Raw genomic sequence first — 288358 nt, 5'->3', positions numbered from 1 at the left:
TCTCTCACTGAGCTCTGTTACCTCATGATTCTGAAGGAGACGTGGAGAAAGCAGTCCCCCTCATCTCTCACTGAGCTCTGTTACCTCATGATTCTGAAGGAGACGTGGAGAAAGCAGTCCCCCTCATCTCTCACTGAGCTCTGTTACCTCATGATTCTGAAGGAGACGTGGAGAAAGCAGTCCCCCTCATCTCTCACTGAGCTCTGTTACCTCATGATTCTGAAGGAGACGTGGAGAAAGCAGTCCCCCTCATCTCTCACTGAGCTCTGTTACCTCATGATTCTGAAGGAGACGTGGAGAAAGCAGTCCCCCTCATCTCTCACTGAGCTCTGTTACGTCATGATTCTGAAGGAGACGTGGAGAAAGCAGTCCCCCTCATCTCTCACTGAGCTCTGTTACGTCATGATTCTGAAGGAGACGTGGAGAAAGCAGTCCCCCTCATCTCTCACTGAGCTCTGTTACCTCATGATTCTGAAGGAGACGTGGAGAAAGCAGTCCCCCTCATCTCTCACTGAGCTCTGTTACCTCATGATTCTGAAGGAGACGTGGAGAAAGCAGTCCCCCTCATCTCTCACTGAGCTCTGTTACCTCATGATTCTGAAGGAGACGTGGAGAAAGCAGTCCCCCTCATCTCTCACTGAGCTCTGTTACCTCATGATTCTGAAGGAGACGTGGAGAAAGCAGTCCCCCTCATCTCTCACTGAGCTCTGTTACCTCATGATTCTGAAGGAGACGTGGAGAAAGCAGTCCCCCTCATCTCTCACTGAGCTCTGTTACCTCATGATTCTGAAGGAGACGTGGAGAAAGCAGTCCCCCTCATCTCTCACTGAGCTCTGTTACCTCATGATTCTGAAGGAGACGTGGAGAAAGCAGTCCCCCTCATCTCTCACTGAGCTCTGTTACGTCATGATTCTGAAGGAGACGTGGAGAAAGCAGTCCCCCTCATCTCTCACTGAGCTCTGTTACCTCATTATTCTGAAGGAGACGTGGAGAAAGCAGTCCCCCTCATCTCTCACTGAGCTCTGTTACCTCATGATTCTGAAGGAGACGTGGAGAAAGCAGTCCCCCTCATCTCTCACTGAGCTCTGTTACGTCATGATTCTGAAGGAGACGTGGAGAAAGCAGTCCCCCTCATCTCTCACTGAGCTCTGTTACGTCATGATTCTGAAGGAGACGTGGAGAAAGCAGTCCCCCTCATCTCTCACTGAGCTCTGTTACCTCATGATTCTGAAGGAGACGTGGAGAAAGCAGTCCCCCTCATCTCTCACTGAGCTCTGTTACCTCATGATTCTGAAGGAGACGTGGAGAAAGCAGTCCCCCTCATCTCTCACTGAGCTCTGTTACCTCATGATTCTGAAGGAGACGTGGAGAAAGCAGTCCCCCTCATCTCTCACTGAGCTCTGTTACGTCATGATTCTGAAGGAGACGTGGAGAAAGCAGTCCCCCTCATCTCTCACTGAGCTCTGTTACCTCATGATTCTGAAGGAGACGTGGAGAAAGCAGTCCCCCTCATCTCTCACTGAGCTCTGTTACCTCATGATTCTGAAGGAGACGTGGAGAAAGCAGTCCCCCTCATCTCTCACTGAGCTCTGTTACGTCATGATTCTGAAGGAGACGTGGAGAAAGCAGTCCCCCTCATCTCTCACTGAGCTCTGTTACCTCATGATTCTGAAGGAGACGTGGAGAAAGCAGTCCCCCTCATCTCTCACTGAGCTCTGTTACGTCATGATTCTGAAGGAGACGTGGAGAAAGCAGTCCCCCTCATCTCTCACTGAGCTCTGTTACGTCATGATTCTGAAGGAGACGTGGAGAAAGCAGTCCCCCTCATCTCTCACTGAGCTCTGTTACGTCATGATTCTGAAGGAGACGTGGAGAAAGCAGTCCCCCTCATCTCTCACTGAGCTCTGTTACCTCATGATTCTGAAGGAGACGTGGAGAAAGCAGTCCCCCTCATCTCTCACTGAGCTCTGTTACCTCATGATTCTGAAGGAGACGTGGAGAAAGCAGTCCCCCTCATCTCTCACTGAGCTCTGTTACCTCATGATTCTGAAGGAGACGTGGAGAAAGCAGTCCTCATCTCTCACTGAGCTCTGTTACCTCATGATTCTGAAGGAGACGTGGAGAAAGCAGTCCCCCTCATCTCTCACTGAGCTCTGTTACGTCATGAGGATGTGGATGTTTTACAGCGTAGAAGCGAGGCTTACTCCCTGTGACTGCAGGTCAAAGTCTGCTGCAGTCGAGGCTTTTACTACAGGTGAGGTATTAGTACCACATTACAGGTGTGGCTCTCTGGCAGGCAGCGGGACCTGCAACCTGTCTGTCCACCTGCCGTCTCTATGTATCTACCTATAGTATTGGCTCACTACTAGGGTTACACCGTGCTTGGTCTCTGTGTACCCATCTACCTGTACTATTGGCTAGGGTTAGGCTGTGGTTTGTGTGTGCCTGGGCGATTATGGCCTAAAGAATCATATCTACATTTTCTTTCAAACTTTTATGGGTGATTTCATGATATCAAATTTATAAAAATCTAAATAAGCTTTGTTGTACATTTTTAAATGTTAAATACAAACAGTCAGCTATAGTCTAATGCATTCAGGGCCTGGGAAGTTATAACTAGGCTAAATATAAACATTCCACAACCATAAGACCCACTAATAATTACATTATTTTATCAAAAAATAATTTAAACCTGCTTTTGTGCAATAATCACTGATCTGGCTATCAAATCTGTTAAAATGCCTTTTTTTTGGTTACAAATTTAACCATAATTTGACCATAATGCACATTCACTAATAATGACTGACTTATATTCAGCGGGCATGATAGAAAATATTAACACAAACAATTTCTCGAACACAAGCCCACGTGCTAACGATCTTAATATTTCAAGTTTAGCCAACTTGTTAGCAAATATATCCAAGGCAAAACATTTGAATAGTTATGAACACACCCTTCTGTCTGTCTCCAGCTGTTTTAAACGGCACGTTAGACTGTCCACTTTGTTCACATGTTGAAATCAAGTGGCCTACCTTATTTACTCAGAGTGAGAACAAGTCTTTATGTAATTGTGTTTTATGCTTATTGCACTTTTTTTTTAATAAAACACAGTCGCTAGTAGCATGTTCAATTATATTCCTGTTTTTAGTAGTGTACTGCTGTTTGGCTTGGGCGGTATTTCATATATATCGTATACTAAGGTATTTTGGAAAAATACACAGGATGGTTTTTCCAATACCGGTGAAACTATTTAACGTTTTATATATATATATATATATATATATATATATATATATATATATATATATATATATATATATGTATATATATATATATATACATACATACATACATACATACATACACAGTGGGGAGAATAGGTATTTGAAACACTGCCGATTTTGCAGGTTTTCCTACTTACAAAGCATGTAGAGGTCTGTAATTTTTATCATAGGTACACTTCAACTGTGAGAGACGGAATCTAAAACAAAAATCCAGAAAATCACATCGTATGATTTTTAAGTAATTAATTTGCATTTTATTGCATGAGGATACTGTCGTGCAGCACGCGCCAGCTGATCTAAGTACAGTATGGAATTGCCAGCTAGATATCTTAACTATTATTACGTTATTAACTGTCTAAAATCTGTTAAATGCTCTGCAGTTGTGGATTTGGCTTGCTAATTTAGTAGCTAGTTCGCTATGTCGCTAAGTGGTTAGTTTCTTTCAAAATCAAGCATTCGCTTGGTACCAGCTGAGAATCTCTTCCTGGATCAAGAGCCTTGCTGTCTAATATACATTTTGTGCAGCAAACTGTATGTAGTATTTGTGAGTTTTATACTTGTTTAGGTCAGAAACTTGTAAAAAACAAAATCTTCATAATGCGCTCGTTAGCACTTGGTTAGCATTCTCTATGAGGATTCCTTAGTACTTGGTTAGCATTCTCTATGAGGATTCCTTAGTACTTGTTTAGCATTCTCTATGAGGATTCCTTAGCACTTGGTTAGCATTCTCTATGAGGATCCCTTAGTACTTGTTAGCATTTTGTTAACTTGTTCACCAGGTAATAGATACAGCAGATCACATTCATAATTTCGCCCGTTAGATAATTTTTCATTATGAAGCTTACGATTTGGGGAAGGGTACCAGAAAATGTCTGCAACTGTAACAGTATATCTTTAGTCCGTCCCCTCGCCCCGGGCGCGAACCAGGGACCCTCTGCACACATCAACAACAGTCACCCACGAAGCATCGTTACCCATCGCTCCACAAAAGCCGCGGCCTTTGCAGAGCAAGGGGAACCACTACTTCAAGGTCTCAGAGAAAGTGACGTCACCGATTGAAACGCTATTAGCGCGCACCACCGCTAACTAGCTAGCCATTTCACATCGGTTACACAACATTGAAGGTCCCCAAGTACACAGTGGCCTCAATCATTCTTAAATGGAAGAATTTTGGAACCACCAAGACTCTTCCAAGAACTGGTCGCCCGGCCAAACTAAGCAATCGAGGGAGAAGGGCCTTGGTCATACCAAGAACCCTATGGTAACTCTGATAGTGCACCAGAGTTCCTCTGTGGAGATGGGAGAATATTCCAGAAGGACAACAATCTCTGCAGCACTCCAATCAGGCCTTTATGGTAGAGTGGCCAGACAGAAGCCAATCTTCAGTAAAAGGCACGACAGCCCGTTTGGAGTTCGCCAAAAGTCACCTAAAAAGACTCGCAGACCATGAGAAACAAGGTTCTCTGGTCTGATGAAACCAAGATTTAACTCTTTGGCCTGAATGCCAAGCGTCACGTCTGGAAGAAACCTGGCACCATCCCTAAGGTGAAGGATGGTGGTGGCAGAATCATGCTGTGGGGATATTTTTCAGCGGCAGGGACTGGGAGACTAATCAGGATGGAGGGAAAGATCCTTGATGAAAACCTGCTCCAGAGCGCTCAGGACCTCAGACTGGGCCGAAGGTTCACCTTCCAACAGGACAATGACCATAAGCACACAGCCAAGACAACGTAGGAGTGGCTTCGGGACAAGTCTCTGAATGTTCTAGAGTGGCCCAGCCAGAACCCGGACTTGAACCCGATATAACATCTCTGGAGAGACCTGAAAATAGCTGTGCAACGATGCTCCCCATCCAACCTGACAGAGCTTGAGAGGATCTGCAGAGAAGAATGGGAGAAACTCCCCAAATACAGGTGTGCCAAGTTAGTAGCGTCATACCCAAGAAGACTCAAGGCTGTAATCGCTGCCAAAGGTGCTTCAACAAAGTACTGAGTAAAGGGTCTGAATACTTATGTAAATATGATATTTCAGTTTTGTATATTTTAATACATTTGGAAAAATGTCAAACTTTTTTTTTGCTTTGTCATTTTATGGTGTGTTTTGTGTAGACTAAGGGAAAATGTTATATAAAAAAAATCAGTTTATAATGAGGCTGTAACGTAACAAAGTGGAAAGTCAAAGGGGTCTGAATACTTTCCCAATGCAGTGTATCTATCGGTACTATTAGCCAGGGTATAGTGTATCTATTGGTACTATTAGCCAGGGTATAGTGTATCTATTGGTACTATTAGCTAGGGTATAGTGTATCTATCGGTACTATTAGCCAGGGTATAGTGTATCTATCGGTACTATTAGCTAGGGTATAGTGTATCTATCGGTACTATTAGCTAGGGTATAGTGTATCTATCGGTACTATTAGCTAGGGTATAGTGTATCTATGGGTACTATTAGCCAGGGTAGGGCTGTGCTCTCTGTGTACCCATCTGCTGGGCTCACCACGTCATTTTCATTCATTTGGTTACAGTTTGAATAATTCAGCTTCCTTCGACCAGGTGTCACTTGCTGTCTCGTACTTTATTGGTACTAACTACAGTGTGTTCTCTGCTGCTGAGCGAGTGCAGATCTACTCTATGCTAGTCCATGTAAACAAGGTCTGAGTAGTGCAGATCTACTCTATGCTAGTCCCTGTAAACAAGGTCTGAGTAGTGCAGATCTACTCTATGCTAGTCCATGTAAACAAGGTCTGAGTAGTGCAGATCTACTCTATGCTAGTCCCTGTAAACAAGGTCCGAGTAGTGCAGATCTACTCTATGCTAGTCCATGTAAACAAGGTCTGAGTAGTGCAGATCTACTCTATGCTAGTCCATGTAAACAAGGTCCGAGTAGTGCAGATCTACTCTATGCTAGTCCATGTAAACAAGGTCTGAGTAGTGCAGATCTACTCTATGCTAGTCCCTGTAAACAAGGTCTGAGTAGTGCAGATCTACTCTATGCTAGTCCATGTAAACAAGGTCCGAGTAGTGCAGATCTACTCTATGCTAGTCCCTGTAAACAAGGTCCGAGTAGTGCAGATCTACTCTATGCTAGTCCATGTAAACAAGGTCCGAGTAGTGCAGATCTACTCTATGCTAGTCCCTGTAAACAAGGTCCGAGTAGTGCAGATCTACTCTATGCTAGTCCATGTAAACAAGGTCTGAGTAGTGCAGATCTACTCTATGCTAGTCCATGTAAACAAGGTCTGAGAAGTGCAGATCTACTCTATGCTAGTCCATGTAAACAAGGTCTGACTAGTGCAGATCTACTCTATGCTAGTCCATGTAAACAAGGTCTGAGTAGTGCAGATCTACTCTGTGCTAGTCCATGTAAACAAGGTCAGAGTAGTGCAGATCTACTCTATGCTAGTCCCTGTAAACAAGGTCAGAGTAGTGCTGATCTACTCTATGCTAGTCCATGTAAACAAGGTCAGAGTAGTGCAGATCTACTCTATGCTAGTCCATGTAAACAAGGTCTGAGTAGTGCAGATCTACTCTATGCTAGTCCATGTAAACAAGGTCTGAGTAGTGCAGATCTACTCTATGCTAGTCCATGTAAACAAGGTCTGAGTGAGTGCAGATCTACTCTAGTCCCTGTAAACAAGGTCTGAGTAGTGCAGATCTACTCTATGCTAGTCCATGTAAACAAGGTCTGAGTAGTGCAGATCTACTCTATGCTAGTCCATGTAAACAAGGTCTGAGTAGTGCAGATCTACTCTATGCTAGTCCATGTAAACAAGGTCAGAGTAGTGCAGATCTACTCTATGCTAGTCCATGTAAACAAGGTCTGAGTAGTGCAGATCTACTCTATGCTAGTCCATGTAAACAAGGTCAGAGTAGTGCAGATCTACTCTATGCTAGTCCATGTAAACAAGGTCTGAGTAGTGCAGATCTACTCTATGCTAGTCCATGTAAACAAGGTCTGAGTAGTGCAGATCTACTCTATGCTAGTCCATGTAAACAAGGTCTGAGTAGTGCAGATCTACTCTATGCTAGTCCATGTAAACAAGGTCTGAGTAGTGCTGAGCGAGTGCAGATCTACTCTATGCTAGTCCATGTAAACAAGGTCTGAGTAGTCTTTTTTTCTTTGGCTAATTTCAAGCTTTGCTGTCTGAATACTATAAAGAGACTGCGCTAGAGTAGACCAATGGTAGTCTCGTGTTATTTTAAGTTTACAGCAAGCCTGACATTTCCTAATTGCTCAAAAGGGATTAAAATGTTACAAACAATCCCATCTGATGGAAGCAGAGCTGTGTGTGTGTGTGTGTGTGTCTGTGTGTGGCTTTCTTGACATGGAGACATCTCAAGATAACTGGTCTAATCCAAGGCTTACTCCACTGGGAGTAATGTATTAATAACTAATTCATACATGCTCACGTCATCACCAGACAATAACACTGGGTTTGGAGTCACATTTTTTGTGATTTTATTTGGGGGGGGGGGCGGGGGGGACTACATTGATTTCTTCTGGCTTATTTGTTCTGCTAGTGTTCGTTTACAATGGATTTTCTTTACCTGAAAACACTTCCGTTCCAAGTCAGGGATTACTGGAGCTTACTGTAATAATGTTGCTGTTTTTAAAGGGGTCAGAGCATTGTTGTTATTGAGAAGCAGAGCTCATTGGATTTTCTTTGTGCCCTCAATCCTATATTTTACTGACCAGCAGAATTTATTAATGGGATACTATCGTGTTATCTAGTTGATTTCAACTTAACATTTCAAATTGATTAAGAATATAAAGGCATTCTCTGTTGATTTAAATTATTTAAAAAAATGTCGTTACTTCCCTTCTCTGGGTAAATGTGTCATTTTAGTAAAAAAAAACAGAGACCTAGTAACCTTTTCCCAGATGTGTCCTGTATAATACAATACACATTAAACACTATATATATACAGTACCAGTCAAACGTTTGGACACACAGACTCCTTCCAGGGGTTTTATTTATTTAGACTATTTTCTACATTGTAGAATAATAGTGAAGACCTCAAAACTATGAAATAACACATATGGAATCATGTAGTAACCAAAAAAATGTTTGCTGAATCTAAAATATTAATGTCGCCACCCTTTACCTTGACAGCTTTGCACTCTTGGCATTCTCTCAACCAGATTCACGAGGAATGCTTTTCCAACAGTCTTGAAGGAGTTCCCACATATGCTGAGCACTTGTTGGCTGCTTTTCCTTCACTCTGCGGTCCAACTCATTCCAAACCATCTCAACTGGGTTGAGGTCAGGTGATTGTGGAGGCCAGGTCATCTGATGCAGCACTCCATCACTCTCCTTCTTGGTCAAATAGCCCTTACACAGCCTGGAGGTGTGTTGGGTCATTGTCCTGTTGAAAAACAAATGATAGTCCCACTAAGGCCAAACCAGATGGGATGGCGTATCGCTGCAGAATGCTGTGGTAGCCATGCTGGTTAAGTGTGCCTTGAATTCTAAATAAATCACTGACAGTGTCACCAGCAAAGCACCATTACACCTCCTCCTCCATGCTTGACAGTGCGAAGATCTGTTCACCTACTCATTTATTTATTTCTTTATTTTAACCCCTTTTTTCTCCCCAATTTTGTGGTAACCAATTGGTAGTTACAGTCTTGTCTCATCGCTGCAACTCCCGTACGGACTCAGGAAAGGTGAAGGGTCGAGAGCCGTGTGTCCTCTGAAACACAACCCAACCAAGGCGCACTGCTTCTTGACACAACGTCCACTTAACCCAGAAGCCAGCCGCACCAATGTGTAGGAGGAAACACCGTACACCTGGCGACCGTGTCAGCGTGCACTGCGCCCGGCCCGCCACAGGAGTCGCTAGTGCGCAATGGGACAAGGACATCCCTGACGGCCAAACCCTCCCCTAACCCGGACGATGCTGGGCCAATTGTGCGCCGCCCCACGAGTCTCCCGGCCGCGGCCGGCTGCGACAGAGCCTGGACTCAAACGCAGAATCTCTAGTGGCATAGCTAGCACTGCGATGCAGTTCCTTACACCACTGCGCCGCTCGGGAGGCCTCGCCTTGAATTCTAAATAAATCAGTGTCACCAGCAAAGCACCATCACACCTCCTCCTCCATGCTTCACGGTGGGAACCACACATGCGGAGATCATCCATTCACCTACTCTGCGTCTCACAAAGACACGGTGGTTGGAACCAAAAATCTCAAATTTGGACTCATCAGACCAAAGGACAGATTCCCAGCGGTCTAATGTCCAACGCTTGTGTTTCTTGGGCCAAGCAAGTCTCTTCTTACTGGTGTCCTTTAGTATTCGTTTCTTTGTAGCAATTTGACCATGAAGGCCTGATTTACAGTCTCCTCTGAACAGTTGATGTTGAGATGTGTCTGTTACTTGAACTCTGTGAAGCATTTATTTGGGCTGCAATTTGAGGCTGGTAACTCTAATGAACTTATCCTCTGCAGCAGAAGTAACGCTGGGTCTTCCTTTCCTGTGGCGGTCCTTATGAGATCCAGTTTCATCCTCGCGCTTGATGGTTTTTGCGACTGCAAAGTTCCTGAAATTTTCCTCATTGACTGACCTTCATGTCTTAAAGCAATGATGGACTATTGTTTCTCTTTGCTTATTTGAGCTGTTCTTGCCATAATATGGACTTAGCCCTATTTGGTAAGAAACCATCTATATACCCCCCTAATTTGTCACAACACAACTGATTGGTTCAAACTAATTAAGAAGGAAAGATATTCCACAAATTAACTTTTAACAAGGGACACCTGTTAATTGAAATGCATTCCAGGTGACTACCTCATGAAGGTGGTTGAGAGAATGCCAAGAGTGTGCAACGCTGTCAAGGCAAAGGGTGGCTACTTTGAAGAATCTCAAATACAAAATATATTTTGATTTGTTTTAATACTTTTTGGTTACTACATGATTCCTTCGTTTTGATCAGCACACAAATTAAACATCACCCTGAAAAACAGTTTGGCAACTCAGATGTCTATAGTTCAACAGCAAAGTTAGATAATATGGAAGTTTATGAAGTAGGGGGTAATGTAGATATCTACAGGCCTATAGCAAAGTCCAGCCAACCTTTGGCTCAGATATGCAAACTTCAACAGTGGTGTCTACAATATGCAACGTGTTTGAACAGCAACATGGAATGTGTTCAGTTTGGATCAGACCGAGACAGACAGTCCATAACCTGTTTCCCCTGGGCAGACCGAGACAGACGGACAGACATGGGCTCCATAACCTGTTTCCCCTGGACAGACCGAGACAGAGCTCAGCTGAGACAGACATGGGCTCCATAACCTGTTTCCCCTGGACAGACCGAGAGACAGACGGACAGACATGGGCTCCATAACCTGTTTCCCCTGGACAGACGGACAGACATGGGCTCCATAACCTGTTTCCCCTGGACAGACCGAGACAGACGGACAGACATGGGCTCCATAACCTGTTTCCCCTGGACAGACCGAGACAGAGCTCAGCTGAGACAGACATGGGCTCCATAACCTGTTTCCCCTGGACAGACAGAGACAGACTGACAGTCATGGGCTCCATAACCTGTTTCCCCTGGACAGACATGGGCTCCATAACCTGTTTCCCCTGGACAGACATGGGCTCCATAACCTGTTTCCCCTGGACAGACATGGGCTCCATAACCTGTTTCCCCTGGACAGACAGAGACATGGGCTCCATAACCTGTTTCCCCTGGACAGACGGACGGGCTCCATAACCTGTTTCCCCTGGACAGATGGACGGGCTCCATAACCTGTTTCCCCTGGACAGACAGACGGGCTCCATAACCTGTTTCCCCTGGACAGACAGAGACAGACACTCCATAACCTGTTTCCCCTGGACAGACAGAGACATGGGCTCCATAACCTGTTTCCCCTGGACAGACATGGGCTCCATAACCTGTTTCCCCTGGACAGACATGGGCTCCATAACCTGTTTCCCCTGGACAGACATGGGCTCCATAACCTGTTTCCCCTGGACAGACATGGGCTCCATAACCTGTTTCCCCTGGACAGACATGGGCTCCATAACCTGTTTCCCCTGGACAGACAGACGGGCTCCATAACCTGTTTCCCCTGGGCAGACAGACGGGCTCCATAACCTGTTTCCCCTGGACAGACGGACGGGCTCCATAACCTGTTTCCCCTGGGCAGACAGAGCTCAGCTGTGAACTGAGACGTGATTACAGTGAAAGCGCTTCTGATTAAGTGGCTGTTTACCCGCCAAAGGGGATAGGAGGGTTGCCACGGTCACGGCATTGTTGAGAGGGTAAGACGTAAACAAGGTTGAGAGTTTTCATTGGCTGCTGAGAGGTGTGTGTGTGTGTGAGAGCAGGTGGTGACCAAGTCAGTTTTCATTGGCTGCTGAGAGGAGTGTTCTAGAGTGGCCCACTCTAGTGGTGTGTGTGTGTGTGTGTGTGTGTGTGTGTGTGTGTGTGTGTGTGTGTGTGTGTGTGTGTGTGTGTGTGAGAGCAGGTGGTGACCAAGTCATTGCTCAACCATTTACAATTACGATGTGATTGAATGATACTTTTGAAAAACACATTGTGTTGTGACACCCGATTTTATTTTTACTTTAGGATCACAATCTCTTTGACACACCTGACAGTGGAGAAAGTCTGGACGCTTGTAGTCAGAAGGGAAAAACTCATGTCCCCTTTAGAGATGTTTTTTCTATTTGGGCTGTCCCTGACAAAAATAAAAGAAAATTGGTAGACCGAAATGTGTGTAACAGACACACCATGTGTTTTAATAAAATCAACTAAATGCATTGAGATTGTCTGGTGGTGCTTTAAGCTCACAGTTTGGTGCCTGAGCGATGATCTGATCTGGGCGACAGATCTAGATAACCAGAAGAAATTGACCTGACCCAACGTCTCCTCCCGCAGATTCTGCCATCACTCTCCTGAAGTTGCCGTTATGATTTTCATATGCTCTTTTTACATCTTCATATCTCAATCATTGTCGTGTGGATAATCAAAATTCTATCCAAATAAATGCAACGGACTTCAAACATTGTATTAACTATGGTCCGGCCAGAAGCTTGAGCTAGCAACATTGTTTAAAATATTCTGGGCCCTCAATTTCCCACCACAGTGAGCTCAGGACAGACACGGCTGTAGGCTATTTGATCAAGGGGTAAGAAGCAGTGGTTGACTTGGACAGGAGCTCACCTGAGTACCGGAACCTCACATGTTCTACTGCTTGAGCTCCTCTTCCTCTTATAGAATATTATCTCCGCCGTATTGTGGAGCTCCTCTTATAGAATATTATCTCCGCCGTATTGTGGAGCTCCTCTTATAGAATATTATCTCCGCCGTATTGTGGAGCTCCTCTTCCTCTTATAGAATATTATCTCCGCCGTATTGTGGAGCTCCTCTTATAGAATATTATCTCCGCCGTATTGTGGAGCTCCTCTTATAGAATATTATCTCTGCCGTATTGTGGAGCTCCTCTTCCTCTTATAGAATATTATCTCCACCGTATTGTGGAGCTCCTCTTCCTCTTATAGAATATTATCTCCACCGTATTGTGGAGCTCCTCTTCCTCTTATAGAATATTATCTCCGCCGTATTGTGGAGCTCCTCTTCCTCTTATAGAATATTATCTCCGCCGTATTGTGGCGCTCCTCTTCCTCTTATAGAATATTATCTCCGCCGTATTGTGGAGCTCCTCTTCCTCTTATAGAATATTATCTCCGCCGTATTGTGGAGCTCCTCTTCCTCTTATAGAATATTATCTCCGCCGTATTGTGGAGCTCCTCTTCCTCTTATAGAATATTATCTCCGCCGTATTGTGGCGCTCCTCTTCCTCTTATAGAATATTATCTCCGCCGTATTGTGGAGCTCCTCTTCCTCTTATAGAATATTATCTCCGCCGTATTGTGGAGCTCCTCCTCCTCTTATAGAATATTATCTCCGCCGTATTGTGGAGCTCCTCTTCCTCTTATAGAATATTCTCTCCACAGTATAGTGGAGCTCCTCTTCCTCTTATAGAATATTCTCTCCACAGTATTGTGGAGCTCCTGCTCCTCTTATAGAATATTCTCTCCACAGTATAGTGGAGCTCCTCTTCCTCTTATAGAATATTCTCTCCACAGTATAGTGGAGCTCCTCTTCCTCTTATAGAATATTCTCTCCACAGTATAGTGGAGCTCCTGCTCCTCTTATAGAATATTCTCTCCACAGTATAGTGGAGCTCCTCTTCCTCTTATAGAATATTCTCTCCACAGTATAGTGGAGCTCCTGCACCAAAATATAAACAGTACCAGCACCCAAAATTAGTACCGGAACTTATTTCAGTCCAGGTCAAGAACTAAGGATGACAGAGGCAGAGAATTTTACCATTAACAGGGAATTTATTTTCTTCACGCGGTAATTTGGGGAAAAGGGTCTGGACGGAACCAAAGCAAGTAAAAGTTACAGAGCCCCCTCGCCTACCTACTACTTACCTAACCAGCACCACCTGGCGCACTTACCAAAATACAGGGGATGGTCCGCCCAGGTCTTACCTAGTGTGCAGACAGAGTACATACTACGGGTATATGTATGCCCGCAGGCCTCTTGCCTGAACACTCCCAAGGTGCCTTCCCCTTCCCACCTGGGAACTTAAACAGAATAATACAAACTTAAAGTCAACGATTTCACTAAGCAAAAACACAGTCCTATGGCATACACAAACATCATCAGGACCAGCTACAAAATACTTCCCACAAAACTATTACAGACCAACAGCAAACCACAAGACAGACCAACAAGCTCTCGCTTTCCTAACAAAGGAACACTGGCTTTTATCCAGCTGCAGAAGGAGTCTGTAATTGAAGACAGCTGTATCCCCTAACGAGAGGGCAGGGTCAGAGCTCCAATTAGCAATGGGGCCGACCAATCAGCTGCTTTGGACTTCAGGAAGCCATTTCCTGAAATACACACATAAACACATACAAACCCACAACAACACAGAAACTGGGGAACGTAACATAAACCTATTTCATGTTTCCACTGGATCAGAGCATGACGTTGTTCCCTTTCACTCTGACTGGTCATCAAAAGGGAGAGAGCTGGAAAGATCTTTCAAATACACTGAGGAACTATTGTCCTTCTCAGCTGATGTAAAAACCGACTTCGTTCGCTTTCTGTTTGAGGTGAAGAAAACATGGCTTTGAGAAGCTTCACAGCTCATTAGTGGTGGTGCGATTTAAGCCAATCAGAAACACTATCAGATCCCCAAATGGGAACATTTATATGCCTAGGTTTGCACGCAGGCCAGGTAGCCTATAGGTCTACTTCTATATGTAATCAGGGCCAGGTAGTCTATAGACCTACTTCTATGTGTAATCAGGTAGTCTATAGGTCTACTTCTATGTGTAATCAGGGCCAGGTAGTCTATAGACCTACTTCTATGTGTAATCAGGTAGTCTATAGGTCTACTTCTATGTGTAATCAGGTAGTCTATAGGTCTACTTGTATGTGTAATCAGGTAGTCTATAGGTCTACTTCTATGTGTAATCAGGCCAGGTAGTCTATAGGTCTACTTCTATGTGTATTCAGGTAGTCTATAGGTCTACTTCTATGTGTAATCAGGCCAGGTAGCCTATAGGTCTACTTCTATGTGTAATCAGGTAGTCTATAGGTCTACTTCTATGTGTAATCAGGCCAGATAGTCTATAGGTCTACTTCTATGTGTAATTAGGCCAGGTAGCCTATAGGCCTACTTCTATGTGTAATCAGGTAGCCTATAGGCCTACTTCTATGCGTAATCAGGTAGCCTATAGGCCTACTTCTATGTGTAATCAGGTAGCCTATAGGCCTACTTCTATGTGTAATCAGGTAGTCTATAGGTCTACTTCTATGTGTAATCAGGCCAGATAGTCTATAGGTCTACTTCTATGTGTAATTAGGCCAGGTAGCCTATAGGCCTACTTCTATGTGTAATCAGGTAGCCTATAGGCCTACTTCTATGCGTAATCAGGTAGCCTATAGGCCTACTTCTATGCGTAATCAGGTAGCCTATAGGCCTACTTCTATGTGTAATCAGGTAGCCTATAGGCCTACTTCTATGCGTGCTCGTCCTGACTCAACATTCACCGGAGCGCTCCAAACAAAAGACAAATAAATTTACAGAATTCGTAAATGGAATGAAATAAAACAGAACGTGTTTTTCTTGCAGAGCACAATGTGTCCACTCCGAGAACAGGAAGACTCGAACAATAATATCGTAAGACCGTAACCAAAGTAACAAACATTGTAGATGAGAAATTCTATGAATGAATGGTAGATGTAGTACTAGTGACACATGTAATGGGGAATTGATAGACACTAACAATCAAACACAAACAATGAAGTTATGAAACAATGAATGTGCACAAGTTGGCGGGAGAGACGTGCATTGCGGAGAGAGACGTGCATTGTGGAGAGAGACGTGCATTGTGGAGAGAGACGTGCATTGTGGAGAGACGTGCATTGTGGGGAGAGACGTGCATTGTGGAGCGAGACGTGCATTGTGGAGAGAGACGTGCATTGTGGAGCGAGACGTGCATTGTGGGGAGAGACGTGCATTGTGGGGAGAGACGTGCATTGTGGAGCGAGACGTGCATTGTGGGGAGAGACGTGCATTGTGGAGAGAGACGTACATTGCGGAGAGAGACGTGCATTGTGGAGAGAGACGTGCATTGTGGAGCGAGACGTGCATTGTGGAGAGAGACGTGCATTGTGGAGAGAGACGTGCATTGTGGGGAGAGACGTGCATTGTGGAGAGAGACGTGCATTGTGGAGCGAGACGTGCATTGTGGAGAGAGACGTGCATTGTGGAGAGAGACGTGCATTGTGGGGAGAGACGTGCATTGTGGAGAGAGACGTGCATTGTGGAGCGAGACGTGCATTGTGGAGAGAGACGTGCATTGTGGAGAGGGACTTGCATTGTGGAGAGGGACTTGCATTGTGGAGAGAGACGTGCATTGTGGAGAGAGACGTGCATTGTGGGGAGAGACGTGCATTGTGGAGAGAGACGTACATTGTGGAGAGAGACGTGCATTGTGGAGAGGGACTTGCATTGTGGAGAGAGACGTGCATTGTGGAGAGAGACGTGCATTGTGGAGAGGGACTTGCATTGTGGAGAGAGACTTGCATTGTGGAGAGGGACTTGCATTGTGGAGAGAGACGTGCATTGTGGAGAGAGACGTGCATTGTGGAGAGACGTGCATTGTGGAGAGAGACGTGCATTGCGGAGAGGGACGTGCATTGTGGAGAGAGACGTGCATTGCGGAGAGAGACGTGCATTGTGGAGAGACGTGCATTGTGGAGAGAGACGTGCATTGTGGAGAGACGTGCATTGTGGAGAGAGACGTACATTGTGGAGAGAGACGTGCATTGTGGAGAGACGTGCATTGTGGAGAGAGACGTACATTGTGGAGAGAGACGTGCATTGTGGAGAGAGACGTGCATTGTGGAGAGAGACGTGCATTGTGGAGAGAGACGTGCATTGCGGAGAGGGATTTCTTTAGTCCAAAGGAAACACTCCTGTCCCCTCCATAAAGGTGTTTATCCATCCAGTGATGTTATTTCTTTAGTCCAATGGGAACACTCCTGTCCCCTCCATAAAGGTGTTTATCCATCCAGTGATTTTATTTCTTTAGTCCAATGGAAACACTCCTGTCCCCTCCATAAAGGTGTTTATCCATCCAGTGATGTTATTTCTTTAGTCTGATGGAAACACTCCTGTCCCCTTTCCATAAAGGTGTTTATCCATCCAGTGATGTTATTTCTTTAGTCCAATGGAAACACTCCTGTCCCTTCCATAAAGGTGTTTATCCATCCGGTGATGTTATTTCTTTAGTCTGATGGAAACACTCCTGTCCCCTCCATAAAGGTGTTTATCCATCCAGTGATGTTATTTCTTTAGTCCAGTGGAAACACTCCTGTCCCCTCCATAAAGGTGTTTATCCATCCAGTGATGTTATTTCTTTAGTCTGATGGAAACACTCCTGTCCCCTTTCCATAAAGGTGTTTATCCATCCAGTGATGTTATTTCTTTAGTCTGATGGGAACACTCCTGTCCCTTCATAAAGGTGTTTATCCATCCAATGATGTTATTTCTTTGGTCCAATGGAAACACTCCTGTCCCCTTTCCATAAAGGTGTTTATCCATCCAGTGATGTTATTTCTTTAGTCCAATGGAAACACTCCTGTCCCCTCCATAAAGGTGTTTATCCATCCAGTGATGTTATTTCTTTAGTCCAATGGAAACACTCCTGTCCCCTCCATAAAGGTGTTTATCCATCCAGTGATGTTATTTCTTTAGTCCAATGGGAACACTCCTGTCCCCTTTCCATAAAGGTGTTTATCCATCCAGTGATGTTATTTCTTTAGTCCAGTGGAAACACTCCTGTACCCTCCATAAAGGTGTTTATCCATCCAGTGATGTTATTTCTTTAGTCCAATGGGAACACTCCTGTCCCCTTTCCATAAAGGTGTTTATCCATCCAGTGATGTTATTTCTTTAGTCCAATGGGAACACTCCTGTCCCCTTTCCATACCATATATATGCTGCCCGGCTGCATCCTCTGCCACTCCACCCAGGTCAATGATCCTCAAGACATTATGCTGACCGGCTGTAATTCCCTGTCAACACACAGACCTACATGCCCCCTGGTCATTTCGGCAGTCAGTCAGTCAATGAATGATCAGATTGTCCTGAACTTCCTCTCATCGAATACGAGGTAGGCTGGGACAATTTAACACTGCATATTGTGAGGTCAGCATTTCATTGGACGTCTCTAGGTTAGCCATTATTACATTTCCATGGTTATCTCATTGTAAGAAACAACACAGCTTCCTAAAACTTATTCGGTATATTCAGTTAGTTAAACAGGTATATGGCAGATGGCAGACAGCAGCGTGTGTGGCGTTGTGTGGGTGTGAGTTTTGCAGGTGTCAATGTTGTGAACAGTGGCCCATGGTGGCAAACACAATTGCTTTTTATCGAAGGCCATTTGAATGCACAGAGATACCGTGACGAGATCCTGAGGCCCGTTGTCGTGCCGTTTATCCACCGCCATCACTCACCAGACACCCATTGAGCATGTTTGGGATGCTCTGGATTGACGTGTACGACAGCGTGTTCCAGTTCACACCAATATCCAGTAACTTCACACAGACATTGAAGAGGAGTGGGACAACATTCCACAGGCCTCAATTAACAGCCTGATCAACTCTATGGGAACAAGATGTCACACTGCGTGAGGCAAATGACTGGATTTCTGATCCACACCCCTACCTTTTTTTAAGGTATCTGTCGCAGCCGGGAGGCCCATTGGCCTTAGACCACTGTGCCACCCGGGAGGCCTTAGACCACTGCCTTAGACCACTGTGCCAACCGGGAGGCCTTAGACCACTGTGCCAACCGGGAGGCCTTAGACCACTGTGCCACCTGGGAGGCCTTAGACCACTGTGCCACCCGGGAGGCCTTAGACCACTGCCTTAGACCACTGTGCCACCTGGGAGGCCTTAGACCACTGCCTTAGACCACTGTGCCAACCGGGAGGCCTTAGACCACTGCCTTAGACCACTGTGCCAACCGGGAGGCCTTAGACCACTGTGCCACCTGGGAGGCCTTAGACCACTGCCTTAGACCACTGTGCCACCCGGGAGGCCTTAGACCACTGCCTTAGACCACTGTGCCACCCGGGAGGCCTTAGACCACTGCCTTAGACCACTGCCTTAGACCACTGCCTTAGACCACTGCCTTAGACCACTGCCTTAGACCACTGCCTTAGACCACTGCCTTAGACCACTGCCTTAGACCACTGTGCCACCCGGGAGGCCTTAGACCACTGTGCCACCCGGGAGGCCTTAGACCACTGCCTTAGACCACTGTGCCACCCGGGAGGCCTTAGACCACTGTGCCACCCGGGAGGCCTTAGACCACTGTGCCACCTGGGAGGCCTTAGACCACTGCCTTAGACCACTGCCTTAGACCACTGCCTTAGACCACTGCCTTAGACCACTGCCTTAGACCACTGTGCCACCCGGGAGGCCTTAGACCACTGCCTTAGACCACTGCCTTAGACCACTGCCTTAGACCACTGCCTTAGACCACTGTGCCACCTGGGAGGCCTTAGACCACTGTGCCACCCGGGAGGCCTTAGACCACTGCCTTAGACCACTGCCTTAGACCACTGCCTTAGACCACTGCCTTAGACCACTGTGCCACCTGGGAGGCCTTAGACCACTGTGCCACCCGGGAGGCCTTAGACCACTGCCTTAGACCACTGTGCCACCTGGGAGGCCTTAGACCACTGTGCCACCCGGGAGGCCTTAGACCACTGCCTTAGACCACTGCCTTAGACCACTGCCTTAGACCACTGCCTTAGACCACTGTGCCACCCGGGAGGCCTTAGACCACTGTGCCACCCGGGAGGCCTTAGACCACTGCCTTAGACCACTGTGCCACCCGGGAGGCCTTAGACCACTGTGCCACCCGGGAGGCCTTAGACCACTGTGCCACCCGGGAGGCCTTAGACCACTGCCTTAGACCACTGTGCCACCCGGGAGGCCTTAGACCACTGTGCCACCCGGGAGGCCTTAGACCACTGTGCCACCCGGGAGGCCTTAGACCACTGCCTTAGACCACTGTGCCACCCGGGAGGCCTTAGACCACTGTGCCACCTGGGAGGCCTTAGACCACTGCCTTAGACCACTGTGCCACCCGGGAGGCCTTAGACCACTGTGCCACCCGGGAGGCCTTAGACCACTGTGCCACCCGGGAGGCCTTAGACCACTGCCTTAGACCACTGCCTTAGACCACTGTGCCACCCGGGAGGCCTTAGACCACTGTGCCACCCGGGAGGCCTTAGACCACTGCCTTAGACCACTGTGCCACCCGGGAGGCCTTAGACCACTGTGCCACCCGGGAGGCCTTAGACCACTGTGCCACCTGGGAGGCCTTAGACCACTGCCTTAGACCACTGTGCCACCCGGGAGGCCTTAGACCACTGCCTTAGACCACTGTGCCACCTGGGAGGCCTTAGACCACTGCCTTAGACCACTGCCTTAGACCACTGTGCCACCTGGGAGGCCTTAGACCACTGTGCCACCCGGGAGGCCTTAGACCACTGCCTTAGACCACTGTGCCACCTGGGAGGCCTTAGACCACTGCCTTAGACCACTGCCTTAGACCACTGCCTTAGACCACTGCCTTAGACCACTGCCTTAGACCACTGCCTTAGACCACTGCCTTAGACCACTGCCTTAGACCACTGCCTTAGACCACTGTGCCACCCGGGAGGCCTTAGACCACTGCCTTAGACCACTGCCTTAGACCACTGCCTTAGACCACTGCCTTAGACCACTGTGCCACCCGGGAGGCCTTAGACCACTGCCTTAGACCACTGCCTTAGACCACTGCCTTAGACCACTGTGCCACCCGGGAGGCCTTAGACCACTGCCTTAGACCACTGCCTTAGACCACTGTGCCTTAGACCACTGCCTTAGACCACTGTGCCACCCGGGAGGCCTTAGACCACTGTGCCACCTGGGAGGCCTTAGACCACTGTGCCACCTGGGAGGCCTTAGACCACTGTGCCACCCGGGAGGCCTTAGACCACTGTGCCACCCGGGAGGCCTTAGACCACTGTGCCACCCGGGAGGCCTTAGACCACTGCCTTAGACCACTGTGCCACCCGGGAGGCCTTAGACCACTGTGCCACCCGGGAGGCCTTAGACCACTGTGCCACCCGGGAGGCTTGAAGTATCCATTCTAACCAGAGAGAGAGAGACTCGGATGAACCCGTGACTGATTTTCTTATATGAACTTTAAATCAGTAAAATCTTTCGTTGATGAAGTTTATATTTTTGTTCAGTCGTTCGATCTGATTTCAATTACTTTTTGACCGCACCCCCTTTTTGATTTGAAATAAATGTTTTATTGGGTGCTGATGTTGTGCGATTTAGGCCTGGCTCGCAGGGTTGAGGTCCGGGCTCTCTGCAGGCCAGTCAAGTTCTTCCATAACCGATCTCGACAAACCATTTCTGTATGGACCTTGCTTTGTGCATTGCGTTGTCATGCTGAAACAGGAAAGGGTCATTGTATGCTGTAGCGTTAAGATTTCCCTTCACCGTAACTAAGAGGCCCAAACCATGAAAAACAGCCCCAGACCATTATTCTTCCTCCACCAAACTTTACAGTTGGCACTATGCATTCGGGCAGGTAGCGTTCTCCTGGCATCCGCCAAATCCAGATTTGTCCGTTGGACTGCCAAATGCATTTCCACTGCTCCAAAATCCAATGGCAGTAAGCGTTACACCACTCCAGCCGACGCCTGGCATTGTGCATGGTGATCCTAGGCCTGTGTGTGTGTGTGTGTGTGTGTGTGTGTGTGTGTGTGTGTGTGTGTGTGTGTGTGTGTGTGTGTGTGTGTGTGTGTGTGTGTGTGTGTGTGTGTGTGTGTGTGTGTGTGTGTGTGTGTGTGTGTGTGTGTGTGTGTGTGTGTGTGTGTGTGTGTGTGTGTGTGTGTGTGTGTGTGTGTCTGCTCAGCCATGGAAACCCATTTTATGAAGTTTCCAACGAACAGTTCCTGTGTTGACGTTGCTTCCAGAGGCAGTTTGGAACTCGGTAGTGAGTGTTGCAACCGAGGACAGACCATTCTTACTTCAGCAGTTGGCGGCCCCGTTCTGTGAGCTTTTGTAGCCTACCACTTTACGGCTGAGCCGTTGTTGTTCCTAGAGGTTCCTTATTGTACGATATCAGCACTTACAGTTGCCCGGGGCAGCTCTGGCAGTTGACCGGGGCAGCTCTGGCAGTTGACCGGGGCAGCTCTGGCAGTTGACCGGGGCAGCTCTGGCAGTTGACCGGGGCAGCTCTGGCAGTTGACCGGGGCAGCACTTACAGTTGACCGGGGCAGCACTTACAGTTGACAGGGGCAGCACTTACAGTTGACCGGGGCAGCTCTGGCAGGGCTGGAATTTGATGAACTGACTTGTTGGACAGGTGTCAGCCTATGACGGTGCCACGTTGAAAGTCACTGAGCTCTTCAGTCAGGGCCATAGTCAAATCCACTAATTTGAAGGGGTGTCTACCTTTTGTAGTACATGTATCAGCCAAAACATGACACCGGTGGTGTCTACATTCTGTGTCTGTCTGTAGTACTGTCTCTCTAGCAGTAGGTCTACATTCTGTGTCTGTCTGTAGTACTGTCTCTCTAGCAGTAGGTCTACATTCTGTGTCTGTCTGGAGTACTGTCTCTCTAGCAGTAGGTCTACATTCTGTGTCTGTCTGTCTGTAGTACTGTCTCTCTAGCAGTAGGTCTACATTCTGTGTCTGTCTGTAGTACTGTCTCTCCAGCAGTAGGTCTACATTCTGTGTCTGTCTGTAGTACTGTCTCTCTAGCAGTAGGTCTACATTCTGTGTCTGTCTGTAGTACTGTCTCTCCAGCAGTAGGTCTACATTCTGTGTCTGTCTGTAGTACTGTCTCTCTAGCAGTAGGTCTACATTCTGTGTCTGTCTGTCTGGAGTACTGTCTCTCTAGCAGTAGGTCTACATTCTGTGTCTGTCTGTAGTACTGTCTCTCCAGCAGTAGGTCTACATTCTGTGTCTGTCTGTCTGTAGTACTGTCTCTCTAGCATTAGGTCTACATTCTGTGTCTGTCTGTAGTACTGTCTCTCTAGCAGTAGGTCTACATTCTGTGTCTGTATAGAGTACTGTCTCTCTAGCAGTAGGTCTACATTCTGTGTCTGTATAGAGTACTGTCTCTCTAGCAGTAGGTCTACATTCTGTGTCTGTATAGAGTACTGTCTCTCCAGCAGTAGGTCTACATTCTGTGTCTGTCTGTAGTACTGTCTCTCCAGCAGTAGGTCTACATTCTGTGTCTGTCTGTAGTACTGTCTCTCTAGCAGTAGGTCTACATTCTGTGTCTGTCTGTAGTATTGTCTCTCCAGCAGTAGGTCTACATTCTGTGTCTGTCTGTAGTACTGTCTCCCCAGCAGTAGGTCTACATTCTGTGTCTGTCTGTAGTACTGTCTCTCCAGCAGTAGGTCTACATTCTGTGTCTGTCTGGAGTACTGTCTCTCCAGCAGTAGGTCTACATTCTGTGTCTGTCTGTAGTACTGTCTCCCCAGCAGTAGGTCTACATTCTGTGTCTGTCTGTAGTACTGTCTCTCTAGCAGTAGGTCTACATTCTGTGTCTGTCTGTAGTACTGTCTCTCCAGCAGTAGGTCTACATTCTGTGTCTGTCTGTAGTACTGTCTCTCTAGCAGTAGGTCTACATTCTGTGTCTGTCTGTAGTACTGTCTCTCTAGCAGTAGGTCTACATTCTGTGTCTGTATAGAGTACTGTCTCTCCAGCAGTAGGTCTACATTCTGTGTCTGTCTGTAGTACTGTCTCTCTAGCAGTAGGTCTATATTCTGTGTCTGTCTGGAGTACTGTCTCTCTAGCAGTAGGTCTACATTCTGTGTCTGTCTGTAGTACTGTCTCTCCAGCAGTAGGTCTACATTCTGTGTCTGTCTGTAGTACTGTCTCTCTAGCAGTAGGTCTATATTCTGTGTCTGTCTGGAGTACTGTCTCTCTAGCAGTAGGTCTACATTCTGTGTCTGTCTGTAGTACTGTCTCTCCAGCAGTAGGTCTACATTCTGTGTCTGTCTGTCTGTAGTACTGTCTCTCTAGCAGTAGGTCTACATTCTGTGTCTGTCTGTCTGTAGTACTGTCTCTCTAGCAGTAGGTCTACATTCTGTGTCTGTCTGTAGTACTGTCTCCCCAGCAGTAGGTCTACATTCTGTGTCTGTCTGTAGTACTGTCTCTCTAGCAGTAGGTCTACATTCTGTGTCTGTCTGTAGTACTGTCTCCCCAGCAGTAGGTCTATATTCTGTGTCTGTCTGGAGTACTGTCTCTCTAGCAGTAGGTCTACATTCTGTGTCTGTCTGTCTGTAGTACTGTCTCCCCAGCAGTAGGTCTACATTCTGTGTCTGTCTGGAGTACTGTCTCTCCAGCAGTAGGTCTACATTCTGTGTCTGTCTGTAGTACTGTCTCTCCAGCAGTAGGTCTACATTCTGTGTCTGTCTGGAGTACTGTCTCTCTAGCAGTAGGTCTACATTCTGTGTCTGTATAGAGTACTGTCTCTCCAGCAGTAGGTCTACATTCTGTGTCTGTCTGTAGTACTGTCTCTCCAGCAGTAGGTCTACATTCTGTGTCTGTCTGGAGTACTGTCTCTCTAGCAGTAGGTCTACATTCTGTGTCTGTCTGGAGTACTGTCTCTCTAGCAGTAGGTCTACATTCTGTGTCTGTCTGGAGTACTGTCTCTCTAGCAGTAGGTCTACATTCTGTGTCTGTCTGTAGTACTGTCTCTCTAGCAGTAGGTCTACATTCTGTGTCTGTCTGTAGTACTGTCTCTCCAGCAGTAGGTCTACATTCTGTGTCTGTCTGTCTGGAGTACTGTCTCTCCAGCAGTAGGTCTATATTCTGTGTCTGTCTGGAGTACTGTCTCTCTAGCAGTAGGTCTACATTCTGTGTCTCTCTGGAGTACTGTCTCTCCAGCAGTAGGTCTACATTCTGTGTCTGTCTGTAGTACTGTCTTTCCAGCAGTAGGTCTACATTCTGTGTCTGTCTGTAGTACTGTCTCTCTAGCAGTAGGTCTATATTCTGTGTCTGTCTGGAGTACTGTCTCTCCAGCAGTAGGTCTACATTCTGTGTCTGTCTGTCTGGAGTACTGTCTCTCTAGCAGTAGGTCTACATTCTGTGTCTGTCTGGAGTACTGTCTCTCCAGCAGTAGGTCTACATTCTGTGTCTGTCTGTAGTACTGTCTCTCTAGCAGTAGGTCTACATTCTGTGTCTGTCTGTAGTACTGTCTCTCCAGCAGTAGGTCTATATTCTGTGTCTGTCTGTCTGGAGTACTGTCTCTCCAGCAGTAGGTCTACATTCTGTGTCTGTCTGTAGTACTGTCTCTCCAGCAGTAGGTCTACATTCTGTGTCTGTCTGTCTGGAGTACTGTCTCTCCAGCAGTAGGTCTACATTCTGTGTCTGTATAGAGTACTGTCTCTCTAGCAGTAGGTCTACATTCTGTGTCTGTCTGGAGTACTGTCTCTCCAGCAGTAGGTCTACATTCTGTGTCTGTCTGTCTGGAGTACTGTCTCTCCAGCAGTAGGTCTACATTCTGTGTCTGTCTGTCTGGAGTACTGTCTCTCCAGCAGTAGGTCTACATTCTGTGTCTGTCTGTAGTACTGTCTCTCTAGCAGTAGGTCTACATTCTGTGTCTGTCTGTAGTACTGTCTCTCTAGCAGTAGGTCTACATTCTGTGTCTGTCTGTAGTACTGTCTCTCTAGCAGTAGGTCTACATTCTGTGTCTGTCTGTAGTACTGTCTCTCTAGCAGTAGGTCTACATTCTGTGTCTGTCTGTAGTACTGTCTCTCTAGCAGTAGGTCTACATTCTGTGTCTGTATAGAGTACTGTCTCTCCAGCAGTAGGTCTACATTCTGTGTCTGTCTGTAGTACTGTCTCTCCAGCAGTAGGTCTACATTCTGTGTCTGTCTGGAGTACTGTCTCTCCAGCAGTAGGTCTACATTCTGTGTCTGTCTGTAGTACTGTCTCTCCAGCAGTAGGTCTACATTCTGTGTCTGTCTGTAGTACTGTCTCTCCAGCAGTAGGTCTACATTCTGTGTCTGTCTGTCTGGAGTACTGTCTCTCCAGCAGTAGGTCTACATTCTGTGTCTGTCTGGAGTACTGTCTCTCTAGCAGTAGGTCTACATTCTGTGTCTGTCTGTCTGGAGTACTGTCTCTCTAGCAGTAGGTCTACATTCTGTGTCTGTCTGTCTGGAGTACTGTCTCTCTAGCAGTAGGTCTACATTCTGTGTCTGTCTGTCTGGAGTACTGTCTCTCCAGCAGTAGGTCTACATTCTGTGTCTGTCTGGAGTACTGTCTCTCTAGCAGTAGGTCTACATTCTGTGTCTGTCTGGAGTACTGTCTCTCTAGCAGTAGGTCTACATTCTGTGTCTGTCTGTAGTACTGTCTCTCTAGCAGTAGGTCTACATTCTGTGTCTGTCTGTAGTACTGTCTCTCTAGCAGTAGGTCTACATTCTGTGTCTGTCTGGAGTACTGTCTCTCTAGCAGTAGGTCTACATTCTGTGTCTGTCTGTAGTACTGTCTCCCCAGCAGTAGGTCTACATTCTGTGTCTGTCTGTCTGGAGTACTGTCTCTCCAGCAGTAGGTCTACATTCTGTGTCTGTCTGTAGTACTGTCTCTCCAGCAGTAGGTCTACATTCTGTGTCTGTCTGTAGTACTGTCTCCCCAGCAGTAGGTCTACATTCTGTGTCTGTCTGTCTGTAGTACTGTCTCTCTAGCAGTAGGTCTACATTCTGTGTCTGTCTGTCTGGAGTACTGTCTCTCTAGCAGTAGGTCTACATTCTGTGTCTGTATAGAGTACTGTCTCTCCAGCAGTAGGTCTACATTCTGTGTCTGTCTGTCTGGAGTACTGTCTCCCCAGCAGTAGGTCTACATTCTGTGTCTGTCTGGAGTACTGTCTCTCCAGCAGTAGGTCTACATTCTGTGTCTGTCTGTAGTACAGTCTCTCCAGCAGTAGGTCTACATTCTGTGTCTGTATAGAGTACTGTCTCTCCAGCAGTAGGTCTACATTCTGTGTCTGTATAGAGTACTGTCTCTCTAGCAGTAGGTCTACATTCTGTGTCTGTCTGGAGTACTGGTTCCTGCAGTATGTCTGTCTGTTTTGGAGTCTGCAACTGAGAGGAGAGAAGGCAAGGAAATCAAGATAGTTGTGGCATCTTTCCAAATAACTGACTCAAAGGTCTTTGACTTCTCAAATACGTCAGAAAGCTAACATGATGCTCCGTCACCTTATTAATTAATCCACTTAGATAACACGACCCCTCGTTTAGTATTAGGAAATGTAGCTGTCTTCATTCGTTCTGTGACGGGCCTAAACCATTAGAAATATGATGGCCATGCATCGTTTTAGCTTTTTCATTGTAGCTCATTTAGTTGTGTTGCTGCCAGCCAAATAGTGTCGCACTTCTGTTGTCATGTGATGAAAATGAAACTATTTTCTGACAAATGTATTTTCTGTGAAGGAAAACTATAGTTGTACGTCCCTGATCACTCTGTTGAAGAAAAAATCCACTGACATTCAATATAAAACACGACCGCTGTCAACACACAGCTGGATTCCCCTGTTCCTCCCGTTGTGCTATTTACAAACAAACACGTGACTGGGGAACCACTGTCCTGGGGAACTAGGTAAGCTTTATAATGTAAAATAACGTGAGCTGTGAAATAACAACGGAATCTGCTTCATCGCTTAACACAAGTTGACTGCAGGAATTTACTTTAAAAAATGTCTACAAATATTAGTGTGTGTAAAAATAAATAGTTTCAAAGGTATTGATGGTATTGAAAAGCCATCCCTTGGCTATTTCTAAATACCAAGGTATACTACCCCGGTATACCTCCCCATCCTGCAAAGTGCCGTTCAAATCAAAAGGGGTGTGGTGAAAAAGTGATTGAAATTAAATGGAACGACCCTTCAGTTCTAATTGGTTGTCATGTACATGATCCTGTCTTCACCTGTAAAAGACCCATTGTAAAGACTGAGAATGTACAGTGGTGTCCGAAGACATGATATCCTCTCTCAATGAACAATAACACAGGAGGGTAGAATGTCTTGTGGGTGTGATCTTTGACCCTGTAACTTGTGGGTGTGATCTTTGACCCTCTGTAACTTGTGGGTGTGATCTTTGACCCTGTAACTTGTGGGTGTGATCTTTGACCCTGTAACTTGTGGGTGTGATCTTTGACCCTCTGTAACTTGTGGGTGTGATCTTTGACCCTGTAACTTGTGGGTATGATCTTTGACCCTGTAACTTGTGGGTATGATCTTTGACCCTCTGTAACTTGTGGGTTTGATCTTTGACCCTGTAACTTGTGGGTGTGATCTTTGACCCTGTAACTTGTGGGTATGATCTTTGACCCTCTGTAACTTGTGGGTGTGATCTTTGACCCTGTAACTTGTGGGTATGATCTTTGACCCTGTAACTTGTGGGTATGATCTTTGACCTTGTAACTTGTGGGTATGATCTTTGGCCCTCTGTAACTTGTGGGTGTGATTTTTGACCCTGTAACTTGTGGGTATGATCTTTGACCCTCTGTGACTTGTGGGTGTGATCTTTGACCCTCTGTGACTTGTGGGTGTGATCTTTGACCCTCTGTGACTTTCTCACTCTTCATTATTCAGGATTCATTCAGTGCCCTGGCTTCTCCTCTTCCCACTGCCCTGGCCTCTCCTCTTCCCACTGCCCTGGCTGTGTTCCCAGAGGCCTTCTGTTCCGTCCTGTCCTGTGACTGTTCTGCTCTGTTCTACTCTGCCCTCCTCTGTCCTGTTCTTCTTTGTCCTGCTCTGCTCCGTTCTGTTTTGGCTGTGTGGTGTTGGTGAAAGCTGGGAGTTTAGCCAAGTAGAGCGTCCACTTCACCTCCCACCCAGCCCCCCTTGCCTACGCCTCCTCCTCCTCCTCCTCCTCCTCCACCCCCTCGCCTCAATTCAAAGGGGCTTTATTGCCAAAGCAAGTGAAAAAACAAACAAAAGCAAAGAAGGCAAAACAACAAACCTAAAACTATTACAATTGAACAATAAACATTGCACTCAAAAGGGTTTTAAAAAATAGACATTTCAAGTCTTATATTATCTACTGTGTAAAGTGTTTTAGCAATTCTCATGGCAATTCTCATGGCCTTTTCTCATGGCAACGGGTCACAAATCTTGCTAATGTGGTCAGGAAGTGCAGCTCGGTTTCAGACCTGGCCCTCTAGAGAAGACAGGCTATGGCGGAATCTCTCAATAGTAAGGCTATTCTCTCTGAGTCTGTACACATTTTTTTTTAATTTAACTTTTATTTAACTTGGCAATCTGTTATGAACAAATGATTATTTACAATGACGGCCGACGCCGGCCAAACCCGGACGAGGCTGGGCCAATTGTGCGCCTCCCCTATGGGACTCCCAATCACGGCCGGTTGTGATAGAGCCTGGAATCGAACCAGGGTCTGTAGTGACGCCTGTAGCACTGAGATGTAGTGCTTTAGACTGCTGCGCCACTCGGGAGCCCTAAATCCTTGACATTCCTTAATTTTCCACCTGATAGGTGTGGCATATCAAGAAGCTGATTAAACAGAATGATCATTACACAGGTGCACCTTGTGCAGGGGACAATAAAAGGCAACACAATGCCGCAGTCTCAAGTTGAGGGAGCGTGCAATTGGCATGTTGACTGCAGGAATGTCCACCAGAGCTTTTGCCAGAAAATGTAATGTTAATTTCTCTACCAAAAGCCGCCTCCAACATAGTTTTTTACAAATTTGGCAGTACGTCCAACCGGCCTTACAACCACAGACCATGTGTAACCACAACACCCCAGGACCTCCACATTCGGCTTCTTCACCTGTGGGATCGTCTGAGACCAGCCTCCCAGACAGCTGATGAAACTGTGGGTTTGCACAACCAAATACATTTCTTCACAAACTGTTTGAAACCGTCTCAGGGAATCTCATCTGCGTGCTCGTGGTCCTCACCAGGTTCTTGACCTGACTGCAGTTCGGCTTCGTCACCAACAGCAGTGGGCAAATGTTCACCTTCGATGGGCACTGGCACGCTGGAGAAGTGTGCTCTTCACGGATTAATCCCGGTTTCAACTGTACCGGGCAGCTGGCAGACCGCGCGCGTCTGGCGTCGTGTTGGCGAGCGGTTTGCAGATGTCAACGTTGTGAACAGAGTGCCTCATGGTGGCGGTGGGGTTATGGGGGTATGGTATGGGCAGGCATAAGCTATCGACAATGAACACAATAGCTTTTTATTGATGGCAATTTGAATGCACAGAAATACCTTGATAAGATCCTGAGGCCCATTGTCGTGCCATTAATCCGCCGCCATCACCTCATGTTTCAGCATGATAATGCACAGCCTCGTGTCATAAAGATCTGTACACAATTCCTGGAAACTGAAAATGTCCCAGTTCTTCCATGGCCTGCATACTCACCAGACATGTCACCTATTGAGCATGTTTGGGATGCTCTGGATCGACGTGTACGACAGCATGTTCCAGTTCCCGCCAATATCCAGAAACTTCACACAGCCATTGAAGAGGAGTGGGACAACATTCCACAGGCCACAATCAACAGCCTGATCAACTCTATGTGAAGGAGATGTGTCGAGCTGCGTGAGACAAATGGTGGTCACACCAGATACTGACTGGTTTTCTGATCCACACACCTACCTTTATAAAAAGGTATCTGTGACCAACAGATGCATATCTGCATTCCCAGTCATGTGAAATCCATAGATTAGGGCCTAATGAATTTATTTCATTTGACTGATTTCCTTATTTGAACTGTAAGACAGTAAATTATTTAAATTGTTGCGTGCTGTTTGTCCCGTTTTATGAATTCTTGGTTGGTGAGTGAACCCCAGACCTCAGAACCATGGAGGGTAATGGGTTCTATAACTGGTTTAAAGTATTTTTTGCCAGATCTTAATTGGTATGTTGAATTTTATGTTCCCTTTGATGGCGTAGAAGGCCCTTCTTGCCTTGTCTCTTAGATCGTTCATAGCTTTGTGGAAGTTACCTGTGGAGCTGATGTTTAGGCCGAGGTGGGTATAGTTTTTTGTGTGCTCTAGGGCAACGGTGTCTAGATGGAATTTGTATTTATGGTCCTGACAACTGGACCTTTTTTGTAACAACATTATGTTTGTCTTACTGAGATTGTGTCAGGGCATAAGTCTGGCAGAATCTGTGCAGAAGATCTACATGCTGCTGTAGGCCCTCCTTGGTTGGTGACAGAAGCACTAGATCATCAGCAAACAGTTGACATTTGACTTCAGATTCTTGTAGGCTGAGGCCAGGTGCTGCAGACTGTGTTCTAGTGCCCTCGCCAATTTATTGATATAAATGTTGAAGAGGGGCTCACGCTGCATCCCTGTCTCACCCCACGGCCCTGAGGAAAGAAATCTGTCTGTTTGTTGCCAATTGTTACCGCACACATTTTTGTGTACATTGATTTTATAATGTCATATGTTTTTCCCCCAACACCACTTTCCATCAGTTTGTATAGCAGACCCTCGTGCCAAATTGAGTCAAAAGCTTTTTTGAAATCAACAAAGCATGAGAAGACTTTGCCTTTGTTTTGTTTGTTTGTCAATAAGGGTTGTGCAGGGTGAACACGTGGTCTGTCGTATGGTAATTTGGTAAAAAGCCAATTTGACATATGCTCAGTACACTGTTTTCACTGAGGAAATGTACGAGTCTGCTGTTAATGATAATGCAGAGGATTTCCCCAAGGTTGCTGTTGGTGCATATCCCACGGTAGTTATTGGGGTCAAATTTGTCTAAAGCTTTGTGGATTGGGGTGATCAGTCCTTGGTTCCAAATATTGGGGAAGATGCCAGAGCTAAGGATGATGTTAAAGAGTTTTAGTATAGCCATTTGGAATTTGTGATCTTTATATTTTATCATTTAATTTAGGATACTGTCAACACCACAGGCATTTTTGGGTTGGAGGGTTTGTATTTTGTCCTGTAGTTTATTCAATGTAATTGGAGAATCCAGTGGATTCTGGTAATCATTAATAGCTGATTCTAAGATTTGTAGTTTATCATGTTTTTGCTGTTTGTTCTTTGTTATAAAGCCAAAAATATTGGAGAAGTGGCTTATCCACACATCTCCGTTTTGGATAGATAACTCTTCGTGTTGTTGTTTGTTTAGAGTTTTCCCAGAATTGGTTAGATTCTATGGATTCTTCAATTACATTGAGCTGATTTCTGACATGCTGTTCCTTCTTTTTCCGTAGTGTATTTCTGTATTGTTTTAGTGATTCACCATAGTGAAGGCGTAGGCTGAGGTTTTCTGGGTTTCTGTTATTGGTTGGAAAATATTCTCAATTTCTTGGGTAGCAACCCTAGATTTGTGTCGGTGTTTAGACGATATATTGGTAGGGTTTGCCGGCCCTCGACCTTCATCTCAGGCCTAACAAACACCCGTGCCAATATATTCTCCAAACACCGGCTTCGAGGGCGTTATCACTTAAATGCGTCGGTGCTTCGTGGTGTTTGTGGACTGACTGTGAACGCTCTGAGAGACTCTGGGTTGAGGTCCGTGATAAAGTAGTCTACAGTACTACTGCCAAGAGATGAGCTATAGGTGTACCTACCATAGGGGTCCCCTCGAAGCCTACCGTTGACTATGTATAGACCCAGCGTGTGACAGAGCTGGAAGGAGTTGTGACCTGTTTTTTGTTGGTTGTTTTGTCATAGTTGTGTCTAGGGGGGGAATATGGGGGAGGGAATGCTGTCACCTCCAGGTAGGTGTTTGTCCCCCTGTGTGCTGAGAATGTCAGGTTCTTGTCCAGTTCTGGCATTTAGGTCGCCACAGACTAGTTCATGTCCCTGGGTCTGGAAATGGTTGATTTCCCCCTCCAGGTTGGAGAAGCTGTCTTCATTAAAGGGGATCCTATAGGGGGATTTAGGTAGCATCCAGGAGGACATTTTTCTCTGTTGAGATTATTTCCTTCTTTATTTCTAACCAAATGTAAAATGTTCCTGTTTTGATGAATTGAATAGTGGATTAGGTCTGCTCTATATGAAATTAGCATAACTCCTGAATCTCTTCCCTGGGTAACACCTGGTAGTGTGGTGGATGGGACTACCAGCTCTCTGTAACCTAGAGGGCAACCAGTGGGTACGTCTCCTCTATACCACCCACCTGGTAGTGTGGTGGATGGGACTACCAGCTCTCTGTAACCTAGAGGGCAACCAGTGGGTACGTCTCCTCTATACCACCCACCTGGTAGTGTGGTGGATGGGACTACTAGCTCCCTGTAACCTAGAGGGCAACCAGTGGGTCCATCTCCTCTATACCACCCACCTGGTAGTGTGGTGGATGGGACTACTAGCTCCCTGTAACCTAGAGGGCAACCAGTGGGTACGTCTCCTCTCTCTCTGAACCTCACTCGCTCTCTCTCTTGGTCTCTCTCTCACACTCTCGCTATCGCTCTCTTCCTGACCCTCTCTTTCTCTCTTGGGCTCTCTCTGTCTTGGTCTCCCTCATTCTCTCTCCTCGATCGCCCCCCCCCCCCCCTCTTCCTAATCTAATCCAATTACTTATACTCTAGTAACCAGGGGCAACCCTTGCTTGTGTCAGTGATTTGTCAGCTGGTGCGCATGCAGTGCAAAGTGGAGCAGTGCTCTGTGTCTGTTAGGCCTCTTTGCTTGTATTGTGTACTAACAAGGAACATCTTTTCTCTGCCACTCACGCTACTGTGTATCCCAAATGGCACCCTATTCCATATATAGTGCACTACTTTTGACCAGAGTCCAATGGGCCCTAGTGCACTATAAAGGGAATTGGGTACCTTTTTGGTACGCACCCTAGATAAGAGCCCTGTAACACTCAGAGGTCATTCTGATGACCCCGTACTAATACAGCATTTTATACAGAAGTAAGGCGGGTCAGGAAACTAGTGCCATCAGACTGCCTCAACACTTTGTCATTTCATAACCTCAGGTTTAGAAATTGTTTTAGACTCACTCAAGTACAAATGTCTACTGTACCATTATTCTCTATTGGTGTCGATACGATAGCATTGAAATAAATTGTCTAATGTCTGTCTGCTTGAAAGAAGCTTTGAATTAAAATAATATCTACGGGTTTCTGACATGATGCCATTTATCTATGGGTTTCTGACATGATACTATTTATCTATGGGTTTCTGACATGATACTATTTATCTATGGGTTTCTGACATGATACTATTTATCTATGGGTTTCTGACATGATACTATTTATCTATGGGTTTCTGACATGATACTATTTATCTATGGGTTTCTGACATGATACTATTTATCTATGGGTTTCTGACATGATACTATTTATCTATGGGTTTCTGACATGATACTATTTATCTATGGGTTTCTGACATGATACTATTTATCTATGGGTTTCTGACATGATACCATTTATCCTGGGTCCTCTTCCAGTACTATCACTGCACCGTCAAGAAATGTATTTTAAAAATGAATGAAAAATAAAACACTAATATACACTGTGTATAGAAAACATTAAGAACACATTCCTAATATTGAATTGGAACCTCAGAACAGCCTCAATTCGTCAGGACATGGACTCTACAAGGTGTTGAAAGTGTTCCACAGGGATCCTGGCCCATGTTATCTCCAATTCTTCCCACAGTTGTGTCAAGATGGCTGGATTTCTTTTGAGTGGTGGACCATTACTGATACAGACGGGAAACTGTTGAGTGTGAAAGAACTAGCAGCATTGCAGTTGTTGACACAAAACGGTGCGCCTGGCACCTACTACCTTACCCCATTCATGGTCTTGCCCATTCACCCTCTGAATGGCACACATACTGTACACAATCCGTGTCTCAATTGTCTCAACACTTAAAAATCCTTCTTTAACCTGTCTCCTTCCGTTCATCTACACTGATTTTGAAGTGGATTTAACAGGTGACATCCAATAAGGAATCATAGTTTCACCTGGTCAGTCTATGTCATGGAAAGAGCAGGTGTTCCTAATGTTTTGTCCACTCCGTGTGTCTTGACCAGAAAGTATTCACCCCCCTGAGACAATACATGTTAGAATCTCCTTTGGCAGTGATTACAGCTGTGAGTCTTTTTGGCTAAGTCTCTGAGAGCTTTGCACATAAAATGTTTAAGGAAGCAATTATCTTAGTTAAGGATATTATGAATAGGAAAGGCTGAGTTATTATTTTATTTAACCAGGCAAATCAGTTAAGAACAAATTCTTATTTTCAATGACAGCCTAGGAACAGTGAGTTAACTGCCTTGTTCAGGGGCAGAACGACAGATTTGTACCTTGTCAGCTCAGAGATTCGAACTTGCAACCTTTCGGTTACGAGTCCAACGCTCTAACCACTAGGCTACGCTGCCGCCCTAGTTATGTGACATGTGCAGTTAACAATCGTATATGGGAATATCTGCTCAATCCAAATTTACAACCAACTGATTGCAGCGTTACTGCAAAAATGGAGGAGGAAGGTGGAAGGGGAGAAGGTAGGGAACTTGTCTGTCCTCCCTGAATTAAAGACCAAATGTCAGAAATAAATAAACCAGTTTTCAACTTGAGGACCAAAATGTTGGCCGCGGCGCCATACAAGTTGCAAAAATAGTTGAAGAGATTTTTTGATGTTCTGATTCCGTGGCACATGGTTCATTAATCTGTCTCTCTCTACCCAGATCCTGCTCATTAATCTGTCTCTCTCTCCCCAGATCCTGCTCATTAATCTGTCTCTCTCTCCCCAGATCCTGCTCATTAATCTGTCTCTCTCTCCCCAGATCCTGCTCATTAATCTGTCTGTCTCTCCCCAGATCCTGCTCATTAATCTGTCTCTCTCTCCCCAGATCCTGTTCATTAATCTGTCTCTCTCTCCCCAGATCCTGCTCATTAATCTGTCTCTCTCTCCCCAGATCCTGCTCATTAATCTGTCTCTCTCTCCCCAGATCCTGTTCATTAATCTGTCTCTCTCTCCCCAGATCCTGTTCATTAATCTGTCTCTCTCTCCCCAGATCCTGTTCATTAATCTGTCTCTCTCTCCCCAGATCCTGCTCATTAATCTGTCTCTCTCTCCCCAGATCCTGCTCATTAATCTGTCTCTCTCTCCCCAGATCCTGCTCATTAATCTGTCTCTCTCTCCCCAGATCCTGTTCATTAATCTGTCTCTCTCTCCCCAGATCCTGCTCATTAATCTGTCTCTCTCTCCCCAGATCCTGCTCATTAATCTGTCTCTCTCTCCCCAGATCCTGCTCATTAATCTGTCTCTCTCTCCCCAGATCCTGCTCATTAATCTGTCTCTCTCTCCCCAGATCCTGCTCATTAATCTGTCTCTCTCTCCCCAGATCCTGTTCATTAATCTGTCTCTCTCTCCCCAGATCCTGCTCATTAATCTGTCTGTCTCTCCCCAGATCCTGTTCATTAATCTGTCTGTCTCTCCCCAGATCCTGCTCATTAATCTGTCTGTCTCTCCCCAGATCCTGTTCATTAATCTGTCTGTCTCTCCCCAGACCCTGTTCATTAATCTGTCTCTCTCTCCCCAGATCCTGCTCATTAATCTGTCTGTCTCTCCCCAGACCCTGTTCATTAATCTGTCTGTCTCTCCCCAGATCCTGCTCATTAATCTGTCTCTCTCTACCCAGATCCTGCTCATTAATCTGTCTGTCTCTCCCCAGATAATATAATAGATAATAAGATAATCCCCAGTTTACAATTGGCTCATTCATCCCCCTCCTCTCCCCTGTAACTATTCCCCAGGTCGTTGCTGCAAATGAGAACGTGTTCTCAGTCAATTTACCTGGTAAAATAATGATAAAATAAAATAAATAAAGATCCTGTTCATTAATCTGTATGTCTCTCCCCAGATCCTGCTCATTAATCTGTCTGTCTCTCCCCAGATCCTGCTCATTAATCTGTCTGTCTCTCCCCAGATCCTGCTCATTAATCTGTCTGTCTCTCCCCAGATCCTGCTCATTAATCTGTCTCTCTCTCCCCAGACCCTGTTCATTAATCTGTCTCTCTCTCCCCAGATCCTGCTCATTAATCTGTCTCTCTCTACCCAGATCCTGCTCATTAATCTGTCTCTCTCTACCCAGATCCTGCTCATTAATCTGTCTGTCTCTCCCCAGATAATATAATAGATAATAAGATAATCCCCAGTTTACAATTGGCTCATTCATCCCCCTCCTCTCCCCTGTAACTATTCCCCAGGTCGTTGCTGCAAATGAGAACGTGTTCTCAGTCAACTTACCTGGTAAAATAATGGTAAAATAAAATAAAATAAATAAAGATCCTGTTCATTAATCTGTATGTCTCTCCCCAGATCCTGCTCATTAATCTGTCTGTCTCTCCCCAGATCCTGCTCATTAATCTGTCTGTCTCTCCCCAGATCCTGCTCATTAATCTGTCTGTCTCTCCCCAGATCCTGCTCATTAATCTGTCTCTCTCTCCCCAGACCCTGTTCATTAATCTGTCTCTCTCTCCCCAGATCCTGCTCATTAATCTGTCTCTCTCTCCCCAGATCCTGCTCATTAATCTGTCTGTCTCTCCCCAGATCCTGTTCATTAATCTGTCTGTCTCTCCCCAGATCCTGCTCATTAATCTGTCTGTCTCTCCCCAGATCCTGTTCATTAATCTGTCTCTCTCCCCAGATCCTGCTCATTAATCTGTCTGTCTCTCCCCAGATCCTGCTGATTAATCTGTCTGTCTCTCCCCAGATCCTGCTCATTAATCTGTCTCTCTCTCCCCAGATCCTGTTTTGTACTCTGAACACCCATAAGATCGACATGGAGAAGCTGCTTGGTGGTCAGATCGGCCTGGAGGACTTTATATTCGCCCACATTAAAGGGATTAAGAAGGAAGTGGAGGTGTTTAAATCAGAGGAGGCCCTGGGACTCACCATCACAGACAACGGGGCGGGATACGCCTTCATCAAGGTAGGATTTTGTTTACATTTTTTTTTTTTTAAATATATAGATTTGATTGAGATATGAAAGGTAGGAGAGTTTGCGAGTCAGAATGGCAGTGGGTCGAATCATAACCCATCCTGACTCTGGTAGCCTTTACATGTGTCAGGGTCCCGAGTACTAACTGCTCGACTACACAGGCCACATCAAGGTAGGATCCAATCAATCAATCAATCAATAAAATCTAGTTTACTTAGAGAGGCTAGTTTAGTAATACCTGGTCTTAGAGAGGCTAGTTTAGTACTACCTGGTCTTAGAGAGGCTAGTTTAGTACTACCTGGTCTTAGAGAGGCTAGTTTAGTACTACCTGGTCTTAGAGAGGCTAGTTTAGTACTACCTGGTCTTAGAGAGGCTAGTTTATTACTACCTGGTCTTAGAGAGGCTAGTTTAGTACTACCTGGTCTTAGAGAGGCTAGTTTAGTATTACCTGGTCTTAGAGAGGCTAGTTTAGTACCACCTGGTCTTAGAGAGGCTAGTTTAGTATTACCTGGTCTTAGAGAGGCTAGTTTAGTACTACCTGGTCTTAGAGAGGCTAGTTTATTACTACCTGGTCTTAGAGAGGCTAGTTTAGTATTACCTGGTCTTAGAGAGGCTAGTTTAGTACTACCTGGTCATAGAGAGGCTAGTTTAGTACTACCTGGTCTTAGAGAGGCTAGTTTAGTACTACCTGGTCTTAGAGAGGCTAGTTTAGTACTACCTGGTCTTAGAGAGGCTAGTTTAGTACTACCTGGTCTTAGAGAGGCTAGTTTAGTATTACCTGGTCTTAGAGAGGCTAGTTTAGTACTACCTGGTCTTAGAGAGGCTAGTTTAGTACTACCTGGTCTTAGAGAGGCTAGTTTATTACTACCTGGTCTTAGAGAGGCTAGTTTATTACTACCTGGTCTTAGAGAGGCTAGTTTAGTATTACCTGGTCTTAGAGAGGCTAGTTTAGTACTACCTGGTCATAGAGAGGCTAGTTTAGTACTACCTGGTCTTAGAGAGGCTAGTTTAGTACTACCTGGTCTTAGAGAGGCTAGTTTAGTATTACCTGGTCTTAGAGAGGCTAGTTTATTACTACCTGGTCATAGAGAGGCTAGTTTAGTATTACCTGGTCTTAGAGAGGCTAGTTTAGTATTACCTGGTCTTAGAGAGGCTAGTTTAGTACTACCTGGTCTTAGAGAGGCTAGGTTAGTACTACCTGGTCTTAGAGAGGCTAGTTTAGTACTACCTGGTCTTAGAGAGGCTAGTTTAGTACTACCTGGTCTTAGAGAGGCTAGGTTAGTACTACCTGGTCTTAGAGAGGCTAGGTTAGTACTACCTGGTCTTAGAGAGGCTAGTTTAGTACTACCTGGTCTTAGAGAGGCTAGTTTAGTATTACCTGGTCTTAGAGAGGCTAGTTTAGTACTACCTGGTCTTAGAGAGGCTAGTTTAGTACTACCTGGTCTTAGAGAGGCTAGTTTAGTACTACCTGGTCTTAGAGAGGCTAGTTTAGTACTACCTGGTCTTAGAGAGGCTAGTTTTGGATAAACACCGAAAATAAGTTCTGTGGTAAACACAGGCGTAGGGGATCATATACATTTTGTTCTATAAGATAATATTCATTAGCTAACGTCACTTTTTTGTGAATTTCTAAGCATTTATGTCATCATAACGAGCACATTCATAAAGGTCACGTTAACTGACTGGTATTATCTCATACAACACAACGTATCAGATCTACAAAACTTGTGTTAACCTCTGTCCTTTATTTTCGCTATTTATCCCCCCCCCCCCATATGAATGTCTGAAGGAAACAGCGGATATTCATGTCAGGTTTTTAGGACTACAAGCTGGTGGGCTCTATAGCCCAGTGTGTAAAACATTGCTCCAAGACACCCCCTTGTGTTGGTGAAGCATCATGGTATCTTCAGAGCATTTACACCAGAGATTTTCTTACCGTTTTAATTAGTCAGCGTTTACAGACGACAGAACCAGAACCCTGGGTACACGAACCAGCTTAAAAGGAAAGACGGAGTGTAGTATCTTTGTACATACTGTATGCAGTGTGGGTCAATTATTGTGCCTATATAATCTGTTTATTGTTGTCAGCACTAGTTCACCAGGGCCCAGGTTTCCCGACAGCGATGGAAACTTAGACTTCTGACTGTTTTTTAATTTTTTAAGAGATGCCTCTTTCCTACAACGGTCGAAGATGTATCCTGTTTTTTTCCCAGAACACCCCACTGAGAGAAGGTTCACTAAGTGTGTCGTTGAGGCGTACTGTTGATACTGACCGGATGGAAAGGGAGCGCTGCTCTCAGATCAGTTTTCTACATTCAAATCTGACCTTTAACCTGAGAATTATTTCACACAACTGACTATGGATCAGTTTTCTACATTCAAATCTGACCTTTAACCTGAGAATTATTTCACATCAACTGACTATGGATCAGTTTTCTACATTCATATCTGACCTTTAACCTGAGAATTATTTCACACAACTGATAATGGATCAGTTTTCTACATTCATATCTGACCTTTAACCTGAGAATTATTTCACATCAACTGACTATGGATCAGTTTTCTACATTCAAATCTTACTTTAATGGTCAAATCCACTCAAACTATCTCTAGCGCATCATTTCACGGTTGATTCAGTCCCAACATGTTTTATCATCAGTTCACGGTTGATTCAGTCCCAATATGTTTTGCATCAGTTCACGGTTGATTCAGTCCCAACATGTTTTATCATCAGTTCACGGTTGATTCAGTCCCAACATGTTTTATCATCAGTTCACGGTTGATTCAGTCCCAACATGTTTTATCATCAGTTCACGGTTGATTCAGTCCCAACATGTTTTATCATCAGTTCACGGTTGATTCAGTCCCAACATGTTTTATCATCAGTTCACGGTTGATTCAGTCCCAACATGTTTTATCATCAGTTCACGGTTGATTCAGTCCCAACATGTCTTATCATCAGTTCACGGTTGATTCAGTCCCAACATGTTTTATCATCAGTTCACGGTTGATTCAGTCCCAACATGTTTTATCATCAGTTCACGGTTGATTCAGTCCCAACATGTTTTATCATCAGTTCACGGTTGATTCAGTCCCAACATGTTTTATCATCAGTTCACGGTTGATTCAGTCCCAACATGTTTTATCATCAGTTCACGGTTGATTCAGTCCCAACATGTTTTATCATCAGTTCACGGTTGATTCAGTCCCAACATGTTTTGCATGTCACTTATCAAGATATTGAACTTTCAAGAAGCAAAGTGTCACAGGCCACGTCATCATGATGATGACGCAACATTAGAATTAATTGACAATACTGACGACCAATCCGCTCCTAAGAGAGATATTATTGAGGCGGCTTATTCTAATGCGTATCCAATTAAAATGCTCTAAATCCCAGATTTGGCACATCATTGTGTTCATGTTAGGATACACATCACATGAGAGATATACTGAGACTAATTACAGACGGTAGCCTACAAGTAACAAAGTAGAACTCAATTGAATGAACATGAAATGTATTTCGATATGATTGAATTATACACTGTAGGCTATTCGTTTTTTTTTACGCAGTCATCTCGGTTTCCATTTGAAACGTTGTTTTATCCTTCGATTTGTTTGTAACATTTGTAACTTTATATTTGTAGTCCACTTTGTTCTGATGTTATCAGAGGTCACAGAGAGACAGATACACATCTTGATTCTATGTTTAGCGGTAGATCTTGTGTGTATAAAGTGACGCGGGAGGGCAAAAAAGCATCTACCGACGCACTCCTCTGTTCTGAGGAAGAGGTTCGATTACGAGCGTTTTAAAGAGCAACTTTAGTAACGATGGTTTTGGGGAAACAGCTCGTAGACTTAACGATGTTCTAACAATGAACTTAGCCTTATAAGATGGTTTTGGGGAAACAGCTCGTAGACTTAGAAATGCTCTAACAATGAACTTAGCCTTATAAGATGGTTTTGGGAAACAGCCCGTAGACTTAGAAATGCTCCTACGAAGGTTCTAACGATGAACTTAAGATGCTTTTTGGGAAACCGGGCCCTGGTCAAACTCCTTGGCGAATAAAAGTGCCTCTGATTGTGGTTCTGAAGGGACCTGGTCGGTCATAAAGCTGATTGTGGTTCTGAAGGGACCTGGTTGGTCATAAAGCTGATTCTGGTTCTGAAGGGACCTGGTTGGTCATAAAGCTGATTCTGGTTCTGAAGGGACCTGGTTGGTCATAAAGCTGATTCTGGTTCTGGTTCTGAAGGGACCTGGTTGGTCATAAAGCTGATTGTGGTTCTGAAGGGACCTGGTCGGTCATAAAGCTGATTCTGATTCTGGTTCTGAAGGGACCTGGTTGGTCATAAAGCTGATTCTGATTGTGGTTCTGAAGGGACCTGTTCGGTCATAAAGCTGATTGTGGTTCTGAAGGGACCTGGTCGGTCATACAGCTGATTCTGATTGTGGTTCTGAAGGGACCTGGTCGGTCATAAAGCTGATTGTGGTTCTGAAGGGCCCTGGTTGGTCATAAAGCTGATTGTGGTTCTGAAGGGCCCTGGTTGGTCATAAAGCTGGTTGTGGTTCTGAAGGGACCTGGTTGGTCATAAAGCTGATTCTGATTGTGGTTCTGAAGGGACCTGGTTGGTCATAAAGCTGATTCTGATTGTGGTTCTGTAGGGACCTGGTCGGTCATAAAGCTGATTCTGGTTCTGGTTCTGAAGGGACCTGGTCGGTCATAAAGCTGATTCTGATTGTGGTTCTGTAGGGACCTGGTCGGTCATAAAGCTGATTCTGATTGTGGTTCTGAAGGGACCTGGTCGGTCATAAAGCTGATTGTGGTTCTGAAGGGACCTGGTCGGTCATAAAGCTGATTCTGATTGTGGTTCTGTAGGGACCTGGTTGGTCATAAAGCTGATTGTGGTTCTGAAGGGACCTGGTCGGTCATAAAGCTGATTGTGGTTCTGAAGGGACCTGGTCGGTCATAAAGCTGATTCTGATTGTGGTTCTGAAGGGACCTGGTCGGTCATAAAGCTGATTCTGATTGTGGTTCTGTAGGGACCTGGTTGGTCATAAAGCTGATTGTGGTTCTGTAGGGACCTGGTTGGTCATAAAGCTGATTGTGGTTCTGAAGGGACCTGGTTGGTCATAAAGCTGATTCTGATTCTGAAGGGACCTGGTTGGTCATAAAGCTGATTGTGGTTCTGAAGGGACCTAGTTGGTCATAAAGCTGATTCTGGTTCTGAAGGGACCTGGTCGGTCATAAAGCTGATTCTGGTTCTGAAGGGACCTGGTTGGTCATAAAGCTGATTCTGATTGTGGTTCTGTAGGGACCTGGTCGGTCATAAAGATGATTCTGATTGTGGTTCTGAAGGGACCTGGTTGGTCATAAAGCTGATTGTGGTTCTGAAGGGACCTGGTCGGTCATAAAGCTGATTCTGGTTCTGAAGGGACCTGGTTGGTCATAAAGCTGATTCTGGTTCTGAAGGGACCTGGTCGGTCATAAAGCTGATTCTGATTGTGGTTCTGTAGGGACCTGGTCGGTCATAAAGCTGATTCTGATTGTGGTTCTGAAGGGACCTGGTTGGTCATAAAGCTGATTCTGATTCTGGTTCTGAAGGGACCTGGTCGGTCATAAAGCTGATTCTGATTCTGGTTCTGAAGGGACCTGGTTGGTCATAAAGCTGATTGTGGTTCTGAAGGGACCTGGTCGGTCATAAAGCTGATTCTGATTGTGGTTCTGAAGGGACCTGGTCGGTCATAAAGCTGATTCTGATTCTGGTTCTGAAGGGACCTGGTTGGTCATAAAGCTGATTGTGGTTCTGTAGGGACCTGGTCGGTCATAAAGCTGATTGTGGTTCTGTAGGGACCTGGTCGGTCATAAAGCTGATTGTGGTTCTGTAGGGACCTGGTCGGTCATAAAGCTGATTGTGGTTCTGTAGGGACCTGGTCGGTCATAAAGCTGATTGTGGTTCTGTAGGGACCTGGTCGGTCATAAAGCTGATTCTGATTCTGGTTCTGAAGGGACCTGGTTGGTCATAAAGCTGATTGTGGTTCTGTAGGGACCTGGTTGGTCATAAAGCTGATTCTGATTCTGGTTCTGAAGGGACCTGGTTGGTCATAAAGCTGATTGTGGTTCTGTAGGGACCTGGTTGGTCATAAAGCTGATTCTGATTGTGGTTCTGTAGGGACCTGGTCGGTCATAAAGCTGATTGTGGTTCTGTAGGGACCTGGTCGGTCATAAAGCTGATTATGGTTCTGTAGGGACCTGGTTGGTCATAAAGCTGATTCTGATTGTGGTTCTGAAGGGACCTGGTTGGTCATAAAGCTGATTCTGATTGTGGTTCTGAAGGGACCTGGTTGGTCATAAAGCTGATTCTGATTGTGGTTCTGAAGGGACCTGGTCGGTCATAAAGCTGATTCTGATTGTGGTTCTGTAGGGACCTGGTCGGTCATAAAGCTGATTCTGGTTCTGAAGGGACCTGGTCGGTCATAAAGCTGATTCTGATTGTGGTTCTGAAGGGACCTGGTTGGTCATAAAGCTGATTCTGATTGTGGTTCTGAAGGGACCGTGTCGGTCATAAAGCTGATTCTGATTGTGGTTCTGAAGGGACCGTGTCGGTCATAAAGCTGATTCTGGTTCTGAAGGGACCGTGTCGGTCATAAAGCTGATTCTGGTTCTGAAGGGACCGTGTCGGTCATAAAGCTGATTCTGATTGTGGTTCTGAAGGGACCGTGTCGGTCATAAAGCTGATTCTGATTCTGAAGGGACCTGGTTGGTCATAAAGCTGATTCTGGTTCTGAAGGGACCTGGTCGTTCATAAACACTTGGGAGGGACCGTACTAGTTCAGTGAACCTCCTCCCTCTCATTCCTTAACAGAGTCAGCCTGTAATAAGTGGATCATATTCACACAGAACCAAAACCCATCCAGGACAGTGCAGATTATCCTAAATTAGGAGGTAAATCTGCACATATATTTTCTTTATTTCATCTCTTTGAAGCCTTTCAGCTTGTCCTCTTTAGAAACTTGTTGCCTGCTATTTCTTGATGTTTTTAGAGACCTGTCCTATAGATCTTTAATCACCTGTAGGAATAAAAGATCAATTATACCAAGTTCTTAAAACAATTCATTTGTTGGAACTGATTATGGTTAGACAATTGATTCACTGTTTATGGTTCACTGATTATGGTTAGATAATTGATTCACTGATTATGGTTCACAGATCATGGTTCACAGATTATGGTTAGACAATTGATTCACTGATCATGGTTCACAGATCATGGTTCACAGATTATGGTTAGACAATTGATTCACCGATTATGGTTAGACAATTGATTCACTGTTTATGGTTCACTGATTATGGTTAGACAATTGATTCACTGATCATGGTTCACAGATTATGGTTAGACAATTGATTCACCGATTATGGTTAGACAATTTGATTCACTGTTTATGGTTCACTGATTATGGTTAGACAATTGATTCACTGTTTATGGTTCACTGATTATGGTTAGACAATTGATTCACTGTTTATGGTTCACTGATTTATGGTTAGACAATTGATTCACTGATTATGGTTAGACAATTGATTCACTGATTATGGTTAGACAATTGATTCAACGATTATGATTCACTGATTATGGTTAGACAATTGATTCACAGTTTATGATTCACTGATTATGGTTCGGACAATTGATTCACTGATTATGTTTCGGACAATTGATTCACTGATTATGGTAACGCCATTTTTTTGTCCGAAATCAAAGACTTGTGATAATGTCAACATACGTTCTATTTAATTGGGCTTTATTAGCATGGGAAACATACTGTATGTTTTATGTTGCCGAAGCAACTGAAAATAAACAAAACAAAAGTGGGAAGAAACAACTAAACATGAACACATTAACAGTGATAATAACACTCACAAAGGATAAAGGTGTTTCACATGTCATGTTATCTACTGTGTTTTGGTAATATGGAAATAGTTGTAGTAGGAATAGTGGGGGAAATATAAATAAACAGATAAATATTGGTGGTATTTACAATGCTTGTGCTCCACTGGTTGCCCAGTTTTCAAATCTTGTTGCTGTGATGCACATTGCGGTATTTCACCTCACAGATATTGGAGTTTATCAATGTTAGACTTTAAAAAAAATGTTTTTAAGATCTGTGGGAAATACGTGTCTCTAATATGGTCATACCTTTGGCAGGAGGTTAGGAAGTGCAGCTCAGTTTCCAGCTCATTTCTGTGGGCAGCCTTTCTCTTCTCAAGAGCCAGGTCTGCCGATGTTGGCCTCTCTCAATAGCAAGGCTATGCTCATTTAATCTGTACGGGTTCATCTCTCTGTAGGTGAGGGCTTTGTGGTGGAATGCGTGGACATCGCTTTCCTTTTTAGGTGGTTATAGAATTTAACAGCTCTTTTCTGGCATTTTGATAATTAGAGGGTATAGTCCTAATTCTTCTCCGCATGCGAAGGATATTTTGGCAGAATTCTGCATGCAGTCCAAATTGGGTGTTTGTCCCATTTGAGTGAATAATTGGTTGGCGAGTGGACTCCAGACCTCACAACCATGAAGGGGAATGGATTCTAGAACTGATTTAAAATAGAAAGCCCTCATTACATTGTGTCTCAGATCAGCCTTGTGGAAGTTACCTGTGGCATTGATGCCGAGGTAGGTATAATTATTAGGGTCCTCTAGGGAAACTGTATCTAGATAGAATTTTTTATTTGTTGTCCTGGCAACTGGACCTTTTTTGGAACACCATTATTTTTGGTCTTACTGAGATTTACTGTCAGGGCCCGAGGTCTGTCAGGGCCCAGGTCTGTCAGGGCCCAGGTCTGTCAGGACCCCAGGTCTGTCAGGACCCAGGTCTGTCAGGGCCCCAGGTCTGGCAGGACCCAGGTCTGGCAGGGCCCAGGTCTGTCAGGGTCCCAGGTCTGTCAGGACCCCAGGTCTGTCAGGACCCCGGTCTGTCAGGGCCCAGGTCTGTCAGGGCCCCAGGTCTGTCAGGGCCCCAGGTCTGTCAGGGCCCCAGGTCTGTCAGGGACCCAGGTCTGTCAGGCCCCAGGTCTGTCAGGACCCCAGGTCTGTCAGGACCCCGGTCTGTCAGGGCCCAGGTCTGTCAGGGCCCCAGGTCTGTCAGGGCCCCAGGTCTGTCAGGGCCCCAGGTCTGTCAGGGACCCAGGTCTGTCAGGCCCCAGGTCTGTCAGGCCCCAGGTCTGTCAGGGCCCCAGGTCTGGCAGGGACCCAGGTCTGGCAGGGACCCAGGTCTGGCAGGGACCCAGGTCTGGCAGGGACCCAGGTCTGGCAGGACCCAGGTCTGGCAGGGCCCAGGTCTGGCAGGGACCCAGGTCTGGCAGGGACCCAGGTCTGGCAGGGACCCAGGTCTGTCAGGGCCCCAGGTCTGGCAGGGCCCCAGGTCTGTCAGGGCCCCAGGTCTGGCAGGGACCCAGGTCTGTCAGGGCCCCAGGTCTGGCAGGGCCCCAGGTCTGTCAGGGCCCAGGTCTGTCAGGGCCCAGGTCTGTCAGGACCCAGTCTGGCAGGGCCCAGGTCTGGCAGGACCCAGGTCTGGCAGGGCCCAGGTCTGTCAGGGCCCAGGTCTGTCAGGACCCAGGTCTGGCAGAATCTGTGCAGAAGATCTAGGGGCTGCTGTAGGCCCTCCTTAGTTGGGGACAGAAGCACCAGATCATCAGCAAACAGTTAATTTCAGGGTGAGGCAGACTGTTGTAGTGCCTTTGCCAATTAATTTGTGTGTGTGTGTGTGTGTGTGTGTGTGTGTGTGTGTGTGTGTGTGTGTGTGTGTGCACAAACATACACACACAAACACACAGTGCATTCGGAAAGTATTCAGACCCCTTGACTTTTCCCACATTTTGTTACATTACACCCTGGTTTAGGATACTATCAGGACCACAGGCCTTTTTGGGTTGGAGGCTTTGTATTTTGTCCTGTAGTTCATTGAAGGTAATTGAAGGTAATTCTTTTTCCGTAGTGTATTTCTGTATTGTTTTAGTGATTCACCATAGTGAAGGAGTAGACTCAGGTTTTCTGGGTCTCTATGTTTTTGGTTGGACAGGTTTCTCAATTTATTTCTTTAGTTTTTACATTCTTCATCAAAACATTTGTCATTGTTGTTCATTTTCTTAAGTTTTCTGCTATAATATGTTAGCAATGTTAGGTCAAATATAGTGTTCAGGCTTCCTTCTGCTAAGTTTACACCTTCACTATTGCAGGGAAACATTTTGTCCAGGAAGTTCTCTAGGAGGGATTGGATGTTGTTTTTTAATAGCGTGTCGTTTTTTTCAGGCTTTGATAACTCATGGTTGAGTATTGCTCTGTTCCATGTAGACTGTGATTTTGCTGTGGTCTGATAGGGGTGTCAGTGGGCTGACTGTGAGCGCTCTGAGAGACTCTGGGTTGAGGTCAGTGATAAAGTAGTCTACAGTACTACTGCCAAGAGATGAGCTATAGGTGTACCTACCGTAGGAGTTACCTCGAAGCCCACCGTTGACTATGTACATACCCAGTGTCCGACAGAGCTGGCGCAGCGGTCTAAGGCACTGCATCTCAGTGCAAGTGATGTCACTACAGTCCCTGGTTTGAATCCAGGCTGTGTCCCATAGGGCGGTGCACAATTGGCCCAGCGTCATCCGGGTTTGGCCGGGGTAGGCCGTCATTGTGAATAATAATTTGTTCTTAACTGACTTGCCTAGTTAAATAAAGGTTATATATATAAGAAGGAATTGTGACCTGTTTTTGTTGGTTGTTTTGTCATAGTTGTGTCTAGGGGGGGCATATGGGGGAGGGAATGCTGTCACCTCCAGGTAGGTGTTTGTCCCCTTGTGTGCTGTGGGTGTCAGGTTCTTGTCCAGTTCTGGCATTTAGGTCGCCACAGACTAGTTCATGTCCCTGGGTCAGGAAATAGTTGATCTCCCTTCTAGGATGGAGAAGCTGTCTTCATTAAAGGGGATCCTATAGGGGGATTTAGGTAGCATCCAGGAGGACATTTTTCTCTGTTGAGATTATTTCCTTCTTTATTTCTAACCAAATGTAAAATGTTCCTGTTTTGATGAATTGAATAGTGGCTTATGTCTGCTTTATACAAAATTAGCATAACTCTCTCTGCTGTATAGTCTATTCCCTGTTTCACACTTGGTAGTGTGGTGGATGGGACTACCAGCTCTCTGTAACCTAGAGGGAAACCAGTGGGTCCGTCTCCTCTATACCACCCACCTGGTAGTGTGGTGGATGGGACTACCAGCTCTCTGTAACCTAGAGGGAAACCAGTGGGTCCATCTCCTCTATACCACCCACCTGGTAGTGTGGTGGATGGGACTACCAGCTCTCTGTAACCTAGAGGACAACCAGTGGGTCCATCTCCTCTATACCACCCACCTGGTAGTGTGGTGGATGGGACTACCAGCTCCCTGTAACCTAGAGGGCAACCAGTGGGTCCATCTCCTCTATACCACCCACCTGGTAGTGTGGTGGATGGGACTACCAGCTCTCTGTAACCTAGAGGACAACCAGTGGGTCCGTCTCCTCTATACCACCCACCTGGTAGTGTGGTGGATGGGACTACCAGCTCTCTGTAACCTAGAGGGCAACCAGTGGGTCCATCTCCTCTATACCACCCACCTGGTAGTGTGGTGGATGGGACTACCAGCTCTCTGTAACCTAGAGGGCAACCAGTGGGTCCATCTCCTCTATACCACCCACCTGGTAGTGTGGTGGATGGGACTACCAGCTCCCTGTAACCTAGAGGGCAACCAGTGGGTCCATCTCCTCTATACCATGTTTCTTGTAGAATAGCAATGACTGTATTTCTGATTTCTTTGGTGAAGTCCAGGTTCCTGCTCTTAAGGCCAAAGGCAGATGCCCTCTCTCTCTCTCTCTCTCTCCCCCCCCCCCCCCCCCCCCCCCCCCAACAGCGTATCAAGGAGGGCAGTGTGGTGGACAATGTGAAGGTGATCTCTGTCGGAGACCACATAGAGTGCATCAACGGGAAGAACATAGTGGGAACACGTCACTACGAGGTGGCTCGCATGCTGAAGGAGCTGCCGAAGGAGCAGAAGTTCACCCTCAAACTGGTGGAGCCCATGAAGGCCTTCGGTGAGTGACAGGGGATGTTCAGTAACTTTTCTAGAGATTTAAGCTACATTGGCGGCAGGTAACCTAGTGGTTAGAGTGTAGGGGCGGTAGGTAGCCTAGTGGTTAGAGTGTAGAGGTGGCAGGTAACCTAGTGGTTAGAGTGTAGAGGTGGCAGGTAACCTAGTGGTTAGAGTGTAGGGGGAGGCAGGTAGCCTAGTGGTTAGAGTGTAGGGGAGGCAGGTAGCCTAGTGGTTAGAGTGTAGGGAGGCAGGTAGTCTAGTGGTTAGAGTGTAGAGGCGGCAGGTAGCCTGGTGGTTAGAGTGTAGAGGCGGCAGGTAGCCTAGTGGTTAAGAGTGTAGGGGCGGCAGGTAGCCTAGTGGTTAGAGTGTAGAGGCGGCAGGTAGCCTAGTGGTTAGAGTGTAGAGGCGGCAGGTAGCCTAGTGGTTAGAGTGTAGAGGTGGCAGGTAGTCTAGTGGTTAGAGGCAGGTAACCTAGTGGTTAGAGTGTAGAGGCGGCAGGTAACCTAGTGGTTAGAGGCAGGTAACCTAGTGGTTAGAGTGTAGAGGCGGCAGGTAACTTAGTGGTTAGAGTGTAGAGGCGGCAGGTAACCTAGTGGTTAGAGTGTAGAGGCGGCAGGTAACCTAGTGGTTAGAGTGTAGAGGCGGCAGGTAACCTAGTGGTTAGAGTGTAGGGGCGGCAGGTAGCCTAGTGGTTAGAGTGTAGAGGTGGCAGGTAGCCTAGTGGTTAGAGTGTAGGGAGGCAGGTAGTCTAGTGGTTAGAGTGTAGAGGCGGCAGGTAGCCTGGTGGTTAGAGTGTAGAGGCGGCAGGTAGCCTAGTGGTTAGAGTGTAGGGGCGGCAGGTAGCCTAGTGGTTAGAGTGTAGAGGCGGCAGGTAGCCTAGTGGTTAGAGTGTAGAGGCGGCAGGTAGCCTAGTGGTTAGAGTGTAGAGGTGGCAGGTAGTCTAGTGGTTAGAGGCAGGTAACCTAGTGGTTAGAGTGTAGAGGCGGCAGGTAACCTAGTGGTTAGAGGCAGGTAACCTAGTGGTTAGAGTGTAGAGGCGGCAGGTAACTTAGTGGTTAGAGGCAGGTAACTTAGTGGTTAGAGTGTAGAGGCGGCAGGTAACCTAGTGGTTAGAGTGTAGAGGCGGCAGGTAACCTAGTGGTTAGAGTGTAGAGGCGGCAGGTAACCTAGTGGTTAGAGGCAGGTAACCTAGTGGTTAGAGTGTAGAGGTGGCAGGTAACTTAGTGGTTAGAGGCAGGTAACTTAGTGGTTAGAGTGTAGAGGCGGCAGGTAGCCTAATGGTTAGAGTGTAGAGGCGGCAGGTAACCTAGTGGTTAGAGTGTAGAGGCGGCAGGTAACCTAATGGTTAGAGTGTAGAGGCGGCAGGTAACCTAGTGGTTAGAGGCAGGTAACCTAGTGGTTAGAGTGTAGAGGTGGCAGGTAACTTAGTGGTTAGAGGCAGGTAACTTAGTGGTTAGAGTGTAGGGGCGGTAGGTAGTCTAGTGGTTAGAGTGGAGGGGTGGCAGGTAGCCTAGTGGTTAGAGTGTAGAGGCGGCAGGTAGCCTAGTGGTTAGAGTGTAGGGGCGGCAGGTAGAGCCTAGTGGTTAGAGTGTAGAAGCGGCAGGTAGCCTAGTGGTTAGAGGCAGGGTGGCCTAGCGGTTAGAGGCAGGTAACCTAGCGGTTCGAGTGTAGAGGTGGCAGGTAGCCTAGTGGTTAGAGGCAGGTAGCCTAGTGGTTAGAGGCAGGTAGCCTAGTGGTTAGAGGCAGGTGGCCTAGTGGTTAGAGGCAGGTGGCCTAGTGGTTAGAGGCAGGTGGCCTAGTGGTTAGAGGCAGGTGGCCTAGTGGTTAGAGGCAGGTAGCCTAGTGGTTAGAGCGTTGGTCCAGTAACCGAAAGGTTGCTTGATCGAATCCCCAAGCTGTCAAGGTACAAATCTGTCGTTCTACCCCTGAACAAGGCAGTTTAACCCACCGTTCCCTGGTAGGACGTCATTGTAAAATAAGTATTTGTTCTTAACTGACTTGCCTAGTTAAATAAAGATTAAATAACAAATAAAATACAAATGATGAACTGTAGTAGTTGGCCGTTGGTGAGGGCATGGACCTCGGGTAGAGGGGTCTTCAACTGTGTAGGGTGTGCAGGCTTTTATTCTAGCCCAACAAGCGTTTTATTCTGAACAGAGATGCTGGAGCCGAGGTCGAAGGGAGTCAAGCCGGACAGTGACAATAAGTTGGGGACAGGGAGAGGGACTCTGAGACTGCGCGCCAAAGGACCTGCTACCGTCGAGGAAATGGTGAGTGGCTACTTCTGGATCCCGCTGTCGCTAAGACAAGGTCAGTGGGGGGGCGTCCTCTCTCTGGTACTGTCGCTAAGAGAAGGTCAGTGGGGGGGGGGGGGAGTCCTCTCTCTGGTACTGTCGCTAAGAGAAGGTCAGTGGGGGGGGGGGGGGGGGGCGTCCTCTCTCTGGTACTAACACTGTTTCTCCTTTCCAGCCGACAGAGTTTGAGGAGAAAGCGGTGAAGAAGGTGGATGACTTGCTGGAGAGTTACATGGGTATCAGAGATACAGAACTGGGTGAGTAGACAACCCTTTTTAAAATCCAGTTGGATTGGATTTCAGAAGCAGCGTAGGCATATCTCAACTTACGTTAATGTCTAGAAAACCGGGAAAACGATCACAATACACATTTGTTTACTCTAAACAGAAACGTGTCGGTGTAACCGGTGTGAAATGGCTAGCTACTTAGCGATGGTGTGCGCTAATAGCGTTTCAATCGGTGACGTCACTCGCTCTGAGACCTTGAAGTAGTGGTTCCCCTTTGCTCTGCAAGGTTCCGCGGCTTTTGTGGCGCGATGGGTAATGATGCTTCGAGGGTGTCAGTTGTTGATGTGTGCGGAGGGTCCCTGGTTCGAGCCCAGGTTGGGGCGGAAGCTACACTGTTACATTGGTCATGAAGGCAGTTGTTCTAATCTGTGACAACTCCTCTCTCCGTTCCCCCCCCCCCCCCTCCTCTCCTCTCTCCGTTCCCCCCCCCTCTCTAGCGGCGACCATGGTAGAGGTGGGTCGGGACAAGAAGAACCCTGATGAGTTTGCCATGGCTCTGGACGAGGCTCTCGGAGACTTCGCCTTCCCTGACGAGTTTGTGTTCGACGTCTGGGGCGCCATTGGAGATGCCAAACAGGGACGTCTTTAATGTTTTTAACTGATTACCCAGATCACCTAGCCTGGTCCAAGACAGCACAAACACATCTGGGACCAGGCTACCAACCCCTGCTCCAGTGGACAAATATCAGCCAGTAGAGAAAGAGGGGTGGGTTTTGTAAGGGGTGGGAATCACCAGGGACATCACGCGACGACACAACATTATGTATTGCGATTCTGTGATTTTATTCTCAATTTGATGTTTCCGAACATATTGCTCACTAAATGTCTGCTGCAGAAGGACAAGCTAGAGAATGAGGAAATTAGTTTTAAAATAAGTCACTATGTAAAAAAGATAAACACACAAGACAAACTATAGGATGGAAAATACCAGAATTTTTTTTGCGCAGGTACATCCGACTAACGCTAGCTAACACTACCTTTGAAAATGAAAAAAATCGATACTTAAAGGAGTCAAAGCATCTACATAATATTATAATTTTATTCCTCTATTGTTGTTGTTATTGTTATTATTATATACACCCTCGAAGACAGAATCACTTATTGATCAGTCATGTCCCACTCAACCTATTTCTCTGGAATACATCCCAAATGTAAACACTATTCCCTGTATAGTGCACTACATGGAACCCTATTCCCTTTATAGTGCACTACATGGAACCCTATTCCCTTTATAGTGCACTACATGGAACCCAATCCCTTTATAGTGCACTACATGGAACCCTATTCCCTTTATAGTGCACTACATTGAACCCTATTCCCTTTATAGTGCACTATTTGGCACCCTATTCCCTTTATAGTGCACTACATGGAACCCTATTCCCTTTATAGTGCACTACATTGAACCCTATTCCCTTTATAGTGCACTATTTGGCACCCTATTCCCTTTATAGTGCACTACTTGGCACCCTATTCCCTTTATAGTGCACTACTTGTCCTTTTCCACGGGTTACAAACACTACTTCTAATAACTGGTGTGAATTGTAATGTACTAATGATCACATACTACTGTTAATCGTGGCTTTTTTATATTGTGTTTTCAAATGTCGCTGTGGAGTTTTAAACCCCATCAGATCCCCCATCAGAAACAGATGCTGTGCGGTCTTCATATGTCCCAACGCCTCACAGACGACTGTTTTATTTAGACACGACAGAGAAGTCAAACCAATAGTTTGGTTTTTAATCTAGCTATGGAGGGTCCACTTTCCAGCTAACATTCCTTCACTCTTTGTGGCATTTTTTGTTGTTGTACAGGCTGCTTAGTATATAATTATCTTATAATAGATAAATACTTATTTTTGTTTATTTATTTGTTCAAATAAACTTTCATTTATTTTTAAGCTGGAAAATGTTTTATAAAATCTCAAGACAGACGATTGGAATTCGACAGAAATCTTGAAAAGGGTTTTGACTTGTGGCCAATTGCAATTCATAATGTCCGACACTGTCGAAAGAAACTAGTAGATTGAATTGACACAGTAATTAATTCTTACTGTAGTATGTGTATCGAGTTGTTTTTAGAGAGGTTTACTACTGAACACAACTTCAGTGTTTTATGGAAATACTTTAAGGGATCACTGTTAGACAAAAAAAATAAATGTACTATTCTCTAGCTGAGTGTTTGTATTATTCATTAACTACTGAGAAGTCAGATACATATTATTTTCTGTACGTGGCCGAATACCCAGTCAGAGCATGACTAAGGCCGTATCAAATCAAATGTTTTATTTGTCACATGGTTAGCAGATGTTAATGCGAGTGTAGCGAAATGCTTGTTAAGCGTTACGGCGAGATAGAAATGTAAAGGCGACGTCGGAAACCACCTTTTGTTTCTAGGTCACGATTCAGATTGAATATCGACCAAAGTCGCGTTGGATGGATAAAAGCATTTTGCTAAATTTAGTCATTTCCCCACTTGTCCTTATCCAGAGCGACTTGGACGAGCATTGAAGTCGTCATATTGGCGAAGACAAATACTACATTAGCTTCCACCAGGTCATTCCACACAACAAACTTTATTAACACTTGGCTGTGTACATACATGTAAAAAAGAAAATACAGCATGAGAAGACTTATCTCGTGTCCCTTCTATTCTTCACAGAAAGCAGTTTGGTCTCGTCAGAATTATGAGCCGCTTGGGGGTGGTCCACACGAAACCAAATCATTTTTTAGCAATTGAACATTTTGCCCCAGATAAAAATGACTGGATTCAACATTTTATTGATATACTGATTTTAAAAGAAATCCCCCCCCCCCACGGAAAAAAAAGGAGATGGAAATCAAGACCCCTTTGTATACATTGACGGAGCGTTTCAAAAATGAAACGTTGGAAACACGTTAACGTTGAAAAGAGAACTCTTACCGTCTGAAGTCTTGTGTGTAAAAGTGTGTGTGTTTTTTAAATACAGGACGGTTTATGGATACAGGCTGTTCTGTTGATCAACTTCTACAGAGTTGTTATTACGGCCTGTAATTCAACCTCGAATTACACGTCGATACGTGGATCGATTACATCAGAAGTTTACGATTTAAAAAAAAACAAGGTACATGGAGAAGAAACTAAAAACTTCAGCACCTGTGTGTGTCAGATAGACGGTTTGCTTCTGGTTGACCAAGATGGGACTCCCATTCATTCACACTCTCTAGAGGACTATACAGTTGAAACAACTAGAGGATTGTGGAGGTACTGGAACAAATGTAAAACAAACAACAACAAAAAAAGTTGGTTTCTAGACAGTAGGTCAACAGGTTATGGGGTGAGGAAAGAAAGTGGACACGGTTGGAAAGAGAGCCCTGAAATGTGCCTCTACTAGCCTTCAGAGTTCACTAAGCATGTGATAGTGAAGGGACCGAGTGGACACTTCAGGATCGAAGGGTAGTGGAGAAGAAACCCTGCAGCCTTCTCTCTCTCTCCCCCCACCGATCCTACCACCTTTACAGCTCGTCTTCAATGTGGGTCCTGAAGGCATCACCTGTCAACTTCTCCTGAGCTTGTTTCATAGCAGACACAACTATAGACAGACAGACAGACACACACACAGGGGGGAAAAGGAGCAGTCAGAAGATTGACCTAAGCAAGGAACTGCAATGATTCAACCATCATCATCATCATCATCTGAACCTACAATATGGGATTCTCACCTTGGTCTGCGTTGCTGTAAAAAAACTTGTAGTTGGGGTTTCCGTTTTTGTTGGTGATCTCAGGGTGGACTTTACCACTGGGGTCTATGGGGTAGAAAGGAACGTAGAGACAGCGGTTGGGAGCACAGAAAATTAAGAATAAAAACTACCGTTTTAGTAAGCTCTCACAGAATAATATATGTAGAGACCTAGCAACAGTCTCCTGGGGATGTATCCACTACCAGGACTGTAGGGGTTCTTACCTAGCAACAGTATCCTGGGGATGTCTCCACTACCAGGACTGTAGGGGTTCCTACCTAGCAACAGTATCCTGGGGATGTCTCCACTACCAGGACTGTAGGGGTTCCTACCTAGCAACAGTATCCTGGGGATGTCTCCACTACCAGGACTGTAGAGGGGTTAGGGTTCTTACCTAGCAACAGTATCCTGGGGATGTCTCCACCACCAGGACTGTAGATGGGTTAGGGTTCTTACATAGCAACAGTATCCTGGGGATGTCTCCACCACCAGGACTGTAGGGGTTCTTACCTAGCAACAGTCTCCTGGGGATGTCTCCACTACCAGGACTGTAGGGGTTCTTACCTAGCAACAGTATCCTGGGAATGTCTCCACTACCAGGACTGTAGGGGTTCTTACCTAGCAACAGTATCCTGGAGGTGTCTCCAACACCAGGACTGTAGGGGTTCTTACCTAGCAACAGTATCCTGGGGATGTCTCCACCATCAGGACTGTAGGGGTTCTTACCTAGCAACAGTATCCTGGGGATGTATCCACCACCAGGACTGTAGGGGTTCTTACCTAGCAACAGTATCCTGGGAATGTCTCCACCACCAGGACTGTAGGGGTTCTTACCTAGCAACAGTATCCTGGGGATGTCTCCACCACCAGGACTGTAGAGGGGTTAGGGTTCTTACCTAGCAACAGTATCCTGGGGATGTCTCCACCACCATAGGGGTTCTTACCTAGCAACAGTATCCTGGGGATGTCTCCACCACCATAGGGGTTCTTACCTAGCAACAGTATCCTGGGGATGTATCCACCATCAGGACTGTAGGGGTTAGGGTTCTTACCTAGCAACAGTATCCTGGGGATGTATCCACCATCAGGACTGTAGGGGTTCTTACCTAGCAACAGTATCCTGGGGATGTCTCCACTACCAGGACTGTAGGGGTTCTTACCTAGCAACAGTATCCTGGAGATGTCTCCACCACCAGGACTGTAGGGGTTCTTACCTAGCAACAGTCTCCTGGGGATGTCTCCACTACCAGGACTGTAGGGGTTCTTACCTAGCAACAGTATCCTGGGGATGTCTCCACCATCAGGACTGTAGGGGTTCTTACCTAGCAACAGTATCCTGGGAATGTCTCCACCACCAGGACTGTAGGGGTTCTTACCTAGCAACAGTATCCTGGGGATGTCTCCACCACCAGGACTGTAGGGGTTCTTACCTAGCAACAGTATCCTGGGGATGTCTCCACCACCAGGACTGTAGGGGTTCTTACCTAGCAACAGTATCCTGGGGATGTCTCCACCACCAGGACTGTAGGGGTTCTTACCTAGCAACAGTATCCTGGGGATGTCTCCACCATCAGGACTGTAGGGGTTCTTACCTAGCAACAGTATCCTGGGGATGTCTCCACCACCAGGACTGTAGGGGTTCTTACCTAGCAACAGTATCCTGGAGATGTCTCCACCACCAGGACTGTAGGGGTTAGGGTTCTTACCTAGCAACAGTATCCTGGAGATGTCTCCACCACCAGGACTGTAGGGGTTCTTACCTAGCAACAGTATCCTGGGGATGTCTCCACCATCAGGACTGTAGGGGTTCTTACCTAGCAACAGTATCCTGGGGATGTCTCCACCACCAGGACTGTAGGGGTTCTTACCTAGCAACAGTATCCTGGGGATGTCTCCATTACCAGGACTGTAGGGGTTCTTACCTAGCAACAGTCTCCTGGAGATGTCTCCACCACCAGGACTGTAGGGGTTCTTACCTAGCAACAGTATCCTGGGAATGTCTCCACCACCAGGACTGTAGGGGTTCTTACCTAGCAACAGTCTCCTGGGGATGTCTCCACCACCAGGACTGTAGGGGTCCTTACCTAGCAACAGTATCCTGGGAATGTCTCCACCATCAGGACTGTAGGGGTTAGGGTTCTTACCTAGCAACAGTATCCTGGGGATGTCACCACCACCAGGACTGTAGGGGTTCTTACCTAGCAACAGTATCCTGGGAATGTCTCCACCATCAGGACTGTAGGGGTTCTTACCTAGCAACAGTATCCTGGGAATGTCTCCACCATCAGGACTATAGGGGTTCTTACCTAGCAACAGTATCCTGGGAATGTCTCCACTACCAGGACTGTAGGGGTTCTTACCTAGCAACAGTATCCTGGGAATGTCTCCACTACCAGGACTGTAGAGGGGTTAGGGTTCTTACCTAGCAACAGTATCCTGGGGATGTCTCCACCACCAGGACTGTAGAGGGGTTAGGGTTCTTACATAGCAACAGTATCCTGGGGATGTCTCCACCACCAGGACTGTAGGGGTTCTTACCTAGCAACAGTCTCCTGGGGATGTCTCCACTACCAGGACTGTAGGGGTTCTTACCTAGCAACAGTATCCTGGGAATGTCTCCACTACCAGGACTGTAGGGGTTCTTACCTAGCAACAGTATCCTGGAGGTGTCTCCACCACCAGGACTGTAGGGGTTCTTACCTAGCAACAGTATCCTGGGGATGTCTCCACCATCAGGACTGTAGGGGTTCTTACCTAGCAACAGTATCCTGGGGATGTATCCACCACCAGGACTGTAGGGGTTCTTACCTAGCAACAGTATCCTGGGAATGTCTCCACCACCAGGACTGTAGGGGTTCTTACCTAGCAACAGTATCCTGGGGATGTCTCCACCACCAGGACTGTAGAGGGGTTAGGGTTCTTACCTAGCAACAGTATCCTGGGGATGTCTCCACCACCATAGGGGTTCTTACCTAGCAACAGTATCCTGGGGATGTCTCCACCACCATAGGGGTTCTTACCTAGCAACAGTATCCTGGGGATGTATCCACCATCAGGACTGTAGGGGTTAGGGTTCTTACCTAGCAACAGTATCCTGGGGATGTATCCACCATCAGGACTGTAGGGGTTCTTACCTAGCAACAGTATCCTGGGGATGTCTCCACTACCAGGACTGTAGGGGTTCTTACCTAGCAACAGTATCCTGGAGATGTCTCCACCACCAGGACTGTAGGGGTTCTTACCTAGCAACAGTATCCTGGGGATGTCTCCACCACCAGGACTGTAGGGGTTCTTACCTAGCAACAGTATCCTGGAGATGTCTCCACCACCAGGACTGTAGGGGTTAGGGTTCTTACCTAGCAACAGTATCCTGGAGATGTCTCCACCACCAGGACTGTAGGGGTTCTTACCTAGCAACAGTATCCTGGGGATGTCTCCACCATCAGGACTGTAGGGGTTCTTACCTAGCAACAGTATCCTGGGGATGTCTCCACCACCAGGACTGTAGGGGTTCTTACCTAGCAACAGTATCCTGGGGATGTCTCCATTACCAGGACTGTAGGGGTTCTTACCTAGCAACAGTCTCCTGGAGATGTCTCCACCACCAGGACTGTAGGGGTTCTTACCTAGCAACAGTATCCTGGGAATGTCTCCACCACCAGGACTGTAGGGGTTCTTACCTAGCAACAGTCTCCTGGGGATGTCTCCACCACCAGGACTGTAGGGGTCCTTACCTAGCAACAGTATCCTGGGAATGTCTCCACCATCAGGACTGTAGGGGTTAGGGTTCTTACCTAGCAACAGTATCCTGGGGATGTCTCCACCACCAGGACTGTAGGGGTTCTTACCTAGCAACAGTATCCTGGGAATGTCTCCACTACCAGGACTGTAGGGGTTCCTACCTAGCAACAGTATCCTGGGGATGTCTCCACTACCAGGACTGTAGGGGTTCCTACCTAGCAACAGTATCCTGGGGATGTCTCCACTACCAGGACTGTAGAGGGGTTAGGGTTCTTACCTAGCAACAGTATCCTGGGGATGTCTCCACCACCAGGACTGTAGAGGGGTTAGGGTTCTTACATAGCAACAGTATCCTGGGGATGTCTCCACCACCAGGACTGTAGGGGTTCTTACCTAGCAACAGTCTCCTGGGGATGTCTCCACTACCAGGACTGTAGGGGTTCTTACCTAGCAACAGTATCCTGGGAATGTCTCCACTACCAGGACTGTAGGGGTTCTTACCTAGCAACAGTATCCTGGAGGTGTCTCCAACACCAGGACTGTAGGGGTTCTTACCTAGCAACAGTATCCTGGGGATGTCTCCACCATCAGGACTGTAGGGGTTCTTACCTAGCAACAGTATCCTGGGGATGTATCCACCACCAGGACTGTAGGGGTTCTTACCTAGCAACAGTATCCTGGGAATGTCTCCACCACCAGGACTGTAGGGGTTCTTACCTAGCAACAGTATCCTGGGGATGTCTCCACCACCAGGACTGTAGAGGGGTTAGGGTTCTTACCTAGCAACAGTATCCTGGGGATGTCTCCACCACCATAGGGGTTCTTACCTAGCAACAGTATCCTGGGGATGTCTCCACCACCATAGGGGTTCTTACCTAGCAACAGTATCCTGGGGATGTATCCACCATCAGGACTGTAGGGGTTAGGGTTCTTACCTAGCAACAGTATCCTGGGGATGTATCCACCATCAGGACTGTAGGGGTTCTTACCTAGCAACAGTATCCTGGGGATGTCTCCACTACCAGGACTGTAGGGGTTCTTACCTAGCAACAGTATCCTGGAGATGTCTCCACCACCAGGACTGTAGGGGTTCTTACCTAGCAACAGTCTCCTGGGGATGTCTCCACTACCAGGACTGTAGGGGTTCTTACCTAGCAACAGTATCCTGGGGATGTCTCCACCATCAGGACTGTAGGGGTTCTTACCTAGCAACAGTATCCTGGGAATGTCTCCACCACCAGGACTGTAGGGGTTCTTACCTAGCAACAGTATCCTGGGGATGTCTCCACCACCAGGACTGTAGGGGTTCTTACCTAGCAACAGTATCCTGGGGATGTCTCCACCACCAGGACTGTAGGGGTTCTTACCTAGCAACAGTATCCTGGGGATGTCTCCACCACCAGGACTGTAGGGGTTCTTACCTAGCAACAGTATCCTGGGGATGTCTCCACCATCAGGACTGTAGGGGTTCTTACCTAGCAACAGTATCCTGGGGATGTCTCCACCACCAGGACTGTAGGGGTTCTTACCTAGCAACAGTATCCTGGAGATGTCTCCACCACCAGGACTGTAGGGGTTAGGGTTCTTACCTAGCAACAGTATCCTGGAGATGTCTCCACCACCAGGACTGTAGGGGTTCTTACCTAGCAACAGTATCCTGGGGATGTCTCCACCATCAGGACTGTAGGGGTTCTTACCTAGCAACAGTATCCTGGGGATGTCTCCACCACCAGGACTGTAGGGGTTCTTACCTAGCAACAGTATCCTGGGGATGTCTCCATTACCAGGACTGTAGGGGTTCTTACCTAGCAACAGTCTCCTGGAGATGTCTCCACCACCAGGACTGTAGGGGTTCTTACCTAGCAACAGTATCCTGGGAATGTCTCCACCACCAGGACTGTAGGGGTTCTTACCTAGCAACAGTCTCCTGGGGATGTCTCCACCACCAGGACTGTAGGGGTCCTTACCTAGCAACAGTATCCTGGGAATGTCTCCACCATCAGGACTGTAGGGGTTAGGGTTCTTACCTAGCAACAGTATCCTGGGGATGTCTCCACCACCAGGACTGTAGGGGTTCTTACCTAGCAACAGTATCCTGGGAATGTCTCCACCATCAGGACTGTAGGGGTTCTTACCTAGCAACAGTATCCTGGGAATGTCTCCACCATCAGGACTATAGGGGTTCTTACCTAGCAACAGTATCCTGGGGATGTATCCACCACCAGGACTGTAGGGGTTCTTACCTAGCAACAGTATCCTGGGAATGTCTCCACCATCAGGACTGTAGGGGTTAGGGTTCTTACCTAGCAACAGTATCCTGAGGATGTCTCCACCACCAGGACTGTAGGGGTTCTTACCTAGCAACAGTATCCTGGGGATGTCTCCACCATCAGTACTGTAGGGGTTCTTACCTAGCAACAGTCTCCTGGGAATGTCTCCACTACCAGGACTGTAGGGGTTCTTACCTAGCAACAGTATCCTGGGGATGTCTCCACTACCAGGACTGTAGAGGGGTTAGGGTTCTTACCTAGCAACAGTATCCTGGGGATGTCTCCACCACCAGGACTGTAGAGGGGTTAGGGTTCTTACATAGCAACAGTATCCTGGGGATGTCTCCACCACCAGGACTGTAGGGGTTCTTACCTAGCAACAGTCTCCTGGGGATGTCTCCACTACCAGGACTGTAGGGGTTCTTACCTAGCAACAGTATCCTGGGAATGTCTCCACTACCAGGACTGTAGGGGTTCTTACCTAGCAACAGTATCCTGGAGGTGTCTCCACCACCAGGACTGTAGGGGTTCTTACCTAGCAACAGTATCCTGGGGATGTCTCCACCATCAGGACTGTAGGGGTTCTTACCTAGCAACAGTATCCTGGGGATGTATCCACCACCAGGACTGTAGGGGTTCTTACCTAGCAACAGTATCCTGGGAATGTCTCCACCACCAGGACTGTAGGGGTTCTTACCTAGCAACAGTATCCTGGGGATGTCTCCACCACCAGGACTGTAGAGGGGTTAGGGTTCTTACCTAGCAACAGTATCCTGGGGATGTCTCCACCACCATAGGGGTTCTTACCTAGCAACAGTATCCTGGGGATGTCTCCACCACCATAGGGGTTCTTACCTAGCAACAGTATCCTGGGGATGTATCCACCATCAGGACTGTAGGGGTTAGGGTTCTTACCTAGCAACAGTATCCTGGGGATGTATCCACCATCAGGACTGTAGGGGTTCTTACCTAGCAACAGTATCCTGGGGATGTCTCCACTACCAGGACTGTAGGGGTTCTTACCTAGCAACAGTATCCTGGAGATGTCTCCACCACCAGGACTGTAGGGGTTCTTACCTAGCAACAGTATCCTGGGGATGTCTCCACCACCAGGACTGTAGGGGTTCTTACCTAGCAACAGTATCCTGGAGATGTCTCCACCACCAGGACTGTAGGGGTTAGGGTTCTTACCTAGCAACAGTATCCTGGAGATGTCTCCACCACCAGGACTGTAGGGGTTCTTACCTAGCAACAGTATCCTGGGGATGTCTCCACCATCAGGACTGTAGGGGTTCTTACCTAGCAACAGTATCCTGGGGATGTCTCCACCACCAGGACTGTAGGGGTTCTTACCTAGCAACAGTATCCTGGGGATGTCTCCATTACCAGGACTGTAGGGGTTCTTACCTAGCAACAGTCTCCTGGAGATGTCTCCACCACCAGGACTGTAGGGGTTCTTACCTAGCAACAGTATCCTGGGAATGTCTCCACCACCAGGACTGTAGGGGTTCTTACCTAGCAACAGTCTCCTGGGGATGTCTCCACCACCAGGACTGTAGGGGTCCTTACCTAGCAACAGTATCCTGGGAATGTCTCCACCATCAGGACTGTAGGGGTTAGGGTTCTTACCTAGCAACAGTATCCTGGGGATGTCTCCACCACCAGGACTGTAGGGGTTCTTACCTAGCAACAGTATCCTGGGAATGTCTCCACCATCAGGACTGTAGGGGTTCTTACCTAGCAACAGTATCCTGGGAATGTCTCCACCATCAGGACTATAGGGGTTCTTACCTAGCAACAGTATCCTGGGGATGTATCCACCACCAGGACTGTAGGGGTTCTTACCTAGCAACAGTATCCTGGGAATGTCTCCACCATCAGGACTGTAGGGGTTAGGGTTCTTACCTAGCAACAGTATCCTGAGGATGTCTCCACCACCAGGACTGTAGGGGTTCTTACCTAGCAACAGTATCCTGGGGATGTCTCCACCATCAGTACTGTAGGGGTTCTTACCTAGCAACAGTCTCCTGGGAATGTCTCCACTACCAGGACTGTAGGGGTTCTTACCTAGCAACAGTATCCTGGGGATGTCTCCACTACCAGGACTGTAGAGGGGTTAGGGTTCTTACCTAGCAACAGTATCCTGGGGATGTCTCCACCACCAGGACTGTAGAGGGGTTAGGGTTCTTACATAGCAACAGTATCCTGGGGATGTCTCCACCACCAGGACTGTAGGGGTTCTTACCTAGCAACAGTCTCCTGGGGATGTCTCCACTACCAGGACTGTAGGGGTTCTTACCTAGCAACAGTATCCTGGGAATGTCTCCACTACCAGGACTGTAGGGGTTCTTACCTAGCAACAGTATCCTGGAGGTGTCTCCACCACCAGGACTGTAGGGGTTCTTACCTAGCAACAGTATCCTGGGGATGTCTCCACCATCAGGACTGTAGGGGTTCTTACCTAGCAACAGTATCCTGGGGATGTATCCACCACCAGGACTGTAGGGGTTCTTACCTAGCAACAGTATCCTGGGAATGTCTCCACCACCAGGACTGTAGGGGTTCTTACCTAGCAACAGTATCCTGGGGATGTCTCCACCACCAGGACTGTAGAGGGGTTAGGGTTCTTACCTAGCAACAGTATCCTGGGGATGTCTCCACCACCATAGGGGTTCTTACCTAGCAACAGTATCCTGGGGATGTCTCCACCACCATAGGGGTTCTTACCTAGCAACAGTATCCTGGGGATGTATCCACCATCAGGACTGTAGGGGTTAGGGTTCTTACCTAGCAACAGTATCCTGGGGATGTATCCACCATCAGGACTGTAGGGGTTCTTACCTAGCAACAGTATCCTGGGGATGTCTCCACTACCAGGACTGTAGGGGTTCTTACCTAGCAACAGTATCCTGGAGATGTCTCCACCACCAGGACTGTAGGGGTTCTTACCTAGCAACAGTCTCCTGGGGATGTCTCCACTACCAGGACTGTAGGGGTTCTTACCTAGCAACAGTATCCTGGGGATGTCTCCACCATCAGGACTGTAGGGGTTCTTACCTAGCAACAGTATCCTGGGAATGTCTCCACCACCAGGACTGTAGGGGTTCTTACCTAGCAACAGTATCCTGGGGATGTCTCCACCATCAGGACTGTAGGGGTTCTTACCTAGCAACAGTATCCTGGGGATGTCTCCACCACCAGGACTGTAGGGGTTCTTACCTAGCAACAGTATCCTGGGGATGTCTCCATTACCAGGACTGTAGGGGTTCTTACCTAGCAACAGTCTCCTGGAGATGTCTCCACCACCAGGACTGTAGGGGTTCTTACCTAGCAACAGTATCCTGGGAATGTCTCCACCACCAGGACTGTAGGGGTTCTTACCTAGCAACAGTCTCCTGGGGATGTCTCCACCACCAGGACTGTAGGGGTCCTTACCTAGCAACAGTATCCTGGGAATGTCTCCACCATCAGGACTGTAGGGGTTAGGGTTCTTACCTAGCAACAGTATCCTGGGGATGTCTCCACCACCAGGACTGTAGGGGTTCTTACCTAGCAACAGTATCCTGGGAATGTCTCCACCATCAGGACTGTAGGGGTTCTTACCTAGCAACAGTATCCTGGGAATGTCTCCACCATCAGGACTATAGGGGTTCTTACCTAGCAACAGTATCCTGGGGATGTATCCACCACCAGGACTGTAGGGGTTCTTACCTAGCAACAGTATCCTGGGAATGTCTCCACCATCAGGACTGTAGGGGTTAGGGTTCTTACCTAGCAACAGTATCCTGAGGATGTCTCCACCACCAGGACTGTAGGGGTTCTTACCTAGCAACAGTATCCTGGGGATGTCTCCACCATCAGTACTGTAGGGGTTCTTACCTAGCAACAGTCTCCTGGGAATGTCTCCACTACCAGGACTGTAGGGGTTCTTACCTAGCAACAGTATCCTGGGGATGTCTCCACTACCAGGACTGTAGAGGGGTTAGGGTTCTTACCTAGCAACAGTATCCTGGGGATGTCTCCACCACCAGGACTGTAGAGGGGTTAGGGTTCTTACATAGCAACAGTCTCCTGGGGATGTCTCCACTACCAGGACTGTAGGGGTTCTTACCTAGCAACAGTATCCTGGGAATGTCTCCACTACCAGGACTGTAGGGGTTCTTACCTAGCAACAGTATCCTGGAGGTGTCTCCACCACCAGGACTGTAGGGGTTCTTACCTAGCAACAGTATCCTGGGGATGTCTCCACCATCAGGACTGTAGGGGTTCTTACCTAGCAACAGTATCCTGGGGATGTATCCACCACCAGGACTGTAGGGGTTCTTACCTAGCAACAGTATCCTGGGAATGTCTCCACCACCAGGACTGTAGGGGTTCTTACCTAGCAACAGTATCCTGGGGATGTCTCCACCACCAGGACTGTAGAGGGGTTAGGGTTCTTACCTAGCAACAGTATCCTGGGGATGTCTCCACCACCATAGGGGTTCTTACCTAGCAACAGTATCCTGGGGATGTCTCCACCACCATAGGGGTTCTTACCTAGCAACAGTATCCTGGGGATGTATCCACCATCAGGACTGTAGGGGTTAGGGTTCTTACCTAGCAACAGTATCCTGGGGATGTATCCACCATCAGGACTGTAGGGGTTCTTACCTAGCAACAGTATCCTGGGGATGTCTCCACTACCAGGACTGTAGGGGTTCTTACCTAGCAACAGTATCCTGGAGATGTCTCCACCACCAGGACTGTAGGGGTTCTTACCTAGCAACAGTATCCTGGGGATGTCTCCACCACCAGGACTGTAGGGGTTCTTACCTAGCAACAGTATCCTGGAGATGTCTCCACCACCAGGACTGTAGGGGTTAGGGTTCTTACCTAGCAACAGTATCCTGGAGATGTCTCCACCACCAGGACTGTAGGGGTTCTTACCTAGCAACAGTATCCTGGGGATGTCTCCACCATCAGGACTGTAGGGGTTCTTACCTAGCAACAGTATCCTGGGGATGTCTCCACCACCAGGACTGTAGGGGTTCTTACCTAGCAACAGTATCCTGGGGATGTCTCCATTACCAGGACTGTAGGGGTTCTTACCTAGCAACAGTCTCCTGGAGATGTCTCCACCACCAGGACTGTAGGGGTTCTTACCTAGCAACAGTATCCTGGGAATGTCTCCACCACCAGGACTGTAGGGGTTCTTACCTAGCAACAGTCTCCTGGGGATGTCTCCACCACCAGGACTGTAGGGGTCCTTACCTAGCAACAGTATCCTGGGAATGTCTCCACCATCAGGACTGTAGGGGTTAGGGTTCTTACCTAGCAACAGTATCCTGGGGATGTCTCCACCACCAGGACTGTAGGGGTTCTTACCTAGCAACAGTATCCTGGGAATGTCTCCACCATCAGGACTGTAGGGGTTCTTACCTAGCAACAGTATCCTGGGAATGTCTCCACCATCAGGACTATAGGGGTTCTTACCTAGCAACAGTATCCTGGGGATGTATCCACCACCAGGACTGTAGGGGTTCTTACCTAGCAACAGTATCCTGGGAATGTCTCCACCATCAGGACTGTAGGGGTTAGGGTTCTTACCTAGCAACAGTATCCTGAGGATGTCTCCACCACCAGGACTGTAGGGGTTCTTACCTAGCAACAGTATCCTGGGGATGTCTCCACCATCAGTACTGTAGGGGTTCTTACCTAGCAACAGTCTCCTGGGAATGTCTCCACTACCAGGACTGTAGGGGTTCTTACCTAGCAACAGTATCCTGGGGATGTCTCCACTACCAGGACTGTAGAGGGGTTAGGGTTCTTACCTAGCAACAGTATCCTGGGGATGTCTCCACCACCAGGACTGTAGAGGGGTTAGGGTTCTTACATAGCAACAGTATCCTGGGGATGTCTCCACCACCAGGACTGTAGGGGTTCTTACCTAGCAACAGTCTCCTGGGGATGTCTCCACTACCAGGACTGTAGGGGTTCTTACCTAGCAACAGTATCCTGGGAATGTCTCCACTACCAGGACTGTAGGGGTTCTTACCTAGCAACAGTATCCTGGAGGTGTCTCCACCACCAGGACTGTAGGGGTTCTTACCTAGCAACAGTATCCTGGGGATGTCTCCACCATCAGGACTGTAGGGGTTCTTACCTAGCAACAGTATCCTGGGGATGTATCCACCACCAGGACTGTAGGGGTTCTTACCTAGCAACAGTATCCTGGGAATGTCTCCACCACCAGGACTGTAGGGGTTCTTACCTAGCAACAGTATCCTGGGGATGTCTCCACCACCAGGACTGTAGAGGGGTTAGGGTTCTTACCTAGCAACAGTATCCTGGGGATGTCTCCACCACCATAGGGGTTCTTACCTAGCAACAGTATCCTGGGGATGTCTCCACCACCATAGGGGTTCTTACCTAGCAACAGTATCCTGGGGATGTATCCACCATCAGGACTGTAGGGGTTAGGGTTCTTACCTAGCAACAGTATCCTGGGGATGTATCCACCATCAGGACTGTAGGGGTTCTTACCTAGCAACAGTATCCTGGGGATGTCTCCACTACCAGGACTGTAGGGGTTCTTACCTAGCAACAGTATCCTGGAGATGTCTCCACCACCAGGACTGTAGGGGTTCTTACCTAGCAACAGTCTCCTGGGGATGTCTCCACTACCAGGACTGTAGGGGTTCTTACCTAGCAACAGTATCCTGGGGATGTCTCCACCATCAGGACTGTAGGGGTTCTTACCTAGCAACAGTATCCTGGGAATGTCTCCACCACCAGGACTGTAGGGGTTCTTACCTAGCAACAGTATCCTGGGGATGTCTCCACCATCAGGACTGTAGGGGTTCTTACCTAGCAACAGTATCCTGGGGATGTCTCCACCACCAGGACTGTAGGGGTTCTTACCTAGCAACAGTATCCTGGGGATGTCTCCATTACCAGGACTGTAGGGGTTCTTACCTAGCAACAGTCTCCTGGAGATGTCTCCACCACCAGGACTGTAGGGGTTCTTACCTAGCAACAGTATCCTGGGAATGTCTCCACCACCAGGACTGTAGGGGTTCTTACCTAGCAACAGTCTCCTGGGGATGTCTCCACCACCAGGACTGTAGGGGTCCTTACCTAGCAACAGTATCCTGGGAATGTCTCCACCATCAGGACTGTAGGGGTTAGGGTTCTTACCTAGCAACAGTATCCTGGGGATGTATCCACCACCAGGACTGTAGGGGTTCTTACCTAGCAACAGTATCCTGGGAATGTCTCCACCATCAGGACTGTAGGGGTTCTTACCTAGCAACAGTATCCTGGGAATGTCTCCACCATCAGGACTATAGGGGTTCTTACCTAGCAACAGTATCCTGGGGATGTATCCACCACCAGGACTGTAGGGGTTCTTACCTAGCAACAGTATCCTGGGAATGTCTCCACCATCAGGACTGTAGGGGTTAGGGTTCTTACCTAGCAACAGTATCCTGAGGATGTCTCCACCACCAGGACTGTAGGGGTTCTTACCTAGCAACAGTATCCTGGGGATGTCTCCACCATCAGTACTGTAGGGGTTCTTACCTAGCAACAGTCTCCTGGGAATGTCTCCACTACCAGGACTGTAGGGGTTCTTACCTAGCAACAGTATCCTGGGGATGTCTCCACTACCAGGACTGTAGAGGGGTTAGGGTTCTTACCTAGCAACAGTATCCTGGGGATGTCTCCACCACCAGGACTGTAGAGGGGTTAGGGTTCTTACATAGCAACAGTATCCTGGGGATGTCTCCACCACCAGGACTGTAGGGGTTCTTACCTAGCAACAGTCTCCTGGGGATGTCTCCACTACCAGGACTGTAGGGGTTCTTACCTAGCAACAGTATCCTGGGAATGTCTCCACTACCAGGACTGTAGGGGTTCTTACCTAGCAACAGTATCCTGGAGGTGTCTCCACCACCAGGACTGTAGGGGTTCTTACCTAGCAACAGTATCCTGGGGATGTCTCCACCATCAGGACTGTAGGGGTTCTTACCTAGCAACAGTATCCTGGGGATGTATCCACCACCAGGACTGTAGGGGTTCTTACCTAGCAACAGTATCCTGGGAATGTCTCCACCACCAGGACTGTAGGGGTTCTTACCTAGCAACAGTATCCTGGGGATGTCTCCACCACCAGGACTGTAGAGGGGTTAGGGTTCTTACCTAGCAACAGTATCCTGGGGATGTCTCCACCACCATAGGGGTTCTTACCTAGCAACAGTATCCTGGGGATGTCTCCACCACCATAGGGGTTCTTACCTAGCAACAGTATCCTGGGGATGTATCCACCATCAGGACTGTAGGGGTTAGGGTTCTTACCTAGCAACAGTATCCTGGGGATGTATCCACCATCAGGACTGTAGGGGTTCTTACCTAGCAACAGTATCCTGGGGATGTCTCCACTACCAGGACTGTAGGGGTTCTTACCTAGCAACAGTATCCTGGAGATGTCTCCACCACCAGGACTGTAGGGGTTCTTACCTAGCAACAGTCTCCTGGGGATGTCTCCACTACCAGGACTGTAGGGGTTCTTACCTAGCAACAGTATCCTGGGGATGTCTCCACCATCAGGACTGTAGGGGTTCTTACCTAGCAACAGTATCCTGGGAATGTCTCCACCACCAGGACTGTAGGGGTTCTTACCTAGCAACAGTATCCTGGGGATGTCTCCACCACCAGGACTGTAGGGGTTCTTACCTAGCAACAGTATCCTGGGGATGTCTCCACCACCAGGACTGTAGGGGTTCTTACCTAGCAACAGTATCCTGGGGATGTCTCCACCACCAGGACTGTAGGGGTTCTTACCTAGCAACAGTATCCTGGGGATGTCTCCACCATCAGGACTGTAGGGGTTCTTACCTAGCAACAGTATCCTGGGGATGTCTCCACCACCAGGACTGTAGGGGTTCTTACCTAGCAACAGTATCCTGGAGATGTCTCCACCACCAGGACTGTAGGGGTTAGGGTTCTTACCTAGCAACAGTATCCTGGAGATGTCTCCACCACCAGGACTGTAGGGGTTCTTACCTATTAACAGTATCCTGGGGATGTCTCCACCATCAGGACTGTAGGGGTTCTTACCTAGCAACAGTATCCTGGGGATGTCTCCACCACCAGGACTGTAGGGGTTCTTACCTAGCAACAGTATCCTGGGGATGTCTCCATTACCAGGACTGTAGGGGTTCTTACCTAGCAACAGTCTCCTGGAGATGTCTCCACCACCAGGACTGTAGGGGTTCTTACCTAGCAACAGTATCCTGGGAATGTCTCCACCACCAGGACTGTAGGGGTTCTTACCTAGCAACAGTCTCCTGGGGATGTCTCCACCACCAGGACTGTAGGGGTCCTTACCTAGCAACAGTATCCTGGGAATGTCTCCACCATCAGGACTGTAGGGGTTAGGGTTCTTACCTAGCAACAGTATCCTGGGGATGTCTCCACCACCAGGACTGTAGGGGTTCTTACCTAGCAACAGTATCCTGGGAATGTCTCCACCATCAGGACTGTAGGGGTTCTTACCTAGCAACAGTATCCTGGGAATGTCTCCACCATCAGGACTATAGGGGTTCTTACCTAGCAACAGTATCCTGGGGATGTATCCACCACCAGGACTGTAGGGGTTCTTACCTAGCAACAGTATCCTGGGAATGTCTCCACCATCAGGACTGTAGGGGTTAGGGTTCTTACCTAGCAACAGTATCCTGAGGATGTCTCCACCACCAGGACTGTAGGGGTTCTTACCTAGCAACAGTATCCTGGGGATGTCTCCACCATCAGTACTGTAGGGGTTCTTACCTAGCAACAGTCTCCTGGGGATGTCTCCACCATCAGGACTGTAGGGGTTCTTACCTAGCAACAGTATCCTGGGGATGTCTCCACCACCATAGGGGTTCTTACCTAGCAACAGTATCCTGGGGATGTCTCCACCACCAGGACTGTAGGGGTTCTTACCTAGCAACAGTATCCTGGGAATGTATCCACCATCAGGACTGTAGGGGTTAGGGTTCTTACCTAGCAACAGTATCCTGGGGATGTCTCCACCACCAGGACTGTAGGGGTTCTTACCTAGCAACAGTATCCTGGGAATGTCTCCACCATCAGGACTGTAGGGGTTCTTACCTAGCAACAGTATCCTGGGGATGTCTCCACCACCAGGACTGTAGGGGTTCTTACCTAGCAACAGTATCCTGGGGATGTCTCCACCATCAGGACTGTAGGGGTTAGGGTTCTTACCTAGGAACAGTATCCTGGGGATGTATCCACCATCAGGACTGTAGGGGTTCTTACCTAGCAACAGTATCCTGGGAATGTATCCACCATCAGGACTGTAGGGGTTCTTACCTAGCAACAGTATCCTGGGAATGTATCCACCATCAGGACTGTAGGGGTTCTTACCTAGCAACAGTATCCTGGGGATGTCTCCACCACCAGGACTGTAGGGGTTCTTACCTAGCAACAGTATCCTGGGGATGTCTCCACCACCAGGACTGTAGGGGTTCTTACCTAGCAACAGTATCCTGGGAATGTATCCACCATCAGGACTGTAGGGGTTCTTACCTAGCAACAGTATCCTGGGGATGTCTCCACTACCAGGACTGTAGGGGTTCTTACCTAAGAACAGAATCCTGGGAATGTATCCACCATCAGGACTGTATGCCTCATCTTTAGGCTCCTCCTCATCCTGAGAACATAACATTTAGTATTAATTCATATAAGTAGTGACATAGGGACCTGTACTTCAGTGTATTCAGACTATACCCACATTTTGTTACGTTACAGCCTTATTCTAAAATGGAGTTTTTTCCCCCTCTCAATCTACACACAATACCCCATGAAAATATATTTTTTCCACTTTTTCGTGACTACCAAATTGGTAGTTACAGTCTTGTCCCTTCGCTGCAACTCGCGTACGGACTCGGGAGAGGCGAAGGTCGACAGCCATGCGTCCTCCGAAACACGACCCTGCCAAGCCGCACTGCTTCTCGACACGCTGCTCTCTTAACCCCGGAAGCCAGCCGCACCAATGTGTCGGAGGAAACACTGTACAACTGGCCACCGTGTCAGCGTGCATTGCGCCCGGCCCGCCACAGGACATTCAGGCTGGCCAAACCGGACGATGCTGGGCCAATGATGTGCCTCATGGGTCTCCCGGTCACGGCCGGCTGCGACACAGTCCGGGATCGAACCCGGACCTGTAGTGATGCCTCAAGCACTGCCTTAGACCGCTGCGACAATCGGGAGGCCTGAAATATCACATTTACATAAGTATTCAGACCCTTTTACTCAGCACTTTGTTGAAGCACCTTTGGCAGCGATTACAGCCTCAAGTCTTCTTGGGTATGATGCTACAAGCTTGGCACACCTGTATTTGGGGAGTTTCTCCGATTCTTCTCTGCAGATCCTCTTAAGCTCTGAGGTTGGATGGGGAGCGTCTCTGCACAGCTATTTTCAGGTCTCTCCAGAGATGTTAGATGGAGTTCAAGTCCGAGCTCTGGCTGGGCCACTCTAGAACATTCAGAGACTTGTCCCGAAGCCACTCATGTGTTGTCTTGGCTGTGTGCTTAGGGTCGTTGTCCTGTTGGGCGAAGGTTCACCTTCCCAGTCTGATGTCCTGAGCGCTCTGGAGCAGGTTTTCATCAAGAATCTCTGTACTTTGCTCCGTTCATCTTTCCCTCGATCCTGACTAGTCTCTCAGTCCCTGCCACTGAAAAACATCCTCACAGCATGATGCTGCCACCACTGAGCTTCACCGTAGGGATGGTGCCAGGTTTCCTCTAGACGTGAAGCTTGGCATTCAGGCAAAAGAGTTGAATCTTGGTTTCTTCAGAGCAGAGAATCTTGTTTCTCATGGTCAGAGTCCTTTAGGTGCCTTTTGGCAAACTCCAAGCGGGCTGTCATGTGCCTTTTACAGAGGAGTGGCTTCCATCTGGCCGTTACCATAAAGGCCTGATTGGTGGAGTGCTGCAGAGATGGTTGTCCTTCTGGAAAGTTCTCCTATCTCCACAGAGGAACTCTGGAGCTCTGTCACAGTGACCATCGGGTTCTTAGTCACCTCCCTGACCAAGGCCCTTCTCCCCTGATTGCTCAGTTTGGCCGGGCGGCCAGCTCTAGGAAGAGTCTTAGTGGTTCCACACTTCTTCCATTTAAGAATGGTGGAGGCCACTGTGTTCTTGGACCTTCAATGCTGCAGAAATGTTTTGGTACCCTTCCCCAGATCTGTGCCTTGACACAATCCTGCCTGAGCTCTACGGACAATTCCTTCAACCTTATGGCTTGGTTTTTGCTCTGACATGCACTGTCACCTGTGGGACCTTATATAGACAGGTGTGTGCCTTTCCAAATCATGTCCAATCAATTGAATTTACCACTGGTGGACTCCAATCAAGTTGTAGAAACATCTCAATGATGATCAATGGAAACAGGATGCACATTTAAGATGACATCCGGTTTGGAGCGAGAGGTCGCATTTGCATTCGCTCTGCAGGTAGTATAACTTTTCATTACATTTCATTATAGTACAACGGTTTAATTTGTCCAACCTTAGCAATTTCTTCTTAGCTAGCTACATAGCCGTCTGTGTATCAAAGATAATTGCGTAATTATCGTATTTCGTCGTCTATCGTAGTCCACACTGCTATCTGCCCAGCAGCTAGCCAGCTAGCAAACGTCCACCGTCTACCCAATAGTAGTATAACTTTTCATTACATTTCATTACAGTACAACGGTTTGATCTGTTTGATCTTAGCTAGCTACATAGCCGTCTTTGTATCAAACATAATTGTGTAGTTATTGAGGTTCGCTAGCCAGCTATTTTCGTCCTAACGTAACGCAACGTTACCAACACTGCTAGCTAGCCAGCTTGCCACCGAATAGCAGCATTGTAGAAACGAGTGCATTACAACGGAACGACTTGATTAGTGTAGTGTTGGCTGGCTACACAGTTGTCTTTGCTATCTTTGATTTGTTTGATCTTAGCTAGCTACTTAGCTGGCTACATAGCCGTCTTTGTATCAAAGATAATTGTGTAGTTATCGAGGTTCGCTGAGGTTCGCTAGCCAGGTATTCTCGTCCTAACGTAACGTAACGTAGTCAACCCTGCTAGCTAGCCAGCTAGCCACCGATTAGCAGCACTGTAGAAACGATTACATTACAACGGAACGACTTGATTTGTGTAGTGTTAGCTAGCTACATAGTTTTCTTTGCTATCTTTGTATCTAAGATAATTGTGTAGCTTTGAGTAATTATCGGTTAGCTAGCCAGCTATTTTCGCCTGCCGCGCTGCCGTCCTCCTACCTAGCCAACACTGCTAGCTAACACTGCTAGCTAGCCAACTTCTACCAAATAGCAGCACTGTAGAAACTTACATTACAACGGAACGACTTGATTAGCGTAGTGTTAGCTAGTTGTTTTTGCTGTCCTTGTATCCATGATAATTGTGTAGTTTAGAGAAATTTAGAGAAATTGTCGAGGTCACCTAGCCAGCTTCACTTTCAACAACGCAGCCACTGCTAGCCAGGCTACTTCACCAGCCAGCAGTACTATATCATTTTAGTCAATCAGATCTTTTATTTTACTTTTATTTTTGCAACGTAAGCTTAACTTTCTGAACATTCGAGACGTGTAGCCCACTTGTCATTCTAATCTCCTTTGCTTTAGCATAGCCTCTTCTGTAGCCTGTCAACTATGTGTCTGTCTATCCCTGTTCTCTCCTCTCTGCACAGACCATACAAACGCTTCACACCGCGTGGCCGCGCCCACCCTAACCTGGTGGTCCCAGCCCGCACGACCCACGTGGAGTTCCAGGTCTCCGGTAGCCTCTGGAACTGCCGATCCGCAGCCAACAAGGCAGAGCTCATCTTAGCCTATGCGTCCCTCCAGTCCCTCGACTTCTTGGCACTGACGGAAACATGGCTCACCACAGATAACACTGCTACTCCTACTGCTCTCTCTTCGTCTGCCCACGTGTTCTCGCACACCCCGAGAGCTTCTGGTCAGCGGGGTGGTGGCACCGGGATCCTCATCTCTCCCAAGTGGTCATTCTCTCTTTCTCCCCTTACCCATCTGTCTATCGCCTCCTTTGAATTCCATGCTGTCACAGTTACCAGCCCTTTCAAGCTTAACATCCTTATCATTTATCGCCCTCCAGGTTCCCTTGGAGAGTTCATCAATGAGCTTGATGCCTTGATAAGCTCCTTTCCTGAGGACGGCTCACCTCTCACAGTTCTGGGTGACTTTAACCTCCCCACGTCTACCTTTGACTCATTCCTCTCTGCCTCCTTTCCACTCCTCTCCTCTTTTGACCTCACCCTCTCACCTTCCCCCCCTACTCACAAGGCAGGCAATACGCTTGACCTCATCTTTACTAGATGCTGTTCTTCCACTAACCTCATTGCAACTCCCCTCCAAGTCTCCGACCACTACCTTGTATCCTTTTCCCTCTCGCTCTCATCCAACACTTCCCACACTGCCCCTACTCGGATGGTATCGCGCCGTCCCAACCTTCGCTCTCTCTCCCCCGCTACTCTCTCCTCTTCCATCCTATCATCTCTTCCCTCTGCCCAAACCTTCTCCAACCTATCTCCTGATTCTGCCTCCTCAACCCTCCTCTCCTCCCTTTCTGCATCCTTTGACTCTCTATGTCCCCTATCCTCCAGGCCGGCTCGGTCCTCCCCTCCCGCTCCGTGGCTCGACGACTCATTGCGAGCTCACAGAACAGGGCTCCGGGCAGCCGAGCGGAAATGGAGGAAAACTCGCCTCCCTGCGGACCTGGCATCCTTTCACTCCCTCCTCTCTACATTTTCCTCTTCTGTCTCTGCTGCTAAAGCCACTTTCTACCACTCTAAATTCCAAGCATCTGCCTCTAACCCTAGGAAGCTCTTTGCCACCTTCTCCTCCCTCCTGAATCCTCCTCCCCCTCCCCCCCCCCTCCTCCCTCTCTGCAGACGACTTCGTCAACCATTTTGAAAAGAAGGTCGACGACATCCGATCCTCGTTTGCTAAGTCAAACGACACCGCTGGTTCTGCTTACACTGCCCTACCCTGTGCTTTGACCTCTTTCTCCCCTCTCTCTCCAGATGAAATCTCGCGTCTTGTGACGGCCGGCCGCCCAACAACCTGCCCGCTTGACCCTATCCCCTCCTCTCTTCTCCAGACCATTTCCGGAGACCTTCTCCCTTACCTCACCTCGCTCATCAACTCATCCTTGACCGCTGGCTACGTCCCTTCCGTCTTCAAGAGAGCGAGAGTTGCACCCCTTCTGAAAAAACCTACACTCGATCCCTCCGATGTCAACAACTACAGACCAGTATCCCTTCTTTCTTTTCTCTCCAAAACTCTTGAACGTGCCGTCCTTGGCCAGCTCTCCTGCTATCTCTCTCAGAATGACCTTCTTGATCCAAATCAGTCAGGTTTCAAGACTAGTCACTCAACTGAGACTGCTCTTCTCTGTATCACGGAGGCGCTCCGCACTGCTAAAGCTAACTCTCTCTCCTCTGCTCTCATCCTTCTAGACCTATCGGCTGCCTTCGATACTGTGAACCATCAGATCCTCCTCTCCACCCTCTCCGAGTTGGGCATCTCCGGCGCGGCCCACGCTTGGATTGCGTCCTACCTGACAGGTCGCTCCTACCAGGTGGCGTGGCGAGAATCTGTCTCCTCACCACGCGCTCTCACCACTGGTGTCCCCCAGGGCTCTGTTCTAGGCCCTCTCCTATTCTCGCTATACACCAAGTCACTTGGCTCTGTCATAACCTCACATGGTCTCTCCTATCACTGCTATGCAGATGACACACAATTAATCTTCTCCTTTCCCCCTTCTGATGACCAGGTGGCGAATCGCATCTCTGCATGTCTGGCAGACATATCAGTGTGGATGACGGATCACCACCTCAAGCTGAACCTCGGCAAGACGGAGCTGCTCTTCCTCCCGGGGAAGGACTGCCCGTTCCATGATCTCGCCATCACGGTTGACAACTCCATTGTGTCCTCCTCCCAGAGCGCTAAGAACCTTGGCGTGATCCTGGACAACACCCTGTCGTTCTCAACTAACATCAAGGCGGTGGCCCGTTCCTGTAGGTTCATGCTCTACAACATCCGCAGAGTACGACCCTGCCTCACACAGGAAGCGGCGCAGGTCCTAATCCAGGCACTTGTCATCTCCCGTCTGGATTACTGCAACTCGCTGTTGGCTGGGCTCCCTGCCTGTGCCATCAAACCCCTACAACTCATCCAGAACGCCGCAGCCCGTCTGGTGTTCAACCTTCCCAAGTTCTCTCACGTCACCCCGCTCCTCCGCTCTCTCCACTGGCTTCCAGTTGAAGCTCGCATCCGCTACAAGACCATGGTGCTTGCCTACGGAGCTGTGAGGGGAACGGCACCTCAGTACCTTCAGGCTCTGATCAGGCCCTACACCCAAACAAGGGCACTGCGTTCATCCACCTCTGGCCTGCTCGCTTCCCTACCACTGAGGAAGTACAGTTCCCGCTCAGCCCAGTCAAAACTGTTCGCTGCTCTGGCACCCCAATGGTGGAACAAACTCCCTCACGACGCCAGGACAGCGGAGTCAATCACCACCTTCCGGAGACACCTGAAACCCCACCTCTTCAAGGAATACCTAGGATAGGATAAAGCAATCCTTCTGCCCCCCCCCCCCCCCTAAAAGATTTAGATGCACTATTGTAAAGTGGCTGTTCCACTGGATGTCATTAGGTGAATGCACCAATTTGTAAGTCGCTCTGGATAAGAGCGTCTGCTAAATGACTTAAATGTAAATGTAAATGTAATAATAATTTAATACATTTTAGATTAAGGCTTTAACGTAACAAAAATTTGAAAAAAGTCAAGGGGTCTAAATACTTTCCGAATACACTGTATTATATTTGGCTACTTTATAACAGAATGTAATTTTAGGACCCCTTCAGGTAGAAAATATTTTATTTGGCCTTTAGCCCATAGAAACACACTGAATAACATTAATAAATGGGGGGAAAAAAGACAGTCACAAAAATGTATCGTAAGGAATAAGGTTTTGAAGTGTCTGTCCTGTATATCTAGGAGATACACGAAAGCTCAGGAAATACATATATTTTTTTGGGGGGGGGGGGGGACATATTTAACCCCTCATTTTTGTTGGCACAATACTACCTCCATACTTCCATTTGTTTATATGGGTTACCGTGGGGATCGTAGAGCAAAACAGAGCACAACATGGTGTTCGCGAGAGTCTACCCTTTCCATAGAGTGGTCATACCGTTCAGATGCTACATACTTTGGTGAGAAGACAGATTTTTTTTGCGGGGGGGGGGGGGGGGGGGGCGGCTCGTGATCTGACAAACAGGGCTCTTAACTCTGCCACCTTTCAACGCAGGAAGGCGTTAGGCGGATTGAGACGCAGCCCATGCAACAACAAAAAAAACCTCTCTCTAGCTTAAACTGACAGATTTCAATGGGTATTTTGTATTATGTTACACAGTCCATTATCCTCACCTCCAGGTTGACCATGACAAAGTTGTGCGCCAGCTCAGAGATCTCCTTAGACTCGGCGAACTTGGGCTTCAGAGCTGGAGGCAGAAAACTGAACGTGATGATGGCTTCATTGTGCAAGGTAAATGTAAAATCGGGTTATTATAAAAAAAGAGGAAGGTCTTTACCTTTGCAGGCCCCACACCATGTCTTGTGGATGATAACCATCAGTGGTAGTCCACTGTGAAGAGGAGGATAAAGTCATCGTGTTTAAAAAAGGGACACAAACTTCCACCAACGGTTCCGTACAATTGACGTCCATCTTGCAAGATATATGCATTAAATCTGGGCAAAACATTTTACCCGCACTGTAAACTTTATACTCAAAACGAGTTTGCTTCCATTCAGTTGCAAGTGAATACAACCTCATGAACTCTTCCAGAGAAGTGTTCATATCAGGTGTTGCATATCCTTACCTGGCCTCTGCCTCCTTCTTCCCATCGTCCAGACTCCTCCAATGGATGCCGTCTCCGAACCCTGGGAGGAGAATCACAGTCAATAGTGTCAAGTTATTGCGTCGGGGCTGTTTACGTAACTGGTTAACGAGGACACCGGGTGGGTCTATTGTCTTCGCTGAAAGAGATGAGAGGATCATTGCTGGGAACTGAACACAGTGAATCTTACACGCTTTGTTCCCCAGTAACTTGATTTTACTATGTTGATAATATGACTGCAGGGTAGCTTGTGTACTATGAATATTGTTGACAAACTAACTAGGTCTCAGATAAAGTTTCCATTTAAAATTCTACTTTGTCTATATAGCTGCATGGTGAAATTAGAGAGTGCCTGACCACACTAATGCTCTTGTGGCTGAATGGAAGCAAGTCCCCACAGCAATGTTCCAACATCTAGTGGAAAGCCTTCCCAGAAGAGTGGAGGCTGTTATAGCAGCAATGTTCCAACATCTAGTGGAAAGCCTTCCCAGAAGAGTGGAGGCTGTTATAGCAGCAATGTTCCCACATCTAGTGGAAAGCATCCCAGAAGAGTGGAGGCTGTTATAGCAGCAATGTTCCAACATCTAGTGGAAAGCCTTCCCAGAAGAGTGGAGGCTGTTATAGCAGCAATGTTCCCACATCTAGTGGAAAGCCTTCCCAGAAGAGTGGAGGCTGTTATAGCAGCAATGTTCCCACATCTAGTGGAAAGCCTTCCCAGAAGAGTGGAGGCTGTTATAGCAGCAATGTTCCAACATCTAGTGGAAAGCCTTCCCAGAAGAGTGGAGGCTGTTACAGCAGCAATGTTCCAACATCTAGTGGAAAGCCTTCCCAGAAGAGTGGAGGCTGTTATAGCAGCAATGTTCCAACATCTAGTGTAAAGCCTTCCCAGAAGAGTGGAGGCTGTTACAGCAGCAATGTTCCAACATCTAGTGGAAAGCCTTCCCAGAAGAGTGGAGGCTGTTACAGCAGCAATGTTCCAACATCTAGTGGAAAGCCTTCCCAGAAGAGTGGAGGCTGTTATAGCAGCAATGTTCCAACATCTAGTGGAAAGCCTTCCCAGAAGAGTGGAGGCTGTTATAGCAGCAATGTTCCAACATCTAGTGTAAAGCCTTCCCAGAAGAGTGGAGGCTGTTACAGCAGCAATGTTCCAACATCTAGTGGAAAGCCTTCCCAGAAGAGTGGAGGCTGTTACAGCAGCAATGTTCCAACATCTAGTGGAAAGCCTTCCCAGAAGAGAGGAGGCTGTTATAGCAGCAATGTTCCAACATCTAGTGGAAAGCCTTCCCAGAAGAGTGGAGGCTGTTATAGCAGCAATGTTCCAACATCTAGTGGAAAGCCTTCCCAGAAGAGTGGAGGCTGTTATAGCAGCAATGTTCCAACATCTAGTGGAAAGCCTTCCCAGAAGAGTGGAGGCTGTTACAGCAGCAATGTTCCAACATCTAGTGGAAAGCCTTCCCAGAAGAGTGGAGGCTGTTATAGCAGCAATGTTCCAACATCTAGTGTAAAGCCTTCCCAGAAGAGTGGAGGCTGTTACAGCAGCAATGTTCCAACATCTAGTGGAAAGCCTTCCCAGAAGAGTGGAGGCTGTTACAGCAGCAATGTTCCAACATCTAGTGGAAAGCCTTCCCAGAAGAGTGGAGGCTGTTACAGCAGCAATGTTCCTACATCTAGTGGAAAGCCTTCCCAGAAGAGTGGAGGCTGTTATAGCAGCAATGTTCCAACATCTAGTGGAAAGCCTTCCCAGAAGAGTGGAGGCTGTTATAGCAGCACTGTTCCAACATCTAGTGGAAAGCCTTCCCAGAAGAGTGGAGGCTGTTATAGCAGCAATGTTCCAACATCTAGTGGAAAGCCTTCCCAGAAGAGTGGAGGCTGTTATAGCAGCACTGTTCCAACATCTAGTGGAAAGCCTTCCCAGAAGAGTGGAGGCTGTTATAGCAGCAATGTTCCAACATCTAGTGGAAAGCCTTCCCAGAAGAGTGGAGGCTGTTATTACAGCAATGTTCCAACATCTAGTGGAAAGCCTTCCCAGAAGAGTGGAGGCTGTTATAGCAGCAATGTTCCAACATCTAGTGGAAAGCCTTCCCAGAAGAGTGGAGGCTGTTATAGCAGCAATGTTCCAACATCTAGTGGAAAGCCTTCCCAGAAGAGTGGAGGCTGTTATAGCAGCAATGTTCCGACATCTAGTGGAAAGCCTTCCCAGAAGAGTGGAGAATGTTATAGCAGCAATGTTCCGACATCTAGTGGAAAGCCTTCCCAGAAGAGTGGAGGCTGTTATAGCAGCAAAGGGGGGACCAACTCCATATCAATGCCTTCCCAGAAGAGTAGAGGCTGTTATAGCAGCAAAGGGGGGACCAACTCCATATTAACACCCATGATTTTGGAATGAGATGTTTGCCGAACAAAGTGTCCACATACTTTTGGTCATGTAGTGAGAATATTTTCCATGCCAAAAAAATAAAAACACGAAGCAGACAGGTCTTTAGTCCTTTAAAAAGCTGCATATATTTGTCAAATATTAGGTGCTATAGCTTGGAAAATAAATACATGTGACAACATGGATGTTTTGTTTCCAACATCAGGGCTGTTTTCTTAGAGAAGTCAACTCCTCTCGGTGTTGTGTCTTCCTTGCCACGATACTGGTATCGTCCCGGCCCTAATCAGTAACACACTGTGAAATAACATAGCACACCATTGCTTTCTTATAATCTTGAGGGGGTAGAAGTTGAAGACAACTAGAGAAGAGAAGGATGTAGACCATTTGAGGCCGACGAAGAGAAGACGAACAGAAGAGACTCCAACCTGACTTGCTGGAAACACGAGAAACCACTTGGTGAGTAGAGGACACACACACCAATCCTCTGTAGCCTCTTCAAATGGTGTTCATTTCAATACTTGGAACTGTCGCAAACATGAATCTCCTGTCTTCCTCACAGGTTTCACAGGGGAACTATGAGGCAGATGGCGGGAGAGAGGCATGAGGCAGATGGCTGGAGAGAGGTATGAGGCAGATGACAGGAGAGAGGCATGAGGCAGATGACAGGAGAGAGGCATGAGGCAGATGACAGGAGAGAGGCATGAGGCAGATGACAGGAGAGAGGCATGAGGCAGATGACAGGAGAGAGGCATGAGGCAGATGACAGGAGAGAGGCATGAGAGAGGCATGAGGCAGATGGCAGGAGAGAGGCATGAGGCAGATGACAGGAGGCATGAGAGAGGCATGAGGAAGATGACAGGAAAGAGGCAGATGACAGGAGAGAGGCAGATGACAGGAGAGAGGCATGAGGCAGATGACAGCAGAGAGGCATGAGGCAGATGACAGCAGAGAGGCATGAGGCAGATGACAGCAGAGAGGCAGATGACAGGAGAGAGGCATGAGGCAGATGACAGGAGAGAGGCATGAGGCAGATGACAGCAGAGAGGCATGAGGCAGATGACAGCAGAGAGGCATGAGGCAGATGACAGCAGAGAGGCATGAGGCAGATGACAGCAGAGAGGCATGAGGCAGATGACAGCAGAGAGGCATGAGGCAGATGACAGCAGAGAGGCATGAGGCAGATGACAGCAGAGAGGCATGAGGCAGATGACAGCAGAGAGGCATGAGGCAGATGACAGCAGAGAGGCATGAGGCAGATGACAGCAGAGAGGCATGAGGCAGATGACAGCAGAGAGGCATGAGGCAGATGACAGCAGAGAGGCATGAGGCAGATGACAGCAGAGAGGCATGAGGCAGATGACAGCAGAGAGGCATGAGGCAGATGACAGCAGAGAGGCATGAGGCAGATGACAGCAGAGAGGCATGAGGCAGATGGCAGGAGAGAAAGAGAAGAGGTGGTGTATGCCAGGAGATGAAGACCCTGATCCAAATCAGATTTATTTATATAGCCCTTCGTACATCAGCTGATATCTCAAAGTGCTGTACAGAAACCCAGCCTAAAACCCCAAACAGCAAGCAATGCAGGTGTAGAAGCACGGTGGCTAGGAAAAACTCCCTAGAAAGGCCAGAACCTAGGAAGAAACCTAGAGAGGAACCAGGCTATGAGGGGTGGCCAGTAATCTTATGGCTGTGCCGGGTGGAGATTATAACAGAACATGGCCAAGATGTTCAAATGTTCATAGATGACCAGCGGGGTCAAATAATAATAATCAAGGACACACACGTTAGAGCCAGCTCCCACTCCTGATCCGAGGACACACACACACGTTAGAGCCAGCCCCCACTCCTGATCCGAGGACAGACACACACGTTAGAGCCAGCTCCCACTCCTGATCCGAGGACAGACACACACGTTAGAGCCAGCTCCCACTCCTGATCCGAGGACACACACACACATTAGAGATTACAATGCATGTTAGTAGCCTCGTTGAGAAGGTTTTCATTTTGACAACACAATTAAAAGTGCCTTTTTTAGAAGGCTATCCTGTTAAGAGACTAGCCAGGTAACATGGCATGAATGATAAATTAAAATATGTACCGTGAGAGCCTCCCGGATGGAGCAGTGGTCTAGGGCACTGCATCGCAGTGCTAGCTGCGCCACCAGAGTCTCTGGGTTCACGCCCAGGCTCCCGGCCGCAACCGGGAGGTCCGTGGGGCGACGCACAATTGGCCTAGCGTCGTCCGGGTTAGGGAGGGTTTGGCCGGCAGGGATGTCCTTGTCTCAGTATGTAAAATGTAATAAAATGTATGTAATAAAATGTATGCACTCTACTGTAAGTCGCTCTGGATAAGAGCGTCTGCTAAATGACAAAAAATGTAAATGTAAATTGTTGCATTTATATTTTTGGTTCAGTGTTAAAATGTGAGTCACACTGCCAAGTCAAACCGGGGGGGGGGGGGCTCCCTAGTGGCACAGCGGTCTAAGGCACTGCAGCGTAGCCTAGTGGTTAGAGCGTTGGACTAGTAACCGAAAGGTTGCAAGATCGAATCCCCGAGCTGACAAGGTACAAATCTGTCGTTCTGCCCCTGAACAAGGCAGTTAACCCACTGTTCCTAGGCTGTCATTGAAAATAAGAATTTGTTCTTAACTGACTTGCCTAGTTAAATAAAGATAAAAAATAAATCTCAGTGCTAGCGGTGTCACTACAGACCCTGGTTTGATTCCAAGCTGTATCCCAATCATGGGTGGTTGTGAGTCCCATACATAGGGCATCGCACAATTGGCCCAGCGTCGTCTGGGTTTGGCCGGGGTAGGCTGTCATTGTAAATAAGAATTTGTTCTTAACTGACTTGCCAAGTCAAATAGGGTTAAGGTTCCCACACACTGCCATATCAACAGATGGAAGAGAGTGGACTACTTATGTTAATAAGCCATGTTCGTCTCCTAACACCTGTGTGTAAACGGAAGACTGACACCACAAACGTGTTGTCACTGAAAAATACTGTACTAAAAAAACGAATTAAAAACAGTGTATATTTAGCATTTGTGAAATGATTTTGATGTGATAATGAAAAAGTAGAGGGCTTTATGTTTTTAGAGCCGTACCATAATTAAGAATCTATTCATGTTTAAAAATGAACTGTTTTGGCTTCCAAAGCAAATTTGCCTCGAAACGCAACAGGTAAGGTCCTTGGACTATAAGGAGTAACGTTAGCCTCCTTTAGTACATTGGGCTAGCCACATACAGTCTGATTAACCAGGCTGTAATAACCAATGAATTGATGTATACAGCATGAAAGTAAAAGTGTATATGTTCATTACAAGCCATTCTGTTTAATAAAATTACATTTAAAAACGTACTCTACTGGTTGTCTTTGCGGTGTGTCCAACTGCTCAAAACTTATTTTTTAATATCCTCCCCTGATTCCAAATATAACATTTTCATTGTCATGCTTGGTTCAATTGCTATTGATGAGAGAATATTCTATATAAAAACGAACTTCACCGAGATGACTAACCGAACCATATACAGTACCTCCCTACCAGCTCTCTAAAAGGTAAACAATACAGTCCTGGGGATATTTTGTGTAACATTTCGAGCAACTGAAGGACAAACAGTACAGATGTAACGGATGTGAAATGGCTAGCTAGTTAGCGGGTACGCGCTACTAGAGACAACTGGTAGAGTAAATTTGTATGTCATTTTATTCAACATTCTGGCTAGTAATAAACTTTTCATTTAAGATTTTGCAGGCATTAGGCTGTATACCAATTAAGGATGTATACCAATTAATTGTTTCAATTTTCAAAGTCACGTGTACAAGTACAGTGAAATGCCGTTCTTGGAGCTTTAAACCCAATAACAATGTAATCCAAAATAAAATGTGTATTACTACAGCATGATTAATCAGATTACCACACCCAATGAGACATGGGTGAGGTTTGTTTGCAATATACAGGTAGCCTACGGGACAGAAATTGTGTCGTCGTCAACACAAAGCTGATAAAGCTTTAAAAGTTAGATAACTCAAACTGGGTTGTTACTATTTACCACAGCCACAAAGTCAGTGGCTATATCGTCAAAATTCCTGAAAACAAAATGTCGCTTTTTGGTCTTAATTTAAGATAGAATTTGGCATACGGTTAGCAGTGTGGTTAAGGTTAGGTTCAACATTAGATTTTAGTAAGATACATGTTCAAAATAAGCGGAGTTTAGACATAAGTATGACTTTGTGGATGTGGTAACTAGTGACGACCCTCAAACAGCTAGCAAGCAAGAATCTTGTTAGCATGACCTGATGATTGCTAAAATAACGTTAGCTAGCTAGTTTTCAAAGCTCCCACCGAAGCTACATTTGACTCTTACCTCTCGCATTCGCCTCAGCTGCAACCTTCTGAATATGAGTCAGAGAAAATAAAACATAAGACGACAACAAAGCGATATTCACAAGAGGGGACTGCATATTTGTAGCTGTGTCGGCCTTTCTTCCAACAAACTAAAGCACACGGTGAAATACACCGGAAGTGATCTTCGTTTGGATAGGAAAAGGGTTTCCACCAGTTACCATAGCCACAAAGTCTAAATTAGCTTCTTTTTTTGTTGTTGCATTTTTGCATTTAAGGTTAGGGTTGGATATAAAGTCAACCGTTTGGTTGTTAGGGTTAGGTTTAAAATGTCATTTTAATTGTAAAACTGTGTAAAAAACATACAAAATAGGCGGGTTTATTACTTTGTGGCTGTGTTAACTAGTGACGAACAGGAAAAAGTGAGTTGAAGGGGGGCGGTTCGAACTTCAAAATACAAGTCCTCGTTTCTTCTTTGCACAGTCTACAGTGCCTTCGGAAAGTATTCATACCCCTTGTCTTAGTCCAAAAATGTTTGTGTTATAGTCTAAATTCAAAACGGATTCAATAGATTTTTTTTCTCACCCATCTACACACAATAACCGACAATGTTCAGGCCCAAAAAATTGTCAAAGACTCCAGTCACCCAAGTCATAAACTGTTCTCTCTGCTACCTCACGGCAAGCGGTACCGGAGCGAGTGCCAAGTCTAGGTCCAAAAGGCTCCTTAACAGCTTCTACCCCCAAGCCATAAAACTGCTGAACAATTAATAAAATGGCCACCCGGGCAATTTACATTGATCCCCCCCTTGTTTTTACACTGCTGATTCTCGCTGTTACCTATCTATGCATAGTCACTTTACCCCTACCTACATGTACAAATTACCTCGACTAACCTGTACATAGCCTCATTATTGTTATTTTATTGTGTTACTTTTTCTTCTTCTTCTTTAGTTTATTTAGTAAATATTTTCTTAAAACTGCATTGTTGGTTAAGGGCTTGTAAGTAAGCATTTCACTGTGAGGTCTACTACACTTGTTGTATTCAGCGCATGTGACAAATAACATTTGATTTGATTTAAATGGCCAAGTGAAAACATGTTTTTAGAAATTTTAGCTAATTTATTGGAAATAAAATACAGAAACATCTAATGTAAAATACCTATTAATGTTTACATTTTTACATTTTAGTCACTTAGCAGACACTCTAATCCAGAGCGATTTACAGTTGAAGTCGGACGTTTACATACACTTAGGTTGGAGTCATTAAAACTCTAAGATTCTATTTGAAGAAGTAGGGTTTAAAGATGTTTTCAGAAGATGGGCAGGGACTCTGCTGTCCTAGCTTCAGGGGGAAGCTAGTTCCGCCATTGGAATGCTAGAACAGAGAACAGTTTGGACTGGGGCTGAGCTGGAGCTGCCTTCCTGTTCGGGGTGGGAGGACCAAGAAACCTGAGGTGGCAGAACGGAGTGCTCGGGTTGGGGTGTAGGGTTTGAACATTGCCCGAAAGCTAGGGAGGGGCATTCACAGCTCTGAGTCAATACTTTGTTGAAGCACCTTTGTCTTTCTGAGTCTCTAAGAGCTTTCCACACCTGGATTGTGCAACATTTGCCCATAATTATTATTTTTTAATCCTTCAAGCTCTATCAAATTGGTTGTTGATCATTACTAGATAACCATTTTCAAGTCTTGCCATAGATTTTCAAGTAGGTTTAAGTCAAAACTGTAACTAGGCAACTCAGGAACATTCACTGTCTTCTTGGGAAGCAACTACAGTGTAGATTTGGCCTTGTGTTTTAGGTTATTGTCCTGCTGAAAGGTGAATTCATCTCCCAGTGTCAGGTGGAAGGCAGACTGAGGCAGGTCTTTCGATAGGATTTTGCCTGTGCTTAGCTCCATTCCTTTTCTTTTTATCCTGAAAAACTCCCCAGTCCTTAACGATTACAAGCATACCCATAACATTACACAGCCATCCCTATCCTTGAAAATATGGAGAGTTGTACTCAGGACAAAAAGGTGAATTGCTTTGCCACATTATTTGCAGTATTACTTTAGTGCCTTGTTGCAAAAAGGATGCATGTTTTGGACTGTACAGGCTTCCTTCTTTTCACTCTATCATTTAGGTTTGTATTGTGGAGTAACTACAATGTTGTTGATCCATCCTCAGTTTTCTCCCGTCACAGCCATTAAACTCTGTAGCTGTTTTAAAGTCACCCTTGGCCTCATGGTGAAATCCTTGAGCGGTTTCCGTCATTGTAAATAAGAACATGTTCTTAACTGACTTGCCTAGTTAAAAAAAAAAAAGATCTACCTGTCACGTTCCTGACCTATTTATGTTAGTTTTTGTGTGTTAGTTGGTCAGGACGTGAGGTTGGGTGGGCATTCTATGTTATCTGTTTCTATGTTGGTTTTGGTTTGCCTGGTATGGCTCTTGATTAGAGGCAGGTGGTTTGCGTTTGCCTCTAATTAAGAGTCATATTTAGGTAGGGCATTCTCACTGTTTGTGTGTGGGTGATTGTCTCCTGTGTCTGTATGTATGTTCGTACCACATAGGACTGTAGCGTTTGTTTGTTTCGTTTCGTTTCGATGTCGTCTGTTTCCTGTACGTAAGTTTATGTTTAGTTATGTAAGTTTATGTTCAGGTTGCGTCAACGTCGTTTTGTTATTTTGTAAGCTTGTTAAAGTGTTTTGTTTCGTTTCGTGTTTTGCCATCATCGTTATTAAATAAAAGATGGCTTATTTCCCAAAGCCTGCGTTTTGGTCTGAGGATCCTTCTCTCCTCACCTCTTCCGAGGATGAGGAGAGCAACACCCGTTACAGAATCACCCACCACGCTAAGACCAAGCGGCAAAGGGAAACTAAACGGAGTAAGGGACAGGAGAGAAAGGAGCAATGGACATGGGACGATGTTTTGGATGGAAAGGGTGTCTACACATGGGAGGAGATCCTAGCTGGTAGAGATCGCCTCCCATGGGAACAGCTGGAGGCACTAAGGAGAGCGGAGGCTACCGGAGAGAGGAACCGGAGCTATGAGGGAACGCGTCTGGCACGGAAGCCAAAAAAGCCCGTAAGTAATTCCCAAAAATTTCTTGGGGGGGGGCTAGGAGGTAGTGGGCCAAGGGCAGGTAGGAGACCTGCGCCCACTTCCCAGGCTTACCGTGGAGAGCGGGAGTACGGGCAGGCGCCGTGTTACGCAGTAGAGCGCACGGTGTCTCCTGTACGAGTGCATAGCCCAGTGCGGGTTATTCCACCTCCCCGCACTGGTAGGGCTAGATTGGGTATTGAGCCAGGTGTCATGAGGCCGGCTCAACGCGTCTGGTCTCCAGTGCGTCTCCTCGGGCCGGCATACATGGCACCTGCCTTACGCATGGTTTCCCCGGTTCGCCTACATAGCCCGGTACGGGTTATTCCACCTCCCCGCACTGGTCGGGCAACCGGGAGTATTCAACCAGGTAAGGTTGGGCAAGCTCAATGCTCAAGAGAGCCAGTACGCCTCCACGGTCCGGTATTTCCGGCACCACCTCCCCGCCCCAGCCTAGTACCTACAGTGTATACACTACGCACTAGGCTACCAGTGCGTATCCTGAGCCCTGTTCCTCCTCCACGCACTCTCCCTGTAGTGCGTGTATCTAGCCCGGTGCCTCCAGTTCCGGCACCACGCACTAAGCTACCAGTGCGTCTCCAGAGCCCTAAACACACTGTATCTACTCCCCCTACTAATCCTGATGTGCTTGTCCTCAGCCCGGTGTCACCAGTGTCGGTACCACGCATCAGGGATAGAGTAGGCTTTGAGAATACAGTGTGCCCTGTTCCTGCTCCCCGCACTAGTAGGAAGGTGCTTATCCTTAGCCCGGTGCCTCCAGTTCCGGCACCACGCACCAGGTCTACAGTGCGCCGTATCCGGCCAGAGCCATCCGTCTCACCAGCGCCATCTGAGCCATCCGTCTCCCCAGCGCCATCTGAGCCATCCGTCTCCCCAGCGCCATCTGAGCCATCCGTCTCCTCAGCGCCATCTGAGCCATCCGTCTCCCCAGCGCCATCTGAGTCATCCGTCTGCCAGGAGCCTGCAAAGCCGCCCGTCTGCCATGAGCCTGCAAAGCCGCCCGTCTGCCATGAGCCTACAGAGCCATCCGCCAGACAGGAGCCGCTAGAGCCGTCAGCCAGACAGGAGCCGCTAGAGCCGCCCGCCAGACAGGATCTGCCAGAGCCGCCAACCAGACAGGATCTGCCAGAGCCGCCAACCAGACAGGATCTGCCAGAGCCGCCAACCAGACAGGATCTGCCAGAGCCGCAAACCAGACAGGATCTGCCAGAGCCGTCAGAGCGCCATGAGCAGCCAGAGCCGTCAGAGCGCCATGAGCAGCCAGAGCCGTCAGAGCGCCATGAGCAGCCAGAGCCGTCAGAGCGCCATGAGCAGCCAGAGCCGTCAGAGCGCCATGAGCGTCGAGAGCCGTCAGAGCGCCATGAGCGTCGAGAGCCGTCAGCCTGCCATGAGCGTCGAGAGCCGTCAGCCTGCCATGAGCGTCGAGAGCCGTCAGCCTGCCATGAGCGTCGAGAGCCGTCAGCCTGCCATGAGCGTCGAGAGCCGTCAGCCTGCCATGAGCGTCGAGAGCCGTCAGCCTGCCATGAGCGTCGAGAGCCGTCAGCCTGCCATGAGCGTCGAGAGCCGTCAGCCTGCCATGAGCGTCGAGAGTCGTCAGTCAGCCATGAGCTGCCCTTCAGCCTGAAAAGGCTAGATACCCAGAACTGCCCATCAGTCCAGAGCTGTCTCTCTGTCCGGAGCTGCCTTTCAGTCCGGAGTTGCCCCTCTATCCTGATCTCCCTCTCTATCTTTTTCTACCTCTATATTCTTATCTATCCCTCTGTCTTGGTTTATCTCTCTGTCCCGGTGTTGTCATTCTTAGATATGTTATTAAGAGGATTTTGTGGGAGAAGAAAGAGGGTGGACATTCTTGGAGGGAGGAGGCTAGGATGGATTATGGTGGGGTGGGAACCGCGCCCGGAGCCTGAGCCACCACCGTGGTTAGATGCCCACCCAGACCCTCCCCTAGACTTTGTGCTGGTGCGTCCGGAGTTCGCACCTTGTGGGGGGGGTACTGTCACGTTCCTGACCTATTTATGTTAGTTTTTGTGTGTTAGTTGGTCAGGACGTGAGGTTGGGTGGGCATTCTATGTTATCTGTTTCTATGTTGGTTTTGGTTTGCCTGGTATGGCTCTTGATTAGAGGCAGGTGGTTTGCGTTTGCCTCTAATTAAGAGTCATATTTAGGTAGGGCATTCTCACTGTTTGTGTGTGGGTGATTGTCTCCTGTGTCTGTATGTATGTTCGTACCACATAGGACTGTAGCGTTTGTTTGTTTCGTTTCGTTTCGATGTCGTCTGTTTCCTGTACGTAAGTTTATGTTTAGTTATGTAAGTTTATGTTCAGGTTGCGTCAACGTCGTTTTGTTATTTTGTAAGCTTGTTAAAGTGTTTTGTTTCGTTTCGTGTTTTGCCATCATCGTTATTAAATAAAAGATGGCTTATTTCCCAAAGCCTGCGTTTTGGTCTGAGGATCCTTCTCTCCTCACCTCATCTGAGGATGAGGAGAGCACAAGCCGTTACACTACCAATATAGGTGCCCTTTTTCTGCGAGGCATTGGAAAACATTGGTCTTTGTGGTTGAATAAGCAAAAAAAAAAAATTTGTGTTTTTTAAGCACATTTTTACTCATGAACATATTTAAGCTGGCAATAAAAACGGGTTGAATACTTATTGACTCAAGACATTTCGGCTTTTCATTTTTTATCATTTTTAAACGTAAAAAAAAAAATGATTTCACTTTTGACATTAAGTGGTCTTGTGTGTAGAGGCCAGTGACAAAACAATCGCAATTTAATCCATTTTAAATTCAGGCTGTGACACAACTAAATGTGGAAAAAGCCAAGGAGTGTGAATAATTTCTAAAGGCACTGTATCTTACTGAAGAGCTCAGTGACTTTCAACGTGGCACCGTCATAGAATGCCACCTTTCCAACAAGTCAGTTCATCAAATTTCTGCCCTGCTCGAGCTGCACCGGTCAACTGCATTATTATTATTGTTGTTATTGTGAAGTGGAAATGTCTAGGAGCAACAACGGCTCAGCCACGAAGTGGTAAGCCACACAAGTTCACAGAACGGGTGACCGAGTGCTGAAGTTCGTAGCACGTAAAAATTGTCTGTCCTCGGTTTCCACACTCACTACAGAGTTCCAAAGTGCCCCTGGAAGCAACGTCAGCACAATAACTGTTCGTCAGGAGCTTCATGAAATGGGTTTCCATTGCCGAGCAGCCACACACAAGCCTAAGATCACCATGCGCAATGCCAAATGTCTGCTGGAGTGGTGTAAACCTCTGATTCACGCTTCAACTTCTGTCAGGCAAATGGACAAATCTGGGTTTGGAAGATGACAGGAGAACGCTACCTGTCCCAATGCATAGTGCCAACTGTAAAGTTTGGTGGAGGAGGAATAATGGGGTGTTTTTTGTGTGTTTCTTAAAAACCTTTATTTAACTAGGCAAAACAAACCCGGACGACGCTGGGCCAATTGTGCGCCGCCCTATGGGACTCCCAATCACGGCCGGTTATGATACAGCCTGTGTATCATGGTTCGGGCTAGTCCTCTTAGTTCCAGTGAAGGGAAATCTTAACGCTACAGCATACAATGACATTGTAGATGATTCTGTGCTTCCAACTTTGTGGCAACAGTTTGGGGAATGCCCTTTCCTGTTTTAGCATGACACTGCCCCCATGCACAAAGCGAGGTCCATACAGAAATGGTTTGTCGAGATCGGCGTGGAAGAACTTGACTGGCCTGCACAAAGCCCTGGCCTCAACCCTATTGAACACCTTTGGGATGAATTGGGACGCTGACTGCGAGCCAGGCCTAATCACCCAACATCAGTGCCCGACCTCACTAATGCTCTTGTGGCTGAATGGAAGCAAGTTCCCAGCAACAATATTCCAACATCTAGTGGAAAGCCTTCCCAGAAGAGTGGAGGCTGTTACAGCAGCAATGTTCCAACATCTAGTGGAAAGCCTTCCCAGAAGAGTGGAAGCTGTTATAGCAGCAAAGGGGAGGGGGACCAACTCCATATTAATGCCCATGATTTTAGAATGAGATGTTCGACGAGTAGGTGTCCACATACTTTTGGTCATGTAGTCAATGGTTCCCAACCAGGGGTACAAGGCCTATCAGGGCGTACTTGAGAAGACTCGTGAGACCATAGACCTTCTATTAAAATGCACAAGATGAGGTACTTCAGAGGTACTCCAGGCAGAGCAGAATTCAGTTGCTGGCACAGTAACCGGAAAACGTTGGGAACCACTGAGTGTATCTTAATAGCATGTTTCCATCCAACATTTTTATGCCAGTAAAGTTCATGTCGGATAAAAAAAAATGTCATGACATGCTTAATGGAAGCAGAAAATTTTGTCCGTAAACTTAACAAATATTACCAAATGTCGACAAAACAAAATACTAGGTGGGATTGAATTGAATTAATAGGTGGGATAATAATACGACAAATGGCGGTGGAAACGCTTTATGCGCAAATATTGATATAATAGCCATCATATCAAAGTAAACGTGGAATCATCCGATGACATGTGGTCATCGCACTATAACTCCGGAAATCATGCAGTTTATTAGGTGAAATAAATTGTAAAATAACTTTACAGGATGGTGAAAGTGAAAGGTGATGAGTGAGATGCTGCTTTCCAATAAATATCGAGGGTATTATTCTGGTGACATGATCGTGGGCACACTCGCCATTTAAAGCAATTGTATTTTGTGAGAAAACCATCAGTAGAGTTAAATGCGGTTGAAAACCCATTTAACTTGTATTTTTTTTATTCGGTACATGGTTATTTAACCGCCAAAGGTATTTATATGTGCAGTATGTCATCACACGCATACGATAATCTGGAGCAACAAGTCAATTTGATCACCAATGGAAACAAATCTCTGGTGGGAAAATGCACAATTTTATGCGGATTTTAGAATGTCGCCAATTGGGTGGAAAACTTGCTTTTCGTGCAAAAAAAAATACAAATGTGATATGGACCACAACAAGACGAAAGCACTAATTTCTCCATATACAACATTGGCACAAACGGTTGATTTCTCTTCAGATACACATTGCAGGCAACTGTAGTACAAATGGCGTTCATGTTGTGGCTATAAGTCTGTATGTGTTTAAAGTGATTAAAGCTAATACAAGCTAATACATTAAATCAATCAATCAAATGCCATCTGCTGAAAATTACACACGCACCAAAATTCACCCACCCAGAGAAAAGACACGTGTTGAGATTCGCCATCAGCATCAACCGCGTGTTCTCTCTTGCTGCGTGCTAGTTCCTGTTCTGCTGTGAACCTGTGTGGATGAAGGTGCTGTGCCTTAGGACTGATCGATCAAATTACTGACGCTGTCTTTACACAGGTAAATACTTATTCTTTTTTTTAACAACTAGAGCTATGGACTACGGGCATGTACGACAAAAAGACAACAGCCCTAATACAGTATCCGTTGTTTTCGGTTTGCTTTGAGCACCTAGCCTACTGTGTTTACAATGCTAGCTAGGTAACAGTATCTACGTTGTTACTTAGCTATGGCTTATGCATTAACATTTAGAAAGCTAGTTAGCTAGCTACCTCGTCAGGAATATGAAATGGTTAACTGGCTAAATGACAGCTAGATAGTTAAGCTACATTTTTATGGCTAGCTGATCCTCAATGTTGACACTACGGGCGTAGCGAACATTACTAACGTTAAATAGGTAACGTTAGCTTGCTAATTTCGTCTCGTTAACTAGCTTTGTTAATGACATGGTCTAACGTTAACTAACTAGGTAACTAGCTATTCATCTGTGTGTGTTTTGGCTGACAGTCATTTTTTGAAGAGTCAGTCCTTAGGAACGGAACGCCTGATTTTAAAGTGTTTTCAGACTAAAATGGTTGGCTAGTAAACTAGATGGGTAGCTCAACTGTCAGCTAATACTCAATTGGTGCCTAGTTTGTAGCTAGGTCCACTAACAGCTTCCGCACTGGTTCAGGATAAACTTGAAGCTGATTGCATCCATCCAGTAGGCTTGTGTTTTGATTGTCATTTGTTAATAAATGAGAATATTGTCTGACAACTCATCCACGTTCCTCTTTTCCAGATAAAGCCATGAACCAAGAGAAACTAGCCAAACTTCAGGCCCAGGTCCGGATAGGTGGAAAGGTAACTACTATAGTCTCGACTGTTACAATCAAAATTTTGCTATGACACAGGCATGACCAAATTGTAGTCCCTTCCATATGTGGTAATGTGCAGGGTTGACGCAGCAGTTTGGTAGCTTAACTGCCTGTCTGTTTGGTTGAAGGGCATTGGACTTATCAAAGCAAATGGCAGTCGTGTTTCCCCTGAGCATATTACTCCTATTATGAGCAGATGCTTTGGCCCATCCGGCCTCGCTGTGGGGCCCAGGGCTTTGTCTCTTACTGTTTTGGTAAGGGCCTTGCTGTGTCTCCTCTCCGCAGCTACATGGCGCTGTTGGTGTGGCTCATATTTAACACCTGCCGACTGTGTCGATTTTTGTCATTGGCGGCTAACATGCTGACTAGACCGGGCACGTATGTGCGCAATCGTGCACGTGTTGGTTTTTGTCCACCCACGCCAGACGTAATCAGGTCACACATGTTGAAATATCAAAACAAACTCTTAACCAACAATATTCATTTGGGGACAGGTAGAAAAGCATTAAACATTTATGGAAATTTAGCTAGCTAGCTTGCTGTTGCTAGCTCATTTGTCCTGGGATATAAACATTGGGTTGTTATTTTACCTGAAATGCACAAGATCCTCTACTCTGACAATTCTTCCATAAATAAAAGGGTCAACCAAATATTTTTCTAGTCATCTCTCCTCCTTCCGGGCTTCTTCTTCTTTGGACTTTATATGGTGGTTGACAACAAACTTTTAAGGTGCATCACCACCAACTGGACTGGCGTGTGAACCTTAGTGCGTCTTTCAATCACCCACGTGGGTATTTGCTCCTAAAAACCAATGAGGAGATGGGAGAGGCGGGACTTGCAGCGCGTGAAGCGTGACAAATAGAACCAAGTTCTGTTTTAGTGCCAGTGCCTGGCTACGCAGACGCTCGTGAGCAGTGTGGATGCAATGATTGAATAATGTATTTTGCCACACTTGCGAATGTTGCCACGTTAGCAGTGTGATCAGCATGTTAGGTGTATTTCACCAGCCACGTTAGCGGTGTGGTCAGCATGTTGGGTGTATTTCACCAGCCACGTTAGCTGGGTGGTCAGCATGTTAGGTGTATTTCACCAGCCACGTTAGCTGGGTGGTCAGCATGTTGGGTGTATTTCACCAGCCACGTTAGCGGTGTGGTCAGCATGTTGGGTGTATTTCACCAGCCACGTTAGCTGGGTGGTCAGCATGTTAGGTGTATTTCACCAGCCACGTTAGCAGTGTGGTCAGCATGTTGGGTGTATTTCACCAGCCACGTTAGCGGTGTGGTCAGCATGTTGGGTGTATTTCACCAGCCACGTTAGCGGTGTGGTCAGCATGTTGGGGGTATTTCACCAGCCACGTTAGCGGTGTGGTCAGGGCGTCAGTGTGAGTATTTCACTCGTATTTGTGAATACAAATAGTGAAGAATGATCACATTTATAGTAACATAAATGCTGCAGTAGCTGTTTTCAATTTTTTTTTTGCCATTTAAAAATATATATATTCTATAGCTGGTAAATTAATCGCACAAAGTCAAAGAACTACAAATCCATTTTTAACCTTTTATTTAACAAGGCAAGTCAGTTAAGAACAAATTCTTATTTACAATGACGGCCTACGATGTAACCTATTCCACTTCGCGCTGAAACACTGCCTGGCTGTGAGCACCTGAAGAGCTGAGTGAAAGATTTGTTTTTAGAAGCACACATGCAAAACGTTGGTCTAATTTACTTGAAACAAAAGTCTACTGAAGTGAGACATTGTCCTTGTGTTTCTTGGATGTTTACGTTTGTTTTGTTCACAAGCTTGTTTGTTTTAGTCAATGTTTTGAGTTTCAACTGCTAAAGAAGAGAAGACGATGCAGCTATTAGTCGGCGTTGTGTTACCATGGTAACCTCCCACCCCTTAAAGGGGCAGGTGAAAATTTGTCATCTGGGATATTTTGGTACAAAAGCCTCAGGTCACAAAATTCTATGAAACTATACAATAGACCACATTACTACTTAATAGTAATACGTTAATTGTTTTCTGAACACTACAGAGCATGCTTATCGTTTAATTTTTTTATTTAGCCGGGGAAAATGTTGTAATCTGCCTGACACAGTGGCTGGTAGGGCCTAAAATGTACTTTTTTGTTCCGACTGTTGGCACTCAGCATATCACTAACATGTTGATTACTTTAAGTTAGACTAGTACATCCATTGTACTGGCTTGAGGTAGAAAATAAATATTTGGGTGAAGACCAAATAATTGATACGTTTCCCCTGGGTGCTGAGTCCAAACCAATGTGCAGGAGATTCGATCTGTTTGTTGCATTCAATCATGTAGTTCTGTGGTTTCATCGGTCACCTCCATTCCTATTCATGGTCCGCACTACAATGCACAAGCATGTCTCTTCTTCTTATTGGTGTTCTTTAGTAGTGGTTTCTTTGCAGCAATTTGACCATGAAGGCCTGATTTCACACAGTCTCCTCTGAACAGTTGATGTTGAGATGTCTGTCTGTCTTTATTTAATTTTTTTTATTTAACCAGGTAGGGCCAGCTGAGAAGTTCTCATTTACAACTATGACCTGGGCCAAGATAAAGCAGAGCAGTGTGACACAAACAACAACACAGAGTTACTCCTGGAATAAACAAGAGTACAGTCAATAACACAATAGAGACATCTGTATACAGTGTGTGCAAATGGTGTGAGGAGGTAAGGCAATAAATAGGCCATAGTACCAAAGTAATTACAGTTTAGCAGATTAACACTGGAGTGATAGATGAGCAGATGATGATGTGCAAGTAGAGATGATGTGCAAAAGAGCAGAAAAGTAAATTTAAAACAATATGGGGATGAGGTAGGTAGATTGGGTGGGCTATTTACAGATGGGCTATGTACAGCTGCAGCGATCGGTTAGTCTGTTACTTGAACTCTGTGAAGCATTTATTTGGGCTACAATTTCTGAGGCTGGTAACTCTAATGAACTTATCCTCTGCAGCAGAGGTAACTCTGGGTCTTCCTTTCCTGTGGCGGTCCTCATGAGAGCCAGTTTCATCATAGCGCTTGATGGTTTTTGCGACTGCACTTAAAGAAACGTTCAAAGTTCTTGCCATTTTACTCATTGACTGACCTTCATGTCTTAAAGAAATGATGGACTCATTTCTCTTTGCTTATTTGAACTGTTCTTGCCATAATATGGACTTGGTCTTTTACCAAATAGGGCTATCTTCTGTATACCCCTCCTACCTTGTCACAACACAACTGATTGGCTCAAAAGCATTTAGAAGCAAAGAAATTACACAAATTAACTTTAAACAAGGCACACCTGTCAATTGAAATGCATTCCAGGTGACTACCTCATGAAGCTAGTTGAGAGAATGCCAAGAGTGTGCAAAGCTGTCATCAAGGCAAAGGGTGGCTATTTGCAGAATCTCAAATAAATAAAATATATTTTGATTTTACACTTCGTTTAACACTATTTAATAGTTGTGACGTCGTCACTATTATTCTACAATGTAGAAAATAGTGAAAGTGAAGAAAAAACCCTTGAATAAGTAGGTGTTCAAACCTTTTGACTGGTCCTGTATACATATTTTATTATTTTCCACCGACCCTACCACCCTTCCCCCTAATGGGAGTAAACTAATGAACAATAACACTTAGGCTTCTACCTTCCAGCTTATAGATACTATATATATTTTACGAACATATTTAGCTATTTTTAGTTCTGTCCTTCCTCAACCTCTGATCACTTTCTGATGTCCATCCATTTTGGATTTCTATTTGCCATATATTTTTTTTAACTGTGCTGTTTCACATTTTTACGGTTACAGTCTATTTTACATGAGTTCTTGTTATTAGTCCCACCCTTCAGCTCCATTCAACCCCTCCCATCGATCTCTTAACACCATCCATTTTGGATTTCTATTTGCTATATTTTTAACGGTGTCGTGACGTTTTCTAAAGTTCTGAACTGTTTCTATTCGTATAGTTACTACAGATTGTAAAAAAAAAAAAATTTTTTTTTGTTTAAAAGTATTATATGATTGACTTTTCAAATCACCCAGTAGTGCTATCTGCAGTTAGGTCCAGGTAAATGTTTGTACTCTGTCCCACTGGAATAAAACAAGCACATGTTGACCTTTACCTGTTTGTTGTTCCTCAGGGAACCGCTCGTAGGAAGAAGAAGGTGGTTCACAGAACGGCAACAGCCGACGACAAGAAACTCCAGAGTTCCTTGAAGAAACTGGCAGTGAACAACATCGCCGGTATTGAGGAGGCAAGTCATTCCAATCAACATTATTTTTTTTAAAGGAGAAACTGAGTTGACCATCTTCACCCTGAACATGTCAACTAAATAAACACTTGGCTTCTCCCCTGCCTTGGCACCAAATGTATATCTGAAAGTCTCGGGATAGGGTTCAACAACCGCTTGTTCTCTGAAATGATTAGATAGGTAGACAGCTTGTCCTGTGAAAATTGACGGTAAAAATAGTAGTCATATTGCTGATGTAACGGATGTGAAATGGCTAGCTAGTTAGCGGTGGTGTGCGCTAATAGCCTTTCAGTCGGTGACGTCACTCGCTCTGAGACCTTGAAGTAGTGGTTCCCCCCTTGCTCTGCAAAGGCCAGCGGCTTTTGTGGAGTGATGGGTAACGATGCTTCGTGGGTGACTGTTGTTGATGTGTGCAGAGGGTCCCTGGTTCGAGGGGACGGACGAAAGTTAAACTGTTACTGACACCTTTTTCAATCCAATCTGGGCCCTGTTCAGTTGCCATAGAAATTCCTCTAATAGAGCTGACGTGGATGTTCTACATGTCAGAAAGGCATGATTTGTTCTTCTTAGCATATTTCTATCTGAACGTTCCCGAAACATTGTCGTGCTGAATATTATACAGGACAGAATGCTTTGCTAAACCCCTGTCTTTATCCCCCCCTCCCAGGTGAACATGATAAAGGACGATGGCACAGTGATCCACTTCAATAACCCCAAGGTGCAGGCCTCTCTGTCTGCCAACACGTTTGCCATCACAGGCCACGCAGAGAACAAACAGCTGACAGAGATGCTGCCGGGCATCCTCAGCCAGCTGGGGGCAGACAGCTTCACCAGCCTTCGCAAACTGGCAGAGCAGTTCCCACGCCAAGGTGGGTGTAGTGTGTACACGGCATTAGGAATGTATTCAGACCCCTTGATTTCTCTCTGTATTTTGTTAAGTTACAGCCTGTTTTTTCCCCCTCATTAATTTACACAGAACATCCCATAATGACAAAGCAAAATCAGATTTTTATGATTTTTGCAAATGTGTTAAAAAAAAAAATGGAAATATCCTATTTACATAAGTATTCAGACCCTTTTACTCAGTACTTTGTTGAAGCACCTTTGGCAGTGATTACAGCCTTGAGTCTTCTTGGGTATGACACTACAAGCTTGGCACACCTGTATTTGGGGAGTTTCTCCCATTCTTCTCTGCAGATCCTCTCGAGCTCTGTCAGGTTGGATGGGGAGCGTCTCTGCACAGCTATTTTCAGGTCTCTCCAGAGATGTTAGATGGAGTTCAAGTCCGGGCTCTGGTTGGGACATTCTAGGACATTCAGAGACTTGTCCCGAAGCCACTCCTGCGTTGTCTTGGCTGTGTGCTTAGGGTCGTTGTCCTGTTGGAAGGTGAACCTTCGCCCCAGTCTGAGGTCCTGAGCGCTCTGGAGCAGGTTTTCATCAAGGACCTCTGTACTTTGCTCCGTTCATCTTTCCCTCCATCCTGACTAGTCTCCCAGTCCCTGCAGCTGAAAAACGTCCCCACAGCATGATGCTGCCACCACCATGTTTCACCGTAGGGATGGTGACAGGTTTCCTCCAGACGTGACGCTTGGCATTCAGGCCAAAGAATTCAATCTTGGTTTCATCAGACCAGAGTATCTTGTTTCTCATGTTCTGAGAGTCCTTTAGGTGCCTTTTGGCAAACTCCAAGTGGGCTGTCATGTGCCTTTTACTGAGGAGTGGCTTCCGTCTGGCCACTCTATAAAGGCCTGATTGGTGGACTGCTGCAGAGATGGGTCATTCTCATAGGAAAGGGGCTGATATTTCAGTTTTATTTTTGATACATTTGTAAACCTGTTTTCGCTTTGTTATTATGGGATATTGTGTGTAGCTTAAGGAGTAAAAATAATGATTTCATCCATTTTAGAATTGGGCTGTAACGAAACAAAAAGTGGGAAAAGTCTAGGGCTCTGAATTCTTTCAGAATGCACTTAAGTCACAGCCTCACACCGTCCCCCGGGCAGTCACACAGCCTCACGCCGTCCCCCGGGCAGTCACACAGCCTCACGCCGTCCCCCGGGCAGTCACACAGCCTCACGCCGTCCCCCGGGCAGTCACACAGCCTCACACCGTGTTCAAGAATAAAATGTCTAATTTCCCCCCTTTTTTTTCTCCCCCGATTGCAGTACTTGACAACAAAGCGATGTCAATCAGCAAACCAGAAGATATTGAAGAAGAGGATGAAGTTCCAGGTATTGTTTCACGGCTTTGTTGTTAAAACGACAGCATCAGGCCTCCCGGGTGGCGCAGTGGTCTAAGGCACCGCATGGCAGTGCCAGCTGTGCCGCCAGAGATTCTGGGTTCGAGTCCAGGCTCTGTCGCAGACCGGGAGGACCATGGGGCGGCGCACAATTGGCCCCGCGTCGTCCGGGTTAGGGGAGGGTTTGGCCGGTAGGGTTATCCTTGTCTCATCGCGCACTAGCGACTCTTGTGGCGGGCCGGGCGCATTGCCCGCTAACCAAGGGGGCCAGGTGCACGGTGTTTCCTCCGACACATTGGTGCGGCTGGCTTCCGGGTTGGATGGGCATTGTGTCAAAAAGCAGTGCGGCTAGGTTGGGTCGACTTTCGCCGCTCCCGAGTACGTACGGGAGTTGCAGCGATGAGACAAGACTGTAACTACCAATTGGATACCACGAAATTGGGGAGACAAAAGGGGCATCGTTCTCTCTCTCTCTGGGGTGATATGACACTGGTAGAGGTGCAGTATGTTGGTCTCCCTACTGTAAGTAGCGTTGGATTAGAGCCTCTGCTAAATGACTTGATGGTACTTTCCTGAAGATTTACATGTAACTCTCTCTCTCCACAGATCTCGTAGAAAACTTTGATGAAGCGTCAAAGAATGAAGCCAACTAATGAATCCAACTCCAGGCCCCTAGTACCCTCTACCCTTCCTCAGTACCATCTATTCAGAACCCACTGGGTACCCCCAATAACCTATCTACTACCCAGTACACACCTCTCTATCATGTGGACTCAAAGTGGGATCTGTTCAGAAAGATGTAGCATGACTTCTATAGAATCTATCATGTAGAACAGATGAGTGTCAGAGCAGTCACCATTCCTATTCTCCCTCTCTCTCTCTCTCTCACATGGCCTCAATACACCCCCAGACCTCCCCTCTCTCTCTCTCTCTCTCTCTCTCTCACATGGCCTCAATACACCCCCAGACCTCCCCCCTCTCTCTCACATGGCCTCAATACACCCCAGACCTCCCCTCTCTCTCTCTCACATGGCCTCAATACACCCCAGACCTCCCCTCTCTCACATGGCCTCAATACACCCCAGACCTCCCCTCTCTCTCTCTCACATGGCCTCAATACACCCCCAGACCTCCCCTCTCTCTCTCTCACACATGGCCTCAATACACCCCCAGACCTCCCCCCTCTCTCTCACATGGCCTCAATACACCCCCAGACCTCCCCCCTCTCTCTCACATGGCCTCAATACACCCCCAGACCTCCCCTCTCTCTCTCACATGGCCTCAATACACCCCCAGACCTCCCCTCTCTCTCTCACATGGCCTCAATACACCCCAGACCTCCCCTCTCTCTCTCTCACATGGCCTCAATACACCCCAGATCTCCCCTCTCTCTCACATGGCCTCAATACACCCCCAGACCTCCCCCCTCTCTCTCTCTCACATGGCCTCAATACACCCCCAGACCTCCCCTCTCTCTCACATGGCCTCAATACACCCCAGACCTCCTCTCTCTCTCTCTCACATGGCCTCAATACACCCCAGACCTCCCCTCTCTCTCTCTCTCTCACATGGCCTCAATACACCCCAGACCTCCCCTCTCTCTCTCTCTCTCACATGGCCTCAATACACCCCAGACCTCCCCTCTCTCTCTCTCTCTCACATGGCCTCAATACACCCCCAGACCTCCCCTCTCTCTCTCTCTCTCACATGGCCTCAATACACCCCCAGACCTCCCCTCTCTCTCTCTCACATGGCCTCAATACACCCCCAGACCTCCCCTCTCTCTCTCTCACACATGGCCTCAATACACCCCCAGACCTCCCCTCTCTCTCTCTCACACATGGCCTCAATACACCCCCAGACCTCCCCTCTCTCTCACATGGCCTCAATACACCCCCAGACCTCCCCTCTCTCTCTCACATGGCCTCAATACACCCCAGACCTCCCCTCTCTCTCTCTCACATGGCCTCAATACACCCCAGACCTCCCCTCTCTCTCTCTCACATGGCCTCAATACACCCCAGACCTCCCCTCTCTCTCTCTCACATGGCCTCAATACACCCCCAGACCTCCCCTCTCTCTCTCACATGGCCTCAATACACCCCAGACCTCCCCTCTCTCTCACATGGCCTCAATACACCCCAGACCTCCCCTCTCTCTCTCTCACATGGCCTCAATACACCCCAGACCTCCCCTCTCTCTCTCTCACATGGCCTCAATACACCCCAGACCTCCCCTCTCTCTCTCTCACATGGCCTCAATACACCCCCAGACCTCCCCTCTCTCTCTCACATGGCCTCAATACACCCCAGACCTCCCCTCTCTCTCACATGGCCTCAATACACCCCAGACCTCCTCTCTCTCACATGGCCTCAATACACCCCAGATCTCCCCTCTCTCTCACATGGCCTCAATACACCCCCAGACCTCCCCCCTCTCTCTCTCTCACATGGCCTCAATACACCCCCAGACCTCCCCTCTCTCTCTCACACACATGGCCTCAATACACCCCCAGACCTCCCCCCTCTCTCTCACATGGCCTCAATACACCCCCAGACCTCCCCCCTCTCTCTCACATGGCCTCAATACACCCCCAGACCTCCCCTCTCTCTCTCACATGGCCTCAATACACCCCAGACCTCCCCTCTCTCTCTCTCACATGGCCTCAATACACCCCAGACCTCCCCTCTCTCTCTCTCACATGGCCTCAATACACCCCAGATCTCCCCTCTCTCTCACATGGCCTCAATACACCCCCAGACCTCCCCCCTCTCTCTCTCTCACATGGCCTCAATACACCCCCAGACCTCCCCTCTCTCTCACATGGTCTCAATACACCCCAGACCTCCCCTCTCTCTCTCTCTCTCACATGGCCTCAATACACCCCAGACCTCCCCTCTCTCTCTCTCACATGGCCTCAATACACCCCCAGACCTCCCCTCTCTCTCTCTCACATGGCCTCAATACACCCCAGACCTCCCCTCTCTCTCTCTCACATGGCCTCAATACACCCCCAGACCTCCCCTCTCTCTCTCTCACATGGCCTCAATACACCCCAGACCTCCCCTCTCTCTCTCTCACATGGCCTCAATACACCCCCAGACCTCCCCTCTCTCTCTCTCACATGGCCTCAATACACCCCCAGACCTCCCCCCTCTCTCTCACATGGCCTCAATACACCCCAGACCTCCCCTCTCTCTCACATGGCCTCAATACACCCCAGACCTCCCCTCTCTCTCACATGGCCTCAATACACCCCCAGACCTCTCTCTCTCATGGCCTCAATACACCCCCAGACCGCCCCTCTCTCTCTCTCACATGGCCTCAATACACCCCAGACCTCCCCCCTCTCTCTCACATGGCCTCAATACACCCCCAGACCTCCCCCCTCTCTCTCACATGGCCTCAATACACCCCCAGACCTCCCCCCTCTCTCTCACATGGCCTCAATACACCCCAGACCTCCCCCCTCTCTCTCACATGGCCTCAATACACCCCAGACCTCCCCCTCTCTCTCTCACATGGCCTCAATACACCCCAGACCTCCCCCCTCTCTCTTACATGGCCTCAATACACCCCAGACCTCCCCCTCTCTCTCTCACATGGCCTCAATACACCCCAGACCTCCCCCCTCTCTCTTACATGGCCTCAATACACCCCCAGACCTCCCCTCTCTCTCTCTCTCTCACATGGCCTCAATACACCCCCAGACCTCCCCTCTCTCTCTCTCTCTCACATGGCCTCAATACACCCCCAGACCTCCCCTCTCTCTCACACATGGCCTCAATACACCCCCAGACCGCCTCTCTCTCTCTCTCACATGGCCTCAATACACCCCCAGACCTCCCCTCTCTCTCTCTCTCACATGGCCTCAATACACCCCCAGACCTCCCCTCTCTCTCACACATGGCCTCAATACACCCCCAGACCTCCCCCCTCTCTCTCACATGGCCTCAATACACCCCAGACCTCCCCTCTCTCTCACATGGCCTCAATACACCCCAGACCTCCCCTCTCTCTCACATGGCCTCAATACACCCCCAGACCTCTCTCTCTCATGGCCTCAATACACCCCCAGACCGCCCCTCTCTCTCTCTCACATGGCCTCAATACACCCCAGACCTCCCCCCTCTCTCTCACATGGCCTCAATACACCCCCAGACCTCCCCCCTCTCTCTCACATGGCCTCAATACACCCCCAGACCTCCCCCCTCTCTCTCACATGGCCTCAATACACCCCAGACCTCCCCCCTCTCTCTCACATGGCCTCAATACACCCCAGACCTCCCCCTCTCTCTCTCACATGGCCTCAATACACCCCAGACCTCCCCCCTCTCTCTTACATGGCCTCAATACACCCCAGACCTCCCCCTCTCTCTCTCACATGGCCTCAATACACCCCAGACCTCCCCCCTCTCTCTTACATGGCCTCAATACACCCCCAGACCTCCCCTCTCTCTCTCTCTCTCACATGGCCTCAATACACCCCCAGACCTCCCCTCTCTCTCTCTCTCTCACATGGCCTCAATACACCCCCAGACCTCCCCTCTCTCTCACACATGGCCTCAATACACCCCCAGACCGCCTCTCTCTCTCTCTCACATGGCCTCAATACACCCCCAGACCTCCCCTCTCTCTCTCTCTCACATGGCCTCAATACACCCCCAGACCTCCCCTCTCTCTCTCTCTGACACGGCACAACTGTTGTTGAAGGAACAACATCGTCCAGTGTTCTATCCTCAAGACAAATCAACCTGGTGTTGTCCCAGATGGCTTCCTCATCACTGCTTTTGACCCCGAAGGGATTTGAGGCAAACGTAGTGTACACTGCTTTTGACCAGGCCCCGAAGGGATTTGAGGCAAACGTAGTGTACACTGCTTTTGGGAATAGTTGACCATTTTGGTACGGAGACAGTATACCAACTACCACCAACTGTTTTGGTACGGAGACAGTATACCAACTACCACCAACTGTAACACAGCAATCCATGTTTTCGTATTTTAACAGGGCGGTCCTATTCATGTCTACTACATCCCCTGTCTAGGGCACTACGTTTTTGATAAGAGCAATGGGGGCCCATTTACGATCAATACATCTATCAGATATGTCTAGGTGGGCCTTTACTGTAGGATGTCAACAGGTCCCGGCCCTGCCAGACATAACTAGTCTTATACAATTTTTTTCCTTTTTCTCCTGTTTATTAAAAACCCAATAAATCTGTGATCATGAATAGTTTGTTTGCTGTTTTTTTAAAATTGGGTGTGGGATCTGCTTGTTTAAGATAACGTTGAATGGTACAGCTACTGTGTGTTTGTCTGAAATGGAACCCTATTCCCTATATAGTGACCTGTAGGGCCCTGGTCCACCGTAGGGTGGGAATAGGGTGCCATTTGATCTGCATGTTTCTGTGGTTTTGCTTAGAGGTAATATGTCCATTTTTGGGTGACCCTGACCAAATTCACATAGAAATGTGTGTTTATAGATCTGTCATTCTCATAGTAAGCCAGTCTGAGAAGCAGTAGATCTGTTCTGAACTTGGCAGCAAAAGAAATGTCCCTTTTTTCCAGGACCCTGTCTTTCAAAGATAATTTGTAAAAATCCAAATATGTTCATTGTAAAGGGTTTAAACACTGTTTCCCATGCTTGTTCAATGAATCATAAACAATTAATGAACATGCACCTGTGGAACGGTCGTTAAGACACTAACAGCTTACAGACGGTAGGCAATTAAGGTCACAGTTATGAAAACTTAGGACACTAAAGAGGCCTTTCTACTGACTGAAAAACACCAAAAGAAAGATGCCCAGTGTCCCTGCTCATCTGCGTGAATGTGCCTTAGGCATGCTGCAAGGAGGCATGAGGACTGCAGATGTGGCCAGGGAAATAAATTGTGAGACGCCTAAGACAGCGCTACAGGGAGACAGGATGGACAGCTGATCATCCTCGCAGTGGCAGACCACGTGTAACAACACCTGCACAGGTACAGGGACAGGTACAGGATGGCAACAACTCCCCGAGTTACACCAGGAACGCACAATCCCTCCATCAGTGCTCAGACTGTCCGCAATAGGCTGAGAGAGGCTGGACTGAGGGCTTGTAGGCCTGTTGTAAGGCAGGTCCTCACCAGACATCACCGGCAACAACATCACCTATGGGCACAAACCCACCGTCGCTGGACCAGACAGGACTGTCAAAAAGTGTTCTTCACTGACGAGTCGCGGTTTTGTCTCACCAGGGGTGATGGTCGGATTCGCTTTTATCGTCGAAGGAATGAGTGTTACACCGAGGCCTGTACTCTGGAGCGGGATCGATTTGGAGGTGGAGGGTCCGTCATGGTCTGGAGCAGTGTGGCACAGCGTCATCGGACTGAGCTTGTTGTCATTGCAGGCAATCTCAACGCTGTGCGCTACAGGGAAGACATCTTCCTCCCTCATGTGGTACCCTTCCTGCAGGCTCATCCTGACATGACCCTCCAGCATGACAATGCCACCAGCCATACTGCTCGTTCTGTGCGTGATTTCCCGTAAGACAGGAATGTCAGTGTTCTGCCATGGCCAGCGAAGAGCCCGGATCTCAATTCCATTGAGCACATCTGGGACCCGTTGGATCAGAGGGTGAGGGCTAGGGCCATTCCCCCCAGAAATGTCCAGGAACTTGAACTTGCAGGTGCCTTGGTGGAAGAGTGGAGTAACATCTCACAGCAAGAACTGGCAAATCTGGTGCAGTCCATGAGGAGGAGATGCACTGCAGTACTTAATGCAGCTGGTGGCCACACCAGAAACTGACTGTTACTTTTGATTTTGACCCCCCCCCCCTTTATTCAGGGACACATTATTCCATTTCTGTTAGTCACATGTCTGTGGAACTTGTTCAGTTTACGTCTCAGTTGTTGAATCTTATGTTCATACAAATATTTACACATGTTAAGTTTTCTGAAAATAAACGCAGTTGACAGTGAGAGGCAGCTTATTTATTTGCTGAGTTTGTGCGATATTTCTATGCTCTTCGTTAAGTTTAGTTTTTGCGTCTTTTACTTTGGGTTTTGTACAGCAGCTTCAAACAGCTGAAAATATTTTATTTATAATATATTTTGGTTATTGAAAAAAAGAGATGGTACAATGATTCTCTACACTACAGATTTATTGTTTTTGTCACAAACTGAAAATAAGGGAACTATTAGAATTTAAGCAACCGGGAAATGGCGGAGTGATTCCTTTTTTTAAATTTTATTACAAATATCATTTAAAGTTAAAAGTCCAGACTAGAGCCTCAATGTGGGGCTTGTACTACATTGGGAATAGGGGTCTGTTTTCAGTCACAGACCATGTATAAATATATAGGATATTTTTCCCCAAGGTCCCACAGGATTGATCATATCACTGCATGGTTACATAGCAATATATTTTAAAAGGACTTTAACATTGGCTATTGGTGACGTTTCATTGTCATGACGATGGTGAAGTCCCAATAGGCACCATAGTCCCTATATAGTACACTACTTTAGACCAGCGGTATACAGTGCACTACTTTTGACCAGCGGTATATAGGGCACTATATAGGGACTATGGTGTGATTTCTGACTCGGACAAGTCAGAAATTATTTTTTTATTTAACCAGGTAGGGCCAGTTGAGAACAAGTTCTCATTTACAACTGTGACCTGGACAAGATAAAGCAGAGCAGTGTGACAGAAACAACAAACAGAGTTACACATAAACAAACATACAGTCAATAACACAAAAGAAAAGTAAAATAGAAAAATCTATGTACAGTGTGTGCAAATGTAGAAGAGTAGGGAGGTAGGCAATAAATAGGCCATAGAGGCGAAAATAATTACAATTTAGCATTAATACTGGAGTGATAGATGTGCAGATGATGATATGCAAGTAGAGATACTGGGGTGCAAAAGAGCAAGAGGGTAAATAATAAGGGGATGAGGTAGTTGGGTGAGCTATTTACAGATTGGCTGTGTACCGGTACAGTGATCGGTAAACTGCTCTGACAGCTGATGCTTAAAGTTAGTGAGGGCGATATAAGACTCCAGCTTCAGAGATTTTTGCAATTCGTTCCAGTCATTGGCAGCAGAGAACTGGAAGGAAAGGCGGCCGAAGTAAGTGTTGGCTTTGGGAATGACCAGTGAGATATACCTGCTGGAGCGTGTGCTACGGGTGGGTGTTGCTATGGTGACCAGTGAGCTAAGGCGGGGCTTTACCTAACAAAGACTTATAGATGACCTGGAGCCAGTGGGTTTGGCGACGGATATGTAGTGAGGGCCAGCCAACGAGAGCGTACAGGTTGCAGTGGTGGGTAGTATATAGGGCTTTGGTGACAAAACGGATGGCACTGTGATAGACTGCATTCAGTTTGCTGAGTAGAGTGTTGGAGGCTATTTTGTAAATGACATCGCCAAAGTCAAGGATCGGTAGGATAGTCAGTTTTACGAGGGTATGTTTGTCAGCATGAGTGAAGGAGGCTTTGTTGTGAAATAGGAAGCCGATTCTAGATTTAATTTCGGATTGGAGATGTTTAATATGAGTCTGGAAGGAGAGTTTACGGTCTAACCAGACACCTAGGTATTTGTAGTTGTCCACATATTCTAGTTCAGAACCGTCCAGAGTTGTGATGCTAGTCGAGCGGGAGGGTGGGGGCAGCAATCGGTTGAAGACAAAGCACTTAGTTTTACTATATGATATAGGGGTGATGTGTATCCCGACTCTGCTTGTGCCTGGAAAAGGCATCTTACAAGGTTATTAAATTAATGCTATTTTTCGCTGAACGGTGGAGCTAATTGTAAAGGTGTCCGCATCACAGGAGGCTGGTAAGGGGAGGATGGCTGGAAGGGAGTGAATGGAACGGTATCAAACACATTTGAACCATGCGTATGATGTGCTTGATACCATTCCAGACATTACTAGACGCACATCCTCCCCACTTTAGGTGCCACCAGCCGCCTGTGGTCTGCACACAGTTTTTTATTTTTATGAGAAAAAAAGCAGCAATATCCATCATGAGACACCGTAGCAATAAGTACACAATGGTTTGAATTAAACAAAAATAAACAATTGGCCAATGTTCCTCTCTAGAGGCACTGTTTCGACTGCTCCTATAATTTTGCTGACACCCAACCCAGAGAGACAATTTCCATACACGGCCACATTGAAAATCAGATAAGAAAATTCCTAGTAAAACGCTTTAGTCGTCACCTTTGTGCACAAAACATCCATTGAATTATTCAAATAATTGTCGTTTAGGCCATTTTGTTATCACTCACAGGCAAAGATATTGGCTGCGTTCTCGTACATGAAAACTGTGAGGTACCATGGGTAAATTGTGTTCGGCTGACTGATCTACAAATAATATTGAGTAGTTATTAACGATGCAAGATGACTTGTAGATTAGTTAGTCTCGCCTTTAAAATCGGCCATTAAAATATTAGTGCTAGTGCGCATGTGATGTTGGTGTATACGTGTTTTTTTTAACAGTCTACGGTATAAAGAAATATATAACTAATCCAAGATAGTTCATCTGTGTCGTTTATTTGGGAGCAAATGAAGCATAGTGGGCTGAAAAAGCAAGGAAGTAGGCAAAGCCAATCACGATCTAGCGTGATCCTATTGGTGCGTTGTTGCATGTATTTGCATATTTCCTTTAGGGAACGCTTCCTATTTGAGGTGCGCGTGTGCACAAATCAATTCGACTTTGCACTCCTAAACAACGCATTTTTTTTTTAAAGTCTATAAAACTTAGTGCACTGTTTTCGTAACAGTTTCTAGTTTGGGGATTTTTTTCTTTTTATTGATATCAGATGTTTCATCGATGAGAAAATTTGCAGAACGTCTGCCCGGTTTCACCTAGTTCCATCCTCGCCCACTATCAGCGAATTGACTTCCTCTCACTACCATATTTGGTGGTGAGAAAACGTTCTGAACGGAGGGCAGCACGATCGCTTCTATTTTATCTTTTAAATAAGAGTCCCCCTAGAAAGATGATAATTGTACGTACTTTTTATTTTAATATTGTAATTACTCAATAGTCTACAGAACTTAAATTGGTCTATTGTGCAGGGAAACGGGTTTAATTAAGTGACAGCCCCTCCATTCACTTCAATGCAATACACTGCATATTAATTACATATTGACTTGTTGAGAAAAAAACTGTTGTTGAGAGTACTCAGTAAGGTCTGTTGAGTCTATGTAGTGTCATTTAATGGGGGATTGAGGTCTAAATACCCAGCAACACTATCCACACTCAACTCTCAAAAAACCTACGAATAATCGCTACTTGGCCCCTCCATTAGGGCAAGGCAAGAGTACATGGAAGTCTAGTATGGAATTGTATTTTATTACACACTGGAAATAAACAGGGAAAGCAACAAAAAAAAGTAAGTCTCACCCCCAGTCTCCTTTTCACCTCAGTTTTACAAACTGATTTTCAACACAAACAGCAGTCAATTAATTTATCCTATTGGAATGAATATAACATGCAGGATTCCATTCATATGTCTTAGAAATGCTGAGTAATAACCAGCCATTCAGAACATCATTTGGTTAGTAGAGATGCTACACTCTTTGGGGAAAAAAGGGTTTTATGGCTGTCCCCATAGAAGAACCCTTTTTGGTTCCAGGCAATGTTCCCTCTAAACTGTGCTCATGCTGCGCAGTAGCCCCGGGACTGCCAAGCAGCTGCTTTAGCCCCGGGACTGCCAAGCAGCTGCTTTAGCCCCGGGACTGCCAGCATCTTCACAGGGTCCTTTGTTGTTTTTCTGGGATTGATTTGCACTTTGACACCAAAGTACGTTAATCTCTAGGAGACAGAACGCGTCTCCTTCCTGAGCGATATGACGGCTGCATGGTCCCATGGTGTTTATACTTGCGTACTATTGTTTGTACAGATGAACGTGGTACCTTCAGGTGTTTGGAAATTGCCCCCAAGGATGAACCAGACTTGTGGAGGTCTACAATTTTTTTCTGAGGTCTAGGCTTATTTCTTTTGATTTTCCCATGATGTCAAGCAAAGGGGCATTGAGTTTGAAGTTAGGCCTTGAAATACATCCACAGGTACACCTCCAATTGACTCAAATTATGTCAATTAGCCTATCAGAAGCTTCTAAAGCCATGATATAATTTTCTGGAATTTTCCAAGCTGTTTAAAGGCACAGTCAACTTAGTGTATGTAAACTTCTGACTCACTGGAATTGTGAGACAGTGAATTATAAGTGAAATAATCTGTCTGTCAACAATTGTTGGAAAAATGACTTGTGTCATGCACAAAGTAGATGTCCTAACCGACTTGCCAAAACTATAGTTTGTTAACAAGAAATGTGTGGAGTGGTCGAAAAACGAGTTTTAATGCCTCCGACCTAAGTGTATGTAAACTTCCCGACTTCAACTGTTTGAGATTGTGTTGTAGGCAGAACACATTGGAGTAGAATTCTATTGCATTGACACACAACTAGCCCTTACTAGGCATAACCAATCAGAGCTTCAGTAGGGCCTATATGCAAATAGACCATTGCCATATATGGATCTGTGCCATTTACTTTGAACTGGACTGTGTTTACGTGGTCGTGAGTAATTGAGCTTGTTTTGAGACAGCTGCGTGTAGCCACGGGTGAATATTTTGTTCATATCCTTTGCTAGTTAGCAAGTTATTAGCCCAATTATATATATATATATAATTTGTAGTCAGCAACGAGGGAGTGATTGCTTCCTACAAGAGCACAAAACGTACATTTCTTAACATCTTCGAAAGACCAGTCAGGTAAATATCTTTTTTTTCTGTCTTAAAGGGGCAGTGTTGTATTTTGAGACCGGATTGAATCAACTAAATAGCCAATAGGCGGAGGGTAGCGTAATTTGTATTTTTCTCCGTAATAATGGTATGGGAATAATAATGCATTTTTATTTTGTAAAGTGTTTTCTTGCATCAAACAACACCATTTTCATCCACCTCCTTGTCTGATGGACAAGTGGATAAACAGGTTAATGTCAAGTCCTGCGTGTTTTTTCCCCCATAAGTCTTATGGAATGTATGCGTACATTGAAAACCACACATTGGCTGCTACTGTATGCTGTGGTTCCAGGTCAAACTTTTTGGGGGTTCCAGGTAGAACCCTTTTGGGATCCATGTAAGGAAAAGGGTTCTACCTGGAAGAACAAACGGTTCTCTTATAGGGACAGCCAAAGAACCCCAAATTCCTTCTTACATTTGCTTATAAACACAATAAAAATCGACACTGATATAAAATGGTATATTTTTTATTTAGTTCCTCACCTTGCAACGTGTTGAAATGTGGGCTTTTATTTTTTTACGGTTCCTTCATTGTCATTGGAAAGCGACGTCATTGTAAGTGCTGCTAGCGGAATAGTAGTGAGGCGACAGAGTGATTCCTGTCGTACAACTATTACTTTCCGACTTCAGCTGTTCCAAGTCTGGCGACAACTGAACTATATGTGGTGTGTTTACCTACCCGGGGAGACTTGTAAAATAGAACTGAAAGGTGATTTGTTATTGGACCTGTGTGTATGTGTGAGAGAGTGAGAATGACCGGTACAAACGGAAGGATTTCATGGCACTACGCGTGAAGATGGGAATTCCACCGGTGAGTATAATAGTATAAGTAGCTAATGCGGTCAATTTGTTTTCCATGTCATCTTAGCTCTGATGGTAGACACTCCGGTCATTGCGTTGGGTTCTACTGGGTTCAGTGATGTAGAATATTCACGGAGTTCTGCAACTCATCTTGATTATAAGACGGACCACTATAATGATCGTCTACTTTAATTACGTTCCGCTCATTGGTTGGCTAAGACATACAAACAACATTAGCAAGCAAGCTAACTGACGGGAAATAGCGGTAACTCATTTGTCTGGTGTCTGGCTGGTGGTGGACATTTAGTTTCGGGTGTCAGCTAACATATATCTTTTTTTTTTTTTTAACAATCGTTACCCCTGGCTTTTAGCCGTCGTAAACGCAACGGGTCTATGACGATATGATTGCAACAACACGCTGTGTAGAAGTAGCTGCTCCCCTCGGCGCGACCACCCCCAACACTCTGCTGCTACGTAAACCTACTATCCTTTGTCCAAAACCGCTACTTGTAAACATTAGCACGCACGGTTGCCACTATTTCACAATATTGTAGCCTACACATGATTGACTGTAACTTCTGTGCAGTCTGCCAAAGTGTATTTTGAATTGCATTTAGTCTTAAGCTACTGGCACCGCAGAAGCGAGTGCTGATAGTACAGTAACCCATTCATAGATGCTAACTGCTTTATCGCCTATTGACTAACTAGTTAGTGTCTTCTGGTCAAGGGGGATTTTTCTTTTAAGATCCCCGAAGCTCGTTTTGAACATTTAAAACACATTCTTGTTGTACATTTTGGTAAACATAAGGAAGAGTATCTTTCATATAATCAAAAAGGTAAAATTACTACACACTAGGATTTAGTGTTTGTTCATGGCTTTACCTCCATGTTACGGCGTGTGTTTGACAGAAGACCTAGCTAACAGCCGATCCATCTCGCGGTGTTCCTCCGGTGGAAGAACTTACACTTCCTCCCCAGTCCAGCGTTCTCCAAACACCTGTGTGTAAGCTACCTGGGGAGAAAGTGTAGTTCAACTGGAGGCACACGTCATATGGATCTGTGTAAAACTCCTACAGTAAGTTAAAAAAATATATATTTGAAAGATTCTTTTTTTTTTTTTTGCTGATAGGTTGATTATGCCCCTTATTTTTTCATATGTTTCGAAAACCGGTTTGAAAGCAATGATTATGGATTTTTCTAAACGTTAAAACAAAGGGTTGGAATTGTAGTTGCACATGGAGCCAACCATGTGCCAATGTAGCTGCTGAAAATACTTACAGAGATGAAGGGTTTTCGAGAGCTAAGCAACCTATACTTCTTGGCCACAAGTTAACCATAAACAACCAACAATGTCACTTCTTTATTTAACCAGGCAAGTCAGTTAAGAACAAGTTCTTATTTACAATGACGGGCCTACCGGGGAACAGTGCCTTGTTCAGGGGCAGAATGACAGATTGCTACGTTGTCAGCTCGGGGATTCGATCCAGCAACCTTTCGGTTACTGGCCCAACACACTGGGCTACCTACCGCCCCACTTTAATGATAGCTATGTTATTACGTATTATAAACTGGGTGGTTCGAGCCCTGAATGGTGATTGGCTGACTGACGTTGTATATCAGACCGTATACTATGGGTATGACAAACCATTTATTTTTACTCCTCTACTTACGTTGGTAACCAGTTTATAATAGCAATAAGGCACCTCTGGGGTTTGTTAGCCATGGTATATTGGTCATATACCACACCCCCTCGTGTGTTATTGCTTAATTATCTAATGTAAAGACTTAGGGTGCCTTTATTGTTTAAAGGTACTGCATGTAAATTAGCAGATACTATTATTTCATGTGCCTACTAAAACACAGCTGTTAACAGGTTGATGTGTAGCTACTGAAACACAGCTGTTGACGTGTAGCTACTGAAACACAGCTGTTGACGTGTGGCTACTGAAACACAGCTGTTGACGTGTGGCTACTGAAACACAGCTGTTGACAGGATGATGTGTAGCTACTGAAACACAGCTGTTGACAGGTTGATGTGTAGCTACTGAAACACAGCTGTTGACAGGTTGATGTGTAGCTACTGAAACACAGCTGTTGACGTGTAGCTACTGAGACACAGCTGTTGACGTGTAGCTACTGAGACACAGCTGTTGACGTGTAGCTACTGAGACACAGCTGTTGACGTGTGGCTACTGAAACACAGCTGTTGAAGTGTGGCTACTGAAACACAGCTGTTGACGTGTTGCTACTGAAAAACAGCTGTTGTTGACAGGTTGATGTGTAGCTTCTAAAATAATGGGCAAATGTTGCACAATTTATGTGTGGAAAGCTCTTAGAGAATTACCCAGAAAGACTCAGCTGTAATCGCTGGCAAAGGTGCTTCTTAAGTAGGTGTGAATGGTTATGTAAATGAGATTTCTGTATATAATTTCCTAACACATTTGCTAAAATTACTGCAAACATGTTTTCACTTTGTCATTATGGGGTATTGTGTGTAGATTTGGTGAGATAAAAAAAAAAATATTTAATCCTTTTTTGAAATCTGTCTGTAACACAACAAAATGTGGAATAAGTCAAGGGGTATGAATACTTTCTGAAAGAACTATGCATCTACCCAGAGATTCTAGACCCTTCAGATATACAAACATCAAATGATTAGGACCAAGGGGTAGAGAGTTTGGTACACAGATACTGATGTCATTTTAATTCTCGACCAAGCCAGGGCCAGCATGCCCCAGCATGCCAGTGCGTGCTAGCTATCTTGCTTTGGTCTTTAAGGAGACCCCACAGTACTCTTTTAAATGGAAGAATGATGACATTTAACTGACTCATATCGATGCCAAAGGCTGTTTTCAAACGATAAGAGGTTAGATAATGTGTTGGGTAAGGTATTGGCTAATGTATTGGTTAGGGTAAGGTATTGGCTTAGGGTAAGGTATTGGCTTAGGGTAAGGTATTGGCTTAGGGTAAGGTATTGGCTTAGGGTAAGGTATTGTAAGAGGAGAGTAGCATAAAGCGGTGTGGTTTAGGTTAAATGGGTCATGCTACATACTCACCAAGGTTACGGTTAGGTTAGGTGGATTGGAGTGTCATACTACATACTCACCAAGGTTACGGTTAGGTTACGGCTAGGTTAGATGGGTTGGAGTGTCATGCTACATACTCACCAAGGTTAGGGTTAGGTTACGGCTAGGTTAGATGGGTTGGAGTGTCATACTACATACTCACCAAGGTTACGGTTAGGTTACGGCTAGGTTAGATGGGTTGGAGTGTCATACTACATACTCACCAAGGTTACGGTTAGGTTACGGCTAGGTTAGATGGGTTGGAGTGTCATACTACATACTCACCAAGGTTACGGTTAGGTTAGATGGGTTGGAGTGTCATGCTACATACTCACCAAGGTTACGGTTAGGTTACGGCTAGGTTAGATGGGTTGGAGTGTCATACTACATACTCACCAAGGTTAGGGTTAGGTTACGGCTAGGTTAGATGGGTTGGAGTGTCATGCTACATACTCACCAAGGTTACGGTTAGGTTACGGCTAGGTTAGATGGGTTGGAGTGTCATACTACATACTCACCAAGGTTACGGTTAGGTTACGGGTAGGGTTAGATGGTTTGTAGTGTCAGATGGGCTATGTGCAGTGATCTGTGAGCTGCTCTGACAGCTGGTGCCTTAAGTTAGTGAGGGAGATATGAGTCTCCAGCTTCAGGGATTTTTGCAATTCGTTCCAGTCATTGGCAGCAGAGAACTGTAAGGAAAGGCGGCCAAAGGAAGAATTGGCTTTAAGGGTGACCAGTGAAATATACCTGCTGGAGCGCGTGCTACGGGTGGGTGCTGCTATGGTGAACAGTGAGCTGAGATAAGGATGGGCTTTACCTAGCAAAGACTTATAGATGACCTGGAGCCAGTGGGTTTGGCGACAAATATGAAGCGAATGGCCAGCCAACGAGAGTGTACAGGTCACAGTGGTGGGTAGTATACGGGGCTTTGGTGACAAAATGGATGGCACTGTGATAGACTGCATATAAACACACCCTGCTGTGTGAGGACAGGAGCCTGACTCAGATTTAATTACCCAGAGTCTCAATTATACACAATGCAGCTGTTGTCCACCTGTAAACTCGCATTCAAGGACAACGCCGCCACTTAACACTTGGATTGTGTTAAGGTTAGTGGCGTAACTACATAGTTTTGGTGTGTAATTTCATGATTTCATGTCTATATGACTGTTTTTTTTTGTGATGAGCGAAATTGCTTTTCTGTAACGTTTTTTAGTAGGATCCCTGCGATGACTAATGCAATAAATGATGGGCAGTGATTTTTTTTTTCAGAGAACTACAGACGGGTTATATAGATTTCTGATCATGTTGGAACTTCCTGCCGTATGTTGCTCTGTATTGATATGCCATTGCATATCTTTTAAATGGGATACGGTAGTAGGTGCCAGGTTTTTTTTTTCATCATCAACAGTTTCCCGTGTGTATCAAGAATGGCCCACCACTCAAAGGACATCCAGACTAACTTGACACAACCGTGGGCCAGTACCCCTGGTGGAATGCTTTCGATACCTTGTAGAGTCCATGATGAATTATGGCTCAATATCAGGAAGGTGTTCCTAATGTCTGGTCGACTCTGTGTATATGCAGTAGCAATTGAGCCCGGGGACGGGGAGTAGGATGAGGGTCAGTCGACTGTTTACACTTGGCCCCAAATGGAACCCTATTCACTATATATAGTGCACTACTTTAGGGTTCCATTTGGGACGAAGCCTTGATCTGGTCTAGGATTCCTGTTCATCTAAAAAGAAGCATGTTGCCTCTTAATCAGATTTAGTGCCAGTGCTTCTACACCTGCATTGCTTGCTGTTGGGGGGTTTTAGGCTGGGTTTCTGTACAGCACTTTGAGATATCAACTGATGTAAGAAGGGCTTTATAAATACATTTGATTTGATTTAGTCAGGTGGAAGAGGTTACTTTACATTATCACACTAGGCTGAAAAATGGCGCCGACAGAAACATCTAAAAAAACAAACAAGTATTTTGCCTCTTAATCTTAAATATTAAACGGTGCCGGAGGAGATAGGAGCCCGTAAAAACGGCAGCTAACTACAATTTTCTTACAATTTTTAACTAGGCTATTGAGCACGTCAATAACCCAAGCCTGTCCCATAGTTAACAGTAGTTGGCTAACTGGCCAGCTAGCTAGCTAAATGACCACTACCGACTGTAGCGTGACCGTTACAAAGTCCATTTGTAGCTAGTTTTGTTTGGACATTTGTTTGTTGTGGATGCCTCGCTATTTTATGTAGCCAGCATACATCATTCTAACAACAATGGACACACTGGCTATGTCTATTTGGTTTCTTTGTTTGTTTGCTAGTTAACTAACAATGAAGAGAGATGGATGCTAACCAGATAACAAACTGACTCATCAAAAGTGTTGCTTGTTTGGGTACCGAACAGCGTCCTGGGTACCATTTTATTTTTTTTAGCAAACATTCCACTCCATGTTCTCCTGTCATTTTGGCAATTTCTTTGATAAAGCAGATCCCATCCTGGTGTTTTGATATGAGGTGATTATGCTAGCCTAGCTACATTCAATATGAGGTGATTATGCTAGCCTAGCTACATTCAATATGAGGTGATATGCTAGCCTAGCTACATTCAATATGAGGTGATATGCTAGCCTAGCTACATTCAATATGAGGTGATATGCTAGCCTAGCTACATTCAATATGAGGTGATATGCTAGCCTAGCTACATTCAATATGAGGTGATATGCTAGCCTAGCTACATTCAATATGAGGTGATATGCTAGCCTAGCTACATTCAATATGAGGTGATATGCTAGCCTAGCTACATTCAATATGAGGTGATATGCTAGCCTAGCTACATTCAATATGAGGTGATATGCTAGCCTAGCTACATTCAATATGAGGTGATATGCTAGCCTAGCTACATTCAATATGAGGTGATATGCTAGCCTAGCTACATTCAATATGAGGTGATATGCTAGCCTAGCTACATTCAATATGAGGTGATATGCTAGCCTAGCTACATTCAATATGAGGTGATATGCTAGCCTAGCTACATTCAATATGAGGTGATATGCTAGCCTAGCTACATTCAATATGAGGTGATATGCTAGCCTAGCTACATTCAATATGAGGTGATATGCTAGCCTAGCTACATTCAATATGAGGTGATATGCTAGCCTAGCTACATTCAATATGAGGTGATATGCTAGCCTAGCTACATTCAATATGAGGTGATATGCTAGCCTAGCTACATTCAATATGAGGTGATATGCTAGCCTAGCTACATTCAATATGAGGTGATATGCTAGCCTAGCTACATTCAATATGAGGTGATATGCTAGCCTAGCTACATTCAATATGAGGTGATATGCTAGCCTAGCTACATTCAATATGAGGTGATATGCTAGCCTAGCTACATTCAATATGAGGTGATATGCTAGCCTAGCTACATTCAATGCTGTTTTTTCTGTTATTTAGGATTAGTATTTGTACTTGTTAAGGATCCCCATTAGTTCCTGCCAAGGCAGTAGCTACTCTTCCTGGGGTTTATTATGGATCCCCATTAGTTCCTGCCAAGTCAGCAGCTACTCTTCCTGGGGTTTATTATGGATCCCCATTAGTTCCTGCCAGTGGGACTATCATTTGTTTTTCAACAGGACAATGACCCAACACACCTCCAGGCTGTGTAAGGGCTATTTGACCAAGAAGGAGAGTGATGGAGTGCTGCATCAGATGGCCTGGCCTCCACAATCACCTGACCTCAACCCAGTTGAGATGGTTTGGGATGAGTTGGACAGCAGAGTGAAGGAAAAGTGGGCAACAAGTGCTCAGCATACAGTACCAGTGAAAGTTTGGACACACTTACTCATTCAAGGGTTTTTCTTTATTTTTACTATTTTCTACATTGTAGAATAATAGTGAAGACATCAACTATGAAATAACACCTATGGAATCATATAGAAGCCAGAAAAGTGTTAAACAAATCTAAATATATTTGTAAAACTGTCACTCTTCAAAATCTCTGGTCCCTGGTAAAAAAAATGTTTTATTTAACCTTTAACTAGGCAAGTCAGGTAAGAACAAATTCTTATTTACAGTGACGACCTACCCCGGCCAAACCCTGACCAGGACGACGCTGTGGCAATTTTGCGCCACCCTATGGGACTCCCAATAACGGCCGGTTGTGATACAGCCCGGAATCGAACCATGGTCTGTAGTGACGCCTGCGCCACTCTGAAGTTCAGACAGTACAGTTTTTACCCCTGAGGTCCTGGTCAGCAAGAAGACTGGCCAGGTGTGTGTGTGTACTGTTCTTCTCCGATTGGCCATTGATCTTTATCCTCTATCAGACCAAGACTGCAGTCAATTCCTTTCTCTCTCTCTCTCGTCTTTTCCCTGAAGTGTGCATTCATTCAGTAATAGGTGATCAGAATGCACTCAACAGGTGTGGGATTGAAACGTTAAAACCATGTTATAGGCCTATATTTGATGAGCTTGAGTGTGACAGTTATTTTTGTCGTCGCAGGTATGGGCGCTTGGCGCTGGCCAGACTGGATGAGGAAGTGAGGCTGAGTGAGAAGGAGATCACAGCTACCCAGGACTGCTGTTGGAGAGGACCTCTGGACAGGTGAGGGAGTGAGGGAGATGATTGCCTGATGAGCGAGACATGGGGAGGGAGAAGAAGAGATCGAGAAGGTGTTAACCCATTGGCACTAACCCAGAGAACCACTTCCAGTGCCGGTACTAACCCGGCGTTAACCATATTTTAACAGGTTCCTGCGGCGTGTGTCAGGGTGGAGGTACCTGACTCATGGAGAACTACTTCCAGGCAGAGGCCTTCAACCTGGATAAAGTGTTGGATGACTTTGAACAGAAGCAAGGTGAGTCAATTAACAAATTTAACCAATCGATCCATCAACCCACCAATCAGATTTGCACTTACTGTGCTGTGGTCCGATTCTCTACCCTTCTCTCTAAAGTATGTATGTTTAAGCAAAGCAGAGGAAATTTGTTTTAGTACGCCAAGGCTGTGTTTACACAGGCAGCCCAATTCTGATCTAGGGAGGTGTTTACACAGGCAGCCCAATTCTGATCTTTTTCCACCAATTAGTCTTTTGACCCAGCACTTTTGCCAATAATTGGGGAAAAAGAACAGAATTGGGCTGCCTGTGTAAACACCGCCCTAGATCAGAATTGGGCTGCCTGTGTAAACACAGCTGTGGTGTGTTAAGGCAGAGTATAAGTGTGTTTTGTAAGACACACACACACACACCAAGAGGGTAACGGGCAGATAGGGGACACAGCTTATAGAATGGATAAATAGTGCCTCATGTATTTGGTTGTGTGTGTGTGTGTGACATTCACTTGTACGTTTTGAAAATGTGGAGACGGACAGGACCTCCATAGTCATCGTTATACAGTGTCTATTGGACGGTTCAGTGTGTGTTTGGCTGTGTCTATTGGACGGTTCAGTGTGTGTTTGGCTGTGTCCATTGGACGGTTCAGTGTGTGTGTTATCCATTAACTGTGTCTATTGGACGGTTCAGTGTGTGTTTGGCTGTGTCTATTGGACGGTTCAGTGTGTGTTTTATCCATTAACTGTGTCTATTGGACAGTTCAGTGTGTGTTTTATCCATTAACTGTGTCTATTGGACGGTTCAGTGTGTGTGTTATCCATTAACTGTGTCTATTTAAAGGCTAGTGCAGAGATCAGCAGTGTAAGATTGGAGTCATGCTGTGTTGAGGCTGGGTCTGTGATAATGAGAAATGGGGTGTCTTCCCCATTTTGTTCCTTCAAGGTGACACCATGAATTATCACACACACATGCAGGCGCTCGGTTGGGTGGTTGTGTGTGCCTGCCATGTCACGGTACAGAGAGCTCAGTGTGTGTTCAGGCTGTGAGTGATTATCTGGGAGTCCTCTGCCAGATCCAGCTTGGCAGATTAACTGGGTGTGTGTCGGGTGGGTGGGTGTGTAGTGTGTGTGTGTTATGGAATTAAGTGTTCAGGAATGTGGACTCCTCCCAACATTCCAGACAGTATTCAAGTGTCAGGGAGGAAAGAGGGGAGGAGGAGGGAAATTAGTCAATTTTCAAGCCACCTCCCTCCCAATACATCCCACCACCCATTCCAGCCTCGTTACTTCATTTCTCCACACCTTTCAGTAACACAGTTTGTATTTGGTGGTTTAGTATTACATTCCAGTTCTCCTGTTGTCTCTGGTAATATCCTTCCCTCTCTCCTGTTGTCTCTGGTAATATCCTTCCCTCTCTCTCCTGTTGTCTCTGGTAATATCCTTCCAGTTCTCCTGTTGTCTCTGGTAATATCCTTCCCTCTTTCCTGTTGTCTCTGGTAATATCCTTCCCTCTTTCCTGTTGTCTCTGGTAATATCCTTCCCTCTCTCCTGTTGTCTCTGGTAATATCCTTCCCTCTCTCTCCTGTTGTCTCTGGTAATATCCTTCCCTCTTTCCTGTTGTCTCTGGTAATATCCTTCCCTCTTTCCTGTTGTCTCTGGTAATATCCTTCCCTCTCTCTCCTGTTGTCTCTGGTAATATCCTTCCCTCTCTCTCCTGTTGTCTCTGGTAATATCCTTCCCTCTTTCCTGTTGTCTCTGGTAATATCCTTCCCTCTCTCTCTCCTGTTGTCTCTGGTAATATCCTTCCCTCTCTCTCTCCTGTTGTCTCTGGTAATATCCTTCCCTCTTTCCTGTTGTCTCTGGTAATATCCTTCCCTCTCTCTCCTGTTGTCTCTGGTAATATCCTTCCCTCTCTCCTGTTGTCTCTGGTAATATCCTGCCCTCTCTCTCTCTCTCTCTCTCCTGTTGTCTCTGGTAATATCCTTCCCTCTTTCCTGTTGTCTCTGGTAATATCCTTCCCTCTCTCTCCTGTTGTCTCTGGTAATATCCTTCCCTCTCTCTCTCCTGTTGTCTCTGGTAATATCCTTCCCTCTCTCTCTCCTGTTGTCTCTGGTAATATCCTTCCCTCTCTCTCCTGTTGTCTCTGGTAATATCCTTCCCTCTTTCCTGTTGTCTCTGGTAATATCTTTCCCTCTCTCTCTCTCTCCTGTTGTCTCTGGTAATATCCTTCCCTCTCTCCTGTTGTCTCTGGTAATATCCTTCCCTCTCTCCTGTTGTCTCTGGTAATATCCTTCCCTCTCTCCTGTTGTCTCTGGTAATATCCTTCCCTCTTTCCTGTTGTCTCTGGTAATATCCTTCCCTCTTTCCTGTTGTCTCTGGTAATATCCTTCCCTCTTTCCTGTTGTCTCTGGTAATATCCTTCCCTCTTTCCTGTTGTCTCTGGTAATATCTTTCCCTCTCTCTCTCTTTCCTGTTGTCTCTGGTAATATCTTTCCCTCTCTCTCTCTTTCCTGTTGTCTCTGGTAATGTCTTTCCCTCTCTCTCTCTTTCCTGTTGTCTCTGGTAATATCTTTCCCTCTCTCTCTCTTTCCTGTTGTCTCTGGTAATATCCTTCCCTCTCTCTCTCTCTCCTGTTGTCTCTGGTAATATCCTTCCCTCTCTCTCTCTCTCCTGTTGTCTCTGGTAATATCCTTCCCTCTTTCTCTCTCTCCGGTTGTTTGATATCTCATGGACTCTTCTATTTCCTGTCCAGTGTTTCATTCTCCTCTCTCCCTTCCCAGATGAGACTGACAGTCCGAGTCTGTCTGATAAGTGGATTCAGATCCTGGCCCCTCCTGCCCACCTACTATCTCCGAACCGTGCCCTGGCTTTGACCCCTGACCTCGGCCCCCTCACCTTAAAGACACCCCCGCCCCCCGACCCGTCATCCAGCGACCCCCAGGGGCCCGACGCCAAACGCCACCCCGCCGCCGAGCTCCCACTCTGGGGAGAAGAACTCCCAGACTGCCGTGCAGACGTGCAGAGCCCTCCGCTCCCCCAGCCCAACATCGGCAAGCTGGTTGGGGGTGAGGAGGGCTCGTCTCCCCCTGTGTCGGCCTCCTCCAGCCCCCCTCCGTACCAACACCACTCCTCTATCAGCCCCTCTAGTCCAGCCAGCCCTGCCCTCAACGGGCTCAGTGAAGATCCCTGCAAGGGGAACCAGACATGGGTGACCCCTTTACCCCCCACACCCTCGGACCCACGTACTGATGCCTCTGTGGGGGAGAGGGGTGATGGAAGCTCCCACGTTAGTCACACACACTTGACCATTGAGGAGAGGCTGGGACGGGTTGAGGCGATGGCAGAGAAGGTTAACTCCAAGCCAGAGACTGAGAGAGCTGGTGCCTGGTCACCTATTCAGGACAGTGGTGGGGAGGAGGCTGGAATGGCTGGGGTACAGTCACATGAGGAAGGAATCCCTTACAGGGAAAGTCATGGAAATACTGTTAAGAATGGATTGATGGAGGGACCGACAGAGCGGAAGGAGTGTAGGAATTCCTCTCAGAAGCAGAAGAGGTTGATGGGAGAAATGGAGAAGGAGAGTAGAGGCAGTCAGGATGGAGAGAGAGTTCTTACCAGCGCCATGGCTACTGAAGAGGAGGAGGACCGAGGGAGCAGAGAGGAGAAAGAGGAGGACCGAGGGAGCAGGGAGGAGGAAGACCGAGGGAGCAGGGAGGAAGAGGAGGAGGACCGAGGGAGCAGGGAGGAGAAAGAGGAGGACCGAGGGAGCAGGGAGGAGAAAGAGGAGGACCGAGGGAGCAGAGAGGAGAAAGAGGAGGACCGAGGGAGCAGGGAGGAGAAAGAGGAGGACCGAGGGAGCAGAGAGGAGAAAGAGGAGGACCGAGGGAGCAGGGAGGAGGAAGAGGAGGACCGAGGGAGCAGAGAGGAAGAGGAGGAGGACCGAGGGAGCAGGGAGGAAGAGGAGGAGAAAGGGAGCAGAGGGGAGGAGGACAAAGGGAGCAGAGAGGAGGAGGGCCAGTCTCTCCCCCCTCCTCCCTCCAAGGAGGACTCCGTAACCGAGGAGAAGGAGATGGAGGAGAGCAACCTAGAGAGCGGAGGAGGAGATAGCAGTGTTCCCTCCAAACTCAACAACACTCGTCTGGAGCTGGTAAGCGTGCCGTTCGGCGGAGCGCGTCCCAAACAAGCGGTCACTCTAAAACTCCAGATCCCCTGGTCGCTATCCGGACAGGTCCAGAACCAACTGTCACCTACCGTTAACACCACCACCACCACCGCCGTCTGCAAGAACCATGATAACCGTGCCGGTGACATAACCATGGATACAGGAACCGTCGTTGCCAGGGGTGACCCTGGTGGTTGTGTCGAGGTTGTTAACGGGGAGTTGCTAAACGGGTCTCCGTCGTCATCGTCGGGCCTGGTGCTGGGGTCAGAGAGCAGCCCGGACAATGACCTCCAGGCAGGGTATCACCACCAGGGGGCTCTGCCCAGGAAACAGCTCTCCTCCCTGGGGGAGGTAGCCCCCGTGTGGGTCCCTGACTCCCAGGCTCCAGTCTGTATGAAGTGTGAGGTCCGCTTTACCTTCACCAAGAGGAGGCATCACTGCAGGGCCTGTGGAAAGGTGGGTGCAGAGTCTATTATTTATGGATCCTTTATTTTGACAGGAAGTCGATGCTGAGACCAAGGTCTGTTTTCCAGGTCAGCCCTGTTTAACACAACAATACACATCAATAAACACATTCATATACATGTTATACAGAACAAGATGGGAAAAGTAGACCCCAATGATAAACATTGTTCAGTAACAAGGTCTCCTAACATTTGTCTGAAATGCATCCTATTTTGGAGTGCTTGGGAGATCATTCCACAAGTAAGGTGCAGAAACACTCACAGCAAATGTACCTAACTCAGTGGAGATTAAAGAGACCTCCAGAATTAGTCATCCCTGTGGGTCTGGTGACTCGTATGTCTGTAATTTAACAATGAAGTGAAGTATGGCGGAAGTTTGCACAAGAGGGCTTTATAAACAGAGAGCAGTGCATTGATCTATGAGACTTGAGGGCCAGCCTCCCTTCTGATACAGAATGCAGTGATGTGTAATGAACACATGATCCCGTAATAAAGCGTAAGGCACTATGGTACACAACACAGGAGCAGCTCTATTCTCGTAGACTACGCCGTCCTTTCTCGTAGACTACGCCGTCCGTTCTCGTAGACTACGCCGTCCTTTCTCGTAGACTACGCCGTCCTTTCTCGTAGACTACGCCGTCCGTTCTCGTAGACTACGCCGTCCTTTCTCGTAGACTACGCCGTCCTTTCTCGTAGACTACGCCGTCCTGTTCTCGTAGACTACGCCTTTCCGTTCTCGTAGACTACGCCGTCCTTTCTCGTAGACTACGCCGTCCTTTCTCGTAGACTACGCCGTCCTTTCTCGTGGACTACGCCGTCCTTTCTCGTAGACTACGCCGTCCTTTCTCGTAGACTACGCCGTCCTTTCTCGTAGACTACGCCGTCCTTTCTCGTAGACTACGCCGTCCTTTCTCGTAGACTACGCCGTCCTTTCTCGTAGACTACGCCTTCCGTTCTCGTAGACTACGCCTTCCGTTCTCGTAGACTACGCCTTCCGTTCTCGTAGACTACGCCACCGTTCTCGTAGACTACGCCACCGTTCTCGTAGACTACGCCACCGTTCTCGTAGACTACGCCTCCGTTCTCGTGGACGCTGCCACCGTTCTCGTGGACGCTGCCACCGTTCTCGTAGACTACGCCACCGTTCTCGTAGACTACGCCACCGTTCTCGTAGACTACGCCACCGTTCTCGTAGACTACGCCACCGTTCTCGTAGACTACGCCACCGTTCTCGTGGACGCTGCCACCGTTCTCGTAGACTACGCCACCGTTCTCGTGGACGCTGCCACCGTTCTCGTAGACTACGCCACCGTTCTCGTGGACGCTGCCACCGTTCTCGTGGACGCTGCCACCGTTCTCGTGGACGCTGCCACCGTTCTCGTGGACGCTGCCACCGTTCTCGTGGACGCTGCCACCGTTCTCGTGGAGGCTACGCCACCGTTCTCGTGGAGGCTGCCCCCGCGTTCTCGTGGACGCTGCCCCCGCGTTCTCGTGGACGCTGCCCCCGCGTTCTCGTGGACGCTGCCCCCGCGTTCTCGTGGACGCTGCCCCCGCGTTCTCGTGGACGCTGCCACTAAAGCCAGAATGAATGATTTGTTTTCTGATATTTAACTAAATTACCTATTCCTATAAAATAAACCCATTTGAATTGTTGAAGCTGAGCTGGGTTGTTCTAGGATGTTCTAGGATAGCTGAATCTTGCACTGGGACAGGTATGGACTTGTGGATAAACACGGTCTCAGTTTCCCAAGGTCACACACACGCTCCCTCCCCCCTCCCCAGCGGGAAGGGGAAGCTGTGAGATTTCATTACAAATGTGTGCCTGAACGGTGTGTGTGGATGAATTCAGTGTATAAGCTGAATTGGGGTAGAAGCTGAATTGGGGTAGAAGCTGAATTGGGGTAGAAGCCAGGCTGGAGAGGAGGATGCTTAGCATTAAGGTACAGCGGAGGTCGTGACCTTATCTCTCACACAGAGACACGACATGCTGGCACTCCAGAGCAGGGTTAGGGGGTCAATTACAGTCCATTCAGGAAGTACACTGAAATTCCATTTCCAATTCTCTTCAATGTGTCTCCAGGTGTTCTGTGCTGCCTGCTGCAGCCGGAGTGTGTGTGTGTGTGTCTCTCTCTCTCCAGGTGTTCTGTGCAGCCGGAGGAGCAGACTGATCTACATGGACAGGAAAGAGGCCAGAGAGGTGTAATATAATTGAGTGTGTCTCTCTCTCCAGGTGTTCTGTGCTGCCTGCTGCAGCCTGAGGAGCAGACTGATCTACATGGACAGGAAGGAGGCCAGAGTCTGTATCACCTGTCACTCTGCCCTACTGAGTGGTGAGTCACTATTACTACAGATCTAGGATCAGCTTACTCCATCACATTCCTAACCTGGACCATGAGATACTGATTTAACAACAGGTCTAGGATCAGCTTACTCCATCCCATTCCTGACCTTAACCATGAGATACTGACAACAGGTCTAGGATCAGCTTACTCCATCCCATTCCTGACCTTAACCATTAGGATGTTAACACAATACTGATCCTAGATCAGCGTCTAGAATCAACTTCATCTCTACGTCCTACTTCAATATCTTTGCAGTCACTTTGGTTTGGTTGGGGTTTGGTCTTCTTACATTTTTAGGTAAAACTCTTGGCCCTAGTTGTAAGGTGTGGAAAAACTCCTGGCCCTAGTTATATGGCAGAGCGTTAGTCTACTGCTTAACTTCCTGTCAGTTAAATTCCTATACATATCCTCGTGCTAATCATCAATATCTCAAATCAAATTGGGGTTTAATTGAATCCTATATTTATCCTATATCTCACTATATCAATATAGATCCTATATCACCCTGTATAGATCCTATACTGATCCTACATCTCCCTGTATTGATTCTGTCTCCGTATATTGATCCTATATCTATATTGCCCTATATTGATCCTATATTGATCCTATGTCGGCCTATATTGATCATGTATATCTCCCTATATCAATCTTGATCCTATATTGATCACATATCGCCCTATATTGATCCTATATTAGCCCTATATTTCCCTATATTGATCCTATATCACCCTATATTGATCCTATATCACCCTATATTGATCCTATATTACCCTATAGTGATCCTATATTGATCCTATATTGATCCTATATTGCTCCTATAGTGATCCTATATCATCCTATATCACCCTATATTGATTATATACACTGCTCAAAAAAATAAAGGGAACACTTAAACAACACAATGTAACTCCAAGTCAATCACACTTCTGTGAAATCAAACTGTCCACTTAGGAAGCAACACTGATTGACAATACATTTCACATGCTGTTGTGCAAATGGAATAGACAAAAGGTGGAAATTATAGGCAATTAGCAAGACACCCCCAATAAAGGAGTGATTCTGCAGGTGGTGACCACAGACCACTTCTCAGTTCCTATGCTTCCTGGCTGATGTTTTGGTCACTTTTTTGAATGTTGGCGGTGCTTTCACTCTAGTGGTAGCATGAGACGGAGTCTACAACCCACACAAGTGGCTCAGGTAGTGCAGCTCATCCAGGATGGCACATCAATGCGAGCTGTGGCAAGAAGGTTTGCTGTGTCTGTCAGCGTAGTGTCCAGAGCATGGAGGCGCTACCAGGAGACAGGCCAGTACATCAGGAGACGTGGAGGAGGCCGTAGGAGGGCAACAACCCAGCAGCAGGACCGCTACCTCCGCCTTTGTGCCAGGAGGTGCACTGCCAGAGCCCTGCAAAATGACCTCCAGCAGGCCACAAATGTGCATGTGTCTGCTCAAACGGTCAGAAACAGACTCCATGAGGGTGGTATGAGGGCCCGACGTCCACAGGTGGGGGTTGTGCTTACAGCCCAACACCGTGCAGGACGTTTGGCATTTGCCAGAGAACACCAAGATTGGCAAATTCGCCACTGGCGCCCTGTGCTCTTCACAGATGAAAGCAGGTTCACACTGAGCACATGAGCACATGTGACAGACGTGACAGAGTCTGGAGACGCCGTGGAGAACGTTCTGCTGCCTGCAACATCCTCCAGCATGACCGGTTTGGCGGTGGGTCAGTCATGGTGTGGGTTGGCATTTCTTTGGGGGGCCGCACAGCCCTCCATGTGCTCGCCAGAGGTAGCCTGACTGCCCTTAGGTACCGAGATGAGATCCTCAGACCCCTTGTGAGACCATATGCCGACACCTGCACATTTGTGGCTTGCTGGAGGTCATTTTGCAGGGCTCTGGCAGTGCACCTCCTTGCACAAAGGCGGAAGTAGCGGTCCTGCTGCTGGGTTGTTGCCCTCCTACGGCCTCCTCCACGTCTCCTGATGTACTGGCCTGTCTCCTGGTAGCGCCTCCATGCTCTGGACACTACGCTGACAGACACAGCAAACCTTCTTGCCACAGCTCGCATTGATGTGCCATCCTGGATGAGCTGCACTACCTGAGCCACTTGTGTGGGTTGTAGACTCCGTCTCATGCTACCACTAGAGTGAAAGCACCGCCAGCATTCAAAAGTGACCAAAACATCAGCCAGGAAGCATAGGAACTGAGAAGTGGTCTGTGGTCACCACCTGCAGAATCACTCCTTTTTTGGGGGTGTCTTACTAATTGCCTATAATTTCCACATTTTGTCTATTCCATTTGCACAACAGCATGTGAAATTTATTGTCAATCAGTGTTGCTTCCTAAGTGGACAGTTTGATTTCACAGAAGTGTGATTGACTTGGAGTTACATTGTGTTGTTTAAGTGTTCCCTTTATTTTTTTGAGCAGTGTATATATCCCTATATTGATATTGATCCTATATCGCTCTATATTGATCCTATATAGATTCTATATCGCCCTATATTGATCACATATCACCCTATATTGATCCTATATTAATCCTATATCGCCCTATAGTGATCCTATATCGCTCTATAGTGATCCTATATCGCCGTCTCCATTTTCCCTCAGCTCATTCGTGGGGGGGTATGTGTGGTGGGTCTAACCAGAGTCCTAACCCCAACAACCCAGCACAGTACTGCAGCACCATCCCACCTCTGCAGCAGATCCAAACCTCAGGGGCACTGGACTCCCTTCCTCACACTGTACCTGTGGGTGTTCTCAAAACACCCGGCTCGGAGGGTAATAACCTCTCCATTACACACCTCAACACCAGGGACCTGTTCATTAGGTACCAAACGGAATCAAACTGACTGGAACAGGGAGTACCTGACCTTACCCAATAAGACATTTCCGTTGCAAAACGTTTTGCTATGTTGTGCACTAATGAATACGACCCTGTACAACCTCTCCCATAGACATCGGACACATCTTTGTTTCACTTCCTCTTAATGACCTCTTCTCCTTTCTCACATATAGGACTAGTTTTCATTCTAGTTGCATTTCGTTTGATAATAGTTTTCTGTAAACATTTGATTTTATGTAACCTGTGTTTGTGTGTGTCACAGGGTCCAAAGTTTTCCACCCGCGGGAGCGGAGGAGGGTGTGGTTTGCAGATGGAATCCTGCCCAATGGGGAAGCGGCAGAATCCCCCAAGCTTCCTGCTACCAGCCCCGCCCCCTCGCAAACATTGGCTGTCTCACAGTGTTCCAACAAATCCTTGGCTTCTGATTTGCGAGAGGTACAGTTTGGTACCGAAGGTCAAAAGATCACATCTTACAGTTTGTTAAAGAGGGATGTTTAGTAAAAGTCCATTTACCATTTTTATAATTGATATTCTGAGGTTAGTTTTATAGTCCTGATTCGTCAGGAGGTTTAGCAACGACTAACTGACTAGGAGGAAACACGCCTGGACTAGTTGAGCCTGGATTGACCTTAGCATTTCTAGAATAAAAAGCCTTTTTCATTCAGACGGTTTTCCCATCAGCAGCAGCGACGTGTAGTTTAGTTGTTGACGTTTGTCAGGACTCTGCATGCCTGGTAGAGTAGCAGCAGGTTAGGAGGTGACTCACCACTCAGCTTGTCTGTAGACTAGCAGCTTTTAATGCCTTTCTGTCTGTACTGATCTGACTCATCCAATGACTGGAACTCATAACACACACCTCTCTGAATTCCTCAATGTGAATATGAAGGGTTGTCTGCCAATTACAATTTTAATCAGCCTTCTACAATTCTCCACACCGGTTTTTCTCGACTTAAACCCTCTCCTCCTCCCTCCAGGCATCATCCCCTGCCCCTGCGGCCACCGTGGGAAGCCCTGTAGGCAGCTCCATCAGTCTAATTCCGGAGGACGGACTTCCTCCCATCCTCATCTCCACCGGAGTTAAAGGAGGTATGAGAGGACACAGCACAGGTGCTTAACCCCCCCCTCCCCCATCCTCGCCTCACTGTCGATCGCGCCTTAACCCCCCCTCCCCCATCTTCGCCTCACTGTCGATCGCGCCTTAACCCCCCCTCCCCCATCCTCGCCTCACTGTCGATCGCGCCTTAACCCCCCCTCCCCCATCCTCGCCTCACTGTCGATCGCGCCTTAACCCCCCCTCCCCCATCTTCGCCTCACTGTCGATCGCGCCTTAACCCCCCCTCCCCCATCTTCGCCTCACTGTCGATCGCGCCTTAACCCCCCCTCCCCCATCTTCGCCTCACTGTCGATCGCGCCTTAACCCCCCCTCCCCCATCTTCGCCTCACTGTCGATCGCGCCTTAACCCCCCCTCCCCCATCCTCGCCTCACTGTCGATCGCGCCTTAACCCCCCCTCCCCCATCCTCGCCTCACTGTCGATCGCGCCTTAACCCCCCCTCCCCCATCTTCGCCTCACTGTCGATCGCGCCTTAACCCCCCCTCCCCCATCTTCGCCTCACTGTCGATCGCGCCTTAACCCCCCCTCCCCCATCCTCGCCTCACTGTCGATCGCGCCTTAACCCCCCCTCCCCCATCTTCGCCTCACTGTCGATCGCGCCTTAACCCCCCCTCCCCCATCTTCGCCTCACTGTCGATCGCGCCTTAACCCCCCCTCCCCCATCCTCGCCTCACTGTCGATCGCGCCTTAAACCCCCCCTCCCCCATCCTCGCCTCACTGTCGATCGCGCCTTAACCCCCCTCCCCCATCCTCGCCTCACTGTCGATCGCGCCTTAACCCCCCTCCCCCATCCTCGCCTCACTGTCGATCGCGCCTTAACCCCCCCATCCTCGCCTCACTGTCGATCGCGCCTTAACCCCCCCTCCCATCCTCGCCTCACTGTTGATCGCGCCTTAACCCCCCCCCCATCCTCGCCTCACTGTCGATCGCGCCTTAACCCCCCCTCCCCCATCCTCGCCTCACTGTCGATCGCGCCTTAACCCCCCCCTCCCCCATCTTCGCCTCACTGTCGATCGCGCCTTAACCCCCCCTCCCCCATCCTCGCCTCACTGTCGATCGCGCCTTAACCCCCCCTCCCCCATCTTCGCCTCACTGTCGATCGCGCCTTAACCCCCCCTCCCCCATCCTCGCCTCACTGTCGATCGCGCCTTAACCCCCCCTCCCCCATCTTCGCCTCACTGTCGATCGCGCCTTAACCCCCCCCCCCCCATCCTCGCCTCACTGTCGATCGCGCCTTAACCCCCCCTCCCCCATCCTCGCCTCACTGTCGATCGCGCCTTAACCCCCCCTCCCCCATCCTCGCCTCACTGTCGATCGCGCCTTAACCCCCCCTCCCCCATCCTCGCCTCACTGTCGATCGCGCCTTAAACCCCCTCCCCCATCCTCGCCTCACTGTCGATCGGGCCTTAACCCCCCCTCCCCCATCCTCGCCTCACTGTCGATCGCGCCTTAACCCCCCTCCCCCATCCTCGCCTCACTGTCGATCGCGCCTTAAACCCCCCCTCCCCCATCCTCGCCTCACTGTCGATCGCGCCTTAACCCCCCTCCCCCATCCTCGCCTCACTGTCGATCGCGCCTTAACCCCCCTCCCCCATCCTCGCCTCACTGTCGATCGCGCCTTAAACCCCCCCTCCCCCATCCTCGCCTCACTGTCGATCGCGCCTTAACCCCCCTCCCCCATCCTCGCCTCACTGTCGATCGCGCCTTAAACCCCCCCTCCCCCGTCCTCGCCTCACTGTCGATCGCACCTTAACCCCCCTCCCCCATCCTCGCCTCACTGTCGATCGCGCCTTAACCCCCCCGTCCTCGCCCCACTGTCGATCGCGCCTTAACCCCCCCTCCCCCGTCCTCGCCTCACTGTCGATGGCGCCTTAATCCCCCCCATCCTCGCTTCACTGTCGATCGCGCCTTAACCCCCCCCCCCCGTCCTCGCCTCACTGTCGATCGCGCCTTAACCCCCCCTCCCCCGTCCTCGCCTCACTGTCGATCGCACCTTAAACCCCCCATCCTCGCCTCACTGTCGATCGCGCCTTAACCCCCCCCACCCGATCCCCCCTCACTGTCGATCGCACCTTAACCCCCCCTCCCCCATCCTCGCCTCACTGTCGATCGCGCCTTAAACCCCCCCCCTCCCCCATCCTCGCCTCACTGTCGATCGGGCCTTAACCCCCCCCTCCCCCATCCTCGCCTCACTGTCGATCGGGCCTTAACCCCCCCTCCCCCGTCCTCGCCTCACTGTCGATCGCGCCTTAATCCCCCCCCATCCTCGTTTCACTGTCGATCGCGCCTTAACCCCCCCCCCCCCCCCATCCTCGCCTCACTGTCGATCGGGCCTTAACCCCCCGTCCCCCATCCTCGCTTCACTGTCGATCGCGCCTTAACCCCCCCTCCCCCATCCTCGCCTCACTGTCGATCGCGCCTTAACCCCCCCTCCCCCATCCTCGCCTCACGGTCGATCGCGCCTTAACCCCCCCTCCCCCATCCTCGCCTCACTGTCGATCGCGCCTTAACCCCCCCTCCCCCATCCTCGCTTCACTGTCGATCGCGCCTTAACCCCCCCCCCCCGATCCCCCCTCACTGTCGATCGCGCCTTAACCCCCCCTCCCCCATCCTCGCCTCACTGTCGATCGCGCCTTAACCCCCCCTCCCCCATCCTCGCCTCACTGTCGATCGCGCCTTAACCCCCCCTCCCCCATCCTCGCTTCACTGTCGATCGCGCCTTAACCCCCCCCCCCCGATCCCCCCTCACTGTCGATCGCGCCTTAACCCCCCCTCCCCCATCCTCGCCTCACTGTCGATCGCGCCTTAACCCCCCCTCCCCCATCCTCGCCTCACTATCGATCGCGCCTTAACCCCCCCTCCCCCATCCTCGCCTCACTGTCGATCGCGCCTTAACCCCCCCCCATCCTCACTGAATGGGGAAAGGAACTCAGTGGTGTTTCTCCACCCGCAGCACCACCCTCAGACTATAAGGTGGAGGAGCGTCCCTCTGAGACCCTTCTGATGCAGCAGCTGGAGGAGGGAGGTCCTGACCCGTTGGTGTTTGTGCTCAACGCTAACCTGCTGGCCATGGTCAAACTGGTCAACTGTGAGTGTCTCCATAGGTCCTTCCAGCTCCAACTAGCTACACATGTATCGTTTCATATACTGTAGATGTCAGGATAAACTGGCACTATGACATCACTCTGAGGATCTTGTCTGGTTGTTTTTCCACTAGTAGAGAATTAAATATATAGTTGAGAGAATATATTTAACCCCCCCCCCCCCCCCCCATGATGCCACAGTATTGTCACTCATTACTAGAATCCCATTCTGCATTCTATTGCATTACTAGAATCACATTCTGCATTCTATTGTAGAATCATCTTGTTTTCTAACCTTCTCTCGGCTCTCCCTTCCTGTAGACGTAAACAGGAAGTGTTGGTATGTGACCACTAAGGGGATGCATGCAGTGGGCCAGGCTGAGGTGGTGGTGCTGCTGCAGTGTCTACCTGACGAGAAGAGCATCCCCAAAGACCTCTTCAGCCACTTCGTACAGCTCTACCAGGAGGCCCTCACAGGTTAGTTTAATATACCTCCACCAGGAGGCCCTCACAGGTTAGTTTAATATACCTCCACCAGGAGGCCCTCACAGGTTAGTTTAATATACCTCCACCAGGAGGCCCTCACAGGTTAGTTTAATATACCTCTACCAGGAGGCCCTCACATGTTAGGTTAATATACCTCTACCAGGAGGCCCTCACATGTTAGGTTAATATACCTCTACCAGGAGGCCCTCACATGTTAGGTTAATATACCTCTACCAGGAGGCCCTCACATGTTAGGTTAATATACCTCCACCAGGAGGCCCTCACAGGTTAGTTTAATATACCTCCACCAGGAAGCCCTCACAGGTTAATTTAATATACACTACCGGTCAAAAGTTTTAGAAGACCTACTCATTCAAGGGTTTTTCTTTATTTTTACTATTTTCTACATTGTAGAATAATAGTGAAGACATTAAAACTATGACATAACACATTAAATAATCTAGTAACCAAAATGGTGTTAAACAAATCAAAATATATTTGAGATTCTTCAAAGTAGCCACCATTTGCCTTGATGACAGCTTTGCACACTCTTGGCATTCTCTCAACCAGCTTCACCTGGAATGCTTTTCCAACTGTCTTGAAGGAGTTCCCACATATGCTGAGTACTTGTTGGCTGCTTTTCCTTCACTCTGCAGTCCAACTCATCCCAAACCAACTCAATTGGGTTGAGGTCAGGTGATTGTGGAGGCCAGGCCATCTGATGCAGCGCTCCATCACTCTCCGTCTTGGTCAAATAGCCCTTACACAGCCTGGAGGTGTGTTGGGTCATTGTCCTGTTGAAAAACAAATGATAGTCCCACTAAGAGCCAGATTGGATGGCGTATTGCTGCAGAATTCTGTGGTAGTCATGCTGGTTAAGTGTGCCTTGAATTCTAAATAAATCACTGACAGTGTCACCAGCACAGCACCATCACACCTCCTCCTCCATGCTTCACGGTGGGAACCACACATGCTGAGATCATCCGTTCACCCACACCTCGTCTCACAAAGACACGACGGTTGGAACCAAAGATCTCAAATTTGGACTCCAGACCAAAGGACAAATTTCCAGCGGTCTAATGTCCATTGCTCGTGTTTCTTGGCCCAAGCAAGTCTCTTCTTCTTATTGGTGTTCTTTAGTAGTGGTTTCTTTGCAGCAATTCGACCATGAAGGCCTGATTCACTCAGTCTCCTCTGAACAATTGATGTTGAGATGTGTCTGTTACTTGAACTGTGTGAAGCATTTATTTGGGCTGCAATTTCTGAGGTGGTAACTCTAATGAACTTATCCTCTGCAGCAGAGGTAACTCTGGGTCTTCTTTTCCTGTGGCGACTGAAACGTTCAAAGTTCTTGAAATGTTCCGTATTGACTGACCTTCATGTCTTAAAGTAATGATGGACTGTCGTTTCTCTTTTGTTTATTTGAGCTGTTCTTGCTATAATATGGACTTGGTCTTTTACCAAATAGGGCTAACTTCTGTATACCACCCCTACCCTGTCACAACACAACTGATTGGCTCAAACACATTAAGAAGGAAAGAAATTCCACAAATTAACGTAACAAGTGTGGTGGTTAATTTCTTTACTATCAAATGAGGAGAGAAACTTATCACAGAAGTCAGTTTCAACTAAACTACATCTTTAATCACGTATTAATAAGGGAGCAGGTCAATACAACACACACATATATATATATATATATATATATTATATATATATAATATATATACATACAGTGAATCGATTGAGTGCTCTATGAAAATGATGGCTTGTCGACGAATCACCCTTAGATGATTCGTTGAGAGCCCTGAGACAAAAGTACAAGTCTTTTTATAGCTAAGATACACCCCCTTCAGTCTACATGACAAACAACAGATGTATGGAATGGGTCACAAGGTTAAGATTTGTATGAAAGATACTTATAACGCTCAGCAGACAGTATCTGCTGTAAAAACAGTACTCTTTGTGTAGAGACCAGGGTCTGGCCCTGGGGTCATCTCTCCCTGGTACCATATAGAACAGAAACATTAACTCATGCTCTGGAATGCGGTTTCCTTAGGTTTTATCACCCAAAATAAATTGTAAATGTCCTGTCAGTGTTATTTCCCAGAGGCCCATCCTGAGTAGAACACACAGAGATGAGCGTTCTAACAACCCCTTAATCTCCTCTGTCAGTGTTATCTCCCAGAGTACTCTATTCTGTTGCATAACACAACCATTTGATGCAATAAAAGCATAACATAATCTTGTTATTTCCACCATACAAGGCACACCTATTAATTGAAATGCATTCCAGGAGACTACCTCATGAAGCTGGTTGAGAGAATGCCAACAGTGTGCAAAGCTGTCATCAAGGCAAAGGGTGTCTTTTTGAAAAATCTCAAATATAAAATATATTTTGATTTGTTAAACACTTTTTCGTTTACTACATGATTCCATAGGTGTTATTTCATAGTTTTGATGTCCTCACTATTATTTTACAATATAGTAAAAATAAAGAAAAACCCTTGAATGAGTAGGTGTTCTAAAACTTTTGACTGGTACAGTATGTACAGCTCTACTGGAGTGTTTGAGGAGGATTTGTACATAAAGTGACTAGTGGTCGGAGATTATTTAAAAAAAAAACGTATTTAGCTAGAAAAGTCAGTTAAGAACAAATTCTTATTTATGACTGCCTACCCCGGTCAAACCCTTCCCTAACCCGGACGACGCTGGGCCAATTGTGCACTGCCCTATGGGACTCCCAATTTACGGCCGGTTGTGATACAGCCCGTGATCGAACCCGGGTCTGTAGTGACGCCGTTAGCAGTGCCTTAGACCCCTGCGCCAGTCATATAAACAGGGCTGAAAAGTGACTGGTAGTAGGACATGTAAAATGTCCTCTTTACTGCCTGCTGCTGTTAGTGATGGTGAGGCTGGACCTCGTCACTAAATATAGTTCAAACATTTAGTGTCCTGTTTTCAGGCTCGCTGAGGCGATCTCCCTCCAGGCCAGATGGGTCAGGTGTCCTGTTTTCAGGCTCGCTGAGGCGATCTCCCTCCAGGCCAGATGGGTCAGGTGTCCTGTTTTCAGGCTCACTGAGGTGATCTCCCTCCAGGCCAGATGGGTCAGGTGTCCTGTAGTGTCATACCAAGGTTACCTGACTGTGTCCATGTTGGCACCCTATTCCCCATGTTGGCACCCTATTCCCCATGTTCTATTGACCAGGCCTACTTTTGATCAGTCCAACCGTCTTTTCTTTGTAATGAATTTAACATCAGAAATAAATAAGAAACAGAACAAATCGTGCCCTAGTGCCCCCTATGGGCATGATGCCTCTGGGAGTCTCTAGTGCCCCCTATGGGCATGATGCCTCTGGGAGTCTCTAGTGCCCCCCCCCCCCCTATGGGCATGACGCCTCTGGGAGTCTCTAGTGCCCCCTATGGGCATGATGCCTCTGGGAGTCTCTAGTGCCCCCACCCCTATGGGCATGATGCCTCTGGGAGTCTCTAGTGCCCCCCTGTGGGCATGACGCCTCTGGGAGTCTCTAGTGCCCCCCCCCCCCCCCCCCCCCCCCTATGGGCATGATGCCTCTGGGAGTCTCTAGTGCCCCCCCCCCCCCTATGGGCATGATGCCTCTGGGAGTCTCTAGTGCCCCCCCCCCCCTATGGGCATGATGCCTCTGGGAGTCTCTAGTGCCCCCCCCCTATGGGCATGATGCCTCTGGGAGTCTCTAGTGCCCCCTATGGGCATGATGCCTCTGGGAGTCTCTAGTGCCCCCCCCCCCTATGGTGCTTGATGCCTCTGGGAGTCTCTAGTGCCCCCCCTCCCCTATGGGCATGATGCCTCTGGGAGTCTCTAGTGCCCCCCCCCCCCCCCTATGGGCATGATGCCTCTGGGAGTCTCTAGTGCCCCCTATGGGCATGATGCCTCTGGGAGTCTCTAGTGCCCCCCCCCCTATGGTGCTTGATGCCTCTGGGAGTCTCTAGTGCCCCCCCTCCCCTATGGGCATGATGCCTCTGGGAGTCTCTAGTGCCCCCCCCCCCCCCCCCTATGGGCATGATGCCTCTGGGAGTCTCTAGTGCCCCCCTATGGGCATGATGCCTCTGGGAGTCTCTAGTGCCCCCCCCCCCCCCCCCCCCCCCCCCTATGGGCATGATGCCTCTGGGAGTCTCCAGTGCCCCCCTATGGGCATGATGCCTCTGGGAGTCTCTAGTGCCCCCCCCCCCCCCCCCCCCCCTATGGGCATGATGCCTCTGGGAGTCTCTAGTGCCCCCCCCCCCCCCCCCTATGGGCATGATGCCTCTGGGAGTCTCTAGTGCCCCCCCCCCCCCCCCCCCTATGGGCATGATGCCTCTGGGAGTCTCTAGTGCCCCCCCCCCCCCCCCCCCTATGGGCATGATGCCTCTGGGAGTCTCTAGTGCCCCCCCCCCCCCCCTATGGGCATGATGCCTCTGGGAGTCTCTAGTGCCCCCCTATGGGCATGATGCCTCTGGGAGTCTCTAGTGCCCCCCCCCCCCCCTATGGGCATGATGCCTCTGGGAGTCTCTAGTGCCCCCCCCCCCCCCCCCCTATGGGCATGATGCCTCTGGGAGTCTCTAGTGCCCCCCTATGGGCATGATGCCTCTGGGAGTCTCTAGTGCCCCCCTATGGGCATGATGCCTCTGGGAGTCTCTAATGCCCCCTATGGGCATGATGCCTCTGGGAGTCTCTAGTGCCCCCCCCCCCCCCCCCTATGGGCATGATGCCTCTGGGAGTCTCTAGTGCCCCCCCCCCCCCCCCCTATGGGCATGATGCCTCTGGGAATCTCTAGTGCCCCCCCCCCCCCCTATGGGCATGACGCCTCTGGGAGTCTCTAGTGCCCCCCCCCCCCCCCTATGGGCATGATGCCTCTGGGAGTCTCTAGTGTCCCCCTATGGGCATGATGCCTCTAGTGCCCCCCTATGGGCATGATGCCTCTGGGAATCTCTAGTGTCCCCCTATGGGCATGATGCCTCCAGTGCCCCCCTGTGGGCATGACGCCTCTGGGAATCTCTAGTGCCCCCCTATGGGCATGACGCCTCTGGGAGTCTCTAGTGCTCCCCTGTGGGCATGACGCCTCTGGGAGACTCCAGTGCCCCCCTATGGGCATGATGCCTCTGGGAGTCTCTAGTGCTCCCCTGTGGGCATGACGCCTCTGGGAGACTCCAGTGCTCCCCTGTGGGCATGACGCCTCTGGGAGACTCCAGTGCTCCCCTGTGGGCATGACGCCTCTGGGAGACTCCAGTGCCCCCCTATGGGCATGATGCCTCTGGGAGACTCCAGTGCTCCCCTGTGGGCATGACGCCTCTGGGAGACTCCAGTGCTCCCCTGTGGGCATGACGCCTCTGGGAGTCTCTAGTGCCCCCTATGGGCATGATGCCTCTGGGAGTCTCTAGTGCCCCCCCCCCTATGGGCATGACGCCTCTGGGAGTCTCTAGTGCTCCCCTATGGGCATGATGCCTCTGGGAGTCTCTAGTGCTCCCCTGTGGGCATGACGCCTCTGGGAGTCTCTAGTGTCCCCCCCCCCCCCTATGGGCATGATGCCTCTGGGAGTCTCTAGTGCCCCCCCCCCCCCTATGGGCATGATGCCTCTGGGAGTCTCTAGTGCCCCCCTATGGGCATGATGCCTCTGGGAGTCTCTAGTGCCCCCCCCCCCCCCCCTATGGGCATGATGCCTCTGGGAATCTCTAGTGCCCCCCTATGGGCATGATGCCTCTGGGAGTCTCCAGTGCCCCCCTATGGGCATGATGCCTCTGGGAGTCTCTAATGCACCCTATGGGCATGATGCCTCTGGGAGTCTCTAGTGCCCCCCCCCCCCCCCCCTATGGGCATGATGCCTCTGGGAGTCTCTAGTGCCCCCCCCCCCCCCCCTATGGGCATGATGCCTCTGGGAATCTCTAGTGCCCCCCCCCCCCCCTATGGGCATGACGCCTCTGGGAGTCTCTAGTGCCCCCCCCCCCTATGGGCATGATGCCTCTGGGAGTCTCTAGTGTCCCCCTATGGGCATGATGCCTCTAGTGCCCCCCTATGGGCATGATGCCTCTGGGAATCTCTAGTGTCCCCCTATGGGCATGATGCCTCCAGTGCCCCCCTGTGGGCATGACGCCTCTGGGAATCTCTAGTGCCCCCCTATGGGCATGACGCCTCTGGGAGTCTCTAGTGCTCCCCTGTGGGCATGACGCCTCTGGGAGACTCCAGTGCCCCCCTATGGGCATGATGCCTCTGGGAGTCTCTAGTGCTCCCCTGTGGGCATGACGCCTCTGGGAGTCTCTAGTGCTCCCCTGTGGGCATGACGCCTCTGGGAGACTCCAGTGCTCCCCTGTGGGCATGACGCCTCTGGGAGACTCCAGTGCTCCCCTGTGGGCATGACGCCTCTGGGAGACTCCAGTGCCCCCCTATGGGCATGATGCCTCTGGGAGTCTCTAGTGCTCCCCTGTGGGCATGACGCCTCTGGGAGACTCCAGTGCCCCCCTATGGGCATGATGCCTCTGGGAGTCTCTAGTGCTCCCCTGTGGGCATGACGCCTCTGGGAGACTCCAGTGCTCCCCTGTGGGCATGACGCCTCTGGGAGACTCCAGTGCTCCCCTGTGGGCATGACGCCTCTGGGAGACTCCAGTGCCCCCCTATGGGCATGATGCCTCTGGGAGTCTCTAGTGCTCCCCTGTGGGCATGACGCCTCTGGGAGACTCCAGTGCTCCCCTGTGGGCATGACGCCTCTGGGAGTCTCTAGTGCCCCCTATGGGCATGATGCCTCTGGGAGTCTCTAGTGCCCCCCCCCCCCCCCCCCCCTATGGGCATGATGCCTCTGGGAGTCTCTAGTGCCCCCCCCCCCCCCCCCCCCCCTATGGGCATGATGCCTCTGGGAGTCCCTTGTGCCTTACTTATAACAGTTCTAGTGTTGTGTAGGATCTATAGCAGGGCCGACAAACCCTGTTCCTGGAGAGATACCCTCCTGTAGGGTTTAACTCAAACCCTGTTCCTGGAGAGAGACCCTCCTGTAGGGTTTAACTCCGACCCTGTTCCTGGAGAGAGACCCTCCTGGAGGTTTTAACTCCGACCCTGTTCCTGGAGAGAGACCCTCCTGGAGGTTTTAACTCCGACCCTGTTCCTGGAGAGAGACCCTCCTGGAGGTTTTAACTCCGACCCTGTTCCTGGAGAGAGACCCTCCTGGAGGTTTTAACTCCGACCCTGTTCCTGGAGAGAGACCCTCCTGGAGGTTTTAACTCCGACCCTGTTCCTGGAGAGAGACCCTCCTGGAGGTTTTAACTCCGACCCTGTTCCTGGAGAGAGACCCTCCTGGAGGTTTTAACTCCGACCCTGTTCCTGGAGAGAGACCCTCCTGGAGGTTTTAACTCCGACCCTGTTCCTGGAGAGAGACCCTCCTGGAGGTTTTAACTCCGACCCTGTTCCTGGAGAGAGACCCTCCTGGAGGTTTTAACTCCGACCCTGTTCCTGGAGAGAGACCCTCCTGGAGGTTTTAACTCCGACCCTGTTCCTGGAGAGAGACCCTCCTGGAGGTTTTAACTCCGACCCTGTTCCTGGAGAGAGACCCTCCTGGAGGTTTTAACTCCGACCCTGTTCCTGGAGAGAGACCCTCCTGGAGGTTTTAACTCCGACCCTGTTCCTGGAGAGAGACCCTCCTGGAGGTTTTAACTCCGACCCTGTTCCTGGAGAGAGACCCTCCTGGAGGTTTTAACTCCGACCCTGTTCCTGGAGAGAGACCCTCCTGGAGGTTTTAACTCCGACCCTGTTCCTGGAGAGAGACCCTCCTGGAGGTTTTAACTCCGACCCTGTTCCTGGAGAGAGACCCTCCTGGAGGTTTTAACTCCGACCCTGTTCCTGGAGAGAGACCCTCCTGGAGGTTTTAACTCCGACCCTGTTCCTGGAGAGAGACCCTCCTGGAGGTTTTAACTCCGACCCTGTTCCTGGAGAGAGACCCTCCTGGAGGTTTTAACTCCGACCCTGTTCCTGGAGAGAGACCCTCCTGGAGGTTTTAACTCCGACCCTGTTCCTGGAGAGAGACCCTCCTGGAGGTTTTAACTCCGACCCTGTTCCTGGAGAGAGACCCTCCTGGAGGTTTTAACTCCGACCCTGTTCCTGGAGAGAGACCCTCCTGGAGGTTTTAACTCCGACCCTGTTCCTGGAGAGAGACCCTCCTGGAGGTTTTAACTCCGACCCTGTTCCTGGAGAGAGACCCTCCTGGAGGTTTTAACTCCGACCCTGTTCCTGGAGAGAGACCCTCCTGGAGGTTTTAACTCCGACCCTGTTCCTGGAGAGAGACCCTCCTGGAGGTTTTAACTCCGACCCTGTTCCTGGAGAGAGACCCTCCTGGAGGTTTTAACTCCGACCCTGTTCCTGGAGAGAGACCCTCCTGGAGGTTTTAACTCCGACCCTGTTCCTGGAGAGAGACCCTCCTGGAGGTTTTAACTCCGACCCTGTTCCTGGAGAGAGACCCTCCTGGAGGTTTTAACTCCGACCCTGTTCCTGGAGAGAGACCCTCCTGGAGGTTTTAACTCCGACCCTGTTCCTGGAGAGAGACCCTCCTGGAGGTTTTAACTCCGACCCTGTTCCTGGAGAGAGACCCTCCTGGAGGTTTTAACTCCGACCCTGTTCCTGGAGAGAGACCCTCCTGGAGGTTTTAACTCCGACCCTGTTCCTGGAGAGAGACCCTCCTGGAGGTTTTAACTCCGACCCTGTTCCTGGAGAGAGACCCTCCTGGAGGTTTTAACTCCGACCCTGTTCCTGGAGAGAGACCCTCCTGGAGGTTTTAACTCCGACCCTGTTCCTGGAGAGAGACCCTCCTGGAGGTTTTAACTCCGACCCTGTTCCTGGAGAGAGACCCTCCTGGAGGTTTTAACTCCGACCCTGTTCCTGGAGAGAGACCCTCCTGGAGGTTTTAACTCCGACCCTGTTCCTGGAGAGAGACCCTCCTGGAGGTTTTAACTCCGACCCTGTTCCTGGAGAGAGACCCTCCTGGAGGTTTTAACTCCGACCCTGTTCCTGGAGAGAGACCCTCCTGGAGGTTTTAACTCCGACCCTGTTCCTGGAGAGAGACCCTCCTGGAGGTTTTAACTCCGACCCTGTTCCTGGAGAGAGACCCTCCTGGAGGTTTTAACTCCGACCCTGTTCCTGGAGAGAGACCCTCCTGGAGGTTTTAACTCCGACCCTGTTCCTGGAGAGAGACCCTCCTGGAGGTTTTAACTCCGACCCTGTTCCTGGAGAGAGACCCTCCTGGAGGTTTTAACTCCGACCCTGTTCCTGGAGAGAGACCCTCCTGGAGGTTTTAACTCCGACCCTGTTCCTGGAGAGAGACCCTCCTGGAGGTTTTAACTCCGACCCTGTTCCTGGAGAGAGACCCTCCTGGAGGTTTTAACTCCGACCCTGTTCCTGGAGAGAGACCCTCCTGGAGGTTTTAACTCCGACCCTGTTCCTGGAGAGAGACCCTCCTGGAGGTTTTAACTCCGACCCTGTTCCTGGAGAGAGACCCTCCTGGAGGTTTTAACTCCGACCCTGTTCCTGGAGAGAGACCCTCCTGGAGGTTTTAACTCCGACCCTGTTCCTGGAGAGAGACCCTCCTGGAGGTTTTAACTCCGACCCTGTTCCTGGAGAGAGACCCTCCTGGAGGTTTTAACTCCGACCCTGTTCCTGGAGAGAGACCCTCCTGGAGGTTTTAACTCCTCCGACCCTGTTCCTGGAGAGAGACCCTCCTGGAGGTTTTAACTCCGACCCTGTTCCTGGAGAGAGACCCTCCTGGAGGTTTTAACTCCGACCCTGTTCCTGGAGAGAGACCCTCCTGGAGGTTTTAACTCCTCCGACCCTGTTCCTGGAGAGAGACCCTCCTGGAGGTTTTAACTCCTCCGACCCTGTTCCTGGAGAGAGACCCTCCTGGAGGTTTTAACTCCTCCGACCCTGTTCCTGGAGAGAGACCCTCCTGGAGGTTTTAACTCCGACCCTGTTCCTGGAGAGAGACCCTCCTGGAGGTTTTAACTCCGACCCTGTTCCTGGAGAGAGACCCTCCTGGAGGTTTTAACTCCGACCCTGTTCCTGGAGAGAGACCCTCCTGGAGGTTTTAACTCCGACCCTGTTCCTGGAGAGAGACCCTCCTGGAGGTTTTAACTCCGACCCTGTTCCTGGAGAGAGACCCTCCTGGAGGTTTTAACTCCGACCCTGTTCCTGGAGAGAGACCCTCCTGGAGGTTTTAACTCCGACCCTGTTCCTGGAGAGAGACCCTCCTGGAGGTTTTAACTCCGACCCTGTTCCTGGAGAGAGACCCTCCTGGAGGTTTTAACTCCGACCCTGTTCCTGGAGAGAGACCCTCCTGGAGGTTTTAACTCCGACCCTGTTCCTGGAGAGAGACCCTCCTGGAGGTTTTAACTCCGACCCTGTTCCTGGAGAGAGACCCTCCTGGAGGTTTTAACTCCGACCCTGTTCCTGGAGAGAGACCCTCCTGGAGGTTTTAACTCCGACCCTGTTCCTGGAGAGAGACCCTCCTGGAGGTTTTAACTCCGACCCTGTTCCTGGAGAGAGACCCTCCTGGAGGTTTTAACTCCGACCCTGTTCCTGGAGAGAGACCCTCCTGGAGGTTTTAACTCCGACCCTGTTCCTGGAGAGAGACCCTCCTGTATGGTTTTCTGTCCGACCCTGTTCCTGGAGAGAGACCCTCCTGTATGGTTTTCTGTCCAACCTTTACGGAACATACCTGATTCAGCTAGTTAACATGTTGGTGAGCAGCACTAAATTAAGGACTGAACCTCCAGAATAGTATCTCTTCAGTAAGAGGGTTGGGCCACCCTGACCTGTAGCTATCTTTATATTTTACAACTGGGACGATGAAACCTGTATATTGGTGGCATTATACTGTCTATGTGGGCTGGCTTGAATATCTCGGAGATGAGAGGGCTAGTCAATAGGTTGATGAAGCCTGTATTAGTTGGTACTAGATACTGTACGTCTGTAATGTACAGTCAGTTGGCGACTTGGTGTTATATTTTGGATGTACTGAGTAAAAGCAAAGTCCTCCGTCTTGCCTTTTGAGTGTGTTAATCTCTAAACTTCTCACATGGAATTATGCCGAGGAACACAGTTAGTTTTCACTTGTCAAATCTGCTGCTGCCTGCAGGGGATTCTAAAGAACAGTTGATATCCTTCCTCTTCCTCTTAACTCTTCCTCCCCCTCTTCACTGATCCTGTCTCCTCCCTCCTATCCTCTCTGCTCATCTCCTCTCTTCCTTTCTCCTCCTCTCCTGTATCCTCCTTCTGTACATCTTGTACTCCTATATGGACATTATTTTATTGAAGCTGTGTATTCAATCCTTAATTGTTTTTATTTTATTTAAAAAATATATTTACCCACTTTCTCCCCAATTTCGTGATGTCCAATTGGAAGTTACGATCTTGTCTCATTGCTGCAACTCCCCAACGGACTCGGGAGAGACGAAGGTCAAGAGCCGTGACCTCCCAAGCCGCACTGCTTCTTGACACATTGCCCACTTAACCCGGAAGCCAGCCGCACCAATGTGTCGGAGGAAACACCTTCCAACTGACGACCGAAGTCAGCTTGCAGGTGCCCGGCCCGCCACAAGGAGTTACTAGAGCATGATGAGCCAAGGAAATCCCTCCGGCAAAACTCTCCCCTAACCCAGACGATGCTGCGCCAAATAAAAGGAGTTTTAACACTTAAACTCTTCTATTCTCTCCAACTGGGCCATTCGTTCTTCACCTCTCCTCTTCTTCACTTCTCGTCCTCCCTCTCCTCCTTCCCTCCCTCCCTTTCCTCTCCTCTTTCTTCTAACCCATGTTCTCCTCCTCCTTCCCTCCCTCCCTCTCCTCCCCTCTTTCCTCTAACCCATGTTCTCCTTCTCCTTCTTCCCTCCCTTTCCTCCCCTCTTTCTTCTAACCCATGTTCTCCTCCCCTCCCTCCCTCCCTCTCCTCCCCTCTTTCCTCTAACCCATATTCTCCTCCTCCCCTCTCCTCCTTCTTCCCTCTCCTCTTTCTTCTAACCCATGTTCTTCTCCTCCTTCTTCCCTCTCCTCTTTCTTCTAACCCATGTTCTCCTCCTCCTTCTTCCCTCCCTCCCTCTCCTCTTTCTTCTAACCCATGTTCTCCTCCTCCTTCTTCCCTCCCTCCCTCTCCTCTTTCTTCTAACCCATGTTCTCCTCCTCCCCTCCAGGTAATGTCCTGACCCACCTGGGCCATTCGTTCTTCACCCAGAGTTTCCTTGGCAGCAGGGAGCATGGAGGTTTCCTCTACGTCACCCCGTCTTTCCAGTCCCTCCAGGACCTGATGCTCCCCAACCCCCCCTACCTGTTTGGGGTGTTGCTGCAGAAGTGGGAGACCCCCTGGGCCAAGATGTTCCCCATCAGACTCATGCTGCGGCTGGGCGCCGAGTACAGATGTGAGTACGGAGGGATGGGTTGGTTTGGGTTAGTTTTGGGATGGGTTGGTTTGGGTTGGTTTAGCTTCGGGATGGTTTGGGTTGGTTTAGCTTCGGGATGGGTTGGTTTTGGGTTAGCTTTGGGATGGGTTGGTTTGGGATGGGTTGGTTTGGTTAGCTTTGGGTATGTTTGGGTTGGTTAGTTTTGGGTATGTTTGGTTTAGCTGTGGGTTGGTTTGGGTTATGACGGGTTAGCTTTGGGTTGGGTTATGACGGGTTAGCTTTGGGTTGGGTTGGTTTGGGTTAGCTTTGGGATTGTTTGGGTTGGTTGGTTTGGGTATGTTTGGTTTAGCTGTGGGTTGGTTAGTTTGGGTATGTTTGGGTTGGTTAGTTTTGGGTATGGTTGGTTTGGGTTGGTTAGTTTTGGGTATGTTTGGTTTGGTTAGTTTTGGGTATGGTTGGTTTGGTTTAGCTGTGGGTTGGTTTGGGTTTTGACGGGTTAGCTTTGGGTTGCATTTATTTAAATATTTAAATTTGGAGCGGCTGGGCACAATTTTAATGTACAACTCTGTAATTGTTCAGTTTCTAAAATGTTTTCTGTTTCATGCCCTACTGAACCTGGTGGTTGTGTGTTTCAGTCTACCCCTGCCCTCTGTTCAGTGTGCGCTTCAGAAAACCCCTGTTTGGAGAGACAGGTCACACCATCATGACCCTGCTAGTGGTAAGAATCATGGCTTCACTTCTGCTGTATCACTCATACAGATCTGGGATCAGGCTAACAGAGTTTATTTTTAATTTTGATGTGCTATAATGTTATTACTTTACTCTACAGGACTTTTGTAACTACCAGTACACACGTTGCCCATGGTTATCTGACTATGCTCCATGATATAGACTTGTTCATTTATCAGACTAGATACTGTATGTTATCTGACTATGATATAGACTGTAGACTTTATCAGACTAGATACTGTGTTATCTGACTATGATATAGGCTGCAGGCTTGTTCATTTAGCTGACAAGATATGATTATAAGTCCTGTGACATTATTGAATATGATTTTATAATAAGAATATAATTGAACTTAGAGTAGCTGAATAAAATAGAAAGGATTTTTTTCTTCTTTCAAATCTGGAGCAAGTATGGGCGTATGTTGAGCGTAAAATCGATAACTTGAAACCGGTCCAAAGCGCTAGATTTAGTTATTTGTCAACTTTAGTTGTGAATGAAACAAACCTTTTGAATGTCTTGGAAATCAAAACATATTTAAGCAGCATAATGTGACTATAGGCTATTGGTATTTTGGAAAAGTCGCAAAAAAAACCTTGTGCTCTGCTCCTGCACAGCTGTTCTCTCATCAAGAGATCATACAGGCTATGTGGACACCCCTTCAAATTGGTGGATTCGGGCTATTTCAGCCACAGGTGTATAAAATTGAGTGCAAATCCATGCAATCTCCATAGACAAACATTTGGCAGGAGAATGGCTTTACTGAAGAGCTCAGTGACTTTCAACGTGGCACTGTCATTGGATGCCACCTTTCCAACAAGTCAGTTTGTCAAATGTCTGCCCTGCTCGAGCTGCCCCCGGGTTGACTGTAAGGGCTGTTATTGTGAAGTGGAAACGTTTAGGAGCAACAACGGCTCAACCACGAAGTGGTAGGCCACACAAGCTCACAGAACGGGACTGCCGAGTGCTGACGCAAGTAGCTTGTAAAAATCGTCTTTCCTCGGTTGCGACACACAGATGTTTTACACCGTTTCAACCTGCTGCTAAGCTTCTTTCACAGTCAGGGGAGTTTTTAAAAAGCACGATACTGTTTTGATCATAAGTGTTTTTGATGTGATTTTTCTATTGCATTTGCATTAACGTCAGAGTGGTTAGAGGGACAATAGAGCCCTGAGGAGCAGGCCATTAGGACCTGACGGAGGGACAATAGAGCCCTGAGTACCAGGCCATTAGGACCTGATGGAGGGACAATAGAGCCCTGAGTACCAGGTCATTAGGACCTGATAGAGGGACAATAGAGCCCTGAGTACCAGGCCATTAGGACCTGATGGAGGGACAATAGAGCCCTGAGTACCAGGTCATTAGGACCTGATAGAGGGACAATAGAGCCCTGAGTACCAGGCCATTAGGACCTGATGGAGGGACAATAGAGCCCTGAGTACCAGGCCATTAGGACCTGATGGAGGGACAATAGAGCCCTGAGTACCAGGCCATTAGGACCTGATGGAGGGACAATAGAGCCCTGAGTACCAGGCCATTAGGACCTGATGGAGGGACAATAGAGCCCTGAGTACCAGGCCATTAGGACCTGATGGAGGGACAATAGAGCCCTGAGTACCAGGCCATTAGGACCTGATGGAGGGACAATAGAGCCCTGAGTACCAGGCCATTAGGACCTGATGGAGGGACAATAGAGCCCTGAGTACCAGGCCATTAGGACCTGATGGAGGGACAATAGAGCCCTGAGTACCAGGCCATTAGGACCTGATGGAGGGACAATAGAGCCCTGAGTACCAGGCCATTAGGACCTGATGGAGGGACAATAGAGCCCTGAGTACCAGGCCATTAGGACCTGATGGAGGGACAATAGAGCCCTGAGTACCAGGCCATTAGGACCTGATGGAGGGACAATAGAGCCCTGAGTACCAGGCCATTAGGACCTGATGGAGGGACAATAGAGCCCTGAGTACCAGGCCATTAGGACCTGATGGAGGGACAATAGAGCCCTGAGTACCAGGCCATTAGGACCTGATGGAGGGACAATAGAGCCCTGAGTACCAGGCCATTAGGACCTGATGGAGGGACAATAGAGCCCTGAGTACCAGGCCATTAGGACCTGATGGAGGGACAATAGAGCCCTGAGTACCAGGCCATTAGGACCCGATGGAGGGACAATAGAGCCCTGAGTACCAGGCCATTAGGACCTGATGGAGGGACAATAGAGCCCTGAGTACCAGGCCATTAGGACCTGATGGAGGGACAATAGAGCCCTGAGTACCAGGCCATTAGGACCTGATGGAGGGACAATAGAGCCCTGAGTACCAGGCCATTAGGACCTGATGGAGGGACAATAGAGCCCTGAGTACCAGGCCATTAGGACCTGATGGAGGGACAATAGAGCCCTGAGTACCATGCCATTAGGACCTGAAGGAGGGACAATAGAGTCATGAGTACCAGGCCATTAGGACCCGATGGAGGGACAATAGAGCCCTGAGTACCAGGCCATTAGGACCCGATGGAGGGACAATAGAGCCCTGAGTACCAGGCCATTAGGACCCGATGGAGGGACAATAGAGCCCTGAGTACCAGGCCATTAGGACCCGATGGAGGGACAATAGAGCCCTGAGTACCAGACCATTAGGACCTGAAGGAGGGACAATAGAGCCCTGAGTACCAGGCCATTAGGACCCGATGGAGGGACAATAGAGCCCTGAGTACCAGGCCATTAGGACCTGAAGGAGGGACAATAGAGCCCTGAGTACCAGGCCATTAGGACCTGAAGGAGGGACAATAGAGCCCTGAGTACCAGGCCATTAGGACCTGATGGAGGGACAATAGAGCCCTGAGTACCAGGCCATTAGGACCTGATGGAGGGACAATAGAGCCCTGAGTACCAGGCCATTAGGACCTGATGGAGGGACAATAGAGCCCTGAGTACCAGGCCATTAGGACCTGATGGAGGGACAATAGAGCCCTGAGTACCAGGCCATTAGGACCTGATGGAGGGACAATAGAGCCCTGAGTACCAGGCCATTAGGACCCGATGGAGGGACAATAGAGCCCTGAGTACCAGGCCATTAGGACCCGATGGAGGGACAATAGAGCCCTGAGTACCAGGCCATTAGGACCCGATGGAGGGACAATAGAGCCCTGAGTACCAGGCCATTAGGACCGGATGGAGGGACAATAGAGCCCTGAGTACCAGGCCATTAGGACCTGATGGAGGGACAATAGAGCCCTGAGTACCAGGCCATTAGGACCTGATGGAGGGACAATAGAGCCCTGAGTACCAGGCCATTAGGACCCGATGGAGGGACAATAGAGCCCTGAGTACCAGGCCATTAGGACCCGATGGAGGGACAATAGAGCCCTGAGTACCAGGCCATTAGGACCCGATGGAGGGACAATAGAGCCCTGAGTACCAGGCCATTAGGACCCGATGGAGGGACAAAAGAGCCCTGAGTACCAGGCCATTAGAACCTGATGGAGGGACAATAGAGCCCTGAGTACCAGGCCATTAGGACCTGATGGAGGGACAATAGAGCCCTGAGTACCAGGCCATTAGAACCTGATGGAGGGACAATAGAGCCCTGAGTACCAGGCCATTAGGACCTGATGGAGGGACAATAGAGCCCTGAGTACCAGGCCATTAGGACCGGATGGAGGGACGATAGAGCCCTGAGTACCAGGCCATTAGGACCCGATGGAGCGACGATAGAGCCCTGAGTACCAGGCCATTAGGACCCGATGGAGGGACAAAAGAGCCCTGAGTACCAGGCCATTAGGACCGGATGGAGGGACAATAGAGCCCTGAGTACCAGGCCATTAGGACCGGATGGAGGGACGATAGAGCCCTGAGTACCAGGCCATTAGGACCTGATGGAGCGACGATAGAGCCCTGAGTACCAGGCCATTAGGACCTGATGGAGCGACGATAGAGCCCTGAGTACCAGGCCATTAGGACCGGATGGAGGGACAATAGAGCCCTGAGTACCAGGCCATTAGGACCTGATGGAGCGACGATAGAGCCCTGAGTACCAGGCCATTAGGACCTGATGGAGCGACGATAGAGCCCTGAGTACCAGGCCATTAGGACCTGATGGAGCGACGATAGAGCCCTGAGTACCAGGCCATTAGGACCTGATGGAGCGACGATAGAGCCCTGAGTACCAGGCCATTAGAACCTGATGGAGGGACAATAGAGCCCTGAGTACCAGGCCATTAGGACCTGATGGAGGGACGATAGAGCCCTGAGTACCAGGCCATTAGGACCTGATGGAGGGACGATAGAGCCCTGAGTACCAGGCCATTAGGACCTGATGGAGGGACGATAGAGCCCTGAGTACCAGGCCATTAGGACCTGATGGAGGGACGATAGAGCCCTGAGTACCAGGCCATTAGGACCTGATGGAGGGACAATAGAGCCCTGAGTACCAGGCCATTAGGACCTGATGGAGGGACAATAGAGCCCTGAGTACCAGGCCATTAGGACCTGATGGAGGGACAATAGAGCCCTGAGTACCAGGCCATTAGGACCTGATGGAGGGACAATAGAGCGCTGAGTACCAGGCCATTAGGACCTGATGGAGGGACAATAGAGCCCTGAGTACCAGGCCATTAGGACCTGATGGAGGGACAATAGAGCGCTGAGTACCAGGCCATTAGGACCTGATGGAGGGACAATAGAGCCCTGAGTACCAGGCCATTAGGACCTGATGGAGGGACAATAGAGCCCTGAGTACCAGGCCATTAGGACCTGATGGAGGGACAATAGAGCCCTGAGTACCAGGCCATTAGGACCTGATGGAGGGACAATAGAGCCCTGAGTACCAGGCCATTAGGACCTGATGGAGGGACAATAGAGCCCTGAGTACCAGACCATTAGGACCCGATGGAGGGACAAAAGAGCCCTGAGTACCAGGCCATTAGGACCCGATGGAGGGACAAAAGAGCCCTGAGTACCAGGCCATTAGGACCGGATGGAGGGACGATAGAGCCCTGAGTACCAGGCCATTAGGACCCGATGGAGGGACAAAAGAGCCCTGAGTACCAGGCCATTAGGACCCGATGGAGGGACAAAAGAGCCCTGAGTACCAGGCCATTAGGACCCGATGGAGGGACAAAAGAGCCCTGAGTACCAGGCCATTAGGACCCGATGGAGGGACAAAAGAGCCCTGAGTACCAGGCCATTAGGACCCGATGGAGGGACAAAAGAGCCCTGAGTACCAGGCCATTAGGACCCGATGGAGGGACAAAAGAGCCCTGAGTACCAGGCCATTAGGACCCGATGGAGGGACAAAAGAGCCCTGAGTACCAGGCCATTAGTACCCGATGGAGGGACAAAAGAGCCCTGAGTACCAGGCCATTAGGACCTGATGGAGGGACAAAAGAGCCCTGAGTACCAGGCCATTAGGACCTGATGGAGGGACAAAAGAGCCCTGAGTACCAGGCCATTAGGACCGGATGGAGGGACGATAGAGCCCTGAGTACCAGGCCATTAGGACCGGATGGAGGGACGATAGAGCCCTGAGTACCAGGCCATTAGGACCTGATGGAGGGACAATAGAGCCCTGAGTACCAGGCCATTAGGACCTGATGGAGGGACAATAGAGCCCTGAGTACCAGGCCATTAGAACCTGATGGAGGGACGATAGAGCCCTGAGTACCAGGCCATTAGGACCCGATGGAGGGACGATAGAGCCCTGAGTACCAGGCCATTAGGACCCGATGGAGCGACGATAGAGCCCTGAGTACCAGGCCATTAGGACCCGATCGAGGGACAAAAGAGCCCTGAGTACCAGGCCATTAGAACCTGATGGAGGGACAATAGAGCCCTGAGTACCAGGCCATTAGGACCTGATGGAGGGACAAAAGAGCCCTGAGTACCAGGCCATTAGGACCGGATGGAGGGACAATAGAGCCCTGAGTACCAGGCCATTAGGACCGGATGGAGGGACGATAGAGCCCTGAGTACCAGGCCATTAGGACCTGATGGAGCGACGATAGAGCCCTGAGTACCAGGCCATTAGGACCTGATGGAGCGACGATAGAGCCCTGAGTACCAGGCCATTAGGACCGGATGGAGGGACGATAGAGCCCTGAGTACCAGGCCATTAGGACCTGATGGAGCGACGATAGAGCCCTGAGTACCAGGCCATTAGGACCTGATGGAGCGACGATAGAGCCCTGAGTACCAGGCCATTAGGACCGGATGGAGGGACGATAGAGCTTGAGTACCAGGCCATTAGGACCTGATGGAGCGACGATAGAGCCCTGAGTACCAGGCCATTAGAACCTGATGGAGGGACAATAGAGCCCTGAGTACCAGGCCATTAGGACCTGATGGAGGGACGATAGAGCCCTGAGTACCAGGCCATTAGGACCTGATGGAGGGACGATAGAGCCCTGAGTACCAGGCCATTAGGACCTGATGGAGGGACGATAGAGCCCTGAGTACCAGGCCATTAGGACCGGATGGAGGGACGATAGAGCCCTGAGTACCAGGCCATTAGGACCTGATGGAGCGACGATAGAGCCCTGAGTACCAGGCCATTAGGACCTGATGGAGCGACGATAGAGCCCTGAGTACCAGGCCATTAGGACCGGATGGAGGGACGATAGAGCCCTGAGTACCAGGCCATTAGGACCCGATGGAGGGACAAAAGAGCCCTGAGTACCAGGCCATTAGGACCCGATGGAGGGACAAAAGAGCCCTGAGTACCAGGCCATTAGGACCCGATGGAGGGACAAAAGAGCCCTGAGTACCAGGCCATTAGGACCCGATGGAGGGACAAAAGAGCCCTGAGTACCAGGCCATTAGGACCCGATGGAGGGACAAAAGAGCCCTGAGTACCAGGCCATTAGGACCCGATGGAGGGACAAAAGAGCCCTGAGTACCAGGCCATTAGGACCCGATGGAGGGACAAAAGAGCCCTGAGTACCAGGCCATTAGGACCCGATGGAGGGACAAAAGAGCCCTGAGTACCAGGCCATTAGGACCCGATGGAGGGACAAAAGAGCCCTGAGTACCAGGCCATTAGTACCCGATGGAGGGACAAAAGAGCCCTGAGTACCAGGCCATTAGGACCTGATGGAGGGACAAAAGAGCCCTGAGTACCAGGCCATTAGGACCTGATGGAGGGACAAAAGAGCCCTGAGTACCAGGCCATTAGGACCGGATGGAGGGACGATAGAGCCCTGAGTACCAGGCCATTAGGACCGGATGGAGGGACGATAGAGCCCTGAGTACCAGGCCATTAGGACCTGATGGAGGGACAATAGAGCCCTGAGTACCAGGCCATTAGGACCTGATGGAGGGACAATAGAGCCCTGAGTACCAGGCCATTAGAACCTGATGGAGGGACAATAGAGCCCTGAGTACCAGGCCATTAGGACCCGATGGAGGGACGATAGAGCCCTGAGTACCAGGCCATTAGGACCCGATGGAGCGACGATAGAGCCCTGAGTACCAGGCCATTAGGACCCGATCGAGGGACAAAAGAGCCCTGAGTACCAGGCCATTAGAACCTGATGGAGGGACAATAGAGCCCTGAGTACCAGGCCATTAGGACCTGATGGAGGGACAAAAGAGCCCTGAGTACCAGGCCATTAGGACCGGATGGAGGGACGATAGAGCCCTGAGTACCAGGCCATTAGGACCGGATGGAGGGACGATAGAGCCCTGAGTACCAGGCCATTAGGACCTGATGGAGCGACGATAGAGCCCTGAGTACCAGGCCATTAGGACCTGATGGAGCGACGATAGAGCCCTGAGTACCAGGCCATTAGGACCGGATGGAGGGACGATAGAGCCCTGAGTACCAGGCCATTAGGACCTGATGGAGCGACGATAGAGCCCTGAGTACCAGGCCATTAGGACCTGATGGAGCGACGATAGAGCCCTGAGTACCAGGCCATTAGGACCGGATGGAGGGACAATAGAGCTTGAGTACCAGGCCATTAGGACCTGATGGAGCGACGATAGAGCCCTGAGTACCAGGCCATTAGAACCTGATGGAGGGACAATAGAGCCCTGAGTACCAGGCCATTAGGACCTGATGGAGGGACGATAGAGCCCTGAGTACCAGGCCATTAGGACCTGATGGAGGGACGATAGAGCCCTGAGTACCAGGCCATTAGGACCTGATGGAGGGACGATAGAGCCCTGAGTACCAGGCCATTAGGACCGGATGGAGGGACGATAGAGCCCTGAGTACCAGGCCATTAGGACCTGATGGAGCGACGATAGAGCCCTGAGTACCAGGCCATTAGGACCTGATGGAGGGACGATAGAGCCCTGAGTACCAGGCCATTAGGACCTGATGGAGGGACGATAGAGCCCTGAGTACCAGGCCATTAGGACCTGATGGAGGGACGATAGAGCCCTGAGTACCAGGCCATTAGGACCTGATGGAGAGACGATAGAGCCCTGAGTACCAGGCCATTAGGACCTGATGGAGGGACAATAGAGCCCTGAGTACCAGGCCATTAGGACCGGATGGAGGGACGATAGAGCCCTGAGTACCAGGCCATTAGGACCTGATGGAGCGACGATAGAGCCCTGAGTACCAGGCCATTAGGACCTGATGGAGCGACGATAGAGCCCTGAGTACCAGGCCATTAGAACCTGATGGAGGGACGATAGAGCCCTGAGTACCAGGCCATTAGGACCTGATAGAGGGACAATAGAGCCCTGAGTACCAGGCCATTAGGACCTGATGGAGCGACGATAGAGCCCTGAGTACCAGGCCATTAGGACCCGATGGCGGGACAAAAGAGCCCTGAGTACCAGGCCATTAGGACCTGATGGAGGGACAATAGAGCCCTGAGTACCAGGCCATTAGGACCGGATGGAGGGACAAAAGAGCCCTGAGTACCAGGCCATTAGGACCTGATGGAGCGACGATAGAGCCCTGAGTACCAGGCCATTAGGACCCGATGGCGGGACAAAAGAGCCCTGAGTACCAGGCCATTAGGACCTGATGGAGGGACAATAGAGCCCTGAGTACCAGGCCATTAGGACCGGATGGAGGGACAAAAGAGCCCTGAGTACCAGGCCATTAGGACCTGATGGAGGGGCGATAGAGCCCTGAGTACCAGGCCATTAGGACCTGATGGAGGGACGATAGAGCCCTGAGTACCAGGCCATTAGGACCTGATGGAGGGACAATAGAGCCCTGAGTACCAGGCCATTAGGACCTGATGGTTGTTAGTAAGTTGGATATTACCAGCACATGTCCTAGAGGAGATTAGAGGAGATTACCGCAACGGTCACGTGGAATTTTATTGCGGTCATGACGATAATGTTAATATACCCATGGTGATTATTATTGGACCCTGCTGGTCATCTATGAACGTTTGAACATCTTGGAAAACGATCTGGCCTTAATGGCCATGTTCTGTTGTAATCTCCACCCGGCACAGCCAGAAGAGAACAGGTCACCCCTCATAGCCTGGTTCCTCTCTAGGTTTCTTCCCTAGGTTCTGGCCTTTCTAGGGTGTTTTTCCTAGCCACCATGCTTCTACACCTGCATTACTAGCTGTTTGGGGTTTTAGGCTGGGTTTCTGTACAGCACTTTGAGATATCAGCTGATGTAAGAAGGGCTTTATAAATACATTTGTTTGATTGCAGGGTCTATATAATGTAACTACCAGTACACGTTGTCCATGGTGAAGGGTCTATATAATGTAACTACCAGTACATGTTGCCATGGTGAAGGGTCTATATAATGTATCTACAGGACTTCTGTAACTACCAGTACACGTTGTCCATGGTGAAGGGTCTGGTGGTGGACATGGAGGTGAAGAAGACATGCATCAAGATCCCCAGCAACCGATACAACGAGGTGAGGCTGTCAACCAATCATATTGCTTCCTAGTGAGGGGTTCTGCCAATCACTAGTCACCACGGTCCTAAAACCAGAGACAAACCAACATTATGTACAGTCGCCTGGAATCCACACTGAATATTGTTTCACTGATTTGGTCTGGACCTGCCTTCGTTGATACTGGTTTAGTATAACCAAGATGCTTAGTGTGCTACAAAAGACTTGACTCCCTGTAAGGTTTGGAAATGTGTGTTTTCTCTGCTTGGCTACGGCCACCCTAACAGATGGGAACCCAGTGATTTGACCCTTGGAACGTTTTGACAACAGACTGAGAGCTTTAACACAGTCAGTGACTCAAACACTCAAGATTCTCACTTTTTATTTCTGCCATGTGAACGACTGGAGAAATGACGAAGTCAGTCACATAGACCAGGATTTCGCCAATATTATTGTATTTTTCTCAATGTACCTCATCAAAATGGAACCTATTTCATCTAAAACAACAAACTGATTTGTGGAAACTTCAACCATAAGGATTATGTTACCACATTGGTGTACTGAACAGACAACCTTGTCACAACTAGTAGCCTTCTGACCACAACCTCCTGGTCACAACTAGTGGCCTCCCGGCTACAACTAGTGGCCTCCCGGCTACAACTAGTGGCCTCCCGGCTACAACTAGTGGCCTCCCGGCTACAACTAGTGGCCTCCCGGTCACAACCTCCCGGCAGGTCACAACCTCCCGGCAGGTCACAACCTCCCGGCAGGTCACAACCTCCCGGCTACAACTAGTGGCCTCCCGGTCACAACTAGTGGCCTCCCGGTCACAGCTAGTGGCCTCCCGGCTACAGCTAGTGGCCTCCCGGTCACAGCTAGTGGCCTCCCGGCTACAGCTAGTGGCCTCCCGGCTACAGCTAGTGGCCTCCCGGCTACAGCTAGTGGCCTCCCGGCTACAGCTAGTGGCCTCCCGGCTACAGCTAGTGGCCTCCCGGCTACAGCTAGTGGCCTCCCGGCTACAGCTAGTGGCCTCCCGGCTACAGCTAGTGGCCTCCCGGCTACAGCTAGTGGCCTCCCGGCTACAGCTAGTGGCCTCCCGGCTACAACTAGTGGCCTCCCGGTCACAACCTCCCGGCAGGTCACAACCTCCCGGTCACAACCTCCCGGCTACAACTAGTGGCCTCCCGGTCACAACTAGTGGCCTCCCGGCCACAGCTAGTGGCCTCCCGGCTACAGCTAGTGGCCTCCCGGCTACAGCTAGTGGCCTCCCGGCTACAGCTAGTGGCCTCCCGGCTACAGCTAGTGGCCTCCCGGCTACAGCTAGTGGCCTCCCGGCTACAGCTAGTGGCCTCCCGGCTACAGCTAGTGGCCTCCCGGCTACAGCTAGTGGCCTCCCGGCTACAGCTAGTGGCCTCCCGGTCACAACTAGTGGCCTCCCGGCTACAGCTAGTGGCCTCCCGGCTACAGCTAGTGGCCTCCCGGTCACAGCTAGTGGCCTCCCGGTCACAGCTAGTGGCCTCCCGGCTACAGCTAGTGGCCTCCCGGTCACAGCTAGTGGCCTCCCGGCCACAGCTAGTGGCCTCCCGGTCACAGCTAGTGGCCTCCCGGCCACAGCTAGTGGCCTCCCGGCCACATCTAGTGGCCTCCCGGCCACAGCTAGTGGCCTCCCGGCTACAGCTAGTGGCCTCCCGGCCACAACTCTTCAGGGACTGGTTTCCCAAATTGCATCAGAACCTCGTTCTCCAGCATAGGGCAACCGGTCATCAGCATCTGGCTCAGAGGACCATTCCTCAGAGACGAGGCCTACCCCCAAACTATTCAATACAATTCCATATGTCTGTTGAAGTTACAGATTGGACCTTTAATGACACAACCAGATTGTCTGCCCCAGCTGATGAAGGCTATTATCAGGCTTTGACGAGGCTATTAACAGATTATTACCAGGCTATAAACAGACTGAACAGACTATTACCAGGCTATTAACAGATTATTACAAGGTTATGAACAGCCTGAACAGACTATTACCAGACTTTGAACAGGTTATGAACAGGTTATAACGTCTTTATATTCCCTGCAGCTGATGAAGGCGATGAACAAGTCCAACGAACACGTCCTGGCCATGGGGGCGTGTTTTAACGAGCAGGCCGACTCCCACCTGGTGTGTATTCAGAACGACGACGGAAACTACCAGACACAGGCCATCAGTATCCACCACCAACCACGCAAAGGTGTACACACACACACACACACACACACACACACACACACACACACACACACACACACACACACACACTTGACATGGGGAGTCATGTCATAGTTTATCAACTGGACTAATAAAACCATGGATGGAATCAATATCAATATTTTATGTTTTTTCTTCCAGTGACTGGCGCCTGCTTCTTTGTGTTCAGTGGTTCTCTGAAGGCAGCTTCTGGATACCTGGCCAAGACCAGCATCGTGGAAGGTACCAACATCCTACAAAATCTCCAAATTAGAGACTGCATCTTCAATTCAACTTTTTATTTATCCCGTCAGGGGGAATTAAGAAGGACTGATAATGTCAGAGCACATGTAACAGTATAACTTTAGACCGTCCCCTCGCCCCGACCCGGGCGCGAACCAGGGACCCTCTGCACACATCAACAACGGTCGCCCACGAAGCATCGTTACCCATCGCTCCACAAAGGCCACGGCCCTTGCAGAGCAAGGGGCAACACTACATCTAGGTTTCAGAGCAAGTGACGTAACTGATTGAAACGCTAGTAGCGCGTACCCGCTAACTAGCTAGCCATTTCACATCCGTTACACACACACAGTGTGTATGTATGTGTGTTAGGTTAGGGTTTTTCAAACTCGGAGGGGGCCCTGAAAATAGACCAAATTATTAAGGTGAGGCACATTTGAACGCCGTTTTGGGTCTTTGCGTGTCAAAAAAGATGCACGTCATTATAATACTGTTTGATGCTTTTAATTTGACACGTCAAATAACACAGTTCTATTATAGAATGTTGTGTGTTGTGAATTTGCACGTGCAAACCAAGCGCCACCACCACTATCAGTAGCGCTGCGAAAGCTGTACAAAACAAAGTAGCCAAACAATCACATACTGGGCCACGAACGATGTGTTCAAATACCGTGTTGATGAAAATAGACCAAATTATTAGGGTGAGGCACATGGGCTACTAACAGCTTACTACACAACAAACACTTATGTATACTGTCGCTAAGGAAGTAATACTGTCGCTAAGGAAGTAATACTGTCGCTAAGGAAGTAATACTGTCGCTAAGGAAGTAATACTGTCGCTAAGGAAGTAATACTGTCGCTAAGGAAGTAATACTGTCGCTAAGGAAGTAATACTGTCGCTAAGGAAGTAATACTGTCGCTAAGGAAGTAATACTGTCGCTAAGGAAGTAATACTGTCGCTAAGGAAGTAATACTGTCGCTAAGGAAGTAATACTGTCGCTAAGGAAGTAATACTGTCGCTAAGGAAGTAATACTGTCTCCCTGGCATATTACATAATTTATGCAGCAGCATATAAGACATTTCTGGACACATTTTGTTAAGGTGGTGCAGTGGCTCTTTGTTGGTACATTTTGTCGTCCAAACTTTGATCCAAGTCTGGCATTCGCTGGATTTATGGTGGGAACTCAGAAGAAAGAAGAAAGAAAAAAAACCACAGCCACTCCATTGAATAGCAGGCTAACGTTAGCGGTTTCTTTACAATGCTTGCAGTTAGCCACTGATTCCATTCCAAACGACTCATTGTTGAATTTGCGATTTCCAACTTGTTGTGTATTCTTTATGCACAATGGCCGATGAGCACCGATACCTTTTATCTATAATATCTCTTTGTGTGAGAAGGATTAAAAAGGATTTTCAAGTAGATTGTCGACTTGATGACGACTGCTAGCTAAGACATTGAAAGTCAGTCCAATCAAAGTTACTGTAGATATGTGATGTCTGTGGCCAATGACCTTGAGCCTTCTTGGATGGGCACTTCAAATAGAACTCTATGGCAGAACCCAAGGGGCAAACATTTTCAAGCTCTAACCTTAGAATTGGGGATGACGTAATGTCCCATGAGTGACAGAAAGCAGAGCCAATCAGGCGCAACGCTCTGTATTTTACACTGGCTGCCCCACCACCACAGAAAGCACTGAGCTAGGCTGAAACACCTTCATTTTGGAGCTGCTTTACTCAAGAGAACAAAAGAGACCATGTTTGTTTGCAGCTTTATTAACTAAATTACTTACTATTATTTATTTTTTTTACATTCCTTGCAAACTGATATGTGACACGTATTAATGCCAAAACTATTTTTTCACCTAAAAGTATGGTGCTCAAAACCGGTGGGGCTGTCCCACCTGTCCTGAATGACGGGTCGCCACTTTCTATTTCCATTGATCATCCTTGAGATGTTTCTACAACTTGATTGGAGTCCACCTGTGGTAAATTCAATTGATTGGACATGATTTGGAAAGGCACACACCTGTCTATATAAGGTCCCACAGTTGACAGTGCATTTCAGAGCAAAAACCAAGCTATGAGGTCGAAGAGATGCTTAATGAAAAACCTGCTCCATAGAGCTCAGGACCTCAGACTGGGGGGGAAGATTCACAGGACAACGACCCTAAGCATACAGCCAAGACAACACAGGAGTGGCATCGGGACAAGTCTCTGAATGTCCTTGAGTGGTACAGCCAGAGCCCGAACTTGAACCCGATCTAACATCTCTGGAGAGACCTGAAAATAGCTGTAAAGCAACGCTCCCCATCCAACCTGACAGCTTGAGAGGATCTGCAGAGAAGAATTGGAGAAACTCCCCAAATACAGATGTGCCAAGCTTGTAGTGTCATACCCAAGAAGACTGGAGGCTGTAATCGCTGCCAAAGGTGCTTCAACAAAGTACTGAGTAAAGGGTCTGAATACTTATTTAAATGTGATATTTCAGTGTTTAATTTTGTATAAATTAGCAAAAATTTATATAAACCTGTTTTTGCTTTGTCATTATGGGATATTGTGATGTCATTATGGGGTATTGTGTGTAGATTGAGGGAAAAAAAACAATTGAATACATTTTATATAAGGCTGTAACATAACAAAATGTAGAAAAAGTCAAGGGGTCTGAATACTTTCTGCAGGCATTGTATCTGTTGGTCACCTGTAGATGGTGTTATATACCTGTTCCCCTACAGATGGCGTTATATATCTGTAGATGGTGTGATGGTGATATGTGTCTGTGTGTTGTTCCCCTACAGATGGTGTGATGGTGCAGATCACAGCAGAGACCATGGATGCTCTACGGCAAGCCCTCAGGGACATGAAGGACTTTAGTATCACCTGTGGCTGGGCAGACCAGGAGGACAGCCAGGAGCACGTTCACATACAGTGGATCGATGACGATCACAACTTTTTCAATAAGGGGTGAGGAAGGGAACTGGGGAACCTCTAACCTCTAGTTTCTCTTCTGTGATGTCGTGTCCCAGTGTTTCCCTGCTTTAAAACCCATCTATGAAAGATGTTTAGAAGACGTTTTTAAAGGTGTATTATCTGAAAGTCACCCTTGTTCCCCGCCAGGGTAATTAGTCCTATTGATGGGAAGTCTATGGAGTTCATCACCAGCGTGAAAATCTTCCACGGTTCAGAGTTCAAGGCTAATGGGAAGGTCATCCGCTGGACGGAGGTATGTGATGTCACCCTCCTAAGCAACACCTAGGTTCAGTAAACACAAAACCAGACAAATGTTTTGAAACAGGGAGGCACTACCTGGTCTTGTTTTACTAAGGTGTGCCCTACTGAATACGACCTATTATCATGTTTCCCCTCAAGACAATCTGCAGCGTTTACAATATTTGCTTCTTTTAGGTGTTCTTCCTCCAGAGTGATGACCAGGACCAGCCCAACGGTCTGAGCGACCCTGCTGACCACAGCCGCCTGACGGAGAACGTGGCGAGGGCATTCTGCGTGGCGCTCGGCCCACACCTCAAACGGCTAAAGGAGGATGGCATGGCTAAGCTGGGCCTACGGGTCACCCTCGAGTCTGACCAGGTACGGACTCGGGTCATCACTGTATGGCCAGACCAGAAATTAATCAAATCAGAAATGTGCAGGGGCAGACATCGACCAGATATCGCTGGCATTTCAAACACACCAGCCTGTTTTTTTCCCCCCAAGGCGCCCACGCCGGCCCATTTTTGTATTTATTTTTTCTACCCCTCTTAAGGCCTCATAATTAGCCAGATAATTATCATTTTGCGCAAAAAAATTACATGTTAGACTCCCACTGGGCTAAAAATGGACCAGCCCAGCTGGCATTTGCCTGAAATGCCCATGCAAAGGGGTAATTTGGGATTAAGCCCAAGGGGTCTTTAATCAGATGTGTCAGTCAGTGCTAGGAAAAAACAAACAAGAATTGACTGAAACACTGAATTACTAAATAACTACTTATCTCTGTGGGTCACCTAGCCAGGTAGTAACAGCCAACTTGTCCCCCCATAGTACCTGGTTAGATAAGAGAAATCTCTTCTCTGTTGTACCCTGTGTTTTACAGGTGGGTTACCTGGCGGGCAATAACGGGCTCTCCTCCCACCGGTACCTGGTTAGGTAAAGGATACTAACGACCCGTTCCTTCTCTGTCCTCTCTTCTCCCAGGTGGGTTACCTAGCAGGAAGTAACGGCCAGCCTCTCCTCTCCCATTACCTGAGTGACCTGGACAGTACTCTGATCCCTGTCATCCACAGAGGGGCGTGTCAACTCAGCGAGGGACCTGTTGTCATGGAGCTGGTCTTCTACATCCTGGAAATCCTCTCCTAGGAGACGGAGGCACCGCTTAGCAACGGACCATCACCCCAGACTCCGATCTCCTAGTTCTCTTTCTCTCGTCCTCATCCTTTTTTTTCCCCCCTGCCATCTTGCCTCTTCCATCTCTTCAGAGGCTGAAGGCTGTGAGGGACAGCTAGCTGATGTTGCTATCCCTTCACCAGACAGCTAGCTGTGGGGGACAGTTCCCAGCTAGCTGATGTTGCTATCCCTTCACCAGACAGCTAGCTGTGGGGGACAGTTCCCAGCTAGCTAATGTTGCTATCCCTTCACCAGACAGACAGCTGTGGGGGACAGTTACCAGCTAGCTAATGTTGCTATCCCTTCACCAGAGAGACAGCTGTGGGGGACAGTTCCCAGCTAGCTAATGTTACTATCCCTTCACCAGACAGCTAGCTGTGGGGGATAGTTCCCAGCTAGCTAATGTTGCTATCCATTCACCAGACAGCTAGCTGTGGGGGACAGTTCCCAGCTAGCTAATGTTGCTATCCCTTCACCAGACAGCTAGCTGTGGGGGATAGTTACCAGCTAGCTAATGTTGCTATCCCTTCACCAGACAGCTAGCTGTGGGGGACAGTTCCCAGCTAGCTAATGTTGCTATCCCTTCACCAGACAGCTAGCTGTGGGGGACAGTTCCCAGCTAGCTAATGTTACTATCCCTTCACCAGACAGCTAGCTGTGGGGGATAGTTACCAGCTAGCTAATGTTGCTATCCCTTCACCAGACAGCTAGCTGTGGGGGACAGTTCCCAGCTAGCTAATGTTGCTATCCCTTCACCAGACAGCTAGCTGTGGGGGATAGTTCCCAGCTAGCTAATGTTGCTATCCCTTCACCAGACAGCTAGCTGTGGGGGACAGTTCCCAGCTAGCTAATGTTGCTATCCCTTCACCAGACAGCTAGCTGTGGGGGATAGTTCCCAGCTAGCTAATGTTGCTATCCCTTCACCAGACAGCTAGCTGTGGGGGACAGTTCCCAGCTAGCTAATGTTGCTATCCCTTCACCAGACAGCTGTGGGGGATAGTTACCAGCTAGCTAATGTTGCTATCCCTTCACCAGACAGCTAGCTGTGGGGGACAGTTCCCAGCTAGCTAATGTTGCTATCCCTTCACCAGACAGCTGTGGGGGATAGTTCCCAGCTAGCTAATGTTGCTATCCCTTCACCAGACAGCTGTGGGGGATAGTTACCAGCTAGCTAATGTTGCTATCCCTTCACCAGACAGCTAGCTGTGGGGGATAGTTCCCAGCTAGCTAATGTTGCTATCCCTTCACCAGACAGCTAGCTGTGGGGGACAGTTCCCAGCTAGCTAATGTTGCTATCCCTTCACCAGACATCTGTGGGGGACAGTTCCCAGCTAGCTAATGTTGCTATCCCTTCACCAGACAGCTAGCTGTGGGGGATAGTTACCAGCTAGCTAATGTTGCTATCCCTTCACCAGACAGCTAGCTGTGGGGGACAGTTCCCAGCTAGCTAATGTTGCTATCCCTTCACCAGACAGCTGTGGGGGATAGTTCCCAGCTAGCTAATGTTGCTATCCCTTCACCAGACAGCTAGCTGTGGGGGACAGTTCCCAGCTAGCTAATGTTGCTATCCCTTCACCAGACAGCTGTGGGGGATAGTTACCAGCTAGCTAATGTTGCTATCCCTTCACCAGACAGCTCCCAGCTAGCTAATGTTGCTATCCCTTCACCAGACAGCTGTGGGGGACAGTTCCCAGCTAGCTAATGTATGTCATGTGAAGGGATAACAACATCTAGGGCCTTTACGTCATGTCCGCCCTGATCACATGACATACATCTAGGGCCTTTACGTCATGTCCACCCTGATCACATGAATCAGGAAATCTGAGGACTATTCCAGTTCCACTGTGGTAGACCAGGCTGGGGTTTGAGAAGTCAAAAATGATTCCTTAGTTGTTACTTTTCTCGAAATCTAATGGCACAACCTAGATTAGAGACCATGTCTTAAGTAGCTGAACATGTTATTACTCCCACCTTGTGAAAGTGACAAACTGACACGTTTTACATTTTCTTCAAAACACAACTTTATATTGAAGGAGTGCCTTTGCTTTGACGGCCTGCAACATGCAATTCTGTTTGAGACGACCGTTAGACATAATGTCGTGTTTCTACGCATGAATTTAGCTAGCCAAGTCGCCATGACAACGCCGACATGCGTAATCGAGGATTTCTATTGGAGAAGCAGTTTGTCGATCTTCATACTGTATTGTCTTTACTGTGGTAGCTAGCCAACCAGAGGACAAAGCAGAAGCACTGCACTCTGGGAAACGTAGTCTCCGAAGGCTATGTTGTAGCATGGGCGCTTTGAGGACCTCAGGTAGAGGTGTCCAAAGCTCTGCCTGATGAGACTACACTTTTCTCTGCTGACAGGGACTTCACACGGTCTGGTGGTCCGGGAAGATTAAAAACTCGGCGATGAGTGGATGGAGAGAGGGTACAGCAAGAATAGGAGAGAAAAGAGGGAGGAAACATTTTTCTGGTGATGCTGTTTAATTTGCATCCCGGTGCTCAGTTCCTGCAGTCGCAACTCTTCACAGTGGAAGGAGGAAAGAATAACTTACCTGTAATTTTCAGCCTGGCTTTTAGCCAAAGATCACCAAATGCTTTATTTCCTGACATTGATGGACTACAGTTTTCGTTTGCCTTGTTATTTTGTTTAGGCAGGGCTGCAATTGGCTCAATAGCTCATCCAGAGATCCAAGATTGTCTGTCTCACTAGAACTGCTAAGCAGTTGGACCACTTAGTCGAAGGCACAATATCTAAGAGAGGTGGTGTGGGTGTTTGACCTATTAAGTCTGACAGTGAAATCAGTAAAGATCCTGAACTGTGGAGATGACCCAAGCTTTATATGGCTGAGCTTCTAGTCTTCTGAGAACCATGTCAAGTGTGACAGAGCGTACGCTGATTAAAATCTGTTTTCATTGCTTTACCAGAACATTCTAACAGGAAGTATAACAAACACTCTCTGGCCTCTCATTGGCAACCCAAGGGGACTGGTTGGAGTCTTGGGATGAGAAATGCATTGTGGTCTGATCCTTCACCACCGACTGTTAACACCAGCCTCATCCTTCCACCGTTAATAACTAACCCCAGGCTCGTCCTTCCACTGTTAACTAACCCCATCCTCATCCTTCTCTCTGTCAGCAATGGAGAGGATATTAGAGCATCTTCAGTAAATTGTTACCTGTGGTTTCTTCCCAAAGTGCACTACATTTGACCGGAGCCATATGGGACACAACCTATAGGTTACCCTGTCCGCCTGACCTGTGAGCCAACGCAACTATTCAACACATTGATGCTGCACTCCTCCATCCACAGACCCCATAGCATTTTTTTGTACGATTCAAAATAAAACTGCCTAACTGATTTGAACGTGTCATCATTATACAAAGAGTAATATTTTTGCAGAAACTATTGTAAAATGCAGATGCAGTGCACTGGAGTCTTAGCCATTTACAGGAGAATAGGACCTTTTTAGACTGCTGGCTGAACGGTTAAAACAGAGAACTTGGTCAAAGCCGGGGCATACTTCTCAACCCTTCTCTTGAGGTGTGCAGTTGCACACGCCTTCTCATGGACTTAAAGATGGTGGAACTTCTCTCCAGACTTCGCTTATACCAATCCAATTGTTTCACATCCATTATGTTGAATGTGTAAGCGGCTCTGAGGGATTATGGGAGTTGTGTCTGAAATGGCACCTTATTCCATATGGGTCTTGGTCAAAAGTAGTGCACTATGAGATAGGGTGCCATTTGGAACATGGGCATGTACCTGAATAGAAACCAAGGTCTGTCAGAATATACTACCCTATTGTTTCTGTTTGTTGCTAAATTTGGCAATAAGCTATTATCAAAATATATTTCTAATTTATGGACTGCTAAATCTGAAAAGTAGCTAAACAAAGATACAGTATATTATCAGGGGGTGGCAGCGTAGCCTAGTGGTTGGAGCGTTTGGCCAGTAACCAAAAGGTTGCAAGATCGAATCCCCGAGGTGACAAGGTAAAAATCTGTTGTTCTGCCCCTGAATAAGGCAGTTGACTGCCTGACTGTTCCTAGGTCATCACTGTAAATGAGAATTTGTTCTTAACTTACTTGCCTAGTTAAATAAACAAACTTTGGCCATTGTGGTTTTGCCAAGGGATTTATTGATTAAATGCTAAATGACACTCAACTGTAAACTCCCAAGACAGACAATCACACATGAAGAACTAGTGTTAAGGTACTGTATGTATAGTGTAATTTTATTGTAAAGAACATTGTGGGTTTCAGACAGTATTGAGGGCCGTGTTGTTACAATAAATGAGGTCATCAAAATGGTAATTGGAGGGTCCTGGGTCCTGTTCATTACACCGCAAACGGAAGACATTGCAAAAACCACCTGCCCAATAAGGACACTTGTTTTTGCACTAATGAATACAACCTTGTCTGCCTATTCACCAAGGTTATGCTCAATAGTCACCAAAACAGAAGAGCGACCATGCGGACTTGTCCAATAAGAAACACTAAAATGAAACGTTCTGTTACGAGCCCTAATGAACAGGACTCACATTTCTGGAGAGAAGCTTTCATGTCAACATGCGCATGAATGACTTCCTAAATCCTTACACCAGTGTTCAACTTCCAAGAGGGGCCATTCAGAGCTTTGTGTACCCTTACTGGTAACAGGGAGGGACCTACCTGAATTTGTCCAATAGAAACTTGATTGTGGCAATGTTTTCCGTTGCTACAGTGTGCACTAGTGAATACACCCCACTACTTTTCTTTGGCACTATTGCGAAATACTCTATATCAAAAAAGGTAGAATTGTTTATCTTGATGGTAGCATTTTGTTACTCAATTGAACAGAAGTCTATTGCATAAAGACAGAAACAAACCAACTACTCGTCTTTGTGACCATATTCTACTGTCCTGTGGATCAGTCAGGCCGGAACAAGAATACTCAGTTTCTTTTTTAACACGATCAACAACAAAAAAATGAAAGGCCCCAAAATCTTTTTTCCTTTATTGAATACTACAAATGTCAAAAGCAGTCTATCAAAACCTGTAAGATGTATAATTAAAAATGTACAGAAAAGAGAAATGTATGCTTAGTTTTTGCCACAAATACCCATTTCAGAACTTTAAGGTAAGGTACCTTCGGTCCTGTACAGTTTTAAGTCTCATTATGATAAACTTTCCAATATACATACAAACATATTGGAGCAGAGGAAACAGTTGCATTTTGTTAAATGAAAATTACTTAACGTATAATTAATAAAAAAATTATTTTGAATTGACGGGACCGCATTGATGCACAGTACTTATATTAAGTCACCAGTTGGAAATATTCTGATAGAAGCAACATTGTAAAGTTCTAGTGGAATATAATTGGCTATCAGTAGAGAATGGGGGGGATATAATTGGCTATCAGTAGAGAATGGGGGGGGGGTATAATTGGCTATCAGTAGAGAATAGGGGGGGATATAATTGGCACAGACTGTCCTGGACCCCCCCAAAAAATCATGTTCAATGAAGATTCTCCATTGAAAAGCTTCCTAGTCCGGTATAGGCTTAATCTGTGCCCGTGTAACCATAATGGCTTTGCTGTTAAGCATTTTAAATTACCACTCTTCTCATAAAATATAACTTTGATTTACACGCAAACAAAAACTAAATGTTCTTGGCTAAAAGCTCAGCTGAACCCAAACTCACGGATGATATCATTTCTATGTGTACGGAGGATCACAGCTATAAAGTGTAAACTTATGAGTCTCTTCAACTTAAATCACAAAAAACAAAATAACCCCAATCACCACAAGATAAAATGACATCTTTCTTAAACAGCACCATAATCCCTATTTAGTGCACTAGTTTTGACCAGGGCCCAATCGGGTCAGTTCAGACACAGATCTATACTATCCAGCTCAAAATGTGACACGGTTACAAGAGCTATGTAGCCTTATAACCATTTATGACACCTTAAGAGTACCTATGACACTGCTTATGTCAGTTGACCAATTGCCTTTGAATGTCCAGTAGCAGTGGTAGCCAAGACTTCTGTAAAGTCAGTCATGTCCACGTGAACATTATCCCGTTCTGGCGTTGAAGCCGGGATTCAACCCCTACGTTCTAGTCGACAATGCAGCTTTTATTTATTTTTTAAAGGCAATGTTACCACATATCGCGGAGATTGACATTACCTTAAAAAAAAAAAAAAATCAAGAGGCTATAAAACGGGGGATTTTAATCAGGATTGAATCCTGGCCGATAACTGTTCCAGAGAATAGAGATGAAACAGTCCCGGGAACAACCACAAAACAACGTAAGCAAAGAATTACATCTGAGAGATCCAAGTTCTTATCACACATTATTATTGTAATCATTAAAACAGTAGGGCAGATATTCAAGGCAATTGAAATATGCAGCATCGTACAGCAACAGTGATTACTTTGGTAGAATAAGTGCATAGGTGGATAATATATTATAGATAATAGATAATTATAGATAATATATTCTTATTATAGATAATATATTATAGGCTCAAGCGGGAAAATAATGACCTATAAAAGTCAAGTGCAGTGCCCCTTTTGATTGAATCCCGGCCAATGTTATCTTAAGGTTAGCTAAACATGGAGCCCATTCCCCCCCCCCCAGAGTGAATAGAAGCTCCATCTCTCCGTGTGCAAAATGTTTACAAGCTAAAGACCCGTGTTCACTGTGTCGGACTGCCAGAACCCTGGAAGACTAAATAGGCCCGCCACGACAACATACATCCTCCTCCTCTTCATCATCCCGTCATAATCTTCATCAGAGGACAACAGAAGTTGTTAATCATCTGTGAGATAGAAAGGTCATTGTGTTGATCACTTGGTTTCTATTTTAACTTGTTGTGGAGGGTGAAGTTCACCTACCTTTTAAAGTGTTCCTAGTCGTCCCAGCCGAGCAGCAGTTAGAGAAGTACCTGGAGGACCAACCAGAGGTTATGGAGTGTCAGGGTCACAATCACACTACAACTCTAGGGCCTGACAGGGGAACCCACACGTTGGCCTTAAAGGGCCAAACGCCTTGCTCCAAATATAACAGTTACTACAAATATGTGTGTACCTGTGACTGGTCCAGGACTAACCAGCGTTCTGTGGTTGTCTGAAGGTCCTGTCCACTCAGAGGCTCTCTCAGGCGAACCCTGACCTCCACACGTCCTCCTGTAGGTTTACGGCCATCTATCACCTGGAGTATAAAACATAGTATCATTAAAACACAAAACCAAAACAGTTTACTCATATTCCTTTCAAAACCAACGTGAAAAACACGTTAACTTTACCAAGCCGCCAACTTTGTTCTGGCTTTTCTTTATTTATATTCAGTATTGCTGGTAACTAAGCCTGATCTAGTCATGAATGCTGTAATGTGTCTAATAGTTAAGCTAACCTCAAACTATACACACTGAAGACACTAGTGACATGCCCGACACAGCTCTGAGGCTACACCGAACATTATCACGCAACCGGGCCCGGTGCGTAGCAAGGAACAGCCGGTGACCTGCCACTGACAAGCAACCCAGACATCACCCACCCCCCTGCGCTTCTCTCTCGCTCTTCACATTCAATGAGAGACAGACAACAGTTGTGCGGGGGGGGGCGTCCACGGCCATGGACGGAGCATCTAAGTCCCCGGCATAGCCGAGAAGTGTTTGTTCCCCTGGACTGTCGGTGTGCAGCAGGGGCAAATTTGAATCTGCTGGGGACTCGCGTGCTATTAAATGTATAATCTGCAACATGTTTGTTGTCGCGGGGAAAGGTCCGATGGATACCTTCATTTGTGAAAAATATATTGAACTTCATGCAGCTAAAGAAAGGATTTTTACTCATGAGAAAAAAAAAGATTTTTTTGGGACCAAGCGCCTTGAACTGAATAAGGATTCTATGAGACTATCGGCATCTTTAAATGCTTCCTATCAAAACATCCAAGAGGATCATAATGGGCCCTTCCTGGACTATGATACATTTCCGCCACTGCACCCCTCTACTAGCTAGAACCAGAAAATGGCTGCTCATTGATCGACTCTAGGTGAGCGTAAATGGATGCGCGTCGGAACCAGAAATGAGAAGAATCGTTCTCGGCGCACCTGTCTTCTTCCCCCGCGTCCAGACTTTCAAAAATCGCTTTGAGTCCCTGTACCAGGTGTTTTCTGCCGGGGGCTTGGGTGTTCCCTCCATGGCTGTCGATGCCCCTTCCGCTACCTCTCCCTGTCCTAGTCAATCAACTGCCTGGGCCACCGAGGCCCCCCTCCGCTGGGCCGTGCTCTCTGGATCAGAGCTCTGTCCCTTTGGCTGTTGTGGCCTGTACGCAGCCGGTGTCTCTCAGCAGTCCTCTTCTCTGGTGAGTCCTGTTGCTCTGGCATCACAATCTGCTTTTGAGACACGGCAGAGATCCAATCATTCCGGCGACTGTGATAGGGAGTTCGATGGTGAGGAATATATCTGAACCTGGGGGCAAAGACTTTGTGTTCGGGATATCGTCAGGTTGCGAGTCATTCACCGGGGGCTAACACTGTGATACTTATGAAGGGCAGCTCAGGACAGATGTCGTGGAAAATTGCGAGATTATGTTATAGTGCTTGTAAAATTATATTATAATCTTTGTATTGCATTAGAATGGTTGTTTTAGTCGACAGAATAGAATCTGTCGACTATTGTGTGTTCAGTGTTCCACTGAGGATGGGCCTCTATGAGATAGCACTGACAGAGGAGATTTACAATGTCTTTGGCCAATAAATCCTAAAGAGCATTCCAGATAACATGAGGTAATGGTTCTGTGCTATAAAGTACCAGGAACGAGATTAGAACCTCGTCTGAGGGACCAAACTCAACGATAATTTATAGCGAATGTTATCTGGCTACGGGATACTCCTTTCTCAAGTAAAAGTCCCTTTGTGAAGGGTTCCTAAGATCTGTTGTCCGTCATGTGGGTTGAGAGGGGTGTATCTTGGCTATAAAAGATCTTGGTATTCTTCTGTAGGCACTCAGAATTCACTATAGAATTGATCTGAGAGTCAAAGGGCTATTGTAAAGCTCATCTTAAAGATGAAGTTTAAGTATAAAACTGACTGGTGTGTGGTTTGTAACTCTCATTTGGTAATACAGGAAATTGCTACGACACAGCTGCAGATGGATTTTAAAGAACTGACTGGGTCACAACTTGGGCACCGACAAACGCCCCATAATATCTGTCCCTCTGCTGATCCTACAGCTATTGTATGCAGTAATGATGTGCCTATGAACCAGAGTAAAAATGTTATCCCCAGTAGGAAGTCCACTGTGTGCAGCTCACCCTGTTAGCACTGAGGCAGTGTGCCCTAGGAGGAAGTCCACTGTGTGCAGCTCACCCTGTTAGCACTGAGGCAGTGTGCCCTAGGAGGAAGTCCACTGTGTGCAGCTCACCCTGTTAGCCCTGAGGCAGTGTGCCCTAGGAGGAAGTCCACTGTGTGCAGCTCACCCTGTTAGCCCTGAGGCAGTGTGCCCTAGGAGGAAGTCCACTGTGTGCAGCTCACCCTGTTAGCCCTGAGGCAGTGTGCCCTAGGAGGAAGTCCACTGTGTGCAGCTCACCCTGTTAGCCCTGAGGCAGTGTGCCCTAGGAGGAAGTCCACTGTGTGCAGCTCACCCTGTTAGCCCTGAGGCAGTGTGCCCTAGGAGGAAGTCCACTGTGTGCAGCTCACCCTGTTAGCCCTGAGGCAGTGTGCCCTAGGAGGAAGTCCACTGTGTGCAGCTCACCCTGTTAGCCCTGAGGCAGTGTGCCCTAGGAGGAAGTCCACTGTGTGCAGCTCACCCTGTTAGCCCTGAGGCAGTGTGCCCTAGGAGGAAGTCCACTGTGTGCAGCTCACCCTGTTAGCCCTGAGGCAGTGTGCCCTAGGAGGAAGTCCACTGTGTGCAGCTCACCCTAAACTAATAAAAATAACCTAAACATGTCTACCTCTGTTTTTCTTTCTTTACTGGGAAATGTAGAAAATCAAGCATCCCCAAAAAAGTGTTAAAAACATCCCACATTAATTTGTGGCTTAAGAAACAAGGTTCATGAAATCAATAATTTACTAGTAACAGATGACATTCATATTCTGACATATCGTTGAAACTCACTTAGATTATACCTTTGATACAGTGGTAGCAATACAAGGTTATAACATTTATAGAATATAGAAAAGCCAAAAGGTGGAGGTGTTTATATTCAGAACCACAATAAATATTAGAGAGGATCTCATGTTAAATACTGTTGAAGTAATATGTCTACAGGTTCATCTGCCTCACCTAAAGCCCATTCTGGTGGGAAGCTGCTACAGGCCACCAAGTGTTAACAGTCAGTATCTGGATAACATGTGTGAAATGCTTGATAATGTATGTGATATCAACAGAGAGGTATATTTTCTGGGTGATTTAAATATTGACTGGCTTTAATCAAGCTGCAACCTGGTTCAGGTTATCAGTCAACCTACCAGGGTAGTTACAAACAGCACAGGAATTAAATCCTCAACATGTATTGATCACATCTTTCCTAATGCTGCAGAAATTAGCTTGAAAGCAGTATCCAGATCCATCTGATGTATTGATCACAATATAGTAGCCATATCTAGGAAAACCAACGTTCCAAAGGCTGGGCCTAATATAGTGTATAAGAGGTCAGGCTGGGCCTAATATAGTGTATAAGAGGTCAGGCTGGGCCTAATATAGTGTATAAGAGGTCAGGCTGGGCCTAATATAGTGTATAAGAGGTCAGGCTGGGCCTAATATAGTGTATAAGAGGTCAGGCTGGGCCTAATATAGTGTATAAGAGGTCAGGCTGGGCCTAATATAGTGTATAAGAGGTCAGGCTGGGCCTAATATAGTGTATAAGAGGTCATACAATACGTTTTGTAGTGATTCCTATGTTATTGATGTGAAGAATATTTGTATGTCTGCGGTGTGTAACGAGCAGACGCTGATACATTTAAGGAGTTACTAATAAAGCACCAATTAAGAAAATTACTTAAATCCCCGTGGATTGATGAGGAATGGAAAAATGTTATGGTTGAGAGGGATGAGGCAAAAGAGATGGCAAATAGGTCTGGCTGTAGAACCGATTGGCAAACGGAGAAATCTGACTAAAACTGAATAAAAAGAAGAAACTACACGAAGAAACAAAAGACAAATGACAAAGAATGATAGCTTTTTACTACGAAGCACCTTAAATGAAATGTTGGGCAAAAAAGGCAAACTCAGCTCCATCATTCATTGAATCAGACGGCTCATTCATCATAAAACCCATTAATATTGCCAACTACTTTAATGATTTCTTCATTGGCAAGATTATCCAATTTAGGTTTGACATGCCAGCAACCAATGCTGACACTACACACCCAAGTATATCTGACCAAACCATGAAAGACAAGCATTGTAATTTGAATTCTCTAAAGTAAGTATTTTTTTTCATTTTTTTTTCATCAACAATGACAAGCCACCGGGGTCTGACAACTTGGACGGAAAATTACTGAGGATAATACGAGACGATATTGCCACTCCTATTTGCCACATCCTCAATTTAAGCCTACTAGAAAGTGTGTGCCCTCAGGCCTGGAGGGAAGCAAAAGTTATTCCCGTACCTAAGAATAGTAAAGCTCCAGGGCCTCTTCGGGAGGCTCAGTGGTCTAAGGCACTGCATCGCAGGGCTAGCTGTGCCAGCAGAGACTCTGGGTTCCAGCCCAGGCTCTGTCGCAGCAGGGAGGACCGTGGGGCGGCGCACAATTGGCCCAGCGTCGTCCGGGTTAGGGGAGGGTTTGGAGGAATAGCCAGTGTGTCTGAGGATGACTCAATACTATACACAGCGACCACAGCGACATTAAACGACAGCAACACTTAAACAAAGAGCTGCAGTTAGTTTCAGAATGCAAGGACTAAGTTGGGCCTAAATATTTCAAAACTTAAACCTTCTATTTGTGGCAAATCATTCACTAAACCTCAACTAAATCTTGTAATGAAAATGTGGAAATTGAGCAAGTTGAGATGACTAAACTGCTTGGAGTAACCCTGGATTGTAAACTGTCATGGTCAAAACATGATAAAACAGTAGCTAAGATGGGGAGAGTCTGTCCATAATAAAGTGCTGCTCTACCTTCCTAACAACACTATCAACAAGGCAGGTCCTACAGGCCCTAGTTTCTACCTTCTTAACAACACTATCAACAAGGCAGGTCCTACAGGCCCTAGTTTCTACCTTCTTAAACAGCACTATCAACAAGGCAGGTCCTACAGGCCCTAGTTTCTACCTTCTTAACAACACTATCAACAAGGCAGGTCCTACAGGCCCTAGTTTCTACCTTCTTAACAACACTATCAACAAGGCAGGTCCTACAGGCCCTAGTTTCTACCTTCTTAACAACACTATCAACAAGGCAGGTCCTACAGGCCCTAGTTTCTACCTTCTTAACAACACTATCAACAAGGCAGGTCCTACAGGCCCTAGTTTCTACCTTCTTAAACAGCACTATCAACAAGGCAGGTCCTACAGGCCCTAGTTTCTACCTTCTTAACAACACTATCAACAAGGCAGGTCCTACAGGCCCTAGTTTCTACCTTCTTAACAACACTATCAACAAGGCAGGTCCTACAGGCCCTAGTTTCTACCTTCTTAACAACACTATCAACAAGGCAGGTCCTACAGGCCCTAGTTTCTACCTTCTTAACAACACTATCAACAAGGCAGGTCCTACAGGCCCTAGTTTCTACCTTCTTAACAACACTATCAACAAGGCAGGTCCTACAGGCCCTAGTTTCTACCTTCTTAACAACACTATCAACAAGGCAGGTCCTACAGGCCCTAGTTTCTACACCTTCTTAACAACACTATCAACAAGGCAGGTCCTACAGGCCCTAGTTTCTACCTTCCTAACAACACTATCAACAAGGCAGGTCCTACAGGTCCTAGTTTCTACCTTCTTAACAACAAGGCAGGTCCTACAGGCCCTAGTTTCTACCTTCTTAACAACAAGGCAGGTCCTACAGGCCCTAGTTTCTACCTTCTTAACAACACTATCAACAAGGCAGGTCCTACAGGCCCTAGTTTCTACCTTCTTAACAACACTATCAACAAGGCAGGTCCTACAGGCCCTAGTTTCTACCTTCTTAACAACAAGGCAGGTCCTACAGGCCCTAGTTTCTACCTTCTTAACAACACTATCAACAAGGCAGGTCCTACAGGCCCTAGTTTCTACCTTCTTAACAACACTATCAACAAGGCAGGTCCTACAGGGCCTAGTTTCTACCTTCTTAACAACACTATCAACAAGGCAGGTCCTACAGGCCCTAGTTTCTACCTTCTTAACAACAAGGCAGGTCCTACAGGCCCTAGTTTCTACACCTTCTTAACAACACTATCAACAAGGCAGGTCCTACAGGCCCTAGTTTCTACCTTCTTAACAACAAGGCAGGTCCTACAGGCCCTAGTTTCTACCTTCTTAACAACAAGGCAGGTCCTACAGGCCCTAGTTTCTACACCTTCTTAACAACACTATCAACAAGGCAGGTCCTACAGGCCCTAGTTTCTACCTTCTTAACAACACTATCAACAAGGCAGGTCCTACAGGCCCTAGTTTCTACCTTCTTAACAACACTATCAACAAGGCAGGTCCTACAGGCCCTAGTTTCTACCTTCTTAACAACACTATCAACAAGGCAGGTCCTACAGGCCCTAGTTTCTACCTTCTTAACAACAAGGCAGGTCCTACAGGCCCTAGTTTCTACCTTCTTAACAACACTATCAACAAGGCAGGTCCTACAGGCCCTAGTTTCTACCTTCTTAACAACACTATCAACAAGGCAGGTCCTACAGGCCCTAGTTTCTACACCTTCTTAACAACACTATCAACAAGGCAGGTCCTACAGGCCCTAGTTTCTACCTTCCTAACAACACTATCAACAAGGCAGGTCCTACAGGTCCTAGTTTCTACCTTCTTAACAACAAGGCAGGTCCTACAGGCCCTAGTTTCTACCTTCTTAACAACAAGGCAGGTCCTACAGGCCCTAGTTTCTACCTTCTTAACAACACTATCAACAAGGCAGGTCCTACAGGCCCTAGTTTCTACCTTCTTAACAACACTATCAACAAGGCAGGTCCTACAGGCCCTAGTTTCTACCTTCTTAACAACAAGGCAGGTCCTACAGGCCCTAGTTTCTACCTTCTTAACAACACTATCAACAAGGCAGGTCCTACAGGCCCTAGTTTCTACCTTCTTAACAACACTATCAACAAGGCAGGTCCTACAGGCCCTAGTTTCTACCTTCTTAACAACACTATCAACAAGGCAGGTCCTACAGGCCCTAGTTTCTACCTTCTTAACAACAAGGCAGGTCCTACAGGCCCTAGTTTCTACACCTTCTTAACAACACTATCAACAAGGCAGGTCCTACAGGCCCTAGTTTCTACCTTCTTAACAACAAGGCAGGTCCTACAGGCCCTAGTTTCTACCTTCTTAACAACAAGGCAGGTCCTACAGGCCCTAGTTTCTACACCTTCTTAACAACACTATCAACAAGGCAGGTCCTACAGGCCCTAGTTTCTACCTTCTTAACAACACTATCAACAAGGCAGGTCCTACAGGCCCTAGTTTCTACCTTCTTAACAACACTATCAACAAGGCAGGTCCTACAGGCCCCAGTTTCTACCTTCTTAACAACACTATCAACAAGGCAGGTCCTACAGGCCCCAGTTTCTACCTTCTTAACAACACTATCAACAAGGCAGGTCCTACAGGCTCTAGTTTTGTCACACCACTATAGGTCGTGGTAACAGGCGTTCTATTATAAAGGCTGTCGTGGTAACAGGCGTTCTATTATAAAGGCTGTCGTGGTAACAGGCGTTCTATTATAAAGGCTGTCGTGGTAACAGGCGTTCTATTATAAAGGCTGTCGTGGTAACAGGCGTTCTATTATAAAGGCTGTCGTGGTAACAGGCGTTCTATTATAAAGGCTGTCGTGGTAACAGGCGTTCTATTATAAAGGCTGTCGTGGTAACAGGCGTTCTATTATAAAGGCTGTCGTGGTAACAGGCGTTCTATTATAAAGGCTGTCGTGGTAACAGGCGTTCTATTATAAAGGCTGTCGTGGTAACAGGCGTTCTATTATAAAGGCTGTCGTGGTAACAGGCGTTCTATTGTTATAGTGGCCACTATAGTGGACATCGAGCAAGGCTACATGTGTAAAAAATAACATCCACTGAGTAAAACATGTAATAACCCCCCCTCACTCACACACAGTGTTACTGTCAAGTTCAACACAACCAATATCTTTGGGCTACACTGTACATTACTACACTGTACACTTTCTGCCTGTGGACATCTGTTCTACAATGTGCCAGCAGAGCATGATACCATTTGCTGGCATAATTGATCTCTGTCAGGCAGAGTAACACCTGGCATACCCCCTTTATCCACTTGATCTCTGTCAGTCAGAGAGTAACACCTGGAATACCCCTTTTATCCACATAATCTCTGTCAGAGAGTAACACCTGGCATACCCCTTTTAGCCACTTGATCTCTGTCAGGCAGAGAGTAACACCTGGCATACCCCTTTTAGCCACATGATCTCTGTCAGACAGAATAACACCTGACATACCCCTTTTAGCCACTTGATCTCTGTCAGGCAGAGAGTAACACCTGGCATACCCCTTTTAGCCACTTGATCTCTGTCAGGCAGAGAGTAACACCTGGCATACCCCTTTTAGCCACATGATCTTTGGCAGAGAGTAACACCTGGCATACCCCTTTTAGCCACTTGATCTCTGTCAGGCAGAGAGTAACACCTGGCATACCCCTTTTAGCCACTTGATCTCTGTCAGGCAGAGAGTAACACCTGGCATACCCCTTTTAGCCACATGATCTCTGTCAGAGAGTAACACCTGGCATACCCCTTTTAGCCACTTGATCTCTGTCAGGCAGAGAGTAACACCTGGCATACCCCTTTTAGCCACTTGATCTCTGTCAGGCAGAGAGTAACACCTGGCATACCCCTTTTAGCCACATGATCTCTGTCAGGCAGAGAGTAACACCTGGCATACCCCTTTTAGCCACATGATCTCTGTCAGGCAGAGAGTAACACCTGGCATACCCCTTTTAGCCACTTGATCTCTGTCAGGCAGAGAGTAACACCTGGCATACCCCTTTTAGCCACTTGATCTCTGTCAGGCAGAGAGTAACACCTGGCATACCCCTTTTAGCCACATGATCTCTGTCAGGCAGAGAGTAACACCTGGCATACCCCTTTTAGCCACATGATCTCTGTCAGAGAGTAACACCTGGCATACCCCTTTTAGCCACATGATCTTTGGCAGAGAGTAACACCTGGCATACCCCTTTTAGCCACTGCATTGAAGTGAGAAAGGGGAAGTGTGTGGTGTTCCAGTCGCCTCTAGTGGCTTCCAGCTTAAACCAGGAAGCTCCACTTGATCCCTGGGACACGCTGCTGTAACTGGCAAACTGCCTTCCCACCCTACTGCTGTCTTTCCAGAGCGCTCGCTGATTCTGTAACTGGCAAACTGGTCGTCTCTTCTCTCTTCGGTCATGTTCTGCCTTCTGTTTTGTGAACGATTGGCGGAGGCCAAGGCTCAGCCATCTCTCTCTCCCCACGTCACCCTCCCCCCACTATCTCCCCATCCACCCTCTCTCCCCACGTCACCCTCCCCCCACTATCTCCTCATCCACCCTCTCTCCCCACGTCACCCCCCCCCCCCCCCCCCCCCCCCCCGTCATCCTTACCTCCACTATCTCCCGTACTTCACTCTCGGTCTCCAGTTTCTCCAGTTTGATGTGGGCCGTCCCTATAGGCTTGTCGCTCCGCAGGAATCCCCTGTCACATGACACACACACAAAGACCTCACACATCACTTAGACTTGAAAAGGATCAAAAAACACCCCCCCAACCCATCGAAGGTCACAAGGTCATCTTCCAGTTTGGACCTGTGTGTGTGTGTGTGAATGTGTGTGTGTGTGAATGTGTGTGTGTGTGAATGTGTGTGTGTGTGTGTGTGTGAATGTGAGTGTGAGTGTGAGTGTGAGTGTGTGTGTGTGTGTGTGTGTGTGTGAATGTGAGTGTGAGTGTGTGTGTGTGTGTGTGTGTGTGTGAGACGTACCCTTTGTGCAGCAGCTCCAGTTTGAGTCCTTTAGATTGGACCACTCTCCTGAAGCCTCTGTGGTTCCGGTTGATGTTCAGAGTGAAGCCCTGGTTGAACTCTGGAGCACAGAGAGATGACATGAAATACGGTTAGCTACGTAGACACGTCACAGGGACCGTGGTACCGGGCGTTACCTGGGGGGGACCGTGGTACCGGGCATTAATTACCCGGGGGGACCGTGGTACCGGGCATTACTCGGGGGGGAACGTGGTCCCGGGCATTAATTACCCGGGGGGACCGTGGTACCGGGCATTACTCGGGGGGGAACGTGGTCCCGGGCATTAATTACCCGGGGGGACCGTGGTACCGGGCATTACTCGGGGGGGAACGTGGTCCCGGGCATTAATTACCCGGGGGGACCGTGGTCCCGGGCATTAATTACCCGGGGGGACCATGGTACCGGGCATTAATTACCCGGGGGGACCGTGGTACCGGGCATTAATTACCCGGGGAGACCGTGGTACCGGGCATTAATTACCCGGGGGGACCGTGGTACCGGGCATTAATTACCCGGGGGGACCGTGGTACCGGGCATTACTCGGGGGGGAACGTGGTCCCGGGCATTAATTACCCGGGGGGACCGTGGTACCGGGCATTACTCGGGGGGGAACGTGGTCCCGGGCATTAATTACCCGGGGGGACCGTGGTACCGGGCATTACTCGGGGGGGAACGTGGTCCCGGGCATTAATTACCCGGGGGGACCGTGGTCCCGGGCATTAATTACCCGGGGGGACCGTGGTACCGGGCATTAATTACCCGGGGGGACCGTGGTACCGGGCATTAATTACCCGGGGGGACCGTGGTACCGGGCATTAATTACCCGGGGGGACCGTGGTACCGGGCATTAATTACCCGGGGGGACCGTGGTACCGGGCATTAATTACCCGGGGGGACCGTGGTACCGGGCATTAATTACCCGGGGGGACCGTGGTACCGGGCATTAATTACCCGGGGGGACCGTGGTACCGGGCATTAATTACCCGGGGGGACCGTGGTACCGGGCATTAATTACCCGGGGGGACCGTGGTACCGGGCATTAATTACCCGGGGGGACCGTGGTACCGGGCATTAATTACCCGGGGGGACAGTGGTACCGGGCATTAATTACCCGGGGGGACCGTGGTACCGGGCATTAATTACCCGGGGGGACCGTGGTACCGGGCATTAATTACCCGGGGGGACCGTGGTACCGGGCATTAATTACCCGGGGGGACCGTGGTACCGGGCATTAATTACCCGGGGGGACCGTGGTACCGGGCATTAATTACCCGGGGGGACCGTGGTACCGGGCATTAATTACCCGGGGGGACCGTGGTACCGGGCGGGACCGTGGTACCGGGCATTACCTGGAGAGTTCGTGTTCTTGACCACAGCCGTTCTGTGTTTCTGGGGTTGTTCCTGAGATCAACACAGAGACAGACATTAGTTCCAATAGAGACGACTGCTGCTGCTACTAATACACAGGTCTTCTCAGACCAATCATCAATAGACATACGATCGCTGGAGCACACCTGAGTCAACTAATGAAGTGCTCGATGATTAGTGGACTATGTGAATATGTTGTGCTCGATTAGAACAAATACGTGCAAATGGATGTGAGTCTCCAAAAAACAGGTTGGTAAAACTGAACTGTAGCCCACTAACTCACCGTACTGGGATAGGGGAAGTCAAACTTGACATAGGCATCCAGGTCATTGGTAGCTATACCTGGGGAGAGACGAAGAGCAGAGAGACGTTAAGAGAGGACCGACCACTGACTCAATACCTGGGGAGAGACGAAGAGCAGAGAGACGTTAAGAGAGGACCGACCACTGACTCAATACCTGGGGAGAGACGAAGAGCAGAGAGACGTTAAGAGAGGACCGACCACTGACTCAATACCTGGAGAGAGACGAAGAGCAGAGAGACGTTAAGAGAGGACCGACCACTGACTCAATACCTGGGGAGAGACGAAGAGCAGAGAGACGTTAAGAGAGGACCGACCACTGACTCAATACCTGGAGAGAGACGAAGAGCAGAGAGACGTTGAGAGGACCGACCACTGACTCAATACCTGGGGAGAGACGAAGAGCAGAGAGACGTTAAGAGAGGACCGACCACTGACTCAATACCTGGAGAGAGACGAAGAGCAGAGAGACGTTAAGAGAGGACCGACCACTGACTCAATACCTGGGGAGAGACGAGGAGCAGAGAGACGAGGAGCAGAGAGGACCGACTACTGACTCAATACCTGGAGAGAGACGAAGAGCAGAGAGACATTAAGAGAGGACCGACCACTGACTCAATACCTGGGGAGAGACGAAGAGCAGAGAGACGTTAAGAGGACCGACCACTGACTCAATACCTGGGGAGAGACGAGGAGCAGAGAGACATTAAGAGAGGACCGACCACTGACTCAATACCTGGGGAGAGACGAGGAGCAGAGAGACATTAAGAGAGGACCGACCACTGACTCAATACCTGGAGAGAGACGAAGAGCAGAGAGACGTTGAGAGGACCGACCACTGACTCAATACCTGGGGAGAGACGAGGAGCAGAGAGACGTTAAGAGGACCGACCACTGACTCAATACCTGGGGAGAGACGAAGAGCAGAGAGACGTTAAGAGGACCGACCACTGACTCAATACCTGGGGAGAGACGAGGAGCAGAGAGACATTAAGAGAGGACCGACCACTGACTCAATACCTGGGGAGAGACGAGGAGCAGAGAGACATTAAGAGAGGACCGACCACTGACTCAATACCTGGAGAGAGACGAAGAGCAGAGAGACGTTGAGAGGACCGACCACTGACTCAATACCTGGAGAGAGACGAAGAGCAGAGAGGACCGACCACTGACTCAATACCTGGAGAGAGACGAAGAGCAGAGAGACGTTGAGAGGACCGACCACTGACTCAATACCTGGGGAGAGACGAGGAGCAGAGAGACGTTAAGAGGACCGACCACTGACTCAATACCTGGAGAGAGACGAAGAGCAGAGAGACGTTAAGAGGACCGACCACTGACTCAATACCTGGAGAGAGACGAAGAGCAGAGAGACGTTAAGAGGACCGACCACTGACTCAATACCTGGAGAGAGACGAAGAGCAGAGAGACGTTGAGAGGACCGACCACTGACTCAATACCTGGAGAGAGACGAGGAGCAGAGAGGACCGACCACTGACTCAATACCTGGAGAGAGACGAAGAGCAGAGAGACGTTGAGAGGACCGACCACTGACTCAATACCTGGGGAGAGACGAGGAGCAGAGAGACGTTAAGAGGACCGACCACTGACTCAATACCTGGAGAGAGACGAAGAGCAGAGAGACGTTAAGAGGACCGACCACTGACTCAATACCTGGGGAGAGACGAAGAGCAGAGAGACGTTAAGAGGACCGACCACTGACTCAATACCTGGGGAGAGACGAGGAGCAGAGACGTTAAGAGAGGACCGACCACTGACTCAATACCTGGAGAGAGACGAAGAGCAGAGAGACGTTGAGAGGATCGACCACTGACTCAATACCTGGAGAGAGACGAGGAGCAGAGAGACGTTAAGAGAGGACCGACCACTGACTCAATACCTGGGGAGAGACGAGGAGCAGAGAGACGTTAAGAGGACCGACCACTGACTCAATACCTGGAGAGAGACGAAGAGCAGAGAGACGTTAAGAGAGGACCGACCACTGACTCAATACCTGGAGAGAGACGAAGAGCAGAGAGACGTTGAGAGGACCGACCACTGACTCAATACCTGGAGAGAGACGAAGAGCAGAGAGACGTTGAGAGGACCGACCACTGACTCAATACCTGGAGAGAGACGAGGAGCAGAGAGACGTTGAGAGAGGACCGACCACTGACTCAATACCTGGAGAGAGACGAAGAGCAGAGAGACGTTGAGAGGACCGACCACTGACTCAATACCTGGAGAGAGACGAAGAGCAGAGAGACGTTGAGAGGACCGACCACTGACTCAATACCTGGAGAGAGACGAAGAGCAGAGAGACGTTAAGAGAGGACCGACCACTGACTCAATACCTGGAGAGAGACGAGGAGCAGAGAGACGTTAAGAGAGGACCGACCACTGACTCAATACCTGGAGAGAGACGAGGAGCAGAGAGACGTTAAGAGGACCGACCACTGACTCAATACCTGGGGAGAGACGAGGAGCAGAGAGACGTTAAGAGAGGACCGACCACTGACTCAATACCTGGGAGCTGTTCCACCACCACAGGGGAGATACAGCAAGGATACAGAGGGGTCAATGTTACCTGAAGGAGCAGGTAGATTCATCCCTCTGACTACCACCACCACCATCTCCGTACTACTGAGCTCTGGGAAGATCCTAGAGACACAGAGAGAGAAAGAGAGACCCAGAGAGAGAGAGAGAGACACAGAAAGATAGAGACAGGATAACACAGAAGAGTGAGATGAAGAACGAGAGAGAGAGATAATATTGATAGAGAGAAAGAGAGAGACGCCAACCTGACGGTGTGGTACGTCCTCTCCTCAAAGTGATGTTTAGGAGGGTCCAGTCTCTTAGACTGGGCCAGCGTCAACATCTCTAGACTCTTCTTACAGCTCTCTGCCATCTTCTCAAACCTAGACACACCACACAGCGGGCGGAACATCAGTACCACAACGCCAGAATGATGCGTGTTATAGTGTGTGTGTGTGTGTGTGTGTGTCAGTTGGTGTTGTATAAAGGCATGCTAATAAGTCCATGCAGTTGCTGTGTTTGTGTGTGTGGTTTTCCAATCAGACAGACAAGGCTAGGTGTGTACAGGATGCTACGTTCTCTTACCTGGTGGTCTCAGCGACGTTACCCAGATGAGTGAACTGCTTGGAGTAAGTCATGCACTTCTACAGGAGACAAGAGAGAGAGAGAAAAAATAAAATGATTCATTGGTGGTGGCTGCAACCTGTCATGGGTATGATTGTTATCGTTAAGAACTGGGGTTTTTCAGGATAAAAAGAAAATGGAATGGAGCTAAGCACAAGCAAAATCATATAGAATGACCTGCCTCAGTCTGCTTTCCACCAGACACTGGGAGATTAATTCACCTTTCAGCAGGACAATAACCTAAAAACAAGGCCACATCTACACTGGAGTTACACACCAAGAAGACAGTGAATGCTCGAGTGGCCGAGAAAGTTGACTGAAATCTATAGCAAGACATGAAAATCATGGTCTAGAAATAATCAACAACCATGTTGACAAAGTATGAAGAATTTTTTTAATTAATTATGGGCAAATATGGTACAAACCAGGTTGTACAGCTCTTGAAGTCTTACCCAGAAACACTCAACTGTTATCGCTGCCAAAAGTGAATCTTTGTTTTGTCATTTATTTCTTTGGTACTTTTGACCCTTTTTGGTGATAACCAAATTGGTGATTGTCCCATTGCTGCAACTCCCCGACGAACTTGGGAGACGCAAAGGTTCAGAGACATGCGTCCTCTGAAACGCGACCCACTGCTCGCTTAACCCGGAAGCCAGACACACCGTACAGCTGGCGACCATGTCAGCGTACATGCGCCCGGCCGCAACAAGGAGTCGCTAGAGCGCAATGGGACAAGGACATCCCGGGCCGAACAAACCTTCCCCTAACCCGGACGCCACTGGGCCAATTGTGAGCCGCCTCATTGGTCTCCCGGGCGAGGCAGACGGCGACACAGCCTGAGATCGAACCCGGGTCTGTAGTGATGCGATGCAGTGCCTTAGACCACTGCGCCACCCGAGAGGCCCTCCACAAGTGATTCTAACATGTAGACGAAGGGGTGTGAATAGTTACGTAAATTTGATTTCTGTATTTTATATTTTATTGCTAAAAACATGTCTTCACTTTGTCATTATGTGTTTAGATGTGTGAGAACAAACATATTTAATCCATTTTGAACTGTAAAAATAAATACTTCATGACTAATGTCAGTATAGTAGCAGGTCATATTAACTGCTTCATGACTAATGTCAGTATAGTACCAGGTCATAGTAAATACTACATGACTAATGTCAGTATAGTAGCAGGTCATAGTAAATACTACATGACTAATGTCAGTATAGTAGCAGGTCATAGTAAATACTACATGACTAATGTCAGTATATTAGCAGGTCATAGTAAATACTACATGACTAATGTCAGTATAGTACCAGGTCATAGTAAATACTACATGACTAATGTCAGTATAGTACCAGGTCATAATACTACATGACAATGTCAGTATAGTAGCAGGTCATAATACTACATGACTAATGTCAGTATAGTAGCAGGTCATAATACTACATGACTAATGTCAGTATAGTAGCAGGTCATAATACTACATGACTAATGTCAGTATAGTAGCAGGTCATAATACTACATGACTAATGTCAGTATAGTAGCAGGTCATAATACTACATGACTAATGTCAGTATAGTAACAGGTCATAATACTACATGATTAATGTCAGTATAGTAGCAGGTCATAATACTACATGACTAATGTCAGTATAGTAGCAGGTCATAATACTACATGACTAATGTCAGTATAGTAGCAGGTCATAATACTACATGACTAATGTCAGTATAGTAGCAGGTCATAGTACTACATGACTAATGTCAGTATAGTAGCAGGTCATAATACTACATGACTAATGTCAGTATAGTAGCAGGTCATAGTACTACATGACTAATGTCAGTATAGTAGCAGGTCATAGTACTACATGACTAATGTCAGTATAGTAGCAGGTCATAATACTACATGACTAATGTCAGTATAGTAGCAGGTCATAGTACTACATGACTAATGTCAGTATAGTAGCAGGTCATAATACTACATGACTAATGTCAGTATAGTAGCAGGTCATAATACTACATGACTAATGTCAGTATAGTAGCAGGTCATAATACTACATGACTATTGTCAGTATAGTAGCAGGTCATAGTAAATACTACATGACTAATGTCAGTATAGTAGCAGGTCATAGTAAATACTACATGACTAATGTCAGTATAGTAGCAGGTCATAGTAAATATTACATGACTAATGTCAGTATAGTAGCAGGTCATAGTAAATACTACATGACTAATGTCAGTATAGTAGCAGGTCATAATACTACATGACTAATGTCAGTATAGTAGCAGGTCATAGTAAATATTACATGACTAATGTCAGTATAGTAGCAGGTCATAGTAAATACTACATGACTAATGTCAGTATAGTAGCAGGTCATAATACTACATGACTAATGTCAGTATAGTAGCAGGTCATAATAAATACTACATGACTAATGTCAGTATAGTAGCAGGTCATAATACTACATGACTAATGTCAGTATAGTAGCAGGTCATAGTAAATACTACATGACTAATGTCAGTATAGTAGCAGGTCATAGTAAATATTACATGACTAATGTCAGTATAGTAGCAGGTCATAATACTACATGACTAATGTCAGTATAGTAGCAGGTCATAATACTACATGATTAATGTCAGTATAGTAGCAGGTCATAATACTACATGACTAATGTCAGTATAGTAGCAGGTCATAATACTACATGACTAATGTCAGTATAGTAGCAGGTCATAATACTACATGACTAATGTCAATATAGTAGCAGGTCATAATACTTCATGACTAATGTCAGTATAGTAGCAGGTCATAGTAAATACTACATGACTAATGTCAGTATAGTACCAGGTCATAGTAAATACTACATGACTATGTCAGTATAGTAGCAGGTCATAATACTACATGACTAATGTCAGTATAGTAGCAGGTCATAGTAAATACTTCATGACTAATGTCAGTATAGTACCAGGTCATAGTAAATACTACATGACTATGTCAGTATAGTAGCAGGTCATAATACTACATGACTAATGTCAGTATAGTAGCAGGTCATAATACTTCATGACTAATGTCAGTATAGTAGCAGGTCATAATACTTCATGACTAATGTCAGTATAGTAGCAGGTCATAGTAAATACTACATGACTATGTCAGTATAGTAGCAGGTCATAATACTACATGACTAATGTCAGTATAGTAGCAGGTCATAATACTACATGACTAATGTCAGTATAGTAGCAGGTCATAATACTACATGACTAATGTCAGTATAGTAGCAGGTCATAGTAAATACTACATGACTAATGTCAGTATAGTAGCAGGTCATAGTAAATACTTCATGACTAATGTCAGTATAGTAGCAGGTCATAGTAAATACTACATGACTAATGTCAGTATAGTAGCAGGTCATAGTAAATACTACATGACTAATGTCAGTATAGTAGCAGGTCATAATACTTCATGACTAATGTCAGTATAGTAGCAGGTCATAGTAAATACTACATGACTAATGTCAGTATAGTAGCAGGTCATAGTAAATACTACATGACTAATGTCAGTATAGTAGCAGGTCATAATACTTCATGACTAATGTCAGTATAGTAGCAGGTCATAGTAAATACTACATGACTAATGTCAGTATAGTACCAGGTCATAGTAAATACTACATGACTATGTCAGTATAGTAGCAGGTCATAATACTACATGACTAATGTCAGTATAGTAGCAGGTCATAGTAAATACTTCATGACTAATGTCAGTATAGTACCAGGTCATAGTAAATACTACATGACTATGTCAGTATAGTAGCAGGTCATAATACTACATGACTAATGTCAGTATAGTAGCAGGTCATAATACTTCATGACTAATGTCAGTATAGTAGCAGGTCATAATACTTCATGACTAATGTCAGTATAGTAGCAGGTCATAGTAAATACTACATGACTATGTCAGTATAGTAGCAGGTCATAATACTACATGACTAATGTCAGTATAGTAGCAGGTCATAATACTACATGACTAATGTCAGTATAGTAGCAGGTCATAATACTACATGACTAATGTCAGTATAGTAGCAGGTCATAGTAAATACTACATGACTAATGTCAGTATAGTAGCAGGTCATAGTAAATACTTCATGACTAATGTCAGTATAGTAGCAGGTCATAGTAAATACTACATGACTAATGTCAGTATAGTAGCAGGTCATAGTAAATACTACATGACTAATGTCAGTATAGTAGCAGGTCATAATACTTCATGACTAATGTCAGTATAGTAGCAGGTCATAGTAAATACTACATGACTAATGTCAGTATAGTAGCAGGTCATAGTAAATACTACATGACTAATGTCAGTATAGTAGCAGGTCATAATACTTCATGACTAATGTCAGTATAGTAGCAGGTCATAGTAAATACTACATGACTAATGTCAGTATAGTAGCAGGTCATAATACTACATGACTAATGTCAGTATAGTAGCAGGTCATAATACTACATGACTAATGTCAGTATAGTAGCAGGTCATAGTAAATACTACATGACTAATGTCAGTATAGTAGCAGGTCATAGTAAATACTTCATGACTAATGTCAGTATAGTAGCAGGTCATAGTAAATACTACATGACTAATGTCAGTATAGTACCAGGTCATAGTAAATACTACATGACTATGTCAGTATAGTAGCAGGTCATAATACTACATGACTAATGTCAGTATAGTAGCAGGTCATAATACTACATGACTAATGTCAGTATAGTAGCAGGTCATGGTAAATACTACATGACTAATGTCAGTATAGTAGCAGGTCATAGTAAATACTTAATGACTAATGTCAGTATAGTAGCAGGTCATAGTAAATACTACATGACTAATGTCAGTATAGTAGCAGGTCATAATACTACATGACTAATGTCAGTATAGTAGCAGGTCATAATACTACATGACTAATGTCAGTATAGTAGCAGGTCATAGTAAATACTACATGACTAATGTCAGTATAGTAGCAGGTCATAGTAAATACTTCATGACTAATGTCAGTATAGTAGCAGGTCATAGTAAATACTACATGACTAATGTCAGTATAGTAGCAGGTCATAGTAAATACTACATGACTAATGTCAGTATAGTAGCAGGTCATAATACTTCATGACTAATGTCAGTATAGTAGCAGGTCATAGTAAATACTACATGACTAATGTCAGTATAGTACCAGGTCATAGTAAATACTACATGACTATGTCAGTATAGTAGCAGGTCATAATACTACATGACTAATGTCAGTATAGTAGCAGGTCATAATACTACATGACTAATGTCAGTATAGTAGCAGGTCATGGTAAATACTACATGACTAATGTCAGTATAGTAGCAGGTCATAGTAAATACTTCATGACTAATGTCAGTATAGTAGCAGGTCATAGTAAATACTACATGACTAATGTCAGTATTGCAGCAGGTCAAAACGCAGAAGACGACAATAGATAAAGCAGGGCTCCTATCTATTAATATCTCCACACTTCTCCATTTGGCTAGCCTTTGAGTTTGGAGGTGTGTAAAAACCCTCTCCTTTCATTATCTAACAAGCAGTTGATAATTAGTACCTCGTACTGTTCCTTGAGCATCTTGGCCAGTTGAGTGTAGACCTCATCTGCCTTCTCTGAGATCTGGACTTCATTGTGATGAACCAGGATGAAGTCCTCATCCTCGTCACCAGGGGGCGACGGCACCTAGAGAACAACACAGGCAGACAAGGTGTTACACCACAGAGGTAGAGGTAGTTCCTTAGGTAGGGAGATGTCTGGAATGACCTACCTTCCCAGCCAAACATTTTTGATATACGATAGTATTGTCTATTTTTTTTAATACCAGAACTGTGATCTGCTGCACAATGACATATTTAAATTGTTACAAAGCCACAAACAATCTGAATAAATCATTTCTCAAAACAGACCAGTGTTAGGCCTAGTTATGTTCTCTCTCATCTAGGCTGTAAAACATTTTTCAAATTGGTAGGGCCATGTTTCTCATCAGTTACATTAGCCTACCTTTTAAAACTACACTGAACAAAAATATATAAAACACAAAAAGTGTTGGTTCAATGTTTCATGAGCTGAAATAAAATCTCAGAAATGTTCCTTTTAACACAAAAAGCATATTTCTCTAAAATGTTGAGCACAAATTTGTTTCCATCCCTGTTAATGAGCATTTCTCCTTTGCCAAGATAATCCATCCACCTGACAGGTGTGGCATATCAAGAAGCTGATTAAACAGCAGCATCATTACACAGGTGCACCTTGTGCTGGGGACAATAAAAGGCCACTTTACAATGCCACAGATGTCAAGTTGAGGGAGCGTGCAATTGGCATGTTGACTGCAAGAAAGTCTACCACAGTTGTTGCCAGATATTTAAATGTAAATTTCTCTACCATAAGCCGCCTCCAACGTTATTTTAGAGAATTTGGCAGTACATCCAACCAGTCTCACAACCGCAGACCACCGGGCCGCCAGCGCAGTCAAGTTCAAATATTAAAAATCATTATTTTTGTGACATCACGATGTTGTCGCCATCGGCGATGGCTGTCAAACATCGTCAACCGACGATGCAATCACAATTTTTTTAATATATATATATTGTTTTTAAAATCACCCAACTCTACTTCGTACACTACAGGCAAAGACCGTAAGAAGATATGCAGAAACTGCTTCTCCAATCGAAATCCTCAATGACACTTCTTGGTGATGTCATGGCGACGTTGGCTAGCTAAGGTCATGCGCGGAAACACGTCATCGGGTCTAACGGTCGTGTAGCGCCGAACTGAGCATGTGCAGGCCCACTGCTTCAATATAAAGTAGTTTTTTGACAATGTAAAACGTGTCAGTTTGTAACTTTCACGAGGTTGGATGTAATGACAGGTTGAGCTAAGACAAATGGTTCCAATCTAGGTCGCGACTTAAGAATTCCAAGAAAATTCACCTTGCCGATGTCGACGTGTTTGCCTGCCTTGACGGCGTCTATGAGCGGCTCCAGTCCCTTGGCGGTACGAAGCATGGTTCTGGCTGTGTCCATGTCGTTCTTCTGTTTGGCCTGCAGCGCTGCCTTCATGTACTGCTTCCTGCGTCCCTCCACAAAGTCCAACTGCTGCAGCGCTGCACGGAGGAGAGGAACAACGTGTTACAGAAAATGACTTTCTATTCCCTATATAGAACACCGCTTTCAAACCACAGCAGTACATCTTGGGGTTATAGGGGATAATCTGTGGTGATTTGCAGAAGACTTTCATGACTGTTTATGACAGTTGTCCTGTTAAAGTAGTGACAGGGTTATCACCTCTTCTCTTGATTGGCCGTAGTCGGGGAGTTAACCGGAAAGTACGCTAGTCCAGTTTTCCCCAATAGTATTGTGAAATGCTTACGGGCCATTTTCCAACAATGCAGAGAGAAACATTTAAATAAATACACAATAACATGGAGTACCAGCTAGGACCGTGGCGGTCACGACATTTAGAGTACCAGCTAGGACCGTGGCGGTCACGACATTTAGAGTACCAGCTAGGACCGTGGCGGTCACGACATTTAGAGCACCAGCTAGGACCGTGGCGGTCACGACATTTAGAGCACCAGCTAGGACCGTGGCGGTCGCGACATTTAGAGTACCAGCTAGGACCGTGGCGGTCGCGACATTTAGAGTAACATGGAGCACCAGCTAGGACCGTGGCGGTCACGACATTTAGAGTACCAACTAGGACCGTGGCGGTCACGACATTTAGAGTACCAGCTAGGACCGTGGCGGTTGCGACATTTAGAGTACCAGCTAGGACCGTGGCGGTCGCGACATTTAGAGTACCAGCTAGGACCGTGGCGGTCGCGACATTTAGAGTACCAGCTAGGACCGTGGCGGTCGCGACATTTAGAGTACCAGCTAGGACCGTGGCGGTCGCGACATTTAGAGTACCAGCTAGGACCGTGGCGGTCACGACATTTAGAGTACCAGCTAGGACCGTGGCGGTCGCGACATTTAGAGTACCAGCTAGGACCGTGGCGGTCACGACATTTAGAGCACCAGCTAGGACCGTGGTGGTCGCGACATTTAGAGTAACATGGAGCACCAGCTAGGACCGTGGCGGTCACGACATTTAGAATACCAGCTAGGACCGTGGCGGTCACGACATTTAGAGTACCAGCTAAGACCGTGGCGGTCACGACATTTAGAGCACCAGCTAGGACCGTGGCGGTCACGACATTTAGAGTAACATGGAGCGCCAGCTAGGACCGTGGCGGTCACGACATTTAGAGTACCAGCTAGGACCGTGGCGGTCACGACATTTAGAGTACCAGCTAGGACCGTGGCGGTCACGACATTTAGAGTACCAGCTAGGACCGTGGCGGTCACGACATTTAGAGTAACATGGAGTACCAGCTAGGACCGTGGCGGTCACGACATTTAGAGTACCAGCTAGGACCGTGGTGGTCACGACATTTAGAGTACCAACTAGGACCGTGGCGGTCACGACATTTAGAGTACCAGCTAGGACCGTGGCGGTCGCGACATTTAGAGTACCAGCTAGGACCGTGGCGGTCGCGACATTTAGAGTACCAGCTAGGACCGTGGCGGTCACGACATTTAGAGCACCAGCTAGGACCGTGGCGGTCGCGACATTTAGAGTAACATGGAGCACCAGCTAGGACCGTGGCGGTCACGACATTTAGAGTACCAGCTAGGACCGTGGTGGTCACGACATTTAGAGTACCAACTAGGACCGTGGCGGTCACGACATTTAGAGTACCAGCTAGGACCGTGGCGGTCGCGACATTTAGAGTACCAGCTAGGACCGTGGCGGTCGCGACATTTAGAGTACCAGCTAGGACCGTGGCGGTCACGACATTTAGAGCACCAGCTAGGACCGTGGCGGTCGCGACATTTAGAGTAACATGGAGCACCAGCTAGGACCGTGGCGGTCACGACATTTAGAGTACCAGCTAGGACCGTGGCGGTCACGACATTTAGAGTACCAGCTAGGACCGTGGCGGTCACGACATTTAGAGTAACATGGAGCACCAGCTAGGACCGTGGCGGTCACGACATTTAGAGTACCAACTAGGACCGTGGCGGTCACGACATTTAGAGTACCAGCTAGGACCGTGGCGGTCGCGACATTTAGAGTACCAGCTAGGACCGTGGCGGTCGCGACATTTAGAGTACCAGCTAGGACCGTGGCGGTCGCGACATTTAGAGTACCAGCTAGGACCGTGGCGGTCACGACATTTAGAGTACCAGCTAGGACCGTGGCGGTCGCGACATTTAGAGTACCAGCTAGGACCGTGGCGGTCACGACATTTAGAGTACCAGCTAGGACCGTGGCGGTCGCGACATTTAGAGTACCAGCTAGGACCGTGGCGGTCACGACATTTAGAGTACCAGCTAGGACCGTGGCGGTCGCGACATTTAGAGTACCAGCTAGGACCGTGGCGGTCACGACATTTAGAGCACCAGCTAGGACCGTGGCGGTCGCGACATTTAGAGTAACATGGAGCACCAGCTAGGACCGTGGCGGTCACGACATTTAGAATACCAGCTAGGACCGTGGCGGTCACGACATTTAGAGTACCAGCTAGGACCGTGGCGGTCACGACATTTAGAGCACCAGCTAGGACCGTGGCGGTCACGACATTTAGAGCACCAGCTAGGACCGTGGCGGTCACGACATTTAGAGTACCAGCTAGGACCGTGGCGGTCACGACATTTAGAGTACCAGCTAGGACCGTGGCGGTCACGACATTTAGAGTACCAGCTAGGACCGTGGCGGTCACGACATTTAGAGTACCAGCTAGGACCGTGGCGGTCACGACATTTAGAGTACCAGCTAGGACCGTGGCGGTCACGACATTTAGAGTACCAGCTAGGACCGTGGCGGTCGCGACATTTAGAGTACCAGCTAGGACCGTGGCGGTCGCGACATTTAGAGTACCAGCTAGGACCGTGGCGGTCGCGACATTTAGAATACCAGCTAGGACCGTGGCGGTCACGACATTTAGAGTACCAGCTAGGACCGTGGCGGTCACGACATTTAGAGTACCAACTAGGACCGTGGCGGCCACGACATTTAGAGTAACATGGAGTACCAGCTAGGACCGTGGCGGTCACGACATTTAGAGTACCAGCTAGGACCGTGGTGGTCACGACATTTAGAGTACCAGCTAGGACCGTGGCGGTCACGACATTTAGAGTACCAGCTAGGACCGTGGCGGTCGCGACGTTTAGAGTACCAGCTAGGACCGTGGCGGTCGCGACATTTAGAGTACCAGCTAGGACCGTGGCGGTCACGACATTTAGAGCACCAGCTAGGACCGTGGCGGTCGCGACATTTAGAGTAACATGGAGCACCAGCTAGGACCGTGGCGGTCACGACATTTAGAGTACCAACTAGGACCGTGGCGGTCACGACATTTAGAGTACCAGCTAGGACCGTGGCGGTCACGACATTTAGAGTAACATGGAGTACCAGCTAGGACCGTGGAGGTCACGACATTTAGAGTACCAGCTAGGACCGTGGCGGTCACGACATTTAGAGTAACATGGAGCACCAGCTAGGACCGTGGCGGTCACGACATTTAGAGTACCAACTAGGACCGTGGCGGTCACGACATTTAGAGTACCAGCTAGGACCGTGGCGGTCGCGACATTTAGAGTACCAGCTAGGACCGTGGCGGTCGCGACATTTAGAGTACCAGCTAGGACCGTGGCGGTCGCGACATTTAGAGTACCAGCTAGGACCGTGGCGGTCGCGACATTTAGAGTACCAGCTAGGACCGTGGCGGTCGCGACATTTAGAGTACCAGCTAGGACCGTGGCGGTCGCGACATTTAGAGTACCAGCTAGGACCGTGGCGGTCACGACATTTAGAGTACCAGCTAGGACCGTGGCGGTCGCGACATTTAGAGCACCAGCTAGGACCGTGGCGGTCGCGACATTTAGAGTAACATGGAGCACCAGCTAGGACCGTGGCGGTCACGACATTTAGAATACCAGCTAGGACCGTGGCGGTCACGACATTTAGAGTACCAACTAGGACCGTGGCGGTCACGACATTTAGAGCACCAGCTAGGACCGTGGCGGTCGCGACATTTAGAGTAACATGGAGCACCAGCTAGGACCGTGGCGGTCACGACATTTAGAGTACCAACTAGGACCGTGGCGGTCACGACATTTAGAGTACCAGCTAGGACCGTGGCGGTCACGACATTTAGAGTAACATGGAGTACCAGCTAGGACCGTGGAGGTCACGACATTTAGAGTACCAGCTAGGACCGTGGCGGTCACGACATTTAGAGTAACATGGAGCACCAGCTAGGACCGTGGCGGTCACGACATTTAGAGTACCAGCTAGGACCGTGGCGGTCGCGACATTTAGAGTACCAGCTAGGACCGTGGCGGTCGCGACATTTAGAGTACCAGCTAGGACCGTGGCGGTCGCGACATTTAGAGTACCAGCTAGGACCGTGGCGGTCGCGACATTTAGAGTACCAGCTAGGACCGTGGCGGTCACGACATTTAGAGTACCAGCTAGGACCGTGGCGGTCGCGACATTTAGAGTACCAGCTAGGACCGTGGCGGTCACGACATTTAGAGCACCAGCTAGGACCGTGGCGGTCGCGACATTTAGAGTAACATGGAGCACCAGCTAGGACCGTGGCGGTCACGACATTTAGAATACCAGCTAGGACCGTGGCGGTCACGACATTTAGAGTACCAACTAGGACCGTGGCGGTCACGACATTTGGAGCACCAGCTAGGACCGTGGCGGTCACGACATTTAGAGTAACATGGAGCGCCAGCTAGGACCGTGGCGGTCACGACATTTAGAGTACCAGCTAGGACCGTGGCGGTCACGACATTTAGAGTACCAGCTAGGACTGTGGCGGTCACGACATTTAGAGTACCAGCTAGGACCGTGGCGGTCACGACATTTAGAGTACCAGCTAGGACCGTGGCGGTCACGACATTTAGAGTACCAGCTAGGACCGTGGCGGTCGCGACATTTAGAGTACCAGCTAGGACCGTGGCGGTCGCGACATTTAGAGTACCAGCTAGGACCGTGGCGGTCGCGACATTTAGAATACCAGCTAGGACCGTGGCGGTCACGACATTTAGAGTACCAGCTAGGACCGTGGCGGTCACGACATTTAGAGTACCAACTAGGACCGTGGCGGCCACGACATTTAGAGTACCAACTAGGAACGTGGCGGTCACGACATTTAGAGTAACATGGAGTACCAGCTAGGACCGTGGCGGTCACGACATTTAGAGTACCAGCTAGGACCGTGGCGGTCACGACATTTAGAGTACCAGCTAGGACCGTGGCGGTCACGACATTTAGAGTACCAACTAGGACCGTGGCGGTCACGACATTTAGAGTACCAGCTAGGACCGTGGCGGTCGCGACATTTAGAGTACCAGCTAGGACCGTGGCGGTCGCGACATTTAGAGTACCAGCTAGGACCGTGGCGGTCACGACATTTAGAGTACCAGCTAGGACCGTGGCGGTCGCGACATTTAGAGTACCAGCTAGGACCGTGGCGGTCACGACATTTAGAGCACCAGCTAGGACCGTGGCGGTCGCGACATTTAGAGTAACATGGAGCACCAGCTAGGACCGTGGCGGTCACGACATTTAGAGTACCAACTAGGACCGTGGCGGCCACGACATTTAGAGTACCAACTAGGAACGTGGCGGTCACGACATTTAGAGTAACATGGAGTACCAGCTAGGACCGTGGCGGTCACGACATTTAGAGTACCAGCTAGGACCGTGGCGGTCACGACATTTAGAGTACCAGCTAGGACCGTGGCGGTCACGACATTTAGAGTAACATGGAGTACCAGCTAGGACCGTGGAGGTCACGACATTTAGAGTACCAGCTAGGACCGTGGCGGTCACGACATTTAGAGTACCAGCTAGGACCGCGGCGGTAACGACATTTAGAGTACCAGCTAGGACCGCGGAGGTCACGACATTTAGAGTACCAGCTAGGACCGTGGAGGTCACGACATTTAGAGTACCAGCTAGGACCGTGGAGGTCACGACATTTAGAGTAACATGGAGTACCAGCTAGGACCGTGGCGGTCACGACATTTAGTCAGCCGGTCATTGTCAAGCAAATAACTGTCAGTCTCATGGTAATTGACCCGTTAAGTAACACATTTAGCATCTCCTGGCTTCCACACAGCCTCCAAGCCACTGATGCAGACCTTTGGAACATGAAAATTTTAAGAAGTCTCATAAATCCATCTAATATAGTCTACACCATCACAATAAAAACATTTTAGACAGGTCTAAAGAAACACGATAAGAAAATGTAGTCTATTTCAGAAGAACAGAATAGCATCCTCTGTTGTCCTTATATTAGGTCCTGATCTGGATATGCCAAATGGTTGTGGGCAACAAGTTCATTTAGCAGACAAGATTTGCTTAGAAATCAGTGGCATTATTTTATAGTATTTTATAGGATGAAGAATACAGTTGAACAAAGCTGAATAAAATAGACAGGATATTTTCTCCAAATGATGTGAGGGAGTGTTCATATGTGGCTATTCTGTTGAGCGGTTAACAAAGAAACATGTCCTCCTATATGCTTCACTTAGTCATTAATGTAACTTTAGTTGTTCTACAAACGTTGTGATATACGTTTTGATTTTTAAAATTATTCTATGGCTGGCTGCATGATGAGACACTAATGATTTGAAAAAGAGTTGCTTGAAAAGCATGAGCTCTGCTTTGTTTTTTGGGTAGGCTGAGGTGTGATACACATAAAGGGTAAGGGGCTAGAGATGGGGCTAGGGTGCTAGAGATAGGGCTAAAGGGTAGGGGTGCTAGAGATAGGGCTAAAGGGTAGGGGTGCTAGAGATAGGGCTAAAGGGTAGAGGCTAGAAATAGGGCTAAGGGCTAAGGTGCTAGAGATAGGGCTAAAGGGTAGAGGCTAGAAATAGGGCTAAGGTGCTAGAGATAGGGCTAAAGGGTAGAGGCTAGAAATAGGGCTAAGGTGCTAGAGATAGGGCTAAAGGGTAGAGGCTAGAAATAGGGCTAAGGTGCTAGAGATAGGGCTAAAGGGTAGGGTGCTAGAGATAGGGCTAAGGGCTAAGGTGCTAGAGATAGGGCTAAAGGGTAGAGGCTAGAAATAGGGCTAAGGGCTAAGGTGCTAGAGATAGGGCTAGGGACTGACCTGTAGCAGACAGGCTCTCTCTCTGGTGGGTCCTGTCTGCAGAGGGAGAGGTGCTCCTCTTGGGCCTCTGGGTCGTGGGAGGAACAGCCAACATGGGCTTCTTTAACTTTTCAGGAACAGGAGGCTTGCTCTGTGGATAGGAGCACAGTCAATCAACACACTAACATGTCTCAAATCCCACCCTATTTCCCCATGCTGTAGTACACTAGTTTTGCCCCCAAAGGTTGCTGGATCGAATCCCTGAGCTGACAAGTTAAAAAATATTTCGTTCTTCCCCTGAGCAAGGCAGTTAACCCCACTGTTCCCCGGGCGCCGATGACGTGGATGTCGATTAAGGCAGCCCACCTCTCTGGTTCAGATGGGGTTGGGTTAAATGAGGAAGACACCTCTCTGGTTCAGAGGGGTTGGGTTAAATGAGGAAGACACCTCTCTGGTTCAGAGGGGTTGGGTTAAATGAGGAAGACACCTCTCTGGTTCAGAGGGGTTGGGTTAAATGAGGAAGACACCTCTCTGGTTCAGAGGGGTTGGGTTAAATGAGGAAGACACCTCTCTGGTTCAGAGGGGCTGGGTTAAATGTGGAAGACACACCTCTCTGGTTCAGAGGGGTTGGGTTAAATGAGGAAGACTCACCTCTCTGGTTCAGAGGGGTTGGGTTAAATGAGGAAGACACCTCTCTGGTTCAGAGGGGCTGGGTTAAATGTGGAAGACACACCTCTCTGGTTCAGAGGGGTTGGGTTAAATGAGGAAGACACCTCTCTGGTTCAGAGGGGTTGGGTTAAATGTGGAAGACACACACCTCTCTGGTTCAGATGGGGTTGGGTTAAATGAGGAAGACACCTCTCTGATCCAGAGGGGTTGGGTTAAATGAGGAAGACACACCTCTCTGGTTCAGATGGGGTTGGGTTAAATGAGGAAGACACACCACTCTGGTTCAGATGGGGTTGGGTTAAATGAGGAAGACACACCTCTCTGGTTCAGATGGGGTTGGGTTAAATGAGGAAGACACACCTCTCTGGTTCAGATGGGGTTGGGTTAAATGAGGAAGACACACACCTCTCTGGTTCAGATGGGGTTGGGTTAAATGAGGAAGACACACACCTCTCTGGTTCAGAGGGGTTGGGTTAAATGAGGAAGACACACACCTCTCTGGTTCAGATGGGGTTGGGTTAAATGAGGAAGACACCTCTCTGATTCAGAGGGGTTGGGTTAAATGTGGAAGACACACACCTCTCTGGTTCAGATGGGGTTGGGTTAAATGAGGAAGACACACACCTCTCTGGTTCAGAGGGGTTGGGTTAAATGAGGAAGACACACACCTCTCTGGTTCAGATGGGGTTGGGTTAAATGAGGAAGACACCTCTCTGATTCAGAGGGGTTGGGTTAAATGAGGAAGACACACACCTCTCTGGTTCAGATGGGGTTGGGTTAAATGAGGAAGACACCTCTCTGATTCAGAGGGGTTGGGTTAAATGAGGAAGACACACCACTCTGGTTCAGATGGGGTTGGGTTAAATGAGGAAGACACCTCTCTGGTTCAGATGGGGTTGGGTTAAATGAGGAAGACACACACCTCTCTGGTTCAGAGGGGTTGGGTTAAATGTGGAAGACTCACCTCTCTGATTCAGAGGGGTTGGGTTAAATGTGGAAGACACACACCTCTCTGGTTCAGATGGGGTTGGGTTAAATGAGGAAGACACCTCTCTGATTCAGAGGGGTTGGGTTAAATGAGGAAGACTCACCTCTCTGATTCAGAGGGGTTGGGTTAAATGAGGAAGACACCTCTCTGATTCAGAGGGGTTGGGTTAAATGAGGAAGACACACACCTCTCTGATTCAGAGGGGTTGGGTTAAATGAGGAAGACTCACCTCTCTGATCCAGAGGGGTTGGGTTAAATGAGGAAGACACCTCTCTGATCCAGAGGGGTTGGGTTAAATGAGGAAGACACCTCTCTGATCCAGAGGGGTTGGGTTAAATGAGGAAGACACCTCTCTGATCCAGAGGGGTTGGGTTAAATGAGGAAGACACCTCTCTGATTCAGAGGGTTTGGGTTAAATGAGGAAGACTCACCTCTCTGGTTCAGAGGGGTTGGGTTAAATGAGGAAGACACACCTCTCTGGTTCAGAGGGGTTGGGTTAAATGAGGAAGACACACCTCTCTGATTCAGAGGGGTTGGGTTAAATGAGGAAGACTCACCTCTCTGATTCAGAGGGGTTGGGTTAAATGAGGAAGACTCACCTCTCTGATCCAGAGGGGTTGGGTTAAATGAGGAAGACACCTCTCTGATCCAGAGGGGTTGGGTTAAATGAGGAAGACACCTCTCTGATCCAGAGGGGTTGGGTTAAATGAGGAAGACACACACCTCTCTGGTTCAGATGGGGTTGGGTTAAATGAGGTAGACACACACCTCTCTGGTTCAGATGGGGTTGGGTTAAATGAGGTAGACACACACCTCTCTGGTTCAGATGGGGTTGGGTTAAATGAGGAAGACACCTCTCTGATTCAGAGGGGTTGGGTTAAATGAGGTAGACACACACCTCTCTGATCCAGAGGGGTTGGGTTAAATGTGGAAGACACCTCTCTGATTCAGAGGGGTTGGGTTAAATGAGGTAGACACACCTCTCTGGTTCAGATGGGGTTGGGTTAAATGAGGAAGACAGACCCCCCCTTTCCCACATATTGTCAGGGCAGCCACACAGAGGCCTGGGGCACTGGTTGTGCTCTATAGATGAATAAGGTAGTTTCTAATGCACTATATTAGAAGGGGAAAAAAATTGTTTACCTCCTCATTCTCTCCTTCCTCCTCTCCTGTCACTATGGTTTCCTCAGATGCCAGCTTATTGGCTGCTTCCAGCACGGCAGCGAATCCCTGCTCAGCTCCCGTCCCCGCCTCCTGGCCAGGGATTGGATGAAACCCTGTTGGATGCAGATAAGTCATTCTGATTGGATCACACAAACATAACTACAAAAAAAACAACTATTGTTTATACACAACTACAACAAAACTACAATAATTGATCTGTTATTACATTCAGTATCTAACATTACTAATGGAACAAGAGCTTATCTCCCGTTTCTGTAGTGAGACAGCTTGATGTACAGGACACTAGTCCATCTCCTGTAGTGAGACAGCTTGATGTACAGGACACTAGTCCCATCTCCTGTAGTGAGACAGCTTGATGTACAGGACACTAGTCCATCTCCTGTAGTGAGACAGCTTGATGTACAGGACACTAGTCCATCTCCTGTAGTGAGACAGCTTGATGTACAGGACACTAGTCCCATCTCCTGTAGTGAGACAGCTTGATGTACAGGACACTAGTCCATCTCCTGTAGTGAGACAGCTTGATGTACAGGACACTAGTCCCATCTCCTGTAGTGAGACAGCTTGATGTACAGGACACTAGTCCATCTCCTGTAGTGAGACAGCTTGATGTACAGGACACTAGTCCATCTCCTGTAGTGAGACAGCTTGATGTACAGGACACTAGTCCCATCTCCTGTAGTGAGACAGCTTGATGTACAGGACACTAGTCCCATCTCCTGTAGTGAGACAGCTTGATGTACAGGACACTAGTCCATCTCCTGTAGTGAGACAGCTTGATGTACAGGACACTAGTCCATCTCCTGTAGTGAGACAGCTTGATGTACAGGACACTAGTCCATCTCCTGTAGTGAGACAGCTTGATGTACAGGACACTAGTCCCATCTCCTGTAGTGAGACAGCTTGATGTACAGGACACTAGTCCCATCTCCTGTAGTGAGACAGCTTGATGTACAGGACACTAGTCCCATCTCCTGTAGTGAGACAGCTTGATGTACAGGACACTAGTCCCATCTCCTGTAGTGAGACAGCTTGATGTACAGGACACTAGTCCCATCTCCTGTAGTGAGACAGCTTGATGTACAGGACACTAGTCCCATCTCCTGTAGTGAGACAGCTTGATGTACAGGACACTAGTCCATCTCCTGTAGTGAGACAGCTTGATGTACAGGACACTAGTCCCATCTCCTGTAGTGAGACAGCTTGATGTACAGGACACTAGTCCCATCTCCTGTAGTGAGACAGCTTGATGTACAGGACACTAGTCCATCTCCTGTAGTGAGACAGCTTGATGTACAGGACACAAGTCCATCTCCTGTAGTGAGACAGCTTGATGTACAGGACACAAGTCCATCTCCTGTAGTGAGACAGCTTGATGTACAGGACACTAGTCCCATCTCCTGTAGTGAGACAGCTTGATGTACAGGACACTAGTCCCATCTCCTGTAGTGAGACAGCTTGATGTACAGGACACTAGTCCCATCTCCTGTAGTGAGACAGCTTGATGTACAGGACACTAGTCCATCTCCTGTAGTGAGACAGCTTGATGTACAGGACACTAGTCCATCTCCTGTAGTGAGACAGCTTGATGTACAGGACACTAGTCCATCTCCTGTAGTGAGACAGCTTGATGTACAGGACACTAGTCCCATCTCCTGTAGTGAGACAGCTTGATGTACAGGACACTAGTCCATCTCCTGTAGTGAGACAGCTTGATGTACAGGACACTAGTCCATCTCCTGTAGTGAGACAGCTTGATGTACAGGACACAAGTCCATCTCCTGTAGTGAGACAGCTTGATGTACAGGACACTAGTCCATCTCCTGTAGTGAGACAGCTTGATGTACAGGACACTAGTCCATCTCCTGTAGTGAGACAGCTTGATGTACAGGACTCACCTGGGGGGACAGGCAGCTCATCATAGTTGACAGCTCTTCCTGCTTTGTGGGTGCGGATGGCACTCTGGTATTGCTGTGGGAACAGGTCATGGGTCATATCAAAGTCCTCTAATAACCAGAGGTCAAAGGTGATAAGGATTTAGGCATGGATCGAGTCCCATCGTAACGCTGGCACATTTTGAACTTTAACCTCTTTGTTAAAAAACATTGTGTATTTGAGCTACATTGGACTGGTTTATTTCTTCTCCATCCGCAGACGCCAACCGCCCGCAGACGCCAACCGCCCGCAGACGCCAACCGCCCGCAGACGCCAACCGCCCGCAGACGCCAACCGCCCGCAGACGCCAACCGCCCGCAGACGCCAACCGCCCGCAGACGCCAACCGCCCGCAGACGCCAACCGCCCGCAGACGCCAACCGCCCGCAGACGCCAACCGCCCGCAGACGCCAACCGCCCGCAGACGCCAACCGCCCGCAGACGCCAACCGCCCGCAGACGCCAACCGCCCGCAGACGCCAAATCCCAGGTCATAGTGTCTATAATACTGTAAGGGGTTCATCTACATAGAAGACCATAGTAAATCCCAGGACAGTGTCAGGTTTTTGATTAGGCATTTTTGTTGTTTTTGCCATTTGTCAATAAAACTCATGAATGAAACAGTTTATGTCAAACTGTTTTGTGTTCAACTTGTAGCCCTGGTTGTCCTGAAAAGAACTTGGTGAAACACTTCATTGTGAGGATCAATATAAAAAGGGCTGGACATGAAGACACATGAAAGACAAACAATTGAAAAAGCGATTTTTTTATGGGAGTCTCGGGACCAAAAGGGTTTTAAGTACTTTGTGATTGATCGTTATTGATTGTTCTACACGGTTAAGGTTAGAGGTCTTAGGAGGCGTTACCTTGGCGATGCGCTCGTGCATACGGGCCTTGCGGTCGTCTCCGCTGGCTTTGGCCTGGGCGCAGGCCTCCTGATACCGGTCTCTCCGCTGCTCCAGGGCCTCCAGCACGTCTTTAGGCTGGGCAGGGACAGCAGAGGGGGCTGGAGGTGTGGAGGCAGGGGGATTGGGGCTCGGGGTCTGTCCAGGACCGGGTTCTTTTTCTGGGCCAGACAAGGCCGAGATGACCCCTAAAAGACAGAGCAACGGATGATAAATGATGACTATTCAAATAGTATATATATTTTTTTTAAATAACATCTTAGAGACTGACAACTGACTGTTTCCAAAATGGCTCCATTCCCTATATAGTGCAGTGGTTCTGATAAGGATCTGGCCTAAAGTAGTGCACTATATAGGGAATAGGGTGCCATTTCAGATCAGTCCTGTGGTCACACTCCTTACCCGAGGACAGTGAGGGTGGCAGGCCACTCAGGTCCACCTCCTGCCCCTTCTCCAACGCGTCAATCACCGCGTCAAACCTCTGCAACCAAAAACACAGACAACAACCAGATATCACAATGGCAGTCTTTGTTGACTTCCTACATGTTTTGCATGCCTCAGATAACTCCAGGGACTACGTGAGGAACAGGACAACGAGAGAGAAAGAAAAAGAGACACACAGATACAAATGGACTCAAACTTCTCCAGCTGCCCTAGTTTAATACAGAGAAAACATCTCTCTCCGTCAGCTGCCCTAGTATAATACACAGAGAACATCTCTCTCCTCCAGCTGCCCTAGTTTAATACACAGAGTACATCTCTCTCCTCCAGCTGCCCTAGTTTAATACACAGAGAACATCACTCTCCTCCAGCTGCCCTAGTGAACAGAGAACATCTCTCTCCTCCAGCTGCCCTAGTTTATAACACAGAGAACATCACTCTCCTCCAGCTGCCCTAGTGAACAGAGAACATCTCTCTCCTCCAGCTGCCCTAGTTTATAACACAGAGAACATCTCTCTCCTCCAGCTGCCCTAGTTTAATACACAGAGAACATCTCTCTCCTCCAGCTGCCCTAGTTTAATACACAGAGAACATCTCTCTCCTCCAGCTGCCCTAGTTTATAACACAGAGAACATCTCTCTCCTCCAGCTGCCCTAGTTTAATACACAGAGAACATCTCTCTCCTCCAGCTGCCCTAGTTTAATACACAGAGAACATCTCTCCTCCAGCTGCCCTTGTTTAATACACAGAGAACATCTCTCTCCTCCAGCTGCCCTTGTTTAATACACAGAGAACATCTCTCTCCTCCAGCTGCCCTAGTTTAATACACAGAGAACATCTCTCTCCTCCAGCTGCCCTTGTTTAATACACAGAGAACATCTCTCTCCTCCAGCTGCCCTAGTTTAATACACAGAGAACATCTCTCTCCTCCAGCTGCCCTAGTTTAATACACAGAGAACATCTCTCTCCTCCAGCTGCCCTTGTTTAATACACAGAGAACATCTCTCTCCTCCAGCTGCCCTAGTTTAATACACAGAGAACATCACTCTCCTCCAGCTGCCCTTGTTTAATACACAGAGAACATCTCTCTCCTCCAGCTGCCCTTGTTTAATACACAGAGAACATCTCTCTCCTCCAGCTGCCCTAGTTTAATACACAGAGAACATCTCTCTCCTCCAGCTGCCCTAGTTTAATACACAGAGAACATATACCTTCACCAGGCTCATCCCCAAGAGATAATACATTACTCCCCTAGCTTATTCCTGGAGGAGCCTAATACATTACTCCTTTGACTTATTCCTGGAAGAGCCTAAGCTAATCAAATCAAAGTTTATTTGTCACGTGCGCCAAATACATCAGGTGTAGACCTTAGTGAAATGCTTATTTACAGGCTCTAACCAATAGTGCAAGTAAGGTATTAGGTGAACAATAGGAAGGTAAAGAAATAAAACAGTAAAAAGACAGGCTATATACAGTAGAGAGAATATATACAGTAGAGAGGCGATATACAGTAGCGGGGCTATAAAAATAGAGGCTACTGACAGAGACACCGGTTAGTCAGGCTGATTGAGGTAGTATGTACATGTAGATATGGTTAAAGCGACTAGGCATTTATGATAAACAGAGAGTAGCAGCAGCGTAAAAGATAGGTTGGGGGGGGGGGGGGGGGGCTATTCTTTAAAATGTCAACACTTTTTGACCCCCCAAAACATAAAACAGTGACCTTGCTGGTCCTGAAGTAGAGTTTGACTTGTTCCATGTCTCCTTGCTGCTTGGCTTTCAGAGCTGCCACTTTGTACTCTCTCTGTCTGCCTAACAGCATCGCCTTCGTGGCCTCGCCTACTGTGGGATCAGAGGAGAACACAGGGATACACAGCATTCACAACCACATCCAGGAGTGTAGGCAGCATTCACAACCACATCCAGGAGTGTAGAAGACAGCATTCACAACCACATCCAGGAGTGTAGACAGCATTCACAACCACATCCAGGAGTGTAGACAGCATTCACAACCACATCCTGGAGTGTAGACAGCATTCACAACCACATCCAGGAGTGTAGACAGCATTCACAACCACATCCAGGAGTGTAGAAGACAGCATTCACAACCACATCCAGGAGTGTAGAAGACAGCATTCACAACCACATCCAGGAGTGTAGACAGCATTCACAACCACATCCAGGAGTGTAGAAGACAGCATTCACAACCACATCCAGGAGTGAAGACAGCATTCACAACCACATCCAGGAGTGTAGAAGACAGCATTCACAACCACATCCAGGAGTGTAGACAGCATTCACAAGCATTCACAACCACATCCAGGTGTAGACAGCATTCACAACCACATCCATGAGTGTAGACAGCATTCACAACCACATCCATGAGTGTAGACAGCATTCACAACCACATCCAGGAGTGAAGACAGCATTCACAACCACATCCAGGAGTGTAGAAGACAGCATTCACAACCACATCCAGGAGTGTAGAAGACAGCATTCACAACCACATCCAGGAGTGTAGAAGACAGCATTCACAACCACATCCAGGAGTGTAGTGAAGACAGCATTCATAACACATCCAGGAGTGTAGACAGCATTCACAACCACATCCAGGAGTGTAGAAGACAGCATTCACAACCACATCCATGAGTGTAGACAGCATTCACAACCACATCCATGAGTGTAGACAGCATTCACAACCACATCCAGGAGTGAAGACAGCATTCACAACCACATCCAGGAGTGAAGACAGCATTCACAACCACATCCAGGAGTGTAGACAGCATTCACAACCACATCCAGGAGTGTAGACAGCATTCATAACCACATCCAGGAGTGTAGACAGCATTCACAACCACATCCAGGAGTGAAGACAGCATTCACAACCACATCCAGGAGTGTAGACAGCATTTACAACCACATCCAGGAGTGTAGACAGCATTCACAACCACATCCAGGATAGAAGACAGCATTTACAACCACATCCAGGAGTGTAGTGAAGACAGCATTCACAACCACATCCAGGAGTGTAGACAGCATTTACAACCACATCCAGGAGTGTAGACAGCATTCACAACCACATCCAGGAGTGTAGACAGCATTCACAACCACATCCAGGAGTGAAGACAGCATTCACAACCACATCCATGAGTGAAGACAGCATTCACAACCACATCCAGGAGTGTAGAAGACAGCATTCACAACCACATCCAGGAGTGTAGACAGCATTCACAACCACATCCAGGAGTGAAGACAGCATTCACAACCACATCCATGAGTGAAGACAGCATTCACAACCACATCCAGGAGTGTAGACAGCATTCACAACCACATCCAGGAGTGTAGACAGCATTCACAACCACATCCAGGAGTGTAGACAGCATTCACAACCACATCCAGGAGTGTAGACAGCATTCACAACCACATCCAGGAGTGTAGACAGCATTCACAACCACATCCAGGAGTGTAGACAGCATTCACAACCACATCCAGGAGTGTAGACAGCATTCACAACACATCCAGGAGTGTAGACAGCATTCACAAGCATTCACAACCACATCCAGGAGTGTAGACAGCATTCACAACCACATCCATGAGTGTAGACAGCATTCACAACCACATCCATGAGTGTAGACAGCATTCACAACCACATCCAGGAGTGTAGTGAAGACAGCATTCATAACACATCCAGGAGTGTAGAAGACAGCATTCACAACCACATCCAGGAGTGAAGACAGCATTCACAACCACATCCAGGAGTGTAGTGAAGACAGCATTCACAACCACATCCAGGAGTGTAGACAGCATTTACAACCACATCCAGGAGTGTAGTGAAGACAGCATTCATAACACATCCAGGAGTGTAGAAGACAGCATTCACATCCACATCCAGGAGTGAAGACAGCATTCACAACCACATCCATGAGTGAAGACAGCATTCACAACCACATCCATGAGTGAAGACAGCATTCACAACCACATCCAGGAGTGTAGAAGACAGCATTCACAACCACATCCAGGAGTGAAGACAGCATTCACAACCACATCCATGAGTGAAGACAGCATTCACAACCACATCCAGGAGTGTAGAAGACAGCATTCACAACCACATCCAGGAGTGTAGACAGCATTCACAACCACATCCAGGAGTGTAGACAGCATTCACAACCACATCCAGGAGTGAAGACAGCATTCACAACCACATCCATGAGTGAAGACAGCATTCACAACCACATCCAGGAGTGTAGACAGCATTCACAACCACATCCAGGAGTGTAGACAGCATTCACAACCACATCCAGGAGTGTAGAAGACAGCATTCACAACCACATCCAGGAGTGTAGAAGACAGCATTCACAACCACATCCAGGAGAGTAGAAGACAGCATTCACAACCACATCCAGGAGTGTAGAAGACAGCATTCACAACCACATCCAGGAGTGTAGACAGCATTCACAACCACATCCAGGAGAGTAGACAGCATTCACAACCACATCCAGGAGTGAAGACAGCATTCACAACCACATCCATGAGTGAAGACAGCATTCACAACCACATCCAGGATAGAAGACAGCATTTACAACCACATCCAGGAGTGTAGTGAAGACAGCATTCATAACACATCCAGGAGAGTAGAAGACAGCATTCACAACCACATCCAGGAGTGTAGAAGACAGCATTCACAACCACATCCAGGAGTGTAGTGAACCTCCTGTAGACAAACAAATGTAACATTAATTTGTTTGGAGGCAGGTGATTCTTGTTTCCTGTATCATTTATCTAATCTGTGTTAAATTGCAGCTGCCCACATGGTAAAAATAAATTGATTGAAATGATAGACTAAGTAACAGTAACAATCATTAATTGATTGACTTCCTGTGTGACCTGTGCTGGCCTGTCCAGTCTCTTCCTCTCCCTCAGTGCTAGGATGGCTGCTAACAGTGGCCAGGGTGGAGATAGATGACAGCTCCTCCTCACTGCTGGGTGATACTGCCTCAGGGGAGACAGGTACAGGTAACGTTTCAGCAGGAGCAGCAGCCTCTGGCTCCCCCTGCTGTTGTGGAGGTGTCGGTTCAGGTTGAAGAACAGAGGGCGGAGGGGGAGGAGCACGTCGTGGGGGGCCGGTGGAGGTAGGGGCTCCACCGGCTACAGGTGGGGGGATGTCAGCCTCATCCACCTTCCTCCCCTTCTTCAATGACACCAGCATGGACTCCAGACTCTGTGGAGAAACAGAGATAAGGAGACGGGACAAAAAAAGCTTTTCGTACTTCAGATCAGGGGGAGTAGTCAAATCCTCCTGCTATTAGCAAATTGTCTCAGGGTAGTGCTGATCTTAGATCAGGTCCTTCCTGACCATATGATCTTATTCATTATGATATTTATATTTTATTAAAGGGCAAACTGATTCTAGATCAGTGTTTACACTCTGCGAAGCTTTGTGAATATAAGCTCTGGAGAGCAACAAGGAGTACATGCTTTTGCACCAGCTCTACACTAAAAAAAACACAGCAGGACATGAGAGTTTATAGTGAACTACAAATTAGCATCACCACCTGGAGCCCTCTGTCGTATCTCCGTGCTTTAGACGATTCCCCTGAGGCCTTGGCGTGGGCTACAGCTGTCCGGTACATACTCAGTCTCTCCTCCAAGGTGTGCTGCAGACTGCCAGGTACTGCAGGAGGAGCCCTTGCTAACTGATGATAAGAATAATAACCAAGTTTAATAATTTAGTGTTCATGTGTATTGTGAAGTATTGTAAATACAGGTTTCTGACAATACACGTTACAGTGCCTTCAGGAAGTATTCATACCCCTTGACTTATTGCACATTTTGTGTAATAGACAATTCAAAATTGATTACATTTATTTTCTCTCACCCATCTATACAAAATACGCCATAATGAGTGAAAACTTGGTTTCCTTCTTCTACGGCAACTGAGTTAGGAAGGACCCCTGTAGTGACTGGGTGTATTGATACACCATCCAAAGTGTAATTAATAGACAGACTCTTTTGACTAACTTGTTTGTGAATAGTAATTGCAAAATTAAATTGCAAATGACCTCAGATGTTTTTTTTTTTTTTTTACCTTTTAAAAAAATATATTTTCACCATGATCAAAGGGATATTCAATGTCTGCTTTGTTTTTTTGTTAATCCCCATCTACCAATAGGTGTCCTTCTTTGCGAGGTATTGGAAAAACTCCCTGGTCTTTGTGGTTGAATCTGTGTGAAATTCACTGCTCGACTGAGGGACCTTACAGATAATTCTATGTGTGGGGTACAGAGATGAGGAAGTCATTAAAAAATCATGTTAAAACACAATTATTTAACAGAGTTATTCCATGCAACTTATTATGTGACTTGTTAAGCACATTTGTACTCATTTAGGCTCCTTGCCATAACATAGGGGTTGAATACTTATTGACTCAAGACATTTCAGCTTTTCATAAAAATGTGTGCTTTTTCAAAACTAAAAACATAATTCCACTTTGACATTATGGGGGTATTGTGTGTAGTTTAATACATGTTAAATTCAGGCTGTGACACATCAAAATGTGGAAAAAGTCCAGGGAGGTGAATACTTTCTGAAGGCTCTGCATATGTGACCTCCCGAGTTGGAAAAACAAGTGGGAAGCCCGGGATACAAGACTGAGCCTGAGAGCCAAGACTAAGCCTGAGAGCCAAGACTGAGACTAAGCCTGAGAGCCAAGACTGAGACTAAGCCCGAAAGCCAAGACTGAGCCTAAGCCCGAAAGCCAAGACTGAGCCTGAAAGCCCGAAAGCCAAGACTGAGCCTGAAAGCCCGAAAGCCAAGACTGAGCCTGAAAGCCCGAAAGCCAAGACTGAGCCTGAAAGCCCGAAAGCCAAGACTGAGCCTGAAAGCCCGAAAGCCAAGACTGAGCCTGAAAGCCCGAAAGCCAAGACTGAGCCTGAAAGCCCGAAAGCGAGCCTGAAAGCCCGAAAGCGAGCCTGAAAGCCCGGAACCGAGCCTGAAAGCCCGGAACCGAGCCTGAAAGCCCGGAACCGAGCCTGAAAGCCCGGAACCGAGCCTGAAAGCCCGGAACCGAGCCTGAAAGCCCGGAACCGAGCCTGAAAGCCCGGAACCGAGACTGAAAGCCCGGAACCGAGACTGAAAGCCCGGAACCGAGACTGAAAGCCCGGAACCGAGACTGAAAGCCCGGAACCGAGACTGAAAGCCCGGAACCAAGACTGAAAGCCCGGAACCAAGACTGAAAGCCCGGAACCAAGACTGAAAGCCCGGAACCAAGACTGAGCCTGAAAGTTGGAGCACATCATCACAGGAAGCTGGTAGGTAGCCTAGTAGTTAACAGCTTTGGGACAGTAATCAAAAGGTTGCTGGTTCGAATTCCCAAGCCAACTAGGTGAAAAATCTGTCATGGTGCCCTTGAGCAAGGCACTTACCCCTAGTTGCCCAAGTCAACAAAAGACCACGTCCCGACGTGAGCCCGGGTTGCAAGACCACGTCCCGACGTGAGCCCGGGTTGCAAGACCACGTCCCGACGTGAGCCCGGGTTGCAAGACCACGTCCCGACGTGAGCCCGGGTTGCAAGACCACGTCCCGACGTAAGCCCGGGTTGCAAGACCACGTCCCGACGTAAGCCCGGGTTGCAAGACCACGTCCCGACGTAAGCCCGGGTTCCAAGACTACGTCCCAACGTGAGCCCGGGTTGCAAGACTACGCCCCAACGTGAGCCCGGGTTGCAAGACTACGTCCAAACGTGAGCCCGGGTTGCAAGAATATGTCTGACTGTTGCAGCACATTATCACAGCATAAGCGTCGAAATTATACCTGTACACAAACTAACACAAGCAGTCCATTTCATGTGCTACTATTAACTTGAGCCACTTCAAACTGACACAAAAACAGTAGTGGCATAAGGGAAAGAGGATTCACACATTTCAGTATTGTAAAATAGTATTTCACTCCACTTGTTTGCCAGAGTCTGTTGAGAATGGAAACGTAAGTGCTGTTTGCATTGTAGTCGACGAGGCTCGGATTAGAGACGCGAGTGACAAGCCCATTAACACTTATTACACGCTTCAGTATTTCATACACACACAGGTAACGCCGTCAAAACTAAAAAAGTCACACGCTGGATTTACAGGATACAACTTAGTTTGTATAGGCAGGTGAAGTCATGTTAGTTACCTGGGGTGGTGATTGTGGCGTCTCTTCCGTGGAGGTGGGTGTCACACGATCCTCCGTTTCCTCGTCGCCCACCACTTCCTGCAGCTCAGCCTGGTAACATAGGTAAACAAAACATGTTTATCACAGGTTCAACGCCAACACTGACACAGCGACACACACAACGCAGTGAGTCGCACACACACACACACACACACACAACGCAGTGAGTCGCACACACACACACACACAAACACACACAACGCAGTGAGTCGCACACACACACAACGCAGTGAGTCGCACACACACACACACAACGCAGTGAGTCACACACACACAATAAGTAATGATCAAAAATAAACTGAAACAAACACAAACAGTTACCAGTAAATCTTCATCATCTTCCAGGTTATCATCATCATCATCATCATCGTATATATCCTTCATACACTCCTCTGCCATTCTGGCTATATTCTCCATAGGTAAGGGGGCTGGAACAGAGAGACATAAGAATTAGTGAAACATATCAGCGGCGTAATCAGTGGGAGAAATATTCTAAATTAACAGGGGGGGTTCCATCTTGTGATTTTTTTTTATTTTTTTTTTTAAAGATAAAACGTGATCACAAGGATGACCTATGACCCTCAAAGAGTAATGTTTCTACCACGCTGCTGGACGGTCCTCGCCGTCCTTCATCAACAAAAACAATGAAGGCGGCGAACAGTGGCGCTGTTCCCTAACGCGGATTTCATCGCAAATTAAAACTTTGAAATTGTATCTCATTAAATTAATTAATGGATTTTATTAAAGTACATCTACAGTGCCTTCGGAAAGTATTCATACCCCTCGACTTATTACACATGTTCTTGCGTTACAACCCGAATTCAAAATGGATTAAATAAAACATTTAAAATCTGTCACCCATCGAGTTCACCTGTGGCCAATTCAATTATTTGAACATGATTTTGAAAAAACAAACATCAGTCTATATAAAAGGTCCCACAGTTGACAGTGCATGTCATAGACACAAAACCATGAAGTCCAAAGAACCGTCCGTAGATCACAGAGATATAATTGTGATTAGGCATACAGTATATCTGGGGAAGGGTATAAAACAGTTTCTAGAATGTTCAAAGTTTCCACAGAGCACAGCGTCCGCCATTACTGGGAAAAGGGAAAAATATGGAACTACTCAGACTCTGCCTAGAGCTGTCCGTCTGACCAAACTGATCAACCAGGAAAGGAGGACCTTGGTCAGGGAGGTGACCAAGAACCCTATGATCACTGACATAACTACAGAGTTCCTTGGCTGAGATGGGAGAACCTTCCAGAAGGACAACAGTCTCTACAACACTCCACCAATCTGGGCTTTATGGGGGGAGTGGCCAGATGGAAACCACTCCTGAGAAAAAAGGCACATGACAGCATGTCTGGAGTTTGCAAAAAAGCCACGTGAAAAACTCAGCGCGTAAGGCAAAAGAATATGTGGTCTGATGAGACAAATTGAACTCTTGAGCCTGAATGAAGCCTGAATCTAACACCATCCCTACCGTGAAGTATGGTGGTGGCAGCATCATGCTATGGGGGATGCTTTTCAGCAGCAGGTTCTGGGACACTTGTAAGGACAGAGGGGAACAATGAATGGAGCCAAATACAGGTAAATCCTTGATGAGAACCAGCTTCAGAGTACAAACGACTTTACACTGGGGGCAAAGATTCACATTCCAACAGGACAATGACCAAGCACACAGCCAAAGCAATGCTGGAATTGCTTCAGAACTAGAATGTATAAGTCATTGAGTGGCCCAGCCAAACCCCAGACTTAAATCTCATTGAAAATCTATGGAAAGACTTGAAGATTGCTATTCACCGCCACTCCCTTAACAGAGCTAGAGAAATATGTAAAGAAGAACGGAATAAAATCTCAGACGTGCAAAGCTGATAGACATACCCAAGAAGACTCGAAGCTTTTAAAATCGCCACCAAAGGTGTGAATACTTATGTAGATTAGATATTTCCGTATTTAATTCCAAATAAATTTGCTAAAATTTCTACAAACATCTTTTCACTTTGTCATTATGTATGGGTATTGTGTGTAGATGGGTGAGAAAGTCAAGTAGTATGAATACTTTCTGAAAGCTGTATAGTTCTTGTATTTTATTTATTTAATCTTTATTTAACGAGACAAGTCAGTTAAGAATAAATTCTTATTTTCAATGACGGCCTAGGAACAGTTAACTGTCTTGTTCAGGGGCAGAACGACAGATTTTTACCTTGTCAGCTCAGGGATTCGGTCCAGCAACCTTTCAGTTACCGGCCCAACGCTCTAACCACCCGCCTCTGGCCACCAGGCCACCCGCCTCTGGCCACCCGCCTCTGGCCACCCGCCTCTGGCCACCCGCCTCTGGCCACCCGCCTCTGGCCACCCGCCTCTGGCCACCCGCCTCTGGCCACCCGCCTCTGGCCACCCGCCTCTGGCCACCCGCCTCTGGCCACCCGCCTCTGGCCACCCGCCTCTGGCCACCCGCCTCTGGCCACCCGCCTCTAACTACGATTACAACAAATTGTGTGGAGACTTACCCTTCTGCTTTAGTCTCCCTCCAGCAGGCTTGCCCCCAGTGAGAGCTGATAACTCGGCCTCTAGATCAGCATCATCCACGGTCGGATCATCTATGTCCTGCGTCATCGCCTCTGGGTTGAAGTCAACAAACAAACCCATCTGGAACCAAGGAAAGTGAATAGTGACATAGGATAGTGTGTGTGTGTGTACGCGTGAGAGAGAGAGAGAGAGGTTAGCCAGCCAGCCTCCTCGTTGTCATGTTACGTTGTGACACACACAGGTGATGTGTCCCTCACCTGTTTGGCTGCAGCTGCGCCCTGGCCCTTTGGCAACGGAGCCCTCTTCTTCTTCCCGAACATACTGCTAGTTTTAAAACACCCCTAACCGGAGGAATTAAACCGTCCCAAGAGATCTGGGAAAAACAGAATTTAACAGACTAACGTTGGTTAGGTAATTAACGTTAGCTAGATAGCTAGCTAGTTATGTTGCTACGCTAAACGTCAGTTAGTTAACACTACTAACCAGCGTTGTTAGTAAGTTCAACTTAAAGTTACTAACTTAAAACAGTTGCAGGTTCAGCAGGTCATGTGAGTTAACGTAGCTAAAATATTGAGGCGGCAGAGGCTAGTAGTGAGCTAGTTAGTAACGTTACCACTATTTTTGCTAAAATAGCTAACATTAACGTTACACAGACAGTGGATTTGCTTGCTAGGGTATGAGGCAACCATCTCGTGACAAGCAAAACCGCCTCTCCTGATTTAGCTAGAGGTAAGCTAGCTACTTCGGTGTTTTTAGCCAGCTAGCAAAACATTACATTTGCTAGTAGCAAACTATCTGTGGGTAGTAGTTAGCTAACGACGTTTAGTACGATCATTGTCCTTTACCTACTCATTCACCACGAAGCAACGTACTTTCCTTCACGGATAAAAGTGAAATCTCCAGCCAGCGACCAGTTCACGGCTTTTTCTCAGACTGATAACCAACTTCTTCTTCGTGTGAATTTCCGGCAGACTGAACGCTGTGTTGCTTATTACTGCCTTTCGCAGGTCAGAGTGCGGATTGCACATTTTGTAAAAAATAAATAAATAAAAGAGGGAAACATTTTTTATTGTACCTCTGTCTAACACTGCACCTTACCTATACACTCTCCCCAAAAACCCCCCATACCACTTATTTGGCCCTAAACGAGCCTACACGAGGCCGTCAGCATGGCAGGATGGAAGCCCTTCTCTCAACTTCCTGTAGATCTTCTGCACTGAAATCTCTCACATCCAAATATTTATCTGCTGCTGCAACTACCACATCTATCTTCTGTGATTTCCGCTCCATCAATGCAGTGCAGTTGATTACCATGGTTATAAATGCATGAAATTCAACCTTACTAAAATTCATTTTCTCTGGATCTCTCTCTTCAGGCCTCAATGGGGAGCTCCCGATCAAATCCCTCATCCTTGAGTTATCCTCTATTTTCCTTACTGCCTCAGCATATGAAACCTTCTTTTGAACTCTGGCAATCTCAATTTGTCTCTCTGTAGGACAGGGCACTTCAGACTCCCAGCTGCACAGGTGCCCCCACAGTTTACACACAGTGCTTTCTCAACCCCAACTTCACACTCCCTCTGACAATGCCCTCCTGCACACTTTCCACATCCTGGGATCTCCCTTCTACATACTGTTGCTACATGTCCAAATCCTTGGCACCTAAAGCCCCGTAGCGGGTTCGGAACAATCACCATCACCGAATAGCTAATATACCCTAGCCTGACCTTACCAGGTAGAAACTCTATGTCAAAGCTCAACAAGACAGACAGGCCATACCATGCAAAATCCCATGCAAAATCCCATGCAAAATCTTTTCAGTCTCCTGAGGGGGAATAGGTTTTGTTGTGCCCTCTTCACGACTGTCTTGGTGTGCTTGGACCATGTTAGTTTGTTGGTGATGTGGACACCAAGTAACTTGAAGCTCTCAACCTGCTCCACTACACCCCTGTCGATGAGAATGGGGGGCGTGCTCGGTCCTCCTTTTCCTGTAGTCCACAATCATCTCCTTTGTCTTGATCACATTGAGGGAGAGGTTGTTGTCCTGGCACCACACGGCCAGGTCTCTGACCTCCTGCCTATAGGCTGTCTCATCGTTGTCGGTGATTGTGTCATCGGCAAACTTAATGATGGTGTTGGAGTCGTGCCTGGCAGTGGAATTATGAGTGAACAGGGTGTACAGGAGGGGACTGAGTACGCACCCCTGAGGGGCCCCTGTTTTGAGGATCAGCGTTGTGGATGTGTTGTTACCTACTCTTACCACCTGGGGGGCGGCCCGTCAGGAAGTCCAGGATCCAGTTGCAGAGGGAGGTGTTTAGTTCCAGGGTCCTTAGCTCAGTGATGAGCTTTGAGGGCACTATGGTGTTGAACACTGAGCTGTAGTCAATGAAAAACATTCTCACATAGGTGTTCCTTCTGTCCAGGTGGGAAAGGGCAGTGTGGAGTGTAATAGAGATTGCATCATCTGTTAGGCTCGTGTCACTGGGCAGCTTTCGGCTGTGCTTCTCTTTGTAGTCTGCAAGCCCTGCCACATCCGATGAGCATCAGAGCCAGTGTAGTACAATTCGATCTTAGTCCCGTATTGATGCTTTGCCTGTTTGATGGTTCGTCAGTGGGCTTAGAGTGATTTCTTATCAGCTTCCCGGTTAGAGTACCGCTCCTTGAAAGCGGCAGCTCTATCCGTTAGCTCAGTGCGGATGTTGCCTGTAATCCATGGCTTCTGGTTGGGGTATGTACGTACGGTCACTGGGCGGACAACGTCATCGATGCACTTATTGATGAAGCCAGTGACTGATATGGTGTACTCCTCAATGCCATCGGAGGAATCCTAGAACATATTCCAGTCTGTGCTAGCAATACAGTTCCGTAGCTTAGCATCTGCTTCATCTGACCACTTTTTTAATTGATCTAGTCACTGGTGCTTCCTGCTTTAATTTAGGAATCAGGAGGATAGAATTATGGTCAGATTTGCCAAATGGAGGGAGAGGGAGAGCTTTGTACGCATCTCTGTGTGTGGAGTAAAGGTGGTCTAGAGTTTTTCCCCCCTGGTTGCACATTTAACATGCTGATAGAAATAACGGTAAAACGGATTTAAGTTTCCCTGCATTAATGTCCCTGGCCACTAGGAGTGCCGCCTCTGGGTGAGCATTTTCTTGTTTGCTTATGGTGGAATACAGCTCATTCAATGCTGTCTTAGTGCCAGCCTCTGTCTGTGGTGGTATGTAAACAGCTACAAAAAATACAGCTGAAAACTCTCTAGGTAGATAGTGTGGTCTACAGCTTATCATGAGATACTCTACCTCAGGCGAGCAATAGCTCGAGATTTCCTTAGATATTGTGCACCAGCTGTTATTTACAGAAATACTTTTTCCGCCGCCCCTTGTCTTACCAGACGCCACTGTTCTATCCTGCCAGCACAGCGTATAACCAGCCAGCTGTATGTTGATAGTGTCACAGCCTGCCGGTGCATCGTATAACCAGCCACCCCTCGTCTTACCAGACGCTGCTGTTCTCTCCTGCCCGTGCAGCGTATAACCAGCCACCCCTCGTCTTACCAGACGCTGCTGTTCTCTCCTGCCGGTGCAACGTATAACCAGCCACCCCTCGTCTTACCAGACGCTGCTGTCCTACTGATACAGTGTATAACCAGCCACCCCTCGTCTTACCAGAGGCTGCTGTCCTATCCTGCTGATACAGTGTATAACCAGCCACCCCTCGTCTTACCAGAGGCTGCTGTCCTACTGATACAGTGTATAACCAGCCACCCCTCGTCTTACCAGAGGCTGCTGTCCTATCCTGCTGATACAGTGTATAACCAGCCACCCCTCGTCTTACCAGAGGCTGCTGTCCTACTGATACAGTGTATAACCAGCCACCCCTCGTCTTACCAGAGGCTGCTGTCCTATCCTGCTGATACAGTGTATAACCAGCCACCCCTCGTCTTACCAGAGGCTGCTGTTCTCTCCTGCCGGAGCAGCGTATAACCAGCCACCCCTCGTCTTACCAGACGCTGCTGTTCTCTCCTGCCGGTGCAGCGTATAACCAGCCACCCCTCGTCTTACCAGACGCTGCTGTTCTACCCTGCCTGTGCAGCGTATAACCAGCCAGCTGTATGTTGATAGTGTCGTTGTTCAGCCACGTCACCGTGAAGCATCAGATGTTACAGTTTTGAATGTCGGGTTGGTAGTTTTATCTTCTGCGTTGGTCATAAATTTTATTATCCAAAGATTGCACGTTTGCTAGCAGAATGGAAGGAAGTGGCGGTTTATTCGATCGCCTACGAATTCTCAGAAGGCAGCCCGCCCTCTGGCCCCTTTTTCTCCGCCTCCTCTTCACGCAAATCACGGGGATCTGGGCCTGTTCCCGAGAAAGCAGTATATCATTCACGTCGGGCTCGTCTGACTCGTTATTAAAGAAAAAAAAGGATTCCGCCTGTCCGTGGTGAGTAATCGCAGTCCTGATGTCCAGAAGTAATTTTTGGTCATAAGAGATGGTAGCAGCAACATTATGTACAAAATACGTAAAAAAATAAAAAAATTGGATGGGGACACATAAAACGTCAGCCTTCTTCTCCGGCGCCATCTTAAGACAATCCACATGACTCATAAATGGGTACAATCTAGGAATGTCAATGTTTTATATTCACTGTTTATGTATTTTATATACACAGTAATTTGATGCCAGAATTGACATTCATGTAAAGACACACTGACAAATGAAACCTCTCTCAAATATATCCATATTCATGAAAGTTTGTCTCAGTTGACGTGTGTGTCTCAGTTGACGTGTGTGTCCAGAGAATGATTCACCGTTGTTCTTTGTCAATGTACTACATTTAAATAGTTATTAATTTAGAAAGATTACACATTAAAAAATATATAAATCAAAATACTATATGGAAGATGCAAAACAATAGGTTTTTCTCCTCATACAATGACACCGAAAAGTATTCAGCAAGAAGAAAACACTGATAAGGATTTTATCGAAGATGTTCTCAAGAAATGTTCAGACCAAGCTTTTTTTCTGGATTACTTTTTATGAATAAAACTTATATTTGATATACGGACAAATGTTATCTTACAGAAATTAAGTATGCATAACTTGAACTCATTGGCTGCTTTAGTAGTAAAATAATACTTTTATTTTTTTGTCAACTCTCACAAAATCTAGAAAAATAATAATGAACATGTTTTGAAGGTAATGGTGAAATATTGTACAGTACACTGACTGGAACGATGCTAGCTAGCTACATGACAACAGTTGGCATCACATCGTGTAGTCCCAAATGGAACCCTATTATAGTCCATTACCTATGACCAGGGCCCTATAGGGAAGAGGGTACCATTCAGGATACAACCAGAGACTCAGGCTAACAGACTAGAATGATTCTGTGTGTACACACACAGCCAGGAAATAGTCCCTCTTCCCGCTAGCTGGAGTGCCCCTCCGCTCACGGTGCTCTGCAGGGAAATTGAATTCTTCCTCTGAGTTGATTCTCAGTAGGGGGGAAACAGTTCTGACTGTTCAAATGCACATCAGGGTTGGAGCCAATTCCATTTCAATTCCATTTAAATTCCAATTCAATTCCATTTCAATTCCAGTCAATTCAGGAAGTACACAGTCATATGGGTACTCTTCCCAGTCATATGGGTACTCTTCTCAGTCATACGGCTACAGTGGGGTCAATGGGTACTCTTCCCAGTCATATGGGTACTCTTCTCAGTCATATGGCTACAGTGGGGTCAATGGGTACTCTTCTCAGTCATATGGGTACTCTTCTCAGTCATATGGCTACAGTGGAGTCAATGGGTACTCTTCTCAGTCATATGGGTACTCTTCTCAGTCAAATGGGTACTCTTCTCAGTCAAATGGGTACTCTTCTCAGTCATATGGGTACTCTTCTCAGTCATATGGGTACTCTTCTCAGTCATATGGGTACTCTTCTCAGTCATATGGGTACTCTTCTCAGTCATATGGCTACAGTGGAGTCAATGGGTACTCTTTTCAGTCATATGGGTACTCTTCCCAGTCATATGGCTACAGTGGAGTCAATGGGTACTATTCTCAGTCATATGGGTACTCTTCTCAGTCATATGGCTACTCTTCTCAGTCATATGGGTACTCTTCTCAGTCATATGGCTACAGTGGAGTCAATGGGTACTCTTTTCAGTCATATGGGTACTATTCCCGGTCATATGGCTACAGTGGGGTCAATGGGTACTCTTCTCAGTCATATGGGTACTCTTCTCAGTCATATGGGTACTCTTCTCAGTCATATGGGTACTCTTCTCAGTCATATGGGTACTCTTCTCAGTCATATGGCTACAGTGGGGTCAATGGGTACTCTTCTCAGTCATATGGGTACTCTTCCCAGTCATATGGCTACAGTGGAGTCAATGGGTACTCTTCTCAGTCATATGGGTACTCTTCCCAGTCATATGGCTACAGTGGGGTCAATGGGTACTCTTCTCAGTCATATGGCTACAGTGGGGTCAATGGGTACTCTTCTCAGTCATACGGCTACAGTGGGGTCAATGGGTACTCTTCCCAGTCATATGGGTACTCTTCCCAGTCATATGGGTACTCTATTCAGTCATATGGCTACAGTGGGGTCAATGGGTACTCTTCTCAGTCATATGGCTACGGTGGAATCAATGGGTACTCTTCTCAGTCATATGGCTACGGTGGAATCAATGGGTACTCTTCTCAGTCATACGGCTACAGTAGGGTGTGCTACCGGTGGCCTCCTCCGTACTTGGTGGCCCAGTCCACCCGTCCGTGAACAGGCTGGATAGGAGGAGGTCTGGACGAGGCGTTCTTCCCTCCACTGTTGAGGCTAGAAGATCCAGGGGTCTGAGGATTCACGGACTTGGTCTTCCGTCCCTCGTACTCTGTCAGATCAAAGTGGAGAAGTTAGAGCGGGAAGCCCTGTTCAGACGGGTACAACGTTGTGGAACGTTCAGATAGAAATATATTAGGTGGAACAGCCGCTATTGAACGTATAGTAAGGAATCATGTCAGCTCTATTCATGAAATGTTCAGTGCCCTCCTCAACACAACCCAGGAGTCTCATTCTGTCTCCTCAACACAACCCAGGAGTCTCATTCTGTCTCCTCAACACCACCCAGGAGTCTGTCTCCTCAACACAACCCAGGAGTCTCATTCTGTCTCCTCAACACCACCCAGGAGTCTGTCTCCTCAACACAACCCAGGAGTCTGTCTCCTCAACACCACCCAGGAGTCTGTCTCCTCAACACCACCCAGGAGTCTGTCTCCTCAACACCACCCAGGAGTCTCATTCTGTCTCCTCAACACCACCCAGGAGTCTGTCTCCTCAACACCACCCAGGAGTCTCATTCTGTCTCCTCAACACCACCCAGGAGTCTGTCTCCTCAACACCACCCAGGAGTCTGTCTCCTCAACACCACCCAGGAGTCTGTCTCCTCAACACAACCCAGGAGTCTCATTCTGTCTCCTCAACACAACCCAGGAGTCTCATTCTGTCTCCTCAACACCACCCAGGAGTCTCATTCTGTCTCCTCAACACCACCCAGGAGTCTCATTCTGTCTCCTCAACACAACCCAGGAGTCTCATTCTGTCTCCTCAACACAACCCAGGAGTCTGTCTCCTCAACACCACCCAGGAGTCTCATTCTGTCTCCTCAACACAACCCAGGAGTCTCATTCTGTCTCCTCAACACCACCCAGGAGTCTGTCTCCTCAACACCACCCAGGAGTCTGTCTCCTCAACACCACCCAGGAGTCTGTCTCCTCAACACCACCCAGGAGTCTCATTCTGTCTCCTCAACACAACCCAGGAGTCTCATTCTGTCTCCTCAACACAACCCAGGAGTCTGTCTCCTCAACACCACCCAGGAGTCTGTCTCCTCAACACAACCCAGGAGTCTCATTCTGTCTCCTCAACACCACCCAGGAGTCTGTCTTCTCAACACCACCCAGGAGTCTGTCTCCTCAACACCACCCAGGAGTCTCATTCTGTCTCCTCAACACCACCCAGGAGTCTGTCTCCTCAACACCACCCAGGAGTCTGTCTCCTCAACACCACCCAGGAGTCTGTCTCCTCAACACAACCCAGGAGTCTCATTCTGTCTCCTCAACACCACCCAGGAGTCTGTCTCCTCAACACCACCCAGGAGTCTCATTCTGTCTCCTCAACACCACCCAGGAGTCTGTCTCCTCAACACCACCCAGGAGTCTCATTCTGTCTCCTCAACACCACCCAGGAGTCTGTCTCCTCAACACCACCCAGGAGTCTCATTCTGTCTCCTCAACACAACCCAGGAGTCTGTCTCCTCAACACCACCCAGGAGTCTCATTCTGTCTCCTCAACACAACCCAGGAGTCTCATTCTGTCTCCTCAACACAACCCAGGAGTCTGTCTCCTCAACACCACCCAGGAGTCTGTCTCCTCAACACCACCCAGGAGTCTGTCTCCTCAACACCACCCAGGAGTCTGTCTCCTCAACACCACCCAGGAGTCTGTCTCCTCAACACAACCCAGGAGTCTGTCTCCTCAACACAACCCAGGAGTCTGTCTCCTCAACACCACCCAGGAGTCTCATTCTGTCTCCTCAACACCACCCAGGAGTCTCATTCTGTCTCCTCAACACAACCCAGGAGTCTGTCTCCTCAACACAACCCAGGAGTCTCATTCTGTCTCCTCAACACAACCCAGGAGTCTGTCTCCTCAACACAACCCAGGAGTCTCATTCTGTCTCCTCAACACCACCCAGGAGTCTCATTCTGTCTCCTCAACACAACCCAGGAGTCTCATTCTGTCTCCTCAACACCACCCAGGAGTCTCATTCTGTCTCCTCAACACAACCCAGGAGTCTCATTCTGTCTCCTCAACACAACCCAGGAGTCTGTCTCCTCAACACCACCCAGGAGTCTGTCTCCTCAACACCACCCAGGAGTCTCATTCTGTCTCCTCAACACAACCCAGGAGTCTCATTCTGTCTCCTCAACACCACCCAGGAGTCTGTCTCCTCAACACAACCCAGGAGTCTCATTCTGTCTCCTCAACACCACCCAGGAGTCTCATTCTGTCTCCTCAACACCACCCAGGAGTCTCATTCTGTCTCCTCAACACCACCCAGGAGTCTCATTCAGGTCAACTAGGAAAAGAGTTCAGAAAGACAGAGGAAGTTAAGGAAATAAAGACATGGAAGACAGAGTAGATGTTGTTTGATTGAATACTGTAAATACATGGTACATAAACCATCTGAAGGGTGAATGACTATGGTGTGTGTGTGTGTGTTGTCTGTTGCGATGAGACGTACTAGCGGAGTTGCCTCCTACGGTTGCTAGGTGATGGGTCCTGTGTCCAGCTGATCCTGTCTGAAACGATGACGTGTAACTGCTACTGCTGCCAGGGTCGTAGGTGTTACTCAGGAAGTTATCTGGAAATAAATAACCCCTCTTTAACTCTGCTACATCAAACCAAACACCACGAATATTACAGTTAGCTATTCCTATATGTCTCAAATCAAAGACTAACTATTCACTAATCTATATAGTCTATATGAGATTAACTAATGTAACGGCAGCCTTTCTCCTCTTCACGAGAAGAGGAGGTGTAGCAGGGATCGGACCAACACGCAGCGTAGCCAGTGCTCAACATGTTTAATAGACGAAACCGTGAACACTTACAAAAATACAAAATAACAAACGTGGCAAACCGAAAACAGTCCTATCTGGTGCAGAGAACACAAAGACAGAAGACAACCACCCACAAATCCCAACACAAAACAGGCTACCTTAATATGGTTCCCAATCAGAGACAATGACAAACACCTGCCTCTGATTGAGAACCATATCAGGCCAATTGACAATCCCCACATAGAAACACAAAACATAGAATGCCCACCCAGCTCACGTCCTGACCAACACTAAAACAAGGAAAACACACAAGAACTATGGTCAGAACGTGACAACTAATCTATATAGTCTATATGAGATTAACTATTCACTAATCTATATAGTCTATATGAGATTAACTATTCACTAATCTATATAGTCTATATGAGATTAACTATTCACTAATCTATATAGTCTACATGAGACTAACTATTCACTAATATATATACTCTATATGAGATTACTATTCACTAATCTATATAGTCTATATGAGATTAACTATTCACTAATCTATATAGTCTACATGAGACTAACTATTCACTAATATATATACTCTATATGAGATTACTATTCACTAATCTATATAGTCTATATGAGATTAACTATTCACTAATCTATATAGTCTATATGAGATTAACTATTCACTAATCTATATAGTCTATATGAGATTAACTATTCACTAATCTATATAGTCTATATGAGATTAACTATTCACTAATCTATATAGTCTACATGAGATTAACTATTCACTAATCGAAAAGCAGAACTAAAGTCTCACGTAAACTATGTCTGTCCACGAAATATTAACTACTCACTAAATAGTCTATACGAGATTACTAGGTTCATTAAAAGGTTCTACAGCTGCACCATCGAGAGCATCCTGACTCGTTCCATCACTGCCTGGTATGGCAACTGCTCGGCCTCCGATCGCAAGGCACTACAGAGGGTAGTGCGTACGGCCCAGTACATCACCAGGGCCAAGCTTCCTGCCATCCAGGACCTCTATACCAGGCGGTGTCAGAGGAAGGCCCTAAAGATTGTCAACGACTGCAGCCACCCTAGTCATAGACTGTTCTCTCTGCTACCGCAGAGAATTATTCTTAACCTTTAGTAAGTGGCAGTCCTGCTCCCTGTGCCCTGGTTAAAGAGGAGTTGGCCCACACACTCCTTCCAGGCTGCTGCTGGCTTGTCAGAAAGCTGCTCTTGTTGGTCTTAGGGTTCACGCCTGGAACAGACCGAGGGAGAGAGGACAGAGAGAGAGAGAGAGGACAGAGAGAGACGACAGAGAGAGAGGACAGAGAGAGAGAGGACAGAGAGAGACGACAGAGAGAGAGAGGACAGAGAGAGGAGACAGAGAGAGAGAGGACAGAGAGAGACGACAGAGAGAGAGAGGACAGAGAGAGACGACAGAGAGAGAGAGGACAGAGAGAGACGACAGAGAGAGAGAGGACAGAGAGAGACGACAGAGAGAGAGGACAGAGAGAGGACAGAGAGAGACTTGGTTGAGCACAGGACAGGTAACAGAGATGTACCTACAGTGCATTCAGAAAGTATTCAGACCCCTTCCCTTCTTCCACATTTTGTTATGTTACAGCCTTATTCTAAAATGGATTAAATCTTTTTTTTTTTTTTTTTTTTACATCAATCTACACACAATACCCCCATAATGACGAAGTGAAAACAGGTTTTTTGAAATTTTTGCAAATGTATAAAGAAATACCTTAAGTATTCAGACCCTTTGCCATGACACTCTAAATTAAGCTCAGGTGCATCCTGTTTCCATTGATCATCATTGAGATGTTTCTACAACTTGATTGGAGTCCACCTGTGGTAAATTCAATTGATTGGACATTATTTGGACAGGCACACACCTGTCTATAAAAGGTCCCACAGTTGACAGTGCATGTCAGAGCAAAAACCAAGCCATGAGGTCGAAGGAATTGTCTGTAGAGCTCCGAGACAGGATTGTGTCAAGGCACAGATCTGGGGAAGGGGACCAAAAAATATCTGCAGCATTGAAGGCACCAAAAAACAGTGGCCTCCATCATTCTTACATGGAAGAAGTTTGGAACCACCAAGACTCTTCCTAGAGCTGGCCGTCTGGCCAAACTGAGTAGTCGGGGGAGAAGGGCCTTGGTCAGGGAGGTGACCAAGAACCCCGATGGTCACTCTGAAGGAGCTCCAGTGTTCCTCTGTGGAGATGGGAGAACCTTCCAGATGGAAAACCGTCTCCGCAGCACTCCACACATCAGGCCTTTATGGTAGAGTGGCCAGATGGAAGCCACTCCTCAGTAAAATGCACATGACAGCCCGCTTGGAGTTTGCCAAAAGGCACCAAAAGGACTCTCACACAATGAGAAACAAGATTCTCTGGTCTGATGAAACCAATATTGAACTCAAGCGTCACATCTGGAGGAAACCTGGCACCATCCCTACGGTGAAGCATGGTGGTGGCAGCATCATGCTGTGGGGATGTTTTTCCGCAGCAGGGACTGGGAGACTAGTCAGGATCAAGGCAAAGATGAACAGAGCAAAGTACAGAGAGACCCTTGATGAAAACCTACTCCAGAGCGCTCAGGACCTCCGACTGGGTCAAAGGTTCACCTTCCAACAGGACAACGACCCTAAGCACACAGCCAAGAAAACGCAGGAGCTGCTCCGGTCAACTGTAGGTGATGTTATTGTGAAGTGGACATTCTAGACAATTTTGTGCTTCCAACTTTGTGACAACAGTTTGGGGAAGACCATTTCCTGTTTCAGCATGACAATGCCACTGTGCACAAAAGTGAGGTCCATACAGAAATGGTTTGTTGAGATCAGTGTGGAAGAACTTGACTGGCCTGCACAGAGCCCTGACCTCAACCCCATCAAACACCTTTGGAATGAATTGGAACGCTGACTGTGAGCCAGGCCTAATCGTCCAAAATCAATGCCCGACCTCACTAATGTTCTTGTGGCTGAATGGAAGCAAGTCACCGCAGCAATGTTCGACGAGCAGGTGTCCACATACTTTTGGTCATGTAGTATATCTGGACCCTACAGGTTTCAGTACCACAGGACTTTACCAGGGAGGTCCAGGTTTCAGTTCAACATGACTTTACCAGGGAGGTCTAGGTTTCAGTTCAACATGACTTTACCAGCGAGGTCCAGGTTTCAGTTCAACAGGACTTTACTAGGGAGGTTTCTGGACTGGTTCAACAGGACTTTACCAGGGAGGTATCTGGTCTGGTTCAACAGGACTTTACCAGGGAGGTATCTGGTCTGGTCCAACAGGACTTTACCAGGGAGGTATCTGGTCTGGTTCAACAGGACTTTACCAGGGAGGTATCTGGTCTGGTTCAACAGGACTTTACCAGGGAGGTATCTGGTCTGGTCCAACAGGACTTTACCAGGGAGGTATCTGGTCTGGTTCAACAGGACTTTACCAGGGAGGTATCTGGACTGGTTCAACAGGACTTTACCAGGGAGGTATCTGGACTGGTCCAGGTAGTGCTGCTTCACCGATGACGTGTTGGACTTGGGCTCTGCAAACCTACACACAATCAAACAATACATTAATCAATATAAAACTGCATGTGGAAATACTGTATAAGTGGGTGTAATTTTCTAAGACAAGAATGTATCATGTCTAAGAACTAGGAGGTTTCTTGACCACACGAGGAAAAACAGCATATTTAACTATTCTGTTGCTGGGAATCTTATTGAGACCAAGGTCTCGTCTGCAGCTGTTTGTCCTGACCATGTAACCTGCCTAGAAAAAGCTAGACTTAGTCCCTAGTCAGACATGACGAGAGGAAGAAGCAGAAGGACCTAGTCACTAGCCAGGCATAACGAGAGGAAGAAGTAGAAGGACCTAGTCCCTAGTCAGACATGACGAGGGGAAAAAGCAGAAGGACCTAGTCACTAGCCAGGCATAACGAGAGGAAGAAGTAGAAGGACCTAGTCCCTAGTCAGACATGACGAGAGGAAGAAGCAGAAGGACCTAGTCACTAGCCAGGCATAACGAGAGGAAGAAGCAGAAGGACCTAGTCCCTAGTCAGACATGACGAGAGGAAGAAGCAGAAGGACCTAGTCACTAGCCAGGCATAACGAGGGGAAGAAGCAGAAGGACCTAGTCACTAGACAGGCATAACGAGGGGAAGAAGCAGAAGGACTTAGTCCCTAGTCAGACATGACGAGATGAAGAAGCAGAAGGACCTAGTCACTAGCCAGGCATAACGAGGGGAAGGAGCAGAAGAACCTAGTCACTAACCAGGCATGATGAGGGGAAGAAGCAGAAGGACCTAGTCACTAGCCAGGCATAACGAGGGGAAGAAGCAGAAGGACCTAGTCCCTAGTCAGACATGACGAGAGGAAGAAGCAGAAGGACCTAGTCACTAGCCAGACATGACGAGGGGAAGAAGCAGAAGGACCTAGTCCCTAGCCAGGCATGACGAGGGGAAGAAGCAGAAGGACCTAGTCCCTAGTCAGACATGACGAGAGGAAGAAGCAGAAGGACCTAGTCACTAGCCAGGCATGACGAGGGGAAGAAGCAGAAGGACCTAGTCCCTAGTCAGACATGACGAGAGGAAGAAGCAGAAGGACCTAGTCCCTAGCCAGGCATAACGAGGGGAAGAAGCAGAAGGACCTAGTCACTAGCCAGGCATAACGAGGGGAAGGAGCAGAAGAACCTAGTCACTAACCAGGCATGATGAGGGGAAGAAGCAGAAGGACCTAGTCACTAGCCAGGCATAACGAGGGGAAGAAGCAGAAGGACCTAGTCCCCAGTCAGACATGACGAGAGGAAGAAGCAGAAGGACCTAGTCACTAGCCAGACATGACGAGGGGAAGAAGCAGAAGGACCTAGTCCCTAGCCAGACATGACGAGGGGAAGAAGCAGAAGGACCTAGTCCCTAGCCAGGAATGACGAGAGGAAGAAGCAGAAGGACCTAGTCCCTAGCCAGGCATAACGAGAGGAAGAAGCAGAAGGACCTAGTCACTAGCCAGGCATGACGAGGGGAAGAAGCAGAAGGACCTAGTCCCTAGTCAGACATGACGAGAGGAAGAAGCAGAAGGACCTAGTCACTCGCCAGGAATGACGAGAGGAAGAAGCAGAAGGACCTAGTCCCTAGCCAGGCATAACGAGAGGAAGAAGCAGAAGGACCTAGTCCCTAGCCAGGCATGACGAGGGGAAGAAGCAGAAGAACCTAGTCACTAGCCAGGAATGACAAGGGTAAGGAGCAGAAGGACCTAGTCACTAGCCAGGCATAACGAGGGGAAGAAGCAGAAGGACCTAGTCAGGCATAACGAGGGGAAGAAGCAGAAGGACCTAGTCCCTAGCCAGGCATGACGAGGGGAAGAAGCAGAAGAACCTAGTCACTAGCCAGGCATGACGAGGGGAAGAAGCAGAAGAACCTAGTCACTAGCCAGGAATGACAAGGGTAAGGAGCAGAAGGACCTAGTCACTAGCCAGGCATAACGAGGGGAAGAAGCAGAAGGACCTAGTCCCTAGCCAGGCATGACGAGGGGAAGGAGCAGAAGGACCTAGTCCCTAGCCAGGCATGACGAGGGGAAGGAGCAGAAGGACCTAGTCCCTAGCCAGGCATGACGAGAGGAAGAAGCAGAAGGACCTAGTCCCTAGTCAGACATGACGAGAGGAAGAAGCAGAAGGACCTAGTCACTAGCCAGGCATGACGAGGGGAAGAAGCAGAAGGACCTAGTCCCTAGTCAGACATGACGAGAGGAAGAAGCAGAAGGACCTAGTCCCTAGTCAGACATGACGAGAGGAAGAAGCAGAAGGACCTAGTCACTAGCCAGGAATGATGAGAGGAAGAAGCAGAAGGACCTAGTCCCTAGCCAGGCATAACGAGAGGAAGAAGCAGAAGGACCTAGTCCCTAGCCAGGCATGACGAGGGGAAGAAGCAGAAGGACCTAGTCCCTAGTCAGACATGACGAGAGGAAGAAGCAGAAGGACCTAGTCCCTAGCCAGGCATGACGAGAGGAAGAAGCAGAAGGACCTAGTCACTAGCCAGGCATAACGAGGGGATGGAGCAGAAGGACCTAGTCCCTAGCCAGGCATAACGAGGGGAAGAAGCAGAAGGACCTAGTCACTAGCCAGGCATAACGAGGGGAAGAAGCAGAAGGACCTAGTCAGGCATAACGAGGGGAAGAAGCAGAAGGACCTAGTCCCTAGCCAGGCATGACGAGGGGAAGGAGCAGAAGGACCTAGTCCCTAGCCAGGCATGACGAGGGGAAGAAGCAGAAGAACCTAGTCACTAGCCAGGAATGACGAGAGGAAGAAGCAGAAGAACCTAGTCACTAGCCAGGCATGACGAGGGGAAGGAGCAGAAGAACCTAGTCACTAACCAGGCATGATGAGGGGAAGAAGCAGAAGGACCTAGTCCCTAGCCAGATATGACGAGGGGAAGAAGCAGAAGGACCTAGTCACTAGCCAGACATGACGAGGGGAAGAAGCAGAAGGACCTAGTCCCTAGTCAGACATGATGAGGGGAAGAAGCAGAAGGACTTAGTCACTAGCCAGGCATGACGAGAGGAAGAAGCAGAAGGACCTAGTCACTAGCCAGGAATGACGAGAGGAAGAAGCAGAAGGACCTAGTCCCTAGCCAGGCATAACGAGGGGAAGAAGCAGAAGAACCTAGTCACTAACCAGGCATGATGAGGGGAAGAAGCAGAAGGACCTAGTCACTAGCCAGGCATGACGAGAGGAAGAAGCAGAAGGACCTAGTCACTAGCCAGGCATAATATGGTGATGAGGCAGAAGGACCTAGTCAGGTATAACGAGGGGAAGAAGCAGAAGGACCTAGTCACTAGCCAGGCATGACGAGGGGAAGAAGCAGAAGGACCTAGTCACTAGCCAGGAATGACAAGGGTAAGGAGCAGAAGGACCTAGTCACTAGCCAGGCATAACGAGGGGAAGAAGCAGAAGGACCTAGTCACTAGCCAGGCATGACGAGAGGAAGAAGCAGAAGGACCTAGTCCCTAGCCAGGCATGACGAGGGGAAGGAGCAGAAGGACCTAGTCCCTAGCCAGGCATGACGAGGGGAAGAAGCAGAAGAACCTAGTCACTAGCCAGGAATGACGAGAGGAAGAAGCAGAAGAACCTAGTCACTAGCCAGGCATGACGAGGGGAAGGAGCAGAAGAACCTAGTCACTAACCAGGCATGATGAGGGGAAGAAGCAGAAGGACCTAGTCCCTAGCCAGGCATGACGAGGGGAAGAAGCAGAAGGACCTAGTCACTAGCCAGGCATGACGAGGGGAAGGAGCAGAAGGACCTAGTCACTAGCTAGGCATGACGAGGGGAAGAAGCAGAAGGACCTAGTCACTAGCCAGGCATGACGAGGGGAAGAAGCAGAAGGACCTAGTCACTAGCCAGGCATGACGAGGGGAAGGAGCAGAAGGACCTAGTCACTAGCTAGGCATGACGAGGGGAAGAAGCAGAAGGACCTAGTCACTAGCCAGGCATGACGAGGGGAAGAAGCAGAAGGAAATAGTCACTAGCCAGGCATAACGAGGGGAAGAAGCAGAAGGACCTAGTCACTAGCCAGGCATGACGAGGGGAAGAAGCAGAAGGACCTAGTCACTAGCCAGGCATGACGAGGGGAAGGAGCAGAAGGACCTAGTCACTAGCTAGGCATGACGAGGGGAAGAAGCAGAAGGACCTAGTCACTAGCCAGGCATGACGAGGGGAAGAAGCAGAAGGAAATAGTCACTAGCCAGGCATAACGAGGGGAAGAGGCATAAGGACCTAGTCAGGTATAATGAGGGGAAGAAGCAGAAGGACCTAGTCACTAGCCAGGCATGACGAGGGGAAGAAGCAGAAGGAAATAGTCACTAGCCAGGCATAACGAGGGGAATAAGCAGAAGGACCTAGTCACTAGCCAGGCATGACGAGGGGAAGAAGCAGAAGGACCTAGTCACTAGCCAGGCATAACGAGGGGAAGAAGCAGAAGGACCTAGTCACTAGCCAGGCATGACGAGGGGAAGAAGCAGAAGGACCTAGTCACTAGCCAGGCATGACGAGGGGAAGGAGCAGAAGGACCTAGTCACTAGCTAGGCATGACGAGGGGAAGAAGCAGAAGGACCTAGTCACTAGCCAGGCATGACGAGGGGAAGAAGCAGAAGGAAATAGTCACTAGCCAGGCATAACGAGGGGAAGAGGCATAAGGACCTAGTCAGGTATAATGAGGGGAAGAAGCAGAAGGACCTAGTCCCTAGCCAGACATGATGAGGGGAAGAAGCAGAAGGACCTAGTCACTAGCCAGACATGACGAGGGGAAGAAGCAGAAGGACCTAGTCCCTAGCCAGGCATGACGAGGGGAAGAAGCAGAAGGACCTAGTCACTAGCCAGGCATGACGAGGGGAAGAAGCAGAAGGACCTAGTCCCTAGCCAGGCATGACGAGGGGAAGGAGCAGAAGGACCTAGTCCCTAGCCAGGCATGACGAGGGGAAGAAGCAGAAGGACCTAGTCACTAGCCAGACATGACGAGGGGAAGAAGCAGAAGGACCTAGTCACTAGCCAGGCATGACGAGGGGAAGAGGCATAAGGACCTAGTCACTAGCCAGGCATGACGAGGGGAAGAGGCATAAGGACCTAGTCACTAGCCAGGCATGAGGAGAGGAAGAAGCAGAAGGACCTAGTCACTAGCCAGGCATGACGAGGGGAAAAAGCAGAAGAACCTAGTCACTAGCCAGGCATGAGGAGGGAAGGAGCAGAAGAACCTAGTCACTAGCCAGGCATGAGGAGGGAAGGAGCAGAAGAACCTAGTCACTAGCCAGGCATGAGGAGAGGAAGAAGCAGAAGGACCTAGTCACTAGCCAGGCATGACGAGGGAAGGAGCAGAAGGACCTAGTCACTAGCCAGGCATGACGAGGGGAAGAGGCATAAGGACCTAGTCACTAGCCAGGCATGACGAGGGGAAGAGGCATAAGGACCTAGTCACTAGCCAGGCATGACGAGGGAAGGAGCAGAAGAACCTAGTCACTAGCCAGGCATGACGAGGGGAAAAAGCAGAAGGACCTAGTCCCTAGCCAGGCATGACGAGGGGAAGAAGCAGAAGGACCTAGTCACTAGCCAGGCATGGCGAGGGGAAGAAGCAGAAGGACCTAGTCACTAGCCAGGCATGAGGAGAGGAAGAAGCAGAAGGACCTAGTCACTAGCCAGGCATGACGAGGGAAGGAGCAGAAGGACCTAGTCACTAGCCAGGCATGACGAGGGGAAGGAGCAGAAGGACCTAGTCACTAGCTAGGCATGACGAGGGGAAGAAGCAGAAGGACCTAGTCACTAGCCAGGCATGACGAGGGGAAGAAGCAGAAGGAAATAGTCACTAGCCAGGCATAACGAGGGGAAGAGGCATAAGGACCTAGTCAGGTATAATGAGGGGAAGAAGCAGAAGGACCTAGTCACTAGCCAGGCATGACGAGGGGAAGAAGCAGAAGGAAATAGTCACTAGCCAGGCATAACGAGGGGAAGAAGCAGAAGGACCTAGTCACTAGCCAGGCATGACGAGGGGAAGAAGCAGAAGGACCTAGTCACTAGCCAGGCATAACGAGGGGAAGAAGCAGAAGGACCTAGTCACTAGCCAGGCATGACGAGGGGAAGAAGCAGAAGGACCTAGTCACTAGCCAGGCATGACGAGGGGAAGGAGCAGAAGGACCTAGTCACTAGCTAGGCATGACGAGGGGAAGAAGCAGAAGGACCTAGTCACTAGCCAGGCATGACGAGGGGAAGAAGCAGAAGGAAATAGTCACTAGCCAGGCATAACGAGGGGAAGAGGCATAAGGACCTAGTCAGGTATAATGAGGGGAAGAAGCAGAAGGACCTAGTCCCTAGCCAGACATGATGAGGGGAAGAAGCAGAAGGACCTAGTCACTAGCCAGACATGACGAGGGGAAGAAGCAGAAGGACCTAGTCCCTAGCCAGGCATGACGAGGGGAAGAAGCAGAAGGACCTAGTCACTAGCCAGGCATGACGAGGGGAAGAAGCAGAAGGACCTAGTCCCTAGCCAGGCATGACGAGGGGAAGGAGCAGAAGGACCTAGTCCCTAGCCAGGCATGACGAGGGGAAGAAGCAGAAGGACCTAGTCACTAGCCAGACATGACGAGGGGAAGAAGCAGAAGGACCTAGTCACTAGCCAGGCATGACGAGGGGAAGAGGCATAAGGACCTAGTCACTAGCCAGGCATGACGAGGGGAAGAGGCATAAGGACCTAGTCACTAGCCAGGCATGAGGAGAGGAAGAAGCAGAAGGACCTAGTCACTAGCCAGGCATGACGAGGGGAAAAAGCAGAAGAACCTAGTCACTAGCCAGGCATGAGGAGGGAAGGAGCAGAAGAACCTAGTCACTAGCCAGGCATGAGGAGGGAAGGAGCAGAAGAACCTAGTCACTAGCCAGGCATGAGGAGAGGAAGAAGCAGAAGGACCTAGTCACTAGCCAGGCATGACGAGGGAAGGAGCAGAAGGACCTAGTCACTAGCCAGGCATGACGAGGGGAAGAGGCATAAGGACCTAGTCACTAGCCAGGCATGACGAGGGGAAGAGGCATAAGGACCTAGTCACTAGCCAGGCATGACGAGGGAAGGAGCAGAAGAACCTAGTCACTAGCCAGGCATGACGAGGGGAAAAAGCAGAAGGACCTAGTCCCTAGCCAGGCATGACGAGGGGAAGAAGCAGAAGGACCTAGTCACTAGCCAGGCATGGCGAGGGGAAGAAGCAGAAGGACCTAGTCACTAGCCAGGCATGAGGAGAGGAAGAAGCAGAAGGACCTAGTCACTAGCCAGGCATGACGAGGGAAGGAGCAGAAGGACCTAGTCACTAGCCAGGCATGACGAGGGGAAGAGGCATAAGGACCTAGTCACTAGCCAGGCATGACGAGGGGAAGAAGCAGAAGGACCTAGTCACTAGCCAGGCATGACGAGGGAAGGAGCAGAAGGACCTAGTCACTAGCCAGGCATGACGAGGGGAAGAGGCATAAGGACCTAGTCACTAGCCAGGCATGACGAGGGGAAGAGGCATAAGGACCTAGTCACTAGCCAGGCATGACGAGGGGAAGAGGCATAAGGACCTAGTCACTAGCCAGGCATGACGAGGGGAAGAAGCAGAAGGACCTAGTCACTAGCCAGGCATGACGAGGGGAAGAGGCATAAGGACCTAGTCACTAGCCAGGCATGACGAGGGGAAGAGGCATAAGGACCTAGTCACTAGCCAGGCATGACGAGGGGAAGAGGCATAAGGACCTAGTCACTAGCCAGGCATGACGAGGGGAAGAAGCAGAAGGACCTAGTCCCTAGCCAGGCATGACGAGGGGAAGAAGCAGAAGGACCTAGTCACTAGCCAGGCATGACGAGGGGAAGAAGCAGAAGGACCTAGTCACTAGCCAGACATGACGAGGGGAAGAAGCAGAAGGACCTAGTCACTAGCCAGGCATGAGGAGAGGAAGAAGCAGAAGGACCTACCGGTAGTTGTCGTTGTCCTGGTGTTTGTCCCTGAGAGATACGATGCTGGGTTTCTTGGAGAAGGAGATACCCAGGTCAGAATCCTCCACCTCGTCCCAGGTGTCTGCTGCCTTCACTGACGTCTGACCCCACCGCCTCCTACCGCTCCTGAACCCTGACATGGTGTTCTCACACCCTGCTGGAGTGGCTTTCTGTTGGACAAGTTCCACATCAAATACTACATGATAACGATGTCATGTGTCATAGAGGACTCCACATAAAATACAGTACCATGTTTGTTTAGGACTGCTTTTAGCGTCTCATTAATCTTTGAGTGGTCCACAATGTGGTTTTTAAAATCTGTATTTTGTATTGTCAAATATCAAATATTTTACTGATTTACAGTTCGTGTAAGGAAAATCAGACAATTGAAATAAATAAATTCACTAGGCCCTAATCTATGGATTTCACATGACTGGGAATACAGATATGCATCTGTTGTTCTGATACCTTAATAAAGAAAGGGGTGTGGATCAGAAAACCAGTCAGTATCTGGTGTGACCACCATTTGCCTCATTCAGTGCAACATATCTCCTTCACATAGAGTTGATCAGGCTGTTGATTTGTGGCCTGTGGAATGTTGTCCCACTCCTCTACAATGGCTGTGTGAAGTTGCTGGATATTGGTGGGAACTGGAACAATGTCGTACACGTCAATCCAGAGCATCCCAAACATGCTCATTGGGTGACATATCTGGTGAGTATGCAGGCCATGGAAGAACTGGGACATTTTCAGCTTCCAGGAATTGTGTACAGATCCTTGCGACATGGGGCTGTGCAATATCATACTGAAATATGAGGTTATGACGACATGACAACGGGCCTCGGGATCTCGTCTCAAATTACCATAAATGAAATGCAATTGTGTTCATTGTCTGTGTTACGTTCCCCAGTTTCTGGTTTGTATTTGAGTGTGTGTGTTTCAGGAGATGGCTTCCTGAAGTACTCCCCAACCAGCTGATTGGTCAACCCCAGGCTAATTGGTGATTGGAGCTGACCCCGCCCCCTCGTCAAGAAGCAGCTGACTCTAATCACCATTGCCACCTGAAGATAAAAGCCAGTGTTCTGCTCAGGAAGAGGAGGGTAGAGATTTGGAGATCAGAGATAGAATTGAATATTTTGGAGAAAGATTAGAGGGAGATTGAATGCATTAGAGAGAGAAGGAAAAGAGATCAGAGATAGAATTGAATATTTTGTATAGTGTTGGTTGTGTATCAGAAAGTGTTGGTATGTACTATATTAGTTGTTGTTGGTAGCAGCTTTGCTATGTCCTGTGTTTGTGAGTGTTTGTGAAATTGTTAATAATTACTCTGTTTCATTTGTTCCCAGGGGGGAAGGGGAAGGCACTTAGGGAGTGCTTAGGCAAGAGGCCCGCGGGCATACATATACCCGTAGTATATTTACTGTCTAGGCACACTAGGTAAGACCTGGGCGGACCACCCCCTGTATTTTGGTTAAGGCACCAGGTGGTGCTAAGTTAGGTAAGTTAAGTGGGTAGGCAGGTTAGATAGGAGAGAGGGAACTTTGATATTTACTTTCTTTGCTTTGGTTCCGTCCAGCCCCTTTTCCCCATATTACCGTGTATAAAAATAAATCCTAGTAAATGGTAAATTCTGCTTTTGTGTCATACTTGCTCGCACCTACAGTCCATACCTCTTGCACTTCAGAGAGTTGAGTTGTAGCAGGGAGTTGCGTTCCCTCTTCTCAGAGGTGTACGTAACAGTCTGTAACATACCATAACCCCACCAAGGGGCACTCTGTTCACAACGTTGACATCAACAAATCGCTCACCCATATGACGCCATGCACGTGGGTCTGCGGTTGTGAGGCCGGTTGGGCGTACTACCAAATTCTCTAAAATGACGTTGGAGACGGCTTATGGTAGTGAAATGAACATTTAATTATCTGGCAACAGCTTTGGTGTGTGTCAGCATGCACACTCCCTCAAAACTTAAGACATCTGTTGCATGGTGTTGTGTGACAAAACTGCACATTTTAGAGTGGCCTTTTATTGTCACCAGCACAAGGTGCACCTGTGTAATGATCATGCTGTTTAATCAGCTTGTTGATATGCCACACCTGTCAGGTGAATGGATTATCTTGACAAAGGAGAAAAGCTCACTAACAGGGATGGAAACAAATTTGTGCACAACATTTTGAGAGAAATAAGCTTTTTGTGCCTACGGAACATTTCTGGGATCTTTTATTTCAGCTCATTAAACATGGGACCAACACTTCACATGTTGCGTTTATATTTTTGTTCAGTGTATAATAACCCCATTTGAGAGGACATTAATTGATAGACTGACAGTATATAATGTTTAACAACACAGAACCTCTTCACATTGACAGTGTGTTTCTATCGGATACAAGAAGCTATTGACTTTAAAGTATATGGGGCGGCAGGTAGCCTGGTGGTTAGAGTGGAGGGGCGGCAGGTAGCCTAGTGGTTAGAGTGTAGGGGCAGCAGGTAGTCTAGTGGTTAGAGTGTAGAGGTGGCAGGTAGCCTAGTGGTTAGAGGCAGGTAGCCCAGTGGTTAGAGTGTAGGGGCGGCAGGTAGCCTAGTGGTTAGAGTGGAGGGGTGGCAGGTAGCCTAGTGGTTAGAGTGTAGGGGCGGCAGGTAGCCTAGTGGTTAGAGTGGAGGGGCGGCAGGTAGCCTAGTGGTTAGAGTGGAGGGGCGGCAGGTAGCCTAGTGGTTAGAGTGTAGGGGCGGCAGGTAGCCTAGTGGTTAGAGTGTAGGGGCGGCAGGTAGCCTAGTGGTTAGAGTGTAGGGGCGGCAGGTAGCCTAGTGGTTAGAGTGGAGGGGAGGCAGGTAGCCTAGTGGTTAGAGTGGAGGGGTGGCAGGTAGCCTAGTGGTTAGAGTGGAGGGGTGGCAGGTAGACTAGTGGTTAGAGTGGAGGGGTGGCAGGTAGCCTAGGCTAGAGTGGTTAGAGTGGAGGGGCGGCAGGTAGCCTAGTGGTTAGAGTGGAGGGGCGGCAGGTAGCCTAGTGGTTAGAGTGGAGGGGCGGCAGGTAGCCTAGTGGTTAGAGTGGAGGGGCGGCAGGTAGCCTAGTGGTTAGAGTGGAGGGGCGGCAGGTAGCCTAGTGGTTAGAGGCAGGTAGCCTAGTGGTTAGAGGCAGGTAGCCTAGTGGTTAGAGACAGGTAGCCTAGTGGTTAGAGTGTAGGGGCGGCAGGTAGCCTCGTGGTTAGAGTGTAGGGGAGGCAGGTAGCCTAGTGGTTAGAGCATTGGACTAGTAACCGAAAGGTTGCAAGATCAAATCCCCGAGCTGACAAGGTACAAATCTGTCAATCTGCCCCTGAACAAGGCAGTTAACCCACTGTTCCTAGGTCGTCATTGTAAATAAGGATTTGTAGTTAAATAGTTAAATAAAGGTTAAATAAAGGTTAAATAAAATATCCCAGCCTATTGTATACAATACAGTACTATCCCATTGAAGTCACTATCCCATTGAAGTCCTCTCTTATCCAGAGACACTACATTTAACAGACTCTCTTGTCCAGAGCCACTACAGTAGTGAGTCATTTAACAGACTCTTTGATCCAGAACCACTACAGTAGTGAGTCATTTAGCAGACTCTCTGATCCAGAGCCACTACAGTAGTGAGTCATTTAACAGACTCTTTGATCCAGAACCACTACAGTAGTGAGTCATTTAACAGACTCTCTTATCCAGAGCCACTACAGTAGTGAGTCATTTAACAGACTCTCTGATCCAGAGCCACTACAGTAGTGAGTCATTTAGCAGACTCTCTTATCCAGAGCCACTACAGTAGTGAGTCATTTAACAGACTCTCTGATCCAGAGCCACTTACAGTGGTGAGTCATTTAGCAGACTCTCTTATCCAGAGCCCCAAATACCCAGCCACAGTCATCTCCACATAATCTCCATAATGTTTGACCAGGCTGAGGGGGGATGGCTGGCTAAACCACTAACCTGTGGCTGGGTATTTGACCAGGCTGAGGGGGGATGGCTGGCTAAACCACTAACCTGTGGCTGGGTGTGTTTGACCAGGCTGAGGGGGGATGGCTGGCTAAACCACTAACCTGTGCCTGGGTGTGTTTGACCAGGCTGAGGGGGGATGGCTGGCTAAACCACTAACCTGTGCCTGGGTGTGTTTGACCAGGCTGAGTAGGGATGGCTGGCTAAACCACTAACCTGTGGCTGGGTGTATTTGACCAGGCTGAGTAGGGATGGCTGGCTAAACCACTAACCTGTGGCTGGGTGTGTTTGACCAGGCTGAGGGGGGGATGGCTGGCTAAACCACTAACCTGTGGCTGGGTGTATTTGACCAGGCTGAGTAGGGATGGCTGGCTAAACCACTAACCTGTGGCTGGGTGTGTTTGACCAGGCTGAGTAGGGATGGCTGGCTAAACCACTAACCTGTGGCTGGGTGTATTTGACCAGGCTGAGTAGGGATGGCTGGCTAAACCACTAACCTGTGGCTGGGTGTGTTTGACCAGGCTGAGGGGGGGATGGCTGGCTAAACCACTAACCTGTGGCTGGGTGTATTTGACCAGGCTGAGTAGGGATGGCTGGCTAAACCACTAACCTGTGGCTGGGTGTGTTTGACCAGGCTGAGTAGGGATGGCTGGCTAAACCACTAACATGTGGCTGGGTGTGTTTGACCAGGCTGAGTAGGGATGGCTGGCTAAACCACTAACCTGTGGCTGGGTGTGTTTGACCAGGCTGAGTAGGGATGGCTGGCTAAACCACTAACCTGTGGCTGGGTGTGTTTGACCAGGCTGAGTAGGGATGGCTGGCTAAACCACTAACATGTGGCTGGGTGTGTTTGACCAGGCTGAGTAAGGATGGCTGGCTAAACCACTAACCTGTGGCTGGGTGTGTTTGACCAGGCTGAGGGGGGATGGCTGGCTAAACCACTCACCTGTGGCTGGGTGTGTTTGACCAGGCTGAGGGATGGCTGGTACTGGTGCTGGCTGTGTCCGTCCCAGTCTGTGTTGGAGTGTCTGTGATGGTCTGTGTTGTGCTGAGGCTGGTGGATCTGCTGGAGGGGCTGGTGGTGGTGGACCCTGCCCTGTCCCTGGGTGTGTGTTGGCTGAGTCTCTAAGATGGTCTGGAGGTTGGCCTTACAGAGGGGGAGAGGTTTGGACTCTGTAGAGGAGGCCTGCTGAGCTGCTGCGGTCCTGCTCTGGGCTTTGTGCTCCTCCAGGTACTGAGGTGGAGGACCCAACGCCTGGCCCACCTGGAAGTACAGGTACCTCAGAGCCTGGAACACAGTGAGTAATCAGCATATTAATCCTCATTGATGGTGGGTCTCTGGGGTTAGGGTTAACATGTATACCTGCACGGCGGTGGGTCTCTTCTGGGGGTCCCACTGCAGCATGTCCCTCATCAGAACCAGGGCCTCATTGGAGGCGTTGGGGACCAGCAAGCGCAGGCTGGTCGGGACACACTGGGGGAAACGAAAGTTCATTGAGGCTGCTAGGTTGTAGCCCTCGGGCCAGTCCGTCTGATAGTGGGAAGATGGAGAAAGAAAGTTGATTAAGCAACAACAACAACAAGTAAAAACAGTAACAGAGCCTCCCGATTGGTGCAGCGGTCTAAGGCGCTGAGGCGTTACTACAGCCTCGGGTTCGATCCCAGGCTGTGTCGCAGTCGGCCGTGACAGGGAGACCCATGAGGCGGCACACAATTGGCCCAGCATCGTCCGGGTTAGGGGAGTTTCCTTGTCTCATCGTGCTCTAGGGACTACTTGTGGCAGGCCGGGCACCTGCAAGCTGACTTTGATTGTCAGTTGGACGGCATTTTCTCCGACACACTATTGCGGCTGGCTTCAGGGTCAAGAAGCAGTGCGGCTGGCTTCAGGGTCAAGAAGCAGTGCGGGCGGCTGGCTTCAGGGTCAAGAAGCAGTGCGGCTGGCTTCAGGGTCAAGAAGCAGTGCGGGCGGCTGGCTTCAGGGTCAAGAAGCAGTGCGGGCGGCTGGCTTCAGGGTCAAGAAGCAGTGCGGCTGGCTTCAGGGTCAAGAAGCAGTGCGGCTGGCTTCAGGGTCAAGAAGCAGTGCGGCTGGCTTCAGGGTCAAGAAGCAGTGCGGCTGGCTTCAGGGTCAAGAAGCAGTGCGGCTGGCTTCAGGGTCAAGAAGCAGTGCGGCTGGCTTCAGGGTCAAGAAGCAGTGCGGGCGGCTTCAGGGTCAAGAAGCAGTGCGGGCGGCTTCAGGGTCAAGAAGCAGTGCGGCTGGCTTCAGGTTCAAGAAGCAGTGCGGCTGGCTTCAGGTTCAAGAAGCAGTGCGGCTGGCTTCAGGGTCAAGAAGCAGTGCGGCTGGCTTCAGGGTCAAGAAGCAGTGCGGGCGGCTGGCTTCAGGGTCAAGAAGCAGTGCGGGCGGCTGGCTTCAGGGTCAAGAAGCAGTGCGGGCGGCTGGCTTCAGGGTCAAGAAGCAGTGCGGCTGGCTTCAGGGTCAAGAAGCAGTGCGGCTGGCTGGCTTCAGGGTCAAGAAGCAGTGCGGCTGGCTTCAGGGTCAAGAAGCAGTGCGGCTGGCTTCAGGGTCAAGAAGCAGTGCGGCTGGCTTCAGGGTCAAGAAGCAGTGCGGCTGGCTTCAGGGTCAAGAAGCAGTGCGGGCGGCTGGCTTCAGGGTCAAGAAGCAGTGCGGCTGGCTTCAGTGTCAAGAAGCAGTGCGGCTGGCTTCAGTGTCAAGAAGCAGTGCGGCTGGCTTCAGGGTCAAGAAGCAGTGCGGCTGGCTTCAGGGTCAAGAAGCAGTGCGGCTGGCTTCAGGGTCAAGAAGCAGTGCGGCTGGCTTCAGGGTCAAGAAGCAGTGCGGCTGGCTTCAGGGTCAAGAAGCAGTGCGGCTGGCTTCAGGGTCAAGAAGCAGTGCGGCTGGCTTCAGGGTCAAGAAGCAGTGCGGCTGGCTTCAGGGTCAAGAAGCAGTGCGGCTGGCTTCAGGGTCAAGAAGCAGTGCGGCTGGCTTCAGGGTCAAGAAGCAGTGCGGCTGGCTTCAGGGTCAAGAAGCAGTGCGGCTGGCTTCAGGGTCAAGAAGCAGTGCGGCTGGCTTCAGGGTCAAGAAGCAGTGCGGCTGGCTTCAGGGTCAAGAAGCAGTGCGGCTGGCTTCAGGGTCAAGAAGCAGTGCGGCTGGCTTCAGGGTCAAGAAGCAGTGCGGCTGGCTTCAGGGTCAAGAAGCAGTGCGGCTGGCTTCAGGGTCAAGAAGCAGTGCGGCTGGCTTCAGGGTCAAGAAGCAGTGCGGCTGGCTTCAGGTTCAAGAAGCAGTGCGGCTGGCTTCAGGGTCAAGAAGCAGTGCGGCTGGCTTCAGGGTCAAGAAGCAGTGCGGCTGGCTTCAGGGTCAAGAAGCAGTGCGGCTGGCTTCAGGGTCAAGAAGCAGTGCGGCTGGCTTCAGGTTCAAGAAGCAGTGCGGCTGGCTTCAGGGTCAAGAAGCAGTGCGGCTGGCTTCAGGGTCAAGAAGCAGTGCGGCTGGCTTCAGGGTCAAGAAGCAGTGCGGCTGGCTTCAGGGTCAAGAAGCAGTGCGGCTGGCTTCAGGGTCAAGAAGCAGTGCGGCTGGCTTCAGGGTCAAGAAGCAGTGCGGCTGGCTTCAGGGTCAAGAAGCAGTGCGGCTTGGCAGGGTTGTGTTTCAAAGGACGCATGGCTCTCGATGAGACAAGATTGTAACACGAAATTGGGGTAAAAAAATAAATAAAATCACAGCAACAGTAACAGGCAACTACAGTAACATCAGCAACAGTAAAAGCAACACTACCATCAACAACAGCAAGAGCAGTAACAGCAACAACAGCAGTAACATCAGTAACATCAGCAGTAACAGCAACAACAGCAGCAAGAGCAGTAACAGCAACAACAGCAGCAAGAGCAGTAACAGCAACAACAGCAGTAACAGCAACAACAGCAGTAACATCAGCAGTAACAGCAGCAGTAACAGCAGTAACAGCAACAACAGCAGTAACAGCAACAGTAACAGCAGCAGTAACAGCAGCAGTAACATCAGCAGTAACAGCAACAACAGCAGTAACAGCAACAACAGCAGTAACAGCAACAACAGCAGTAACAACAGCAGTAACAGCAACAACAGCAGTAACAGCAACAACAGCAACAACAGCAGTAACAGCAACAACAGCAACAACAGCAGTAACATCAGCAGTAACATCAGCAGTAACATCAGCAGTAACATCAGCAGTAACATCAGCAGTAACAGCAACAACAACAGCAAGAGCAGTAACAGCAACAACAGCAGTAACAGCAGTAACAGCAACAACAGCAGTAACATCAGCAGTAACAACAGCAGTAACAGCAGCAGTAACAGCAGCAGTAACAGCAGCAGTAACATCAGCAGTAACAGCAGCAGTAACAGCAGCAGTAACAGCAACAGTAACATCAGCAGTAACAACAGCAGTAACAGCAGTAACAGCAGCAGTAACAGCAACAACAGCAGTAACAGCAGTAACAGCAGTAACAGCAGTAACATCAGCAGTAACAGCAACAACAGCAGTAACAGCAGTAACAGCAGCAGTAACATCAGCAGTAACAGCAACAGTAACATCAGCAGTAACATCAGCAGTAACATCAGCAGTAACATCAGCAGTAACAACAGCAGTAACAGCAGCAGTAACATCAGCAGTAACAGCAACAGTAACATCAGCAGTAACAGCAACAGTAACATCAGCAGTAACATCAGCAGTAACATCAACAGTAACAGCAGCAGTAACATCAGCAGTAACAGCAACATCAGCAGTAACATCAGCAGTAACATCAGCAGTAACATCAGCAGTAACATCAGCAGTAACATCAGCAGTAACAGTAACATCAGCAGTAACATCAGCAGTAACAGCAGCAACAGTAACATCAGCAATAACAGCAGCAGTAACATCAGCAGTAACATCAGCAGTAACATCAGCAGTATCATCAGCAGTAACATCAGCAGTAACAGTAACATCAGCAGTAACATCAGCAGTAACATCAGCAGTAACATCAGCAGTAACATCAACAGTAACATCAGCAGTAACAGTAACATCAGTAGTAACATCAGCAGTAACATCAGCAGTAACAGTAACATCAGCAGTAACATCAGCAGTAACATCAGCAGTAACATCAGCAGTAACATCAGCAGTAACAGCAACAGTAACATCAGCAGTAACAGCAACATCAGCAGTAACAGCAGCAGTAACATCAGCAGTAACAGCAACAGTAACATCAGCAGTAACAACAGCAGTAACATCAGCAGTAACATCAGCAGTAACATCAGCAGTAACAGTAACATCAGCAGTAACAGTAACAACAGCAGTAACATCAGCAGTAACATCAGCAGTAACAGTAACATCAGCAGTAACATCAGCAGTAACAGCAACAGTAACATCAGAAGTAACATCAGCAGTAACATCAGCAGTAACATCAGCAGTAACAACAGCAGTAACAACAGCAGTAACATCAGCAGTAACAGTAACATCAGCAGTAACATCAGCAGTAACATCAGCAGTAACATCAGCAGTATCATCAGCAGTAACATCAGCAGTAACATCAGCAGTAACATCAGCAGTAACATCAGCAGTATCATCAGCAGTAACATCAGCAGTAACATCAGCAGTAACAGTAACATCAGCAGTAACATCAGCAGTAACATCAGCAGTAACAGTAACATCAACAGTAACATCAGCAGTAACATCAACAGTAACATCAGCAGTAACAGTAACATCAGCAGTAACATCAGCAGTAACATCAGCAGGAACAGTAACATCAGCAGTAACATCAGCAGCATCATCAGCAGTAACATCAGCAGTAACAACAGCAGTAACAACAGCAGTAACATCAGCAGTAACAGCAACAGTAACAGCAACAGTAACAGCAACAGTAACATCAGCAGTAACATCAGCAGTAACATCAGCAGTAACATCAGCAGTAACATCAGCAGTAACATCAGCAGTAACATCAACAGTAACAGTAACAGTAACATCAGCAGTAACAGTAACATCAGCAGTAACATCAGCAGTAACAACAGCAGTAACAACAGCAGTAACATCAGCAGTAACAGTAACATCAGCAGTAACATCAGCAGTAACATCAGCAGTAACATCAGCAGTATCATCAGCAGTAACATCAGCAGTAACATCAGCAGTAACATCAGCAGTAACATCAGCAGTATCATCAGCAGTATCATCAGCAGTAACATCAGCAGTAACATCAGCAGTAACAGTAACATCAGCAGTAACAGTAACATCAGCAGTAACATCAGCAGTAACAGTAACATCAACAGTAACATCAGCAGTAACATCAACAGTAACATCAGCAGTAACAGTAACATCAGCAGTAACATCAGCAGTAACAGTAACATCAGCAGTAACATCAGCAGTAACAGTAACATCAGCAGTAACAGTAACATCAGCAGTAACAACAGCAGTAACATCAGCAGTAACAACAGCAGTAACAACAGCAGTAACATCAGCAGTAACAGCAACAGTAACATCAGCAGTAACAGTAACAGTAACATCAGCAGTAACATCAGCAGTAACATCAGCAGTAACATCAGCAGTAACATCAGCAGTAACAGCAACAGTAACAGCAACAGTAACATCAGCAGTAACAACAGCAGTAACATCAGCAGTAACATCAACAGTAACATCAGCAGTAACATCAGCAGTAACATCAGCAGTAACATCAGCAGTAACAACAGCAGTAACATCAGCAGTAACATCAGCAGTAACATCAACAGTAACATCAGCAGTAACATCAGCAGTAACATCAGCAGTAACATCAGCAGTAACATCAACAGTAACATCAACAGTAACATCAGCAGTAACATCAGCAGTAACATCAGCAGTAACATCAGCAGTAACAGTAACATCAGCAGTAACATCAGCAGCATCATCAGCAGTAACATCAGCAGTAACAACAGCAGTAACAGCAGCAGTAACAGCAGCAGTAACATCAGCAGTAACAACAGCAGTAACAACAGCAGTAACATCAGCAGTAACATCAGCAGTAACATCAACAGTAACATCAGCAGTAACAACAGCAGTAACATCAGCAGTAACAGTAACATCAGCAGTAACATCAGCAGCATCATCAGCAGTAACATCAGCAGTAACATCAGCAGTAACATCAGCAGTAACATCAGCAGTAACATCAGCAGTAACATCAGCAGTAACAGTAACATCAGCAGTAACATCAGCAGTAACATCAGCAGTAACAGTAACATCAGCAGTAACATCAGCAGTAACATCAGCAGTAACATCAGCAGTAACAGCAACATAAGGGGATGAGTGAGTTTCACACACACATGTATAGAAAGCCATGATAATGAAATAGACATCGACCACTGAATCTCTTCAGCAAGTGTGTGTGTGTGTGTGTGTGTGTGTGTGTGAATGAATATTCTTGCCCACCTTCTTCATGGTGCCTAGCACCTGGCAGATCTTGAAGATCTCGTCCACCTCGCTGTTTCCAGGGAACAGAGGTCTGAGTGTGTAGAGCTCTGCCATGATGCAGCCCACTGCCCAGATGTCTATAGGAGAGCTATAGGACTGGGACCTCAGGAGAACCTCAGGGGCTCGGTACCTGGGGACGGGAGGAGACAGGAGGATCTGTCAGACTATAACACACACTCGCATGCATATAGACACACACACACACACACACACACACACACACACACACACACACACACACACACACACACACACACACGCTTGCATTCTGTGCATTCGGAAAGTATTCAGACCCGTTCACTTTTTCCACATTGTTACGATAGAGCCTTATTCTAACATGTATTAAATAAATACAAATCTTCATTAATCTACACACAATACCTGATAATGACATAGCGAAAACAGGTTTTTAGAATTGTTCGCAAATGTATTACAAATAAAAAACTGAAATACCTTATTTACATAAGTATTCAGACCCTTTGCTATGAGATTCGATATTGAGCTCAGGTGCATCCTGTTTCCATTGATCATCCTTGAGATGTTTCTACAACTTGATTGGAGTCCACCTGTGTTAAATTCAATTGATTGGACATGATTTGGAAAGGCACACACCTGTCTATATAAGATCCCACAGTTGACAGTGCATGTCAGAGCAAAAACCAAGCCATCAGGTCAAAATAATTGTCTGTAGAACTCCGAGACAAGATTGTGTCGAGGCACAGATCTGGGAAGGGTACCAAAACATTTCTGCAGCATTGAAGGTCTCCAAGAACACAGTGGCCTCCATCATTCTTAAATGGAAGAGGTTTTGAACCACCAAGCTGGCCGTCTGGTCAAACTGAGCAATCGGGGGACCAAGAACCCGATGGTCACTCTGACAGAGCTCCAGAGTTCCTCTGTGGAGATGGGAGAACCTTCCAGAAGGACAACCATCTGTGCAGCACTCCACCAATCAGGCCTTTATGGTAGAGTGGCCAGACGGAAGCCACTCCTCAGTAAAAGGCACATGACAGCCCAATTGGAGTTTGCCAAAAGGCACCTAAAGGACTCTGACCATGAGAAACAAGATTCTCTGGTCTGATGAACCCAAGATTGAACTCTTTGGCCTGAATGCCAAGCATCACGTCTGGAGGAAACCTGGCACCATCCCTCCGGCGAAGCATGGTGGTGGCAGCATCATGCTGTGGGGATATTTTTCAGCAGCAGGGACTGGGAGACTAGTCAGGATCAAGGGAAAGATGAACGGAGCAAAGTACAGAGAGATCCTTGATGAAAACCTGCTCCAGAGCGCTCAGGACCTCAGACTGGGGCGAAGGTTCACCTACCAACAAGACAATGACCATAAGCACACAGCCAAGAAAACACAGGAGTGGCTTCGGGTCTCTGAATATCCTTGAGTGGCCCAGCCAGAGCCCGGACTTGCAATTATTATTTTTGTAACTGTTTTTGCTTTGTCATTATGTGGTATTGTGTGTAGATTGAGGATGGGAAAAATGTATTTAATACATTTTAGAATAAGGCTGTAACGTAACAAAATGTGGAAAAAGTCAAGGGGTCTGAATACTTCACTGTATGCACACACACACACACACACACACACACACACACACACAGTTGTTATTCCTGTCCTGTGTTTTCTGAAGGGATTAACCTGCGATGAGTCAGAAATCATTTCATCCCTGAGCTCTAAATCACATGCCAGGTGAAATTACCAAAGCATGTTACAACGGCTTTACAGACAGACAACAGTGTAGACCACGTAGGTTCAGCCCCACCTCACGTGCTGCAGAGGTCTGCCAGGCTTTAAACTCACTAAGTAAACCACTGGAAGGTCAAAAACCACTTGAAGGTCAAAAACCACTCGAAGGTCAAAAACCACTCGAAGGTCAAAAACCACTCGAAGGTCAAAAACCACTCGAAGGTCAAAACCACTTGAAGGTCAAAAACCACTCGAAGGTCAAAAACCACTTGAAGGTCAAAAACCACTTGAAGGTCAGAGGTTCACCGTATGTATCTGTGCTAACAGCACAAGCTCTAAAATGATCTCTGATGCTATTTGATGTTGTTTTGTTTCTCATGTGATCTTCTTATTGTATTTTATTTATCTTTATAATTATGATACAAAAATAATTGTAAAGAATAAAAAAAAAAATAGGGGAAAAGTTCACCAGAAACACACTGGCGTAGCTGACAACTCAGAACCCACTGTTACAGTACGTGCTATACAGTACCAGGCAAATGTTTGGATACACCTACTCATTCCAGGGTTCTTTTGTATTTTTACTCTTTTCTACGTTGTAGAATAATAGTGAAGACATCAAAACTATGAAATAACACATATGGAATCATGTAGTAACCAAAAAAAGTGTAAACAAATCAAATTTTTTTTTTTATGTATTTGAGATTCTTCAAAGTAGCCACCCTTTGCCTTGATGACAGTTTTGCACACAAAAACCATCACGCGCTATGATGAAACTAATTTGGTTACTACATGATTCCATATGTGTTATTTCATAGTTTTGATGTCTTCACTATCATTCTACAATGTAGAAAATAGTAAAAAATAAAGAAAAACCCTGGAATGAGTAGGTGTGTCCAAACTTTTGACTGGTGTGCAAATCAAACATCTTACCATCTAGTTGAGACGTATTCAGTGTAGGGAGGCTGGGAGCGTATCTCTCTGGCCAACCCAAAGTCAGCTATCTTCACCAACTCTGGACCCATACAGAGCAGGTTCTCTGGTTTAATGTCACGGTGGAAGTAACCTGGGGAGACGGAGCAGATTGTCTGTTTTAATGTCACGGTGGCAGTAACCTGGGGAGACGGAGCAGGTTGTCTGTTTTAATGTCACGGTGGCAGTAACCTGGGGAGACGGAGCAGGTTCTCTGTTTTAATGTCACGGTGGCAGTAACCTGGGGAGACGGAGCAGGTTCTCTGTTTTAATGTCACGGTGGCAGTAACCTGGGGAGACGGAGCAGGTTGTCTGTTTTAATGTCACGGTGGCAGTAACCTGGGGAGACGGAGCAGGTTGTCTGTTTTAATGTCACGGTGGCAGTAACCTGGTGTTACGTTCCCCAGTTTCTGTGTTCTGTTTTGTATTTGAGTGTGTGTTTCAGGAGATGGCTTCCTGAAGTACTCCCCAACCAGCTGATTGGTCAACCCCAGGCTAATTGGTGATTGGAGCTGACCCCACCCCCTCGTCAAGAAGCAGCTGACACTAATCACCATTGCCACCTGAAGATAAAAGCCAGTGTTCTGCCCAGGAAAATTGAGAGGAGAGAGAGGAGAGAGAGGAGAGAGAGGAGAGAGAGGAGAGAGAGGAGAGAGAGGAGAGATTTGGAGATTGAGAGAGAGAAAAAATTAGATTGTGATATAGTGTTGGTTGTGTATCAGAAAGTGTGGTATGTACTGTTGTTGTTGGTAGCAGTTTTGCTATGTCCTGTGTTTGTGAGTGTTTGTGAAATCGTTAATAATTACTCTGTTTCGTTTGTTCCCAGGGGGGAAGGAGAAGGCACTTTGGGAGTGCTTAGGCAAGAGGCCCGAGGGCATACATATACCCGTAGTATATTTACTGTCTAGGCACACTAGGTAAGACCTGGGCGGACCACCCCCTGTATTTTGGTTAGGGCACCAGACGGTGCTAAGTTAGGTAAGTTAAGTGGGTAGGCAGGTTAGATAGGAGAGGGGGAACTTTGATATTTACTTTCTTTGCTTTGGTTCCGTCCAGCCCCTTTTCCCCATATTACCGTGTAAGAAAATAAATCCAAGTAAACGGTAAAATCTGCTTTGTGTCATCCTTGCTCGCACCTACAGTCCATACCTCTTGCACTTCAGAGAGTTGAGTTGTAGCAGGGAGTTGCGTTCCCTCTTCTCAGAGGCGTGCGTAACACCTGGGGAGACGGAGCAGGTTGTCTGTTTTAATGTCACGGTGGCAGTAACCTGGGGAGACGGAGCAGGTTGTCTGTTTTAATGTCACGGTGGCAGTAACCTGGGGAGACGGAGCAGGTTCTCTGTTTTAATGTCACGGTGGCAGTAACCTGGGGAGACGGAGCAGGTTCTCTGGTTTAATGTCACGGTGGAAGTAACCTGGGGAGACGGAGCAGGTTCTCTGGTTTAATGTCACGGTGGAAGTAACCTGGGGAGACGGAGCAGGTTCTCTGGTTTAATGTCACGGTGGCAGTAACCTGGGGAGACGGAGCAGGTTCTCTGTTTTAATGTCACGGGGGCAGTAACCTGGGGAGACGGAGCAGGTTCTCTGTTTTAATGTCACGGTGGCAGTAACCTGGGGAGACGGAGCAGGTTGTCTGTTTTAATGTCACGGTGGAAGTAACCTGGGGAGACGGAGCAGGTTCTCTGTTTTAATGTCACGGTGGCAGTAACCTGGGGAGACGGAGCAGGTTGTCTGTTTTAATGTCACGGTGGCAGTAACCTGGGGAGACGGAGCAGGTTGTCTGTTTTAATGTCACGGTGGCAGTAACCTGGGGAGACGGAGCAGGTTGTCTGTTTTAATGTCACGGGGGCAGTAACCTGGGGAGACGGAGCAGGTTCTCTGTTTTAATGTCACGGTGGCAGTAACCTGGGGAGACGGAGCAGGTTGTCTGTTTTAATGTCACGGTGGCAGTAACCTGGGGAGACGGAGCAGGTTCTCTGTTTTAATGTCACGGTGGCAGTAACCTGGGGAGACGGAGCAGGTTGTCTGGTTTAATGTCACGGTGGCAGTAACCTGGGGAGACGGAGCAGGTTGTCTGTTTTAATGTCACGGTGGCAGTAACCTGGGGAGACGGAGCAGGTTGTCTGTTTTAATGTCACGGTGGCAGTAACCTGGGGAGACGGAGCAGGTTGTCTGGTTTAATGTCACGGTGGCAGTAACCTGGGGAGACGGAGCAGGTTGTCTGTTTTAATGTCACGGTGGCAGTAACCTGGGGAGACGGAGCAGGTTCTCTGTTTTAATGTCACGGTGGCAGTAACCTGGGGAGACGGAGCAGGTTTTCTGTTTTAATGTCACGGTGGCAGTAACCTGGGGAGACGGAGCAGGTTGTCTGTTTTAATGTCACGGTGGCAGTAACCTGGGGAGACGGAGCAGGTTCTCTGTTTTAATGTCACGGTGGCAGTAACCTGGGGAGACGGAGCAGGTTGTCTGTTTTAATGTCACGGTGGCAGTAACCTGGGGAGACGGAGCAGGTTGTCTGGTTTAATGTCACGGTGGCAGTAACCTGGGGAGACGGAGCAGGTTGTCTGTTTTAATGTCACGGTGGCAGTAACCTGGGGCAGTAACCTGGGGAGACGGAGCAGGTTGTCTGTTTTAATGTCACGGTGGCAGTAACCTGGGGAGACGGAGCAGGTTGTCTGGTTTAATGTCACGGTGGCAGTAACCTGGGGAGACGGAGCAGGTTCTCTGTTAATGTCACGGTGGCAGTAACCTGGGGAGACGGAGCAGGTTGTCTGGTTTAATGTCACGGTGGCAGTAACCTGGGGAGACGGAGCAGGTTGTCTGTTTTAATGTCACGGTGGCAGTAACCTGGGGAGACGGAGCAGGTTGTCTGGTTTAATGTCACGGTGGCAGTAACCTGGGGAGACGGAGCAGGTTGTCTGTTTTAATGTCACGGTGGCAGTAACCTGGGGAGACGGAGCAGGTTGTCTGGTTTAATGTCACGGTGGCAGTAACCTGGGGAGACGGAGCAGGTTCTCTGTTTTAATGTCACGGTGGCAGTAACCTGGGGAGACGGAGCAGGTTGTCTGTTTTAATGTCACGGTGGCAGTAACTTGGGGAAACAGAACCTATTGACACACTCTTATCATAAGAGCATTTGATGAGAGGGAACTGTTGAATATCAATCACTGTTTCCCAATTCAGTTTCTTCCCATTCTATCCAAAGTGTGCACATTTTCTTACACGAATCCAATGCCTTGAAATGGAGTGAACGAACAAGTGCACACTTCAGGGTAAAGGGGGATAATCAGAGGTCCTGTTCAATTATCTCAAGATCATAAAGACTCTACAACCCACTAAAGACAAACTTTAAAGTGACAGGCGGGAAAATAAGAGAAGAAGACTCTTACCATGTTTATGTACAAACGCTAAGCCAGTCCAGAACTTGGAAAATAATGTTTCTTATTTCATTCTCAGAAAACATCCTGTCTTCTCTGGCAACGGAGAGAAAAGAAGAGATAGAAAAGAAGAGGAGAGAAAAGAAGAGGATAGAAAAGAAGAGGATAGAAAAGAAGAGATAGAAAAGAAGAGGATAGAAAAGAAGAGGATAGAAAAGAAGAGATAGAAAAGAAGAGGATAGAAAAGAAGAGGATAGAAAAGAAGAGGATAGAAAAGAAGAGGATAGAAAAGAAGAGGATAGAAAAGAAGAGGATAGAAAAGAAGAGGATAGAAAAGAAGAGGATAGAAAAGAAGAGGATAGAAAAGAAGAGGATTGAAAAGAAGACGATAGACAGATAAGGAAAAGAACACAGAGACAACTGTGTCCTTCGACGGAGAGTGAAACCAACAGCCACGGGCATGACTGATTGATTGAATTAAGAGAAACATGAGGTGCTCTCGTGAAAACCTTGAATATAGTCTGCTGTCCTGATATGATATCATCATAGACAACTATCCGTGCATTTAGGCTTGGGAATGGTATCACTCACACCTCTCCATCCCCAAAAGGTACAAGAGAAACGGAGTCATCCCTGGCCTGGCGGACGTTATCATCAACAGTGGAGTAGTCATATTTATTTCATTTAACCTTTATTTTATTCCCATTGAGTGTAAGGCTTATTTTTCCCAAGTGAGCCATGCAATGAACACAACTTATAAAAATGCACAATACTACAAGCAATTTAAGAAGAATCCCATTCCTCAACACAGAGGTCCTCCATCAACAACTTGAACTGCCCTGGGGGCACCATATACGGTGCAGAAACCCTCACAGCAGATGTAGCTAACTCAGTGGAGATTAAAGGGACGTCCAGAGTTAGTCATCCCTGTGGGTCTGGTGACTCGTATGTCTGTAATTTAACAATGAAGTGAAGTATGGCGGAAGTTTGCACAAGAGGGCTTTATAAACAGACAGCAGTGCATTGATCTATGAGACTTGAGGGCCAGCCTCCCTTCTGATACAGAATGCAGTGATGTGTACTGAACCTAGTCTAAAGCCGTAATGAATGTCTACTTAATGATTTGTTTTGTGGGTTTCTCTTATATTCCTATAAGAGAAGCCTATATCAAGCCCAAAACCCCTACCAAGCCCATATCTAGCCCATATCCATATCAAGCCCATACCCACACCATGCCCATACCCACACCATGCCCATATCTAGCCCATACCCATACCATGCCCATATCTAGCCCATACCCATACCATGCCCATATCTAGCCCATACCCACACCATGCCCATACCCACATCTAGCCCATACCCATACCATGCCCATACCATGCCCATATCTAGCCCATACCATGCCCATATCTAGCCCATACCCATACCATGCCCATATCTAGCCTATAACATGACCCATATCCATACCAAGCCCATAACCATACCATAGCCATATCTAGCCCATACAATGCCCAAACCATGCTCATACCCAGCCAATATCTAGCTCATACCAGGACCCACATCTATACCAAGCCCATATCTAGCCCATAACCATACAAAGCCCATATCTAGCCCATACCCAGCGAATATCTAGCCCATATCTAGCCCATGCCCATACCATATCTAGCCTATACCAATACTATGCCCATATCATAACCATATCTAGCCCATACCATGCTCATATCTAGCCCATACCCATATCTAGCCCATACCCATACCATACAATGCCCAAACCATGCCCATACCCAGCCCAAGCCCATACCCAGCGAATATCTAGCCCATACCCATACAAAGCCCATATCTAGCCCATAACCATATCTAGCCCATATCTAGCCCATAACCATATCTAGCCCATATCTAGCCCATAACCATATCTAGCCCATATCTAGCCCATAACCATATCTAGCCCATATCTAGCCCATAACCATATCTAGCCCATATCTAGCCCATAACCATACCCAAATCTAGCCCATAACCATACCCAAATCTAGCCCATAACCATATCTAGCCCATAACCATATCTAGCCCATATCTAGCCCATACCCATATCTAGACCATACTAATACTATGCCCATATCTAGCCCATACCCATATCTTACCTATATAATCTAGCCCATACCCATATCTCGCCCATATCTAGCCCATACCCATATCTTACCTATATAATCTACCCCATACCCATATCTAGCCCATACCCATAACCATATCTAGCCCATACCCATAACCATATCTAACCCATACCAATACTATGCCCATATCCAGCCCATACCATGCCCATACCATGCTCATATCTAGCCCATACCCATACCATGCCCATATCTAGCCCATACCCATACCATGCCCATATCTAGCCCATGCCCATACCATGCCCATGCCCATACCATATCTAGCCCATACCCATATCTAGCCTATACCAATACTATGCCCATATCTAGCCCATATCATAACCATATCTAGCCCATATCTAGCCCATACCCATATCTAGCCCATATCCATACCACGCCCATACCCATCTAGCCCATACCCATACCACGCCCATACACATACCATGCCCATACCATGCCCATATCTAGCCCATACCCATGCCCATATCTAGCCTATAACATGACCCATATCCATACCAAGCCCATAACCATACCATAGCCATATCTAGCCCATACAATGCCCAAACCATGCTCATACCCAGCCAATATCTAGCTCATACCCAGCCAATATCTAGCCCATACCATGCCCATATCTAGCCTATAACATGACCCATATCCATACCCAGCCCAAGCCCATACCCAGCCAATATCTAGCCCATACCAGGACCCATATCTATACCAAGCCCATATCTAGCCCATAACCATATCTAGCCCATATCTAGCCCATAACCATATCTAGCCCATATCTAGCCCATAACCATAACAAAGCCCATATCTAGCCCATAACCATATCTAGCCCATATCTAGCCCATATCTAGCCCATACCCACATCTAGACCATACTAATACTATGCCCATATCTAGTCCATACCATACCCATATCTTACCTATATAATCTAGCCCATACCCATATCTCGCCCATATCTAGCCCATACCCATACCCATATCTAGCCCATACCCATAACCATATCTAACCCATACCCATACCATGCCCATATCTAGCCCATACCCATATCTAGCCCATACCCATAACCATATCTAACCCATACCCATACCATGCCCATATCTAGCCCATACCCATATCTAGCCCATGCCCATACCATGCCCATATCTAGCCCATATCATAACCATATCTAGCCCATTCCATGCTCATATCTAGCCCATACCCATATCCATACCACACCCATACCCATCTAGCCCATACCCATCTAGCCCATATCCATACCACGCCCATATCCAGCCCATACACATACCATGCCCATACCATGCCCATACCATGCCTATACACATACCATGCCCATATCTAGCCCATACCATGCCCATATTCAGCCCATACCATGCCCATATCCACCCAAAACACATACCATGCCCATATCTAGCCCATACCATGCCCATACACATACCATGCCCATACCATGCCCATATCTAGCCCATACCATGCCCAAATCCAGCCCATACACATACCATGCCCATATCTAGCCCATATCTAACCCATACCATGCCCATATCTAGCCCATACCCATACAATGCCCATATCTAGCCCATACCATATCTAGCCCATACCCATATCTAGCCTATACCAATACTATGCCCATATCTAGCACATATCATAACCATATCTAGCCCATACCATGCCCATATCTAGCCCATACCATGCTCATATCTAGCCCATACCATGCTCATATCTAGCTCATACCAATACCATGCCCATACCATGCTCATATCTAGCCCATACCCATATCTAGCCCATACCAATACTATGCCCATATCCAGCCCATACCATGCCCATACCATGCTCAGATCTAGCCCATACCCATATCTAGCCCATACCATGCTCATATCTAGCCCATACCCATATCTAGCCCATACCATGCTCATATCTAGCCCATACCCATATCTAGCCCATACCATGCTCATATCTAGCCCATACCAATACCATGCCCATACCACCCCCATATCTAGCCCATACCCATATCTAGCCCATACCAATACTATGCCCATATCCAGCCCATACCATGCTCATATCTAGCCCATAACCATACCATGCCCATATCTAGCCCATAACCATACCATGCCCATATCATGCCCATAACCATACTATGCCCATATCCATACTATGCCCATATCGAGCCCATGGCCATATCTAGCCCACACCCAGCCCATATCTAGCCCACACCCAGCCCATATCTAGCCCACACCAATACTATGCCCATATCCAGCCCATACCATGCTCACATCTAGCCCATACCCATATCTAGCCCATACCATGCTCATATCTAGCCCATACCCATATCATGCCCATACCATCTAATGTGGAACAACCATCTCAGTAACGGGTGCAATAAGTCCAACTACTAACAGTTTTGGATTTGTTTAGGAAAACAACATGTTATTTCTGTTTGTGTAGCATAAGATTAAATCAACCAATCAATGTACTTCACATGACATGCGAAAACTCAGATATTGAAACAAACAAATCTGAAAATCAAACTGCAGTAGATCATGCTGGGAAATATGATAATGATTTGCGTGGGTTTTCAGTGTTTTATTAACCTCCACAGAGTCAAAATGACAATCACACTCAACTCTGGTTATGAACACTGACACTGTGGTTCTTTTCCCCAATTTGCTGTGTACCATAAAATACACTACTGGTTCACTCATACTCCATTCTAATCTCCTACTCTCTGCAACAACAAAATCACCAAAAAAATACTAATTTGAAATAAATAAATCATGGCAAAATATCAACTATGGAAAATAATTTAATTAATTAATTAGCAGATACAGTTGTAGTCGGAAGTTTACATACACTTAGGTTGTCATTAGGAGTCATTAAAACTCGTTTTTCAACCACTCCACAAATTTCTTGTTTGTTAATTAACAAACTATAGTTTTGGCAAGTCAGTTAAGACATCTACTTAGTGCATGACACAAGTCATTTTTCCAACAATTGTTTACAGACAGATTATTTCACTGTATCACAATTCCAGTGGGTCAGAAGTTTACATACAGTAAGTTGACTGTGCCTTTAAACAGCTTGGAAAATTCCAGAAAATGATGTCATGGCTTTAGATGCTTCTGATAGGCTAATTGACATCATTTGAGTCAATTGGAGGTGTACCTGTGGATGTATTTCAAGGCCTACCTTCAAACTCAGTGCCTCTTCGCTTGACATCATGGGACAATCAAAAGAAATCCGCCAAGACCTCAGAAAAAAAAGTAGACCACCACAAGTCTGGTTCATCCTTGGGAGCAATTTCCAAACGCCTGAAGGTACCACGTTCATCTGTACAAACAATAATACGCAAGTATAAACACCATGGGACCACGCAGCCGTCATACCGCTCAGGAAGGAGACGCGTTCTGTCTCCTAGAGATGAACGTACTTTGGTGCGAAAAGTGCAAATCAATCACAGAACAACAGCAAAGGCCCTTGTGAAGATGCTGGAGGAAACAGGTACAAAAGTATCTATATCCACAGTAAAACGAGTCCTATATCGACATAACCTGAAAGGCCGCTCAGCAAGGAAGAAGCCACTGCTCCAAAACCACCAGAAAAAAAGCCAAACTACGGTTTGCAACTGCACATGGGGACAAAGATCGTACTTTTTGGAGAAATGTCCTCTGGTCTGAACAAAAATAGAACTGTTTGGCCATAATGATCATTGTTATGTTTGGAGGAAAAAGGGTGAGGCTTGCAAGCCGAAGAGCACCATCCCAACCGTGAAGTACGGGCGTGGCAGCATCATGTTGTGGGGGTGCATTGCTGCAGGAGAGACTAGTGCACTTCAAAATAGATGGCATCATGAAGCAGGAAAATTCTGTCGATATATTGAAGCAGCATCTCAAGACATCAAGCAGGAAGTTAAAGCTTGGTTGCAAATGGATCTTCCAAATTGACATTGACCCCAAGCACACTTCCAAAGTTGTGGCAAAATGGCTTAAGGACAACAAAGTCAAGGTATTGGAGCGGCCATCACAAAGCCCTGACCCCAATCGTATAGAAAATTTGTGGGCAGAACTGAAAAAGCGTGTGTGAACAAGGAGGCCTACAAACCTGACTCAGTTACACCAGCTCTGTCAAGAGGAATGGGCCAAAATTCACCCAACTTATTGTGGGAAGCTTGTGGAAGGCTACCCGAAACATTTGACCCAAGTTAAACAATTTAAAAAAGGCAATGCTACCAAATACTAATTGAGTGTATGTAAACTTCTGACCCACTGGGAATGTGATGAAAGAAATAAGAGCTGAAATAAATAATTCTCTCTACTATTTATTCTGGCATTTCATTTTCTTAAAATAAAGTGGTGATCATAACTGACCTAAGATAGGGAATATTTACTAGGATTAAATGTCAGGAATTGCGAAAAACTGAGTTTAAATGTATTTGGCTAAGGTGTATGTAAACGTCCGACTTCAACTGTACATGAACAAAATATTCCCATGTAGGTACACTTTAAAACACTCACACCTTTCTTTTAAAAACTGATCAGATGACTCAACTCCTGAGGTTAAAGTTTAAACATGGGAGGTGAACAATAATGCTCAAAATCATCATAAAAATAACCCTTTTCTCCCAGAGAAATGATTCCTAGGATATTAAACCCTTTGCTTTACAAAGAACCCTTGTCTTCCAAAAATAGTTCCATAGAACCCGATCGCTCCTCAAAGAACCCTTGTCTTCCAAAACTAGTTCCATAGAACCCGATCGCTCCTCAAAGAACCCTTGTCTTCCAAAAATAGTTCCATAGAACCCGATCGCTCCTCAAAGAACCCTTGTCTTCCAAAAATAGTTCCATAGAACCCGATCGCTCCTCAAAGAACACTTGTCTTCCAAAAATAGTTCCATAGAACCCGATCGCTCCTCAAAGAACCCTTGTCTTCCAAAACTAGTTCCATAGAACCCGATCGCTCCTCAAAGAACCCTTGTCTTCCAAAAATAGTTCCATAGAACCCGATCGCTCCTCAAAGAACCCTTGTCTTCCAAAAATAGTTCCATAGAACCCGATCGCTCCTCAAAGAACCCTTGTCTTCCAAAAATAGTTCCATAGAACCCGATCGCTCCTCAAAGAACCCTTGTCTTCCAAAAATAGTTCCATAGAACCCGATCGCTCCTCAAAGAACCCTTGTCTTCCAAAAATAGTTCCATAGAACCCGATCGCTCCTCAAAGAACCCTTGTCTTCCAAAAATAGTTCCATAGAACCCGATCGCTCCTCAAAGAACCCTTGTCTTCCAAAAATAGTTCCATAGAACCCGATCGCTCCTCAAAGAACCCTTGTCTTCCAAAAATAGTTCCATAGAACCCGATCGCTCCTCAAAGAACCCTTGTCTTCCAAAAATAGTTCCATAGAACCCGATCGCTCCTCAAAGAACCCTTGTCTTCCAAAAATAGTTCCATAGAACCCGATCGCTCCTCAAAGAACCCTTGTCTTCCAAAAATAGTTCCATAGAACCCGATCGCTCCTCAAAGAACCCTTGTCTTCCAAAAATAGTTCCATAGAACCCGATCGCTCCTCAAAGAACCCTTGTCTTCCAAAAATAGTTCCATAGAACCCGATCGCTCCTCAAAGAACCCTTGTCTTCCAAAAATAGTTCCATAGAACCCGATCGCTCCTCAAAGAACCCTTGTCTTCCAAAAATAGTTCCATAGAACCCGATCGCTCCTCAAAGAACCCTTGTCTTCCAAAAATAGTTCCATAGAACCCGATCGCTCCTCAAAGAACCCTTGTCTTCCAAAAATAGTTCCATAGAACCCGATCGCTCCTCAAAGAACCCTTTGTTGGAACTTTCTTTTCTCTCTCCAAGAGTGTAGCCAATACATTTTCTATTGCTTGAATAGTTATTAACAGCGTTCCTTGTGTAGTAACCTGGTATATTTATGTTTACCAATAGATGGCAGTATTGACTCAAGACGGGGGTTTGCTTCCCGATATCCGTAGCTATTTCCTATGTCTGCCTATTTAACGATGATTAAGAAAGCTTCAGAAAGGTTTTAAGCCAGGTGCATAAGATAATGTAAATCTAAGTTACAATTAAATACTAAACCGTATGTAAGTCTCATGAGTCGTAATTCTAAGAAGCCTTTTAAGGATACTACACCTTTGGAAAATAATTTTGACCGGCGGATCATATTGTACGTAAACGACAGCGTTGTGCCAGCATTCAGAATCGACTACTAGTAGGCTATGCATCGTTATCATATTGTAGCGAACGGAGAGGCAGGGACGCAAACCCAGGTCGCTGGAGTGAAAAGGCAAACTCACTACACATCGCGCCAATAGGGTTAACCCACTCGGTGGGAATTTTAAATGTGGATTATCGAGGATCGCTACAATATTCAGTCTCAGTGTCTCTTGTACCTTCAGTGAGAGGTCTCTAGCTGGGCTGGGGAACCTACCATGTTTATGGATAAAGGAGGTCTTGTACCTTCAGAGAGAGGTCTCTAGTTGGGCTGGGGAACCTACCATGTTTATGGATAAAGGAGGTCTCTAGTTGGGGTAGGGAACCTACCATGTTTATGGATAAAGGAGGTCTCTAGTTGGGGTAGGGAACCTACCATGTTTATGGATAAAGGAGGTCTCTAGTTGGGGTAGGGAACCTACCATGTTTATGGATAAAGGAGGTCTCTAGTTGGGGTAGGGAACCTACCATGTTTATGGATAAAGGAGGTCTCTAGTTGGGCTGGGGTACCTACCATGCTTATGGATAAAGGAGGTCTCTAGTTGGGGTAGGGAACCTACCATGTTTATGGATAAAGGAGGTCTCTAGTTGGGCTGGGGTACCTACCATGCTTATGGATAAAGGAGAGTCCCTGTAATATCTGAAACAGCACGTTCCTGATCACTGACTCAGGGAACAATCTCTGTCTGGAAAGATGAACATCAATACATTCACATGTTAGTCATTTAGCAGAGGCTCTTATCCAGAGAGACATACAGTCAGTGAGTCATTTAGCAGATGCTCTTATCCAGAGAGACATACAGTCAGTGAGTCATTTAGCAGATGCTCTTATCCAGAGACATACAGTCAGTGAGTCATTTAGCAGATGCTCTTATCCAGAGACATACAGTCAGTGAGTCATTTAGCAGAGGCTCTTATCCAGAGACATACAGTCAGTGAGTCATTTAGCAGAGGCTCTTATCCAGAGAGACTTACGGTCAGTGAGTCATTTAGCAGATGCTCTTATCCAGAGACATACAGTCAGTGAGTCATTTAGCAGAGGCTCTTATCCAGAGAGACTTACGGTCAGTGAGTCATTTAGCAGATGCTCTTATCCAGAGACATACAGTCAGTGAGTCATTTAGCAGATGCTCTTATCCAGAGACATACAGTCAGTGAGTCATTTAGCAGAGGCTCTTATCCAGAGACATACAGTCAGTGAGTCATTTAGCAGATGCTCTTACCCAGAGAGACATACAGTCAGTGAGTCATTTAGCAGAGGCTCTTATCCAGAGAGACTTACGGTCAGTGAGTCATTTAGCAGATGCTCTTATCCAGAGACATACAGTCAGTGAGTCATTTAGCAGATGCTCTTATCCAGAGACATACAGTCAGTGAGTCATTTAGCAGATGCTCTTATCCAGAGAGACATACAGTCAGTGAGTCATTTAGCAGATGCTCTTATCCAGAGAGACTTACGGTCAGTGAGTCATTTAGCAGAGGCTCTTATCCAGAGAGACTTACGGTCAGTGAGTCATTTAGCAGATGCTCTTACCCAGAGAGACATACAGTCAGTGAGTCATTTAGCAGATGCTCTTACCCAGAGAGACATACAGTCAGTGCATTCGGGTTAACCGAGTAACGAAGACAACCACATATCACAATCCTTGTAAGTAACATCTGAACTGTCCAATTAGTAACAGACTACAATTAACAAACTACTATTTCATGAAAATAACTAGTAACAAACTACAATTAAAATGGTTCATTCTTCCATCTTTCATTCTTTCTCATTATTCGATTGATATCTTGCATCATAATATTAATGAGTGATCGATCCTACCTGTCTTGCATCATACTATTGATGAGTGATTGATCCTACCTGTCCTTCATCATAATATTGATGAGTGATTGATCCTACCGGTCCTTTCATCATAATATTGATGAGTGATTGATCCTACCGGTCCTTTCATCATAATATTGATGAGTGATTGATCCTACCGGTCCTTTCATCATAATATTGATGAGTGATTGATCCTACCGGTTCTTCATCATAATATTGATGAGTGATTGATCCTACCTGTCTTTCATCATAATATTGATGAGTGATTGATCCTACCTGTTTGGCATCATAATATTGATGAGTGATTGATCCTACCTGTCCTTCATCATAATATTGATGAGTGATTGATCCTACCTGTTTGGCATCATAATATTGATGAGTGATTGATCCTACCTATCCTTCATCAGCTGGTAGAGGTTTTCCTTCATGTACTCAAAGACAAAGTAGAGGTGGTCATTCTCCCGGATAACCTCCTTCAGCTTCACTACGTTGGCATGGCTCAACTTCTTCAGAGACTGTAAACATAAATGTACACATTGCTTTGTATGGAGTGACATTAGCTAATGTACAATATATTTCTACTCTTACGTCAATAAGAAAGGTGGGTAATGTCAGAAACCCAGAACTAAAATCTGGAATAATTGCGTCAGATGCTACATTTATAGTATGTTACGTAGAGTTTGTGCATGAGAGATTACTGAATGGTGTAATGGCTTCCCATTGTTTTCTGACATGAGAGGTTATGGAGTGGGGGTAATGGCTTCCCATTGTTTTCTGACATGAGAGATTATGGAGTGGTGTAATGGCTTCCCATTGTTTTCTGACATGAGAGATTATGGAGTGGGGGTAATGGCTTCCCATTGTTTTCTGACATGAGAGATTATGGAGTGGTGTAATGGCTTCCCATTGTTTTCTGACATGAGAGATTATGGAGTGGTGTAATGGCTTCCCATTGTTTTCTGACATGAGAGATTATGGAGTGGTGTAATGGCTTCCCATTGTTTTCTGACATGAGAAATTATGGAGTGGGGGTAATGGCTTCCCATTGTTTTCTGACATGAGAGATTATGGAGTGGTGTAATGGCTTCCCATTGTTTTCTGACATGAGAGATTATGGAGTGGGGGTAATGGCATCCCATTGTTTTCTGACATGAGAGATTATGGAGTGGGGGTAATGGCTTCCCATTATTTTCTGACATGAGAGATTATGGAGTGGTGTAATGGCTTCCCACTGTTTTCTGACATGAGAGATTATGGAGTGGTGTAATGGCTTCCCATTGTTTTCTGACATGATAGATTACTGAGTGGGGGTAACAACTCTGTAGGTGGAGGAGTGGGTCACATATGATAGTGCAAAACCAAGAGACAGACAGGGCAGCGCTCAAAGAAGGGGATTTATTAACTCAAAATGGTTCACAGGTAGCTTGGGGATTCATGTCCCAAAAGCTTGTTCTCACTCAAAAATAGTGAAAATAGTGAAAATCAACAGCTGGCCCTTTATGGCAGTAACTGAACATCAGCGTAAATCACTGGGGAAGATATTATTTTACCCCAGGGCAAAGAGAGCGGCCAACCTTAGGTATTTGGGTGCTGGCTGGTGTCGTGGACAATTGCAAGATGATGGTATAATGCTTGTAAAATGATGTTATAATGCTTGTATTACATTATAATAGTTGTTACATTCGAAAGAATAGAGTATTGTGTGTGTGTGTGTTTTCCACTGAGGATGGGCCTCCATGAGATAGCACTGACAGAGGAGATTTACGATGTCTTTGGGTGATAAAACCTAAAGAGCATTCCAGATAACATAAGGTAATGGTTCTGTGCTATGAAGTACCAGGAACGAGATTAGAACCTCGTCTGAGGGACCAAACTGAACGATAATTTATAGCGAATGTTATCTGGCTACGGGATACTCCTTTCTCAAGTAAAAGTCCCTTTGTGAAGGGTTCCTAAGATCTGTTGTTCGTCATGTAGGTTGAGAGGGGTGTATCTTGGCTATAAAATATATTTGTAATTTTCTGTAGTCACTTTTCTATGGTTCATTCGAGATAGCGTATCATTGAAAGTCAAAGGCTATTGCAAAGCTCTTATTATTATTAAAAATGTAATTTAAGTATAACTCTGACTGGTGTGTAGTTTTTGTAACTCTCCTCATTTGGTAAAGCAGAAATACGCCACCACACTGGTCCAAATGTTTGCGACAGAGCTTATAGTTTTAAAATGTCATGGTGGTTTTAAATTGCCTTAGGATGCATTTGAAATGGCAGCCTATATTGCACTGCGCCCCTGGTCAAAAGCAGTGCACTATAATGAGTAGGGCGCCATTTCAGATAGTGGTTCCTACCTTGACTTCTCGTAAGTTCATACACTCATCCCACGAGTAGAACTTCCTCTTCATCCTGAGAGAACATTTAGAACATATTTAATCTAAGAGCCTACATTCAATACAAGTTAAATAAAATTAAAGGACACCTTTAATATCTATTAGATGGTTAATACAAGAATAATAACTTTACACAATTGATATACTCCTATTATGTGCATGGGTGTTCATGATATGAAATAAACCTGAGAGTCAGGTATTTTGGACATATTTGCATTCCGTATATCTAACAGTCTACCGGTTCTACTTCCTGAGGCCTATAGTCTCTGATAATGATAGCCTCACGGAACCCCTATCCCAAATTTGTAGAATCTTTTAATTTTTAATTTAAAAATCTGGTTCCTTCCCTCCCAGCATTCTTGGGTGACACCACTGATATGCGAGAGATCCTTGAGAAGTTCAATCTAATGATATACTTGTAACTATGGATGTTCCAGGTGTTTATAGAAACATGCCCCGTACAGGAAGCCTAGAAGCCCTCTCTCACTATCTAGATACACGCCCTGAAGGTCTGCTGCCTCCTTCTGGTTTTATTTTGACATTAACCCAAAATGGCGTTATCTAGGAACTATTTTCAATATGATGGCTCTTTTGTTTTTTTACCTCCAATACCAGGGAACAGCGATGGGAATTATAAAATTAGGGATTATGCTAATTTGTGTATGGGTTTCTGGGAAGAAAAACATTATTTACATATGCTGTCTCTAAAGCGTTCTTTTCTAATATTGTCCTGTGGTGCTGATACGTTGACGATATTCTGGTAGTCTGGAGGGGCACAGAGAAGGACTTGAGTAGATTTGTGTTCTATGCCAACTCTACTAATCCACATTAATAATTTACATTAGAGCATTGTACTTCTTCTGTCAATTTCCTCGACCTCACTGTTTAAAAGGTGATACGCTTGAAACTACTATTGTTCATAAACCTCTCAGTAGGAACACTAAGCTATGACAGTAAATCATCCTAAATCTCTAAAAGCAACATTCCCAACGGTCAATTCCTTAGACTGAGGAGAGAGAAACTGCAGCAAATCAAATGACTGAGACAAAAGCTGAAGTAATGAAAAAGAAGTCCCTACAGTGATAGTCCCCTCACCGTGGACCGAGGCTACAGTGACAGTCACCTCACCGTGGAACGAGGCTACAGTGACAGTCACCTCACCGTGGAACGAGGCTACAGTGACAGTCGCCTCACCGTGGACCGAGGCTACAGTGACAGTCCCCTCACCGTGGAACGAGGCTACAGTGACAGTCGCCTCACCGTGGACCGAGGCTACAGTGACAGTCGCCTCACCGTGGAACGAGGCTACAGTGACAGTCCCCTCACCGTGGAACGAGGCTACAGTGACAGTCACCTCACCGTGGAACGAGGCTACAGTGACAGTCGCCTCACCGTGGACCGAGGCTACAGTGACAGTCCCCTCACCGTGGAACGAGGCTACAGTGACAGTCGCCTCACCGTGGACCGAGGCTACAGTGATAGTCCCCTCACAGTGGAACGAGGCTACAGTGATAGTCGCCTCACCGTGGACCGAGGCTACAGTGATAGTCCCCTCACCGTGGACCGAGGCTACAGTGATAGTCGCCTCACCGTGGAACGAGGCTACAGTGATAGTCCCCTGTCATGACGTTGCCCTGTTGGTGAGGTTTATGACCCCCATCAATAGCTTTCCCCCTTTTCTTGCTCTACTCTACAGAATAGACTCTTGGAAAGCCCTTTGTCAACATAGAGAGAGTCTGGTAACATCGAAAGGTTGGGGAACGGAATAATATTTTGGTAATCCGACCAGTAGAAAGTATCCGTTGGTACATTAAAGAATATGATGTCAGATCAGTCGTCGTCTGAAACATTATTACTGTTGACAGGAAGACATAAACGGTATCCTGGAAAGTCTACACATTCTAGTTATCAGATTCACATGGAATTGTTGTGCAATTTTAAATATGAAACTATTTGTGAAAAGATTAAATGTAATTTTAGTTTTTAAAATGAGAGAATTGTTATCATAAGTAAAATATGCTCTCTCAGTGGCCACACCCACATGAATAGGCATTGGTTGGAAATGAACCAACCCCTTTTCTACATTTCTATAAGAGCCCCCGTGACCCAGTTCACGGCGAACTAAGCCAACCTCAGCGTGAGTTCTGGTTGCGAATGGTTGAACGACTACAACCTAACGAAATTAACATTGTTTTCCCGATGACGTGAGGACTGATGTCCATACGTTAAAGAGGGCGAATTTCAACATGGAGGTGACGATCGCCACGCTGGAAGGATGAATTTCGACTATGAGCCAGAAAATAGCATGAGCATTATAGTATGGCAACTTGGCATGAACTCTGAACTCTTATTCACTAAAGAAGTGATACATCCTAGACGTCGAGTTATCAGCAGCAGCTGTAAACGTGGGCTAGGAAAGGACGGACAATCTCTTCAGAACGACAGGGTACTACAACGTATCAGTTCCACCACAAGACGACAGACTACACCGTATCCGCCAAGAAATATTCTTCAAAGGACAAGGGAGAACTCTGTTGGGCAACCCAGCCTTCCATCTTCGACCAATCTATCGAAGCGCAGCTCAGAGTAAATATATTTCTTGCATTTTTCTTTTCCGAATGGGCGGTACTTTAGAATGCATAAGATTCTGTATTTACGCTAGCATAGCTTCATAAGGTCCGATAGAGACCCAATCCTTCTGTTTCTCAGTCTTCCCACTCTTTCATTCAAACCCAACCCCGTCTTTGTGTAACCAGCCGTCATATCGCTTCCATCCACGAGGGACGTTTTCTTTTATGACATAATTAGTAATCAATGTATGATCCATCCTGTGTACATGTAATTCTGTGTGATTGTTTAGGTATTTAGTAAATAAATAATTCAACCAAATGTTGTATTGCTGATTCAACTTGTTAGCCAGGGTTCGTGAAGATAACCAAGAATGTAACGCCGTTCAGATGAGACTGAATAAGGTGACGATTAATAATTGACCGCTACAGATATAAAAGATGACCAGGTCTTTAAGAGTTTATTCAGAAGACAACAGCTCTATAAACATTATTCCGTGGTGCCCCTTCACCCCCACAGCCTCCCACCACCCCTTCACCCCCACAGCCTCCCACCACCCCCACAGCCCCTTCACCCATGCCCTCACCTCTTGATGGCCACCAGTTCTCCAGATTCGTTGCTCTTGCCCATGAGTACGCTGCCGAAGGTCCCGTCCCCCAGCTGTCTCATGGTGGTATAACGATTCATCTCCCACCGCGGGGCCGCGTTCCAACCCTGCTGCTGCTCCTTCAGCGGAGTGTGGGTAGGAAAACGTTACAACGTCTCAAATGGAGCCCTATTCTCTATATAGTGAGAATTTGGGATGTTGCATACTATACACAGTGCATTTGGAAAGTATTTAAACCCCTTTGACATTTCACATTTTGTTTAAGTTACAGCATTATTCTAAAATGGATTAAATTGTTGTTTTTTTTCACCTCCCTGACCAAGGTCCTTCTCCACCGATTGTTCAGTTTGGCCAGGCGGCCATCTCTAGGAAAAGTCTTGGTGTATCCAAACTTCTTCCATTTAAGAATGATGGAGGCCACTGTGATCTTTTGGACATTCAAAGCGGCAGAAATGTTTTGGTACCCTTCCCCAGATCTGTGTCTCAACACAATCCTGTCTCAGAGCTCTACGGACAATTCCTTCGACCTCATGGCTTGGTTTTTGCTCTGATATGCACTGTCAACTGTGGGACCTTATATAGACAGGTGTGTGCTTTTCCAAATCATGTCCAATCAATTTAATTTACCACAAGTGGACTCCAATCAAGTTGTAGAAACATCTCAAGGATGATCAATGGAAACAGGATGCACCTGAGCTCAATTTCCAGTCTCATAGCAAAGGGTCTGAATAATTGTGTAAATAAGGTATTTCAGATTTTTTTTTAATACATTTGCAAATATTTCTAGAAACCTGTTTTCCCATTGTCATTATGGGGTATTGTGATGTCATTATGGGGTATTGTGATGTCATTATGGGGTATTGTGTGTAGATTGAGGAAGAAAATGTTTTTAATCAATTTTAGAATAAGGCTGAAGCGTAAGCAAAATGTGGAAAAAGTCAAGGGGTATGAATAGCAGCTGTTAAGGAGCCCCTTGACCCAGACTTGGCGCCACCTGGTAAAGAGGTCGTGGACGGCAGGAAGCTTGGCCACAGTGATGTACTGGGCCGTATGCACTGCCTTCTGTTGTGTATCACCAGTGGTACATTTACTTTTCATTCCTATCATTTCTAATCTATAATGTTTGTTTGGTTAAGTAATTTCTGTTATGCATTCAATATATTATTATTCCTTAAACTGTTCTTATTGTCGGAGTGGACACATAGGTTGTGTGCTCTGCAAACAATGTAACACAAGTTTTGGTTTATTTCATAAAAAAAGAAAGAAAAAAAAAAAAAGTCATTTAGCGGACTCTCTTATCCAGAGCGACTTACAAGTACATACATTCATATATATATATATTTTTTCTTTTCTTTTTTTTGTACTGGCCCCCCGTGGGAATCGAACCCACAACCCTGGCGTTGCAAGCGCCATGCTCTACCAACTGAGCCACATGGGGCCCATTTCATTCCATCTACGAGTTTTTTTCAATTAAATTTAGTCATCGTCTTTTGTTTGGAGCGCTCCTGTGAATGTTGAGTAAGGACGAGCACACATAGAAGTAGGCCTATAGGCTACCTGGCCTGCGTGCAAACCTAGGCATATAAATGTGCACATTTGGGGATCTGATAGTGTTTCTGATTGGCTTAAATCGCACCACCACTAATGAGCTGTGAAGCTTCTCAAAGTCATGTTTTCTTCACCTCAAACAGAAAGCGAACGAAGTCGGTTTTTACATCAACTGAGAAGGACAATAGTTCCTCAACGTATTTGAAAGATCTTTCCAGCTCTCTCCCTTTCGATGACCAGTCAGAGTGAAAGGGAACAATGTCATGCTCTGATCCAGTGGAGACACCATACACATAGGCCTACCAGATGACCTCTTATCAGTGCTCGACTTGGACTGAAATAAGTTCAGGTGCTGGTACTGTTTATATTTAGGTGGTCCACAATACTGTTGAGCTGATGTTCTATAAGAAGGAACAGGAAGGTAAGCAGTAGAAAATGTGAGGTGTCGATACTCAGCTCCGCTGGGCTCCTGCCCAAGTAAAGCACCGCCTCTTAACACAAATTGCCTACAGCTGTGTCTGTCCCGAGCTCGCTGCCGTGGGAAATTGAGGACCCAGAATATTTTATACAATGTTTCAAATTTTGTTACATTTAGATTTGGATAGAATTTTGATTATTCAGATGACAATGATTTTGAGATATGAAGACGTTATTATAAAAGAAATGAAACTGTTCCACAAAAATGTGCATATGAAAACCATAACTGGCACGCAGATCGGTAGAAGTGGTCAGATAAATTGACGTTCCACATGAGAAAAGGTTGCCGACTCCTCTTGTAGCCTGTTACCGGCAACTTCAGGAGAGTAATGGCAGAATCTGCGAAAGCTAGCAGGAGCGGGAGGAGAATGGTTGGGTCAGGTTAGTATTTTTTTTTTTTTAATTCTGGTTATCTAGATCTCTGGCTCCCTCTTGAGTCATTTGGGTCTTATTTCACCAAACCGTGAGCTTAAAGCATCAGACAAGCTCAATGAATATAGTTGATTTTATATGGAAAAATTACACATTTGAAAATGTTAACCAATGGATTGGTCAAAAGAACAGACGAGTTTCGGTCAACCAATATTTTTGTTGTTGTTGTTGCGGAAAGCCCTACTGTATGCAGTTTCGGTAGCCTGATGGCATCCAGACGGAGGAGAAATCTGCACACAATGCATCCCTGACCACCACCTGAAGTGGTCAAACAGATCTGAACACAAATCAGACTACAAATCATCTTTTGTGTGTCTAGACCCGTCTTTTCAATGCGATCTTCGTATTCTGATAGCAGAAGTCACATGTAAGTATCAAGTGTAGACACAACCTCACTGTAACCAGTCCCTGTAATCTGGTTCAGGTTATTAATCAACCTATCAGGGTGTTTACAAACACTACAGGAACAAGATCATCCACATGTATCGATCACATTTCTACTAATACTGTAGAACATTGTTCTAACGCTGTATCTGTACCCATTGGATGCAGTGATCACAATATAGTGGCTATATCCAGGGGAGCCAAAGTTCCAAAAGCTGGGCCTAAAATAGTGTATAAGAGGTCATACAACATATTTTGTTGTGACTCTTAGGTGGATGATGTTAAAAATATTTGTTGGTCTGATGTGATTAATGAGGAGCATCCAGACGGTGCACTTGAGGAATTTATGAAATTGCTGCTTCCAATAATTGATAAAGATGCACCTGTTAAGAAACTGACTGTTAGAACTGTTAAGGCTCCATGGATTGATGAGGAATTGAAAAACTGTATGGTTGAAAGAGATGGGGCAAAAGGAGAGGCTAATAAGTCTGGCTACACGTCTGACTGGCTGACTTACTGCAGAATTGAGAAGTTAAGTGACTAAACAAAAAGAAGAAGTGCCTGTATTATGAAGCCAAGATCAACGATATAAAGAATGATGGGGGGAAAAAAAGTTTTTTTTCTTTTTTCCCCCTCATCTTTCATCCAATCAGATGGCTTATTCATCACAAACCATTTGATGTTGCCAATTATTTTAATGATTACTTCATTGGCAAAGCGGGAAAATTTAGGTAGGAAATGCCAACAATGAACAGTGAGCCATCGTTCATGCATAAAAAAACTAACAATGAAAGAAAAGCATTGCAAATTAAAATTTTGTAAAGTTAGTGTGGGAGAGGTGGAAAATGTATTGTTATCGATCAATAATGACCCACCTCCTGGCATTGACAACTTAGATGGAAAGCTACTGAGGATGGTAGCTGACTCCTAGCTTCTCCTATCTGTCATATCTTTAATCTGAGTCTAGAGGAAGGCATGTCCTCAAGCCTGGAGGGAAGCCAATGTCATTCCGCTACCCAAGAGTGGTAAAGCGGCCTGTACTGGTTCTAACAGCCGACCTATCACCTTGTTGCCAGCTCTTAGCAAACTGTTGGAAAAAATAGTGTTTGACCAAATACAATGCTATTTCGCTGTGAACAAATTGACAACAAACTTTCAGCATGCTTATAGAGAAGGGCACTCAACATGTACTGACACAAATGAGAAATTGATAATAAGAAGATTGTGTGAGCTGTACTATTAGATTTCAGTGCAACCTTTGATATTATCGACCATAACCTGTTGTTGAGAAAACGTATGTCTTTTCAACCTCTGCCACATCGTGGATTTAAAGCTATCTATCTCACAGAACTCAGAGGGTTTTCTTTAATGGAAGCCTCTCTAATGTCAAACACATAAGGTATGGTGTACCGCAGGGCAGCTCTCTAGGCCCTCAACACTTTTCTATCACTTCTTCTTTTAATAAGAAACGTTGTTTTGAAAATTCCAAATTGTTTGCATAGTCAACTTACACACAGACACTTACCCCACCAGACATGTCACCAGGGGACTTTTCACAGTCCCCAAATCCAGAACAAATTCAAGAAAGTGTACAGTATTATTTAGAGCCCTTACTGCATGGAACTTCCTTCCATCTCATATTGCTCAAATGAACAGAAAACCTGGTTTCAAAACACAGATAAAGCAACACCTCACGCCACATCGCCTCTCCCCTATTTGACCAAGATAGTTTATGTGTATGCATTGATATGTAGGCTACGTGTGCTATTTTAAAAATGTATGTAGTTCTGTCCTTGAGCTGTTTTTGTCTGTTAATGTTCTGTATTATGTTTCATGTTTTGTGTGGAACTCCAGGAAGAGTAGCTGCTGCTTTCTCAACAGCCAATGGGGATCCTCATAAAACCCCAGTACCATATATTGAGATGAAACATTATGAATATGACATTATTAAGTTATTATTTGATACGAGCATTGAAGATAAATCTGAAATCAGTAAAAGAAATCGAGCTAGCTAACCAGCAGATTTACATAAATCATCAATGATCAGCTGATAGCCCATCCTCTTATCCCGATGCCAAGGAGGCACTGTTAACTAGCTTGCTTACTTCTTGTGATGATGAGTGAGTGTGCTGTTGCAGAAATAAATAAGACTATGGTAAAAAAATTTAACATTTTCGCAACAGTGGTATGTTATGATTTTTTTTGTTTTTTGGGGGGCACATGCCCCTGAAAGGTCTGTGCTCGACCCTGGACTACACACACTGCATTCTTGAATTGCATAGAATGCAGACTGCGGAGTCTCAGGGGTAGAAACGTGATTAAAAAAAATATATCACATGATGGGAACAAAGAATGCAGACAGGGTGCTGTTGAGGAGTCTCTTTTCACCTTCAGCGGAGAAGTCTGGCCTGGTCCCGGCCCTGGTCCAATACGCAGCCCCATAGTAGAGTCAGTCATCATGAGTAGCAGTCAACACACGGCAGCTGCAGTAGGCTACTTTCTTCTGGGAGAACAGACTGACGAGAATCACAACGCCGCAGGGTGGGTCTCAGATCACATTAACGACACGCACAGGGGAGTTAGGACATCTCTTCTAGAAACACAGAAAGAAAACAACTATACTTCTTCACTTTTACCTTTCAAGTAGAGGTGGTGGGAGGTAGAACGTCCAAGGGACTACTAATGAAAAATGATCCTCCGACTGGCTAAATCGTGCACATTTACAGAAATGTTGATAAATATACATTGTCCCTGTCAAATAGACCTAATAAAGTAAAGAAAGAAAATAAATTGGTAAATGAATGTGGAGAACTCGAACCGCCTTGCTCTTGCCTTAATAGCCCTAAAATAAAGAACATCCCTCTTTGTCTCACCTCAGCCATTCAGGAGGGGAGAGAAAGAGAAAGAGTGCTCCCCTCCTTGAGAAGGGAAGTGGGTTAATTTGGCGTCTGCTCGGCTCACAGGAGTGTGCCCAGAACAGAACAGCCGCTTGCATATAACATCTTAAGTGTAGAACCCCTCTAAAATTTTCTTAGATAAGGGTAAGGGGGACACCTAGTAAGTTGTACAGCTGACAACGCATTCAACTGAAATATGTCTTCCACATTTAACCCAACCCCTCTGAATCAGAGAGGTGCGGGGGGGCTGCCTTAATCGACATCCTGTCATTGGCGCCCGGGGAACAGTGGGTTAATTGCATTGTTCAGGGGCAGAACAACAGATTTTTACCATGTCAGCTCGGGGATTCGATCCAGCACCCCTTTCGGGTTACTGGCTTAACACTCCTACCCGCCATAAGGGCATAATTGACACGTTTTATGTAAGTTTGAAGTCATGTAAGGCAGAAAAAGTCTCTGGTTACCATGGAGACGACCATTATTCACAGAATAAACGTCTCAAAAGATGGCATTTATTGTGGGAGCTCGCAAAATAGAATAACTTCTACATTCAGGACAGGAGAAACAGTTTGATTCAGAAGATAATAAAACACGTTTCATATTGTTACAGGAGAAATTTTTTGATTCAGAAGTTAATAAAACACGTTTCATATCGTTACAGGAGAAACAATTTGATTCAGAAGATAATAAAACACGTTTCATATCGTTACAGGAGAAACAATTTGATTCAGAAGTTAATAAAACACGTTTCATATCGTTACAGGAGAAACAATTTGATTCAGAAGATAATAAAACACGTTTCATATCCTTACTTGTTTCTATTATTTTCTAGCACGTCAAGCTAAGTTACTCTGGCGCTCGTTGTCTCCAGTTAGTTAATGGAAGGCCATGAGTTTCAAATCGTCTTGATATGAACGCTTGTTATAGGCATTTTTTTACACCCGTTCATTAAACCTGTTCAGTGTGCATTTACAGGTGATTAGAACGTTTGAATATTGTACTTTCAGACGCGTGAAATTGTGCCACTGAACACCTGTGTAGTAACGGGTACATTTCATGCGTCTGAAAGTACCACATTGTAGCCCCTCACATCTAATTTCCGAGAGTTTGACTTTCGGCTTGTTGCGATGAATCGCTTACTCATGGAGGGAGGACATGTTTCTAAATATGGATGAAATTGTTAAAATTAGTAAAGGCTTTGGTGAGAGAAATGGAGGAAGAAATTAAAACGACTTTTTTCACATACTACAACTACAAAGCTGGCGCAGGCTAGCTAGCTTATTTTCATTAAAATAGCATGGCTAGTTAGCTAGCTAGCGATAGTATTTTGTCTAGCCTGTAACTAGTGGTTGTTACGTTGTTGGACAGAGCAATAGTTCTTTGTACTTGTCATTTGGTTGAGACTAACATTAGTTTAGAAAATTGTTTACCTTGTGCATATTTATTGTGTAATTGGTTGGCTTTGCTAGTTAGCAAGCTGAGATTTATTTGCTCACGTTGGCTAATTTAGCTATTAGCATTTTTTTTAGGAGAACAGGTTAGCTCCTTGCAGAATCTAGACAAGAGAATGGGGAATAAGATCTGGCTGTTGCAGTGCCCAGACAAAGTGAGAGCAAACTGCCACAGAGATAAAAAGGTAAGATCTTTATTTTGAGTAGCTACATTTCAAGGTTGAACCAATGCAATAGGTATTTTATTGGCTTGCTAAATGAGCTGATTTTCCTGAAAATGTATAACGTTAACTGATAACGTTGTTAGTTCCAGGAAATGTCAAGTATGCAAGCATCTGCAGACCAGCGAGGAAGAGGAAAACCTATAGAACAAGAATTACTAGCTAGTTATATCAGAGAGACATTTTATTAGCTTGCTAAATGAGCTGCTTTTCCTGAAAATGTCTTAGAAAAAAAGGTGCTATCTAGAACTTAAGTTATTCAGCTTTTTTTTTTTTTAAGTTATAACTTTTTGAAGACCCCTAGTTGGTTCCAGGTAGAACCATGTTTTGTTCCACGTAGAACCATGTTTTCTTACATGTAGAACCCTTTCCACAGAGGGTTCTACCTGGAACCCAAAGGGGTTCTACCTGGAATCAAAAAGGGTTATACTATGGTGACAGCCTAAGAACCCATCTGGAACCCTTTTTTCAAAGAGTGAATCTAGTTGTTATAATGCTTTGTCCATGTTACAGCCACAACATGATGATCAGGTAGTCAAAGCATCTGAAGAGGAGGACAAAAGCCTGCTTTGGATGAGCAAGGAAGAAGAAATAACAACTAGCTATATCAGATAGACATGTTCAGGAAAAGCAGGGAGAGAGAAAGCTAGTAGTAGTAACATTATCTGAAACCTCACATGCATCTGTGTTTGTGGTATATGGACAATATACCACGGCTTAGGGCTCTATACGCGTTGCGTCATGCCTGAACACAGCCCGTAGCAGTGGTATATTGGCCATATACCACAAATTCCCAAGGTTACCAACGTAATTGCAACAGTAAAAAAGTAATATTGACTCATACCCGTAGTAGACGGTCTGATATACCATGTCTTGCTATTTGTCTCATGTTGTACCGATCATCAACATGAACACGACTGAATTCTGTTGAATTGTCAACTGGTCTAAATTCTTATTAGGGAGATGTTGCTGCTCAGAATGACATGTTTATGACTGTTGATGATCACAGGAATCTCCAAATGCATTGTAGAACGAGCCGTGTAGAACGAGCCGTGTAGAACGAGCCGTGTAGAACGAGCCGTGTAGAACGAGCCGTGTAGAACGAGCCGTGTAGAACGAGCCGTGTAGAACGAGCACAACGGATGAAGCAGGGGGAGGAAAACAGACTGCTTCTTTCTCCCACATATTCACCAAGTCATACAATGTTTGCTTCATGAACAATTGTTACATCTGAAATAAATACAGAATTATTTTAGTTTATTTTGTTTCTAATGTTTTTTTTTTAAATGCTGGATGTGAGTAATTTAGCAGGTCTATAGTATGTATTGTTTTGAAACGTTTATTAAATATCTATTCAGTCAAAACTCATTTTATTTTTGCTTAAATAATGTATGTTTTGTACTGTTACTTTTTACATGCTGAAACAGTTTCATTAGGTTTGAGCTAGACTATGATCGGGGAAATGTCTACTACCCTTAAAAAAAAAATGGCTGAATGAAATTAGCACCGTTTCTAATAGTTTGTTGCTACTGTCTGGTGAGGAAGTGGGTAATATGAAATACATTGGAGGAGGAAGGGCGAATTAATGATAAATCAGAATTTGGACAATGTCAGGGAATAAGTAGGATAAATGTACATTCTACCAATGACAAAATAAATTGTGCAGGGGTAGCCTTAAGATATAACATCCGGTATGTGCATGGTATGTACTGCACAGACGGCTAACCAGCTATTTTCAAAACATTGGATTACCAACTTAAGCGGTGACGTCTCAGTTTGCACCACATTTTTGCATGGAGGTAGTGTTAACACTGAACAAAAAAAAACAAATGCAACATTTAAAGTGTTGGTCTCATGTTTCATGAGCTGAAATAAAAGATCCCAGACATTTTCCATATGCACAAGAAGCTTATTTATCTCAAATGATGTGCACCCTGGTCCTGCCTCCGTAACCGTTTATAAATTCATTTTTAGAAAACATTTTAATCCAGCCTTTGTGATTAGGAAATTATAGTGACTGTTATTACTTTAATTTATTCATCAAACAAATGGGTTTTTTGGTGGAAAAGTTGGAACTTGTAGCGAAACAATCCCATCTGGTGGATGGAAAGAGTCATAACTGTGTATATATATACTTGATATATACACACTTGATACTTTAGACAAGGAAAAATGATGGATAGCCCATTAAAATTAAGAAATACCTTTCTGAATTAGGAAGTTTTCATATACTTTTTTTCAATTCATAAATTATATATAAAAAAAATGACGTTCGGTACCAAATAAGTTGTTTTCGGCAATTATCCCAAAACGCCATTCCTTCCCCAATAGGCTGAACAGGTGTAATGAACGCGTGTAGAATGCCAATTACAGGTGTTCAAATCGCCTGTAAACACACTGGACAGGTGAAAAAAAATCACGTGTACAAAAAATGACATTTGACACTTGAAGAAAGCAAGTGAAAAATGATCATTACAAGCAGTAGCGGATTTAGGTAAGGGCGACATGGGCAGCCGCTCAGAGCGGCATCTTCGTGGTGTCTTATGCCTAGGGCGGCAGGTAGCCTAGTGGTTAGAGCTTTAGGCCAGTAACCGAAAGGTTGCCGGATAGAATCCTCGAGCTGACGAGGAATTAAATGAATTGTGTAATAAATCGGTAAGACGATTTCACCCATCGTTCTTGCGCCTCATGAGACCCACCTGCACTCGATTACTTCCCAAATTTCTGTCACTGCCTTTGGTTCCTTCCTCAGCCGTTATTGTTTCTGTTTATATGTTTCATGTCTGTACGCTACTCGAGGTTCTTGTTTCGTTCCATGTTCGTTTATTAAATTAAATTGATTACATTCACTCCCTGTACTTGCTTCCCGGTTATTAGTTTACACTTTACAGCGTGGGTAGTGAATGAAACGCTTAAAGGACCTCATGGGCACCCATAACTTTTTCACTTAATTTAAGGGAGAAATTCGCCTTAATTTTTTTTTGAGCAACTGACTTTGAAGGAAACGATAGGGGGGAAATTAATATAAGATGTTTTATGTAACTGGTGCCTGGGCTTACAGGGGAAGCCAGCAAAAGAGGCTTGAACTGATTACTCCAGGTGAAAACAGGTCCTGATTGGGCTAGTCTGTAGCGCTGGATATAGCCTACCAACAGTCATTTGGTACAACCCTGGCTAGCCTGCACTGAATTTGTCCATTAAAAATAGACAACTTCAAAATTAATGACTTGTGTGTGTTGAATAAAGAAGTCAGTTCTTTCTCTGACATACATTGGCTGTCGTAGACATTTCTCTAATCCTATATTGACCTCTACTCTCCATCCTACCAGATTAGAAAGTCCCTCAGACAGAGATAAAGTAAAATAATTATTGGCAGGACAGTTCAACTTCATTAGTGTGGTATGGGGTAAAGGGGGCATACATAATATACCTACGTAATAAGCAACAACCCTTACTACTGAACTGTTAGCTAGCTAACGTTAGCTAATTAACAAGATAAACAAACACATAAATAACACACATCATTATATTGGCCTACCATAAACAACACCGGTCTCATGCAACATTCAGAAACCGTGGTATTACCTTAGCATACCTACCAATAAAGACATTTTGTTTTTGTCCCCTTTTTAGTCCAAGAATAAAGCAAGATGCGTTTCTGTTTTGTGAAAAAAATTAATGCAGCGGCGAAGACAGTACAATAAAAATAGCTTCCTTATTGTACAGAAGTGGCTTCCGTTCTCCTTGGCAACGGCAGAAATATTAGAGGAAGGAGGAGATCGAAATCCTATTGGACAAAGAATGGCGGAACGTATAACGCCCCACCCTAGCAGACTTTTGACCAATCGCGTTCACGTTGTCATGTCTCGTAACGTGGTTGCTAAGCTTATCGTCACGCAATCCCTTCTAAAAGTCAGTGTATGAGTCGAGAAAAGTGCCTATTTTCCTCGAAAGTACGTAATGTCCCGGTGCCAAAGATATACAATATTACAGATAGCAAGTTAATTCTCTCACATCTTGGAAAATATGTTTAATGTTGTACTTTTTGTTGACGACATTCATGTTGTGTTTTTGAGCTGGCGCCCAATTGACTCCCACTCACCACTTGAAGGAGCGCTCGCCTTGTCCAAGAATCACCTAGAATGCACCGCGCCGACCATTGGCAAAGGACACAGTGGGCTTCAACAGAGTTTCCCATCTCCTCAAAAGTATCTCTGGCAACTGGGACCAAAGAGCACCACAGTATGAGTCATAATACCCATAACACCTAGCGGTCAAACAGGGAAAGGGTTCCATTCATTTTTTCCCATAGGGAATTTAGAAACACAAGTGTTTCTGAAAAAAACCTATGGGACAAATGAATGGTGGAAAAACGATTGGATCAATTTCCCTGTTTGACCGCTAGGTTTTATGGGTATTATGAAATCTCCACTTTGGGGCTCTATAGAAGGAGACTGGAGAATGCTGTCAGAATGATAAACACAATGCTTTATGGGACTTGTAGTCCAAATACAGGGTAAAGTCATTGTTTAAGGAGAGAGAGCATCAGGAGGACCGTCCTTTAGTGGGCTTAGCTATGGAAGAATACTCACCCACGTTACCATCGTTAAAATAAATTTAAACAAGGCTAACATAAAATAAATAAATGTTTCCCACCTTCCTCATCTTTTTTTGTAATACATTAGCGTCATCTAGTGGTACAAAACTGCCTCTCAATCTGGGTGCGTTCCAGGTGTACAGATTCTTCACAAATTGCAGGTCTGCGTATATCACACAAATCTTTTCTCCAACCCCAGACACTAACCCCAACCTCATTCAAGCCTTGCATGTGAGTGTTCTACTGCCTCTCTCAAGAGGCCCAGACTTTTATGGCACAGGTGATAGGTTAAAAAAAGCTGAAGAACACTTATGGAACTGAAAAATTACTCCAGTATCATTATAAAACCTGCCAACAAAGGAGGTGCAACAGTGATACTAAATGCAGCAGACTATGACAAGGAAATTCTGAGACAACTTAGTGATGATGAATTTTACAAAAGACTCCCAAAGGACCCTACTAATCAATTCAAGTCTCTGATCCATGATAAATTGTCCCCCAAAAAAATGATGAAGGGGAAATTACAAAAACAGAATATACATTTATGAAAGTTGACTGCCCACAAACACACCTGTCATATACGCTCTACCCTAAATTCACAAGAGCTTGACACCACCTATACCAGGCAGGCCCATTGTGAGCAGTAACGGATCTCTGACAGAGAATATCTCTGTCTTTGGTAGACCATTTTGTGAAACCCTGAGCGATCTCTCCCTCCCCACGTATACTAGAAACTCTATTGATTTTATTAATCGTTTGAAATCAGTGGACCATATACCTGAATATTCTATTCTGTGTACTTTTGATGTCACCAGTCTATATACTAACATCCCCCATCAGGGTGACCTGGAGGCACCTCATGTTCTACCTCAATGAGCGTCCCCCTAATGCTCTACCCAGCACCAATTAACCTCCAACTATTTTCTCTTCAGAGGAGACTTTTTCCTTCAGAACAAAAGGGACAGCGATGGAGAGCACTATGGCCGCTAATTATGCTAATCTATATCTAGAAATGAATGAAAAACAGGTGCTGTTGAATCCACACCTTAACCCTTGTCTCTCTCCAATATTCTCCTAATTCTGAGATATTTGGATGACATTTCCATGATCTCTATGTAACGGATGTGAAATGGCTAGCTAGTTAGCGGGTACGCGCTGCTAGCGTTTCAATCAGTTACGTCACTTGCTCTGAAACCTAGAAATAGTGTTGTCCCTTGCTCTGCAAGGGCCGCGGCCTTTGTGGAGCGACGGGTAACGATGCTTCGTGGGCGACCGTTGTTGATGTGTGCAGAGGGTCCCTGGTTCGCGCCCGGGTCGGGGCGAGGGGACGTACTAAAGTTATACTGTTACATATACAGGCACCCAGGAAGAACTTTTGGAATTCCCTGCTTAACTAAACTCTATAAACGAACGCCTTCACTTCACCATTAACCATTAACACAAATCACTTTTATTGATGTGATGGTTTATTAAGGACAAAACCTCCCTTCCTACAGATCTCTATAGGAAACCTACATACAGGAATACCCTCCTGAGAGGTGACAGCTTCCATCCACGTCCACGTATTAAAA

General features: G+C 47.3%; 5 protein-coding genes, 1 non-coding gene and 1 pseudogene across 16 annotated transcripts in view; 3 read left to right on the top strand and 4 right to left on the bottom strand.

Moving 5' to 3' along the window:
• Positions 1-54642, top strand: part of LOC129823571 (PDZ domain-containing protein GIPC1-like) — a 62524-nt gene extending 7882 nt beyond the window's left edge. Inside the window, exons 2-6 of the mRNA XM_055882409.1 lie at positions 37598-37783; positions 49712-49892; positions 52049-52161; positions 52361-52442; positions 52910-54642. Of these exons, the coding sequence (XP_055738384.1) occupies positions 37598-37783; positions 49712-49892; positions 52049-52161; positions 52361-52442; positions 52910-53061 (714 nt within the window). The 3' untranslated portion in view covers positions 53062-54642. The remainder of the gene's footprint in view (positions 1-37597; positions 37784-49711; positions 49893-52048; positions 52162-52360; positions 52443-52909) is intronic.
• Positions 54643-55026: 384 nt separating this feature from the next.
• Positions 55027-87085, bottom strand: txndc12 (thioredoxin domain containing 12 (endoplasmic reticulum)). Its single transcript, XM_055882410.1, has 7 exons — positions 86914-87085; positions 80155-80215; positions 79867-79919; positions 79703-79776; positions 72830-72899; positions 56172-56255; positions 55027-56041 (listed from the first exon to the last, which is right to left on the bottom strand). The coding sequence occupies exons 1-7, from the start codon at positions 87008-87010 to the stop codon at positions 55965-55967; spliced, it is 516 nt and encodes a 171-aa protein (XP_055738385.1). The 5' UTR covers positions 87011-87085; the 3' UTR covers positions 55027-55964.
• An 8120-nt stretch (positions 87086-95205) lies between these two features.
• Positions 95206-103656, top strand: LOC129823570 (transcription factor BTF3 homolog 4-like). Its single transcript, XM_055882408.1, has 6 exons — positions 95206-95353; positions 96075-96136; positions 100297-100410; positions 101075-101276; positions 102573-102638; positions 103253-103656. The coding sequence occupies exons 2-6, from the start codon at positions 96083-96085 to the stop codon at positions 103297-103299; spliced, it is 483 nt and encodes a 160-aa protein (XP_055738383.1). The 5' UTR covers positions 95206-95353; positions 96075-96082; the 3' UTR covers positions 103300-103656.
• Positions 103657-114202: 10546 nt separating this feature from the next.
• LOC129823567 (zinc finger FYVE domain-containing protein 9-like) lies at positions 114203-170771 on the top strand. Of its 6 annotated transcripts, none has more exons than XM_055882396.1 (19): positions 114203-114405; positions 122805-122906; positions 123052-123159; positions 125915-127752; positions 129991-130090; positions 132718-132888; positions 133215-133387; positions 133927-134059; positions 137019-137153; positions 137470-137625; positions 149806-150030; positions 150648-150730; positions 160479-160583; positions 162640-162790; positions 162949-163029; positions 165826-165991; positions 166145-166250; positions 166433-166615; positions 167219-170771. In XM_055882396.1, the coding sequence occupies exons 3-19, from the start codon at positions 123090-123092 to the stop codon at positions 167378-167380; spliced, it is 4038 nt and encodes a 1345-aa protein (XP_055738371.1). In that variant the 5' UTR covers positions 114203-114405; positions 122805-122906; positions 123052-123089; the 3' UTR covers positions 167381-170771. The 6 variants fall into 6 exon arrangements, with proteins under 6 accessions (XP_055738371.1, XP_055738374.1, XP_055738373.1 ...); XM_055882399.1 differs by lacking the exon at positions 114203-114405 and adding an exon at positions 114987-115246 and having other exon boundaries at positions 133927-134038; XM_055882398.1 differs by lacking the exon at positions 114203-114405 and adding an exon at positions 114987-115246 and having other exon boundaries at positions 166154-166250.
• A 1623-nt stretch (positions 170772-172394) lies between these two features.
• Positions 172395-221428, bottom strand: cc2d1b (coiled-coil and C2 domain containing 1B). Of its 6 annotated transcripts, none has more exons than XM_055882403.1 (25): positions 221330-221428; positions 220715-220830; positions 220439-220577; positions 218243-218349; positions 217883-217972; positions 215266-215406; positions 214598-214931; positions 211437-211555; positions 209675-209753; positions 209234-209460; positions 208333-208405; positions 206393-206526; positions 203614-203743; positions 196370-196542; positions 194997-195122; positions 189364-189422; positions 189045-189161; positions 188831-188904; positions 186226-186284; positions 185924-185975; positions 184535-184634; positions 184161-184251; positions 174491-174613; positions 174298-174347; positions 172395-174221 (listed from the first exon to the last, which is right to left on the bottom strand). In XM_055882403.1, the coding sequence occupies exons 2-24, from the start codon at positions 220775-220777 to the stop codon at positions 174336-174338; spliced, it is 2622 nt and encodes an 873-aa protein (XP_055738378.1). In that variant the 5' UTR covers positions 220778-220830; positions 221330-221428; the 3' UTR covers positions 172395-174221; positions 174298-174335. The 6 variants fall into 6 exon arrangements, with proteins under 6 accessions (XP_055738378.1, XP_055738376.1, XP_055738381.1 ...); XM_055882401.1 differs by having other exon boundaries at positions 221303-221424; XM_055882406.1 differs by having other exon boundaries at positions 211437-211552; positions 221303-221424.
• Positions 221429-225377: 3949 nt separating this feature from the next.
• LOC129823566 (serine/threonine-protein kinase MAK-like) lies at positions 225378-285932 on the bottom strand (annotated as a pseudogene).
• On the bottom strand, positions 276145-276220 carry trnaa-ugc (transfer RNA alanine (anticodon UGC)). Its single transcript has one exon. It is a non-coding gene; the product is annotated as a tRNA-Ala (tRNA).
• Positions 285933-288358: the final 2426 nt, after the last annotated feature.

The sequence above is a fragment of the Salvelinus fontinalis genome, chromosome 26 (assembly GCF_029448725.1).
Source record: "Salvelinus fontinalis isolate EN_2023a chromosome 26, ASM2944872v1, whole genome shotgun sequence".
Classification (NCBI taxonomy): domain Eukaryota; kingdom Metazoa; phylum Chordata; class Actinopteri; order Salmoniformes; family Salmonidae; genus Salvelinus; species Salvelinus fontinalis.
The sequence above is the reverse complement of the archived record's forward strand: the minus strand, read 5'-3'. Positions and strand labels throughout refer to the sequence as shown.

Excerpts from the sequence above, each read along its gene's own strand:
- cc2d1b (XM_055882403.1), bottom strand. The coding sequence starts at position 220,777 with ATGTTCGGGAAGAAGAAGAGGGCTCCGTTGCCAAAGGGCCAGGGCGCA. Across the intron at positions 214,932-215,265 it reads GATACGACAGAGGGCTCCAG|AGTCTGGAGTCCATGCTGGT; the intron begins GTGGTGATGCTA and ends GTTTCTCCACAG. Across the intron at positions 184,635-185,923 it reads CAAGAACACGAACTCTCCAG|AGTTCAACCAGGGCTTCACT; the intron begins GTAATGCCCGGT and ends TCTGTGCTCCAG.
- LOC129823570 (XM_055882408.1), top strand. The coding sequence starts at position 96,083 with ATGAACCAAGAGAAACTAGCCAAACTTCAGGCCCAGGTCCGGATAGGT. Across the intron at positions 101,277-102,572 it reads AGAGCAGTTCCCACGCCAAG|TACTTGACAACAAAGCGATG; the intron begins GTGGGTGTAGTG and ends CCCCGATTGCAG. Across the intron at positions 102,639-103,252 it reads AGAAGAGGATGAAGTTCCAG|ATCTCGTAGAAAACTTTGAT; the intron begins GTATTGTTTCAC and ends CTCTCTCCACAG.
- txndc12 (XM_055882410.1), bottom strand. The coding sequence starts at position 87,010 with ATGCAGTCCCCTCTTGTGAATATCGCTTTGTTGTCGTCTTATGTTTTA. Across the intron at positions 79,920-80,154 it reads AAGAAGGAGGCAGAGGCCAG|TGGACTACCACTGATGGTTA; the intron begins GTAAGGATATGC and ends TCCTCTTCACAG. Across the intron at positions 56,256-72,829 it reads TCCCAGGATTCTGTTCTTAG|ACCCCAGTGGTAAAGTCCAC; the intron begins GTAAGAACCCCT and ends TCTACCCCATAG.
- LOC129823567 (XM_055882396.1), top strand. The coding sequence starts at position 123,090 with ATGGAGAACTACTTCCAGGCAGAGGCCTTCAACCTGGATAAAGTGTTG. Across the intron at positions 127,753-129,990 it reads ACTGCAGGGCCTGTGGAAAG|GTGTTCTGTGCTGCCTGCTG; the intron begins GTGGGTGCAGAG and ends CTCTCTCTCCAG. Across the intron at positions 160,584-162,639 it reads CCAGCAACCGATACAACGAG|CTGATGAAGGCGATGAACAA; the intron begins GTGAGGCTGTCA and ends TATTCCCTGCAG.